The sequence below is a fragment of the Xenia sp. Carnegie-2017 genome, unplaced genomic scaffold (genome assembly GCF_021976095.1).
Source record: "Xenia sp. Carnegie-2017 unplaced genomic scaffold, XeniaSp_v1 HiC_scaffold_22, whole genome shotgun sequence".
Lineage (NCBI taxonomy): Eukaryota > Metazoa > Cnidaria > Anthozoa > Malacalcyonacea > Xeniidae > Xenia > Xenia sp. Carnegie-2017.
This window is the reverse complement of record NW_025813485.1, coordinates 12,639,246-12,923,467: the sequence shown is the minus strand read 5'-3', so window position 1 is coordinate 12,923,467 and position 284,222 is coordinate 12,639,246. Positions and strand designations below refer to the sequence as shown.

Here is a 284,222-nt window from a genome sequence, read left to right as displayed (position 1 = left end):
TCGGATCACATGTCATTGCGGCTTAATGAGGGCGAATGATGGCAATTTTGCATCCAAATATATAGTTCCAAGAATTTTTCCAAAATTAATGTTTTCTTCTTTTTAGGAACGCGTGTAGAGGATGCAAAAGCAATCTTCACAACCAGCGATCTTCGTATTTTGGCCGTTGATAATTTGGAAGAAGCTGCTAAAATGGTATTTAATATTTGATTGAATGAAGCAACCATTGACTATTACTTCTTTTCTTAGGAATTCAGACTTACGTGCTTTTTTGCAGGCTGCGCGTTTGTCAAACATCGTGGAGTTGGCGAAACAAGTTTCGGTTGATGTGAAATTTGAACTCCCTATATAAACAAACGTTTTATTTCATTATTGTAAATGTGACCATAATTTCGGAAATATTTTGTTTGTAAAATACTTCTCTTTTCACGGAATCTGTCTTTTTTCTCCTCAATACTCCAAGCTGAAATTTTCGTCCTTCGTGATTTTATATGTATAATTAGGCAGACCGTTAACTTAGGTATAGTATGAGCATGAAATCCAAGCATTGCATGGGAAACGTCATAACCCAACTGTTTGCGTACTAACTGCACATCAATTGTTCGTATCTTCGCTGCACTTCCAGTGTGAAACAGTAAGTGAGACGAAGAATGTTTGAACATTGCAAGACAAATTGTGAAAACATCTGTGTCTGCACCTTTAATTACAAACGATTTAAGCATGATCGGCTGCGTAATGAGGATGAAGAAACATCCTTGTGTCGGCTTCTTCGTGATCACATCTCAGATTTGGTACAGGCGCTGCTATTACTTCATCTTCAGCTGTACGAAGAGCATGGCATACTTGACCGTGAGCAAGAAAGACGGTAATTCCCTCATAACTAGCTGGCGAGTATTTAAACCATTCTTCGAATAAGGAAGCAACTAAATTTTCCTTGTTTGGTCCATTGGCCAGAAATTTTCTCCATTGCTTTCGAACTGTTTGATTCCCGGAATAGATATGAATTCGTTGATTTCCTGTAGCTGCTCTACAACTACGCTCAGACTCCTTAAAACGAAATGTTCTTCTTGGCTGCGATTTCGTACGGCAAAAGCAATAATCTCAGCAAATATGGTGAGCTAATTCCCCAAAACTTGCAACTTCACAAAGTTTAAGCAGTTATATAATAGCCATTCCATCAAGAATTGAGACACGGCCATCTTCTGGCAAAGAGGATCCTCCACTAAACTTTCGATATGGTGAAAAATATTTGCTTTATTCGTTTTCACAATGGTGTCGTGGATTGAAAAAATTGCCAGTGGTAATTTATGGCCGAATTATATTTAAGCATTTCGTCCAACTGGATCTTTCGCGTACTTCCTGCCAAGATAAGTTCAGCAAAACGTTTTTTGTTTGCTTTGAAAGTAATATCTCGTCCTGCAGCTTTGTTTTTTTTTTCTGTCCCACTGTGCCAAAAGTCAAAACTTTTCTTTTCTTCAATAGCTCTGAAAACTTTACACATTTTTTTTTAAGTCTTTTCTTGATAAACTCCAGACAGGCTTTTTCGCCAACATCTTTTGCTCGCAGTAGATCTGCCGAAATCGCTTCCTCCGCAATGACTCCGGACGATAGGTGTAATAATTCAGACTCTTCTTCCCGGAATGGATTGAACATTGCCTCCATTGTGGCAATCAACTTCTGGATATCATTTTCATCACGTGCTATTCTAGCGTCATCAAGTTCTTATCTGGTTTTAGGGTCGAAACTTTTACCTGCCATTATCTTGCACTCATTGGTTATGGCAGCTCTGGCTGGTTGAGAAAGGATCCATATGTGTACTGCTCCTTTTTTCTGGGTAAATCCAGTTAATCCTCCTTTAGTTTTGAGTCTCGGTTGCACGTTCGCTCTATTGCAAGATTGCTTTCAATTTGAAAGAAACCATGACTGTTTTGCCTTTGTTAAAATTCTCCTGACACAAATTTCTCGTGAACCGGTGAACGTTTGGATGAGTCTTGGGCAGATCACATTTCTAGGTAATATGCTGTTAGGTAGCGGCAGTAATGTATTCCGTTGTATGCAAAATACCACGGCAGCATGTTTCTAACAGCTGAAAGATGCAGTGACAATTGCCTTCACGTGTTGTCGTATGCAAAATACCACGGCAGCATGTTTCTAACAGCTGAAAGGTGCAGTGACAATTGCCTTCACGTGTTGTTGTATGCAAAATACCACGGCAGCATGTTTCTAACAGCTGAAAGGTGCAGTGACAATTGCCTTCACGTGTTGTTGTATGCAAAATACCACGGCAGCATGTTTCTAACAGCTGAAAGTACAGTGGCAATTGCCTTCACGTGTTGTTGTATGCAAAAACGGCAGCATGTTTCTAACAGCTGAAAGGTACAGTGGCAATTGCCTTCACGTTTTGCCCACGGCAGCATGTTTCTAACAGCTGAAAGGTGCAGTGACAATTGCCTAAACGTGTTGTTGTATGCAAAATACCACGGCAGCATGTTTCTAACAGCTGAAAGGTGCAGTGACAATTGCCTTCACGTGTTGTTGTATGCAAAATACCACGGCAGCATGTTTCTAACAGCTGAAAAGTACAGTGGCAATTGCCTTCACGTGTTGTTGTATGCAAAATACCACGGCAGCATGTTTCTAACAGCTGAAAGGTACAGTGGCAATTGCCTTCACGTTTTGCCCACGGCAGCATGTTTCTAACAGCTGAAAGGTGCAGTGACAATTGCCTTCACGTGTTGTTGTATGCAAAATACCACGGCAGCATGTTTCTAACAGCTGAAAGGTACAGTGGCAATTGCCTTCACGTGTTGTTGTATGCAAAATACCACGGCAGCATGTTTCTAACAGCTGAAAAGTACAGTAGCAATTGCCTTCAAGTGTTGTTGTATGCAAAATACCACGGCAGCATGTTTCTAACAGCTGAAAAGTACAGTAGCAATTGCCTTCACGTGTTGTTGTATGCAAAATACAACGGCAGCATGTTTCTAACAGCTGAAAGGTACAGTGGCAATTGCCTTCACGTGTTGTTGTATGCAAAATACAACGGCAGCATGTTTCTAACAGCTGAAAGGTACAGTGGCAATTGCCCTCACGTGTTGCTGTATGCAAAATACAACGGCAGCATGTTTCTAACAGCTGAAAAGTACAGTAGCAATTGCCTTCGTGTTGTTGTATGCAAAATACCACGGCAGCATGTTTCTAACAGCTGAAAGTACAGTAGCAATTGCCTTCACGTGTTGTTGTATGCAAAATACCACGGCAGCATGTTTCTAACAGCTGAAAAGTACAGTAGCAATTGCCTTCAAGTGTTGCTGTATGCAAAATACCACGGCAGCATGTTTCTAACAGCTGAAAAGTACAGTAGCAATTGCCTTCACGTGTTGTTGTATGCAAAATACCACGGCAGCATGTTTCTAACAGCTGAAAGTACAGTAGCAATTGCCTTCACGTGTTGTTGTATGCAAAATACCACGGCAGCATGTTTCTAACAGCTGAAAGGTACAGTGGCAATTGCCTTCACGTGTTGTTGTATGCAAAATACAACGGCAGCATGTTTCTAACAGCTGAAAGGTACAGTGGCAATTGCCCTCACGTGTTGTTGTATGCAAAATACAACGGCAGCATGTTTCTAACAGCTGAAAGGTACAGTGGCAATTGCCCTCACGTGTTGTTGTATGCAAAATACAACGGCAGCATGTTTCTAACAGCTGAAAGGTACAGTGACAATTGCCTTCACGTGTTGTTGTATGCAAAATACAACGGCAGCATGTTTCTAACAGCTGAAAGGTACAGTGGCAATTGCCCTCACGTGTTGCTCCGTTGAACACAAAAAGTGGTCACAGATAGTAGTCTTTAATTAGGCAATACGGCGATTTAAAAAATTGCATCTCCATGCTCAAGCTTGTATTTGTAAAATATTTTAGTTTTGCCAACAAAACAGAGCAAGGAGAGTAAAAGCAAACAAAGCAATTTACATAACTTTATATCAAGTCCAGTTCAGTCCAGTCAAAAAAGATATCCCTGACATAGAATACTTTCTACTTTAGTCAGTATAGCCCTGGTATGACAATAACATGGTTGCTATCCCTTCAAAGTTTGATAGCAACAAAAAAGATATCCTTGACATTGAGTACTTTCTACTTTAGCCCGTATAGTCCTGGTATAACAATAACATGGTTGCTATCCCTTCAAAGTTCAAACTGCTGGAAACAAAAAACCTATTAGTTAACTATAGGCTTGACTATGACTTTTTGCACAGAGCCTTCATTGTGCGACAAAACTATGGATGCTGCAGAAAGAAAAATTGAAACCAAATCATCTCAAAACTTGTATATTCACATAAATGAAATGGAATATTTTTGATGAAACATAAGATAATATCACCAGACATAAGCTCAATATTAAAAAATCCCCACGATTAAATGAAAACATAAAAGGATATGGCCATACACCTTTTATCTCAAATACTACCCAAATCACAACCATATATAATGCACAAAGTGTAACAGTCATTTTCCTCGCTGTAGACAACACAATATGCAGTTTTGTTTCTTTTCCGGATTTTGTGAAGATACGATCATGTATACTGAATGCCATCAATATAATGACCAATGGCAGTGTGTGTAACATATGAAGATGATAAAAGTGCAAGTCAACTGTTTCTGGTATGATCATCTCCAAATCAATACAGTATGTTAACCAAAACAGAAATAAATTTAAAACACTCAATGCACCTGCAGCATAGAACAATACATCGACCAGGATCTCACTTGTTGTGGGTAAACAATACTCGATTCCGAAGTCAGCATTTGTAAATGACAAAACATTGTTGCTTGCTATGATCAAGAATGTCATAAGATGAAACACAACAATCCACACAGGCCAAAAACTTGCCATTTCCAGAACATACAAACCAATACTAAACTTCAAAAACTTCAAGATATGCAAGTAAAAGAGAATACAGCTTCCGTAAATAATTAGTGGGCCCATCACTTCCATCTTTATCAAATGGATAAATGCCATTGTATTTAAAGTTGAAATGAAATCAGAAATAAAATGGTGGATGGTCAAATTTATCCTTCCTGAAATATTGAAAAAAAACGAACGCTTATGAAGCCCTTAATCAATTCAAACAACATTCGAAATGTTAAATTATTCGCAAATATTGTAGTCGAGAAAAAATTTCACTGTTTACATAAAATGTAATGAGATTCTATTGTACTTCTGATGAGTAGATCAATATTCATCATATCAAGTTCGAGTTTGCATTTGCATTTCCACATACCTACAAAAGTTTCTTTCAGAGATCAAAAATTGAATAACAGGTACCAGAGCCAAATTATCACATAGTAACATAGTAACGGACAACTTTTCGAAATGATAATCCGATGCTCCGAAGTCCCAACAGTGCTCCAAACCTCCAAACAAAGCAAAGTTAGATTTATGGGTAAGACTGGGTACTAGCTAACTTTAGCACGGTCGAAGACTAGGTACGCGTAACGTACATGTATATAAGACGTCCTCCGTATACAAGAGGCTATGTTTAGGACATCCGATGATCATCCAAACACGAAAACTATTCGTACTTGTTTAATATTAGATAATTTCTTCTGTAGATGATATTGAATAGATTAGCTTGTGCTGCAATACATAAGACAAAACTTGAATGCACTCACGAATAACTTCAATCATTCTATAATTGCGTAGAAACACCATAGTTAAAAAGGCGCGTATTAATTAATGTACACTGTGCCATCACAATGCCATTTTTCCTTTCCCCTCACATGCTCACAACTTGCAAGAAATGTCTCCAGGACTTGGGACCCTGGTCAATTGTTCAAAAAGACAGAAAGGTAACTAAAGAGAAAAATATTGTTCTCATGTTAATACTTCTAGTAAAAAATATTATCAGCTTATTATTGCTTGCTGGGTGTTACAAATTTCTTATTGAATTTTCCAAATGATGCAAATTTACAATTTTATTGGTCTACGTGGTGACAAGGTCTCCACAATCCTTCGTTTATTGCAATTTACAGGAAAATTTTAACGCAGAGTAACACAATGTCCGAGTTTGTAAGGTTTTGAGGAAAAAGCCCCAAGAAAGGTCAATGAATTAAGTCATTCTGTGCGTGATAGTTAAGTTATGTAGTATTTAAGTCAGCATAAGCATTTCAAAATGTCACTGTTTCATATGAAACGTCATTTCGAAAATCTGTCATTTTAAAAATTCATCATTGCAAAAAGTTCTCATTTCATAAGAGACAAAATTTCATAAGGTTTTTGTCTCATAAGAGAAAACATTTGAAAAAATTGTCATTTCTTAAAAGAAAATGGCTCATTAGTAGCTAATTAAGACAAAAGAAGACTGAAATTCAAATGAAGACAGTAATCCATCACTACAGAATACAGTAGATACTGAAATTGGCTCGTTATTAACGTTATCATAAAATTAAGAACATACGAAGGATAAAAAAAAATTAGGCACTTATTAGCAACCTGATTAAATACAAAAGCAAAATCGAAAGTAGACAAAAAGTAGACACAAACGCTGTGAGCATGGGTTTCTGACCGTTTAGCATCAGCTGCAACGTGTGCAAATTTTAGAGAAGATTTAAATTGTGTACCTTGTGTTTGGGAATTGGAAAAGATTCTGACATATTCAAACTGCATCAAATGATATCTTTACTCACTTTATTCAACTTATTGAATATTATATCTATATCTATATTATATCAAAATCTATTAAATAAGTAATTACTATAACACATTTAATTTCCTATTTCCGATATACTATAAGCATTGTGTAATAATAATAAATATAAAATATAGAGGATTTACTTAGGTATACGTAAGTATAAATATCTAAATACGGAAAATGTTTGTATCATTCACATGGGCACTGACAGTCGTACACGACCTTCTTAAATTTCACTTGTCCTGGAGAAATCTTTGGAACCATCACAGAAATTTCACTTCCAGGATCACATTTGATGAGATGGATTATTTTCCCGTTACTTTTGCTACCAATCCTTTTTTGCTCAACCTTCATATTTTTTTTACCTACACAACTAACTCGCTGCAAGCAAGCTACGGTCAACGAGAGTTTTTCTGTCTGACTTGAACTTGTCGCTTGAACAGTGGTTTTCACCGGATAGCAGTCTGGATTTTCTTTACATGTATAATTTTGTAGAATTCTAGGAGTGAATCCAGGCTTATCTATCGTGTTTTTTGCTTGTACGCAAGATGAGATAGACGATCTTCTCAATCGTGGCATGCACTCTATCCTCATCATCGACAGAATGACGACCAAAAATAAGATAAAACAATTTGTTTTCTATAAAGACAAAAGTATGCATCAATAGTTGAGTTCTGAGTCTACAAGCAGTGTGACCAGTTCTTCAAAGTAGCAAATATTCAACAAGCTTTTTCAAAATTTCTTTTGCTCAAATAAAACTTGATATTCAATTCCTATTTAGCTCCGTCACGAGTTGGAAATCCTAGTGTTTATTTCTTTTCATATTTGATTACCGAAGTAGCCATAAATTTAAAATTATACCAGCCATGTTGTAAAACACCAGATCGTTTACAACTTACTTAAAAAATTTTCTTTTTCGTCTTACTGGGATATAGCAAAGCCATTAAAAGAGCAATGAGAAAAATCGTTTCGAGATTAAGGCTACAAAATAGGTCGGTTTGTGTTGTTACGCAATTAATGCATTGTTTTTTGACGTATGTAAACTTATTCGGCGTCATTGATATGGAACTCGGTGGTTAATTATTTGTGATGGATTATAGGCTTTGATAATATCTAACTGTGTACATAATTAATATGAAATGTGGCAATAAAGCTGAAAATTTGCACGACTTTGCACGCATATTCTGAATGGTATACTTTGTAGATATTCTATTCATATTATTTTGTAAATTAAAACAATATTTTTGTAAATTAAAAAAATTATTATGGAAATTAAATCAAGCCATTACTTTCCCAAAAGTCATTAACCATTGTTTTAGTTAGGAAACTCATTCGGTATAAAGACAAAAATGCGATGTCAGTTCAAAAACTAATACTTTTTTAATATACTATTTCCTTAAGTTTTCGAGTTTTTAAGCTTTCATAAAGGCTTTCTCCATTCAGAAGATGAATTTAAAAGTCGAATTTAGGATAAAGTGACCTTTTTAATGTAAGAAAGAGACCAATGAAAATTATTTTCGAAGCAATTTTTTTAGTAGCTACTCATTTTTAAACTTTTTTCGCTATTCATTTTCTTTTCCCAATGTTTTTTATAAATGTTCACTTACCATTTTAAGAGGTTTTTTTTCTTTACCCTGATAATTCTTGTTTTTGAGAACCTTTTGCTTGCAATATTCGTGCTTGTGTACATCGACTGTCGATGCATGGTATTTATATAGAGAAATTCCGCCCCAAAAAAAGTTATTCATGACAACGCTGTTAATACAGGGAAAATGAGATCATTGTACAGTACATTGAACAATGTGCCTTGTTCCTTTAAGGACCGTTACAGCGCTAAAATATTGTACCAAACACGAACTTTTGAAAGTTATTAGCATTTTATTGACCTATGAATAAGAATTACTGTCCTGTTATACGTCAGAGATCCGACACTGTGATTTATCTTCCAGATAAGTTAGTTACATCGTTACAGGCCAGCTCTGCTAATGTATTTGTACTGCTTAATCCTTAGGTAGCAGTGAAATGAAGAAGATTACAAATTTAATGTAGACTTTAGAACACGCGCGGTTCGTTACAGGGCTTAAAACTGTAACGGCTAAAAACTTTTGAAAGTACTTAGCATTTTATTGACTGTTTAATAAGAAACATTGCCCAACAATTAACGTCAAACTCTGTGAATTACAGACATCTTTGATCTGGACTATTTATGTTTATACATTATACTAGACTTTTCATTATTTTTTGTTATTTGCAATCTTAATATTTTAACAAATGTAGAACACGTTCAAATCTAATATTGAAATGAGTATAAAAGTCTTAATTACGACTTTTTCGTTGTATTTGAGTGATTATAATTTATATATATAATGTGTACTTCTTACACATTTAGAAACAAACACTACGTGGCTACAAGTACAAGTTTCCTCTGACTAAGAGACGGCTAAGGGTGTTTTAATGTTCATTAACATAGGCAGAACAGTTTTTATGTTTTAACTTTCAAGTTCATTCCATCATAATTGTCCTTTAGCATGCGATACGCGTATAAATAAGATCATGAAGAGTGCAAATGCAAATGAAAATACTGCATCCTATGTTGTCATTATTTGAAAGATATGTTCGTGCTGGTTTCTATTCAATTGTGCTCGGACATTTCGTGTAAAAAATTTTTCGTCTGTAAAAATGCAATGCAATTTCAATTTTTTATTACTGCTCATAGAGTGAATAAGAGATCGAATTAGCAGCTTTCAGTGAACTTATCAATTGGATAGTTATTGTTTTGTGTTGTCATTGAAGAAATGCGCTGTTCAACAAGCACTGAGTTAATCCAAGGGCTAACAAATCAAAGGTCTGCTCAATTTGCACCATTGACTCTGTTTTTAAAAAGGCTTGTTCAGTCTTTCTTTCTGCTTCCTTGATATGTGATGAAACATACTCTAAAAAAGTGATCATATGATATGTGATATAAAATAAAGTGCCGGTGTGATCATGCCTATAAAAAAGTTAAATTCATGAGCAATGTAACAAAATTTGTGATGATTTTGTCCCCTTTGTTCTGTTATCATGCTATCTTCAACGTATAAATGACGTATGTCAGCAAGCTTTAAGCTTTTTCTTTCGAAACCGCAAGGATATTTGATTTGCGTACGTTGGTAATCCTTTTTTGTACTACATATGACATTTAATTATTTGCTATACATAAATAGTCACTTAATTCCCACGGTTTACTTATACTCATTACTTCCTCAACTTTGAAATTTTCTATAATAAAAAAAAGTTTAAGGCCTGTCTGTCAATACTGTACTTCTTAAGAGCTTTCCAAATAATTCGTCTACCCTCGGTAGAAAACAAGTGAAAATTGCAAATTCTTCTAGTTTAGCACATCCAGTGGCGTAAATTATATTCATGGCGTTTTGTAAAACTGTCGACAGCATTCTTTTCGGTAAAATTTTTACGCTCTGTAAATCATCTCAACTTCAGGATGGGCATATCGCGTGGGCTTTTCAGAGAAATCTCACTAGCAACAGCATGTTTTCACCTTCATTGACGTCATGTAAATTAATCTCCGTGCGTTCGTCAGCTGGTGTACTCAGTACTGTCTCTGTTTTATAATTGATTGTCGTGTTGTGGGCTTAAATTGCTGCCTGTCTTCCTTGTTTCAACTTTCATCATCTGCTCGTCAATGAAGAAAACTTTCTTTCTGTTAATTACTGGTAAAATGATATTGTAATTATTTAACTTTCGGTAATTTGAAAATCAGAATATTTCTGTTTTCTTCAAATCAAATTCCTTTGTACATCGTTATTGCTTTTATATGGATAACAGAGTTGAAAAATGACACTTGTTTTGTTTTGTTTATGATTTTTTGCGTCACAAGTTTGTTTTGGTGGGGATTTAATATTTGTACTCTATAAGAATTGCTCTTCATTGCATGTGCATGTCCTGAGTAAATGACGATTTTAAAGATTAATCAGATTAAACACCTCAAATTGGATCTATCTACCGATGCTTCTTCTTTGAAATAGTCAAGTATTTTCTAAAAGAGTGCACGTTCATAGCCACGTCTTATTTTTCCCGCACAGGAAGCACTTAATTTGAAGTACATGTACACATAGGAGATGTCACATTTTGTTTGTTGATTTCTCTTATTACCGAAATTAAAAATGCGTGGTTATACTGATTATACCATTGTATTATACATGATTGCATTGATTCTATATACGACTTTGTTATATCAGTTCATCAAATAATGGCGAATTTTGTTATATGTTTGTTCTGAACTTGAATTATCTGTAATACATGCATTGCAATCATGCAGTCGCAAAGCTCGTTGTCAAAGAAGACAATTTGAATATGGACAATGTCAGTGTGGTACTGAGTTTACCCATGTTTTATTAAATTTGCAGGCTAATGTTTTTAAATGATAGGTCAAAAGTTAAGAAAGACTTTATATCATTGTGAACTTTGTGAAGGACGAAATAGAGATGTAATTATACAGCTGAATATTTACTTAGCTTGTAAAAACCACCAATAACAGGTGCTCTTTTGTTATTTTTAATATAATTTAATGTGATCGCAAATGGAGCATCACTTGTCTTACATTATTTGGTGACTAGCGTTAATATTGGTACAGACTCGGTAGGTTTAGTGATCGTAAAATGCTGACATCAATGAAACTATATGAGACATAATATGTATCAAAGATAAACCGTAAAATACACGGGCAGCTGTTTAGAAAGTTTGCAGACATTGTAAAAGAAATGGATTTACAACAATTAAAAAATCGTAGACTCATAGTCATCACACAAGGAATAAGTGCTTTTGCATTTACGACAAAAACAATTATCGAGGAGGAGCAAAAAATACATATAGAAATCAATGTAGGATAGTGACCGACTTTTTACTTTAAGCTCTATAAGAGCATGTTTGATTCATAACTTGTGCAACAGCCAAAGTGTCTTTGATAACATCCAGAAATATCTATTGGCATAGCACAAGATGCTGAAGACCATCTATTCAACAGTGGCCCACACTCCATGTTTTTTACAAAGAGAACAATCAGCAGCGAAACGATGAAACTTGTTTACTGTAAGGGCAAGTGCATAGCTACATATTGATTGACGGTGAGTTCCGAGTCAGTGACGAGTTCATTTTAAAAAATGCTTTGACCCAAAAATTGTTCAATGAGGAAACTTGCAAATGTCATATGGTCCTTTTGCTCAAATAACAATTGAGATTAAATTGTAGTTAAGCACCAAAGTTTTTTTAACTCTTGGCATAGAAAATGTTCCCATACCAGTAAAGTTATTTTAGATGTATCGGCCTTCGCTGCAAAAACACCAAACCGTCAATGCAGAGGAGCCAAAAATTTTAGTGCAACTTAAACAAAAGTCAGCGAAAGGCTTTCCTCCGGTTCTTGCAGAAATTCATAATACATGTAGCTAATAGGACATATATAATTTCATTTGATTTCATTGATTTGACTTCCTGTTCAAAGTCGATGATAAATTGTTTGCGGTGTACTATAGGCTTAAGCGATGTCTATACATGTGTTTATTTAACTATGTTGTCTAGCAATAAAACTGAAGATGTATAATGTTTTGAATTGAATGCTTTAAATTGAATAACTTGATCTTTTCTTCTTTATTAAGTTGTGAATGTGCTTTTTTTTACATTAATTACTTAATTATTGTTAACGATTATTTTAATTCATTGCCATATAAGAAAAAGTTGGGACTTGTGTTTGAAAATTGATAATTTACGAAACCTAAATTGAGAATTTGAATTTTCAATTTCTTCGACAAGATCTTCTGTGCAAACAAGAAATCAAAATATCAAGTTGAGAAGGAATCCATCATAGTGGACATCGGCAAAATTACTTAAATTGCTTGGTGCAATAAATCTTTAATAACTTTCTTTGACAATGTTCAATAGTAATGTATCATATATATATCTATATATTTGAATAAATATTTTATCATAAAACAGCAAATTAATATTTTCATTTCGTGTAAACATAGTCATTTCCAAATCTATATAAAACTAATCAATACTATTTTTGTTGATAAGGTGTTATAATAAATATAAAATATAGAGAATTTTCTTAGGCATACTTAAGTATAAATATCTAAATACGGAAAACGTTTCTATCATTAACATGGGCACTGGCAGTCGTACACGACTTTCTTAAATTTTACTTGTCCTGGAGAAATCCTTGGAACCATCACAGAAATTTCACGTCCAGGATCACATTTGATGAGATGGATTATTTTCCCGTTACTTTGGCTACCAATCCTTTTTTGCTCAACCTTCATATTTTTTTTACCTACACAACTAACTCGCTCCAAGCAAGCTACGGTCAACGAGAGTTTTTCTGTCTTACTTGAACTTGTCGCTTGAACAGTGGTTTTCACCGGATAGCAATCAGGGCTTTCTAGACAAGTAAGATTTTGCAGGCTTCTTGGAATGAATCCGGGCTTATCTATCGTGCTTTTTGTTTGTATGCAAGATGAAGGAGGCGATTTTCTCAAATGTGGCATGCACTCTATCCTTGCCACTAATAGAACAATGAGTAAAATGATGAAACAGCTGGCTTTGATCTATAACAATTAAGAAGAGTATACATTTACATTTCATTTTAAAAAGTGCTTTGATACACACTTGTTTCACGAATTAATTAATCAACTGCTGATACCAATTGTTCGAATAAAAATTTGAGTTAGTCTAATTTAACCTTGAAGTAAGAAAAAAGGTAGTATTTAAATCGGTTTTACATTAGCTTTATAACGAACAGGTGTAATTTTAAAACGAGCTACAAGCATTTTAGTTGTAAAACAGCAGACCGTTTACAAAAATTTCATGAAAATGCTAGCTGAGTTTGACTTGACATGGATATTAAAAAGAATTTGGGATACTTCGAGGGGATGTGCTGTTTGTAAATAAACACAATCCATTTACCAACGAGCCAATTACCCAAAAGAATTATTGCAGTTTTATTAAATTATTAATTTCTTGATGTAACGAAAATTGAGATTTAAAAGTCGTACTTGTTCAATACTAAGCTCAGTTCTAATCACCACTTTTGTTATATTTGATATAAGACTTTCACTGGCAAAATGGAGTAGAGAGAGTTACGAAAAAAGAATCTTTTTTGTCAAGACCAAATTAACTAAGTTGTTCTTAAAACAATAGTTATAACTGTGGTTTAAATTTGAATCAGTATGCTCGTGGTCATTCCAGGATGGGATGGGATTTCTCGTACCCGCCCCCCCAATACTCTGACAACTAGACAACATACATATTTTTTTAATAACCGCTAATACAATAAATTTTTTCATAAACATAAAAAATACCAAATAGAGTATTCGATTTACTTCCATGCAGGAACAAAAGTTCACGAATGCTTTTGAGTATAAAATTTCCAGTTCTTCCACTAGCCCAAATAAAAACCTATATTTATTCTCTTTAAAAAAAACCTTTGGGATGCCCCTTTGCAAGCTGATTGCTTGGTGCACTTGGCTATGTCCACCCGAAGTTCATAGCAGTTACGTCACTGAGTTATAACCTTTTTTCAATAACTACAGTTATTATTTCCAGCAATAGCTAAACAATGTAATGAAGTAGCAATATTTAAGTTTGTAGCTACAACCATCTTTGTGTTTTACGATTATAAAAAAAATTAAAATGGGCAATTCGTGCATGACAAACATAAAGGTTAAATTCTCCAAATTATTTTTGGTCTCTGGATGTAATTTTTCCTTGGTCTCTCTGCTGTCAACGTTTTATTTATAAATTTTCACTTACCATTTTGAGACTTTTCCTTTTTCTTTACCCCTGATAGTTCTTGTTTTGAAGTACCTTTTGCTTGCAGTATTCGTGTTTGGTGTACATCGACTGTCGATGCATGGTATTTATAGAGAGAAAATCCGCCCCCAAAAAAGTTATTTATGACAACGCTGTTAATACAGGGAAAGTGAGATCATATTACAGTAATGTGCCTTGTTCCTTTAAGGACCGTTACAGCGCTTGAAAATTGTACCAAACACGAACTTTTGAAAGTTATTAGCATTTTATTGACTTACGCATAAGAATTACTGTCCTGTTATACGTCAGAGGTCAGACACTGTGATTTATCTTCCAGATAAGTTAGTTACATCGTTACAGGCCAGTTCTGCTAATATATTTGTACTGTTTAATCCTTAGGTAGCAGTGAAATAAAGAATAAAAATTTAATGTAGATTTAAGAACACATTCACAATTAGTTTTGAAATGATCTTGTCGTATACGACTTTCTCGTTGTCTTTAATTATAATATAACCGACACAATATGTTCATGCATCCAGCAACTTAGCCCAGTTTTAATGCAAAAATTGGTTTATTGAAAACAGAAAGTGCCCTGAACAGCAGTCCTAAAGTGCACGAAAGTTTTAAGTAATGGGTGTTCAAGTTTTAGCACTTTGCGTTGTAAAGTGCACTATTTCAAGTCTGTATTTGTCATATCAACAGCCGTAACTGTAATATGATATTTTGAAAGAGATTATCAACAAAATTTTAGCTGCTTTGAAAATAGAAAGCCATGTTTTGAGCATTTCAATTGAATTTTATAAATTCACTAAATCATAGCGTGTGAGAGCGTTACGAATGCCAATCGTTTCGCGTTCATTGCTCGTGGTTATCAGAGATATAATGTTTAACCTATTGAGTTCGTGTCGGCAATATGTTCAACTTCTTCTTTATAATCCCAGAATGATTGCTTGCCTTGAGTTCAGTTTTATTTGGAATTTTAGCGCAAAATTTTCAATCGATATAAATTTTGAGCTTTTCCAATCGTTATGTCATACATATTAGGAATTCAGAGTCCTTTTCATGACATCTGTTTAGTAGACGACGCTAAATATAGTATTTCATGAAGAAAATCGTAAATACAGCTATGCAATTTTTTTTTAAATAATTTTGAATGAGGTTTCTCATCTTTGTTTGACAATCAACAGTTACGCAACAGGAAACATTTCCATGTAATGTTTGCCTGAAAAAATCAATCCGGTGTCATGGCTGCGATGGACTTTGAGTTAATATTCTTCAAACAGCGAGTAAGAGATCGAGTGAGCAGCTTTCAGTGAACTTGTCAGCGGGTAATTTAATGCATTATATTGTCAAAAAAGAAACGCCCCGTAGAACACGGATTAAGTTAATCCTACGGTTGTCCAAAGATGGCCCATGGTTTTCTTGATTTCTTTATATAAAAGTGAACCTTGAAGGCTGCTTCCTTTCACTATGCAGAAAAAAAGTTTCTTAGAAAAGTAATCCTAAAATCGTGTCAAGTATGAAATACGTGGGATGTACCTTACTAGATATTTAAGTCAGATGAATATTTCGTGGGCCCGGCATTGTAGCTAACAAAACAGAAGTGATGATTTTCTTCCTTTATTCTGTTATCATGCTACCCATTTGGTACGTATGACGTCTGTTACCAAGCTTTCAACTTTCTCCTCCGCAAAGATACTTGATCTACATTCTACATCCACACGTCATACATTATTCATACAACAAAATTGCTGAAGACGCTTTTTGTTTTCAACTTTATTTTTTAAAAAAATTGTTTTTTGACTTGCTTGTCAAGTTGTTCTTGTTGTACACAAATTTAGAATCTATATACAGCGTCCTTTCGGAATGCTCTCATAAATTTTCTCAATCCTTTATGGAAAAGAAGTGAAAACAGGCCAATTAATTGTCTTAACTCTGAACTGTGTTTTTCACAGACCTGCATTAATATGAACAAAATAAATTTGACGTCATTCTTTTACAATCAAGTTATTACATCACGTATTTCGTATTTTGTGGATTTAAACGTCACATATCCCGTACTTCATTTTAAGGAAAGTTATTTCACGTGAGTTTTTTTTGGGAAAATCCAACCAGCAAAAGCATTTTCTAGTTATTAACGTCTTGTAAGTTAATCACTTTGTGTTTGTTTGTTTGATGGTTGGTTTGCTAGGTGATCGTTATTGGTCCTCTTATCATACTTTCGACTTCAAGCATTTAGTGATTGCTTCTCGGAGTCAGACGTAGCAACTAAAGAAATAGGTGTCCTGTTGTATCTTTCCTAATTATCTTTCAATTTTTCATGATATGGCAAGAAGCGTCGAAATTTTCTGATATTTAAACTAATTGGAAACTAACTCCCGTGTAATTAAAATTAAACTTCCACTAGAGACTACGTTGCCTCTACTTCGTGCTCATTTTAGAATGAACATTACATATACGTAAAACCAGTACGACAGTATTGCGTATAAAGATAACTGTTCTTTGTTGCTTAATTGACAAGTAAATCAAAAGAAATAGCCGTAATAATTTAAAATTTTTAAAACTAGAAAATATAGACTGTTTACAAAACTACGCCCTTTAGCATTTAATTTGCGTTTTTTCAGCGAGAAAATACACGAGATTGTAAAAAAGTAGTCAAATATAGATAACTGAGGCGAAACGCTTTCCTCATATAAAGTGGATGTCCCGTCACCCTACATCATTAATACATTAACGTCATTGTGGCTTAAATCTTTTGTATATTTGTTCAAATCTACAGTGACGTGTATTTTTGATGTGTTCTACTTCCGCATTAAGAGGGAGTTCAGTACACCAACGCATGCACACACTCACGCTTAGTAACAATTATCCATGTTAAAACTAGATCAGGACAGTTTTACTGAAACGTTTTCGATTTTTACCGCAAGATTTTTCATTTTTGGAGTAAGTTTATATTCAACATCTATCGTGTCAAATGAAATCCACTGCTTTTGAAAAATTACTCTTTCCTATTTGTAGAACTCATATAACTCATATTCGTAGAACGTTAACCGAGTAAATATTTCACCATCATATTGACCACTACCCACAATCGCACTTGCTTTAATGTTATTCTACCAGTACCTGTTGCCAAGCATTTTTCTCTTGCTCATACCATTCTTTCGATGTTCAGACTATGCAACAACAAAGTGGAAAAATCTTGAAGAACCATGAAGCGATCACATTTAGAATAAGACCACAGTTTTGATTTACAATCAAACAGCTTGTTCTATTATATTTACGCGATGTTTAGAATTTGCATAGTTCATCAATAATTGTACCCAGGAGGCTTCAGAACAATTGGTTGGAAATTAATGCTTGGGAATTAAAGTGAACAGTAGCTGTAACTCGTATGTACTATTGTATTTAATTGCGCTTGCAGCTCCTTGGGGATAAATTATTGCTGAATCATGCAAATTGCAAATGTTACATATCATTCAAAAAAGGTCGCAGTTTTTTACACCTTGTGTAAATTTGTATGAACTAATTTTCACTGAATTCGAATGAAATAATATCTACGAGGTTTATAAGAAACTGCAGCCGTGTGATTTGCATGAGCCCAGCGTATACGAGTGCTATCTGCTGTGCTAATAGTCAGCACTCACCAAAATTATTCAGTGCGTGGCCAAGCCTACTTGCACGTTTTAGTTGTGCAATACAAAATTTATGGCCATAATCTATAGTTCTTTAGAAATCTCTTTCACAGTGAACACAAAAAAATTGAAGAACCAAAAAGGCAAGCTAGCTACACAACACTTATTGAATTGATGAACAATACACCTACTATTGAAGTTTAGCTATTGGTGGATCAATGAGCTCTTTATCCTGTAAAAAAATTATAGCATTTAATGTAAAAGAAAAACTATATGGTGAATATTTAAGAAAACATTTAAAATTCTATAAATATTATAAGACGCTTTTGCTCATCAAAGCATATTCATTCAAAAAAGCTGCAAACAGCTAGATATGAGTAGATCATTTTATTTTATCATTTCATCACCGATACTTATAAACAACAAGAGAAGTTTCAAGTATGACATGTATATTTTGACAAAGTATACTCACAGTCAATACGCGAATATCAACCGCACGAGTTTTTTCTGACAATTTCTCTACTTTAAAATCCAAGATCATGGATTTTCAAATATTTCCCTTCAACGTCGTTGAACTTGTCAATTGGATAGTTATTGTTTTGTACTGTCAATGAAGAAATGCCCTGTTCAACAAGCATTGAGTTAATCCCAGGGTTAACAAATCAAAGGTCTGCTCATGTTCTATCATTTACTCTGTTTTAAAAAAAGGCATGTTAAGTCTTTCATTCTGCTTCCTCGATATGTGATGAAACATACTCTAAAAAAGTGATCGTATGATATGTGATAAAAATAAAGTGCCGGTGTGATCTACCCCAACAACCCAACTATTCATGCCTATAAAAAAGTTAAATTCATGAAAAACGTAACAAAATTTGTGATAATTTTGTTCCCTTTGTTCTGTTATCATGCTATACTCAACGCATAAATGACGTATGTCAGCAAGCTTTCAGCTTTTTCTTCCGCAACCGCAAGGATATTTGATTTGCGTACGTTGGTCATCCTTTTTTTGTACTACATATGACATTTAACTACTTGCTATACATAAATACTTACTTGGTTCGTACTGTTTACTCATTACCCCCTCAACTATAATAAAAAAAAAGTTTAAGGCCTATCTGTATATACTTTACTTCTTAAGAGCTCTCCAAATCATTCGTTTACCATAGATAGAAACAAGTGAAAATTGCAAATTCTCTAGTTTAGCCCATCCAGTGGCCTAAATTATATTCATGACGTCTTGTAAAACTGTCGACAGCATTTTTTTCGTTAAAATTTTTACGCTCTGTAAATCATCTCAACTTCAGGATGAGCATATCGTGTGGGCTTTCCAGAGAAATCTCACTAGCAACAGCATGTTTTCACTTTCATTGACGTCATGTAAATTAATATCCGTGCGCTCGTCAGCTAGGGTACTCAGTACTGTCTCTGTTTTATAGTTGATTGTCGTGCCGCGGGCTTAAATTGCTGCCTGTCTTCTTGTTTCAACTTTCATCATCTGCTCGTCAATGAAGAAAACTTTCTTTCTGTTAATTACTGGTCAAAATGATATTGTAATTATTTACTTTTCGTTAATTCGAAAATCAGAATATTTCTGTTTTCTTCAAATCAAATTCCTTTGTACATCGTTGTTGCTTTTGTATGGATAACAGAGTTGAAAAATGACACTTGTTTTGTCTTGTTTATGATTTTTTGCGTCACAAGTTTGTTTTGGTGGGGATTCAATATTTGTACTCTATAAGAATTGCTCTTCATTGCATGTGCATGTCCTGAGTAAATGACGATTTTAAAGATTAATCAGATTAAACACCTCAAGTTGGATCTATCTACCGATGCTTCTTCTTTGTAATAGTCAATTATTTTCAAAAAGAGTGCACGTTCATAGCCACGTCTTATTTTTCCCGCACAGGAAGCACTTAATTTGAAGTACATGTGCACATAGGGGATGTCACATTTTGTTTGTTGATTTCTCTTATTACCGAAATTAAAAATGCGTGGTTATACTGATTATAACATTGGATTATACATGATTGCATTGATTCTATATACGACTTTGTTATATCAGTTCATCAAATAATGGCGAATTTTGTTATATGTTTATTCTGAACTTGAATTATCTGTAATACATGCATTGCAATCATGCAGTCGCAAAGCTCGTTGTCAAAGAAGACAATTTGAATATGGACAATGTCAGTGTGGTACTGAGTTTACCCATGTTTTATTAAATTTGCTGGCTAATGTTTTTAAATGATAGGTCAAAAGTCAAGAAAGACTTTATATCATTGTGAGCATTTTGAAGGACGAAATAGAGATGTAATTATACAGCTGAATATTTACTTAGCTTGTAAAAACCACCAATAACAGGTGCTCTTTTGTTATTTTTAAAATAATTTAATGTGATCGCAAATGGAACATCACTTGTCTTACATTATTTGGTGACTAGCGTTAATATTGGTACAGATTCGGTAGGTTTAGTGATCGTAAAATGCTGACATCAATAAAACTATGGGAGACATAATATGTATCAAAGATAAACCGTAAAATACACGGGCAGCTGTTTAGAAAGTTTGCAGACATTGTAAAAGAAATGGATTTACAACAACTACAAAACAATTTCAAAGCGTAGACTCATAGTCATCAGACAAAGAATAAGTACTTTTGCATTCAACGACAAAGCAATGATCGAGGAGGAGAAAAAAGTACATATAGAAATCAATATAGGATAGTGACCGATTTTTTAACTTTAAGCTCTATAAGAGCATGTTTGATTCATAACTTGTGCAACAGCCAAAGTGTGTTTGATAAGATCCAGAAATGTATATTGGCATAGCACAAGATGCAGAAGACCATATATTCAACAGTGGCGCACACTCCATGTTTGTTACAAAAAGAACAATCAGCAGCGAAAGGATGAGACTTGTTGTCTCTAAGGACAAGTGCATAGCTACGTAATGATTGCCGGTAAGTCCGAGTCAGTGACGAGTTTCATTTAAAACTGCTTTGACCCAAGAATTCTTCAACGAGGAAACTTGCAAATTTCATATGGTCCTTTTGCTCAAATAAAAATTGAAATTAAATTTCAGTTAAACACCAAAGTTTTTTTTAAATCTTGGTATAGAAAATGTTTCCATACTAGTAAAGTAATTTCAGATGTATAAGCCTTTCCTGCAAAAACACCACACCGTAAATGCAGTGGAGCTGAAAAATTTTAGTGCAACTTAAACCAAAGTCAGCAAAAGGCTTTCGTCCGTTTCTTGCAGAAATTCATAATACATATAGCTAATAGGACATATATAATTTCATTTGATTTTATTGATTTGACTTCCTGATTAAAGTCGATGATAAATTGTTCGCGGTGGATTTTAGGCTTAATCGATATCTATACATGTGTTTATTTAACTATGTTAACTAGCAATAAAACTAAAGATGTATAATGTTTTGAATTGAATGCTTTAAATTGAATAACTTGATCTTTTCTCCTTTATTTAGTTGTGAATGTGCTTTTTTTGACATTAATTACTTAATAATTGTTAACGATTATTTTAATTTATTGCCATATAAGAAAAAGTTGGGACTTGTGTTTGAAAATTGATAATTTACGAAACCTAAATTGAGAATTTGAATTTTCAATTTCTTCGACAAGATCTTCTGTGGCAACAAGAAATCAAAATATCAAATTGAGAAGGAATCCATCATATTGGACATCGGCAAAATTACTCAAATTGCTTGGTGCAATAAATCTTTCATAACTTGCTTTGACAATGTTCAATATTAACGTATGATATATATATATCTGTATATTTGAATAAATATTTTATCATAAAACATCAAATTAATATTTTCATTTCGTGTAAACATTTTCATTTACAAATCTATATAAAACTAGTCAATACTATTTTTGTTGATAAGGTGATATAATAAATATAGAATATAGAGAATTTTCTTAGGCATATTTAAGTATAAACATCTAACTACGGAAAATGTTTGTATCATTCACATGGGCACTGACAGTCGTACACGACCTTCTTAAATTTTACTTGTCCTGGAGAAATCCTTGGAAGCATCACAGAAATTTCACGTCCAGGATCACATTTGATGAGATGGATTATTTTCCCGTTACTTTTGCTACCAATCCTTTTTTGCTCAACCTTCATATTTTTTTTACCTACACAACTAACTCGCTCCAAGCAAGCTACGGTCAACGAGAGTTTTTCTGTCTTACTTGAACTTGTCGCTTGAACAGTGGTTTTCACCGGATAGCAGTCTGGATTTTCTTTACATGTATAATTTTGTAGAATTCTAGGAATGAATCCAGGCTTATCTATCGTGTTTTTTGCTTGTACGCAAGATGAGATAGACGATCTTCTCAATCGTGGCATGCACTCTATCCTCATCATCGACAGAATGACGACCAAAAATAAGATAAAACAATTTGTTTTCTATAAAGACAAAAGTATGCATCAATAGTTGAGTTCTGAGTCTACAAGCAGTGTGACCAGTTCTTCAAAGTAGCAAATATTCAACAAGCTTTTTCAAAATTTCTTTTGCTCAAATAAAACTTGATATTCAATTCCTATTTAGCTCCGTCACGAGTTGGAAATCCTAGTGTTTATTTCTTTTCATATTTGATTACCGAAGTAGCCATAAATTTAAAATTATACCAGCCATGTTGTAAAACACCAGATCGTTTACAACTTACTTAAAAAATTTTCTTTTTCGTCTTACTGGGATATAGCAAAGCCATTAAAAGAGCAATGAGAAAAATCGTTTCGAGATTAAGGCTACAAAATAGGTCGGTTTGTGTTGTTACGCAATTAATGCATTGTTTTTTGACGTATGTAAACTTATTCGGCGTCATTGATATGGAACTTGGTTAATTATTTGTGATGGATTATAGGCTTTGATAATATCTAACTGTGTACATAATTAATATGAAATGTGGCAATAAAGCTGAAAATTTGCACGACTTTGCACGCATGTTCTGAATGGTATACTTTGTAGATATTCTATTCATATTATTTTGTAAATTAAAACAATATTTTTGTAAATTAAAAAAATTATTATGGAAATTAAATCAAGCCATTACTTTCCCAAAAGTCATTAACCATTGTTTTAGTTAGGAAACTCATTCGGTATAAAGACAAAAATGCGATGTCAGTTCAAAAACTAATACTTTTTTAATATACTATTTCCTTACGTTTTCGAGTTTTTAAGCTTTCATAAAGGCTTTCTCCATTCAGAAGATGAATTTAAAAGTCGAATTTAGGATAAAGTGACCTTTTTAATGTAAGAAAGAGACCAATGAAAATTATTTTCGAAGCAATTTTTTTAGTAGCTACTCATTTTTAAACTTTTTTCGCTATTCATTTTTCTTTTCCCAATGTTTTTTATAAATGTTCACTTACCATTTTAAGAGGTTTTTTTTCTTTACCCTGATAATTCTTGTTTTTGAGAACCTTTTGCTTGCAATATTCGTGCTTGTGTACATCGACTGTCGATGCATGGTATTTATATAGAGAAATTTCGCCCCCAAAAAAGTTATTTATGACAACGCTGTTAATACAGGGAAAATGAGATCATTGTACAGTACATTGAACAATGTGCCTTGTTCCTTTAAGGACCGTTACAGCGCTAAAATATTGTACCAAACACGAACTTTTGAAAGTTATTAGCATTTTATTGACCTATGAATAAGAATTACTGTCCTGTTATACGTCAGAGATCCGACACTGTGATTTATCTTCCAGATAAGTTAGTTACATCGTTACAGGCCAGTTCTGCTAATGTATTTGTACTGCTTAATCCTTAGGTAGCAGTGAAATGAAGAAGATTACAAATTTAATGTAGACTTTAGAACACGCGCGGTTCGTTACAGGGCTTAAAACTGTAACGGCTAAAAACTTTTGAAAGTACTTAGCATTTTATTGACTGTTTAATAAGAAACATTGCCCAACAATTAACGTCAAACTCTGTGAATTACAGACATCTTTGATCTGGACTATTTATGTTTATACATTATACTAGACTTTTCATTATTTTTTGTTATTTGCAATCTTAATATTTTAACAAATGTAGAACACGTTCAAATCTAATATTGAAATGAGTATAAAAGTCTTAATTACGACTTTTTCGTTGTATTTGAGTGATTATAATTTATATATATAATGTGTACTTCTTACACATTTAGAAACAAACACTACCCGGCTACAAGTACAAGTTTCCTCTGACTAAGAGACGGCTAAGGGTGTTTTAATGTTCATTAACATAGGCAGAACAGTTTTTATGTTTTAACTTTCAAGTTCATTCCATCATAATTGTCCTTTAGCATGCGATACGCGTATAAATAAGATCATGAAGAGTGCAAATGCAAATGAAAATACTGCATCCTATGTTGTCATTATTTGAAAGATATGTTCGTGCTGGTTTCTATTCAATTGTGCTCGGACATTTCGTGTAAAAAATTTTTCGTCTGTAAAAATGCAATGCAATTTCAATTTTTTATTACTGCTCATAGAGTGAATAAGAGATCGAATTAGCAGCTTTCAGTGAACTTATCAATTGGATAGTTATTGTTTTGTATTGTCATTGAAGAAATGCCCTGTTCAACAAGCACTGAGTTAATCCAAGGGCTAACAAATCAAAGGTCTGCTCAATTTGCACCATTGACTCTGTTTTTAAAAAGGCTTGTTCAGTCTTTCATTCTGCTTCCTCGATATGTGATGAAACATACTCTAAAAAAGTGATCATATGATATGTGATAAAAAATAAAATGCCAGTGTGATCTACCCCTGCCCAACTATTCATGCCTATAAGAAAGTTAAATTCATGAGCAATGTAACAAAATTTGTGATGATTTTGTCCCCTTTGTTCTGTTATCATGCTATCCTCAACGTATAAATGACGTATGTCAGCAAGCTTTAAGCTTTTTCTTTCGAAACCGCAAGGATATTTGATTTGCGTACGTTGGTAATCCTTTTTTGTACTACATATGACATTTAATTATTTGCTATACATAAATAGTCACTTAATTCCCACGGTTTACTTATACTCATTACTTCCTCAACTTTGAAATTTTCTATAATAAAAAAAAGTTTAAGGCCTGTCTGTCAATACTGTACTTCTTAAGAGCTTTCCAAATAATTCGTCTACCCTCGGTAGAAAACAAGTGAAAATTGCAAATTCTTCTAGTTTAGCACATCCAGTGGCGTAAATTATATTCATGGCGTTTTGTAAAACTGTCGACAGCATTCTTTTCGGTAAAATTTTTACGCTCTGTAAATCATCTCAACTTCAGGATGGGCATATAGCGTGGGCTTTTCAGAGAAATCTCACTAGCAACAGCATGTTTTCACCTTCATTGACGTCATGTAAATTAATCTCCGTGCGTTCGTCAGCTGGTGTACTCAGTACTGTCTCTGTTTTATAATTGATTGTCGTGTTGTGGGCTTAAATTGCTGCCTGTCTTCCTTGTTTCAACTTTCATCATCTGCTCGTCAATGAAGAAAACTTTCTTTCTGTTAATTACTGGTAAAATGATATTGTAATTATTTAACTTTCGGTAATTTGAAAATCAGAATATTTCTGTTTTCTTCAAATCAAATTCCTTTGTACATCGTTATTGCTTTTGTATGGATAACAGAGTTGAAAAATGACACTTGTTTTGTTTTGTTTATGATTTTTTGCGTCACAAGTTTGTTTTGGTGGGGATTTAATATTTGTACTCTATAAGAATTGCTCTTCATTGCATGTGCATGTCCTGAGTAAATGACGATTTTAAAGATTAATCAGATTAAACACCTCAAATTGGATCTATCTACCGATGCTTCTTCTTTGAAATAGTCAAGTATTTTCTAAAAGAGTGCACGTTCATAGCCACGTCTTATTTTTCCCACAGGAAGCACTTAATTTGAAGTACATGTACACATAGGAGATGTCACATTTTGTTTGTTGATTTCTCTTATTACCGAAATTAAAATGCGTGGTTATACTGATTATACCATTGTATTATACATGATTGCATTGATTCTATATACGACTTTGTTATATCAGTTCATCAAATAATGGCGAATTTTGTTATATGTTTGTTCTGAACTTGAATTATCTGTAATACATGCATTGCAATCATGCAGTCGCAAAGCTCGTTGTCAAAGAAGACAATTTGAATATGGACAATGTCAGTGTGGTACTGAGTTTACCCATGTTTTATTAAATTTGCAGGCTAATGTTTTTAAATGATAGGTCAAAAGTCAAGAAAGACTTTATATCATTGTGAACTTTGTGAAGGACGAAATAGAGATGTAATTATACAGCTGAATATTTACTTAGCTTGTAAAAACCACCAATAACAGGTGCTCTTTTGTTATTTTTAATATAATTTAATGTGATCGGAAATGGAGCATCACTTGTCTTACATTATTTGGTGACTAGCGTTAATATTGGTACAGATTCGGACAAAACATTGCCCAGCAATTAACGTGAAACTCTGTGAATTACAGACGTCTTTGGTCTGGACTGTTTATGTTTATACATTATACTAGACTTTTCATTAATTTTTTTTTATTTGCAATCCTAATATCTTAACAAATGTAGAACACGTTCAAATCTAATATTGAAATGAGTATAAAAGTCTTAATTACGACTTTTTCGTTGTATTTGAGTGATTATAATTTATATATATAATGTGTACTTCTTACACATTTAGAAACAAACACTACGTGGCTACAAGTACAAGTTTCCTCTGACTAAGAGACGGCTAAGGGTGTTTTAATGTTCATTAACATAGGCAGAACAGTTTTTATGTTTTAACTTTCAAGTTCATTCCATCATAATTGTCCTTTAGCATGCGATACGCGTATAAATAAGATCATGAAGAGTGCAAATGCCAATGAAAATACTGCATCCTATGTTGTCATTATTTGAAAGATATTTTCGTGCTGGTTTCTATTCAATTGTGCTCGGACATTTCGTGTAAAAAATTTTTCGTCTGTAAAAATGCAATGCAATTTCAATTTTTTATTACTGCTCATAGAGTAAATAAGAGATCGAATTAGCAGCTTTCAGTGAACTTATCAATTGGATAGTTATTGTTTTGTATTGTCATTGAAGAAATGCCCTGTTCAACAAGCACTGAGTTAATCCAAGGGCTAACAAATCAAAGGTCTGCTCAATTTGCACCATTGACTCTGTTTTTAAAAAGGCTTGTTCAGTCTTTCATTCTGCTTCCTCGATATGTGATGAAACATACTCTAAAAAAGTGATCATATGATATGTGATAAAAAATAAAATGCCAGTGTGATCTACCCCAACTGCCCAACTATTCATGCCTATAAGAAAGTTAAATTCATGAGCAATGTAACAAAATTTGTGATGATTTTGTCCCCTTTGTTCTGTTATCATGCTATCCTCAACGTATAAATGACGTATGTCAGCAAGCTTTAAGCTTTTTCTTTCGAAACCGCAAGGATATTTGATTTGCGTACGTTGGTAATCCTTTTTTGTACTACATATGACATTTAATTATTTGCTATACATAAATAGTCACTTAATTCCCACGGTTTACTTATACTCATTACTTCCTCAACTTTGAAATTTTCTATAATAAAAAAAAGTTTAAGGCCTGTCTGTCAATACTGTACTTCTTAAGAGCTTTCCAAATAATTCGTCTACCCTCGGTAGAAAACAAGTGAAAATTGCAAATTCTTCTAGTTTAGCACATCCAGTGGCGTAAATTATATTCATGGCGTTTTGTAAAACTGTCGACAGCATTCTTTTCGGTAAAATTTTTACGCTCTGTAATTCATCTCAACTTCAGGATGGGCATATCGCGTGGGCTTTTCAGAGAAATCTCACTAGCAACAGCATGTTTTCACCTTCATTGACGTCATGTAAATTAATCTCCGTGCGTTCGTCAGCTGGTGTACTCAGTACTGTCTCTGTTTTATAATTGATTGTCGTGTTGTGGGCTTAAATTGCTGCCTGTCTTCCTTGTTTCAACTTTCATCATCTGCTCGTCAATGAAGAAAACTTTCTTTCTGTTAATTACTGGTAAAATGATACTGTAATTATTTAACTTTCGGTAATTTGAAAATCAGAATATTTCTGTTTTCTTCAAATCAAATTCCTTTGTACATCGTTATTGCTTTTATATGGATAACAGAGTTGAAAAATGACACTTGTTTTGTTTTGTTTATGATTTTTTGCGTCACAACTTTGTTTTGGTGGGGATTTAATATTTGTACTCTATAAGAATTGCTCTTCATTGCATGTGCATGTCCTGAGTAAATGACGATTTTAAAGATTAATCAGATTAAACACCTCAAATTGGATCTATCTACCGATGCTTCTTCTTTGAAATAGTCAAGAATTTTCTAAAAGAGTGCACGTTCATAGCCACGTCTTATTTTTCCCGCACAGGAAGCACTTAATTTGAAGTACATGTACACATAGGGGATGTCACATTTTGTTTGTTGATTTCTCTTATTACCGAAATTAAAAATGCGTGGTTATACTGATTATACCATTGGATTATACATGATTGCATTGATTCTATATACGACTTTGTTATATCAGTTCATCAAATAATGGCGAATTTTGTTATATGTTTGTTCTGAACTTGAATTATCTGTAATACATGCATTGCAATCATGCAGTCGCAAAGCTCGTTGTCAAAGAAGACAATTTGAATATGGACAATGTCAGTGTGGTACTGAGTTTACCCATGTTTTATTAAATTTGCAGGCTAATGTTTTAAATGATAGGTCAAAAGTTAAGAAAGACTTTATATCATTGTGAACTTTGTGAAGGACGAAATAGAGATGTAATTATACAGCTGAATATTTACTTAGCTTGTAAAAACCACCAATAACAGGTGCTCTTTTGTTATTTTTAATATAATTTAATGTGATCGCAAATGGAGCATCACTTGTCTTACATTATTTGGTGACTAGCGTTAATATTGGTACAGATTCGGTAGGTTTAGTGATCGTAAAATGCTGACATCAATGAAACTATATGAGACATAATATGTATCAAAGATAAACCGTAAAATACACGGGCAGCTGTTTAGAAAATTTGCAGACATTGTAAAAGAAATGGATTTACAACAACTAAAAAACAAATTCAAAGCGTAGACTCATAGTCATCACACAAGGAATAAGTGCTTTTGCATTTACGACAAAAACAATTATCGAGGAGGAGCAAAAAATGCATATAGAAATCAATGTAGGATAGTGACCGACTTTTTACTTTAAGCTCTATAAGAGCATGTTTGATTCATAACTTGTGCAACAGCCAAAGTGTCTTTGATAACATCCAGAAATATCTATTGGCATAGCACAAGATGCTGAAGACCATCTATTCAACAGTGGCCCACACTCCATGTTTTTTACAAAGAGAACAATCAGCAGCGAAACGATGAAACTTGTTTACTGTAAGGGCAAGTGCATAGCTACATATTGATTGACGGTGAGTTCCGAGTCAGTGACGAGTTCATTTTAAAAAATGCTTTGACCCAAAAATTGTTCAATGAGGAAACTTGCAAATGTCATATGGTCCTTTTGCTCAAATAACAATTGAGATTAAATTGTAGTTAAGCACCAAAGTTTTTTTTACTCTTGGCATAGAAAATGTTCCCATACTAGTAAAGTTATTTTAGATGTATCGGCCTTCGCTGCAAAAACACCAAACCGTCAATGCAGAGGAGCCAAAAATTTTAGTGCAACTTAAACAAAAGTCAGCGAAAGGCTTTCCTCCGGTTCTTGCAGAAATTCATAATACATGTAGCTAATAGGACATATATAATTTCATTTGATTTCATTGATTTGACTTCCTGTTCAAAGTCGATGATAAATTGTTTGCGGTGTACTATAGGCTTAAGCGATGTCTATACATGTGTTTATTTAACTATGTTAACTAGCAATAAAACTGAAGATGTATAATGTTTTGAATTGAATGCTTTAAATTGAATAACTTGATCTTTTCTTCTCTATTTAGCTGTGAATGTGCTTTTTATACATTAATTACTTAATAAATGTTAACGATTATTTTAATTCATTGCCATATAGTAAAAAGTTGGGACTTGTGTTTGAAAATTGATAACTTACGAAACCTAAATTGAGAATTTTAATTTTCAATTTCTTCGACAAGATCTTCTGTGCAAACAAGAAATCAAAATATCAAGTTGAGAAGGAACCATCATAGTGGACATCGGCAAAATTACTTAAATTGCTTGGTGCAATAAATCTTTAATAACTTTCTTTGACAATGTTCAATATTAACGTATCATATATATATCTATATATTTGAATAAATATTTTATCATAAAACATCAAATTAATATTTTCATTTCGTGTAAACATAGTCATTTACAAATCTATATAAAACTAATCAATACTATTTTTGTTGATAAGGTGTTATAATAAATATAAAATATAGAGAATTTTCTTAGGCATACTTAAGTATAAATATCTAAATACGGAAAACGTTTCTATCATTAACATGGGCACTGGCAGTCGTACACGACCTTCTTAAATTTTACTTGTCCCGGAGAAATCCTTGGAACCATCACAGAAATTTCACGTCCAGGATCACATTTGATGAGATGGATTATTTTCCCGTTACTTTGGCTACCAATCCTTTTTTGCTCAACCTTCATATTTTTTTTACCTACACAACTAACTCGCTGCAAACAAGCTACGGTCAACGAGAGTTTTTCTGTCTTACTTGAACTTGTCGCTTGAACAGTGGTTTTCACCGGATAGCAATCAGGGCTTTCTAGACAAGTAAGATTTTGCAGGCTTCTTGGAATGAATCCGGCCTTATCTATCGTGCTTTTTGTTTGTATGCAAGATGAAGAAGGCGATCTTCTCAATCGTGGCATGCACTTTATCCTTGCCACTAATAGAACAATGAGTAAAAGGATGAAACAGCTGGCTTTGATCTATAACAATTAAGAAGAGTATACATTTACATTTCACTTTAAAAAGTGCTTTGATACAAACTTGTTTGACGAATTAATTAATCAACTGCTGATACCATTTGTTCGAATAAAAATTTGAGTTAGTCGAATTTAACCTTGAAGTAAGAAAAAAAGGTAGTATTTAAATCGGTTTTACATTAGTTTTATAACGAACAGGTGTAAATTTAAAACGACCTACAAGCATTTTAGTTGTAAAACAGCAGACCGTTTACAAAAATTTCATGAAAATGCTAGCTGAGTTTGACTTGACATGGATATTAAAAAGAATTTGGGATACTTCGAGGGGGATGTGCTGTTTGTAAATAAACACAATCCATTTACCAACGAGCCAATTACCCAAAAGAATTATTGCAGTTTTATTAAATTATTAATTTCTTGGTGTAACGAAAATTGAGATTTAAAAGTCGTACTTGTTTAATACTAAGCTCAGTTCTAATCACCACTTTTGTTATATTTGATATAAGACTTTCACTGGCAAAATGGAGTAGAGAGAGTTACGAAAAAAGAATCTTTTTTGTCAAGACCAAATTAACTAAGTTGTTCTTAAAACAATAGTTATAACTGTGGTTTAAATTTGAATCAGTATGCTCGTGGTCATTCCAGGATGGGATGGGATTTCCTGTACCCGCCCCAAAACTCTGACAACTAGACGACATACATATTTTCTTAATAACCGCTAATACAACAAATTTTTTCATAAACATAAAAAATACCAAATAGAGTATTCGATTTACTTCCATGCAGGAACAAAAGTTCACGAATGCTTTTGAGTATAAAATTTCCAGTTCTTCCACTAGCCCAAATAAAAACCTATATTTATTCTCTTTAAAAAAACCCCTTTGGGATGCCCCTTTGCAAGCTGATTGCTTGGTGCACTTGGCTATGTCCACCCGAAGTTCATAGCAGTTACGTCACTGAGCTATAACCTTTTTTCAATAACTACAGTTATTATTTCCAGCAATAGCTAAAAAATGTAATGAAGTAGCAATATTTAAGTTTGTAGCTACAACCAACTTTGTGTTTTACGATTATAAAAAAAATTAAAATGAGCAATTCCTGCATGACAAACATAAAGGTTAAATTCTCCAAATTATTTTTGGTCTCTGGATGTAATTTTACCTTGGTGTCTCTGTGGTCAACGTTTTATTTATAAATGTTCACTTACCATTTTGAGACGTTTCCTTTTTCTTTACCCCTGATAGTTCTTGTTTTGAAGTACCTTTTGCTTGCAGTATTCGTGTTTGGTGTACATCGACTGCCGATGCATGGTATTTATAGAGAGAAAATCCGCCCCCAAAAAAGTTATTTATGACAACGCTGTTAACACAGAGAAAGTGAGATCATATTACAGTAATGTGCCTTGTTCCTTTAAGGACCGTTACAGCGCTTGAAAATTGTACCAAACACGAACTTTTGAAAGTTATTAGCATTTTATTGACTATGCATAAGAATTACTGTCCTGTTATACGTCAGAGGTCAGACACTGTGATTTATCTTCCAGATAAGTTAGTTACATCGTTACAGGCCAGTTCTGCTAATATATTTGTACTGTTTAATCCTTAGGTAGCAGTGAAATAAAGAATAAAAATTTAATGTAGATTTAAGAACACATTCACAATTAGTTTTGAAATGATCTTGTCGTATACGACTTTCTTGTTGTCTTTAATTGTAATATAGTTTGCATCCTGCAACTTAGCCCAGTTTTAATGCAAAAATTGGTTTATTGAAAACAGAAAGTGCCCTGAACAGCAGTCCTAAAGTGCACGAAAGTTTTTAAGTAATGGGTGTTCAAGTTTTAGCACTTTGCGTTGTAAAGTGCACTATTTTAAGTCTGTATTTGTCATATCAACAGCCGTAACTGTAATATGATATTTTGAAAGAGATTATCAACAAAATTTTAGCTGCTTTGAAAATAGAAAGCCATGTTTTGAGCATTTTAATTGAATTTTATAAATTCACTAAATCATAGCGTGTGAGAGCGTTACGAATGCCAATCGTTTCGCGTTCATTGCTCGTGGTTATCAGAGATATAATGTTTAACCTATTGAGTTCGTGTCGGCAATATGTTCAACTTCTTCTTTATAATCCCAGAATGATTGCTTGCCTTGAGTTCAGTTTTATTTGGAATTTTAGCGCAAAATTTTTAATCGATATAAATTTTGAGCTTTTCCAATCGTTATGTCATACATATTAGGAATTCAGAGTCCTTTTCATGACATCTGTTTAGTAGACGACGCTAAATATAGTATTTCATGAAGAAAATCGTAAATACAGCTATGCAATTCTTTTTAAGTAATTTTGAATGAGGTTTCTCATCTTTGTTTGACAAGCAACAGTTACGCAGCAGGAAACATTTCTATGTAATATTTGCCTGAAAAAAATCAATCCGGTGTCATGGCTGCGATGGACTTTGAGTTAATATTCTTCAAGCAGCGAGTAAGAGATCGAGTGAGCAGCTTTCAGTCAACTTGTCAGCGGGTAATTTAATGTATTATATTGTCAAAAAAGAAACGCCCCGTAGAACACGGATTAAGTTAATCCTACGGTTCTCCAAAGATGGCCTATAGCTTTCTTGATTTCTTTATATAAAAATGAACCTTCAATGCTGTTTCCTTTAATTTCCCAGAAAAAAAGTTTCTTAGAAAAATAATCCTAAAAATCGTGTCATGTATGAAATACGTGGGATGTACCTTACTAGATATTTAAGTCAGACGAATATTTCGTGGGCCCGGCATTGTAGCTAACAAAACAGAAGTGATGATTTTCTTCCTTTATTCTGTTATTATGCTACCCATTTGGTACGAATGACTTCTGTCACCAAGCTTTCAGCTTTCTCCTCCTCAAAGATACTTGATCTGCATTCTACATCCACACGTCATACATTATTCATACAGCAAAATTGCGGAAGACGCTTTTTGTTTTCAACTTTATTTTTTAAAAAAATTGTTTTTTGTCTTGCTGGTCAAGTTGGTCTTGTTGTACACAAATTTAGGATCTATATACAGCGTCCTTTCGGAATGCTCTCATAAATTTTCTTAATCCTTTATGGAAAAGAAGTGAAAACAGGCCAATTAATTGTCTTAACTCTGAACAGTGTTTTTCACAGACCTGCATTAATATGAACAAAATAAATTTGACGTCATTCTTTTACGATCAAGTTATTACATCACGTATTTCGTATTTTGTGGGTTTTTACGTCACATATTCCGTACTTCATTTTAGGGAAAGTTATTTCACGTGAGTTTTTTTTGGGAAAATCCAACCAGCAAAAGCATTTTCTAGTTATTAACGTCTTGTAAGTTAATCACTTTGTGTTTGTTTGTTTGATGGTTGGTTTGCTAGGTGATCGTTATTGGTCCTCTTATCATACTTTCGACTTCAAGCATTTAGTGATTGCTTCTCGGAGTCAGACGTAGCAACTAAAGAAATAGGTGTCCTGTTGTATCTTTTCTAATTATCTTTCAATTTTTCATGATATGGCAAGAAGCGTCGAAATTTTCTGATATTTAAACTAATTGGAAACTAACTCCCGTGTAATTAAAATTAAACTTCCACTAGAGACTACGTTGCCTCTACTTCGTGCTCATTTTAGAATGAACATTACATATACGTAAAACCAGTACGACAGTATTGCGTATAAAGATAACTGTTCTTTGTTGCTTAATTGACAAGTAAATCAAAAGAAATAGCCGTAATAATTTAAAATTTTTAAAACTAGAAAATATAGACTGTTTACAAAACTACGTCCTTTAGCATTTAATTTGCGTTTTTTCAGCGAGAAAATACACGAGATTGTAAAAAAGTAGTCAAATATAGATAACTGAGGCGAAACGCTTTCCTCATATAAAGTGGATGTCCCGTCACCCTACATCATTAATACATTAACGTCATTGTGGCTTAAATTTTTGTATATTTGTTCAAATCTACCGTGACGTGTATTTTTGATGTGTTCTACTTCCGCATTAAGAGGGAGTTCAGTACACCAACGCATGCACACACTCACGCTTAGTAACAATTATCCATGTTAAAACTAGATCAGGACAGTTTTACTAAACGTTTTCGATTTTTACCGCAAGATTTTTCATTTTGGGAGTAAGTTTATATTCAACATCTATCGTGTCAAATGAAATCCACTGCTTTTGAAAAATTACTCTTTCCTATTTGTAGAACTCATATAACTCATATTCGTAGAACGTTAACCGAGTAAATATTTCACCATCATATTGACCACTACCCACAATCGCACTTGCTTTAATGCTATTCTACCAGTACCTGTTGCCAAGCATTTTTCTCTTGCTCATACCATTCTTTCGATGTTCAGGCTATGCAACAACAAAGTGGAAAAATCTTGAAGAACCATGATGCGATCACATTTAGAATAAGACCACAGTTTTGATTTACAATCAAACAGCTTGTTCTATTATATTTACGCGATGTTTAGAATTTGCATAGTTCATCAATAATTGTACCCAGGAGGCTTCAGAACAATTGGTTGGAAATTAATGCTTGGGAATTAAAGTGAACAGTAGCTGTAACTCGTATGTACTATTGTATTTAATTGCGCTTGCAGCTCCTTGGGGATAAATTATTGCTGAATCATGCAAATTGTAAATGTTACATATCATTCAAAAAAGGTCGCAGTTTTTTACACCTTGTGTAAATTTGTATGAACTAATTTTCACTGAATTCGAATGAAATAATATCTACGAGGTTTATAAGAAACTGCAGCCGTGTGATTTGCATGAGCCCAGCGTATACGAGTGCTATCTGCTGTGCTAATAGTCAGCACTCACCAAAATTATTCAGTGCGTGGCCAAGCCTACTTGCATGTTTTAGTTGTGCAATACAAAATTTATGGCCATAATCTATAGTTCTTTAGAAATCTCTTTCACAGTGAACACAAAAAAATTGAAGAACTAAAAAGGCAAGCTAGCTACACAACACTTATTGAATTGATAAACAATACACCTACTCTTGAAGTTTAGCTATTGGTGGATCAATGAGCTCTTTATCCTGTAAAAAAATTATAGCATTTAATGTAAAAGAAAAACTATATGGTGAATATTTAAGAAAACATTTAAAATTCTATAAATATTATAAGACGCTTTTGCTCATCAAAGCATATTCATTCAAAAAAGCTGCAAACAGCTAGATATGAGTAGATCATTTTATTTTATCATTTCATCACCGATACTTATAAACAACAAGAGAAGTTTCAAGTATGACATGTATATTTTGACAAAGTATACTCACAGTCAATACGCGAATATCAACCGCACGAGTTTTTTCTGACAATTTCTCTACTTTAAAATCCAAGATCATGGATTTTCAAATATTTCCCTTCAACGTCGTTGAACTTGTCAATTGGATAGTTATTGTTTTGTACTGTCAAAGAAGAAATGCCCTGTTCAACAAGCATTGAGTTAATCCCAGGGTTAACAAATCAAAGGTCTGCTCATGTTCTATCATTTACTCTGTTTTAAAAAAAGGCATGTTAAGTCTTTCATTCTGCTTCCTTGATATGTGATGAAACATACTCTAAAAAAGTGATCGTATGATATGTGATAAAAATAAAGTGCCGGTGTGATCTACCCCAACAACCCAACTATTCATGCCTATAAAAAAGTTTAATTCATGAAAAATGTAACAAAATTTGTGATAATTTTGTTCCTTTGTTCTGTTATCATGCTATCCTCAACGCATAAATGACGTATGTCAGCAAGCTTTAAGCTTTTTCTTCCGCAACCGCAAGGATATTTGATTTGCGTACGTTGGTCATCCTTTTTTTGTACTACATATGACATTTAACTACTTGCTACACATAAATACTCACTTGGTTCGTACTGTTTACTCATTACCCCCTCAACTATAATAAAAAAAAGTTTAAGGCCTATCTGTATATACTTTACTTCTTAAGAGCTCTCCAAATCATTCGTCTACCATAGATAGAAACAAGTGAAAATTGCAAATTCTCTAGTTTAGCTCATCCAGTGGCCTAAATTATATTCATGACGTCTTGTAAAACTGTCGACAGCATTTTTTTCGTTAAAATTTTTACGCTCTGTAAATCATCTCAACTTCAGGATGGGCATATCGCATGGGCTTTTCAGAGAAATCTCACTAGCAACAGCATGTTTTCACCTTCATTGACGTCATGTAAATTAATCTCCGTGCGTTCGTCAGCTAGGGTACTCAGTACTGTCTCTGTTTTATAGTTGATTGTCGTGCCGCGGGCTTAAATTGCTGCCTGTCTTCTTGTTTCAACTTTCATCATCTGCTCGTCAATGAAGAAAACTTTCTTTCTGTTAATTACTGGTCAAAATGATATTGTAATTATTTACTTTTCGTTAATTCGAAAATCAGAATATTTCTGTTTTCTTCAAATCAAATTCCTTTGTACATCGTTGTTGCTTTTGTATGGATAACAGAGTTGAAAAATGACACTTGTTTTGTCTTGTTTATGATTTTTTGCGTCACAAGTTTGTTTTGGTGGGGATTTAATATTTGTACTCTATAAGAATTGCTCTTCATTGCATGTGCATGTCCTGAGTAAATGACGATTTTAAAGATTAATCAGATTAAACACCTCAAGTTGGATCTATCTACCGATGCTTCTTCTTTGTAATAGTCAATTATTTTCAAAAAGAGTGCACGTTCATAGCCACGTCTTATTTTTCCCGCACAGGAAGCACTTAATTTGAAGTACATGTACACATAGGGGATGTCACATTTTGTTTGTTGATTTCTCTTATTACCGAAATTAAAAATGCGTGGTTATACTGATTATACCATTGGATTATACATGATTGCATTGATTCTATATACGACTTTCTTATATCAGTTCATCAAATAATGGCGAATTTTGTTATATGTTTGTTCTGAACTTGAATTATCTGTAATACATGCATTGCAATCATGCAGTCGCAAAGCTCGTTGTCAAAGAAGACAATTTGAATATGGACAATGTCAGTGTGGTACTGAGTTTACCCATGTTTTATTAAATTTGCTGGCTAATGTTTTTAAATGATAGGTCAAAAGTCAAGAAAGACTTTATATCATTGTGAGCATTTTGAAGGACGAAATAGAGATGTAATTATACAGCTGAATATTTACTTAGCTTGTAAAAACCATCAATAACAGGTGCTCTTTTGTTATTTTTAGCATATTTTAGTGTGATCGCAAATGGAACATCACTTGTCATTATTTGGTGACTAGCGTTAATATTGGTACAGATTCGGTAGGTTTAGTGATCGTAAAATGCTGACATCAATGAAACTATATGAGACATAATATATATCAAAGATAAACCGTAAAATACACGGGCAGCTGTTTAGAAAGTTTGCAGACATTGTAAAAGAAATGGATTTACAACAACTACAAAACAATTTCAAAGCGTAGACTCATAGTCATCAGACAAAGAATAAGTACTTTTGCATTAAACGACAAAGCAATGATCGAGGAGGAGAAAAAAGTACATATAGAAATCAATGTAGGATAGTGACCGATTTTTTAACTTTAAGCTCTATAAGAGCATGTTTGATTCATAACTTGTGCAACAGCCAAAGTGTGTTTGATAAGATCCAGAAATGTATATTGGCATAGCACAAGATGCAGAAGACCATATATTCAACAGTGGCCCACACTCCATGTTTGTTACAAAAAGAACAATCAGCAGCGAAAGGATGAGACTTGTTGTCTCTAAGGACAAGTGCATAGCTACGTAATGATTGCCGGTGAGTCCGAGTCAGTGACGAGTTTCATTTAAAAACTGCTTTGACCCAAGAATTCTTCAACGAGGAAACTTGCAAATTTCATATGGTCCTTTTGCTCAAATAAAAATTGAAATTAAATTTCAGTTAAACACCAAAGTTTTTTTTAAATCTTGGTATAGAAAATGTTTCCATACTAGTAAAGTAATTTCAGATGTATAAGCCTTTCCTGCAAAAACACCACACCGTAAATGCAGTGGAGCTGAAAAATTTTAGTGCAACTTAAACCAAAGTCAGCAAAAGGCTTTCGTCCGTTTCTTGCAGAAATTCATAATACATATAGCTAATAGGACATATATAATTTCATTTGATTTTATTGATTTGACTTCCTGATTAAAGTCGATGATAAATTGTTCGCGGTGGATTTTAGGCTTAATCGATATCTATACATGTGTTTATTTAACTATGTTAACTAGCAATAAAACTAAAGATGTATAATGTTTTGAATTGAATGCTTTAAATTGAATAACTTGATCTTTTCTCCTTTATTTAGTTGTGAATGTGCTTTTTTTGACATTAATTACTTAATAATTGTTAACGATTATTTTAATTTATTGCCATATAAGAAAAAGTTGGGACTTGTGTTTGAAAATTGATAATTTACGAAACCTAAATTGAGAATTTGAATTTTCAATTTCTTTGACAAGATCTTCTGTGCCAACAAGAAATCAAAATATCAAATTGAGAAAGAATCCATCATATTGGACATCGGCAAAATTACTCAAATTGCTTGGTGCAATAAATCTTTAATAACTTGCTTTGACAATGTTCAATTTTAACGTATGATATATATATATCTGTATATTTGAATAAATATTTTATCATAAAACATCAAATTAATATTTTCATTTCGTGTAAACATTTTCATTTACAAATCTATATAAAACTAGTCAATACTATTTTTGTTGATAAGGTGATATAATAAATATAGAATATAGAGAATTTTCTTAGGCATATTTAAGTATAAACATCTAAATACGGAAAACGTTTCTATCATTCACATGGGCACTGACAGTCGTACACGACCTTCTTAAATTTCACTTGTCCAGGAGAAATCCTTGGAAGCATCACAGAAATTTCACGTCCAGGATCACATTTGATGAGATGGATTATTTTCCCGTTACTTTTGCTACCAATCCTTTTTTGCTCAACCTTCATATTTTTTTTACCTACACAACTAACTCGCTGCAAGCAAGCTACGGTCAACGAGAGTTTTTCTGTCTGACTTGAACTTGTCGCTTGAACAGTGGTTTTCACCGGATAGCAGTCTGGATTTTCTTTACATGTATAATTTTGTATAATTCTAGGAATGAATCCAGGCTTATCTATCGTGTTTTTGGCTTGTACGCAAAATGAGAAAGACGATCTTCTCAATCGTGGCATGCACTCTATCCTCATCATCGACAGAATGACGACCAAAAATAAGATAAAACAATTTGTTTTCTATAAAGACAAAAGTATGCATCAATAGTTGAGTTCTGAGTCTACAAGCAGTGTGACCAGTTCTTCAAAGTAGCAAATATTCAACAAGCTTTTTCAAAATTTCTTTTGCTCAAATAAAACTTTATATTCAATTCCTATTTAGCTCCGTCACGAGTTGGAAATCCTAGTGTTTATTTCTTTTCATATTTGATTACCGAAGTAGCCATAAATTTAAAATTATACCAGCCATGTTGTAAAACACCAGATCGTTTACAACTTACTTAAAAAATTTTCTTTTTCGTCTTACTGGGATATAGCAAAGCCATTAAAAGAGCAATGAGAAAAATCGTTTCGAGATTAAGGCTACAAAATAGGTCGGTTTGTTTTGCATTGTTTTTTGACGTATGTAAACTTATTCGGCGTCATTGATATGGAACTCGGTGGTTAATTATTTGTGATGGATTATAGGCTTTGATAATATCTAACTGTGTACATAATTAATATGAAATGTGGCAATAAAGCTGAAAATTTGCACGACTTTGCACGCATGTTCTGAATGGTATACTTTGTAGATATTCTATTCATATTATTTTGTAAATTAAAACAATATTCTTGTAAATTAAAAAAATTATTATGGAAATTAAATCAAGCCATTACTTTCCCAAAAGTCATTAACCATTGTTTTAGTTAGGAAACTCATTCGGTATAAAGACAAAAATGCGATGTCAGTTCAAAAACTAATACTTTTTTAATATACTATTTCCTTACGTTTTCGAGTTTTTAAGCTTTCATAAAGGCTTTCTCCATTCAGAAGATGAATTTAAAAGTCGAATTTAGGATAAAGTGACCTTTTTAATGTAAGAAAGAGACCAATGAAAATTATTTTCGAAGCAATTTTTTTAGTAGCTACTCATTTTTAAACTTTTTTCGCTATTCATTTTTCTTTTCCCAATGTTTTTTATAAATGTTCACTTACCATTTTAAGATGTTTTTTTTCTTTACCCTGATAATTCTTGTTTTTGAGAACCTTTTGCTTGCAATATTCGTGCTTGTGTACATCGACTGTCGATGCATGGTATTTATATAGAGAAATTCCGCCCCAAAAAAAGTTATTTATGACAACGCTGTTAATACAGGGAAAATGAGATCATTGTACAGTACATTGAACAATGTGCCTTGTTCCTTTAAGGACCGTTACAGCGCTAAAATATTGTACCAAACACGAACTTTTGAAAGTTATTAGCATTTTATTGACCTATGAATAAGAATTACTGTCCTGTTATACGTCAGAGATCCGACACTGTGATTTATCTTCCAGATAAGTTAGTTACATCGTTACAGGCCAGTTCTGCTAATGTATTTGTACTGTTTAATCCTTAGGTAGCAGTGAAATGAAGAAAATTACAAATTTAATGTAGACTTTAGAGCACGCGCGGTTCGTTACAGGGCTTAAAACTGTAACGGCTAAAAACTTTTGAAAGTACTTAGCATTTTATTGACTGTTTAATAAGAAACATTGCCCAACAATTAACGTCAAACTCTGTGAATTACAGACATCTTTGATCTGGACTTTTTATGTTTATACATTATACTAGACTTTTCATTATTTTTTTTTATTTGCAATCCTAATATCTTAACAAATGTAGAACACGTTCAAATCTAATATTGAAATGAGTATAAAAGTCTTAATTACGACTTTTTCGTTGTATTTGAGTGATTATAATTTATATATATAATGTGTACTTCTTACACATTTAGAAACAAACACTACGTGGCTACAAGTACAAGTTTCCTCTGACTAAGAGACGGCTAAAGGTGTTTTAATGTTCATTAACATAGGCAGAACAGTTTTTATGTTTTAACTTTCAAGTTCATTCCATCATAATTGTCCTTTAGCATGCGATAGGCGTATAAATAAGATCATGAAGAGTGCAAATGCAAATGAAAATACTGCATCCTATGTTGTCATTATTTGAAAGATATGTTCGTGCTGGTTTCTATTCAATTGTGCTCGGACATTTCGTGTAAAAAATTTTTCGTCTGTAAAAATGCAATGCAATTTCAATTTTTTATTACTGCTCATAGAGTGAATAAGAGATCGAATTAGCAGCTTTCAGTGAACTTATCAATTGGATAGTTATTGTTTTGTATTGTCATTGAAGAAATGCCCTGTTCAACAAGCACTGAGTTAATCCAAGGGCTAACAAATCAAAGGTCTGCTCAATTTGCACCATTGACTCTGTTTTTAAAAAGGCTTGTTCAGTCTTTCATTCTGCTTCCTTGATATGTGATGAAACATATTCTAAAAAAGTGATCATATGATATGTGATATAAAATAAAGTGCCGGTTTGATCTAACCCAACTGCCCAACTATTCATGCCTATAAAAAAGTTAAATTCATGAGCAATGTAACAAAATTTGTGATGATTTTGTCCCCTTTCTTCTGTTATCATGCTATCCTCAACGTATAAATGACGTATGTCAGCAAGCTTTAAGCTTTTTCTTTCGAAACCGCAAGGATATTTGATTTGCGTACGTTGGTAATCCTTTTTTGTACTACATATGACATTTAATTATTTGCTATACATAAATAGTCACTTAATTCCCACGGTTTACTTATACTCATTACTTCCTCAACTTTGAAATTTTCTATAATAAAAAAAAGTTTAAGGCCTGTCTGTCAATACTGTACTTCTTAAGAGCTTTCCAAATAATTCGTCTACCCTCGGTAGAAAACAAGTGAAAATTGCAAATTCTTCTAGTTTAGCACATCCAGAGGCGTAAATTATATTCATGGCGTTTTGTAAAATTGTCGACAGCATTCTTTTCGGTAAAATTTTACGCTCTGTAAATCATCTCAACTTCAGGATGGGCATATCGCGTGGGCTTTTCAGAGAAATCTCACTAGCAACAGCATGTTTTCACCTTCATTGACGTCATGTAAATTAATCTCCGTGCGTTCGTCAGCTGGTGTACTCAGTACTGTCTCTGTTTTATAATTGATTGTCGTGTTGTGGGCTTAAATTGCTGCCTGTCTTCCTTGTTTCAACTTTCATCATCTGCTCGTCAATGAAGAAAACTTTCTTTCTGTTAATTACTGGTAAAATGATATTGTAATTATTTAACTTTCGGTAATTTGAAAATCAGAATATTTCTGTTTTCTTCAAATCAAATTCCTTTGTACATCGTTGTTGCTTTTGTATGGATAACAGAGTTGAAAAATGACACTTGTTTTGTTTTGTTTATGATTTTTTGCGTCACAAGTTTGTTTTGGTGGGGATTTAATATTTGTACTCTATAAGAATTGTTCTTCATTGCATGTGCATGTCCTGAGTAAATGACGATTTTAAAGATTAATCAGATTAAACACCTCAAGTTGGATCTATCTACCGATGCTTCTTCTTTGAAATAGTCAAGTATTTTCTAAAAGAGTGCACGTTCATAGCCACGTCTTATTTTTCCCGCACAGGAAGCACTTAATTTGAAGTACATGTACACATAGGAGATGTCACATTTTGTTTGTTGATTTCTCTTATTACCGAAATTAAAAATGCGTGGTTATACTGATTATACCATTGTATTATACATGATTGCATTGATTCTATATACGACTTTGTTATATCAGTTCATCAAATAATGGCGAATTTTGTTATATGTTTGTTCTGAACTTGAATTATCTGTAATACATGCATTGCAATCATGCAGTCGCAAAGCTCGTTGTCAAAGAAGACAATTTGAATATGGACAATGTCAGTGTGGTACTGAGTTTACCCATGTTTTATTAAATTTGCAGGCTAATGTTTTTAAATGATAGGTCAAAAGTCAAGAAAGACTTTATATCATTGTGAACTTTGTGAAGGACGAAATAGAGATGTAATTATACAGCTGAATATTTACTTAGCTTGTAAAAACCACCAATAACAGGTGCTCTTTTGTTATTTTTAATATAATTTAATGTGATCGCAAATGGAGCATCACTTGTCTTACATTATTTGGTGACTAGCGTTAATATTGGTACAGACTCGGTAGGTTTAGTGATCGTAAAATGCTGACATCAATGAAACTATATGAGACATAATATGTATCAAAGATAAACCGTAAAATACACGGGCAGCTGTTTAGAAAGTTTGCAGACATTGTAAAAGAAATGGATTTACAACAATTAAAAAATCGTAGACTCATAGTCATCACACAAGGAATAAGTGCTTTTGCATTTACGACAAAAACAATTATCGAGGAGGAGCAAAAAATACATATAGAAATCAATGTAGGATAGTGACCGACTTTTTACTTTAAGCTCTATAAGAGCATGTTTGATTCATAACTTGTGCAACAGCCAAAGTGTCTTTGATAACATCCAGAAATATCTATTGGCATAGCACAAGATGCTGAAGACCATCTATTCAACAGTGGCCCACACTCCATGTTTTTTACAAAGAGAACAATCAGCAGCGAAACGATGAAACTTGTTTACTGTAAGGGCAAGTGCATAGCTACATATTGATTGACGGTGAGTTCCGAGTCAGTGACGAGTTCATTTTAAAAAGTGCTTTGACCCAAAAATTGTTCAATGAGGAAACTTGCAAATGTCATATGGTCCTTTTGCTCAAATAACAATTGAGATTAAATTGTAGTTAAGCACCAAAGTTTTTTTAACTCTTGGCATAGAAAATGTTCCCATACTAGTAAAGTTATTTTAGATGTATCGGCCTTCGCTGCAAAAACACCAAACTGTCAATGCAGAGGAGCCAAAAATTTTAGTGCAACTTAAACAAAAGTCAGCGAAAGGCTTTCCTCCGGTTCTTGCAGAAATTCATAATACATGTAGGTAATAGGACATATATAATTTCATTTGATTTCATTGATTTGACTTCCTGATCAACGTCGATGATAAATTGTTTGCGGTGTACTATAGGCTTAAGCGATGTCTATACATGTGTTTATTTAACTATGTTGTCTAGCAATAAAACTGAAGATGTATAATGTTTTGAATTGAATGCTTTAAATTGAATAACTTGATCTTTTCTTCTCTATTTAGCTGTGAATGTGCTTTTTATACATTAATTACTTAATAAATGTTAACGATTATATTAATTCATTGCCATATAGTAAAAAGTTGGGACTTGTGTTTGAAAATTGATAACTTACGAAACCTAAATTGAGAATTTTAATTTTCAATTTCTTCGACAAGATCTTCTGTGCAAACAAGAAATCAAAATATCAAGTTGAGAAGGAACCATCATAGTGGACATCGGCAAAATTACTTAAATTGCTTGGTGCAATAAATCTTTAATAACTTTCTTTGACAATGTTCAATATTAATGTATCATATATATATCTATATATTTGAATAAATATTTTATCATAAAACATCAAATTAATATTTTCATTTCGTGTAAACATAGTCATTTACAAATCTATATAAAACTAATCAATACTATTTTTGTTGATAAGGTGTTATAATAAATATAAAATATAGAGAATTTTCTTAGGCATACTTAAGTATAAATATCTAAATACGGAAAACGTTTCTATCATTAACATGGGCACTGGCAGTCGTACACGACCTTCTTAAATTTTACTTGTCCTGGAGAAATCCTTGGAACCATCACAGAAATTTCACGTCCAGGATCACATTTGATGAGATGGATTATTTTCCCGTTACTTTGGCTACCAATCCTTTTTTGCTCAACCTTCATATTTTTTTTACCTACACAACTAACTCGCTCCAAGCAAGCTACGGTCAACGAGAGTTTTTCTGTCTTACTTGAACTTGTCGCTTGAACAGTGGTTTTCACCGGATAGCAATCAGGGCTTTCTAGACAAGTAAGATTTTGCAGGCTTCTTGGAATGAATCCAGGCTTATCTATTGTGCTTTTTGTTTGTATGCAAGATGAAGGAGGCGATTTTCTCAATCGTGGCATGCACTCTATCCTTGCCACTAATGGAACAATGAGTAAAATGATGAAACAGCTGGCTTTGATCTATAACATTTAAAAAGAGTATACATTTACATTTCATTTTAAAAAAAGCTTTGATACACACATGTTTGACGAATTAATTAATCAACTGCTGATACCATTTGTTCAAAGAAAAATTTGGGTTAGTCGAATTCAACCTTGAAGTAAGAAAAAAGGTAGTATTTAAATCGGTTTTACATTAGATACATAAAAAACAGGTGTAATTTTAAAACGAGCCACAAGCATTTTAGTTGTAAAACAGCAGACCATTTACAACAATTTCATGAAAAATGCTAGCTGAGTTTGACTTGACATGGATATTAAAAAGAATTTGGGATTCTTCGAGGGGGATGTGGTGTTTGTAAATAAACACAATCCATTTACCAACGAGCCAATTACCCAAAAGAATTATTGCAGTTTTATTAAATTATTAATTTCTTGGTGTAACGAAAATTGAGATTTAAAAGTCGTACTTGTCTAATACTAAGCTCAGTTCTAACCTCTTTTGTTACATTTGATATAAGACTTTCACTGGCAAAATGGAGTAGAGAGAGTTACGAAAAAAGAATCTTTTGTGTCAAGACCAAATTGACTAAGTTGTTCTTAAAACAATAGTTATAACAGTGGTTTAAGTTTGAAACATAAATACATACATTTTACATACATATTTTCTTAATAATCGCGTTAGAGAGAGTTACAAAAAAAGAATCTTTTTTGTCAAGATATAGTTATAACAGTGGTTTAAGTTTGAACCGGGATGCTCGTGGTTATTCCAAGAAGGGTTGGGATGATCTGCTCCCCTCAACTCTGACAACTAGACAACATACATATTTTCTTAAGAACGGCTAATATAACAAATTTTTTCATAAACATAAAAATACCAAATAGAGTATTCGATTTACTTCCATGCAGGAACAAAAGCTCACGAATGCTTTTGAGTATAAAATTTCCAGTTCTTCCACTTGCCCAAATGAAAACCTATATTTATTCTCTTAAAAAACCCTTTAGGATGCCCTTTGCAAGCTGATTGCTTGGCTACACTTGGCTATGTCCACCGGAATGAAGTGGCAATATTTAAGTTTCTAGCTACAACCAACTTTGTGTTTTACGATTACAAATAAACTAAAATGAGCAATTCGAGCATGACATACATTAAGGTTAAATTTTCCAAATTATTTTTGGTCTCTGGACGTAATTTTTCCTTTGGCGTCTCTGTGGCAAAAGTTTTATTTATAAATGTTCACTTACCATATTGAGATATGTTTCTTTTTTCTTCACCCCTGATAGTTCTTGTTTTGAAGTACCTTTTGCTTGCAGTATTCGTGTTTGGTGTACATCGACTGTCGATGCATGGTATTAATATAGAGAAAATCCGCCCCCAAAAAAGTTATTTTTGACAACGCTGTTAATACAGGGAAAGTGAGATCATATTACAGTAATGTGCCTTGTTCCTTTAAGGACCGTTACAGCGCTTGAAAATTTGTACCAAACACGAACTTTTGAAAGTTATTAGCATTTTATTGACTTATGAATAAGAATTACTGTCCTGTTATACGTCATAGGTCCGACACTGTGATTTATCTTCCAGATAAGTTAGTTACATCGTTGCAGGCCAGTTCTGCTATTATATTTGCACTGTTTAATCCTTAGGTAGCAGTGAAATAAAGAAGATTACAAATTTAATGTAAATTTTAGAACACATTCAAACTTAGTTTTGAAATGATCTTGTCGTATACGACTTTCTCGTTGTCTGTCAATTATAATATAACGAACACAATCTGTTCGTGTATTCTGCAACTTAGCCCAGTTTTAATGCAAAAATTGGCTTATTGAAAATAGAAAGTGCCCTGAACAGCAGTCCTAAAAGTGCACGAAAGTTTTAAGTAATGGGTGTTCAAGTTTTAGCACTTTGCGTTGTAGAGTGCACTATTTCAAGTCTGTATTTGTCATATCAACAGCCGTAACTGTAATATGATATTTTGAAAGAGATAATCAACAAAATTTTAGCTGCTTTGAAAATAGAAAGCCATGTTTTGAGCATTTTAATTGAATTTTACAAATTCACTAAATCGTAGCGTGTCAGAGCATTACGAATGTCGACCTTTTCGCGTTCATTGCTCGTGGTTATCAGAGATATAATGATGAAACTATTGAGTTCGCGTCATCCATATGCAGAGGCGTAACAAGAACGTCAACTGGGGAGGTGTATATTCATATATTACGTCGTGCCCTACTGATTTATTTTGAAAGTGATATGAATATACACCCCAATTAACGTTCTAGTTACGCCTCTGTCAATATGTTCAACTTCCTCTTTGTAATCGCAGAATAATTGCTTGCCTTAAGTTCAGTTTTATTTGGAATTTAAGCGCAAAATTTTTGCTACTTTTAATCGATACAAATTTTGAGCTTTTCTAATCGTTATGTCACACATAAACGCGGAAATTCAAAGTCCTTTTCATGACATTTGTTTAGTAGACGACGCTAAATATAGCATTTCATGAAGAAAATCGAGTAAAGACCATCGTATATACAGCTATGCAGCTTTTTTTAAGTAATTTTGAATGAGGTTTCTCATCCTTGTTTGACAAACAACAATTACGCAACAAGAAACATTTCCATGTAATGTTTGCCTGAAAAAATCAATCCGGTGTCATGGCTGCGATGGAATTTGAGTTAATATTCTTCAAACAGCGAGTAAGAGATCGAGTGAGCAGCTTTCAGTGAACTTGTCAGCGGGTAATTTAATGCATTGTATTGTCAAAAAAGAAACGCCCCGTAGGACACGGATTAAGTTAATCCTACGGTTGTCAAATCATGTCCCATAGTTTTCTTGATTTCTTTATAAAAAAGTGAACCTTCAATGCTGCTTCCTTTCACTATGCAGAAAAAAAGTTTCTTAGAAAAGTAATCCTAAAAATTGTGTCATATATGAAATACGTGGGATGTACCTTACTAGATATTTAAGTCAGATGAATATTTCGTGGGCCGGCATTTTAGCTAACAAAACGTAGTGATGATTTTTTTTGCTGATTCTGTTATCATGCTACCTATTTGATACGTATGACGTCTGTTACCAAGCTTTCAGCTTTCTCCTCCGCAAAGACATTTGATCTGCATTCTACATCCACACGTCATACATTATTCATACAACAAAATTGCGAAAGACGCTTTTTGTTTTCAACTTTATTTTTTTTAAAAAAATGTTTTTTGTCTTGCTGGTCAAGTTGGTCTTGTTGTACACAAATTCAGGATCTATATACAGCGTCCTTTCGTAATGCTCTCATAAATTTTCTCAATCCTTTATGGAAAAGAAGTGAAAACAGGCCAACTAATTGTCTTAACTCTGAACTGTGTTTTTCACAGACCTGCATTAATATGAACAAAATAAATTTGACGTCATTCTTTTATGATCCAGTTATTACATCACGTATTTCGTATTTTGTGGGTTTTTACGTCACATATTCCGTACTTCATTTTAGGGAAAGTTATTTCACGTGAGTTTTTTTTTGGGAAAATCCAACCAGCAAAAGCATTTTCTAGTTATTGACGTCCTGTAGGTTAATCACTTTGTGTTTGTTTGTTTGATGGTTGGTTTGCTAAGTGATCGTTATTGGTCCTCTTATCATACTTTTGACTTCAAGCATTTAGTGATTGCTTCTCTGAGTCAGACGTAGCAACTAAAGAAATAGGTGTCCTGTTGTATCTTTCCTAATTATCTTTCAATTTTTCATGATATGGCAACAAGCGTCGAAATTTTCTCATAGTTAAACTAATTGGAAACTAACTCCCGTGTAATTAAAACTAAACTTCCACTAGAGACTATGGTGCTTCTACTTCGTGCTCATTTTAGAACGAACATTACATATACGTAAAACCAGTATGACAGTATTGCGTGTAAAGATAACTGTTCTTTTTGCTTAATTGAAAAGTAAATCAAAAGAAATAGCCGTAATAATTTTAAATTTTTATACTAGAAAATATAGACTGTTTACAAAACTACGTCCTTTAGCATTTAATTTGCGTTTTTCAGCGAGAAAATACACGAGATTGTAAAAAAGTAGTCAAATGTAGATAACTGAGGAGAAACGCTTTTTTCATATGAAGTGGATGTCCCGTCACCCTACATCATTAATACATTAACGTCATTGTGGCTTAAATCTTTTGTATATTTGTTCAAATCTACAGTGACGTGTATTTTTGATGTGTTCTACTTCCGCATTAAGAGGGAGTTCAGTACACCAACGCATGCACACACTCACGCTTAGTAACAATTATCCATGTTAAAACTAGATCAGGACAGTTTTACTGAAACGTTTTCGATTTTTACCGCATGATTTTTCATTTTGGGAGTAAGTTTATAGATTCAACATCTATCGTGTTAAATGAAATCCACTGCTTTTAAAAAATTACTCTTTCATACTAACTCATATTCGTAGAACGTTAACCGAGTAAATATTTCACCATCATATTGACCACCACCCACAATCGCACTTGCTTTAATGCTATCCTACCAGTACCTGTTGCCAAACATTTTTCTCTTGCTCATACCATTCTTTCGATGCTCAGGCTATGCAACAACAAAGTGGAAAAATCTTGAATAACCATGAAGCGATCACATTTAGAATAAGAACACAGTTTTGATTTACAATCAAACAGCTTGTTCTATTATATTCACGCGTTGTTTAGAATTTGCATAGTTCAACAATAATTGTACCCAGGAGGCTTCAGGACAATTGGTTGGAAATTAATGCTTGGGATTTAAAGTGAACAGTAGCTGTAACTCGTATGTACTATTGTATTTAATTGCGCTTGCAGCCCTTTGGGGATAAATTATTGCTGAATCATGCAAATTGTAAATGTTACATATCATTCAAAAAAGGTCGCAGTTTTTTACACCTTGTAGGATGCTGAAAAACCAATAAAGTATTTTTCTCATGTATACTCATATAATTAGCTGATCATAGTAAATTGATTGAAAATAGAAAGGCTAAGTTTGAAAAGTTGCATGCACTGTTTGTGGCAGGATAAGTTGCTGCCCTAATGTTGTAAATATATGTTAATGCCTAATGTTGGAGGCATAACAAATTGTTGCATGATACGTTGTTGACAATATGCTGTCAGCATGACATGTTGCGAAACTATGATGATAAAGTGATAACATACAAATATATCTGCATACGGTACTATCATGAAATTGCAGTTAGCAATGACTGCTGCTAGGAGGTGGATAGATGCTGCTTAAAGTTTTCACGATTGCATTAAGTAAACTTTTTTTCCTTTCAGACAAAATTACAACTATGTGACTTTTCACTTGCTTTCCTTTTCCATGCCGAAGATAATCGCTTATTCACTAAAATTCATAAACCTGTGTGATTTGTCGACTATAAATGAACATTCCTTATCACTTTGTCAGCTTCGACTCTGAAAATCAAACCAAATTTTAATTTATGTGTTTGATTGATAGATTGACTGATCACGCTATTTGTTAATTACCGCACATTAGTCAGAGGCTAACAACCTCGGGCAGTTGATAAAAATACATAAAGCTGGTGAACAAAGCAAAGCATCGTTGTTGTCCAACAACTGGATGATATTTTCGATAAGACTTAAACTACAGCAAATGGCAAAAAACGTTTTGAGGTTAGCTAAAATTTAAGCATTAGCGGAAAAAAGATGTGAGATAGGCTGCCAGTTTTATGAAAAATCCCGCCAAGAATGAGAAAAAAACTTTGGTGCATGTTATTTGCACGAATTAAAATAGTGTTAGCAGAAAATTTTGCATGATGAGTCAATGGGCCTGTTCACACTTAGCTCACTTTAAGATCGATCCGAGAAGATCGATCTGAGATCGATCTTGTGAATGACCAAGCTCAATTTTGTGTGCGTTCACACTTATCTGACGCTACACGGAGCCGAGCTAGTTTCCTTGACAACAAAGTGTAGTATTTATATTATTGCAATCCTAATATGGCGGACGAAGTGATCGCAACCATTTTCAATATTACATCTGAATACCACAAAAAGATGCGAATGCGTCGTGTAAGAAGGAAGAAATATTGTTTGAGCTTTGGATGTTTCAAGTACCCATAACCTTTTTCAGAATTTATCGACACTACAACACCCTGCATTCGCTTTCCTATGAAATCTTCCCAAGACTTATTATGTGATTCGAGGTTGATTCTGGATCATCAATATCACAATTTTCTTTATCTCCATCATCATTGCTTTCACAAAGTGACTCTTCACTGCTAATTTGTGTAGCATGAGAAATACTATGAATATCACTGTGTACAGGATCACGAATGAAACCATGCCTTAAGACCAAGAGTGTCAAAAGACAAACAAAATGACACACGTTCACCAATAAAAGGTATAGATGGCCTTACATTTTGTGGAACAAATCGAACCTCGAAATGATTTTTGAAGATAATTGTTCCATGCCATTCTTTCTGTACGTCGTTTACAATTCCTTCCCATCTGATCATTTGTTTCTTGCTCAAACACCCTTCAATGGGTGCACGCTGACCATCGTGTTTGACACCACTTTTCTCAAGTGTTTCTTTCACTAAATCTTCGTGGTGCATTAAACTGTCCAAGGAGTTAATGTGTTTGTTTTGTGGATACAGCCATTCGATAGGAAGTAAAGAGTCTTCTTTCGATTTGACCTCTTTCTATTATTTGTTTCAATCGCTCTTCTGCTTTTCCTTTTGAACATCGTTAGGGTCTTGCATGGCTTTCAAGACATGTACGACGTAGCTATATATAAATCAAAAGTTATAAATCGTAATTTTGTTTTACTGCTGCAACAGGCAATTGAAGTAAGTACAATGAAAATATCATACTCATAGAATTTAGCAGTTGGTGATACGTCACCATTTTTCCCTTTTTACCCAAGTCTTGACATGCTTTTGACTTCTGTCAATTTTGGAACGTGTTTCTGGTATCTACTATACCGCAACCAGAATTCCATTTGCTTGTCTGTCATCGTTTTACTTGTATTTGGATCGAAAATTTCTTTTACTAATCGTTCAATTTCTTCTGGATGTTTCTCTTTATCGATCGTTTCAATCTCGATTCTGTTGTTTAAAACAGAAATTTCCAATGCAATGGCAACCAATGTTCTGAAATCCTCACCGTAAAAGAGTGTTATCAGCTCGCGAATTTTATCACATAATCTCCTGAGATCTTCAATATTTCCAATACAATCAAGAAAGTTTTTCCTCCATTTTTCTTTATGTTCGGGATGAATTACGTTTTTGTCAAAAAGCCATCGACTTCTGTAATTAACTTCATTAAGTATTTTTTATGATTGGAGAGCCTGACGTCTTTATCTTCTTTAAAATCGTCCAGTATTTTTATCAAATAATCAATAAACGTGTGCCCCCGTCCACCAATAGATTTTATTGCTGCTTGCATAATTGTAATACGTACCATTGCATCAGATATAAACCCATGACTATGATGTGATCTTTTTTGCCGAACGAATGCGAAACATTCGCTGCTTTTAATGGCTAGGTCTACAACTACCTCCATATCAAAATCTGGCTCATTCTTAAGAGCTTGCACCTGATGCCTAATTATATCACCGTAGATATGTTGTAGAAGTGAGTCATCTTTCTGGTTTTTAACTGCCTTTTCGATTTCGGGTAAAGCTTTCTCAAAATTGCCACAAATTAACATGTAGAATTTGGCTAAATGCGCAAGTAAATGGGCACCAACTGATGTGTTCTCCGGGAAAATCTCAGTTAATTTAAGCAAGGTTTCAAGTGCAATAGTTTTATGTCCATCATTGTTCATTGCTCGAATTAGAGCTGAAAACTTCTCGCTTTCGAATTCGCTGGTCACAAAGAGTTGTCGCACCACTCGGTCTATAGATTTTGTATTTGCATAGGGATAAAGGACTTTTTCGGCCATTTCTACCGCTTTCGATTTGATGAAATACCAGTTGTATTTTCCTCCAGTCTTCCAGTAAATTTTCTTCCTAATTGCACAAGGATCTCTTCAGCGATTTGAAGAAACGAAATTCTTCGACCTTGCTTTTCATCATCGCTTGGTAGGCTTAGAAGTTCAATTAATTCATGACCTAATATCGAATCAAGATCAACTTTTTCTTCCTCAAGATACTTATAAAGGGCATTGGGAAGAAGCATTGTGTTAGTGAACACATGGATGATTGAAAAAAAAGTTAACACTTCTTCTTTTTCTGCGTTGGCGAATTCTAGCCTTGTTTCCACATATTTCTTCAAGCCCTGGAAGTCTCTTCCAAATGCAGTCAATCCAAAATGAACAAATGTTCGTAAATCTTTATTTTTCTTTGCATCTGCGTTCAATCGTGAAATATTTGCCTTTTTTTCTTTTTTTATGAGTATCAGATTTCGAGTTAATTCATCAACTTCCTCCTCTTCTAGCTCACGATTAAGAACAATGTTTTTGTAAGGGTATGTTCTACAAATGGAGTTCGTTGGGCTTCTAGCTCGTGATTCCTTTTTCCCGAGTTCTTGGGGTTCAATAAACAAAATCAGGACACTCAACTGCCGGTGAAATTCTTCAAGATTACTAACGAATTCACTGAAGTCCTGCAAGTGTGCAATGTCTTCATCAACAAAGAGAATCAGAGGGAGTTTGGTTTCACTACATATGTCTTTTATGTAATTTATCAATCTGTCATCTACATCTATTAACTGAGCACAAGGGTATTTTTCATGATACTTATAAAGAAACTGTAAGCACATGGTTGTTGATCCAGCACCGCGTTCAGCTTTAACGGAGATCATAAAAACATGCGTTGTTTTGTCTTTCATCAAGCTTGCAAAGTGATTTTCTAATTTTTCAAATTTTTTTCTCTTGATGGCGATATCATTTCTTAATCCGAGCAAGGTAATTTTTGATCCAGAATAAAACTTTTGCGACTCTGCATTGACAGAGCTGTTATTTTGGGAGTCTTGACTGGCCATATAAAACATTTTTAGGCACCCGTTAATATTTTTCCGCAAATGCTTTGAAAGAATTCGAGGGCAAATCCGAACTTTACCACGGTATTCTCTTCGATGTGGAACTTGAAACTGGTTTTCTGGTTTATACGGGTCAGGTAATTTTGAAGATAAATATCTAGCAAGAATGTAAGGAGGTGCAACGTGCACACGTTCGTTTGTGATGATATTTCGATACTTCTTTGCTAAGTCTTCGACCAGCTTTTCGGTAATTTGACAAACTCGTCCATCATCACCAGCCGAGTTGCAACATACTATGGTCACAGATGTACTTCGTCCATTGATACTTAACATATCTTCAAGGATAAGTTGCAAAGAATGGACAATTTCATCATGTTTTTCGTCCCACAGCACTACAATATGAAGGTAGTTTGGCTTTATATTTCGAGCCAAGTCTGTTTTCAATAACGTCCTTAGTTGCTCTCGATGAGTCAAATTCCAGCTGCCGTGGTCTGTTTTGGAAAGTGAATTTTGTATTTCATGATAACCTCGTGCAGCTAACCAGCAAATACCCTTGTCTGCATTCAAATCCAGATTTTTGTTTTGATGAGTTTTTATGCTGTGATATCTTTCCATTTGGTGTAAGTTATTGTAAGCACAAAACGAATGACACAAATGTCCAGGTTTTCGAAGATCTTGATCGAAATCGATGGCTAGAACCCATTTTGGAATAACAAGCCCGTAAACATCGTTTTCATGCGAAGAAAATGTAAATGGTGAAGCGATGAGAACATACGAGTTTCCGTTGTGATTAAAACCATCTACATGGTTGAGAAACTTATTTATGTCAAAATGAACATCACCGTTATGTCCCAATTGAAACTTGTTCATCATCTGCTTGTAACTAAGGGTTTGCAATTCTCCATCATCATCCAAAACGTAGGTGTCAATTGGTTTAGTCATATGTATTGGGTAGCGTGATCGCTTAATTATAAATTCAACGATACACAGACATTTCAAAATATCTATTACTTTTTCAACAAGCATATAAGAAAAAGAAAACTCGCTTTTTTTGTCTTCTGTTAAAAACTTCTTAAGAATTTGATGTAAGTCCTTAGGTAGAACTGAGTCCTCCGTCTTGCACCTTGCTATTATACAAAATGTGTTTGGCTGAATTTTGATAACCCGACAAAAAAGTTCTCCCAAATGTTCATTTGTAAATTTTTGCCATTTCTTCCGAATTTTATCTGCTGGACCCTCAATCACAACACATTTTTTGTCGTCTAAGCTGTCTTTTACAAGTAGTTTCTTTTTCACATTTACATCATGAAATACTATTTGGTATTGACTTTCATCAACCTGGGGATAAAAGCTGTTTAACGTCTTTACTGTTTTTCTATTAGATAGCTTCTTTTACTGGTAGGAAGTATGATTCCAACAACATGACCAATTTTGGACTTTTCTTCCTCTTCCACACCAAAGATAACTTTTCCACCTTGAGAATTTAAAAATCCGCATAAATAACTGGACAAATACCTTTCTTCTATTATTTTCAGAGGATCATCTCCAAATATCATCTTGAACTCCAACTCGTGTGTTTCACTCATTCTGCTCTTCTCCAACGTATAAAGAGCATTGTACTTCACTTTCGAGCTTTTATCGATGGCATCGAGAAAATCACATTGTTTCCTAATGTCATCTTCATCTGATGATATCTCTACAATTTTTCGACTACCAAGTGAATCAAGGCGGCAGAATATATCATTGAAATCCGTCATTCGCTTTGTTTCAGCTCCATCACGGACGTAAGCGTGAACATCAGTACCTTTGCCAACGTGAAAAGGGAATCTTCCTTTGGGAACATTAACGACAGTTAAAAATTTATCTGTCTTCACAAGCTCCTGCATGAATATAAAGCATTTCGTGTCTATGAGTTCCAAAGCTTCCTCTTTTGTAGTACATATTGCTGCACCGTCCTCGTCTGGCAATATCTTCCCAATTTTCATCGATAATTTTTCTCTCCAGTTAAAAACTGTTTCTTCCTCTGTTTTCATACCAACCACAGTTCCAATGTTACTCACAGGATTTAGATCTACCCCAATGAATATCTTTCCATGAAAACTGTTTTTAAAAGCAATAACGTACTTCAGAACTTCATTGACATTTGTATTTTCATGAACACTTTGTCGGGGGATTTTTCAATTTGATCACCAATCTTAGAAACATTACACCATTGTGGCAGAGATAGCTGTCGGTTGACGTATAAAATCTTTTTTTTGACAAGTTGAATAAAATGCTCACCAGAATCTACAACAAGTTTGAATCTTAGTGGAACACTTGAAATCTTAAATGCAGCAGTGCAGTCTTCTTTAAGATACTCAACTCGTCCCTTAATCCCAATTTTACTTCCATGTTTTAGTTCATTAAGACAAGAGTTGTCGATCAAGATGTTGTTAGAACGTCTACTTGAAGAATTACAAATGAATTTGTAGCATCATTTGGCTCATTACGAACAAAAATTGTGCGACTGCCTTTCTCTTCAGCAACGTCTATTGCTTTTTCTATAGTTCCTCTTACTGATATTACGGTTCCAATTTCATTATTCCGTCCATAAGCATCCAAAGTAATAAAAGGGCATGTGATATCAAGACGTTCGACGAAGGAAACGACTCCATGGATGCTAAATGGTCGTTTAGAAATACTTCATGAGTCATAGCTATTATTAGCAAGTGGCCATAAAAATTGAAATTGACTTGGGCGAATATATTCTCAAGTAAAACAAACATTTCAGTTGCCAGCGTAAATTGACACGGGTTTCATTATCATGATTTAGTCATCAAGTACGTAGCTATCTTTCTTTTGAATGTTAAGCACTGGATATTTGGTGATTAATAGAATAGAAATTGGAACGACAAGAACTTATTAATTTATTATAGAAATTTATTCGACAAAGAACTTATCAAGTTTCTAAGATTTTTTGCCAACACTGTCCTGCCAAACCACACAAGTATATATTATATGTTTTAAAAGGACAAGACAAATCAGGGGCATTTATCTAACAAAAAGAGTAATAGCATTCACCAAAAATGATATGATGAATTTTTTGCATGTCAACGTGGATTTGGTTTGCATACTAGGCAAAATTTACACGCAAAATTTTCAAAAAAAATCAAGTCGAAATGATCATTTGTTTGACTGACTGCCAAACTCACCAATTTTTATGCGATCTCGTAAAACAAACTAAATCTTCATATGGCATGAGCAGATTTGTCACTTGGCTAATTTACTAAAGTTTTTCCCTAGTTTCAATATATACTAGTTTTGAAGGTTTTACTAAACGTGCATTTAATTGAAAAAAAATCATTGCTCTATCAAAGCACCTGTTGTCATTTGGATTTTCCACCTCTTCAGCTGAAATCTGATTAGCATTTGACAATTCTTGATTCAGACCAGATGGTTTCGTTATCTCTGATGGAACAAATAACAATAGTATGTGAAAGACTGTAATGTCTTACAAAGCAACCAAGAACAAGACAATAGCATTTTAATTGATGCTAGGTGATATAGCATAAACATTCACACCAAATTCTTCCTCAAAGGTCAGTGTAGGAATATTATTGCTACACGAGTGAGAAAATGCAAATTATACATTGCATGCGATAATGTCTGGTGGCAACAAATCTGCAAAGTAGTTTGAACATACTAGTCGAAATTATGTTTCAAAAAATCTTTTCTATTTAGTTGTTCCGTTGTTAATAAATTAATAGTGATAAATTATTGCTCAGCTATTGTCAACCAATCAATACCTGTTTCACATTTTTGATTTTTTTCAAATAAACATTCTTGTCCTGTAGACCACCACTTTCAAACAAAAAATCACCATACTCTGAACGTCTTATCCAATCGTCTTTGGCAAGCTCGTTCAGTATTTTTGGATTCAACGTTGACAATCCAAGTACATCATTTTCGTCTATATCATATTCTTTGCACATAGTAGAAAACCAGTTCAAAACGTCTTCTTTTGTACAAGTTTTAAAAACGTTTCAACTGTAAGTCATCAAATTATTAGAAATCATTAGAAATCTTCAGATTAGATTTTGTATGAAATACTTGTGAGAGGAAATCAGCTACATATACGAATACCTGGTGGAATAGTTGGGGTTGAAGGGGTGCTATTTCTGATATTGACACTCTTTTGTTGCCTTTCTTCTTTTTTTTCTTATTTTTGTTATTCGGCATTCCTTGAAGAAAAAAGAACACTGTGTGGGAAAAGTGTTTCCCTCAAAAAAGCTCAGCTTAAATCAGCTATTTTCAGCGAAATGAAGTGAAGTGAACTTAATATGACTTTTATGAGGCAAACAAAAATAGCACAGCGAGCATTTGTCATTTCTAACAAGTGTAGCAAACCTCCTTTCAACGATGAAATTAAATTTATGGTGGCTCCATGATAAATTTCTTGCTCAAATAAAGTTTCCGCAAGATTGATCTATATAAATTAATAAAATGGTTGCAGGAAATTGATTGAAAACAATAAAGTTCAGATAAAAATTTAAAGCAACGGAACATGTACCTTCTTTGATCCGAACATGATATTGTAAAAGCTCATATCCTCTCCAAGCTCTTTAGTTAGAACCTCCAACAGGTTCATTCCATTAGTGGATAAGTCAATATCAATCGCTTGTGTTTTTGAATTGTTCCTTTTCGTAAAGATCTGGCTTTTATGAACAAGAAGAGACCCGTTTCTCCTTGAAATATACACCAAATATATATTGTTTTTTAATCTAATAGAAAGACGATTCCTTGTATAGTTTAGCAGAAGAGTATAAAAGCAAGAGCAATATAACTGACCTTGTAGCAAACTGTGTGCCATCACTTTGTGGCTATAATACAAAAAACGTAAAGTATCCATATTATATATGCATGGATACGTATAGTCACGAGAAATGTGCAGTTTCATTGTTTTTCTACGTATACATATACAGTTTTACATGGTATATGTTTATGTAGGAAATTATGGAACGTCATCTGCCTTTTCATTATTTTGTAATACAACACTCTTTTGAAGAAAAGTAAAAAAAAAATAGAGCAATATATTACACATATTAATTGATTAATAACAATAGCAATAGAAAAAGCAGTTTGCGAAGTGCTTGTAAACGAGCACATAAGCTGATTGCACAATTTTTACCATGCCTTCTATCATTGCTGCTTATATCATTTTTATTGCATCCATTGATAAATCTTTTCTTTTCTTCTTTTTCAAAATTGGTTTTTGCAAAGTGTAGCAAGTGCTGCAGAAAATCTAAATGTACTGGGATTTCTGAGAGTGGAATGTCAATTTCTTGCTGCGTCAATTGTAAAATAACCAATTTTGAACTTGTCAAAAAACTGCATTTTTGAATAACCCACATTACAGATTTTGAGTTAATTATTTCAACAAATTAAAGGAAATACATTAATTGTTCATTTACTATTTAATTAAAGTATAGATGAAATGAAAGCTAATAGTAAATATGTTACAAATAGTATTGAAAATGATCAGCGTTTCTTCCTAACAAAATATTTCGCTATTTCAACATTTTGAAATGATTATTTGGCGGATTATGTACAGTGTCGCCCGCGTTAATTGCATGGGTGTAAATGTGAAATTGGCATGTAGCTAGATTTTCATTCATATATTTGATTGTTCTCAGTACCGACAGATTTTTTTTGAAAGTGTAAAGGCCCCGGTATAGTCATAGTATCCTCTTACGCATTTAAATCTTTTGTCCAATGAAGCAGAGGAATCGAGAAGATATGAATGAAAAAGATACCACAGCATTTAACTCACGTGTTTTGTGATTATCATTACTCACCATTAGCAAACCATCATCACAATTTTGCATGTTGTGTGCTGCTTTGAGACTGGCCATTAGACACGTAAATTTTTTTAAATCTGTGAAGAATTTTTCTTTGCGAAATCTAAACAAAATTTTGTAGTTCTGCATATGTATATGTAAAACCATTCTATGACAATTAAAATTTTAATTCGGGCTTTTCTTCCTTTTATTTTAGTTCTTTTAAGCCAATAGTTCAATTTTACAACTCAATCATACCATAAAATTTACGCTTAACACGTTTCAAAATTGTAAGATCATCACTTTCATGATTACGTTTGGACGACATTTTCATCTTGTTTCATGAATGTTGCTTTGATGAGCAGCATCGCGCAAGAAAGGGTTATATGTTCCAACTTCATAATATGAATAAAATTAAGTACTTTCAAAATTTTAGAAGTGACAAGCTTTTTGTCAAACAAGAAACACACTTTTACTGTTTTTCAAAATCTAATTAATTACTATAGGTTTTGTATACTCAAACGCTGTACTGCTGTGGTGATATTATCTTGATTTTTCACAAAAGAATTGCAGGATAAGTCATGCCAAGTCTGCATTCGTTTGTCCTTGCTTTTACAAACCTAAAGTGTTTCACTGGAATATGCCTACTTACAATTTATCAACTCTATTTTGGCGTCATAATTTCTTGTTGTAAAATATGACGTAAAGACTAAATTCAGTGTTATACTGGTAGGTAAAATGAAGTTTTCTTGACTTATTCACGGTCAACAGAACTTTGGATGAATTTTGATATCAGGTTTTGAGGAAATTTTCATGTTTATTTGAACTCGTTATTCGGATTAGAAAAAACTTGTCAAATCGGACGATTGACTTCCTAAGATTTTTATTGGTCGGTTTTGTTTCTAGTCATTTTTTTTGAGATGAGCTATCTTCGTTGGATATTAATAAAACAGAGGCGTTTCTTAGTAAAATGAATAAAAACGTGTGAGATTGATTTCAAATAAAATATGTTAAAATAATTTCCTGTGATTTGCCTCACAGAAATTGTTTCGTAAAACTAAACTCGCGAAAACAAGCAAATTCCTTTTATTTCGCTCTTATTTCCTCTTCGTAATCTATATGCTTTACAAATAAGGAATTCAACGAAGCTATATGACAATATGCAACAGAATACGGCTTTGTTTCATCCACAATTACCTCTCAACAAAACGGTCCCCAAGAATGGCGGATTTTAACTCTGAACGCAAAATTCGAAGCGTGTTTCATTTTATTTCATGTTTCTTGGCACTTTCAGTACATACAGCTAACTCCAAACGGTGTTTAATTTATACAAATTCCAGTGTCATCTTAATATATGTAAATGTTTTAAGACACAATCCAACTATTTAAACGAAGAAACGTATGATTTTATTCAACGAATATGTCTTCCTTCTAGTATTTACAGACGGTGATCATCTATGCTTTCTGACGAAACTATTTGCAACGAAAAAGAAACAGCATCCGCATTACATCGCACAACACTGTTTCCAGTCGTATACGTATTCAAATCCGGATTAGAAAACTCACCTTCAAATTTCATTGATTCCAGAATAACTTTGCAACATTTTTATGTGTTTGGTTCACGGAATATAAAAATCACATACCGTTCCCTGAAATTAAACTTGTTCTTCCATCCCGAAAATGTAAAACCTTAGCTGGCTTAGCAATTAGCAGATGACCTTGCTATATTCTGTTTTACTTGATACTCTTATAATATTCAGATAAGACTGTATTCATAAAACGTTTGTCTCCAAAACAAATTAATAATTAATTTTAAAATAAATGCACGTGACAATAAATAAAGTCCCGTTGACCCGTTGAGACTGACGATTAAGTTATGCAGCCAGTATTTCTATTTTTTGAAATGGTGCAATGTCGAGTGATTGCAGTTCGGCAATATTGGCTTTGACCACTGGCGTTTTGGGCTTTGATTCAGCGCTTTGAGTTCTCTGACCAATACCTTTGACCAGTGCCTTAGACACGGATTATCGAACTATAGTTATGCCATTGAGTTCTATAATAACTGGAGCGGCTATCTTTACTGGGGCGAGGTCGCCAAAAAAATGGCGGCCAACGGACGTATTTCCGCTGAAATGATCGCTTTGCAGAAAAATAATATTCTCGACCTCCCCCTGGTGTCTATAGTAAATTATAAAGAATTTTCAAAACAAACACGATATCACAGAATATGGATATCGTTAGTTCCATATTCTGTGACGATTCTTTTTGGCATTTCTTTTATAATGCCAACACTTCAATCGTTCAATTGTTGGATGTCGTAGTTTCCACAAAAGGTACATATCGCTTCCCACAGGTGAGGTAGTTGTTTGTTTTGTTAGTCCGTCAACGATTGAAAAGCAATTATACATGCACTTGAAAAGCCATAAAATACATATTAACGATCGTATTTTTTAAGACTGACTTGAACGCCAAATATACTGATGTTTTCCTGTTTTTGTTTATAAAATTCTGTATACTTTTCTGTCATTTGTTAATGCATGAAGTCGTAAATTTACCCATCTATTTGCAAAATAGTTTCCTAAAGCAAAAAGACCCTGCACATTTTGCTCTGTGAAAAGTATCAAGAAGAAATGATCAGCCCCAACAGTACCCATGATTTGGAGCAGAGCTTGTCATGTTGTATTTGCTGACAACATGCAGGAAGACCAAGAAGTAAAGATGACTGGAAGATGTTATTGATCAGGCAGAGTCTTAAAAATGATAATGCTGTAAAGATAATTGATTTATTGTCTGCCTTATCCAGAGTTATTTAATTTGATCATGGTCAAATTCTATGGATGGAGACAATGGATTCACTAATGATGCCTTGAATGCTTTGAAGTTGAAGTTCATGAACCAAAAGATGGCAAGAAGGTTGTGTGTTTTGATGCTTAATTAAATGTCAATTCACAACATATAAAATGGAAAGGCCATAAAGTTTGTGTCTATGTAAACATTTGTACTGAGATTGATGATGACTTGATGCAGATGTGAAGCATTAAACTGAATAAGCCATTGGGTTTTATATAACATAATGTTTAAATCATGGCATATCTTTATCAAAATATTTTAGTTGAGTGTTGTTTAAATGTTACTAATATCTAATGCACTATACTGAAGCATTAAAGATTCAGTGATGAAACCTTTAAATTTACTGTACTGTATATTTCTTATATATTTCTTATATTTCTTTAAGAAACAGTTTGAGCTTATTTACCTATTAGAGTACAGAATGGGATTTATCATATGCATCATTGCTGCTTTTTAAATAAATGTTTTTCACTTTTCAAAGCTTTTCTACAAATATTTTGCTTCTTATTTCTTTCATGAGATTGATGATATAGAGGTAATATAATCCAATAACTTTATAATTTCTAGAAAGCTGTTAAGCTTCTAGCATAAAAGTACACTATAGGTATTTAATTCATTTGGTTTTATTGCCTTGTTATGACATATCCATATGCATTTCATCATTCATGTATGAAGAAAACACCAAATGTGGATACTCAGAGAACAAAATGCACTACCAACTGCTTATGAAATTTATTATTGAAGTGAAAACTGTTTTAATCATTCAAATTGTGCACTTATATTGAAAATATAGGAAAAACAAAACAAAGTGAAAAATAAGGGTAGAAGTATTAAAACTAAAATGAATTATAAACACCATTGGAAGCATAAGTGTTTTGATGATTATTTGCATTTTGCCCAATTTATATATCAATACAACAAAATCAAAATGTGCTACAACTTTACAAGTATTTGATGCAGTTGCACTTCAGAACATCACAAAAGGTTACTTAAAGTAATTTCTATACAATATTGTTTGTTTTCATTTACCAAACCTATGCAGACTTGAGTCTTTTGAAATTTAATATGAAACTCAATTACAGAAAATACGTAAATATCCAGAGATTTAATATTTACTTTTTAAAGAAACAAGTAAAAGAAGCAAAATAGCAATGATAAAAAAGCTAACTTCTCTCGTGAACCACTGTGGAGATGAACTATGATATACTTTTTTGTATAGACTAAAGAGTTTAATCGATCAAACAAGTTTGACGCTGTTAAGAAAACGACGCATATCTGCATTCATAGATGTGTAGCCGACATATAGCTCTTTCGTCGATAGTTATAAATACATCCTCGTAGGAGCCGATAACTGGAAAGCTAGGTTGACTCGCTGTTACGAATTGTAGGTTTTTATCGTGATTTTCATCAAAAAATTGCTTGCCGAATCCCAAATACACACATACATTTACCTCACTCTTTCCTCAGGAGGGAGTGGGAAATTGTGAAATTTTCGGAAAAGCGGTCAATTTCGGTAAATCTCAGCGGCAAAGGACGAAATCCGCCATTTTTTTGGCGTCACCAGATATCTAAGGCCGCGCTTGAGATAGCCGCTCCAGTTATTATAGAACTCAATGAGTTATGCCCGCCGTGCCTTCTACATGCAAGGCCAGCTTGTTGCCTGCATGCCTGCGTGTAAAGTTTATCTGAAAATCGAAGTATGGCGTCGGCGTCAGTAAAGAACACAAAAGTAAAACAAATGACCTGGTGAGTTTTTTAAAAATCCACTCATTTAAGTCAAAACATCACTCTAGATCTATATAATTAAAATTCATGAAATGAAATCAAGGTATACCTAGTTTTCAACGATGAATGAATCATTTTTAAATTTCATCCTTTGACAAAAAAAGAATATAATTTAGGATATTTCATGTTCTAATATGCGATCTAACAAATTTGGTTTATGTGTCAGTACCTTCTGTAAAATAACCTGGATCATAAAAAATACAATCAAACATGAGATATACTTACAGTTTACTCGAAAATAACAGTTCTTTGGGGATGTTGAATAACTTGAATTCACTGTTTTGTAATTAACTAGTTCATAGTATAATTGTTCTTAACATATAATTATCATGTTTAGTATTCAACCCTCAAGTGTACCCAACTAAAATTCAGATCTATCATCATAGTCACTCAAAAACCCCTTTCAAAGGCGTTTATCAAATATTTAGTAGTGTATCAAAAATTTAGCAGTCTATCAAAAATTATATGTTCAATGTTACTATGTTGTGTTATGTATACTTGATACTATAGTAATTTTTATAAACTTTTTATTGAGTTTTTTGACTGCAATTCTTTCCTTTCATGTTATTTGTTATGAAAAAATGGTAGGGATATCCATGGGTGTGACAATACAGAGAAAATTTCTTACTACCCTAGGAAGAATTTCTTTTGTGCTTTTGTCAAGTTACGTATTTAGTGAAGAACATTGCAAATCTTTGGGAATCATACTTCTTTCATTATCGTATGTTACTTTGAGCATAATTGTTTCTGTTAGTCAAACATGATTTTCATTGAATGCTTTAAAGGATGTATCATACGTATATCATATGCTGTATGTTCATATTATGAACCCTAATTGTATGCAAATAGTTTGTGAGTGGCACAAGTATTCACTAAAGCACATTCATGCTATTCCAGTGTTCACACCACCCCTAAAATTTGAGGATGCTCTACATTCTGGGACCAGCTTTTGTAGTGTATGTTTTTGTAATAAAACATTCCACCTCAAGTGCCTCACTTTCCCTTAATGAAATTAATTCACATACGTATCTTGTGCTATATGTTTGTAATCCTCACCCTAACCCTATTCAAATCTTTGGACAAAGGCACAACAATAGTTGGGTTAGTGTGTATGTTGTCACTACACACAGTCACACACCAAACCAAATTCTTGTTCATTGTAGTAAATGTTAATATATAATTTTGCCTGTTATATTAATATTTGTTGTATGCATATATTAATTTCTTTTTCAGATATTTTGACCCGAAACTTTCATGTATGTTTGTCAATCATTTGTGCCAAGCTGAAGCATGTGCACTTTTGATTGACAAGAGTTATGGAATCAATGGATGTTAATCATACAGAATTTCTTTCTTCTTCAGTGGGAGACCAAAATTCACTAGTAAGATAATTACTTTAGTCAAAATGTAAACCCTAAGAAATTTTTGTCGGTTATAATTTGTTTTTACTGAAAAACGTACAAAAATCTTTTTCAATGCACATGTCATTACACAGGTTAAAATTGAAAGCCAGGGGTGGATTTTATGAGGTGCAGGGTGCACTTCCTCCCAAAGAAAATTTTTAAAATGGTATTACATACTGTAGACGATTAATATAACAGTATTAGAGGCTATGAAATTGTACAGTTAGAAATTTCTTAATTTATCAGCAATACAAAGATTTCAAGCAATTGTCATGCAAATACTATCAAGGCCATGTGCAATTTGCAATGGTGCTATGTTTCTACTTTGTTTTGTCCTACAATCAAATATTTTAAGACAATTCAGTAAGTACACATGCATCTTGTAATGTATGCATTCTGTAATTGTTGATTGTGAGAAAATAACCTTTTGTTGCAATAGTGAGAAAATACGCTTTTCAATCAATCAACAATCATGTAATACCATTGAAATGGCTATGTAGGTAGCTGGTCAAAAATGTGAAAACACTGCCGAAATGCTTGGCTTTTATGGTGAAGAAGAAGTTCAATCAAAAGAAAATTCTGGTGCTGATTCAGAATCAAATTTATCATCGAGTAATAATCAATTGAAAAATACCAAGATGCCTAAAGCTCCTGAAGAGATTGTAAGTCTATGAAGTTAATGAATATACATATATGTCTTATGTGAAACAATAGACTGTGGTAAACAAGTTATGGATTTCAATTGTTCTTCAGAATTCAAAAGAAGAAACCACGGCTCCCATACCAGCACCTATTATGGGTAAGTAGGATTAGTTTATCATTCTTCACTGATGCATCTCTCCACATTATGATACTTTTATTGCATTCAGAGCATAAGAATTGAATTCAGATATTCTGACTCTTTTAAGGTAATTGTGAGTTTTGTGGATTTTATGGAATCAAGGAACATTTCTTTTCAAAGTCGAAAAGATTTTGTAAGGTGGAATGTGCCAAAAAATATTCAGCTTCAAACATAAAAAAGAGGAAAACAGATCGGTCAACTCCATCAAAGCGAAAAAATATTCGAAAAGCTACTCCTAATAAAAAGGTTTGTTATGAACACTTTGGCACTCTTTACCGTGTCATATTACTGGAAAATATAAAAAATGCTCTTTTATTGTAATTTTGTACATTTCATCATTTCAGGTGAAGGAAGTTGCTGTGATGAAACCACAAAGTATGTTAAGGAATGATTGGAATATTTAACACTTGCATGTTGACACAAGTTATTTTTAGTCAGTTGTGATATTACATAACTTACCTCAATTGAAGTTTTGTTAAATTGTCAATTAAGTAAATTTTAGCTATGCATCAATACAATTAGGAATGATAAATTGAAAAGAAACACGCTTCGGCAAATGTTTCTTTTATCAAAATAGCCAGATTGATATAGGAGTTATTTTGCTGCTTGCATCTTGAAGTTGTTTTCTTGGGATTTCAGTTACAGATGTTGTCATGGGAGATGACTGGCAAAAGAAACGATTTGTTTGGTCTGAATACTTAAAAACCTGCAATGGAAAAGCTGCCCCGTCCACATGTTTTCGACATGTAAGTTTCCAAGTATTTTGCTTTATGTGAACTAAAATTCCAACTTGGACAAAAAATAGACAAAACTCCATTTCTTTGTCTTAATAAAAGTCTGATTTTTGTAAAATAGATGAAAAATTTTGAATTTGAAATAGAATACTCACACACAAAATGTCTTCTTCTTCGACATTTGTAATTGTTTTCCCCCTGTACCATAAATGCACTACATTCTATATGAAAGACAGAAGACTTATACAAAATACTATCTAGTGCAGCAATTATCTTTAATTTGTTTACTGTCCAGGATATGTGACATATCCGTGTGATTTAGTGCTTACAAAAAGTTGTTGGAGATGTCTTTCTATATGTGATAAGCATTCTGTGGTTTTGAAGTATATTCAACAGTTAAGCGAGGTGTATTCAAAACTTTACTCCAGCCTTGTGTCAGCCAGGATTTATCATAAGATAATTACTCAGTATGATTTCCTGTATGGTTCGTTTCAATGTTTGTCGGAGTATTTGATTTTTGTTTGGTGATTACAATTGATGCACGTACCTATGTATGATTAAATACAATAGACGGCCAACAGAATTTTAAATTGAATAAATGTTTCAGGCTCAAGTCATGTCGTGCTTAAAAGATGTGCACATCGGAATGAAAGTGGAAGTTATAAACAATGGCATGGAAAGCTTTAATAATGCTGAAAATACTACGTTCTGGGTCGCCTCCGTTATAAACTTCAAGCATTTTAAGGCGTTACTTCGATACGAAGGTTATAATGAAAGCGATAGTGCTGATTTCTGGTTCGATCTTCGCAATCCTGATATACATCCAGTTGGATGGTGTGCCAGGATCAACAAACCACTAATACCCCCGCAAGGTGATAATTATTGGAATTCATATGTTTCTTAAAAACATCGTTTTCACAATCAGGTTCTTGGAGACGGAGGGCAGGTTTTACTGTCACAATTAGACCTCGTCTGTTATCTGAACTATGAAATTTCATGAGCGGGATGTTAGCTATGTACCGAACTGATGACCTTCAGAAAAACAGAGCTAATCAGCGTTTTTCATGTTCACACAATATTTAAATCACTTTTTTTCGTTTTCATTTGTATTCGTGTGATATTTAACTCACAATGCCATTTTTTCAGATTTGCAATAAAACCTGCTCTTTTGCAATTTTCGCGTACACCTTATGCCTGTACCATCTACCTTTGCACCATTCAATATACGTTTTATAATGTTGTGTTGTTTCTCAATGCTGCTTTCTATGTATGTTTACCTTAGCGTGACTGTTCTATTCCAGTTTCATGAGTTTTTACGTTTACTTTAAATGTTAACATAGCTCTATGGAAAACATGTATTTCAGCTATAAAGACGCGAATAACCAATTGGCAGGAATACCTGTTTAAACGTCTATCTGGTGCGAAGACATTCTCGGCCGATTTTCTTCAAAAGGTCTGTGAACACTTTCCGAATTTGCAAACTGATAATGGTAACTCTCAAATTCAAGTTTTGTTTTGTGTCTACTTACGATAGCTAGCTCTTCGTTTTCGGATTTAAATCAATGCAGCTGGAGGGTTCAAGTTCTACGTATACCGACAGTCAGGGTTTTAAATAAATGAGAAAGACTTTGATTTTTATCTATAAACGTCCACTGTTAGTAAAGTATTAAAGTTAAAAATGAGTGTATCTAGGATGATTGGATTTCAACTCATTGTCCAGACTTAAACAAGTTTATAAATTAGTACCCACTAAAATTGTAACTGTGCTCCAATTTAGCATTACTATTTTAAATTTCTTTACGTTCAAAGATGTTCAAACGTAATTATTTTGTATCATCTAGTTTAATGTCCAATTTGACTATGTACCTTTTGTATCTTTAGGTACAAGAAATACCCCACAATCGCTTCAAAGTTGGAATGAAAGTCGAGGTGGCTGATCGCAAGAATCTTTACTCGGTAATGTGTGTAGCAACAATTGTTGATGTCGTAGGCGACCGTCTACGTTTACGTTACGATGGCTTGGATCCGGACATTGCTGAAGATTTCTGGTGTCATTATTATTCTACCGATATCCACCCTGTTGGATGGTCTTCTCTCGTTGGTCATCAATTAAGACCACCAATAGGTATAGTTATGATGGTATATTCATTGCCATGTGCGTACATAAGTTATTTTCCTGTTTTTTGATACCCTTCTCTCATAGCAAAGAAAACCAAGTATACTTGCATTCTCATTACAATTCAGAAATCAGTCTAGTTTTGTTTACGAAACTTTCTCTGTTTGAAGGCTGGAAAAACAGCATTTCTGAGTGGAACAAATTGATCGAAAAAATCCTCGCCCAAGATCGCGATGCACCACAGGAAATTTTTTCCGAGGTATTTTAGGAATATTGTCATGTAGTCGTCTATGTATAAGAACGTTTATAGAAAAGTTGTATGTACGTAGTCGTATGTACGTTAGTAGGAAAGTTGGCATATAGGTATTGTTTGGGATATTTGTAATTGTATGCGTAAGGACTTTTATAGAAAAGTTTTATGTACATAGTTCTATGTTCGTTAGTAGGAAAGTTGGCATACAGCTATAGTTTGGGATATTTGTAATTGTATGCATAAGTACTTCAACGAAGTTGCCATGTAAATATGTGCTGAAATACCTTCGTAAAAATGTTGGCACGTAAGTATTTGTACGCATAAGTACTTTAATAAGGTCGCCATGTAAATATGTGCTGAAATACCTTCGTAAAAATGTTCGCACGTACGTATTTGTACTCATAAGTACTTTAATAAGGGTCGTCATGTAAATGTGAGTAAAATGTACCTTCATAGGAAAGTTTGCATATAGTTATAATGTATTACGGCTTTAGTAGGAAAGTGGGCATGTACTTGCATGCATAGCTATGTTCATAAATAACTTTGTGTCGATCAAATTTAGGGTAAGCAAACGATTTTTTATTACTGACGTCAAACTAAGTTGTACATCGTTATACATCGTTGTACATCGTTATTAATTTTAGGATGCAACTGGTACTGCGCAAGGTCCGTATGCATTCGAAGTTGGAATGAAATTTGAAGGCATCAACCCCTACGTTCCAAATCAGATTTGTGTGCTAACTGTAATCAAGGAACTTAAGTACAATTACTTCATCGCTGGCATCGATTCGCAAGCTGCGTATTTCTGCTTTCACGCCAACTCGAGGAATATTTTTCCACCTGGATGGTGCGAGGCCCACGGCATTGAACTAACGCCACCAAGAGGTTATTATGTAGTATAAATGTTATTATATTGCAATTATTCATCAATTATATATGACATAATATCTTTAATATCGCTATAATTTATCTTCTCGGTCTTTAAAATTTGAAAGTTAGCTGTGGAGGAACTTTAATTATCGAAACTCATTCAACCTAAAAAAGAAGATGAAAAGATTGATGCCTTAATATTTTGAACAATAACTAAAAATGTTTTGAGGAACTGAATAATGACGTCGTTTGCAATGTTTTCTTTACTGTGAAAGACTGAACGCCATCCTATGTGTTTATGTACATAATATCTTTTATAGATTACCCAAAAAAACCATTTGACTGGGACAGCTATTGTGGCAATACCAATGGAAGACGAGCTTCCGCATATCTTTTTCAATCCGTAAGCAAATTTCGTGTTCAACGTGTTTTCCGAGCTTTCATGCAGATATAATAATAAAGCCTCTTCGTTTATTTTAGCATCGTTCCGATAATCTCTTCAAACCGGGCATGAAATTGGAGGCTGTGGACTTACGCGAGCCCGCATTGGTTTGTCCAGCAACTGTTGTCGACGTGCGAGGTCCATTACTGAAGATTCATTTCGATGGCTGGGATGTAACCTATGACCAGTACTTGGATATGGACTCTCTCGATTTGTTTCCAGTTGGATATTGCGAAATAACTGGTCACCCGCTCCAACCTCCAGGGTAACTAGGATTAATAATTTATTTTGAAGAATTGACTTAAAGTGTGGTGCAGGAGCTTTATAAAACTGGAACGGCGGCGAATCTCCCATGAAAAGATGTTGGCCCCAAACCCCTGGGGCCGGTTGCACGAAGCCTGGATAGCGTAATCCATTTGATAGCAAAAATTTTCAAACTTGCAAAAAAGGTGTTTATACTTTTCTAAAGACAAAGAAATCTCGTAATCTTCGAAACAATATTTTATTTTAGCGATTGTTCAGTTCGAATCTTATACTTCTTGCTTTTTAAAAGGTTTATAAAAGTTAAAAAAAACTTGTTATCCAATGGATAACGCTATCCAGGCTTCGAGCAACCGACCCCTGCTCTACACTTGAACGTTAATTGACGTATTGTGCAAGCTTTATTTTTCCCGAAAAATTTTACTCACAAGTAAAATTAGGAATTTTGATTCGTTGTTTGTTCTGGTATTGTACAAATGCAAATAACCGAAAGTAGCGTCTCGTAATATATGCATCACATAATGATTTATCATCTTTAATATATAACATATTAACTTGTTAAACTTACTTTCTCTCTTAACATATCGTGCTCCCAGCAGCGCTAAACAAATAGAATGCATTTTGTAGTCTTCAGTCCACACTAAACAAAGGCGAGATGTGCTTTATCTAATTGTAAATAAAATGTAACTATTAACTTGATAAATTGAAAAATAATAACTACTTATATAAATTAAATTAACGTAATCATAAAACTGATTACGGTAACGAGTTGCTTTTGTACAAAAAAAGCGGAGCCTGTCCCATTTTTAGTCATTCTTCAGAATGCCTGAAATTCATTTCAATGGTAAATTCTGTTTTAAAGTTTGCCTACATAATGGGCATTTGGGCTTGCTTTGCCATTGCCAGAAATACGAGTTAAAAGCATACCTAGTAAGGAAAGCCAAACATTCTACGCCTCTGCTCGTATTTGCGGGAGTATACTTGTTTCATGCATGTAGGTATGAAATAGTGTAACGTGCTTAATTAAAAGAAAGGCTCTTAATTTTATTGTAGCGGTACGTACTTAACATTAAATGCAAATTCCATAATTTTATGTTCGTTTCCATTTTGGTAATTGTGTCAATGTCGTTTCCCATGTAACAATTAAATAACGTGGTGGAATATTATTTAAGCTACTGTAAAAGTTGAGGAGTTTACACAGTTTTACAAAGTGAGTGATTCGGATTAATAGTCAGAGTTAGAGTGGAGTTTCACGGCGCATGAAACGTAAACTGTGTAATATATATATATAGCGATTATTTTTACAATGAATTTGTTAAAATGGGTCTGACGCGAGTTTAGCTGCTAGTGTAAATTTGAGGGATGGATAGCACAAAAGTAATTAGAAATAAAATTTTGATTTATGATTTTATCTGTCGACTTTAATCTTCGAAATGAGCATGGAGCTTCCTCTGTGCTCTTGATACTCGTGATCCACGATGAAATTGTTAAGGTTAAACGAGAACTTTTTAAATGCTCTCTAAAAACACGCTCTTTCTGATAAATGAAATGCGATCTCAACCAAAGGCCGCTCAAAGCTCCAAATGGAACGAAGATGTGGAATTAATCTGATCGGATTGTGTAATTTCATTGCCTTTGGTCCTAAGCGTAGTGTGTAATTAATTTGAGAGTCTTTCATGGGTTTGGGACTACTGCAGTTTAGCGGACACCTTGGACGCTAACCCTAACCCAAACCCTAACCATGTAATCCTAACCAAAAACGAGCCTGCGCTCGGGTGTCCGCTATACTGCAGTCTAGCTAATTGTTTTTTCCCTTTGAATGGGTTTCATCTGAAGACCTTTTTACTTACCTTGCGTAATTTTTACTATTTTTTTTTAATATTTTAGGCCAAGACCAGATCCATACACACAGCCTGATTATCAATATCGGAAAAGTAGCGTTAAAGGACAATCAGGATACAATATTAGCGGATCAACTACACATCAAGTATCAAAACCATTGAAAAACGAGCAGATAAACAAAGTGAAACAAGGTTCGTGTGAACGTCTTCAGGTTGAATTTTAATTTTTGAAGTCATCACTGTATGCAGAGCTGTTTGTAATCGAGATATTCGTCAAGAAATTTACTATCTTTAAGATAAGCTTGTTTCTAAATTGAAAATTTTATGTTTAGAGAATTTCAATGCTTTACTATAGTCCACATTATGAACGTGGTCGCGTTGTCCAGCGTTTTTTTCTGAAATACCTATCACCAAAGTCTCGTTTTTCTGTGTCGTTCTCACGAAAACGTGATGAAAACGATGTCGGCAAAAAATATTTTGATTCGTGGTCGATTGTTGCTTGGAATATTTTCACCTAAGTTGTTTTGCCATTTTTGTTGTGGAAAAACGCCAATGATGATCAAAACGATAAAATTAAAAAAATACTAGGGTCGTATAATATTTAGTATGTAATATTACATAATATAGCTATATAAAAATTTTTGATGATATTATACATAAAATTTCCTGATATTCTTTAATGGAATGATGTCATTATAGGAGATATAAAATAATGTAATATAAAATATATGTATAAAATAACATATGGTAGTATTTTTGTGATCATTCTTATCTTAAAAATTTAACCAATGTGTGCTATAGGTAGCCAAGTCAAGCTAAACAAGTAACTTTTTTAGCTCACACGTTACCAGAAAACGCTGATGAACTTAACCGTGTGCACATAATTGATGTACAATGCTCATATTTTTAAAAAAAAACTGCTGTTATCAGTATGTAGTTACATATGTTTAAATAAATTTTTATTGATAATTTTTTGGAGTATTTGTAAGGCAAAAAGTTGCCATGGTTAAAGGTTGGGGATGATTTTGAAGTTGAGTGAAGGCATGTACGACATGCCCTTAAACAGTTTATAACATTTCTTAAACCCTGTTTGTGATGGATGAATTTTAAATAAGAATATGCACTGAAACTGGTCGAAAAAAAGTTTTTCGTCTCGTCTTATCTATTTGTATGAAAAAGGACACTTTCTTTGCGAGGAGATATTTTTCACTTGCCTGATGGCGCAACAAATCAGATTGCAAGAAATACTCTAGCTAAGTTCAAATGAAAAATAGTATTTATTTATTTCGACAGTGAAAACACCATTGCACCCAGAAGGCATGTACTTTGTGAACAGACGATGTTGCTGTGGTCCTCATCTCAACGCTGCCAAACTTCTAAAGCTTCCAGATACAGTGAAAGGCGTCCTCGGAGGTTCCGACAAAAATAACATCGTGCGCAAATGCCTACAGCTACTGGTTAGTTCCAGTGAGAATCCCAAAAGCGTTCTTGAACTATTTTGTCACGAATTTTACCAAACCAAGCGGCACAGTGACTTAGATTTAGCAGCGACTGTCTGCATTGAAATGAAGACGAAGACCGACAAGCGAATTATGAGACGCGTGAAAATTGCGTCGAAAGTTGACATGATCCGACCGAATATCGAGCGAGTATTCCAACTACTTAAATGTTGTCCTAACGTGTTTGCAAATGTGAAATATCCTACTGAACAATGCGACACTTGTCGCGAAAAACAGACTAGTGAATTAGAGCTAAACTTGGCAGAATTTGGTCACCAAACAGCTAACCTATTTAATGATGATGTACACTGACTGTAAAATATCACGTTGACTTCTGATTTTTGAATGAGCTTCAACTCACAAATGTAAATAGAAGTTGGTTTTTTCACTCTACTCGTTGGATACTCGACAACTCTACAAGCCGAAAAGCGTTTTGTGTCAAGTGAATATTGGTCAGCGTAGGCAGAGTATTATATATTTTCAATATGTTGTCTGAGTATTTTTAAAGTTCACAATAGAATGTTTAACGCTGAGATTTATTTTTTCAAACAAATCATGAGAGTCAATTTTTTTGCTGTTTGTTGCGTCAAGCGTCTCTCACTTTCCGAATTTGATTTTAAGGTGCCCCAGCTTGCATACATTCTTCGGGTATAGCTCTCGTTTTATATAAATATGAAAGGTGCCGATGCATACGTCGTATTTTTATGATCACGAAACGCTTCATTGTTACTCAACAAAATCATGAAAATTCTGTTATACTTGTATTCGGCAATGCCACAGTTGGCGTTGTGACGATTGCAATATCCCGTTGTTTTCCTTGTTATATTCCGATATATTTAGCTATCTTTTGTTATAAAGTATGTTGAGTTGATAAAAGTACAGAGCAATTGACACAAAAATGTTAATGCCTTCATTTCAGTCATTTTTAGTTATAAATGGTCAAAATATTAAGAAAACAATTACCTGGCAGCATATACTCCAAGAAGATAGACCAGTGTTCGAGATTAGATTTAGTCGACACAATAAGAATTCATGTATGAGATGTTTTAAAACAGAACTATGAATCACGATAGCTTGAGCAGTATCGAGACGATAACAACAGACAGTGAAGAATTTGTCTCTGTTTCATCTCATGTCGTTCCTGCTATTCCATCAAATGACAATGACGAACAGGTGAACGAATCAGCTCCTGGTGACGGTTTTTTTAAATCGATTATGTTCATTGGAATTGAGCATTGCGACGCTATACGTAAGGCATTTCATGGCTCGTTTTGTTTAAAGATTAAAGGCTTTTTAATGTGCATTTTATTACCATTTTCTATCATTTTAACACCATTTAGACGTACGTGTAGTCAGAAACGCAAGGTGACACAAATTGCCATAGTGTACTTCTATGTATTCATGACATGCTCGATTGTTTTAAATTTGTGGGTCCAATTGGAGCCGCATAATAATGCGAAGGAAAAAGAATCCTCGTATCGTGCTTTGCAGTACTTTGAAGCTGCTATGATGGGTCTAACATTGATTCCCATTATTTGCATCGCATTCGAGACGCACGGACGTGTAGAATGGAAGACTTACGACAAAGTCCTTGTATTCTATTTTCAAATGGGTCTGTACATTTTTGGCATGTCTAGCTCGGTTTACTCATTTTTAAAGATGTGCAATGCTTGGAGTTGCGGAAAAGACCTTTCGGTCTTGGTTTATGCATGCAAGTTTGTCTTCATTCTCAGCCAAATTATGTTCCTGAAATATTTCTACCAAGCCAAATTGCCATCTCGTGACTGGAAGCTTCAGTTAAGTCTTGCACATATCATGGTCACGAACCTGAGTTTGTGGATTTGGGTTGTTTGTAAAGAAGTGTACGATCCGTTTGATGACACAAAGCCGATGGATTGCCAGGCAATTCATTTGTCTCATACTGAAAAATATTTCTATCCATTATTCATTGAGTATCTCCTCATAGTTGCTGGAATGGTGTATGAACTGTGGTCAGATATGAAAATGCCTTACCAGACACAACGAGGTGCGATACGTCTTCATCACACCGAAGAGAATCACGATAGAGAATTCGAGTCGAACTCAAATCTTTCTCTTAGAACGATATTGCCGCGAGATATCAGAAGGGATTGGTGTCTTGCTGTTACTCTTTTTTTTGCTGCCATTCTCTGTTGCACATTTATATCTCTCTTGTTGGCCTCTGCAGATTCCGCTCACCATGACAAGAAGTGGTATCTCTATTTCATATATGCTAACATTGTTTTCTACATCTCCCAAATTGCTGCTTGCTATGTTATCAAGGTTTGCAGTCAATCGCAACCCTTTAACAGGTATGAACATAGCGAGGTACCTCATACAGTTAGTGACTCGTTCCAAATGTCAAGCAATTTCAGTAGTCGAAATCACATTCGTTTTAATATACAAGCATGCACCAAAAACAAGGGAAAGTTGATCACAAGATGCAGCACGAACTTATTAGATCAGTTTTAAAAAAGTGCTTGAAACATCGAGTTACTTTTAGAATTGAGTTTTTTTAAACTTTGATTATACAAAGAGCAAGCGTGGGTTCCCAGAAAACGTACATTATTTTTTCTTTGTTTATACTTTCTTCTGTAGCAAGCGTACAAAACTCAACATTGACGACAGTCTTCTTTACTTTGGTTTGGCTGGCATCGTTCTTTGGAATGCATTTCATTTTTACTATTTAGTTGTTCATGCAGACAAAGATAGTAAAGCAATCGAATTGTTTAATAATTTACTCGGAATTCTTGAAGATTTTGCACAGACAGTTATTCTGGTCAGTGTCCGCCGTCTATCAAGTAGAGGAGATGGGAACGCACAGACCATTAAAAACATGTCGCTGTTTTTGCTTGCAACAAATTTTACATTTTGGTTTCAAAATTCTTTCTTGATTAAAAAGGAGCTAAAAAATCCCGGAGAGAAGTCGGATGATCTTTTGAATACATATGCTGACATTCTTAATCCACTTACAATATTTTTTCGCTTTCATTCTGCAACATGCTCTTACCACATGTGGGTTATTTTTAGCAAGACTGATTCGTCATAATCATGCATGTTTGATTACATCAGAATGAGAGGATGAACAAACTACTTCAGCAAAATATTTTTGTTTCTCTTAGCATGTCACACATCTTCACCAGTTAGCACAGTTAAGAGGTTTCCAACTGTAAAGAAAAATTATGTATTTAACGGTCAAAGTAAACACCCAACTTTTACTATCATTTTCAGCCCAACACCTACTCTCTGTTTAGGTGAACATAACTTTTACTTTATATAATTCTATTCAAATAGAGAAATCTCGAATTCTATTATTTTAATCGTCCAGCAATAATCGAGATGTTGATTGTCATAATAATATATATACCATTGCATCACGTGAGAGCATTCCGTCCCCACGGTGTTTATGAAAACCTACTAAGATGGGTACTGACGAAGAGGAGTGGAAGATTTACGCAAATGTTTGTTTTACAAGGTTGTTATTTTTTAGCGTTATAGGTTAAATCGCAAAGTTTCTTTTTACTGATTTTATCTTTTAACTATTTCACATCTTTTATGATTAAAGGATGGATTTCCACCTCAGGGTAAAGACGGAACGGTGAACGGTTACTGTAACGATATGCATCAAAGAAATTTTCCGTTTATCAATTTTCTTGTGCTGTGGCATACATTTTAAAAACAGTTATGCAAAAGAGGATATCTTACAAAATGTCTCCACATTTCCTCACGCGATTGGTTGAAAAGTTAAACGATATAGGAATTCCACGGAAAAAAGTTGAAATCGGAAGCGTTACAGTAATTATTCCGTTTACCAAAGGCATATTTTCTAGTACGCATGCCTATACCATCGACATTTACCGTTTTCCGGCCTTACCGGGAAATGAAAATTTACTTTTGGAATCACGCGGCATTTTTATGCTTGACGTATTCTCGAAATTTGTGACCTAGCGGTTCGCAGAAATGCTTTAAGACAATGCTGGCTGCTGTGGTGATGTTTGACTTTGGATTGTGATTTGACGATTTATTTCACATGTTAAATAAGAGTATATTAACGTTTGGATAGAATTACTTGAAGGTTTAGAGGTCGACAAGAGCTTGTGATTTATATAGTTGGTCTGCACAAGTACTGTTATTCTGTCAGACGTCGCAAAAGAGGAACCATGAGTGAGGATAATTTAAGTAGAATTGAGACGATGACAACCAATAGTGATGAAGACGCCTCTGTTTCCTCGCTTGACGCGATTTCCATTCAAGCAAATGGTGCCGTCAATTTGCTGTTGATCGATCCGTTAAATGAATCAACTATTCCTGGCAACGGTTTCTGGAAAGCGATTTTATCCATTGGGAACGAGCATTGCGCGGCTATATGTGAAGCATTTCATGGCTCGTGCCTTTTAAAGATCAAAGGCTTTTTAATGTGCATTTTATTTCCATTTTCTATCATTTTAACACCATTTAAACGTTCACGCAATCGAAGGAGCAAGATGTCAAATATTGCAATTGTGTACTTCTATGTAATCATGGCATCCACGATTGTCTTAAATTTATGGGTGCAACAAGGGCAACATAATAAATCGATGGCAAAAAAATTTCCATATCGGTTTTTGCAGTACTTTGAAGCTGTTATAATGGTTCTAACGTTGATTGCCATGTTATGCATTGCATATGAGACGTACGGTCAGGTAGAGTGGAGAATTCACGAGCGACGTCTTGTTTTATATTTTCGAACGGGTTTGTATGTTTTTGGTATATCAAGTATGGTTTACTCCTCTTTAATTATATACAATACTTGGAGTTGCGACGAAGGCCTTGTTTTGTTTGTTAATTTATCGAAGTTTATCTTCATCGCTGGCCAAATACTGTTCCTTAATTACTTCTACCAAGCTAAATTGCCGCCATCTTCTGGACGGATGTATCAGTTAAGTCTTGCGCATATCATGGCCACTAACCTAAGTTTGTGGATTTGGGTTGTTTGTAAAGAAGTGTACGATCCGTATGATGAATCGAGAAAGTCTAAAAAACTGATGGACTGCCAGGCAATTCATTTAAACAATACTGCAAAATATTTCTATCCATTATTCATTGAGTATCTACTCATAGTTGCTGGAATGATGTATGAACTGTGGTCGGACATGAAAACGCCTTACCAGACTAAACGACGTGCGATACGTCTTCGTCACACCGAAGAGAATCACGATAGAGAATCTGTAACAGACTCAAACGATCCTGTTCGGCTAATATCATCTGGACGACGTCACAGATGGACTTCAAGTCTTGGTTTGACTTTTATGATTGCTGTCGTTCTCTGTTGCGTATTTGTATCTTTCGTCCTGGCCTCGGAGACGTCCGCTGCTCGTGACAAGAAGTGGTATCTCTATTACATATGGGCCAACATTGTTATTTACATCTCCCAAATTGCTTCTTGCTATGCCATCAAGGTTTGCAGTCAATCGCAACCTTTTAACAGGTACATACATAGCAACTTACTTCTTGGAGTTAGTGATTCGTATCAAATGTCAAGCAAGTTCAGTAGTCAAAATCACAGGAATATATATTTGATTACAAGACAGTAAGCGTTTTTTAGATCAGCTTTAAGAAGAGCATGAAAGATTGACTTATTTTTTTGAGTTTAGCTCTTTTAAACTTTCATATAGTTTCATATTTTAGGTTTTAATACATATTGCAAAAGTGGGTTCCTAGAAAACGTGCATTATTTTGCTTTCTTTTTACTTATAGTAAGCAAATAAAACTCAACCTTGACGACAGTCTTCTTTACTTTGGTTTGGCTGGTATCGTTGTTTGGAATGGATTTCATTTTTACCGTTTAGTTCTTCATGTAGACACAGATATTGAAGCAGTCGAAGTGTTTAACAATGTACTCTCAATTTTTGAAGATTTTGCACAGACAGTTATTCTGGTCAGTGTCCGCCGTCTGTCAAGTAAAGAAGATGGGAACGCACAGACCATTAAAAACATGTCGCTGTTTTTGCTTGCAACAAATTTAACATTTTGGTTTCAAAATTCTTTCTACATTGAAAAGGAGCTAATAAATCCCGGCGAAAATTCTAGTGATCTTTTGAATACATATGCTGATATTCTTAATCCACTTATAATATTTTTTCGCTTTCATTCAGCAACATGCTGTTACCAAATGTGGGTTATTTTTAGCAGTCCGTGATTACATGAGATTTTGGGAATAGATGGAAGCCTGAAAATAATAGAATAGACGTTTTGGAAAAAGTACGAACGTCTAAACTTTACAAAACATTAGTAAGTATGTAAAAATGCTAAAAAATTACTAATTATTACTTTCTGAGGCATCGTAAATACAAAAAAGTTTGAAATCGTTCAATGACCACGACGTTTTTGTTTGTTAGAAATGTTCTTTAAAATGATCATTCTTTTTTTGGGGAGTTGGCAGTCATGATCTCCCAAATTCTGAGCTCAACCTCCACACCTGTTTCTCATCTCATCAGTAATTATCTTTTCTGCCTCGCACGAGACTGACCTATGGTATTCGGATGACCTAGTAAAAATATTGTGTATATATGTGTATATGTGCGCTCTTCACTTATAAGTTGTTTAAAACCACTGACCTAGAATTCCCGGCTTTACGTCATTTTAAAAGCAGTTTAGACAATACAGGCGGTATTTAATGTGGCTTTCAAAAACAACAAATTTATTAAAATTCGAGATAAATTGACGCATGTTATCATGTAACGGACACCTAATATCGCTGATCAGCGAAAAAACTTGCTGCAGTCTTTACTGTTCTATGTGCCCACAGTCTTCGTGGTCACAGTTGGTATTTGGTACAGTGTTGCCAGATTGTGAACAAAGTTCATAGATTTATGAACTTTTGATTTTTATTTTGAATTTTTGTGAACAAAAAGAATTTTGTGAGCATTGGTGGATAATATGTGAGCTTTTGAACATGCCGACATGAACTTATTTAAAATTCATCTGGCAACACTGATTTGGTATTACAGTCGATTACCTTTCAGTCAGTCACTGGTGTTCACCGCTCAACCGTTTCGAATGTTACCATTGAGTTGGTTGTAACCATTGTAACCACTTGTAACCCAGTAAAGTTATTGTATAAAATGCTTGAAAGTTCCCGATAGTTATTAAGATTGTTGCTTTTTCAATACATAATGAACTCGTCCCAAACCCTAACCTCTCGGCTAGCCATTTACAATTCTAATAATTAATTGATAACAAGAAACGTTCGGATCTTTAATCTATTGGGGTTCGCTAAGCTGCTAATAAAACTGCATCTTAGCCGATCGTAATCTAGCTTTTAGGTGATTATTATATCCTATCATGACAAGCAAGTGCGATAACATTCCTCGACTTCTCGAAGTAATTGTCAAAGACGAGTACATCGTCAGAAGTTCAAAGCCTGAGAACTGCGAGGCAGTTCTGAAGTACATCAAGGTATGATACAGTTTATGGGAGCAAGGAAAATGCAAAATTTGCATCTTGGAACATAGCGTCGAATGGAACAACTGATATGTTTATTGTTTAAAAAATTTGCTGCGCTCCATGACGAGCGAATCACTGAGTGAACTGTACAACTGAAATGTTGCTTTTTAATTTGAGGAGCTGTTCATATTCTCACGTAAATGTTTTCATTTGATAAGAGGTTTATGGTAGCAAATTTTAGAAGTGATAGTTTTCGTTATTATTTATATCTGCTGGTCGCCATGAACATGGATGCTTGATAATTAGGGTGGTGGTTGATGGTGGTGGTGGGGGAAAGGTGAGGGCCGAGGGGTGTATACGAATGTAAATGCTACAATCTAGTAGGAACTTAAAAAAAAACAAAGTATGAATGAGCAACTCTGAACAAACTACTTTAGCAAAATATTTTTGTTTCTCTTAGCATGTCACACATCTTCACCAATTAGCACAGTTAAGAGGATTCAAACTGTAAAGAAAAATTATGTATTTTACGGTCAAAGTAAACATCCAATTTTTATTGTCATTTTTAGCCCAACACCTACTCTCTGTTTAGGTGAACATAACTTTTACTTTATATAATTCTATTCAAATAGAGAAATCTCGAATTCTATTATCTTTAATCATCCAGCAATAATCGAGATGTTGATTGTCATAATAATATACATCATTATCCCACGTGAGTGCATTCCGTCCCCACGACGTTTATGAAAACCTACTAAGATGGGTACTGACGAAGAGGAGTGGAAGGTTTACGTAAATGTTTGTTTCACAAGGTTGTTATTTTTTAGCGTTGTAGGTTAAATCGCAAAGTTTCTTTTTACTGATTTTATCTTTTAACTATTTCGCATCTTTTATGATTAAAGGATGGATTCCACTTCAGGGTAAAGACGGAACGGTGAACGGTTACTGTAACGATATGCATCAAAGAAATTTTCCGTTTATCAATTTTCTTGTGCTGTGGCATACATTTTAAAAACAGTTATGCAAAAGAGGATATCTTACAAAATGTCTCCACATTTCCTCACGCGATTGGTTGAAAAGTTAAACGATATAGGAATTCCACGGAAAAAAGTTGAAATCGGAAGCGTTACAGTAATTATTCCGTTTACCAAAGGCATATTTTCTAGTACGCATGCTTATACCATCGATCATTTACCGTTTTCCGGCCTTACCGGGAAGTGAAAATTTACTTTTGGAATCACGCGGCATTTTTATGCTTGACGTATTCTCGAAATTTGTGACCTAGCGGTTCGCAGAAATGCTTTAAGACAATGCTGGCTGCTGTGGTGATGTTTGACTTTGGATCGTGATTTGACGAGTTATTTTACATGTTAAATAAGAGTTTATTAACGTTTGGATAGAATTACTTGAAGGTTTAGAGGTCGACAAGAGCTTGTGATTTATATAGTTGGTCTGCACAAGTACTGTTATTCTGTTAGACGTCGCAAAAGAGGAACCATGAGTGAGGATAATTTAAGTAGAATTGAGACGATGACAACCAATAGTGATGAAGACGCCTCTGTTTCCTCGCTTGACGCGATTTCCATTCAAGCAAATGGTGCCGTCAATTTGCTGTTGATCGATCCGTTAAATGAATCAACTATTCCTGGCAACGGTTTCTGGAAAGCGATTTTATCCATTGGGAACGAGCATTGCGCAGCTATATGTGAAGCATTTCATGGCTCGTGCCTTTCAAAGATCAAAGGATTTTTACTGTGCATTTTATTTCCATTTTCTATCATTTTAACGCCATTTAAACGTTCACGCAATCGAAAGAGCAAGATGTCAAATATTGCAATTGTGTACTTCTATGTAATCATGGCATCCACGATTGTCTTAAATTTATGGGTGCAACAAGGGCAACATAATGAATTGATGGCAAAAAAATTTCCATATCAGTTTGTGCAGTACTTTGAAGCTGTTATAATGGTTCTAACGTTGATTGCCATGTTATGCATTGCATATGAGACGTACGGTCAGGTAGAGTGGAGAATTCACGAGCGGCGTCTTGTTTTATATTTTCGAACGGGTTTGTATGTTTTTGGTATATCAAGTATGGTTTACTCCTCTTTAATTATATACAATACTTGGAGTTGCGACGAAGGCCTTGTTTTGTTTGTTAATTTATCGAAGTTTATCTTCATCGCTGGCCAAATACTGTTCCTTAATTACTTCTACCAAGCTAAATTGCCGCCATCTTCTGGACGGATGTATCAGTTAAGTCTTGCGCATATCATGGCCACTAACCTAAGTTTGTGGATTTGGATTGTTTGTAAAGAAGTGTACGATCCGTATGATGAATCGAGAAAGTCTAAAAAGCTGATGTACTGCCAGGCAATTAATTTAAACAATACTGAAAAATATTTCTATCCATTATTCATTGAGTATCTACTCATGGTTGCGGGAATGATGTATGAACTGTGGTCGGACATGAAAACGCCTTACCAGACTAAACGACGTGCGATACGTCTTCGTCACACCGAAGAGAATCACGATAGAGAATCTGTAACAGACTCAAACGATCCTGTTCGGCTAATATCATCTGGACGACGTCACAGATGGACTTCAGGTCTTGGTTTGACTTTTATGATTGCTGTCGTTCTCTGTTGCGTATTTGTATCTTTCCTCTTAGCCTCTGCAGATTCCGCTGACCATGACAAGAAGTGGTATCTCTATTACATATGGGCCAACATTGTTATTTACATCTCCCAAATTGCTTCTTGCTATGCCATCAAGGTTTGCAGTCAATCGCAACCTTTTAACAGGTATGAACATAGCGACTTACTTCTTGGAGTTAGTGATTCGTATCAAATGTCAAGCAATTTCAGTAGTCAAAATCACAGGAATATATATTTGATTACAAGACAGTAAGCGTTTTTTAGATCAGCTTTAAGAAGAGCATGAAAGATTGACTTATTTTTTTGAGTTTAGCTCTTTTAAACTTTCATATAGTTTCATATTTTAGGTTTCAATACATGTTGCAAAATTGGGCTCGTAGAAAAAGTGCATTATTTTGCTTTCTTTTTACTTATAGTAAGCGAACAAAACTCAATCTTGACGACAGTCTTCTTTACTTTGGTTTGGCTGGTATCGTTGTTTGGAATGGATTTCATTTTTACCGTTTAGCTCTTCATGCAGACACAGATATTGAAGCAGTCGAAGTGTTTAACAATGTACTCGCAATTTTTGAAGATTTTGCACAGACAGTTATTCTGGTCAGTGTCCGCCGTCTGTCAAGTAAAGAAGATGGGAACGCACAGACCATTAAAAACATGTCGCTGTTTTTGCTTGCAACAAATTTAACATTTTGGTTTCAAAATTCTTTTTACATTGAAAAGGAGCTAAATAATCCCGGCGAAAATTCTAGTGATCTTTTGAATACATATGCTGATATTCTTAATCCACTTATAATATTTTTTCGCTTTCATTCAGCAACATGCTGTTACCAAATGTGGGTTATTTTTAGCAGTCCGTGACTACATGAGATTATGGGAATAGATGGAACGCCTGAAAATAATAAAATAGACGTTTTGGAAAAAGTACGAACGTCTAAACTTTACAAAACATTAGTAAGTATGTAAAAATGCTAAAAAATTACTAATTATTACTTTGGGAGGCATCGTAATTACAAAAAAGTTTCGTTCAATGACCACGACGTTTTTGTATAAAATGCTTGAAAGTTCCCAAAGTTATTAAGATTGTTGCTTGTTCAATACATAATGAACTCGTCCCAAGCCCCAACCTCTCGGCTAGCCAATGACAATTCCAATAATTTATTCATAACAACAAACGTTCGGATCTTTAATCTATTGGGGTTCGCTAAGCTGCTAATAAAACTGCATCCTAGCCGATCTTAATCTAGCTTTTAGGTGATTTTTAAATTCTTTCATGACAAGCAAGTGCGATAATATTCCTCGACTTCTCGAGGTAATTGTCAAAGACGAGTACATCATCAGAAATTCAAAACCTGAGGACTGCGAGGCAATTCTGAAGTACATCAAGGTATGATACAATTTATGGGAGCAGGGAAACTGCAAAGTTTGCATCTTGGAACATAGCGTCGAATGGAAAAACTGATATGTTTATTGTTTAAAAAATTTGCTGCGCTCCATGACTAGCGAGTCACTGAGTGAACTGTACAACTGAAATGTTGCTTTTTCATTTGAAGTGCTGTTCATATTCTCACGTAAATGTTTTCATTTGATAAGAGGTTTTTGGTAGCAAACTTTAGAAGTGATAGTTTTTGGCATTATTTATATCTGCTGGTGACCATGGACATGGATGCTTGATAATTAGGTTGGTGGATGTGGTGGTGGTGGGAGGAAGGTGAGGGCCAAGGAGGTGTATTCGAATGTAAATGCCACAATCTACAAGAAGCAATAGATTTTAAAAGAACTTAATGATTAATGCCTCAGCTGTTAGCATTTCTAGTTATCTCAGAAAACTATTCCCCAAATAGAAACTGTTAGTATACATACTACTGTGTGCCCTCTATGGAAATTGACTTTTTATTGACTAGGTATTATGGGTCAACAAAGTTCTTTTCATTCTATCTATTGATGTATCTATTCATTGAGGAGATTTGACAAACATCCTGATCAAGATTTCATGATGAAATCAGATAAGAATTTTGCAATATCTTTTTGCATCCTAAGAAATCCATACTTCAACGATATTGGATAATTTTTTCGTAAATTTGTCATGGTGTTGCACTGATTTGACACTGTGTGTTTCTGATTTCAATATCATAGGATTTAGCCGTGTTTGAAAATGAGCCTGAATCTGTGGTTGAAATCACCAATGAAGGTCAGAATTCTTGTCAAAGCTTTTCATCTTGTCTAATGAAGTGTGTCCGTGTATGTGTGATAAATGTTGTGTATAAAATCAGCATTTTTGCTATGTAGTTTTCAGACAAGATGGCTTTGGAGAGTCTCCTTCATTTAGATGTCTGGTCGCTGCAGACAAAAATGGTAAGATTTACCTCATGTGATCAGTAAACATCTTAATTGTAGTCTACAGTTTGATTTGGTATTAACATCCATGATGTGCAAAAAAAAAGCTTTTTGCAATAAAAAATATCCTTATCGACTTTAAGAGAATGTTGCTAGAAATTGCAGAGTATTTGTGGAAAAATTAATTTACCGAAAAGAATTTACATACTTTTTATTATTTTATATACTTATTTGCTCAAGTATTGGAGGAAGTCATTGGAGTGAGTTATGTATGTTGAATAAGAAGCTGTGAAACATGTATTAGCAGCCAAAGAAAAGTCAATAACTAAGTCATTCTTTTGATTAGTTTATGTCAGGCGTTCAGTAACTTTTTTGAACGGTCTAGAACTTTTAATGTGCTTTGACTGATGAACATATCACGATTGTCCTACTTTATGACCTTGTAGTTTCGTTTGTGATCACTCATTAAATTCACGCTGATTTTTCGTTCCCCCTTTTCTTCATCTTCAATCTCTTTTCAATGCACAACCCAACAACCCGAGAGACAGTACAATGAGCACACGTTATCGCTCTTTAGATTTGTGTGTTGATTTGCATTTCGAACCAATCATAAACTGGCCTGCATCGCAGACTATATATTTGTTATAAACTCTTTATATAGGTATTCATGTAGATATTCAGTCAATCATCGTCATGTCTTTCATAGTCCGTTTTCATTAAAATCTTCGCTACAGGCGTTTATATTTCTAATTTTTCGCGCATGTTATTTCAGTGAATGAGTCATTTTATATTTTTGGTTTTAACAACACGATGCTTCTCAAAACAGATTGCAACTCTTCAAATTGTTGTTTGTTGAATGTCAACAAAAGAACAGCGATTTACATTGCATTAATTTGTGTGGTGAGGGGGGGGGGAGTGAAGACTTTCAAAGATTCATAATTTATATTGTAGATAGCGACATCATTTTAGGATATGCGGTATACGTCAATTCCTACTCTACATGGAAAGGACGAGCACTTTGGATTGAAGATATTTTCGTCAGAGCTGACTGCCGAGGTTCGAATGCCAAAAATCTTTTCTTTCTAGTATAGTCCTTTTAACTCTCAAGACTGTACTAACTTGAACAATCTACATCTACAAACATAGATATTTTTTGTGTTCACTACAGGTAGAGGAATAGGAAAGGAGTTTATAAAATGTTTTGCCAAGGTAATTGTGCAACACTGTTCCTATATCTTCGTAACATATTGGACGATACACCTCCTAAATGCGAGTGATAAGCTTTAAGAGTAAGTTAAGTTAAGAGTAAGTTGAAACAGATCTTTGTGAATATGTAAGTATATGATCACATTGTTGCGTCTTCAATATCCTCTATGCAGATGTCGCTTGACAGTGGCCTCTCCAAAATCCGTTGTAACGTGTTGAGCTGGAACAACATGGCCAAGTCGGTGTATCAAAAGCTCGGGGGAATTGTGGAAGAAGACTGGAGACAGTGCACTTTCACTAATGAAACTTTGAAGAAACTATCAAACTCTTGAAAAATTGCTAATTTTTTGTAACGTTGGTTTCTGTCACGTGATCACGACTTTTGTTTTAAGTATTTTCATCCATTCCCCAGAGATCAATATAGCATTGGACAGTTATTGAAAGAGAAGATTTCAATCATTCCTTTCAAATGGTATTCGAACATCGCTGCTTGATGCGAAGTGAAAGCGCTTTACAGCATGGGCGTAGGAATATTGATAATTGGGGAGGGAGGAGTCATATTTCATATATGCATGTTGTAATCCATTGAAAACGATAGATTTTAAAAAACTTAACATTGCATATCATGAAAAATTAAGGCCTAAGGCATAATCATCGATCTTCCTACACCCATGTTCTACCGGATGTATCATAAAAAAGAACTTCAAAGAAATTGACGTAATATGAAATTTCAATACCTGATCACATCACTATGCCAATCCCTTTGGTGCATTACTGGGCATGTTTCGCTCGTAGAAGTAACATCAAGTTTTGAGTAGTAGAAAAGGTTTTGTTCTAGTTATAAAGATAAGTAATATATGAATGTTGCTGACAATACGTTAGGGGCACTTGGACTCAGCACATTCATAGGTATTGGGATTGTTACAATACGCCATTTTCAATAGTTCTGTTTTTGATACAACCTGCCTAAAAGTCACATGTAAATGATCAAGCAAAGTTCAAACGGAGTTGAAAAGATAGCTTTACTCTTGGTTAAGTTATTTACGATATAAATAGATACTGGTGTTTGAACGATAGTCCGCTGGCCCTCACAAAAAAAAGCATGAACACTGAAATGTCGACTAATATGTTATTGGCCGTTTTTATGCTTAGATTGATGTACCAATTGAGTGATGTCCAATTGAGTGATGTACCCAAGTGTTCAAATAAGTGTTGTTCTTAATCATTGCCTTTTTTGGAATTTTTAATTGTATTGTTTGTTACGTAATTTTTAATAACGCAGTGACGTCATTTGGCAGCAGAATTAATTGTGTGTCCTTAACTATTTTCTAAAACTTTCGTGGAACTCATAAATCCATGTAGTTTTGTATCCACTCTTTGTTCAAATGGCATGTTCGTTTACAAGCTTTTTATTCCCTGTCTAAACGTAAACATTTCCCAAGACGAGGTGTTAAAGTGTTTCGAAAACACGGGAAATGAACAACATCCTTTGCATTGTGCGCAGGCGCAATCATACAGTTAGGAACTTTTTTGAGTTATGATGTTATGATGATTGCGTTATTTGTTTACGTTTCGTTTTCTCGTGACGTCATGGCACGGCTTTCAATATGGCGGAAGACAGATTTTGGAGTAGATATGGTCAATTGATCAAAGCAATAATCTAACTGTGTTGTCCTTTCAACGAAAAAAAATAAATTATTATGCAGCCACCGCCACAGAGAAAGGTATATTTCACTGAAATATAAAACACGGATTGTTTTCTTTTTGATCAATTTTAAACTATGTTATCTTTGTCCCACAACCCACAGGGTAAACTTGTACAAGTTCTACGCCATGTACAAACCGAACAATTCTCAAAATTGCAACAGCGATACCAATTACAAATTGATTTACTAGAAGATGTCAGGTAGTATAGACTTTACGATGTGTGAGATTTGAATGTAAACGAAAGTTAACGCGAACCGTTATTTCCACTTTTGATAATCGTTTCAGGTCGTACATGAACAAAAAGTCAAATATTGAACGTGAATACGCTCAGGTGAGCTTAACGAGTGGTGCTGAAACTGGATTTTTTTATGATAGTAATTGCTCTATTGTGAAAGTACCAATTAGAACAATAGCGATATGAAGTCGCCACCCGACTTCACCCGATTGTGTTTATTTAATTTGTGTAACAATTGCGATGTTCTTTGCCAAAAAAAATGTCACTTGCCTTATTATGTCTATTTTTTTGAAGACATTGCAATCTTTTGCTTTTCTTTTATTTGTCCATTGACAAGTGTTATAGATATAAAATGCATAGCAAATTTGTTTGTATGTCATAGTTGATACTTAATAAAATATAAAAATTGTAAGTGTGTCATATGTACAGTAAATGTTTGACTTTCACTGAATTAGCAATATGGGTTATTGATGCTCATATTCATTAAAATAAATGTGCAGTATATTGTAGCTTAAGTTTGACAGTGTTAACATTGTACAAAAAGTTTCTGAGCAAGTTGAAAATTCATGCAGAAGTTTTGGCCATGTCTGGCAATTTTTCAAAAAAACAACTTTCCATTTTCATTCATTTGAAATTTTATTGCAGTTGTTGTATTGTCTAGTTAATAAAACTGTAAAAGAATAAGGCCTTTTTCATCACTTTCTTTATCTACAACATCTTTACCTTGTTGGTAGTATCGATAGCAATGTGTAAAAGTGTGAACAATAATATTGATGTGATGAATAATATTGACTCTATTTATGTGTACATTAATATAATATACTTAGCTATATATCTACATGCACTGTATGAAATGAATGTGAAAAAATCATTAGCTGAAGTTAAAAGTATTTCGTTTCTACTCACATGCTGAATACTATCGAGCATTTCTTGTGTCATCTATGTATATGTTCACCCTGCAAATTAATTCATCAGTAGGCTCCTAAACAATGCTAAATGACCGCCACATCCCATAATATTTCTGTAAAAATTTAAAAAATTTTTCAATTATTTAGGCTTTGCAAAGGCTGAATTCGCAATACATTCAAAAAAGGGATTACTCCATTGCTGATGAATCTAATCAAAGTCATAGGTAAAAAATACATTTTTCGATTTGAAGGCATTGTGGTTGTATCGGGTAGCAGTGAGCATCATGTTCTGTTTCAGGAAAATATTTTCAAAATTTGTTTTGATCTGTGACAGCTTAGGTCATGTATGGCAGACTATGTTTTTGATTTCAATGGTAGATTTGAAGTTTTGCTGCCAGCTTAATAATTGGGGGTATTTATTTATGCATGTCATAATCCACAAAAGAAAATTGATCATGTGAATACCCCCCTGTAATTATAGCAATTGTGGTGCCATGGTAGCTTTTCGTTCATTTAATTACCGTCACCATCTCTATAGGATCCCAATGAAATCTTTGGGGACTTCTTTGTGAGGAAAGTTTAGATGCAGTTTTCTCTACTCTTAAACTTTTCTTTATAAAATCTCCCCAAATTTATTGGTCTAGTTCACTTTCAAAAGAAATCAGCCTGGCCCAACTTAATAATTTATTTGGATATAAACACCCCATTTCCCTCAATTAACTAACGTTGTTGAAAAGTCGTTCTGATGAGATTTGAGTACTTGAAATGGGCAATCAGCGTTATCAGGCAAAAAGCAACAAAATTAGATTCTGTAAGAATAGATTATGCTCTTTATACTTTTCATTGAAAGAAGGACGGAATCCAGTGACGAACACGAATAGATTAAATTTTCAGTTGAGAGGATTTAAAATGAAACATATTTCACACTACGTACTTCGTTAAAAGAAATTTATGATTTCATCGACTTTGTTTCAAGGTCTCCATTAAAAGTATGGAAGAGTTATTTAGATCAAGCGGAAGAGATGTCAAAGCAACGAATTATAGTTGCGGAAAAAACCCAATCAGACATCGTAGAGAAAATAAAATCTGTTAAATCAAATAAAATGGCAACTTTCAAAAAGGTAAATCGTCTTTGTTCTGCAATTTTGCATGTAAGAAGACATTGCTCTTTCATAAAATTAGCTTCATAAAATTAGCAAAAATCGCTTAAGGTACTTGCTGAAATCTTTAAAAGTTTTCTATCCAATGGTTATTTGAATTTTTTATGTTGTGTAGTGTCAGGAACTATTTCAACGAATTTACGAAGAATTAAACTTGTCTTTCAGAGAAATGTCAAAGGTAGATGCATTGTCCGATCTTGTAACGTTTGAATTAAGTTTTCAACTTTATATGGTTACGTACTATTTGATCCATCAAATCAATTGTACTTTACGCCAGCACTTTGGGTGACATAAAATGGTGGCTAAGGATGTATTAAGCAAGAAAAGGATACCTTTAAAACACGGGATTGCACCGTTCTCTTATTAAAGTAAAATTAGAACTAAGAAAAGCCATTGGTACAGAAGAATGCCAACGTTTGTGGAACCGTAAAGTTTGATCTCAAAATGTTAGATGATAAGAAAAATGAATTTTTTGGATTTTTTGATATTGGTACATTTACAGTACTGCGATTTTTATGATGAACTTCGATGACTAAGCAAAATCGTATTTGTTTTGATTTTGCCATTTGCATTGTTCAATTGGTTTTGTTTAAATGGGGAATAGATGGTCGTGCTATCTATTTAACGTATACATACTCATTTCTTTTAGACTAAATCATGTGCGCATACTAATCTTTCGAAGTTTCGTTGGATTGCTTTGTCGAGATTTTCATTTGCCTTTTATGATCTTTTTTTCATATAGTGTAGAAAATCATATATGGAGTTGCAAAAACTTGCTGAGATTGCACAAAAAGAAACAGCAGATGCCCAGGACAAGTATTTGCTCGTGATTTTGAATTATGTGTAATATATTGTTTTCCAAAATAAATGGTCTTTATTTCAGATTAAAGAAAGGTGAAACATTTTTCAAATCAAAGGCCACCCTGGAGAAGAATTTTTCCAAGGTACAGTGCATGTCATAGCTTTTTTATAAAATAAACACGATGAAACGCGTGCGCTGATTGGTCTAGAGCTGTGTTTGCATTATCCTGTGCAAAATACATCTGAGCTCAACCAATCAAATCAATCAAAACAGTCAATCAGTCAAAGAGAATTTGCAAACGATCATGAATACATTTTAGAGGGAAAATTGAAATATTTGTCTTTTTCGCATTATTTTATTTTATAAAAGAAATAAAAGATGTTTTTCGTGTATGCACTGGTTTAGGCAAACCTCGGAGACGTTTGTGATCTTCTCTCTAGTTCTCCCAAAGGTCTCCTCGGTCTGCATAAGCCCGTGCAAACACAGTAAACATCTTTTATTTCTTAAGTGAATTCCAAGTTTTTTCAGTTTAAGTATGTTTGATCTTTATGATAAGATCAGTGATACAAAGTAAACTTTTTCATCACAATTTTTTCTTTAAGCACTTTTTTCATCATTGGCACATAGTAAAATGCAGTTTTGCATGAAACTTTATGCATCTTGCTTCGTCATTACTTGCAGGAAGTATTATTTCTGTGTGAACATTTAATACAACACTGGTGCAGTTCGTGCGACTTTCGTTTATAGGCCTCTGAGCGAAGAGATGTGTGCGTACGGCAATCCAATGCAGGTCGCAATGCGTACCTTCTAGAAATTGCTGCACTTAACGGACACATGAAAAGATTTCGTGATGTTGATCTTGTAGGAATTGTCAAGGTTAGTGGGAATGCATGTCTGATTCAGTTTAAGTGTCTTCTACATATGCGTTTTTGTGGTATTCACTTTAAGTTTATCTAAAGTTATGCGAACTTATAGACTATTTCATATAAGAAGATAGAACTTGATTTATTCTTTTATTTTTCATTAAATGATTCTGATCAAGCTGTTCTATTTTTATTTTACTGTTGAAGAGATTCAAGCGAAGTCGAGACGATAAAATGTATTGTCCTTTGCTTGGATTCTTTCTATAAATAAGTATTTCCTACGTAAGGCACGTGGCATCTGACTTGTGTAGAATTTAAAGCTACCGTCAAGCTTAAATACCATATGTTTAACACGTCAATACGTGTACTCCTTAATATTTTGTTGTGTACTCCTTATGTATTGTGTATTCCTTATTTCGTGTACTCCTTATGTATTCCTTACTATTACGTTCTAACACATCAATAAATAAGATATTCCTTAATATTTTGGGCGGTAAAATACTCCCCGGTGCACAAAACTGTTTGTGTGCTAAAGTTTCCAAGGGCGCATGATCGTTATACTATATTGCATGGCCACCTACATTATTGATCTGGTTTTTCAAAGAATGGTGGTCATATAATCATCTGAGTAGTTTCATTCCCGTCTGAATTATTTCTGTCAAGAACTCTTAGTACAGAAGACCAAGACGACTCAATATAAACTACTGAAGAAACTTGGATGGTTTATGTAACAACCAGTCTTCGAAGTTATAACATCCATTGTTTAACGAGTCGTGTTAATCATACATATGCATATTAAATTTGACTTCGACCCATTGCTGCAGGAAAAGAAGAGCATGCCGACAAACCTTTCGCGATGTCTAGTCGTTTTCTGAAATTTCTTCTGGAAGATCTTTGTTATAATTGTTTTTCATCGTAGGATATCGACGGTGATTTTTACGAGCAGATGAAAGAGTATCACACGACAGCAAGTGTTATGGAGGTTGAAGCAGCATTATATTCACAAGATAGCTTCAACAAAATCACATCCGAGGCTTCCATGGTAAAAATTTCGATAAAATAATGTCTCGCATAAAATTTCACTAAATTTTTTCCTCAAATTTTGTGTTCCATCTAAGCTTTCTCTAAATTTGATTTTTTCTTCTTTTTTACTATCAAATGTAGATCGGACGCGATGGCAGTGTTCGATACTTTATCGACACAAATACCATATTTCAAGGCCACGTTACCTACAATTTTGAACCCTATGGTGAAGATAAGGTAAAAAGTGGTTAGAAAATCGTTAACTCTTTCATGTTAAGTCTTTTTATATAAAGTCTATTAAACGATAAAATCACGCCTTGTTTAAAAGTGCTTTGCTTTATCCCAATTTGTTTTATGAAATAGCAAAATTAAAATTCTTCGCATCTCGCTGTTCTATACTTTGTGTAGGTAAAAACAATCGTAACTGATGGAACAATGTCCCTTGCTGTTGATAAAGAAGCGCGGAAACTTGCATCGAAATACGTACGCGAGCAGAGAGCGTTGAAATATTACTTTGCAAAACTCAGTTCCATTGGGTCAAGTCAGGTACGTGCATATAATTAGCCACATCAAAGATATTTGCACGGCGGACTTTAAAAACAGAATATGCGGAAGAGTCACTCGTGTTGAAACCTTTGATGTTTTTGTCTTTACGCATGTTGTGTCGCGCATATTGGCTGCCATTATTCCAGCAAGATATTTAGGGTTTTTCACTTGTTCCCAACCACTAAAATGACACGACATCATTTCTTATTTCTCGATTGAGGGTATTTTGCGTTCTATCGATTTTTTTTTTTGCACGAGATAGTATTGTGGGATCGGAAAGAATTGGGCTTGAGCCATTGAAATGAATAAACTGGAACGCTACCTTTCCCAATAATTTTTGTAATGCCCCGCAAATTTTGGCCACATTAAAACAATCTGAGGATGGCGTTCCAGTTATATTCATTTCAACGCTTTGGTTAGAGTTTGCGGTCAGCGGTCACCAACAAACATAAATGGAAATTCATTTGTATCAGCTGATTATTAGCCCAGCATAAATAACATGTACATCATCTATTGGTTATGTTCGATTCAAATAATTGTTCTTTGAATATACTCTTTGAATAATGGGAATTTGAACACTGCAAAATTGTATAGGTTGAGGAAGCGTCTTCTTCAGGAGACACGCAAAATCCTGAATCAACAGTGCCAGGGTTACAGGAAGCTTTACGTAAGGTCGAGGTATGTACGTTGTTGTGATTGCACAACCCTCTGTCACTACCAAACTTTTTTTGATGTGACAGAAAGGTTTTCTTCCGAAAGGATAACACCCCTAGATGAAAACAATATTAAGGGGCAAAACGTTTTGCTAAAGGAAAATTCAATTGCTTGACTCCAGTCGCCACAACGTGTGAACTGAGGCCGGTGGCACGAAGCCTGGACACGAATTTGTTGATCAATTCACTAAAGATCACAAGCTATACAATTTAAACTAGAGATTTTTAGTAGAATAAGATAATAGTTCAAAGGTGACTAAGTTTCAATTTTATGAAGATAATGTAACTGCCTTTTTAACATGCTGAAAAAAGTCGCTATATATCCATTGTTCGCTGCAATACTGGCTTCGCGTAACTATCCCTTTGTATTTTTTATGAGATCATTTATGTACATATTTCCTCAACTCTATGTGGACTGTGAATGTGTTTACAACCAACCAATCTTTGCAGAACCTTCGAATATCAAATAGTCATGTTGTTTGTAGATCCTGCGTGTTGTTGTTTTACATGAGGTTTTAAAGTCACCTTTCAGTTCATGTAGCTAAAACAAGGGTTTTATCATGTTGTAGACTGCCATTGAAAGAATCGAAGCTTCTTTAACTCTTCTGCGGAATTCTGGCGGTATTTATTCCGTTGGCGTGCAATGTATCGTGGAGTAGGTGAAAACCTTTCGATGTTTTTTTTTTCAGTTAAGGTTGATGAATGGATAAGAAGTGCTGAAGCTCAACTCCCTCCCGAACAAACAGGTTACACATTATAATTTTATTGCTCTAATGGGAGGAAACAAAAACTTAAATGAAAACGATTATTGTCACTAATTCAGTAAACATGCATTAATTGAGCTACTTGAAATCTGGGAAATATAAGTCCACACTGTTCTTACTATGTTGAATAAAAGGTGGTTTTGTTACTTCGATATATTAACTATACACATAACTTTTTAGTGAACGCTCGTCGTCAACCGTCCACGACTGTAAAGCCAGACGCAGGAGAGTATGTCGACGTGTATGAAGCTTCTGCGGGAATGAACACTAGTGACGATTATTGGGACGAGTTTGAAGATACGATTAACGAAAAAGATGTGGATGAATGTAGTGTTGCATCGGGACAGGTGTTTAGTATTCCATTGACAGCTATTGTGCTGTATGATTACGTTGCCACATCAACTGACGAATTGACGATTACCGAGAATGAAGAAGTTGAAGTGCTCGAGAAGGACGGAGAAGGCTGGTGTAAGGTAAATGTGTTATATGAAGAATTTTTAGATTTTTGAAAGATTTCGTAGGTCAAAACACGCTTTTCAAGTGTGTTCACTAGCAAAGAAAACAAGTGATTTAACTGTGGTCCTTAGTATCCTTTGGTTGCAAACTATTGTGTTTGTGTTCAGTGAAGCAATTTTGGGAAATGGAAGGTAGCGAAGGCGAGAATTTGTTTTGAAAAACATCGTGTATGTGTGTGGACTGGATATCTCAGGTTGTAGTTGCAGTTTCTCAATGTGAAATCTTTGAGTCGGGTGATATGTCCCTTCCCTGGAATGGAGTTTGTTCTTTTTTAGATTTGTAAATCAGCGAAACTTGCTGTCATTGAATTAATTCTCGCAATAATGCGTCTGTAATTGAAATAGTGCTCCTTATTTAGGGTCGAAATAAAGGTGGACAGGTTGGGTATATTCCTGAATCGTATGTTCAAATAAGTGTGCCGTCCACCATTTCTGGAGGGAATTCAGTTCCAGATAATTTATCTCAAGATTTACAAGATACTGTGCAGAACGAAAATCAGCCGAGTGAGTCGAATTATATTGATATTTTAAAGAATTTAGCCGCTGGACTGTACATTCTGCTTTTCACATTGCCTGCACAAACTTAGCTGTTGCTAAACCATTTTCATTTTGCATCTTGAACAACTTATAGTTTGCACCGCCCGAGCGCTCTTCGACTACGCCGGTCAAAATGATGAAGAGTTGACGTTTGATGAAGGAGCAATTATAAATATTTTACGAAAAGACGATGGAGAAGTGGATGATGGCTGGTGGAAAGGTGAACTGAACGGTCATATCGGCGTGTTTCCTTCTCTATTGGTCGAGGAAATGGACCAATCACTTGAGACTGGGGATGCTTCACAGCAATATTATGCAGTCCCATCTCATGTATACACCGAAGATGACAGAACACGAAAGCTTTATGGGACGCTACCACGCAACAACGCTACTGAAACGGGATCATCTGAACAACACGTTTACAATAGTTTAGATTTGAGCGTGAGACGCGTGCCACCTACGAGGCCAAATTTACCGCAAAATTTTCTACAAAACTCTAAGGAGAGCAGCAATTACAATCGAAACGAGTATGTGTGAACTCGTAGTATGTTGGTGAATAGTGTGTGGTGTATAAGTTTGCTAAGTTCAAAGTTATCCTATTGCCATGTACGAAAACTTGCAAAGGGATAGTCTATATCACTAAGTGACCTTATTTCACGAATGGCGAATCATTGAGTAAATTTGATGTATTTAAAATTTATACCGTTTGAAAATATTTTTCAGTAAAATGACGATGAGTGCGAAGATAGATATTTTTATGAGAATCTGCCAGTAGTCATTGTCAATCAAAACAAAACCAACAGCAATTTGTAGTTTAGCCGAGTTAATCCCAATATTTACTAACTGTAGCGTTAATCTCTGATCCCTCGATTAACCTAATCAGCTGGGCTGAGTTGGCACAAGATGGCGAACAGCAATAAAGACGAAGTTTTTATGAAGTCCATTCAGTTTGTATTGCGGAATTGGCCCATAGTTCGGTTGTCTGTAGATCAGTGCTTAGCTGGGCCACATAGTAAAGAAAAAGAACTGTGGCTCGAAGAAGTTATTTTCAATGTCTTCATGGATAACGGTTAGTTATATTTAATGCAGATTGATCATTTCTGTGTGCTTTTCATTTTTGAAACATCGAGCATCTTTGCTCTTTCTTGACCCATATACTAATCTTGAGATTATGCCGTCGTAGTTTTAGTTGGAGCGTACTAACGAACTACTTGTTCAGGCTTCTTTAGCTTTAAAAATTAAACATTTCCAGAGACAAATAAGTGAAATTTAAAAACACGTGTATCTTAATTCCAACACCATTCCCGGTTCTAATTTCAAAACAGACTTAAGGGTTATATTTGCGCATGAGATTGGCTGCACTGTGTTTAGTCCACAAATGATTTGACTGAGGTCAATTTTTCATGTGTGAATTGCGTAGACTAGAAAATTTACATATTTCATTCTTGAATAGCATAGCATGCCTTTCTCACATACCTTAATGAGTGACATGAAAAAATGTTAATTGTTAGTATGAAGCATTTTTGTAGACATCTTTTCTGGTCATATGTATGCTCTAATGTAAACAGTGGCGTAGCCAGCCTGCAAATTTAGTTGTGCTATCTTAATTTTCTGTGTTCACTCACTGTAAAAACAGCAGATTTCTAAAGAAATAAATCATGTTAATGATCTAGAATTTACATAGCAGGACCAAAACCTGAGGGCTGGTCACGCCATTGACTAAAAATGTTGTGATTTAGTAACTAGTATAGACAAAAAGCAAAGGTGTACAAGGGCCATTTTTCCTAAACTTATACTTATAATGAAAAACCAGACTTCTTGACTTCAAATTACACTTCATAATTTTTTCTTTTGTGGAAGATTTACTCCACTTTTCAATCTTGAAATTTTTTGAGGGGTAGGGCAGTTGCCTCCCTCCCTGTTCTATACACCCATCCAAGAAAGAATGATGTCATCGGCTAGTGAGGAGATGAAGTTTTGAACTGTAATAAATTGAGACTAGTCTACAGAAATGCCTGTTTCAACAATTAAGATTTTTTATGGCACTCACAGTGTCATCTAACAATGTATTTATGTTTATTACCAAGACTAGTTTTAAAAATTTAATGCAATATTCTTGTGTTGTTATATGTATATGATATATTGCATGAACTTTACCTATGGGTTGAGTCTACACACCTATGTGTGTGTGCAGAAGATGTTGAATATTAAATGAAGTAATTGTAAAATAACAATATTTATATATATTGGAATTTTACAGGGGACCTTGATCCAGTGGATATTGAAGATTATCTGTCAGAAATTCTTAGCAACGAATTTAATGTCATAGTTGAAGATGGCAGTTTGATCAAAGTATGTTGTTGATTTCACCAGGTCTTGTGTAAATTAATGTTTTGGTGAAGAGTATAAGGTCTTTTAGTGTTATAATTTTATGTTGAAACATATATTTCATTGAGGATAGTTATAGCATATAGTATTATGCAATTTACCCTGTCAAGATCCTGTTTGAAGTTATTGGTTCACAAGAAAAAACATGGAGCATGTTGACTACTTTGCATGTAGAGTAGAAATTGTTCATAGAGTTGTAGACATATGGGACTGGAGGCAGGTGGGTAGCTGCCCCCAAAGTAAGTTTGAAAATGGAAAAGTCGTACAGCATTAGTTTGGCAAAAAATTTGAGAGAAAGAAATTCAGACATCTAATTTGAAGTCAAGAAGCTTGGTACATTTCATTGTGAATAGGGGAGAATATTTACTGCCCCCCTAATGAAAACAATAGCTTTCATATGCCGGTGCACAGATTTATCAATATCTTGTCTGCTTTATGTACTTTTTAAGATAGACTGTAATCCTTGGCGCTCTGACTCATTTTGTCTCTCATCCATGTTCACAAAAGCTTTCTTTTCACTATGTAGGTGGCCGAAAAACTTTGTAGTTATCATAATTTGTGTGAGAAAGGAGAATGTTTAAAGGTAGCAGAAGAAATTAGTTCCGTGTTACTCCCAGCGATGAACATAAGCTCTAAAGATTACGAAGAACCCGGCCAGCGTAATGTAAGCTTTATTTTCTGGTATATTGTCATGTTTATTGAGAACAAAAAGAAGGCAAATCATGTGTACGCTTGTTGCTCTAACATTCTGTAAAGTAATCTTTATTGGTATGAGGGGAAAGAAGACAAAACTGGTGCAGACCATACGCTCTCATCATTTCTAATTTTATGGTCTTTTTGAGCAAAAGAGTTTCTAACGGCTGCTCAAACTTTTATTTATAAAAACTAAAATGGTGTTTTTTAGGAAATATCTGAACAGCTAGAAGATCTAACTTTGACTTCAAATGAAATTGGGAATTTGGAAGAAACAGATAACACCTCAGGTCAGATTATGAAACCTGAAATCATATGCTGTTTTTTCATCATAGTTGTAATGTTCAAGTCAAAGGAAGCTCTGTTTATTTATTTATTTATATGCATCGGTGACGAAAGTCGTTTACCATCTTTCTGCCGTTAACATTGAATCCAGTCTCAAAACGTAATGACGTAAATGACGTAATTGTTTACTTGATGCAGAAAATGCTGAGACTGATGATTGGGTGGTTGTTCAACGCGGAAGAAAAAAGAAATAATTCTCAAATCACGTGAGGTATTGAAGTGTGTATTTTTTCATCCCTTTTTTTTGTCAAATTCCTCACTCTCTATCGCCAAGATGATACAGTACATTTTTCAGAGGATACAAGTCCATTTTTGTGATAACGGATTGGGTGAAAACAGAGGAACAACGCTTTCTACTTACATCTCATTGGCTGAATGGTTGCTGAGCATTTAATATACATGGCCTAACCCCAATCGTAACATCGTAATCTTCAATCTGTCATATTAATTGATGATTATAGTTAAGTCTTTTATTGTATTTACAATAGTCTTTCGTCGCACACAATAACAGTGTTAACAGTAGTCGTCGTAATGGTTGCTTCATTCTGCGCATTTCTATTTTACTCAATTGTTTTTAGTTTCCTCCGTATATGTTCAGTCCACGTATGAAAATCTCTCTCTTTCTATAAGTTAGAGCTTTGTTATGCTGAACGGAGCGTTCTCAAATGAGATCGGTGGGAAAATACCTCGTTGTAAAATATCATAAAATTTTATTATCTATTCTCTCTGCGTTGCCAATTCCGTTTTCCTATAATCATGACAATCTAAAGATTCCTTTTTTTTTCAAACCAGAATTTGACATAAATGCGTACTTTGACCGAACAGAATAGATACGATTACAAAGTTAACGTTAACTTTGCGATGGAAAGATTTCGAAAAATGTGAAGTTACAGTTGATTCTTTACAAAGTTAACGTTGACTTTGCGCTGAAAAGATTTCGAAGAATGTGAAGTTACGTTTAATTCTTTATCGATATTTGAAATCCAAAGCTTACAATGAGAAATCCTTAATATCATAAATGAACCATTTGGGATCTAGAATTCATTATCTGGTATCTGTGATTCAATAGATTCGTGATTGCTTTGGATTTCTTTAGGTCAGGCTAGATTCGATGGTCGTAAAACTGCTTGAGACGTACGCAAATAATAACAAAAAGTATTACATAAAAAATTCGGCAGTTGTAATCTTTGCACGCTTTATGCAGCATTTCTTCGCAAAACAAAGAAAATATGCTGGAATTATTTACAAATAAGCATTTTAAGATGATTATTCCTTACAATTAGCACAACAGCTGTTGCCATAACATTTCCCCCTCTTCCTCTATTACTGGTGACGTTTTCGGTGTGAAGTTATGGCGGCAGTGTAGATTAACTTGTTGTTTATGAAATGTTCCTCGATTGGCTAATTGTTTTAAGGGATTAGTTATATTTTGATTATTAGAATGACACTACCGTGCTGGCCCTGTAAGTGGAGAAAACGGATTATGACGGCCGACCCTGTGTAGGCAAAGCAAGAAAAAAAGATATACGCAATGAAGCCGATTTCTATACAAAGTACACGAATATCTCGATTTTTAAGGTTTATTACGAATGTACAGAATCTGGTAGTTTATTATATTGTTGAAATAACTGCGATAGTTTTCCAAATGATGGGGAGGCCCAGTCCTCTTCGCGATCCTTGTAACTGATCTCTTGAATTGGCTTAATCAAACACTGTCTTCTCAATAATGGCATGGTTATAAATGTTCAGCCAACCAACGTAATCCTACCAAACACGGACAAAGTCCATAAAAATATTACATGGATAGATCTGGGCAAAACTATATTTTTTGTCGAAGAAAACATGTTAGTTATGTTACCTGCACCATATCCCTGTTTCTTTAATATACTGCACATGAATACGTCGATTGATCTGGTTTTGTTTTTATCGTTTAAATCTTCCTGGAATTGGCAGAATGCATAGTGCTACTAAAAGCAGTCGTTGGAGCTTCCACAGTGATATTGTTTATGGCAAGAATCTTTACTATGTATTTCCAACTTCACAAACTTTGTGTGGTTATCAGGGGCTTTTATATGTGCAAAGACTTCACCTAATTTCATTTTTGATTTTTCATTGGGAAATTCTGCTCATGGCTTAGAATGTCATGTTCGATAGTTATCTTTAGAAATACCGTAAAGTCTCGAAAGTTTCCTCTTCCTGAAGTGGCCGCTCCCGCCCGCCGCCCCCGAGAGTAGCTGCCCCTTGTGGCCATTAATTTCAAAAGTAGTACGAGCGGCTACTTATCATACTCTACGGTAGCCCTTTGATGAATAAGCTATTGGTTTGTGATGTTTCGAGAAAATTGCCGTAATTACTCGTGTCAAAGGTTAGTTCTTATCATCTATGATCTTATGATCTCAATTAATGATTCTTAAGAACTTTCAACTTATGGGGATACATGGAGGGGGCAAAACACCTCTTTTAAACTATTTGACACATCCATTTTCAAGAAGCACAATATCACTGCACGTTTGATACCCATAATTTTCCTAAGATGTGCCCCAAGTAACACATTCTTGTTTTTCTGATTTACCCTGTTTAATTCCCCTGCGATCACTTACATTGTTTTTTCCTGTTACTAGTGCATTTAAATTAAAGTATTCCTTTATTTGTTGTTCGCTGGCCGCTGTCGGAATGTCGATTTTGTTGCCAAGAATAAGTACTGGACATTTGTCTGTCATCTGTTCTCGTAACAATCCCTGAGTAAGATTAAAATGTGTGAGTTAACTTCGTAAAGAAAGCTTGGAAGAAGAAGAAAAGCTCAAAAAATGAATTCTCGAAATGACAAAAAAAAGCTGAAATTGGCGTAGATACGTCGTGTGGATATAGTAAATGCAATGAGGAGAAAGTCAAATATTTCAAAGAGCTCACGACAAAATCTTAATGTTGCCATGTAAGGCAATCTGTAATCTACAAAGTACTTAGTGTCCTAAAAGATAAATTTGGACCCGGAATTCACGCATGATATGAGATTGGATGACTTTGCAAAAATATAAAAAAAAATTATTTTCGGAAAAATTTAGCGTTCTAGCCTTTTTTGTCCATACATTGGTCTATTTTTGTCCCTAAAATACTCCCATTGGTACTTTTGTATGTAATAGAATTAATCCCATTTTATTTTTCAATTATTTTAGAAATTTGAGTTTAAAATTTTGATTTGTGAACCATGTACTACTCCACCACTGACAAAAAATCTGAAAAGAACTATATTGTCTAATGTATAAGTGGTGATGAACGACGAGTCTTGTGATGTTCCTTAAAATGCATGATATGGTAGTTTTTACACGAAAGATGTTGACCAAATTTTTCAAATGTGAGATTTATGCAGACGAAAAGTTCCAAGACGGGATAACGTGAATGGAATTGCTTCATCACGAACATATGACGCAGACGACAACTATATCTGTGTATGGGCACGATCTAGCATCGTCACATACAGCTAAAGTTGACTTAATTCGTGAACAAAAAGTCAATTTTCTTTTTAAAGCATGCCGTCACTTATGTTTTAACAAGAAATTCGTGCATCAAAGAAATTTAATGTATTCAAAAAATTTAATACTTAAATGGTTTGAACCCGGGAGTGATTTGTGGTCCTCATTTGACTCTGAAGATGACTACCGCTAAAGTTGTCAAAACGTCAGTCAACAACAACAAAAACAGTCCTTCTCAGGACTATACCAACCTGGACGATCTACATTTACAAATGTATTCAAAGTATGTCTATAGTTAATGCGCTTACGTCTAATTCCTTTTTTGCCTCGCGGAATCTTTCCTTATCCGAAGCATCAATGATGAAGACTATACCATCAATGTCCCAGTAGTAATCGCGCCAAAGTCGACGAGCTAAAATGAAAATGAATTATATGTTCAGATTTCAGCTCTTTCAGAATGAATCGCAAATTTAGCCAATGTCTTTAAATAATTACCTTGCTCGTGACCACCAACATCAACTGCTAAAAATGTTAGCCCACCCAGGCAAAACTCATCTCTGTCTATATATGTGTATAAAAAAAGCTACATTACTATACTTTCTACGGACATCGTGCACATGAAGTTAATTTGAATTTCATTGAATCGTTCAAGTTTGCTTTTTATCATCAATCGTTTTTCTCTTCTCCTTTATACCTGGATGAAGAGTTGGTGTGTGCTGTATCATCATGTTGTCTTTCAACATTCGAAATAATGTCGTCTTGCCTGCGTTATCCAAACCAAGAAAAACTATTTTTATTGTCTTTCTTGCCAGACCTAAAGTTACGGAAAGGGCCAATAACTAACCACACGAAAGCTTTTTGTGCTGGACTTCCATTAGCGCTGGACTTACCTAAAAATATCATGATGTCTTTCATCCAGTTCCACCAACTAAACCAAGAAGGCATGCTGTATGATGCTGAACAATATATCTCTAGTTAAAACAAAACGCAGTTGCCATTTTTGCAACCTAAACACCATCAACTGAGGCGGTCTGGTTTTAACAATAGTCTCAGTTGTATGTCGTAAATGTTTTAAATATCCAAAAGGTCCTTACTTGCTATTTTCCACGACGTGGTTAGTAATTTATTTCAGCACAATGGAATATTTCAATTTATCAAATACTTCTAGAAAAGAAAAGGCAGTTGTTCGTTTAGCATATTTTCTTCTGAAGATTAATATAGAAAGCCATGTTGTCAAACCGCAAACTTATAGGTGCTTTCAACAACTGACGAGTTCTTTGGTTTTTCAACGTGGATAAACGTATATGTCTTGTTGTTTCCAGATGTACAGCTTTTCGGTTTGAATAATTAATATCTAAATATTTTTAGTAGAAGAGCTTTTACTATGGAAACTGGTTGTAAAACTTTCTGTTCCACAACTTCAGACTCGTTAATTAGACTCGTGAAAGTCAAAAATATGATCGGCTGACCGGCCCTTCCTTTTTTAATCAATAAATATAGCGTGTTTTGGAAGTAGTGACACGACGTCTTCGGCATGACCAGTACGCCCATCAAAGTCATCAGCGCATGTTGAAACACTTTGCGCTGAAGGGATGCTGATTGCCTGATTCTAATGTCAGCCAAGTTTAAATTGCAGATTTATGCAAGTCAAGAGCGTCTCCAAACGATCAAAAAACCAAAAAAGTTTACAGCGAGTGGTGCTAATCGGTATTAGTGCAACCTTTCATCTTTTCCTTGAAGCTAGTGCACGTTGCTACCTGTAGACTTGGGATAAAAACGTCTTAACTTATGCATTGAAATTTTATGTCCACTGACCAACACGCAAACAAATCATGCATTTTATGCATTGATTGGATTTTGATGTCAAAAAAATCTTATATGAAAGTGAAAATTATTGTTTTAAGTGATGATGTTTGTGAACTTAAAATGCCTCCAGAAGATTCAATGGTGTAGGTGTAGGATAAAAACATCAGAACGTGACGTTTTAAGGAATAATTTGCCATCAAAAGTGAAAGGGGAGTGTCGCATACCTACGCCATTCAGACAGTTATACCCCTTCATATGCGACCTGTCTTCAAAACTCAAAACCAATGCAGAATGGTAGCCTGGGGGGGGGGGAGGGGGTAGAATTAATTTATCAAATTTCTTGGGCGTCGCATCACGCATGCTCTTTACGCGACAAAAATCGGCTAGGGGTACATAGTACGTACAACCATGGCTTCTATAGTGATGGTAAATCGGAGTGTTCTGACCAGTAGTCGATATATATTTATGAAAGTACCAAGAGTTAAATCGTGCATAAATCACTGTCGTGTTTTGAAGATATTAGATATCATCCACAACGAGCAGAGGTGAAAAAATAGAAAGATGTCATTGTCTAATTTTATAGTCAGAAAATTTTCAAACATTCTTGTTTTAGGGCGAGCATAAATAGCACAGGCTGTCTCTATGGAAGCAATTTCTCCAGCGTTCCAAATATTATTAGGAGCAAAAGTCCGGATGTGGATCTTGTTGACGATAAATCCCTTCCAGAATTTTTGTTCAAGAAATTTGATACATTTGGGACACGAACAGCCATTGTAAGTATAAACTATGTAACGCATCAACATTAGCAGATCGATCACGAGCGATTCAGACATGATCCAACAAGTTTCATAGAATCTGTTTTATTGCATGTTTTTATATTCTGCAGACAAATGTCGATTGGAAGTTTCCTTTGCTTGGTAATGAGAAATATGTACTACCCCATGAATGACAATTCTGGCTTTCGTTGATTAGGTTGATGGAATTACTGGAAACAAATACTTGTTCTCAGAAATACAGGAGAAAGCTTGGAAATTGGGATCTGCATTGACTAGACTTGGCTTTAAAAAGAATTATGTGTTGGCAATAATTTGTCCAAATGCGATTGAATTTCCAATCATCTATCTATCTGTACTATCTTTAGGTGGTGTGGTGACCACTTTATCGCCTTTAGCCACCATTAATGAAATTTCTTATCAGCTGAAAGCTACAAATTCCAAATTTCTTGTGACGGTTTCTGATCTTGTTGTAAAAGCAAAAGAGGCCGCCAATCTTACTGGACTAATGGAGTTGTTAGTTGTTGGGGAAGCAGAAGGCTTTTTATCAATCCAGGAGCTTTTTGAAGATGATGGATCATATTATCCTGATGTAATTGACATATCTCCGAAAGAAGATGTAGCAATGTTGCCATTTTCCAGCGGCACAACAGGGTTGCCAAAAGGTGTCATGTTAACACATTTTAACCTGTCTGCAAACATACAACAATGCTGCGATATGCCAGGATATTATGAAGCATTTCTTGATGAAAAAGTGCTTGCTGTCCTACCATTTTTCCATATCTTAGGTTTTAATCTTAATTTGGCTGCATCCTTATATGGAGGTGCAACTGTAGTCACTTTGCCCAAGTTTGAACCAAAATTATTTTTAGAAACAATTCAAAATTACAAGGTAAGCAATCTGTTTTGTATTTCTTGTTATGCCATACACACTAACAAAACTAAGTAAATATGCTCATTTTTGTCATATATTACATTAGTTGATACGTACCAATCTCAATGTGCTGTGATTGGCTTAATTTAAAACATCATCACACCATTGCAATGGTGTATATTAGTTACAACTAAATTGACTGTTGTGTTTTAGGTGGAGAGATTGGTGTTGGTCCCTCCATTGATTTTGTTTCTTGCCAAAAGTCCTCTGGTTGATAAGTATGATTTGTCATCATTGAAAGGTATCAGCTGTGGTGCTGCGCCTTTATCTGAAGACTTGGAATTAGCCTTGGAAAAACGCTTAACTAATATTTATATCAAACAAGGTAAAGTATAATTTTCGCGATGTTGCATCAAAGCTAGTGGTGTTTAATCTATTTTTATGTCTAATTTTGGTTTGTCTAGTTTATATTTATTTAATCCTGGATCTTATATCTTCTGTGTGATTTGGTACTCAAGTTAGCGTTCTAGAAGCATGACTTATAAGAGCATAATTTAATGAATTGTGTAGCTGGAAATCTTTTCGATTATTCTCGTCTAAAAAAAGAAATAGACAGTTTAACGTCATTTTGATAATGTTATTTTAACGTTTTTTTAAGGTCGTTTTTATTGCATAATGTACATACATGGGAAAAGTACTACATTACAGCTTTTATGCTAGTGGTATATGCCAGTATCAAGTAACAGAATTACAAAAACACGGTTGGATTAGATTTTATCTTAGAGAACGCTATTAATTTGCTATATACGTTTATATAAGCGCAGCCATCTCAAATTCTCTCATTAATCTTTGAATATTTCTCATTTTAGGATACGGTTTAACAGAAAGTTCTCCCGCAATTGTGATATCTTTTTCGGATAGGATCGTTCACGGTTCTTCTGGAGAAGTATTACCGAACACTGAATTAAAGGTAGCCAATTGAAGTGACCTTTTTGTAATTTACTGTGCAATTTTTTAACAATCAAATCTTGTATGCCTATAAGGTCACTGATTTATATACAGGAGAAGTTTTGGGTGCAAATCAAACGGGTGAAATATGTTCTAGAGGACCACAGATAATGAAAGGTAACGTTAATTATTTCATACGGTTGAAATTACCTGGTAAATTATGTAATTTCCGCACATTGAATGATGAAACTTTGTTTCATATTGAAAGACCTTGATTTGCATTCGACTTGTCAAATAGATATGTATCTAATAGATGTTGCATCACTGTAAGATTTCAAGTTTTAGTGACGAGTGTTTTGTCGTTCGTGTAGAGAATACTAAGAACACGACAAAATAATATATTGAAAATCATATCTCGCCACCTTGATGTTTTCTTCATTCTACAATTCTACGAATGTTTTCAGAAATATACAACGGTAAAAATCATCAAATTGTCTTTCGAGGAAATCAATTACCAATTGCGCATCCAAACGAGCAAACTTCAGAACGACTTCAGAACCTTCGAGTCTTGGTCAAATGCAACTTGATTTTGAGAGAATAGATAATTGTATACTGCTGCTTGGAATGTATACTGCTTGCATTGCGACCAAAGCATATAAAAATTTGCAATATTTTTGTCTCCTTTTTGTTTGTTTTCCCTATTTTCTATCCTGTAGAATTTGTACAATCTTTTCACCAGGCATTTTTCTATAATTGAATGAATTGCAAGGTAAAATTTGTATCTTATGCCCTGTGTAACTATGTACCAACCGATATTAACTAGCTCATTTTTTGAGCCACATATCTCATATTCATTCGCTATCACTAAGTCAATCCTAAAGGCTCTTTTCCACTCATCGCAAAATGCTCTCGCTGCGAGCTTGCGAGTCTGTTCGCGCGATCAAAAAAATTTGTTCAATTAATTTAACTATGCTGCAAGTCATGGTAAGCTCGCTGCGAGTAACTCGCAGGCACTCGCAGCGAGCTTGCGAGTACGTTTTGCGACGAATGGAAAAGAGCCTTTAGACTGATATCAAGCATTTCCTCATTTTTTCATCTATATCTTGCAACTGACCGCAACTCCACTTGTTTGAACTATTGGCGTTTCGTTTTTTACGTGTACTCCCACATGTATTTTACCAACTACGTAGAATTCTATGATTCGCCAAAATAATAGATTAAACTCACCTGGAGGAAACCAGATCTACAACTGCTTATCGATAATTAAATGTAATTACAAGTTAGATGCTCGTTTTTTTCTTCTAACTGGCACACATTTTTTCCACTGTTTTATTAAGTCTGGATATTTTTTAACGTTAGGGTATTACAACAATCCAAAAGCAACCGAAGAAACCATTGACTCTGAAGGATGGCTTAGAACTGGCGATATAGGATACTACAATGACGACGAAGTTGTTTTCGTTGTGGATCGGTGCAAAGAACTGATCAAATACAAGGGTATGCAGGTTAGTCAAACCCGAACATTTCGTGTGTTGATGTCATATTTTTTATTGGTATAAATAATGTAACATCCATAAAACTGGATATAATTAATGTAGATGGCTCATTGTTTTGGATACTTGCATTAGGAAGATCTCTGTGTACGCTTTTCACGGGAAAATTCTTTCAGTAATTATATGCATGTAAAACACAACTTTATTGCTGCTCAAGATTCGAGTTATTATAGCAAGAGAATCTTGAATTTACGGGATGATGAGTTTACAACTTGAATTTAGAAGATGATCAAATTCTGAGTTTACAAGATGACGTTTTTTGGCGTGTGCATGTTTTATCATGTATTTTTTTAATTTTTCGCCTGAAAAAGGTTTTTGGTCAAAGCTATATTACCGGAAGTATTGAGTCTGTAGCTTTAATATGGATACCATGCATTTTGCAGATTGCACCGGCAGAATTAGAAGCTCTGCTTGTCTCTCATCCGAAGATTGAAGATGCTGCTGTTGTTGGCATAGCAGACGAAGAGTGTGGTGAACTACCTAAAGCATTTATAGTGGCAAAAGATTTGAATGAACAAGAGGTGCAGACTTTTGTGGAAAAGAACGTAGCAGCTTACAAGAAACTTCGTGGTGGTGTAGAATTTGTTGATGTTATTCCTAAGTCAGCAAGCGGGAAGATTTTGAGAAGAATGTTGAGAGATGGTGATCAATCAGCGTAATCTTTGATTTACTCTTAAAGTGTACAAGTCAATGTGGTTGCCTTGAAAATCAAGAAAAATTGTTTGATGTGTGTAATAAGCTTGACCTATCGTAGTTTATGGGCAAACAGGCGACTGTAGTGTAGTCCGTTCTCTTCATGAATTTTATTTGTATACATATATTTATATTAGTTTGATTTTTATGAATAAAATAACTGTCAGCATTGGTAAAGTGGAAGGGGAGAGTCACACACCCTTCAGATAGTTATGCCCCTTCATTTACGACCCGTTTTCAGAACTCAAAACCAATGAAGAATGTTATGACGTTAATAAATAATGAAAGTGTGGATTCGTGTTGGGTAGTGCGTTGTCTCATCTTGATGCCTTGGAATATTTGAACAACGTATTACTTTAAGAACCGGAAAAACCAATTGGAATACAGCTGAGTCTGGGTATTAGGTAACTGTGTAGTTTTAATTTATGAATTTCTTGGACGACGCATCACGCATGCTCTTTTCACGACAACAATTGGCTAGCTATAAATATACCTAAAAACCATGGCTTCTGTAATACTGATTAGTAGTCGATATGTATTTACGAAAGTACCTAGAGTGACATCCTGCATAAGTCACTGTCGTATTTTGAAGGTACTAGATACCATTTACAACGAGCAGAGGTAAAAAAGTTGAAAGATGTCATTGTCTAATTTTATAGTCAAGATAATTTACCGACATTCTTGTTTTAGGGCGAGCATAAATAGCACAGGCTGTCTCTATGGAAGCAATTTCTCCAGCGTTCCAAATATTATTAGGAGCAAAAGTCCGGATGTGGATCTTGTTGACGATAAATCCCTTCCAGAATTTTTGTTCAAGAAATTTGATACATTTGGGACACGAACAGCCATTGTAAGTATAAACTATGTAACGCATCAACATTAGCAGATCGATCACGAGCGATTCAGACATGATCCAACAAATGAATGACATTTCTGGCTTTCATTGATTAGGTTGATGGAATTACTGGAAACAAATACTTGTTCTCAGAAATACAGGAGAAAGCTTTGAAATTGGGATCTGCATTGACTAGACTTGGCTTTAAAAAGAATGATGTGTTGGCCACATGTTGTCCAAATGTGATTGAATTTCCAATCATCTATCTATCTGTACTATCTTTAGGTGGTGTGGTGACTACCTTATCACCTTTAGCCACCGTTAATGAAATTTCTCATCAGCTAAAAGCTACAAATTCCAAATTTCTTGTGACGGTTCCTGATCTTGTTGTAAAAGCAAAAGAGGCCGCCAATCTTACTGGATTAATGGAGTTGTTAGTTGTTGGGGAAGCAGAAGGCGTTTTATCAATCCAGGAGCTTTTTGAAGATGATGGATCATATTATCCTGATGTAATTGACATATCTCCAAAAGAAGATGTAGCAATGTTACCATTTTCCAGCGGCACAACAGGGCTGCCAAAAGGTGTCATGTTAACACATTTCAACCTGTCCGCAAACATACAACAAGGCTGCAATATGCCAGGATATTATGAAGCATTTCTTGATGAAAAAGTGCTTGCTGTCCTACCATTTTTCCATATCTTTGGTTTCAATATAAATTTGGGTGCATCTTTGTATGGAGGTGCAACTGTAGTCACTTTGCCAAGGTTTGAAGCAGAATTATTTTTAGAAACAATTCAAAATTACAAGGTAAGCAATCTGTTTTGTATTTTTTGTCTTAGATCACACCTCAACTTTCAAATCTGAAATATTCATGGACCATTTTTGTCATATCTTACACGCCAGGACTGGCTTAATCCCTTTCACTGGTGTACTAGTCACAGCTAAATTATCTTTTCTGTTTAAGGTGGAGAGATTGGTGTTGGTCCCTCCATTAGTTTTGTTTCTTGCCAAAAGTCCTCTGGTTGATAAGTATGATTTGTCATCTGTGAAATCTATTTTGTGTGGTGCTGCACCTCTATCTAAAGACTTGCAATTTGCTTTGGAAAGGCGCTTAACTAATATTTATATCAAACAAGGTAAGGCATAAGTTATGTGATGTTACATGAAAACTATTGGTGTTTAATCTGTTTTTTTTGTCAACTTTTAAAATTTGACTGTCTAGCTTATAATTTATCCTGGCTCTTAAATATTCTGTGTGTTTTTGTACCCACTAAAGCATTTTCACAACATATCTTATAAGAACATATTAATGAATGTAAAAGCATAAATCTTATTCATTACGTTATTTGGATGATATCATTTCAATACTTTTTAAGAGATTAAGGTCATTTTTATTAAACATTTGTTAAGAGCGCTTATCATAGATATTTTCATTACAACTTTAAGTTTTATGTTAATTGCAATGATAGAGGTAAATGAATTCTAAAAAGGCTTTATCTTAGATAACATTGTAAATTTGCAATATATATGTATGTTTTCACTTTGACCGAAATGCTCTAATTATTCTTTGAAATGCTCTAATTATTCTTTGAATATTACATATTTTAGGATATGGTTTAACTGAAAGTTCTCCCGGAATCGTAATGTCTTTTTCGGGTCGGATAGTTCATGGCTCTTCAGGAGAAATATTCCCGAACACTGAATTAAAGGTTGTCAATTGAAGTGACCTTTTTTGTAATATATTGTGCAACTTTTTTAATAATCATAACTTGTTATCCTATCAGGTGATTGATTTGGATACTGAAGAAGTTTTGGGTGCAAATCAAACGGGTGAAATATGTGCTAGAGGACCGCAGATAATGAAAGGTAACGTGTATTATTTCATACTGTTGAATAAATAATTACCTGCTAAATTATGTAATTTCCACACATAAAATGGTGGTTTCTTGCTGTGGGGTTCAGAAATATAATTGTAGAGAGTTATTTAAACTTTAGAAGCGTGAAATCATACATGGTGAGCAGCAGAGGGTTTAAATGAAATTTCCGTCGCTCATTTTTCTGATACATCAATGAATGAATGCAATTTCATCTATAAACAATGGAACCTTTGTTTCATATCGAAAATGATGTTGATTTGAGACTTGCGTAATAGATATATCATGTTTGCGCATACCAAGTAAGTAATGCGGCGATAACTGCTGCGCGTGCGCAATTGACCACTCTTCTACGTAGTGTTTTGGAAGTACATTGAAGTTCATATACTTCATAAGTTATACATTTTACTTCTGCAGCAGCTTTCACGTTTATCGCTGCACAATACACTTTTTTTTAGTAGTTTTTTACCGTTGGTGTAGAGAAAACCGAGAATGAGATAATTTCATTAAAAACCACATACGCGCTGCTGTTACATTTTCTACAGAATTCTACAATTTTACAAATGTTTTTAAAAATATATACAACTGTAGAAATAATCAATTCAATCATTGTAATCATTGTACATACATCCAACGAACAAACTTCGGAACAACTTCAGAAACTTCGATCTCTATAAATAACAATTGGTGTATTTTAGTCCAAACGAAACTTGAATTGCAATTAGGTCCGAGCGTCCTTACCTTATACGTTTTAGACAGAGTTCAATTTTGGAATAAATTTTCTCTCTTTAGCATAAATTTCAAGCAAAAACTAAAAAAGTTCAATTCATATAGCTGACAAATAAAACTAATGATTGAACCCAGGTCAACAATATTTAGGCAGTATATGCAATGTTTTGTCTCCTTTTTGTTTGTTTTTCTATTTTCTATCGTGTATAATTTGTGCAATCTTTTAAATCTCTTCTACAATTAAATCAATTACATGGTAAAATTTGCATGTTATGCGCTTTTAACGTATGCACTGTTCCTGCGTACATACCAAGCAATTTTGACTAGCACAATTTTTGAGCGATGTATCTCATATTTAAAACTGAAAAGGCCCTATCCTTTTGTAGCCTATTTTTCTTATGTGTGATAAAACAGCTTTGAAACTAGTAACAAAGTTAATTCTCACTTAGACAGATGTCAAATATTTGCTTGCTTTTTTTTGCAACTGACCGCAACTTCACTTGTTTGAACTTGGTGTTTCGTTTTTTACGTGTACTCCCATATGTTATTTACCAACTACATAGAATTTTATGATTTGCCAAAATAATGGATTAAACTCACCTGGAGAAAACCAGATCTACACCTGCTTATCAAATGTAAAATGTACTTATGAGTTAGAAGCTCGTCATTTTCTTCCATATTGTGCATATTTTTTTCAAAATTGTATTAAGGAAGGAAGTCTGGGTGCTAGTCAATCAATGATGTCCGTCAAGAATATTTTTTGATGTTAGGGTATTACAACAATCCAAAAGCAACCGAAGAAACCATTGACTCTGAAGGATGGCTTCGAACTGGCGATATAGGATACTACAATGACGACGAAGTTGTTTTCGTTGTGGATCGATGCAAAGAACTGATCAAATACAAGGGTATGCAGGTTAGTCAAACCCGAACATTTCGTGTGTTTATGTAACCAGGATGTAACTGTGCGTAGATGTCGTATTTTTTATTGACATAATATAACAATAAATAAAACTGGTTATATATAATTAGGTGACTCATTGTGATGAAACGGTGTGAATACCACGCACAATGGCGTGTATGTATTATAAGAAATGTAAATTTTCTATCATTTTGATGTACCTGCGTTAGGAAAATCACTGTCCACGCGTTTCACGGGAAAATTCTTTCATTAATTATATGCGTGTACAACACAACTTTATTGCTGGTTTACCGAGCTTAAGTATCTCAAAGCTATATAACCAGGAAGTATTGAGTCTGTAGCTTTAGTCTGTATGCCATGCATGTTGCAGGTTGCACCGGCCGAATTAGAAGCTCTGCTTATCTCTCATCCGAAGATTGAAGATGCTGCTGTTATTGGCATAGCAGACGAAGAGTGTGGTGAACTACCTAAAGCATTTATAGTGGCAAAAGATTTGAATGAACAAGAGGTGCAGACTTTTGTGGAAGAGAACGTAGCGGCTTACAAGAAACTTCGTGGTGGTGTAGAATTTGTTGATGTTATTCCTAAGTCAGCAAGCGGGAAAATTTTGAGAAGGATGTTGAGAGATGGTGATCAAACAACAACGTAATCTTTGATTTAGCTACTCGCAAAGCGAATAAGTCAATAGGATATTTAATCAATTTTAGTATTTTTATATTCTGAAAGAATAATTAATTTCTTATTCAATATTTATTCACGTGACGTACGTACGATAGGGAAAAAGAAACACAATGAATGTAATCGACGGAATACATATAGGAAATTACGAAAGAAACTCATTCAATGTCAATTTTAATGTAAGTTATACTAGATTGAAAAAGGGACGAATTTTCTTTTGAGTACATGTACTTTTACAATATTACTTTCTATGTTTACAGCCAAAATAAGTCATTTGGAAGTATTTTGTTGTTGAAAAGAGTCTAGCCAGAAGACGCCATTTAATTTGATTGCTGAAGCGGTTGTTTAGGTATACATTCACGCCATTTCTTTGCCCTTGAAACTCCCGCTAGTGATTTTACAAAACGACCCGAGGCATTGAATATCATACAGTATCGTATATACAATATTGTCTAGTAGGTTATGTAAGCGAGGAAAAGTACAAAATTTAGTGCATAGAAAACTGAAAAAAATACTTTTTACCATGGAGTCGAAGTTTCAGTGAAATGTGTGGAAGTAATAAGTGAGTATACGTGCATGAGAAGTTAAGATGGCCTGCTGAAAGATTTTCAAATTGTCTCAAGTGCAAAATGATGAAGCATGTTGGTGATAACAATCAAATCTTACTCTGATGTTGCTTTAGTTATGAAGGCGTTAGAAATCTTAACAGAATAAAAGGAAGTCCTGAAGAAAAACAATATCATTCCACAAAGTTACTCGGTACCATGTTGCATAAGGTTATTCAGGATAGGATTTGTCTTGATACACAATAACCATCTCAAAGTGGTGCAAAATTTGTTATGGGAGCAAAGAAAATCCGAGCAAATTGAAACTTACGGGATTTCTCCAAAATTTCACGATTTTCATCCCATTGTACGCCAATTATTGGACGAGTCAAAAAACGATAAACAGTAAAACATCAACTAGCAGCAATGACAAACTGTGAACTGTTTCTTCTACATGTTAGAAAAACATATTGGAAAAGTCTCATTACATCTATGGCAAAATGAATTGAAGCTATTTTTAATGCAAATGACGCATGACGAGCCTTGCATCGCATGACGTAATTCAACGATGCAACTGCAATTTGCGTATAAAATACTGTGCTTGTAGATTTGCCAGGTGGAAAACGAAATTTTAAAAAAAGTACAATCGTCGAGAAATGCTGTGCCGTGGCCGTGTGGTCAAGGTTATTCGTATTTATTTATTTGTAAAGAACGGAAGCGGAGAAGCGCTTAACGAACGTCTTTAAATCAGAAACAAGAAGGAACAATGCGAAATTTATCAACGGACGGGCTACACTAAAAAAGATATTTCGTATGACATTGGATTTGGTGCTTTAGAATTCAGACAAATTTAGTCATATCCCGAACACTCGATAAATGTTCATTGAGAAATTGCAAACTTGTGCAATTGTATTTAATGCCAATGCCATATTGTGTTGGGAAAATTCTTATATTGTATGGTTGTAGCTAACTTCCAGATGCTCTTAACTATATGTTCCTTATATTTGTCATGTTTTAGATAATTTAATGTGTTGATTACGTTGTAAGGAAATAAAATTGTCCTCTTGCTTCTATTAATATATATATATTGTTATTTTCGTTACATTGCTGTCGCTGCATTAATTTTCAGATTAATTTTCAAGTTAAATATGCTACACAAATATTCAGCCACACCATTGCTGCATCGATTTGCACATATTCATCAATTGGAGCACTACCACCATCAGCCTTGGGTACAGCTGAGTTGCTTTTCAAATTTGATTCGCTTTTCGATTGCGTCAATAGTTCCACACTGAAATCAGCAAAAGAACAAAGAAGTGGAATAAGCAACAGCAATAATCACATTGCTTTTCTAAAAGAAGCAATGTCCTTTATCCAGGGAATCAAAGTGGTAAAAGATGGTAAAAACATCACAGGCAGAATCAAATCACTGAAGGGATAGCTTGTATCTATAAAGGCCATTATCTGTCTCTGGACCTATCTTCATGCCTCACATAATTTTGCATTCTTGCTTACCAGAAGATTAAACACAGATGCTCTAGAGAATTTTTTTGGAACAATACGCCAGCAAGGAGGTAATTATGACAATCCCATACCAATACAATTTATCAGAGCTTTTCGAAAGGTTTTTTTCAGTTCACTTTTGACCTCTTCCAAAGGAAACTGTTCTAAAGATATGGACACTCTGCTAACACAATTTTCAAAAAAAAGCCCAAACCATTTAGTATGCCACTTACCCATGCAAAAGCTCCAAGTAACTCACTGTTGATTGGTGAAAATGACTTCCGAGAACAAAATATTAGCAACAATTTATTGCTCAAAAATGCTGCTGTCTATGCTTCAGGATATTTGCTAAGCAAAGCTTTCAAAATCCACAGCTGTCTCCAATGTAAGAACGTTTTGACTTCAAATAACATAAACAATGATGGTAATTTGCTTTGCTATTTCAAGGCATATAAAGAACTCAACTTTGGTGGGCTGACTGCTCCTTCATCGTGCTATTTAAATTACATTATGCAACTTGAAGACACCTTCGTGGATTGTTTCTCAGTCACAACCAAAAATCTGAATGTTGGAAAGAGCATCTTGAAGAGTCTTAACATGATACCAGTGCCATTCCGTACATGTTCACAGTTTCCACTGCAATATTTGGTCAAACTTTTTTTAAGAATGCGAATTTATTACGGCATCAAATTTGCAAATCGCGAGTTTTCCTCTTCTAATAAAAGATCGCGAAAGTACATTAAAGTCCAGCATTTGTAACATTGTAAAAACTTACTACAAGGAAAATTCCATAGACAAAGTTGATGATCCTTTTCATTGTAACTCGCAATACAAGCATAACCATGATTGAATGTTGGCAAGTTGGAAAAAGCATCAGACCACAATAACAAATTTTGACTCTAAAACGTGTATTCTAACGATGCGATTCGACCTAAGTTGTCAAAATTATCTTCTTTGACATTGCATACACAAAACAAAAATGGAATAGCCATATAATTGTCGAGGACGCGCCGAACTGTTTCTCATTACTATATTTTCTATTACGAACATTGAGTTCTATAATAACCGTTATTATAGAACTCAATGATTACGAACTGCTGGAGTTATCTTGCTGCCAACATGGCGGCGATGCCTGATTGCGGGCTAAAAGTTGACAACAAAATCTTCAAAGGTTCCGACCATTGAGCTCTATAAGACCTGGAGGGGCAAAGGGGCCTGGACCCCGCAGTGAACTCGACATTTGAATAACTGGAATGATAACCGAAGCCAAAAATTGAAGCCAAAATAATATTTGTCGTCATCATTCGTCATTACACGTCAGGCTCTAGTTTCTCGCGTGTTCATTTTAATTTTTTTTAATCATTTGTCCCTTGGTAATGGTAGAGTTCGGATCTTGATCAGAGCGTAAAAATAACGAAATTTTTGCATTGAAAAGGTTCACGGAAAGTGAATCAAAGTGATAAATCGAGAAGCAAGGTGAGGTGAACTTGGTCGATCTGCTGTTTCGCTGCGGTTTTCCTTTAACACATATCAAAGTCTTTACGGTAAATGGTTTGAGCCCGGGAGTATCGTTACATGTTTGTAAATGTAGATCTTCCAGGTTGGTATAGTCCTGAGAAGGACTGTTTTTGTTGTTGTTGACTGACTTTTCGACAACCTTAGCGGTAGTCATCTTCAGAGTCAAAAAAATGACTATACTAACCTGGACGATCTACATTTACAAACATGCAAAGTCTTTAAGGATATTCAATTATTGATATCGAGATGACAACCATTTAGTATTTCAAGCACTATCAAAATCGATGAAAAATACAATCGCTCTGTAAAAAGTAAAAATTCGAGTTATAGACTCAATATTTTTTATGAAACTGGATATTCAAGTTTCTTTTTTCTTCGGAAAAACAGATCTTAAAATCCACTGAAATGACAAAAAGACAAACACTGTCTGACACAGTTTGAAAATTTACCTTCCGACGAAAGAAAAATTTATGCTTGAATATTTTCTCGTCATATTTGCTATTGTATTGTCTTTTTAGAATACAGTGTAGTTTTCAATTGGCTTTTCCTCGTTACAAGTTGTAAGTTACAACGAACTCACTGTAGTAAAGTTTCAGCTGTAAAAAATAACCTTTTGCGAAGAGTTGGCCTCGTGTGTTGTTTGTGGTGGATGTTGTTTATATGTTATGCTTTTGCAATTTGTATTCAAATTTATATTGGCCGTGTATGTTTGGCACTCAGGGGAATGAAACTGACGTACAAACCGCGTGAATATTCGACTTTGAAGGACTGGAACTGACGTACAAGCCGCGCAAGAGACTAGGACTTTGGCTTCAATTTTATATCTATAAAATGTATTGTCGTTATCATTCCAGATATATATATATATGGAGTTCACTGGGACCCCGTGGTCAAAAACATGGCGGTGATGGCGGATTTTGGTGGTCAAAACTTCCACTTTAAAAATTTTTTTCAATATTCACTCCCTCCTGATTTCCAATACTGTTTGTATGAACGAAAACAAGTGAGAAAAAAAAACAATTACGATACCGACAGCATATCATGTGAAAATAATGCTTCAGCATTGCGTGAAAAACACAGTACAGACACACATCAAAATAAAGAAGATCGACGGTAGAGAAAAGCATATTTTGGATGTAACATTTAAGTTATTTTATGACATTTTAGCCTTTTAAAAGTGAAAATCAAACGGCATTCTTTACTAGACCTGTCAATCTCGTCAAACTTATACATTATTTCATGCTTTTGTGTGTTTGACTGTTTGTAAACCGTTTGGTGCACCTATTTTTCTTGCTTCAAATGGATAAATCTGTGTAAAAATGCTCCTAAGGAAGCGAGAAAATGTTTGCTTCAGTCCTACGACATAAGTCAACTAAAAATTTCCCATGGATAAGTATCATAAGTGTATTGTCATTACCTGATAAATCTACTGAAAACTCATAAAGTATGTTGAACTAGAAGAGCTACAAAAAAGAAAAAAATTCAAAACACCATGACACTGTTGCTTGGTAATTTGTATTTTGTAAACAGCTTGGCAGAATCTTGGATCTATTACTGAACAGAACTACATTAATTTTCCATTGAAATTACAAACTTGGAAACTAAAGTGCATTGGTTTCTCTGACAAAAACACTGTCTATTGCTGCATGAAGGCAAAATAGTTATTTGACAGTGTAGGTGTTCAAAGAAATTTATCAAGTTCTATAGATATTATTGTGCATTACTTACAGTTTTTTGGAATTGTGTAATATATGTCAAGAACAAGATATAATTTTTCAAAAATGCTAACCCCTTCGAGCACTACTACTCTTCTGTTTTGCTTAAACAACTTACAGCTACCAATACTAATTATTTATATGTACAAACTAACATTTGGGAATTAAATGATAAACAACTTGTTAAATCTTTGTATTTTACATCAAGCCTTTGAATTAGTTCCTTTTATCTCTTGGTAAAAATATTAATGAAAGACTTACAAATCAAGTTTCTCAAAAATAGTATTTTGTACAAAGAAACTAAATAATTGGAAAGGTCGCATGTTGAAGACAGACTTTGCTTCTTTGACTAGGTTGCTTGACCATGAGCAAATTTAAATTTGTTTACAATTTGTTTAAAGAATTCTTTTTATTGATTTCTACTAATTCTTCATAAGACACAAAGAATTTCTTTGCCATCTATTTTTGCTTCCTCTACATTCAACTTCATTGTAACCAATGCATCCGATGTGAATTTGTGGATCACCTGGAATCATACCAATTATGGATTTAATGAGATGAGACAATGATATGTTTAATTTTTCATGCATATTAATGATATAATCATAAGCTACTGTTGAACAAAAATTCCAAGGTAGAAACAAATCTTAGCACATTGTTCAACACACTACTTTCATCTTGGTTTTGAAGTATTAACCTGTTTACTATAACAATAAATACTTCATTTACAGAAACGCTAAGTAGTACTTTAAAATTGTTAGCATAAATCCAACTTTCCAATCTCATTATAATTGTCTACACCATACAGTCAGTCAAATTGAGCAGGCAAACAGTTTAACAGTTCAGTTATTTTTATTATACAACATATACCATAGTTCTCATTAATTTTGCATGGCACTGCATTCAATTTCAACACAACTCTGTTGTAAACTTTCCCTTCATCTTTTCAAAAAAAAACATGAACAAATTATGCCCCATTTTTGGGAGGTAAACTCAACTCAAATCAGGAGAGTTTAGCTTGGATGCCTTGATCATGATACAAGATGGATGCAAAACTCGATAAAAATTGACAGCTTCGCCACGTCTGGCGAGCGATTAAGTGAAGAACAAACAAGACTGGACCAAAATAACTTTAAATTAAAACTTAGTAGTAGAAACACTCTTCAAGTATCGTGTTAAAAACACAATAGTAAAACTAATACTGTGCTACTTACCGGAGTCAAGAAATGTTCCCTTTTCTGTCGCTATTTCAGCATCCGCAAACCACAGAAGTTGGCGGTTTAATAAATAAAATTTTAAAAAAGTGTTTATGTTAGGAAAATAAATAGTTTTGATATTTTCTATACTTGCAATCGTGGTGGTCAAATCAGGGTGGGCGACAAAAATTTTATTTTATGAGCCCGCGTCTCTCCGCTGACTTTGACCATTGAGTTCTATAATAACTGGAGGGGCTAACTTTACTGGGGCGAGGATGCCAAAAAAATGGCGGCCAACGGACGTACTTCCGCTGAAATGATCGCTTTGCAGAAAAATAATATTCTCGACCTCCCCCTGGTGTCTATAGTAAATTATAAAGAATTTTTCAAAAACAAACACGATATCACAGAATATGGATATCGTTAGTTCCATAATCTGTGACGATTCTTTTTTGGCATTTCTTTTATAATGCCAACACTTCAATCGTTCAATTGTTGGATGTCGTAGTTTCCACAAAAACGAACATATCGTTTCTCACAGGTGAGGTAGTTGTTTGTTTTTGTTAGTCCGTCAATGATTGAAAAGCAATTATACATGCACTTGAAAAGCCATAAAATACATATTAAAGATCGTATTTTTTAAGACTGACTTGAACGCCAAATATACTGATGTTTTCCTGTTTATAAAACTCTGTATACTTGTAAAATTCTTATAAAATTCTGTATACTTTTCTGTCATTTGTCAATGCATGAAATCGTAAATTTACCCATCTATTTGCAAAATAGTTTCCCTAAAGCAAAAAAGACACTGCACACATTTTGCTCTGTATCAAAATGTGATCTGGTATCAAAAGAAATGATCAGCCCCACGGTACCCATGATTTGGAGCAGAGCTTGTTATGTTCTATTTGCTGACAACATGCAGGGAAGATCAAGGAGTAAAGATGACTGGAAGATGTTATTGACCAGGCAGAGTCTTAAAAATGATAATGCTGTAAAGATAATTGATTTATTGTCTGCCCTATCCAGAGTTATTTAATTTGATTGTGGTCAAATTCTATGGATGGAGACAATGGATTCACTAAGGATGCCTTGAATGCTTTGAAGTTAAAGTTCATGATCCAAAGAAAGATGGCAAGAAGGTTGTGTGTGTTTTGATGCTTAATGAAATGTCAATTCACAAACATGTAAAATGGAAGGCCATAAAGTTTGTGTCTATGTAAACATTTGTACTGAGATTGATGATGACTCGATGCAGATGTGAAGCTTCAAACTGTATAAGCCATTGGGTTTTATGTAACTTAATTTTAAATCATGTCATATCTTTATCAAAATATTTTAGTTGAGTGTTGTTTGAATGTTACTAATATCTAATGCACTATACTGAAGCATTAAAGATTCAGTGATGAAACCTTTAAAGTTATTGTACTGTATATTTCTTATATATTTCTTATATTTCTTCAAGAAAAATTTGAGCTTATTTACCTATTAGAGTACAGAATGGAGATTTATCATATGCATTATTGCTGTTTTTTTAAAGAAAAGTTTTCACTTTTCAAAGCTTTTCTACAAATTTTTGCTTCTTATTTCTTATCATGAGATTGATGATATAGAGGTAATATAATCCAATAACTTTCTAATTTCTAAAAAGCTTTTAAGCTTCTAGCATAAAAGTACACTATAGGAATGTAATTCATTTGGTTTTATTGCCTTGCTATGACATATCTACTTGCACTTCATCATTCTTGTATGAACAAAACACCAGATGTGGATACTCAGAGAACAAAATGCACTACCAACTGCTTATGAAATTTATTATTGAGGTGAAGACTGTGTTAATCATTCAAATTATAGTACACTTATATTGCAAATATAGGAAAAACAAAACAAAGTGAAAAAGAAAGGTAGAAGTATTAAAACTACAAATGAATTATAAACACCATTGGAAGCATAAGTGTTTTGATGATTATTTGCATTTTGCCCAATTCATATATCAATACAACAAAATCAAAATGTGCTACAACTTCACAAGTATTTGATGCAGTTGCACTTCAGAACATCACAAAAAGGTTACTTAAAGTAATTTCTACACAATATTGTTTGTTTTTATTTACTAAACCTATGCAGATTTGAGTCTTTTTGAAATTTCATATGAAACTCAATTACAGAAAATCCGTAAATATCCAGAGATTTAATATGTACTTTTTTAAAGAAACAAGTAAAAATCCTACAATTGTGGCGAAAAAAGCCATTGCCCATTGCATGAAAAGAAGCAAAATAGCAATGATAACAAATAAGCTGACTTCTCTCTCGTGAACCGTGGAGATGAACTATGATATACTTTTTTGTATAGACTAAAGAGTTTAATCGATCAAACAAATTTGACGCTGGTAAGAAAACGACGCACATCTGCATTCATACATGTGTAGCCGACATATAGGTCTTTCGTCGATAGTTATAAATGCATCCTCGTAGGAGCAGATAACTGACAACCACAGTTGACTCGCTGTTATGAATTTAAGGTTTTTACCTTGATTTTCATCAAAAAATTGCTTGCCGAATCCCAAATACACACATACATTTTCCTCACTCTTTCCTCAGGAGGGAGTGGGAAATTGTGAAATTTTCGGAAAAGCGGTCAATTTCGGTAAATCTCAGCGGCAACGGACGAAATCCGCCATTTTTTTGGCATCATCAGATATCTAAGGCCGCGCTTGAGATCATTGAGTTCTATAATAACTGGAGCGGCTATCTTTACTGGGGCGAGGTCGCCAAAAAAATGGCGGCCAACGGACGTATTTCCGCTGAAATGATCGCTTTGCAGAAAAATAATATTCTCGACCTCCCCCTGGTGTATATAGTAAATTATAAAGAATTTTTCAAAAACCAACACGATATCGTTAGTTCCATATTCTGTGACGATATCTTTTTTGGCATTTCTTTTATAATGCCAACACTTCAATCGTTCAATTGTTGGATGTCGTAGTTTCCACAAAAAGGAACATATCGCTTCTCACAGGTGAGATAGTTGCTTAGTTTTTTAGTCCGTCAACGATTGAAAACTGAAAAGCAATTATACATGCACTTTAAAAGCCATAAAAATACATATTAAAGATCGTATTTTTTAAGACTGACTTGAACGCCAAATATACTGATGTTTTCCTGTTTTTGTTTATAAAATTCTGCATACTTTTCTAAAGTCTGCATGAAGTCGTAAATTTACCCATCTATTTGCAAAATAGTTTCCTAAAGCAAAAAGACCCTGCACACATTTTGCTCTGTGAGTAAGTATCAAAACGAAATGATCAGCCCCAAGAGTACCCATGATTTGGAGCAGAGCTTGTTATGTTCTATTTGCTGACAACATGCAGGGAAGACCAAGGAGTAAAGATGACTGGAAGATGTTATTGACCAGGCAGAGTCTTAAAAAATTATAATGCTGTAAAGATAATTGATTTATCGTCTGCCCTATCCAGAGTTATTTAATTTGATCATGGTCAAATTCTAGGGATGGAGACAATGGATTCACTAAGGATGCCTTGAATGCTTTGAAGTTAAAGTTCATGAACCAAAGAAAGATGGCAAGGTTGTGTGTGTTTTGATGCTTAATGAAATGTCAATTCACAAAGATATAAAATGGGAAAGCCATAAAGTCTATGTAAACATTTGTACTGAGATTGATGACTTGATGCAGATGTGAAGCATCAAACTGTATAAGCCATTGGGTTTTATATAACTTATGTTTAAATCAAGTCATATCTTTATCAAAACATTTTAGTTGAGTGTTGTATAAATGTTACTAATATCTAATGCACTACACTGAAGCATTAAAGATTCAGTGATGAAACTTTCAAAGTTACTGTACTGTATATTTCTTCATTATTACAGTTTTTTGTTTCAAGAAACAGTTTGAGCTTATTTACCTAGTAAAGTACAGAATGGAGATTTATCATATGCATTATTGCTACTTTTTTAAAGAAAAGTTTTTCACTTTTCAAAGCTTTCCTACAAATTTTTTGCTTCTTATTTCTTTTCATGAGATTGATGATATATGGTTAATATAATCCAATAACTTTATAATTTCTAAAAAGCTTTTAAGCTTCTAGAATAAAAGTACGCTATAGGTATTTGATTCATTTGGTTATATTGCCTTGCTATGACATATCTACTTGCACTTCATCATTCTTGTATGAACAAAACACCAGATGTGGATACTCAGAGAACAAAATGCACTACCAACTGCTTATGAAATTTATTATTTAGGTGAAAACTGTGTTAATCATTCAAATTGTGTACTTATTTGCAAATATAGGAAAAACAAAACAAAGTGAAAAGAAGGGTAGAAGTATTAAAACTACAAATGAATTATAAACACCATTGGAAGCACAAGTGTTTTGATGATTATTTGCATTTTGCCCAATTCATGTATCAATACAACAAAATCAAAATGTGCTACAACTTTACAAGTATTTGATGCAGTTGCACTTCAGAACATCACAAAAAGGTTACTTAAAGTACTTTCTATACAATATTGTTTGTTTTGATTTACCAAACCTATACAGACTTGAGTCTTTTTGAAATTTAATATGAAACTCAATTACAGAAAATCCGTAAATATCCAGAGATTTAATATTTACTTTTTTAAAGAAACAAGTAAAAATCCAACAATTGTGGCGAAAAAAGCCATTGCCCATTGCATCATGAAAAGAAGCAAAATAGCAATGATAACAAATAAGCTAACTTCTCTCTCGTGAACCGTGGAGATGAACTATGATATACTTTTTTGTATAGACTAAAGAGTTTAATCGATCAAACAAGTTCGACGTTGGTAAAAACGACGCACATCTGCATTCATACATGTGTAGCCGACATATAGCTCTTTCGTCGATAGTTATAAATGCATCCTCGTAGTAGCACATAACTGACAACCACAGTTGACTCGCTGTTATGAATTTGAGGTTTTTACCTTGATTTTCATCAAAAAATTGCTTGACGAATCCCAAATACACACATACATTTTCTTCTCTTTCCTCAGGAGGGAGTGGAAATTGTGAAATTTTCGGAAAAGCGATCAATTTCGGTAAATCTCAGCGGCAACGGACGAAATCCGCCATTTTTTTGGCGTCAGCAGATATCTAAGGCCGCGCTTGAGATAGCCGCTCCAGTTATTATTGAACTCAATGCTTGAGATAGCCGCTCCAGTTATTATAGAACTCAATGACTTTGACAACCAAAATCCGCCATGTTTTTGACCACGCGGCCGCGCGCTAATAATTTATACAAATTTTGTTGACGTTTCCCCTCCAGTTATTATAGAACTCAATGGTTCCGACGATAGTGGCCCTTCTGTTACGTTTCTATTCTGTAACGCAATTGTAACAGTTGTAAAGGAGCATCTTTGTTATTCTGTACATGCTTCTTTGCCCGACACATTGATAGCCATAGGGCTTCAATAATGATGGTAAAACAAGGCTTCCCGACAAATCGCTATATATCTAGGAAAATAATAGGTGTTTTGAAACTATTAAACAAAACCATCCATAACGAGCAGAGGTAAAAACGCGTACTTCTATTATAGATAGCTAAACGTCCCAAAGGCATGTTTCGAGTATATTTCATTGTATGCTGTAGTGTAGATAGCACAGTTATGGCACAGACAACTTTTACTTTTGCTGTGCAAGTATTTCAGTGTTCATTGATTGTGTAAGAATAAAAATAGGCATTTTCCATAGTAGTAGAGATTCAAAATTTACGTAGCGTGGCTAAATTTGCAGGCTGGCCAATCTGCTGTTTGACTTTTTTTCAGAAATTTTCTTTTTGTTTTCTTATATTTAACGACATTCACTTCTCAGAAAGATCAAAATCGCATCCGGGTGCCTCAAAGCAGACAAATTAATCAGCGTCCCCAACATAATTAGAAACAAATGTTCGGATGTGCATTTTGTTGACGATAAATCATATCCAGAATTCCTGTTTAAGAAATTTCATGCATTTGGCGACCGAACAGCCATTGTAAGTAAAAATTATGTGATGCAAACTGTTGTACTCTACATGTCTACATGTTTGACATTCCTAAAGGGAGCAATGGGGGCAGTACAAGCACCTAAAGCAGATGCCTAACGCTTATTGCTTTCATTGATTAGGTCGATGGAATTAATGGAAACAAATACTCATACTCAGAAATACAGGAGAAAGCTTTAAAAATGGGATCAGCATTGACTAGACTTGGCTTTAAAAAGAATGATGTGTTGGCAACATGTTGTCCAAATGTGATTGAATTTTCAATCATCTATCTATCTGTACTATCTTTAGGTGGTGTGGTGACTACCTTATCACCTTTAGCCACCGTTAATGAAATTTCTCATCAGCTAAAAGCTACAAATTCGAAATTTCTTGTGACGGTGCCTGATCTTGTTGGAAAAGCAAAAGAGGCCGCCAATCTTACTGGATCAATGGAGTTGTTAGTTGTTGGGGAAGCAGAAGGCTTTTTATCAATCCAGGAGCTTTTTGAAGATGATGGATCATATTATCCTGATGTAATAGACATATCTCCGAAAGAAGATGTAGCAATGTTGCCATTTTCCAGCGGCACAACAGGGCTGCCAAAAGGTGTCATGTTAACACATTTCAACCTGTCCGCAAACATACAACAATGCTGCGATGTGCCAGGATTTTTTGACCCTAGCCTTGATGAAAAAGTGCTTGCAGTTCTACCGTTTTTCCAAATCTTTGGTTTTAATATTAATTTGGGCGCGTGCTTGTACAGAGGTACCACTATTGTTACCTTGCCAAGGTTTGAACCAGAAAGTTTTTTGGAAACAATTGAAAATCACAAGGTCACTACAATTTGTATTTTTACTTGTATCTCACTTCTCAATATTATTTTTTCATATATCACTAATTTACATTAATTTCACTGCATCATCATTATAGTTAAACAAATCATCGCACCTTTAGGTAGAGCGACTTCTTTTAGTCCCTCCATTACTTTTGTTTCTTGCCAAAAGTCCCCTGGTTGATAAGTGTGATTTGTCATCTGTGAAATCCATCAAGTGTGGTGCTGCGCCTTTATCCGAATCTCTGCAATTTGCTTTGGAAAAGCGTTTAGATAATATTACCATCAAACAAAGTAAGGGCTCGGTAATTCTCTGATATGCATTAAAGTGGAATTCTAATAGTTTTTCCCCAACTTTTGTCAACTAGTTTATTCCTGAAGTTTTTGCTGTTAGCTTGATTTTTATATTTGCAATTTTGATATATGGATATGCGCTTGAAGTCAGAAATCTCTTCTCTTACTATCATCGATGATCAATAGAAAGAGATGGACAGGTTCCCGTTATTCGGCAATGAAAATATTTGGAAAGTTTTACTGAACCTTCAGATCTAGTAACATTTGTTGAAGAGGCTTGTGTGTATTAGCCATATTTACAAATATACCATACAGTGCCATGGGAATTACTCAATCATCGCTTATAACTCATTTTAGGTTATGGTTTAACAGAAGCGTCTCCCTTAGTTGTAATGTCTTATTCGGGTAGAATTATTCATGGTTCATCTGGAGAATTACTCCCAAACACTGAATTGAAGGTAACCAATTGAAGTGAACGTTTGCAAGTCTTTAACGTTTTTTTTACCAAAGTGAGGACATGTTCATGTTCACATTCATCAGGTGACTGATTTAAGTACAGGAGACGTTTTGGGTGCAAATCAAGAGGGAGAAATAAGTCTTAGAGGACCGCAGATAATGAAAGGTAACGTTAATTATTGCGTACAGCGGAAGTGACGAGCAGTGTAAATGCAAGCTCAAAATTTTGTTTAAAATGGTAGCGTTATTCACTATGATGTATAAAGATTAGATTATGGTCAACTGGTTCTATTAAACCACCACTTCCATTTTTGTAGATTTTTTATAGCACATTTTTTCATCATTTCTCAATTTCCCTTCATTCTTATCTTCAGTTTCCTTGTCAGAGTTTTCCAATGAAGGAGTCGTCATGTCATTACGATAAGCCGTTCTAAAGCATGCTACCAGTACGCAGCTTTAGATATAGAATTTGCTGTATGTCTGACTAAAATTTTACCTAAAGTAAATAAAAAAAAGTCAATATATGGTCACACCGTTTCTTTGTTCGGCGCAGTTATATAGCAGGACCCAATTGCAAGGAAGGGATTTGCTGAAAAATTGAGCGCAGTTTCCTTGCAAAAAATCATGATCGTTTCATTCAGTGTGTTTAATCATATCCTCAAGACTTTACTAGGCTAATTACTACATTTCTCAAAGCAACCAGATCTTCATAATTTGTGTTTAATGCATGTGGTGTTGCAAGCATACTATTTATGTATAGTGTCATAATTTTTAGTTTGTGAGCAGAAATGACATAGCGTTTTTGTGATTCACATAAATTACTTGATAAGGACGTATTTTTCTTAAAGACAGCAGTGTAAATTCATTCATAATTTTCCTCCGCGTGTGCTTTGCCTGGAGTAAAACCCGTCTTTTAAGACAATCAATCACAGATATATACTATGGCAAGTATACCTATTTAAGGAATATATTTTTTTATGTTAGGGTATTACAACAGTCCAAAAGCAACCGAAGAAACCATTGACTCGGAAGGATGGCTTCGAACTGGCGATATAGGATACTTCAATGACGACGGAGTTGTTTTCGTTGTGGATCGATGCAAAGAACTGATCAAATACAAGGGTATGCAGGTTAGTCGGCCCCGAACGGCCTCGACATCAAAATACTTGATTTCTTGGATGTAACTTCTGAATATACTGTACAGTATTAAGTCTACTTTACATAATCGCATATTGTCAAAAAATCAGGTACAGATACATGAGATCCAGATAAACGGAAGGGCGTTCGTGAACATGCAGTGCTTTGAAATCTCTAAACATTGAACAGAAACAAAGTATAAGATTTTAAACATTTGACTGAGAGAAAATTAATCTTTTGACATTTTATTCAAACCACGGATTCGATCTTCTGACGCTGGTACATGCATGGTAAATCAAAGCACAAATCTTTGTTAGAAACAGTTGCAGAATCTATAAGAACCATAACACTTAAGCTTTTACAGTTACACTTACACCATGCAGTGAACTCTATAATAATTATACAAAACTGTAAATTACTGTTCACAGCCAGTAACACAACGCCACATTGTTATTATATAATAACAGGCTTAAACACTCGTTCGCGTGTACCGTTTTCGAAATTTTTTTTAAAATATCAAGTGTTAGTGGAAAAAAAAGCGAAAAATTCTCAAGAAACTGTCATCGTGTGTCATACGCTTTAAAGAATGCGTTAAATTTAAAGATCCTATATAGTTTCTATAGGTATTTGAAACTTATTTACTGGCATACCAAACCCAGCTATATAGCTGTCACCCAGAAGTTTTATGTTCGAGCTTGTAGCTTTAATATGGATACCATGCATTTTGCAGGTTGCACCAGCCGAATTAGAAGCTCTGCTTATCTCTCATCCGAAGATTGAAGATGCTGCTGTTATTGGCATAGCAGACGAAGAGTGTGGTGAACTACCTAAAGCATTTATAGTGGCAAAAGACTTGAATGAACAAGAGGTGCAGACGTTTGTGGAAAAGAACGTAGCGGCTTACAAGAAACTTCGTGGTGGTGTAGAATTTGTTGATGTTATTCCTAAATCAGCAAGCGGGAAAATTTTGAGAAGGATGTTGAGAGATGGTGATCAAACAACAACGTAATCTTTGATTTAGCTACTTGCAAAGCGAATAAGTCAATAGGATATTTAATCAATTTTAGTATTTTTATATTCTGAAAGAATAATTAATTTCTTATTCAATATTTATTCACGTGACGTACGTACGATAGGGAAAAAGAAACACAATGAATGTAATCGACGGAATACATATAGGAAATTACGAAAGAAACTCATTCAATGTCAATTTTAATGTAAGTTATACTAGATTGAAAAAGGGACGAATTTTCTTTTGAGTACATGTACTTTTACAATATTACTTTCTATGTTTACAGCCAAAATAAGTCATTTGGAAGTATTTTGTTGTTGAAAAGAGTCTAGCCAGAAGACGCCATTTAATTTGATTGCTGAAGCGGTTGTTTAGGTATACATTCACGCCATTTCTTTGCCCTTGAAACTCCCGCTAGTGATTTTACAAAACGACCCGAGGCATTGAATATCATACAGTATCGTATATGCAATATTGTCTAGTAGGTTATGTAAGCGAGGAAAAGTACAAAATTTAGTGCATGAAAACTGAAAAAATACTTTTTACCATGGAGTCGAAGTTTCAGTGAAATGTGTGGAAGTAATAACTGAGTATATGTGCATGAGAAGTTAAGATGGCTTGCTGAAAGATTTTAAAATTGTCTCAAGTGCAAAATGATGAAGCATGTTGGTGATAGCAATCAAATCTTACTCTGATGTTGCTTTAGTTATGAAGGCGTTAGAAATCTTAACAGAATAAAAGGAAGTCCTGAAGAAACACAAGACCATTCCACAAAGTTACTCGGTACCATGTTACATAAGGTTATTCAGGATAGGATTTGTCTTGATACACAATAACCATCTCAAAGTGGTGCAAAATTTGTTATGGGAGCAAAGAAAATCCGAGCAAATTGAAGCTTACGGGATTTCTCCAAAATTTCACGATTTTCATCCCATTGTACGCCAATTATTGGACGAGTCAAAAAAAGATAAACAGTAAAACATCAACTAGCAAGCAATGACAAACTGTGAACTGTTTCTTCTACATGTTAGAAAAACATATTGTAAAAGTCTCATTACATCTATGGCAAAATGAATTGAAGCTATTTTTAATGCAAATGACGCATGACGAGCCTTGCATCGCATGACGTAATTCAACGATGCAACTGCAATTTGCGTATAAAATACTGTGCTTGTAGATTTGCCAGGTGGAAAACGAAATCTTAAAATAAGTACAATCGTCAACATTGAACTTATAAATGCAATGAACTATGTGATTTTTTTATGAAATTTTATTATATGATAATAATTAGCCAATTGTAACAGTATTTATTCTAAGAACTGTATAAAGAAAGTGATACAGTACGTAATACAATCAACGTATTTACGCAATTATTGTACATTTACGTAATTGCACTTAGCACGTGGACACCTCTCGTCACATTCCATAAAACCGTATTACGTTGCTTCAACAGTTGCTTCACTATGACTGACGTGCTACTGTCGTGTTTTTTTGCGCGCTGACTAACAACAAATATGCATGTGATTGATTCAATTACAATGTATTTAGTAATGCTAGAACGACACGTTCTATGTCAGCTTGCAGTTAAATCTTTGAATTACGTCGTGTAAAACGTAATCACTCACCAACTATAACCACACATTTCGTATATATCCGATTTCATCACGCACTAGCACTTAATAAACTTGTAACAGTTGTAAAGGAGCATCTTTGTCATTCTGTAGACGCTTCTTTGCCCGACACATTGATAGCCATATGGCTTCAATAATGATGGTAAAACAAGGCTTCCTGACAAATCGCTATGTATCTAGGAAAATAACAGGTGTTTTGAAACTATTAAACACTACCATCTATAACGAGCAGAGGTAAAAACGTACTTCTATTATAGATAGCTAAACGTCCCCAATGTATGTTTCGAGTATATTTCATTGTATGCTGTAGTGTAGATAGCACAGTTATGGCACAGACAACTTTTACTTTTGCTGTGCAAGTATTTCAGTGTTCATTGATTGTGTAAGAATAAAAATAGGCATTTTCCATAGTAGTAGAGATTCAAAATTTACGTAGCGTGGTTAAATTTGCAGGCTGGCCAATCTGCTGTTTGACTTTCTTTCAGAAATTTTATTTTTGTTTTCTTATATTTAACGACATTCACTTTACAGAAAGAGCAAAATCGCATCCGGATGCCTTAAAGCAGACAAATTAATCAGCGTCCCCAACATAATTAGAAACAAATGTTCGGATGTGGATTTTGTTGACGATAAATCATATCCAGAATTCCTGTTTAAGAAATTTCATGCATTTGGCGACCGAACAGCCATTGTAAGTAAAAATTATGTGATGCAAACTGTTGTACTCTACATGTCTACATGTTTGACATTCCTAAAGGAAGCAATGGGGGCAGTACAAACACCTAAAGCAGATGCCTAACGCTTATTGCTTTCATTGATTAGGTCGATGGAATTAATGGAAACAAATATTCATTCTCAGAAATACAGGAGAAAGCTTTGAAAATGGGATCTGCGTTGACTAGACTTGGCTTTAAAAAGAATGATGTGATGGCAATATTTTGTCCAAATGTGATTGAATTTCCAATCATCTGTCTATCTGTACAATCTTTAGGTGGTGTGGTGACTACCTTATCACCTTTAGCCACCGTTAATGAAATTTCTCATCAACTAAAAGCTACAAATTCCAAATTTCTTGTGACGGTGCCTAATCTTGTTGGAAAAGCAAAAGAGGCCGCCGATCTTGCTGGATTAATGGAGTTGTTAGTTGTTGGGGAAGCAGAAGGCTTTTTATCAATCCAGGAGCTTTTTGAAGACGATGGATCGTATTATCCTAATGTAATTGACATATCTCCGAAAGAAGATGTAGCAATGTTGCCATTTTCCAGCGGTACCACAGGTTTGCCAAAAGGTGTCATGTTAACACATTTTAACCTTTCAGCAAACATACAACAAAGCTGCGATGTGCCAGGATTTTTTGACCCAAGCCTTGATGAAAAAGTGCTTGCAGTTCTACCGTTTCTTCATATCTTTGGTTTTAATATTAATTTGGGTGCGTGCTTGTACAGAGGTGCCACTATTGTTACCTTGCCATGGTTTGAACCACAAAGTTTTTTGGAAACAGTTGAAAATCACAAGGTCACTACAATTTGTATTTTCACTTGTATCTCAAGTCTCAATATTATTTTTTCATATATCACTAATTTAGATTAATTTCACCGCATCATTATTATAGTTAAACAAATCATCGCACCTTTAGGTAGAGCGACTTCTTTTAGTCCCTCCATTAATTTTGTTTCTTGCCAAAAGTCCCCTGGTTGATAAGTATGATTTGTCATCTGTGAAATCCATCATGTCTGGTGCTGCGCCTTTACCCGAATCCCTGCAATTCGCGTTGGAAAGGCGTTTAGATAATATTACCATCAAACAAGGTAAGGGTTCGGTAATTCTCTGGTATGCACTAAAGTGGAATTCTAACAGTTTTTCCCTAACTTTTGTTAGCTAGTTTATTCCTGAAGTTTTTGCTGTTAGCTTGATTTTTGTATTTGCAATTTTGATGTATGGATATGCGCTTGAAGTCAGAAATCTCTTCTCGTACTATCATCGATGATCAATAGAAAGAGATGGACAGGTTCCCGTTATTCGGCAATGAAAATAATTGAAAAGTTATACTGACCCTTCAGATCTAGTAACATTTGTTGAAGAGGCTTGTGTGTATTAGCCATATTTACAAATACACCAACAGTGCCATGCGAATTACTCAATCATTGATTATAACTCATTTTAGGTTATGGTTTAACAGAAGCGTCTCCCTTAGTTGTAATGTCTTATTCGGGTAGAATTATTCATGGTTCATCTGGAGAATTATTTCCAAACACTAAATTGAAGGTAACCAATTGAAGTGAACGTTTGCAAGGCTTTAACGTTTTTTTACCAAAGCGTGGACATATTCATGTTCATATTCATCAGGTGACTGATTTAAGTACAGGAGACGTTTTGGGTGCAAATCAAGAAGGAGAAATAAGTCTTAGAGGACCGCAGATAATGAAAGGTAACGTTAATTATTGCGTACAGCGGAAGTGACGAGCAGTGTAAATGCAAGCTCAAAATTTTGTTTAAAATGGTAGCGTTATTCACTATGATGTATAAAGATTAGATTATGGTCAACTGGTTCTATTAAACCACCACTTCCATTTTTGTAGATTTTTTACAGCACATTTTTTCATCATTTCTCAATTTCCCTTCTTTCTCATCTTCAGTTTCCATGCCAGAGTTTTCCATTGAAGGAGTTTTCATGTCATTACGATAAGCCGTTTTTAGCATGCTACCAGTACGCAGCCTTAGATATAGAATAGGCTGTATGTCTGACTAAAATTTTACCAAAAGTAAATAAAAATGTCCATATATGGTCACACCGTTTCTTTGTGCCGTGCAGTTATATAGCAGGACCCAATTGCAAGGAAGGGATTTGCTGAAAAATTGAGCGCAGTTTCCTTGCAAAACTCATGATCGTTGCATTCAGTATGTTCAATCATATCCTCAAGACTTTACTAGGCTAATTACTACATTTATAAAAGCAACCAGATCTTCATAACTTGCGTTTAATGCATATGTTGTTGCAAGCATACTATTTATGTATAGTGTCATAATTTTTAGTTTCTGAGCCGAAATGACATAGCGTTTTTGTGATTCATATCAATTACTTGATAAGGACGTATTTTTCTTAAAGACAGCAGTGTAAATTCATTCACAATTTTCTTCCGCGTGTGCTTTGCCTGGAGTAAAACCCGTCATTTAAGACAATCAATCACAGATATATACTATGGCAAGTATACCTATTTAAGGAATACATTTTTTGATGTTAGGGTATTACAACAATCCAAAAGCAACCGAAGAAACCATTGACTCTGAAGGATGGCTTCGAACTGGCGATATAGGATACTACAATGACGACGAAGTTGTTTTCGTTGTGGATCGGTGCAAAGAACTGATCAAATACAAGGGTATGGAGGTTAGTCCAACCCGAACGGCCTAGACATCAAAATACTTGATTTCTTGGATGTAACTTCTGAATATACTGTACAGTATTAAGTCTACTTTACATAATCGCATATTGTCAAAAAATCAGGCAGTTATGTTACATGAGATACAGATAAACGGAAGGGCGTTCGTGAACATGCAGTGCTTTGAAATCTCTAAACATTGAAAGAAACAAAGTATAAGATTTTAAACATTTGACTGAGAGAAAATTAATCTTTTGACATTTTATTCAAACCACGGATTCGATCTTCTGACGCTGGTGCATGCATGGTGAATCAAAGCACAAATCTTTGTTCGAAACAGTTGCAGAATCTATAAGAACCATAACACTTAAGCTTTTACAGTTACACTTACACCATGCAGTGAACTCTATAATAATTATACAAAACTGTAAATTACTGTTCACTGCCAGTAACACAACGCCAAATTGTTATTATATAATAACAGGCTTAAATACTCGTTCGCGTGTACCGTTTTCGAAATTTTTTTTAAAATATTAAGCGTTGGTGGAAAAAAAGCGAAAAATTCTCAAGAAACTGGCATCGTGTGTCATACGCTTTAAAGAATGCGTTAAATTTAAAGATCCTATATAGTTTCTATGGGTAGTTGAAACTTATTTACTGGCATACCAAACCCAGCTATATAGCTGTCACCCAGAAGTTTTATGTTCGAGCCTGTAGCTTTAATATGGATACCATGCATTTTGCAGGTTGCACCGGCCGAATTAGAAGCTCTGCTTATCTCTCATCCGAAGATTGAAGATGCTGCTGTTATTGGCATAGCAGACGAAGAGTGTGGTGAACTACCTAAAGCATTTATAGTGGCAAAAGACTTGAATGAACAAGAGGTGCAGACGTTTGTGGAAAAGAACATAGCAGCTTACAAGAAACTTCGTGGTGGTGTAGAATTTGTTGATGTTATTCCGAAGTCAGCAAGTGGGAAAATTTTGAGGAGGATGTTGAAAGATGGTGATCAATCAAAGTAATCTTTGATCAACTCGCAAAGCGAAAAGATATTAGATCTATCTGATATATTTGCCCGAGAATTGGAAATTTTTCCTCTCTCGAGACGTGATCATGCAATTTATCCAATTGCAGTTAGCCATTAGTAGGTAAGATAAGAAGTTACATGTTTTTCGATCAGTTTACATGAAATGAACAATATAAAAGGTTTTTCATCATACTTCTGTGCCTTTTAGCTACCAAGATTATTTAATCGATAATTATTCTTAAATTTTGAAAAATTATTTTTGCCTTATACAAAGCAGTGAAAGCGATAGCTATATCGTTGTGCAACTGGAGTTAGAAGGAGATGAAAAGTCGTATTCTCACTTTTTTTGGCGCTTGAATTTAATTAGCTAAATATCTTCCTTTCAGTCAATTTTCGATAACATAACATAACATTGAGCCCCAAACAAATATGATAGTACATATATATTTATATATAGCTGTAGAGTTAACTTAGTTCTATAGACGCATTGCAGTGTCCAAGAGCAGCCATCAAAAACTTATTCATTCACACGTTTAGCGTTTTACGCCATTTTTTTGTCCTTGAAAGTCCTGCTTTGGATACGATCGCACTAAATACATTTTCTGTCCATTTTCCATCGTGAATATTGGCGACTTACTGTAATGCTCTACCAATTCATTAAGAGAGCCAAATTCGCGTTGGCCAATCCCGTATCGGTTGTTGGTCAATGCCTTGATTCGAAAGTGCTTGATTCGATCCGGTGCTTTCATGGATACAGAAAAGTCGCCACTCTAACAAGACGAAAAGAGGTGTATTAATCACACTAATACTGTCCTAACCCTAACTAAAATGGCTATGCATTTTCTTAACGTACAACTGGGGCAGTTGTATTTGAATGCCGACTGAACAGTTCTCACATTCATACAACTCTGAGTCGACACAAAACATTCCTGGTAATATCTTAAACATGAAATGCCAAACATTTTCTTTTTCTCATTCAATATTCAATTTTGCTACTACCAATGAAATTATGTAGCCAAGCAAGCATAACTCGCGATCTTAATGGATACAACGTTACTACCTTGGTTTCGCTTGCTCTGACAAGAAAATCGCCATCACGTGACACATGAAGCTTCGTTTCACACTCTTGTCTTGATATGTTTCCATGATACCATTCTTGAGTTAAAATATTATTATCCACAACAGCAACCGGCGTTGAGTTAGATTTGTGAGGAATTGCATTCTTTGATTCATCCGAATCCTCTTTAACAATTTTAACATAGTTCTTGGGAACAAGTCCAACAGTACCATCCTTTTTTCTGGCTTTCCACCATTCAGGATCATCCTTTGGTTGATCAATTATTTCTAGCAAGGTATCCTTTTCAAAACTAAGTTCCTCTGTATTTGCTGGAGTAAATGCATACAATGTTCGTACTTTGCAGATCACATTAGCTGCCTTGTTATCAGGATTTATAATTTCTACGTAATTTGATGGGAACCAACCAGTTTTATGTTTCACCTCACCTTTCCACCAACCATCTCCTTCTTTCTCCAGTACATACACTCGATCTCCCTTTTCTAGTGCAATTTCATCTTCTCTAACAGGTGTGTATTTGTACTTCACAATTGCTTCATCCATTTTACCTTGTTGATTGCTGCGATTTACCAATTGCTCCGGAGCTGCATAACCAGGTGGTTCTGCTTCTGCCAGACCACTACTGCTACCTTTTCTAGAGAATATTTTCTGCACTATGCTCCTTAATCCCTTGTCAGTTCGTTGTAGATAGTTTGATGGTACCAGACCAGACTGTTGGCGCTCGTTTTGAACCAGCCACCAAGCTCCACTGTCATTCAAGATGAGAAGTCTGTCGTTCTTCTTGATTGTTAGTTCTTCATCGTTTTGCGAGTGGTAGTCATATTGCGCAACAGCAAAAGATTCGTCAGCCATTCCTAAAAACAGGTCAAACATATTGACACAAGTTATGAGATCTCTTCCATAGATATTTGTTTAAGGGTACATAATATTCATGCACCAAACACCTCATTTTTCTTCATCACATCAAGAATATAGAATGTTTATACACATTGCTCATCTCCACAGTATAATCAGGGGTGCCAGCAGGGGTTATCTCATCACAACACACATAAGACTATGGGATTCACTTGTACAATCAAAAAACATCACTAGTATAGTATCAAAAATTAATCATAACACATAAGTACTATTTTGGGAGGTCCCTCCATCTTAAGAAAAGAACAATAGTCATATCATATAGCATCAAAATAATTCACAATTCGCTAAGTAACATTCATTCCCATATTATTAGCCAAAGAAACGTGAAATATGATCACGAGGCACAATCTAAAACAACATTTACCAGCAACTTTAACACAAAGAATAAATTCCTTATATTTGTTTATATAATTCATAGAATTCTTCCATCAACTAATCGTTATTAATCTTATTTAAAAAAACATTTAAAAATTCACGACAACCTATAAGGATAAAAGATGTCATTCGTCAACTCTCAAAGCTGAAAAGAAAGACATGTTGAAAACAAAAGATGATAATATGTACTCGACATACGGAAGTTGTCACACAAGAAACAAGAGCCATATATTTTACTCAGAAACATAAACATCTCATGAGCACATTCAACAGAGGACATGGTTGCCCCTCAATTCTTGCAATCTTTTTTTCGTGTCAATTTAAAGAATTGCAACCGCAACACATTACACGCATTGACTAGGAAACAAAATTGAAAGCATTTTGTTTTGTAACCACCTTTTAAGCCGGCATCTACTTCCCATTTAACTGAAAAAACCCCATGAGGAATAGATATACACACATTAAGACAGTAAGGGTTTTGTTGAACTAGGAGGTGAGAATTCGATGTCAACATTAGCCAAGACGAATGCTACACGATATTTTTTTAAAAATACAAACAGCCCATTAAATGCGTGATAACGCAATTAAAATACGGTATGACAACACTTACGTATCTGGATAGTAGACCCAAAATGACAGATGCGAATAATCAACCATTCAAACACTTACAGCATAAACATGAATCTCATTTCGTACTAAATATTCTTGGAGGAAGAGGAGAATTCAACATCATTACCTTCTCCTTTGATCATGTGACGAATCCGGAAACATGACAAGTTCGGGTTAATTGTGACTTGCAGGCTAACATTATACAAAGTCTTTACGGAATTATGTTGCTACATCTTATTGGAATTTAGATGTTTTGATGTTTGATGAACGATTACGCCACAGCTTCACATATTGTCAACCTATAGAACTAAATGTTTTTTAAAAGTTTACTGAGTCACTACTTCGTAGAAAATAATTAAATTTAAATTAGAATGTCGAAAATTTTGTTATTGTATGTGAAAACTGTCCGAATTTAATCAACGACAAAGACTTAAAACAACTTTGAAAAATAAATAAACTTAAGTTCGCACTTTTCATTTTTCGGTCTGTTACTATCGAAAATAAAATTTTGCGGGCGCGTATATTAATTCATGAGTTGGTCACATGATCAGTAAATTATCACAAAATAAAACTCACATAATGTCGGAGTCAGTGATGTTGTAATGAATGTTTGTCAGTCATGTCCCTTGCAAACTCGCAGATTTTTACGAACGATGCTCGAAAGGACGATGCTGTTTCGTCTAAGGTAAAAGAATGTCTAATAACCCAATGAGTGTTTTTTTTCTTTCTATAAGTCTTATCGTGTGGGTCTCTGATTTTTGGTGGTGTCACGTATGTGAAATATAACGCTTGGTATTTAGCGAAAATACCATTTAACTGCAGCGATGATTATGGTGTAAATATTTAGGTCCGTTCTCTACAGCAAGTCATTCGTTTAACTCAAGAAAATTTGGAAGAACTCGATCGGCATTTTAAAGGTGTTAGGCATCCTCCATCAATGTTTTTGGAGGTTTGTGCGATCATAGAAAATTTCCATAATTCAAATTGCTTAGAATGCATTATCCTTTAAATCTGCCATGACTTTGTGATATTTCTGTCTGTTCGTTTAGAATAATATCATTTCTTATTGGTGACATTGACTTGTGTCGTTATGATCATGTAATTTTTCAATATGATCATTTAAACCAGCTTTTGAAAGCAAACATGTCTTTTTGTCAGTTTAATGTTTATATTTTTGCATTATTCTCTTTACATCTATTTAATCAATCACCTGGGGGATAATTTGATTGTTTGTTGTTTATGAGTATGAGTAAATTTCCTACTCTATTCGTCCAATGCTCATACACATTTCAATTTATCTAAAATGATTTTCTTAAGCAAACTTAACTTCACCAATTATTTTAATCATACAACTGAAACTTAGTATTCTTCAATTTTTGTCAAATATACTTAAAGCAAAAGTGAAATGAAATGATCTGTTTGAATAAACATTTTCTTATTGGGTTTTTGAATTTCATATACTTGTATCTGTGTCCTTCAAAAAATCAAGTTAAAAATTGGCGCATTTTATTGAATTAGGCTATGCCATATCATTTTCATCTCATGGAAATTTGAAAGGTGCCAACATTACCAAAATTTCTTTACAAAACTCAATCTGTGAAATCGAGCTCTTTATCAAACAAATACACTTAACTCATTTGCGTATGTCATATAGTTTTTCTCAAACCAGCAACCATGGTGCCTAGGCATACTCCCCAAAACTTCAAATGTATTTTTTTGTTTTCTTGCTTTTTTTTAAGTTTCACTATGAATCATAACATTTTCTTAATGTGTTTATTAACATGTGATTTAATAAGCTCTTTAGCAAATGCTATCTTTATGGTAGGTTGCATTGTGCAGTTTACTCTGTAGGATAAATGTCTATATTATTTTTCTGGTTAAAAATGTGTCTCGTTTACGAAGAAGCTATTGTCCACTCTTGTGTGATAAAATTTTATTCAAGTTATGTCAATGCATTCATATGTATGTATACTTTCACACATTTAGTTGAATCATACTCATTTTTCCCTAGGAATATGAAGGACTACAAACTAAATTATCACAGTTGCAATTTAAAAAAAAGGAACTATTGGAATCTGGAACACCATCGAGCAATGACAACCATTCATTAGTCACCGAACCTGAAAGTACTCTTACTTGCACAACACCAACATCGTCCAGCTCGAGAGCCAGTTCAACAACTTGTGATGTACCTGGTTCACCTGTCACCCATGATTATGTTCGAGTCTATCTTCCAAATAAACAACGAACTGCTGTAAGTTGCTCTTAGTTTTACCTGTTGTTTTATGCGTGAAATTTGCTGCCCTTTATATAAATTGTAAATGTTATTAATATTTTATGCTTATAATCAATTGAATCAAAGACATGTCAATTTGAGGAAATGAGAAGTTGAGAAAAATTCATTAACTTTTGATTCGGGTCATTTGACAGGAAATTAAAGCGTGCCACGCATAGCTTTTGCAAAAGCAACTCTTTAAATATCCATCAATTGGTGAGGTTGAATAACTGCTTTTAATGAATTTGGTGCAGTTTTATAGTTAACAGATTTTTCACAATCATTTTATGTTAGAGTTGGGAATGTGTAAGGGTAGTTTTCATCAGAGGGTAAGACTCATTAACCAGCCCATGCTCCCGCTAAACTTTTGTGTAATTTCAGAAAAGTAATCTCATCAATTGCTTTTCTAAGGAAGGAACAAGAAATATTAAATTGCATTGCAGGAGTAAAAAGTTAGGCTTGTGTGAGCTAACTCAAATATTTTCCACCAGAAACTTTTGATTTTCAGTACTATGCTGTGATGCTATCCCAATTCTAAATTTGCTTAATCTCATCACTATCATCAACTCAACTGTATTGAGTGTTGTTGCATTTTGTATTGTCAGCTTCTTTGTTGATTGTCCTCCTTTTTCAAGCGTGTGTTTTTGTTGATAATGGCGACGTTAGTGTTTACTCGCTGTTTTTTCTTTGTAGATCAAATACAAGCCGGGAACAACGATTGAAAAAGCTCTCAGCAAGGGTATGTTGATGCGAGGCTTGTCCACAGATATGTGTTATGTTGTACGTATCTCAAAGCAGGGGAGCGTCAGGTAAGATGAAGTAATGCTAAGTTGGTGATGATATTTATAAAAAAACGAACTATTACTTATTAGTTTCTTTCCATTCGTGCACAGCGCAATAATCAGTATTTCCAGTGGCGTCGCTAATGAGGGAGCTGATGTGGCGATCCCCATTTATTCTATTAGCCAATATTGGATTTTTTAAAATGCAGAGAAAGAGGGGGTGGGTGTGGGTGGTTAGTCCAATTTCAAATAGTCTTACAAACAAATGAAGGCACATACTGCAACAAAGTGGAAATAGTTAATAAACAACGTCAATGTGCAACGTCTTAAAATTTTTGGTTTCAGTCAGCGTGGAAAGAGATATTTCACATCATATTGAGTTGGATACACTTCTTAACATAAAACAGAAAGTTGCCGTTGTAAAAATAACTGCTTGTTTTTAACGAAAATCGCCGACCTGTCGATTTCAAACTTATCGTAAAACAAGCCTAAAAGCATGGGAAATGGTGTTTCACACATCCTACTTATGAACTTTTTTATGGGACAATGCATGTCAACCCTTTCCCATTTTTCGCTCGCGTCGCGCCTTCCCCCCTCCCTCTCAGTTATACAAGTGCTAGACATGCAATAACAATTGTTATTTTAACAGCTCAATTTTGTTAGTTTGGCAGCTGTCGGGCCCCCGAGTCACGACGGCTAGGGGGCCCGTATTTTGTCTGTGGTTTGAAAATTGATATTGCCGATTGTACAGCAATGATTTAATTGTTTACCAAATATATTGTAGGGAAGAGTTATCTTGGAGTACTGATCTATCCAATTTAAACGAAGGTGACGAGGTGCGTGGATTTACTTATGATTTTTTTTTTGAGTAGCCCACGCGCACGTACGCAATCAGTATTGTTCACTACGCTTCCTCTTGTCATGTCTTATTTTTGCAGAGATTATGAGTTCATATTGTTTGATCTACTCTTAAACTGTATGAAACGCCGTAGGCGTTTGACACTTTTGAAAAGGTTTTTGTTCATCATATGCAGTTGCGTGTTAAGTAGTACCGCAATTTTCATCCTTTTCCCAAGAAATTATACTGTTTGGACTTTAATTGTTTTATTTTTTTTCTATCTCAGAATACCGACACTTTTGACACTTCGTCTTAAGTATAAATTGTCATTCGACTTCCATTTTCAGTTTATTAAATATATCTTCAATTTTCTTCGATTTCGCTTATCGTCGTTTCACTTCAATTACTGTGTATATATTTTACATAATTTTACATGTCGTCGTTCGACTTTCACTTTATGCGTATCTTTACTTGATATTATCATTTTCACATTCGTAGATTTCCGTGGAGAAACGTGGGAATATTCCTATATCCAGCAGCATATCTCATAATTTTGTATGTAAATATTTTTTTTTTAATCTTGTGGTCGGCCCATTTTGAAAAGTATGCACAACGTTACGAATGCGGATGTCTGTACTTTGGCGTTTACAGCCTGCACTGCTTATACAAAGTTTTCGTGTTCACAAACAGCAAAGACCTTAGATTTTTAGAAATGAGTTATGTTAATCCTCTGAGATATACAGTACGAAGTTGGACCGGAATTTGCAGGCTCTCGTAGAATCACTTCCTATTAAGAATCACTTCCTTAAGACTTAGCTTTTTTTGTTTGTGGAGGAGGCTAAGACTGAGATCTGAAGGCGTATAAGTCCATCCGCAGGAAGATAAGAAAACAAAATATAGTTTAGCCGCCCCCTTGGTTGTTAGCTACGTACGTGACATACGAACGTGGCTGTGATGTTTACTCGTAAAAGTTCATAATACTGACCTGTGTAGGAATACCGACAAAAACTCTGTCCACTACATGTCTTAGTAATTTTTTTTACAATCTGTTGTTTTGGATTTGGATTTGTGTTTTGGATGTGTGTTTGTTTCCAGAAACTTTATTCGTTGTCAGTTTTTTTTTCAAAGTCGCCGTTTTGCTAATAATAAGCTGGAAACTTTCATGAAAGCATTGTTCGCGACTATTCCGTTGTCATTTCAGATACGCAAGACATTTTTTACCTTGGCTTTCTGTGATTCGTGTCGTAAACTCCTATTCCAAGGATTTCGGTGAGTTGGTTTTATTCTCCATCGGTTTACTTGTCGTTTTGAAAAGTTTTCGCTATTGGCTTCTTGTTTCCCTTCTCCAATACATGAGACTATAATTACTCATATTAAAAAAATTCAACTTATGATAACTCGAACAAGAAAAACGTCTAATATTAGGAATTGTGTATATTTGGACCTGTGTTCCGGCTTTCTTATTTTTCTGACTTATGGCACTGCAGAGAGTGACTGAGAGCTGATAGACGGTCAAAGACGACCGCTGACCATGGTACCATGTAGGCTTTCTGTCTGTTCCATTTTTGTTGTGTAGTGGGGTTGATTTTCTTTTTGAAATGATTAGTTGGGTGATTTGTGATTGAGCTGATATATCCATCTATTGTTCACGAATATTCTGAATGATAAAGGCTGATCCAAGAGCGATATTTTTACTTCAAATGCGGATGCTTGATGAAAGTGGATGCACGAACGCCAGATTACTACGAAACCTTTCTACTTCTCGTTAGTAATTAAAGTTATTTTGTTGTTATAGGTGTCAGATATGTGGCTACCGTTTTCACCAGAGATGTGCGTTAAATGTACCGTCAATTTGTTTAGCTGTTCAAACAGAGAAAGTATATGAATTGTAGGTTTATAACGCTGTTATATCGCTTGCTATAGTTATATCGTTTGCCTACAAGGGATTTTTTCCTTTTTTGTTTGTCCTTTACAGTCTTGTAAATATTAACAATCGCGATGACGAAACCAACTTTCACGAAAACGGTAACACGGAAAGCTTAATTTCGAGGGAGAGGTCTATATCGGCACCGAATGTTCATAAAATCAGCTTACAAGAGGTGCGTTTATGTATTCAAATGGATATACGTTGATATCTTCAGTCCATACATGTCACGGCTGCCATACATCTACGTGTACGATTTTCTTTTGTTGAATGATTTATACCCCTTTCAATACAAATTTTTATTTACAGATGTTAAATTTGGGTGTGATTTTTAACGTACCAGTGAAAAAACTTTTTAACTTCGTCAAATCGTTCCATTTAATGCTGGTTAAAGTTGGCCAAAATGCTCTTTTTAATGGGCCTTGTCCGTTGTCCGAAAACTCAGGAACGACTTACTTTTGTGGTGTTATAGGTACACTCCGTAATACAAGATTTATATAGGGCTATCAGCTACCTTGAATGACGTCAGAGTTTGGCTCGACCCAGGCTTCATGCCACGACGGACAAGGTCCGTCCAAAGGCAACTTTGTACCGCCATAACAAAAAGACGATTTGACTAAATTAAAAATTTCATTCGCCTATACGTTAGATAGAACACTTGGTGTTAATTTTGCAAATAAAAGTTTTTGCTGATCCGGGCAATTTAATCTCTACTTTTTTTATTGCCATGTTGTCCCTGAAATGAGTATAAATGCTTTTCATAACTATAATGCGTGGGACTATAGTCATTTTACACATGCATGCAAAGACAATGTATGGTATCTTTATATTTTATTTTTCTCATATGTGTGATTTCCAATATAGTAATCTTTGCTTTGCCTGCTTTTATATTTAGGGTGGTTTTAAGTATCCGAAAGACGCATCAGCCACAATGTCAGGTAGATGTTGAATTGATTTATTAATGATGTTACCGTATGGAAAATGTTTCATTAGTCTTCTTACTTCTGATTGGTTTAGGTGCATCGCCATTGGGAGTTGAAAAGCGTATGACGGGCTTAAAAAGCGTCGGGTCTCCTCCCCCTGTATATAATGTCTTTGATGATAGAAGGGATTTTGAAAGAAGAGAGCTCATGGACGATGGTCGTTTACGACCTCAAAGTCGCGTTTTACCTGAACGACCGATGACTCCTAATCTCGGCGCTAATCGTGCTCACTATCGCTTTAAACAACGTGCAAAATCCTCGTCTGAAATCGTAAGAAAAACTTCTTGTTTTTTTGGCATTTTCCCATTAGTATAGGTTTGCATCTGCGCAACTGTGTGAGTTGGTGGAATTCGGTTACCCATCTTCTAAAGGGCCATTAAAACGATAATTTTGCAATTCAAATTGTAGTTTCATTGAAAAGAACTCGTACAATGACAGTGGACGTTCTAATGCAGTTTATATCTTTTCATTTTCAAGATATTGAACTTTTGTGATGTCTGATTTACAGAGAAAGTGACGTCACATTGCGTCTCTTTCAGCTCCCTGTCAGCTTTTCGATGAAATATCTGTGTAGGATTTTTTAACATTAACACTGTAGAACGACAGGAATTCCGTCTGGTGGATGTAACATATCAACATATGTTCATTATTCTTAACAATTCAGAATCTCATCGTGCATTTTGATGTCATTTTCTGTGTAAATCGGACACCACGAAACAATATCTCGAGAATGAAAAGAGATATGACTTAACTGTTTTAGAAAGTCAACTGTCATCTTAAAAGTTCTCTTCAAAGAAAATGCTTAGCTATAATTAAAATAGCATAGTTTTTGTTTTACAGGCCCTTTAATGTGACTATATGTAGCTGTATATCTTGAACATGACCGTATATCTGAACTATAGCTTCTCGGTTGCTGTGCTTTTTGTATCTTCAAGACATTTGTTAGCTATTTCTTTTTCCCCAACTTTTGTTCGTATAATAAAAGAAAATTTTGAAGCACGAATTCACCAATTGGCAATTTTGTTGTTCACATGCAAGGAATTGTAATTACATTGTTAACAGTTTTTTCAGCTTGTCGTTTTTTAAATGTCGATTTCCTTCACTTCAAATTATATTTTCAGAAGGAGCAACGTCAACGTCATAATTCTAATGATGATTGGGAAATCCCCGAAGAAGAAGTTGAAATGGGTGAGAGGATAGGATCTGGATCCTACGGAACTGTTTTCAAAGCACAATGGCATGGTACGTGTGCATAAGATTTGTTTTCTTTATTCGATTTCTAATGCCCGCGCTTGAAATTAAATTGTAATATGAAGTGCCTATATGAAGTTCAGGAAAATAACTTTTATCTTGATGGGTTTTTGTGTAGACGTGGCTAGAAGTAGGTGACTCCGCACCGGATGTGACGTAAAAATTAGATCATGTGCATTGAAGATATGGCTTTCATTTTACTGAATAAAACCGTTTCAGCAAATCTTCTTAAGAACCACAATGCGAATTTAAGATGTCGCATTGGTGTGTGTTTTGACGACATCCTTTCAGTGAACAATAAAAGAAAACTTGAAAAAGTAGAACTGCGTTTTTACGTCACTTCCGGCGCGAAGTGTCCTACTTCTAGGCTCCAAAGCCCCTAAAGATAAAATTTTCGACCTATGAAATATGTAGCAAATGTTCGTAAAATTGACTTAACTGTCTGAAGATGTGTTTTTCTGACCTTGATATATGTATTTCAATGCCATGCGTTTAACAGGTATATCATGTTCTTGACATGACATCTTATATAATGACGTCTGTGGAGCTAATCGGTGAACTTTGTGTGTTTAGGAACAGTTGCCGTGAAGCGATTGAATATAACAGAGCCGACTCCAGCCCAGCTTCAAGCTTTTAAGAATGAAGTTGCCGTGTTAAGGTAATATGCTGTACATAATGTGGCATAACATGTAGGTCGTTATATTGCTGTGTATTCAGGGTTTATTTTAACCTCAAAATATTTTTTGTCCAGTTTTTGACTGATAAGTTCATAACTAGACTCCTTTTTCGAAAAAGCCGAGCTGACTTCTACGGTTCTCGGAAACGTGTTGACTAAAAGTGCTATGGGAAATGTAATTAACTGATCCCCCCCCCTTCCCTTCCCCACAATTCTTCTTCCACATGTATCCCTCAAAAGAATTTTACAGCATTTGCCATTATCTTTTTCTCTTAGGAAAACGAGACACATCAACGTGCTGCTATTTATGGGCTGCATATCAAAACCGTCTCTGGCAATCGTCACTCAATGGTGCGAAGGTTCCACGTTATATCGTCATCTTCACGTAAACGAATCGAAATTTGAAATTTTACAACTCCTGGACATAGGTCGTCAAATAGCTCAAGGCATGGAGTAAGTAGTTCGTAAACACATTTTGTCTAAAAAATTATACATTTGATTTACCAGCTTTATTGCTGTATACAGTGTTCTCGTCTTTCGCCTTCTTAGGGGGGAAAATCCCAAAGAAAGAATTTATGTTAGTTTCATGCTCTGTTTCATGCTCTGTTGAGCATGGACACTTTAATGCACTCCCCCAACATTGCTGCTCTGACGTCACATGCAAACACTCTATACCTTGGTAAAACTGTCACTGGATTTCTCGTGTTTCGTTTTTACGTCCTTCGTCGCCAATTAATCATTCGTATTTATGTTAATTAAATGTAGGCTGTGTTCCATTTTGTGAAATGTTTGTCCCTTTTTTAGTTATCTTCACGCTAAATCAATTATTCATCGAGATTTGAAGTCAAACAGTATCCTTACAACCAAGCTCCAAACTCGGAATTTTGCAAATTTTGCGTATTAATTTTTGCGTGGATTCGTTCATTACTAAATTCAACCTAATTCAATTTATCAATTTTATCGTGAGCTATCTGATGAAAGTAGTTCGTGTGTGTGTTTGGTTTCTTAATATTTGCGTTCAGATATTTTTTTGCAAGAAGATTTGACTGTAAAAATCGGTGACTTTGGTTTGGCGACAATTAAGTCAAGATGGAGTGGACAGAATTTTGAGCAACCTTCAGGTTCAATATTATGGATGGTAAGATATGATACTCCATGTTATGTTCGTATTATGTAGCAAACGATTGGACATTACACAGGGAAAGAACGTGAAAATTCTCGTAGGCACAGAGAACATGTATTTGTTTTGATGCTGTACTCTTGACGTGCATGCTACGTCCGTCCATGGCTTCGTCACGGTCGCCATATTGGATGGATTTCATAAAATTTTTTCTTGTTATTAATTTCGAATGTAAATTTCATTGAAGATGATGAAACTCTTTGTTAATTGACTTGTAAAGAAATGGTTGCAAACTACGCAATTTTGAGAATTTAAATAATTGGTTGAGGCTTGCCGCTAGGTAGTATTCATGTAGACGTTGTCTTTATTAGACAAAGTATCTATTTTCCAGGCGCCTGAAATAATTCGGATGAAGGACTCACATCCTTACTCGAACAAATCTGATGTTTACGCCTATGGGATCGTGCTATATGAGTTGACATCTCGAACACTTCCGTACTCTAACATTGGTAACAAAGACCAGGTACATATATCTTTTTTGCTGAACTTTTCGATTAAAGATGCGTTTGTGTTGGGGAAAGGTTCAAAAATTTATTGAATTCATTTTTTTACTCCAAGTCGATATGCGCCGCGCATACTCGACCAGGTTTTTGTTTCGCTACAATTCTGCAGGTTATTATCGTATGTGCGTTGAATTTTATCGAAATGCTCCATGATCCTTTCTACCACCCTTAGTCCTAATCTTCACTTTCTCAGCTAAGTCGTGAAAACTTCCCACAACTTTTGTTTACTCCATTTGGATGGAATAATTCTTCTTTTTGCCATGTGCGAAGCAAGGAGTGTACTTTCATTATCACACTTCACAAATGTCTAACGATACCACCACTTTTTGTTACTTGCCCTCTGTTATTGTTGCTCTGTGAAATAGAATCCTGCCTAAGGAAAATGTGGTCGTTTATAAGTAGCACACGTTAATTGCAGAACCTATTATTTCGCTTTTAAAGATATTGTACATGGTTGGGAGAGGATTTTTGAGAGTTGATCTTAACAAGATTCGATCAGATTGTCCGAAATCCTTGAAGCGATTGCTAATGGATTGCATCAATTTCCATAGAGACGAGCGGCCTTTATTTCAACAGGTAGCTGATATACATCATGTGTTGTTGTTCTTCTGGTATTCAGTGAACGTTTTCTTTGAGTTGATTAATCTTCGTTTTAATCGACTTGAAAATAGCCATTTGACCTGTCGCGTTCTGTTACAGATTCTTGCCGAGATGGACTCGTTGATTCAGTCGCTTCCGAAAATTCACCGCAGTACGTCCGAGCCAGTATCTTTAAACAGAACTCGTTTCTCATCCGAAGATGGAGTGTTTATGAGTAATGGCTCACCGGATACTCCAATACATAGTCCCTATGTTGGTAGTTCATTTCCATTTTTTCAAAACATGAATGTTAATTCCCATTATTGATCATTTGCCCGGAGAAAGTGCACAAGACATCACAGCGAAGATGTGAAGAATGTTATCTCTTCCGATGAAGAATCTGAAAATAGATTCATTTTGTTGTCGGTTGATGATCATTACTGTCAACGACATGAAAGCATGAATCTCAAATCGATATCTTCATTGCATTGATATCAGTCAACATGTTAGTTCCGTGGTAAATTGATTGGAATGAACGTAGGGCATAGATAATTTCCCGTATCAATGGCAAAGACGGAGCTGTAAACGATCTTTTGAAATATTGGAAATAGGTGATTTTTAACTCTTCTTACTTAGCAATTTATTTCTTAGCACGACATCTACATTAATTTTTAATCAAAAACGGCATTCTGTGGAAGTGCTTTTAGTGTGGAAAAGATTTATAGTTTTGAAGCATTTCTCCAAAGCGTTTGACGCAAGAATGTGACAATCTTCTCTTTAACTTAACTTTTCCTAAAAGTCTTTCGTCTGTATTGTGTATGATAAATAAGAAAAGTGGTTGAGACTGAAACATGGGAGCGTCAACTTTCTCCAACGGACCACCACCTTCGGGGAGGTAAATCTTTAAGTCCCTAAAGCAGGGGTCTCCAAACTTTCTAGCCAGAGGGCCACATGAACTTTCATCCAGCATGTTGAGGGCCGACGAACCGTATACCGCTGGTCAAAGAGCGAATACTTAAAACGAAGTACATAACGAAGAACATCATGAAGAAGTATTTTACACTCCACTCTTCTTGAAATCGCCGACATTCATCATCTATTTTCTTTTTCTTTTATCGGCCATTATGAAGCATTGAAATATAAAGAATTTCCACGTCATCCTTCAGATTTTTAAATTTCGCAATGTGCTTGAAACGGAAGTAGGAAGTTGGGACAAAAGTTGACGTATGCCACTCTTGCTAGTTGACTTGCGTCATAACATGAACTTTCTGCACAAAGTTTATTTTGTTTAATAATTTTTTTTTCTTAAGTTTCTCTGCAGGCCGGATTGAGAGGCCCAACGGGCCGCATCCGGCCCGTGGGCCGGATTGAGAGGCCCAACGGGCCGCATCTGGCCCGCGGGCCGTAGTTTGGAGACCCCTGCCCTAAAGAATCTAAAAAAATCCCACAAGCTCAACTAAAATAATTATCACAACTTGCGCAGCATCCATTTGCTATTTGTGCAAGTTTCATTTTAAATTAGACTTTTTTTTTCCCAAACGTGCGATCACCACCATGTAATGCAATTTGGCAACAATCAAGCTACGTAATTATTATCACTTGGTAACCACTCCATTCGCAAAGAATTGTGGGACAACAAGTCAAAGTCGTACTTGATTATTGACTGTATGTCATTCAATGCAAGAAAACGTACGAGAAATGAGACATGTTTTCAAAATAAATTTGTTTAAACTGTTTTTTTTGATATTTTGCTGTGTATGGGGTCTTCTGTAATGTATGGAGTGGTATTGCCGTTTTCTATGAGCGTATAAAAAGTCCGAGCTTGGAGCATCATTACTGATAGATGCTGTTGACTGGAATTGTTGTTAGTTTTGGTGTGTAGACTTTGTTCGGCGGATTTCTTGTCTTGTACCATATATTATGGCCAGTCAAAAAAAGAAAGATACAAAGATGCGTATACGGGCTTTTCCGGTTAGTATATTCGGTCGCTCATGTGCCAATGCGTGTGGTAGAAAAAGTTATTGGTATATTTATTGTATTCCTTTGTAAACATTGGTGATGTAAATACTTCATTGTTCATCGAATTTTTTGTTATTTATATTTAAAAGATTGTGATGTCTTGTGTACATTTTAGGTGTTTAATTCTTTTTTACACTACTCTTAGTCACTTACCATCTTCTATTTTGTGATACATGCAACTTCCTGGTATGATAGTAAGATTTCATCCCAACAGCATAATGAAGTTTAAGAAGGATGGTAATGCCAGTCAATAATGTGTTTTGTCAACTACAAACTTGTTTACACTGACAAAATTCCTTTTTTCCCAATGCAAAGATGCAATTTTACATTTGGTTTTGATCTTGGCCAAATGTAAACAGAAAAAAAACATGGAATTTTTTAACAATTAACTTTGTATTCTTTTACGTAACCATATGCACTTCAGTGTCCTGTGTAAATTTTACTATAAAGCAGCAATATTATTGAACCTGACTGTCTATTTTGAACTTGATTAACTCAAATTCCCTAGAACCATTTTGATTACAATGGTGTTTTGTGGTAAGAAGTTTAAATCTTATTGCATAAATTCTGTCTTAGAAAAATGTGTATAATGACCACTCTTGGTTTTTTTATGTTTCGTCTTTAAGAAGAACTTCATTTCTTTGGGACATTTTTTAATCACATGCATTTTATTTAAAGAATCATCACTTTCGAAGCTCTTTATGAAATCCTTTTGCTTTAGATGACCATGGATGAAAAGTATGTTGAAGGCATTTGGAACTTACTGAAGAATGCAATACTGGAAATTCAGAAAAAGAACAACAGTGGACTGAGTTTTGAAGAACTGTACAGGTATTTGCTACAAAATGAACAGTCTTGTCTTATTTGTCGGACTTATTAACTTAGACTTGTGTTTTGTAGAAATGCTTACACAATGGTATTACACAAGCATGGTGAAAGACTGTATAGTGGTCTGAAAACAGTTGTCACTGAACATTTAGAGCAAAAGGTAATATTTTAGATTGGATTGTTTGCTATAAACAGTTGCTGGACAAAATACAAACATTGTGTATGTATTTGATAGGTGAGAAAAGATGTTTTAGACTCTTTGCAAAATAATTTTCTGGTTGCTCTCAATAATGCCTGGAGTGATCATCAAACATCAATGGTGATGATACGAGACATTCTTATGTACATGGTATGTATGCATATAGGTTATTTCTGGGTTCTTGCATTGTTTACATAAAAGACATGCGAAAGATATAGGCTGCCTTCCACTTTGTTCTTATATTAAGGCTTCTGTAGACACATATAGTTTGAAAATCCATTTTCAAATTGTGTGTACTTTAAGGTGATAAGCATTTAAAAATTGAAAGTGTGTCTCAAGTGTACGTACATATGTGGAACTACCATAGAAAGACCAATAAACACTACTTTATTTTGAAATTAGTTTAATCGATGCATATCAGTGCATTACATTTGATGTGGGAAACTGCCTTTATATCTTACCAAAATATTGTTTGACAGATATTTTAAAATTCCCTATAGGATCGAGTATATGTGCAACAGAATAATGTGGACAACGTATATAATTTGGGATTGGTTTTGTTTCGAGATTTGGTAAGTGAGATGTTTTTAAAGTCTTTTAGATCCAAGTACGTGGTACTGCGATTTACATCTTTTCATCTTTTGGTATAACAATGAAGCAAGTTGCAATTGTGGAATTTTAGAAACTCGAGCCTGGAAACTAGTCACGTGTCATTTGATGCATTTTTTTATGAAATATAATTATGGCCATTTGTTATTAGGTTGTACGTCATGGAAGCCTAAGAGACCATTTATGTAACACATTGTTATCATTAGTAAGTCGTGAGCGGAGAGGCGAAGTTGTTGAAAGGTAAAATTATTATTATGTATATTAAACTATACATGTTTGTAAATGTAGATCGTCCAGGTTGGTAAAGTCCTGAGAAGGACTGTTTTTGTTGTTGTTGACTGACGTTTCGACAACCTTAGCGGTAGTCATCTTCAGAATCAAATGAGGAGAAAACGTCAGGTTAGCCGTATTTGTTATCTGGTTTTTACGTCATTGTATTGTGTGTACAGGAAATGTGTAGGTGTCAATTGTGTATTGTCATTGTGAATTAGTGTGAAGTGTAATGTTTTTAGTTGTGATGTGTGATTTAAATGTGACGTTTACTCCTCATTTGACTCTGAAGATGACTACCGCTAAGGTTGTTGAAACGTCAGTCAACAACAACAAAAACAGTCCTTCTCAGGACTATACCAACCTGGACGATCTACATTTACAAACATGTAACGATACTCCCGGGCTCAAACCATTTACTTTATATTAAACTATATTATGTACATGCCAAATCATTCAAATCTGCAAACATTGCTGAAGTCATTGTAATATTGTTCATTTGAGCCTGCAGTACATCCTGGTTAAGCAGGTTGCTATGCCTACACGTAGGTTACATTTTGATTTTGTCTTGATTTTTATTTCATATGTGTATTTTGTTTTCTTCGTTCGTAACCGAACCTTTAAACTGACAGCCATAAACATAAAAATACAACGCAAAATTTTTGATTTTGTTTATTTAGTTTCATAGTTACGTCTTAAGCTACATAACAATTATTTCTTTTTGATAATTTTTTGTAATGTTTTAATTGTACATGTGAAAAGATTTTATTGCTCATTTCATCATTTCATGTCAAGGCTGTGCCTCTTTCACTCACTGACTCGCTAAATTCGCTCAACAGGATGACATTTTGTCATATAGGCTCGTCCGAGTTTTCGTGACTAGGAGATGCACCTCGCGTTTATAATAGTTAAATTGTTCATACTGATATATTTTTTGTGAAAGTGATTTTTTCTGTACGTAGTTGTGAATGTTTTCTGCGTTTTGCATTTGCGTAACGTAACCGTTAGGGCCCCTTCGTCAATCAGCCATTGGTCCCCCTCTTGCTCTACTAGAAATAGGCTGAATTGTCGTAATTATTAATTTGTATTTCCTAAAATTACGATTTGTCTTTACATAAAGTAATTTCTAGCGTTTCGAGTGGACGACAATTTTCTTTATTGCTTTTCAATTTTCTTTAGTGCTTTTAAGAAATTAAAGTAATGTCTCTTTTACAAATTTATTTTTAAATTATAATCTACGTATATTAATTTCTTCATAGTACGCCTCCAAAGATTCCCCCATAAAAAAGATTTTTATTTCACTTGACATTTCGACCTCCCCCTCCCTCCCCCCAGGTAGGGTTTTTACGAATCTTCGCTTTTTTATACCAACAGGATGGCTGTGAAAAATGCTTGTCATATGCTGATGGACCTCGGCATCGATTCGAGAATCGTGTATGAGGAAGATTTTGAGAAGAAATTCTTAAACGAATCAGCCGAATTTTACAGGGTATGAAGTGATTAAGTTCTGCAAAGTTGACGGGTATTGAGTTACTCCAAGCTGCGTAATTAGGTTGTTTGGTAACTTAGGCAGGTTCTATATACGTTCTCCAAAGATGATTAAGTTCTCCAAAGTTGAAGGGTATTGAGGTACTTAAGTTGCGTAATTAGGTTGTTTGGTATCAAATTCAGGTTCTATATACGTTCTCCAAAGATGATTAAGTTCTTCAAAGTTGAAGGGTATTGAGGTACTTAAGTTGGGTAATTAGGTTGTGTGGTATCCAATGCAGGTTCTATATACGTTCTCCAAAGATGATTAAGTTCTCCAAAGTTGAAGCGTATTGAGGTACTTAAGTTGGGTAATTAGGTTGTTTGGTATCAAATTCAGGTTCTATATACGTTCTCCGAAGATGATTAGGTTCTCCAAAGTTGAAGGGAATTGAGTTACTCCAAGTTGCGTAATTAGGTTGTTTGGTAACTAATGCAGGTTCTATATACGTTCTCCAAATGTGATTAGGTTCTCCAAAGTTGTATTAATGGTAAGGTATTATGTTTAGGTGCTGGTGAAAGGGTGTATGTGACGAAATATCAAACCCCTCTAGCTTGAATGACGATGATGTATTTATACTATACGTATGTTGATTGTCATTTATGCATTGTTTTTAGGTGGAGGGTCAGACGTTTTTAACTGAAAATAGTGCATCAGTTTATATTGAAAAGGTATTTTTCGATGGGAATCTTATGCGCGTGTCTTAGATAATATTAGAATATTGTCCAAAATATAACACTATAAAGACACTACAGTGGATAGCACTTTTTTAGCTTTCCACAACTGCCTCAGATGTAGAATGCGCATTGATTCGAGACTCTTTTATGATATAAATGCGTCTATTATTATAAGGTCGAGAAACGTTTAAATGAGGAATCTGAGCGTGCTAAACATTATCTTGATCCAAGCACAGAAAAACCAATAACAGAGGTATTGTGTAGTGTATTGAATCTGCATTCGTCTCGTCGTCATTGTCTAGTGTTTCGTCTATCGACTATCGACAGGTCCATCTTGGCATCCATCTTTTCCAGATCTCTCCGTTCTCTTCCATTATTATTTTGCAATGCCCATTCTCTTTCAAGTCATTTAGCATTCCAGTCCTTTTTCTTGCTTTGTTGGTCTTTTACCTTCAACATCATTTCCCTCAAATATACTTCCTTCAACATGGCATCAACACGTTTAATGTTAGCAATCCACCTCATTTTAATTCTAATGATATTATCCACTATCTATCTCTTTTCATCCTCCATTATCCACCATCTATCTCTTTTCATCCTCCATTATCTGCGCTTATTTATTTGTTTTCCTTTTTATTCAGTGCACTCACTAGTTTCTTCTCACACTCAGTAATTTCTAAATTACGGTTTTCAATAGTGGCACCGACCGACCGACATTGTGTGCCACCAGTAATCAGCTATTTGTACTCGATGTAGGTACTGGAAGATGAGTTGATTGCAAAACATATGAAGACTGTCGTAGAGGTAGACAAACGTTTTCTAGAAAAAAGTTGAGAGAATTGTGCACCATTATTGAAAAATTATGCTCGTTTATTTTTACTTTGTAGATGGAAAACTCAGGAGTTGTTCACATGTTGAAGCACAACAAAACAGAAGGTTTGAAATGAAAAAATTCTTTGATTGCCCAGCTTACGGAGTTTCTGACATTAGCCAGGTTTTCTTCTCGTATGTATCACTGCAAAAAATCTTTTGTCGTTTACTAGATTTGGCGCGAATGTTTCGCCTTTTTCAAAGAGTTAAAGGTGGACTTCACGCTGTTTGTGAATGCTTGCGAAAATATTTACGTGAACAGGGTGTTGGTTTAGTAAAAGATGATGAAACGGGTGAACAGGGAAAAAGCGCTATTACCTACGTTCAGGTGTGTTAGTAAACCATTTACTCTTTTTTTATTTCACTTTCCTTCCTTAATATTCACAGGAATACAATGTAAAATTCTTTGTTACTGCACTTGGTACAGAACTGCGTCGAACTAAACTAAAATTGCATGCCAATTTTCTTACCTATTTTTTTATTGTAATAATAAAGAGTTTTATTGCTCATTGGATTCAGTTATTTTTAATATGTAACTGTATTCGTTGTATAATCGTTTCACATAGCTATTTCAATCAATTAATGCAACTATTTTCAGTTATCTTAGGCTTGGTCAATATAGTCAGAAAATTGAGTTGCATCGATCCCAGTATTGACTTGTTAAAATGTACCTTTGATTTGTTGCTTTTAATGGGGAGGTTTTCTGCGTTAGGTGTTTTAGAGAACTTCTTTAATTGCCAATACGTCAATAGAATTATTGTTAATTGTTACTCTGTTTTTTTAGTCCTTGTTAGATTTAAAAGACCGTTTTGATCACTTTCTTCGACAATCTTTCAACGTTGATAAAGTCTTTAAACAAGCAATATCTTCTGTAAGTATATTTATACCCATACCGAAATCTGTATGACTTCAAATCTTTTTTTAAAAAAATTTAGAGACTAGTTGCAAAGTCGGTTTTTGTTTAGATGTTTATGTTTATCTTTAAATATTTTTAGATTAATATATGGCGTATGGTTACCATAGATATGTATAATAAACTAGATAGCGCATTGCAGTATAGCACCTAATCAAAATAATATCTGCTGATTAATATTATGATTAATTTTTCGTAACAAGTGCGACCTTCCAATATGGCGGCTCTGGCTTCACAAAAACAGTGGAGTGCGTTATCCAGTTTATTTTCATATCAGTGATGATTGCATACAAACACTGTTCCATTATGAGTCGTCTTTCGTTTTTTAGGAATTTGAATATTTTCTCAATCTAAACGAAAAATCGCCTGAGTATCTATCGTTGTTTATTGACGACAAACTGAAGAAAGGAGTGAAAGGGGTATTTTTTATCTATTTTCGTTTTTTACTTTTATTTCTCATATAGCAAAACACATTTAACACATCGAAAACAATACACCTTTAATATTTTCCCAAAGGCTTTGTCATGCAATCCGTGTCATTGTCACGTTGTTCTCATGTATATAGTTGTCCGAACAAGAGATTGAAAGCGTTTTGGACAAGTGTATGGTTTTATTTCGATTTATACAAGAAAAGGTTTGGATTGAAAAGTGCATTAACCTCTGGAATACATTGAGCGTTGATTCTTGAAAACTTCTTTTGAATTGTGAGACTTAAACGACATCCCTACGTCATGGATGCTCGTTAGTTTTGCTGCATTATTCACTTATGGAAACTCCCGGATTTTCTTATTTACTGTATCATGTTTTCATTTTAAAAAATTCTTGTGCCATGCACGTTTCACTTAGGACGTGTTTGAAAGATACTACAAACATCATTTGGCTAAAAGATTGCTGTTAAATAAGAGCGTATCTGACGATGCAGAGAAGAATATGATATCCAAACTGAAGGTTCATTATGTTTTATGTTTGGATGTTTTGGAAATACGATTGACAAAGCAAAGTTCTTTCTTGATATCAAATATCTTTGAAGTTTTCACTACATTTATCTCTTGTGATTGTGGTGTTCGGTTCTCGACGTGTTTCAATAATTTTTTTCATGTTTTGTGGAAGGAAACGATAACTAACTTATCACAAAGCACTCGAGTGTAATCGAGCTTTGAAAAGTGTATTTACGAAAAATACACGATGCAAACTGTATTAAAGGATTCTGGTTGTGGTCATTTTTAGACGGAGTGTGGTTGTCAGTTCACGTCAAAGCTTGAAGGAATGTTCAAAGATATAACTCTATCAAATACAACTATGGATGAATTCAAACAGCACATTCAAAGCAACAATTCAAAAAATGTAAGAATTTACAAAGCTGTTTGGTTGTCATTTGACTCTGAAGATGACTACCGCTAAGGTTGTCGAAACGTCAGTCAACAACAACAAAAACAGTCCTTCTCAGGACTATACCAACCTGGACGATCGACATTTAGAAACATGTAACGATACTCCCGGGTTCAAACCATTTACTTTAATTTACAAAGCATTGTAAATTCCAATTCCAATCATTGAAGTGTCTAAAACTTCTTTAATGGGTCATTTCGAATGTATTGTGAATGGTATGATGGTGTTGAAGCTATACTTTATGTAAATGTTTATGTAGTAAGTCATTTCGTATGTATCGTGCAGGGTATAATGATGTTGAAGTTATACTTTATGTAGCCATCTACATGCATTGTATTGTTATATGTATGTTTATTTTTAGTTTGATCTACGGGGTGTTGACCTTAACGTGAGGATTCTTACCACGGGTTTTTGGCCTACACAGTCGGCTCCACAAAATTGTAATATACCGGCGCAGACACAGCAAGCGTTTGAATCTTTTAAACGGTACATATGTAATTTTGATTTTAATAATCAATCGCAAAATGCCGTCGATAGTATTTTCTAATCAAAACGATTTACATTTAGATTTTATTTATCGTGTCACAGCGGCAGACAGTTGACTCTTCAACCCCAAATGGTAAGAATTCAATTTCCTTGCTTATGGAAGACGTCGATGAATTTCATTTATTTCTGGCTGAGGGCAATCCAAAATTACGTAATTTATTTTGTCCAGCTGAATAATGTTTCGTTTATTTTATTTATTGGTTTATATATTTTTATTTATAAGACGGTGTATAGTAGCTCCTTGAGTTGTTTTGTTATGTCCATAATAACTAACGCAAATATATTTTGTTTCAAGGGTTCGGCAGACCTGAATGCTGTGTTTTTTGGGTCAAAGAAGGTTTGTATGTATGTGTTGGTATGTGCTCAAAGGCAGTGGCTTAACGCAACCGCTAGGGATAAGGGGGGGGGGGCTTTGTCAATTAGCCCAAGGTTATTTAAATTCCTATAAAAGTGTTTTAATTATTAAATAAGTAATTTTTATTGTGATTTATGTGCGCACAAGCTTGGACCCTTCCCGCTCGGACCCTACTAATTGACTTAAAGGTGTTTTTGTGAAGACCACAAAATTAATGGGGCACCCTAACTTACCATGCATGCGTCTCAATTCAAGGCTAACTTTAAAATTCACATTTTTTGACTAGGACGATGGTGCTGCAAATATGCACAAGCACATCATTCAGGTGTCGACGTACCAGATGTGTATATTGATGCTGTTTAACATTAAAGACGTTTTCACTTGTGAGGTAATTCATTGCATTTAGCTATGGATACCTGGATGTATGTTTCTCCCACTTGACGTGAGTGGATTTCTCCTTTCCAGGAAATTGCTAGTGAGACAAACGTTCCCGAACGTGATTTGCACCGAGCGTTACAGTCCCTCGCTTGTGGCAAGTCAACACAGAGAATTTTAATTAAAGATCCGAAATCTAAGGACATAGGTATGTTAGAAAATGGCATTTGTGTTTTCATCATGTGTGAGCATTTTTTTTCTTTCTTGAAACTTGTCTAAAGTTATGTGATATTTTGCAGAGCCGTCCCATCAGTTTCGAGTGAACGATCAATTTTCATCGAAGCTGCACAGAGTCAAAATACAAACAGGTGTGATATATGGTGATGTAATTTTTTGAAATTAAAATAAATAATGCGTGACTACGTATGTGGCAAAATTATCCCATAGTCGCTGCGAAAGGTGAAGGTGAACCAGAGAGGAAAGAGACGCGATCTAAGGTTGAAGATGATCGAAAACACGAGTATCCTTTGTACAGCTGTTTTACTGTAAATTTTATACAGTTTTATTCTGGTTGTTACGTGGTACATCTATTGAGGAACGTCATGTAAAGCATGGTTTTAAAAAATGCATACTACAAATGTTATGTTCTTGGGTAGTCGTGATGTTGTCAAAATTAAAAACATGGGGCTGTCACATTATATGTGGCAAATTTTCGTGAGAGATAGCAGAGGAAATTTTTCCATCAAAGTCTCCATTACAGTGAATGGTTTGAACATGGGAGTGTCGTTGCCAGTTTGTAGAAGTGGATCGTGCAGGTTTGTGGAGTTCTGAAAAGAAATGTTGGTGCTGATGTTGGTAATGACTGAATAATCACGAACCATGTTGTCAACAATGGACACACATAACCCCACGTTTTTTATAAACAATCTTGTGACTAAAGGACCAAAACAAATACAGCCAATGTGATATGTACTCTTCATTTGACTCTAACGACGACTGCCGCTGAGGTTTATCCAAACGTCAGTTAACAACAACACCAATTGTCATTGTCAGAGCTGCACTAACCTGGACGATATACATCTACGAACATCCAAAAGTCTCTATTATAGCTTATCCTGGTGAATCTGTATGTACGTAGTCTTATGTAGTTACTGGTTTGTAACCTTGACAACATGCAGAGTTGAAGCAGCTATAGTTCGAATAATGAAAGCTCGTAAGAAACGACCGCACAATCTTCTTGTCGCCGAGGTATATAGCATACGTTAATTGAAATGAACAGAAAATAACGTCGATTTATTTATAGAGACTGTTTGAAAGTTCATCTTTGCATTTTCGATGTTTTTCCAAACATTTGCTTTATCAAATCATCCATTTTTACGTATTTTGATCTTCGATTATACTGGTTTAGCATGAAATAACGCTCACTTTGTTTGAAATCTCTCCCTATATTTCTCGAGCAACGCTAGAAATGTTATAGGAAAATATTTATACGTGTAAAAATATTGTATTGCCGCACAGTTATTTGAAAAGTTGGAAGTCATTTATTATACATTTGATTAAGGTTACCGAACAGCTCAAATCTCGATTCATGCCAAGCCCTCAAGTTATTAAGAAACGAATTGAAGGTCTCATAGAAAGGGAATACTTGTCAAGAACACAAGAAGATAGGTTCGTGAACAATAAATAGAATTAGAATTGCAAACTGAAATGATGACTGTAGTTTGAGCGCTGTATGCGCCATTTTGAAACCTGACAAGACCCATGTGCCCCACTTCTTGTATTCGTACATTTTTTCAACGCGAAAATTTGTGCAGTTTCTGTATCTCTTCAGAGATGATTTAGTTTGGATTGGATTAGTTTACTCATTGCACACTATCGCCCATTATGTTTGTTGTCATTTCATCCTGATGCGACTTGTCTAAACTACATTACATTTTAATCTTGCAGGAAAGTGTATGTTTATGTCGCGTGAGAAGTATCGATCACCATACTTAGAGACTGGGACCGAGTTTGCGGAGAAATGATTATTTCACGTGAAACGTAACATATTGAATCACAATGTATATACAGAAAATTAAGATGTCGCGAATTCATAAATATGATCATTTATTATTTTCTCACATTGAAATACAAATGAGGTACGAAATGCCGTGTAGTTTTATGCCCAATAAACATAAAAGTACATGAAAATTCTTTTTCGTGTTTGTTGTGCAGTTTTCAAGTGAATTTCTTTTGCTCTGCAATGCTTTGGTTTCGAGAGCACGAGTCATCGTTTCAACGTTCTTTCTTTACCTGTGTGTGTACTTTTTTCTACCTTTGTGTCTATCTTTGTCTGCCTTTGCCTACGTTTGCGTCTACCTTTGTTATATATTTTTGTCTATACCATATTGTGTATCTCTGTGTCTACCTTTGTATCTACATTTGTGTCTACGTTCGTATCTACATTTGTCTACGTTTGTGTCTACCTTCGTCTACCTTTGTGTCTACTTGTTTTCTCACCTCAGTGCCTACTTTTTTGTTTCGTTTTTCCGTCAACAATTGTCATAGCTTTTAAATTTTACTTTAATATCATCTTTGTGTCTAATATTCTTGCTTATTCTTGCTTATTTTTTTCTTTTCATTCGCACCTTGTAAAAGACATGGCTCCGTATCTATACTATCGTATCTACTTTCTTAACAATTATGACGACTTAGCAACGAGTTACTCAAACCTACCTTGTTTTCTGTGTTTTCTTAGATCCTTTTTTATGAGAATGTGTTATTCCTTTGGAAAACTTAGACAACTTTTCTTATGTTTCGTCTTTTCATTCACACCTTGGAAAAGTTATTTCTACTATATTGTACCAATCAATTACGGTCGAGTTACAACAGGTTATCCAAATCTAGCTATTTTTGTGTCTTTTTTTCTGTCTGTATTCGTCCCAGCTTTTAAATTTATTTTCTGTATGAGGAGGCATTAAAAAGAGTGAAAATTTCAATCGGGAAAATTATAACTACTCGTAAAGTACCGAAAGTCAATCTGAAATTAGGACAAATTGGTTGTTTTCATTTTAAATGTTTGTGTATTTACAAAGTCAGAATATTGTGAAATTTCTCAAGTTTATCTGATGGTAAATACGGAATCGTTTCCCATTACCAAAATCATTTAATTGTTCGCTGAGTCCCGACTGCCCGGGCTCATGTAGTCAGCCTCTATAAGACTTAGAATAGACAAGTAAAGTTACACCTGTTACTCTGTGATAGCTATTATTTCCTGTCTTCTACTTACAGTTTTGCTGGAAAAGTTGTAAGTGAATAAATTTTTCCCTCCTCTTCTTAATAGAGAGATTTAGCAAACACGAGGTATCGTCTAAGACGTCGTGAAAATGGCGTAAAAATGGCGTGATATTCCTATATATGGTTGGGTCCACGCCATATCTACGCCATTTTGACGGCGTCTTAGACGATACGTCGTGTTTGCTAAATCTCTCTATTCTTCTCACGAAAATTGTATGGTGAAATCTTATGTCTTCAACAGCTTGTCGTCAATATCTACACCCAAGTAGACACCTTGCCAACAAATACTTTAACGTTGCCTTTATCAATAACATGAAGTAAAAACAAGCTTCGTCATGTTATCATGAAAGAAGATTACACTTGCATGCACTTACGGTTTCAGAGTAAACTCAAGAGTAATTACAATTCACTAAAATTACTGTAAATTTTTAGAATTTTTTGGATCATATGTACAAGTGCTTGATCTATTATATAAGATACATATACATCAATGATTCGTCAAACCGATAGAGGTCTAAGATTAAAGATTTACTTCCACAGTTCGGGGGCCGAATTCACTGGGCCTATGTAGCTCAATCCACTAAACACTGACTTTCCAATAGTTTCTAAAATCTCTCTAAAGGCGAAAAGCTAGAACTTAAAGTAGTCAATTTATATGATAAAACGTTAACTCAACTCGGTATTTCGTGATAAATATACAACCATCTGTGATAAGTTAATTTGTAAAACGCACAATATTGTTGTCATCACTATATGTACTTCGTGAAACCGTCTCCTGTGTAAAAAATGATGGTGAGAGTCGAAGCAACGCGGTCATGAAAATATCTTCTCGTGGCATTTCGAAGTCCCACTTCTTCCAGAGAAAGTGGTAGGAGTGAATCAACATCTTTCCTCCGCTATAGTGAATTTTAACCATGGTTGCTAAACATTTATTGAGACAATAAAATATTCATAGCCATTGCTATGTTGTTGTTCGATAGTGTCAAGGCCTGAAAAACAGCGTCTCTTGTGAAACCCATTTCAATCAATCGCTGTATCTAAAATAAGAGGGCACTTCTTAGTGATATTAATATTGAAAGATATGATGCTTGTCTAATCTAGGAATATGTTGGGAACTACCACTGTACGAATATTACAGTAAATAAAAAATTCTACTCAGGAGGAGGAACAAGGATGTCGGTTTAAAGTGTATTCATTGCCCTAGATGAAATAAGAAGTCTCCGATATTATCAAAAGTTAAAAGAAACTGGGAGAAACAAAGGACACAATACCATACTAAAAAAGACTACAACCCCATCAGTCAGTACGTATATTAGAACTTTGAAAGAGGTGAAGAGTTTTGAGTGAAATGTTCTTACATTTTCAACTTGGGTTGTTTCAGCTATGTAGTTTTACGTGTTTTTAGCTTTAAAATTGTTAAATGAGATCCTTTTTAAAAATTATATGTCATATATGACAAAGTTTTCCTTGATAAAGATTACTACTACTAATAATAATAGCAGTTTTAACTGAATGAATGAAATAATTCCTTTTTTTTTTTATTTTTACATACATGCCATTCCTTTAATTTGATTGGCTGCAGCCTAGGATTTGAAGCAGGTCAGGAATATCAAAAAAAGGAATGGAAATGTCTTCACAGACAGTTAATGCGTATTAGGAACAAAGTAAGAGTACTACAAAGAGTTGATAAAGAAAATGAGAGAGCAAAGGGTAGAGAAGACAACTGCCGCAGACTCGTAAGTAGTAGAGATTAGGGGAAGATAGATCAATGGAAAAAGTAGGCGTTGGTAAGCAGCAGCATGGTTTTATGCAAAGAAGGAATACCACTGATAAAGTATTTACTTTGAGGTTGCTGTATGAGAGACACAGAGAATGTAAAAGGGAGGAGTATTGTGTCTTTGTTGATTTGGCGAAAGCATATGCCAGGATCACAAGAAAGGAAATATGGTGTTTTATATGGAAGTCTGGAGTGACAGAGACGTATGCTAGAGCAGTAGTTATGTGTGAAAGTAGGATGACAGTGGTGAGGTTTGCTGCATGAATTAAAGGATTGCATCAAGAAGCCTAACTTTGGGCCCCCTTCTTATTTGCTAAAGCGAACAGATAAAGTTAGACAAGAGACCCCATGGAATATGTTTGCCGATATCGTTATGTGTAGTTAGAATAGGGAGCATGTTGAAGCTTCTCTGGAGAGATGAAGGCATGCATTAGAAGAAAAATGAAGATAAGCTGAAATAAAACAGAAAGCATGAGCGTGAATGAGGGAAATCCTAATGGAACAGTAAGGTTACATAAAGGAGAGATAAAACAGGTAGAGCACTTCACTTAGTTAAGATAAACAGAGGAAAGCAATGGAGAATGTGGATCAGCAAGGATGAAACAAAAGGTTTACAAGACAGTAGTGAGATCAGCGACGTTACATGGTTTCAAGACAATAACAAGATCAGACAGAATAAGTAACGAGTAGATAAGAGGTACAGCACATGTAATATGTTTTAGACAAAAAGCCAAGGAGGCCACACTTAGATGGTTTGGTCATGTACAAAGGTAAGATAATAAGTAATTACAAGTTAGCTGATTTTTGAATAACCAGGAGACCTAGAGAAAAACCAAAGAGGAGGATAAAGGTTAGAAAGTTGGGTAGTAGAAAAGAAGAGGATATATTAGACACTGATAAGTGGAGGCGAATGATAGGTTGCGAAGTGACCCCTAGAGAAGAAACCGAAAGACAAAGAAGAATAGGTAGGTAAGTACACCTTTCATTCCTTGTTTCAATTTACTAAAACTACTGTATATTTTTAGAATCTTTTCCATCATACGTAAAAGTGAAGGTTTACTTTACTGTAAACTTTGTAGTTCTATGACTTTTGACGACTTTCGATGGTATGAGCTTAATTTTTTTAGTGGGTGGGTGCCCATCCTCCCAAGATAATCAACCCAGTACATACGCTCGACCGCTGGAAAAATGTGCTTTATTTACTGCTGTACCTGTTCCTCCGAAACTTCAGTGGCAGGCTGTTGATATTGTTGTGGGTCTCTGTTGGCGTTCATGAGTTCAGAAAACGAGCTTGGCATCTCCTAAATGTGAATGATTTGGTAGTGATCATTTATTACTTAAATGTCTCGATGAAGATCGCAATTATTGACTTATAAATCAACATCATGAGCTTATAATTGCATTTTACTAGCGTGCAATCCGTGACTAAAACAACACGGAATGCTCTCTTCCTCTAAAAAAGTGAAGCCAAACATGATGGAGGTAGAGTTCAGCACTGAAGGCAATCATTGAGTCAGGTAGATTAATGATCAAACAATTATTTTCATGCAATAAAAAACAAAAAAATATTGAAAAGAACGAACTATGGAGAGAAAACGTTGTTAATCTTAGGTTGCCACGTATAGCATGAGGACAATCACGTATTTATCAAAAATCTAGAGCTGAAACAAAGCGTAGATAAGATCACATGTCGTCTACCAAATTCGCTTGTTGTAAATTTAACATCCGTTGATCGATTTCGTCCATCCTAATCTGACGCTGGATTTCCAGTGTCGCTCCTTGTGGCCTTTCCAGTGTGTCGACGGTTCTCGATGTAGGTGGATAGTCAAACAATTTCGAAAACACGTTGGACAAAAACGATGGGAACTTTAGCCAACTTTCAACGTACAATATATTAAAATAACTGATTGCCCCAGCGATCTGTGTGCATAGAAAAACAAGTTTATATTGATAATGTCATGAAGTACAAAATTTATTCAGAATTTTAACCTAACATGACCTTTCCTATCGTTTCCTTAAACGCAGAGACAATCTGGGGGAATATTTTGCAACGCGTAACCATAATACCAGTACTATCGAGAATTTTAACCTAACGTGACCTTTCCTAACGCAGAGACAATCTGAGGGAAGATTTTGCAACGCGTCACCATAATACCAGTACCATCGAGAATTTTAACCTAACATGACCTTTCCTAACGCAGAGACAATCTGAGGGAAGATTTTGCAACGCGTCACCATAATACCAGTACCGTGCTACATAAACTAATAGACTTCTAGCATAAAGTAAATGGTTTGAACCCGGAAGTATCGTTCCATGTTTGTAGATGTAGATCGTCCAGGTTAGTATAGTCCTGAGAAGGACTGTTTTTGTTGTTGACTGACGTTTCGACAACCTTAGCGGTAGTCATCTTCAGAGTCAAAAATAAAGTATACTTTATATATTTTTTGACTCTGAAGATGACTACCGCTAAGGTTGTTGAAACGTCAGTCAACAACAACAAAAACAGTCCTTCTCAGGACTATACTAACCTGGACGATCTACATCTACAAATAGACCTCTAGCATGCCAGCTTCTAGCATGGAGGCTAAGTGTGCAATAACCTAATACTCCAACGCCCTGTCCTCTAAACAACATACTTGTAGAAGTATTCACAAGGCACCCAGCAAACAAAAAATGTAGTTAAAGTCCATACTATTCCTGTCAATCCAGAAAGCATTGCGGCCTTGCTTGTTGATAACATCTGGTTGTAAGAGAAATGAATTAAATTGGTAAATTGTCACGTGCCAACATATCGAATGAAATTGGAGTGAATTTCAAGTATCGATATCGTAAACACGTGTCTATGTAGAGTATGACGTAATTGAGTAAACAAAGTTGTCACGTGCCAACATATCGAATGAAATTGGGGTGAATTTCAAGTATCGATATCGTAAACACGTGTCTATGTATAGTATGACGTAATTGAGTAAACAAAGTTGTCACGTGCCAACATATCGAATGAAATTGGGGCGAATTTCAAGTATCGATATCGTAAACACGTGTCTATGTAGAGTATGACGTAATTGAGTAAACAAAGTTGTCACGTGCCAACATATCGAATGAAATTGGGGTGAATTTCAAGTAACGATATTGTAAACACGTATCTATGTATACTATGACGTAATTGAGTAAACAAAGTTGTCACGTGCCAACATATCGAATGAAATTGGGGTGAATTTTAAGTATCGATACCGTAAACACGTATCTATGTATAGTATGAGTAAACAAAGTAAACTACCTGCATGCCAAGAATGTACGTGAACAGTTTTCCGGATATTGGGAAAATTCCAAAAAAATTCGAGAAACTGACGAACGGAACGGACAAACAGAATGGGACGTAGAGACTGAAAACCATCCAGAAGCTAGAAAGGAACGCGTTAGTTAAAGTAACTTCGCCCAAAAAATATTATAATATGAGTGATAGCAATGTCAGCAAACAAGAAACATACGGTCCAGTAGGAAAATCATCTATGACAAAACGTTCTGTGTACAAAAGAACGCCATATTGAAAAACTGCTCCAATTGCAGTTGAGCGTAAGATAAAATCCTAAATTTTGAAAAAGGAATACGTCGAAAAAATACAGTCAGAAAACCTTTCCACTAAACAATTTGTACAATCATATGAAAAATCATACTCAAAGTTAAAGTTTTTCACTTACCAGAAGACACATATATGAACATTGGCAGTGAATATTAATCTAGCAACATCATTGTAAACCGAGAAATGACTATGTAATGTGACACACTTACGGCAAACTTTGTGGAACCATAACGACGTTCAAACATTCTAAATTTATACAATAAAATTGTCCCAAAGAAGAGATTCTTTGCACTTGAGTAGCATAAAAATCGTACAATGTTGGTAAAAATCTGTAAAAAGATTTCAAATACGTGTTGTAAGCTCATCACATCACGAAATAAGTTGTAAATTGCAAAGTTGTAGAGTGCAAAGTTTTAAAAAACAAAATCGCAAACAATTTTTTTTTTTACATTTGTAATTAGCGCACAGGAGCTAGAACGTTAATCCACCTTTCCGACGTTATACACACGTATCAAAAATGCGAGATCAAATTACAAAGTTCGGACAATCATATGGTGGGACATAGCTTGGGGCATTTGTAAATCTTATTTTAGAAATCCAGAACGGCTAATTATAATGGCAGAAGGTGTAAGAGTTAGAGTGAATAAAAACCATTTTCCGTCAAATCAAAGGAAAGCTTGGATATGACATGCAATATGCAGATACAAAGTTATAGACAAAAATATTTCTAAATAACATTTCTAACGTTGTCGTGGATATTACGAGTGCCATTGACCCATTACAAAGTGTTGATGCCTCACCGATATAAGAAGACAAAGAGCATACTAAAAATATATCATTGAAAACTTGCTTAGCGCATGTACAAACACAAACCTCAGAGCTCGCTCTGCTATAAATTATTTGAGAATTAATCTGAGCATGCGTAGTCCACTCCACCAAATCTCCAAGTTCATGGTCATGGCAACGACCAACTGTATGAACTAGTACCGATTATGGAGTAATTAGCTCGCTCAGTGACAAATTTTCAGATAAAAAATCTACGCATGCGCAGTCTGCTTGAGCATGCGCAGTCAACTTGGCTAGTTGCCCAGGTTCATGGCCATAGCAACGACCAACTACATCTACTAACGCCAATTTTGAAGAAAATAGCATGCTTAGTAACAATTTAATAGAGAAATCATGTGCGCATGCGCTCGAGCATGCGCAGTCCCCTCGAGTAATTTTCATAGTCATGGCAACGACCAATTATATGTAATTGCACGACATTTGTGGCAATTAACTCACTTAGTCGCAAATTATCTAAGAAATAATCTGGGCATGCGCAGTAGTGACTTTAATAATACCACAACTTTCGTAAGCCTTTGAACTTTTGTATATATATATAAAGCTAAAACTTCATATAGTAGATGTCAACTAGCAGTGGAAGCTGGGTGCGATATAGTATGCAGTGGCTTAGGGGCCCACACTTCGGTGGCGACCGCACTCTCCCTGCGTACCCCGAGCAAAGCCTATCGCAGGTGATCTCGGGGTCTGATGGGCGGAAGCTTGCTATTGCATCTCCCAAGTAGGATAGCGTGGAGGGGCCGAAATCTCCAACCGAAACGATAACATGCGGCGTTCTAGTGCCTTACGCTTAAGAAGGTATCGGGAAGCATGGACCGAAAACGGGGTTTTTTGCTTTCGAATTTTATCTTTTTGTTTACATAAGTTCTTTTCTAAAAGAAACTAAAACATCCAAGGATACTGCAAAGGTTCATACAACTTCTGTTATATTAACTTATAATTAAAACCAACTCTAAACATGTTTATACGTTTTCTACTTGTTACCTTTTACAATATAACTGTCTTCTAACTCTTGTGATGAACGACAGCCTCCTCATGCAATATAACTCTCTCATCATTAACGAAAGCATCCTTGGGCTTCGTGGAAAAAAGGGATTATCTACTTTTATTATTATTTAAATAGTTTTTTTAAAGACAACATTAGACGATACAAGTTGCTTGGCTTATTAATTAACTAAATTGAACCTCGCTTTCAACCCCCTATGTTGTAATATTTTGATTCATTTTGAATAGTAGATTTCTTTTTACCTTACAATATTTTCATGATTCAATCGAGAAAGTAACTTCACTTCTCGAGTAATTTTGCGATTAAACAGTACAATTTTTCGATTCAAAGGACTTCCTTTGATCGCAGAGAAACAGCCGTCCAATTTATTACGTAAAGGCATGTAGTATGCATTTCGTTGTAAGAAACCACCCTACCAAAGAATATCCACATCTTATTTTAGCTGCATTGAGCGAAGAAAATTGCAAGTCATAGAATTTTTTAAGCGTTATTTTTATGATATTTATGATTCGATGAGATTCATGACTGCCTTTGAATACAATTAACACATATTCAATGTTTTATGTTATCATTTAGCGTCGTCGTAATTTTATATATTTAAATCTACAGCTATAGTTTAAAATTAAATTTTTACGTATATAACTTGTAAATGAATCTGAAAAGCCAGTTTTGGGGAGATTTCATCCATCAATCATAATAATAGTGATTAGTAATTATAGAACAGCGAAACCAACATGCAATAAAAATAACAGTTCGAAAATTTGTATGGCTTGCTTTTTTGCGCTTTATGCAGTTGGGATCCGTCTTGGATATTCTAAGTCACGCCTTAAAGGCCAGTAACAATCCTTACAAAAAAGTCATTAGCGCGACAACATGCCAGTATTCAAACTTTCCTTCGATCGTTACGCTTTTTTCTAGCCCAAAATGGTTAATATTTACTGTTATGCCTTCTGCCTGTATAATCCTGTTAATCGTTCTGAATAACTGGAATCAAACTGCTTTAAAACTCAAAAGCATCTCCTAACCATTTGATTGTCCGAATTTTGCAATTTGATCTCGTATTTTTGACATGTGTGTCTACCGTCAGAAGGGTGGATAATGGGGGGGGGGGTGTGAATATTCACATAATTTCCTTTAAAAGAAAGCATTCAGGCACAACTGAATATGAATAAATACTAACACACCCTTAGTTAACATTCCAGCAAAGCCTTTGAATGTACTGAAATTTACATAGAATGACCACAAATGCAGGCTGGCTTAGCCACTTAATATTTAAAATGAACTTAATACTTAAAATGTATTACAAACATACGTACTTGTGAATGAAGAAAATGATTGAGAACATTGGATTCGGGCAATAAAGACTGCAGCTTTACTGATGAAAACAATATTCTCCATGTGGATGCAGTACCAGTGATGAAAAGCAGTGCTTTACAAATAGGTGCATTATCTAAACAAATTAACAACATTTTTACCAATCATATAAACAACATTTTTACCAATCCATTATTTTCTTGTAATCTACCACAGTCCAAAACAAGTAATTTTACAGTCAAATGTAAACAAACTTCGTAAAGCAAACAGCAAAATGCAAAATAAACAAAACAAAAAACCATTTACGAATCTGATTCAAAGGAAAACGACTTGGAAAACAGTTTAACTATCCAGACAAAAACAATGCGCTCGATCTGTACAAAAAGATCTCAGTCCAATATTTCTCAGTAAAGACCTCCAGCTCAGTTAGTAATCGCTTGATATATATACTATTATTTTATATATTCTGATAAACAGGAGGACATATTGTCATACAAATTGTATTCTATAAAAAATAAAGCACCATTAGTTTGTTAAATTTTATAAACAATCAACCTCTTCTCTGGTGAATTTTATGCAAGTAATTATAATTTTGTATATGTCTTTAGCATGGTGGATCCAGATATGGGTAAATTTTTTTACTTCAACACATCTATTTGTTTATTTCTATTCTTTAGAAATTCATAACCAATGACCTCGTTATACGTTAAGGTATTTTGAATTTGAAATTGGCAGTTATAACATTTTGCCTAACCACGGATCTGGTACTGATTTTCAGTCATACTTTGTCTGGCAAATATCCCATAGAGGTTACTGGTTAGGATTCTAACAAGGTTTTGTTGACAACCCAATAAAGTCTTCAAATTTTTTCCTTATTTAGGGCAATTGATACTTGCATGATCTAATGGGGTCTTATTCAAAGTTTTTACAACAGTTGATTAAAGTTTTCTTTTGCATTTATAAAGAAAAATTATCAAAAAGCCTAAGACTGTTTTCAGTTAGTGAATTAATTTCATTTCTATTTTTTGTTGGAAGCACTAGGAAATAACCAGGAAGAGCAATATGCAGAATTTAGATTGGAGCTTAGGTTAAGGCCTCTAGGCTTAAGTGACAATGTGGCCATCTACAGGAAATACAACATGAAAGCTTTTGTGCATAAGCATCATTTGATTCAAATCATAATTTTACGAGCTGGCAATTTTATTGTAGTCAATATATTGACAAAGTTCAGCCGGCCATTTCGTAATGTCATTACAAAAATTTTCGATAGCATAAGTCATAAATTCATATTTTTCTACTTACAAAACCCGAACGGGGTTCCATCAGGTAGCATTAGGAAAGAAGAAATCCGCCAACGTGCTTCATAAAAACAATGATAAAATAAAATGGACTTCTTATTGAGGAGAAATTCGATATAAATTTAATTACGTAATGAGAGTCAACGAGGTGTCATGGATATCTGTTGTCATTGCATAACTTGTTGGGTCATTTAGTGATACATATTGAACATTGATGGACAAAGTTGGAGCTTTCAATATGGCGAATAACCTTGAGCAATATAATATGATCGTTAATGAAAACAAATAAAACGAGCTGCAAATGGGCCATTAATTTTGATGAACGACGTTTACCACTACCGAATAGTTATTGCTCTGTTCATTATTTTTTTAGTTGGGGCATTGTGCTGCTTATTTGCAAGGTAAAATTGTATTCCACAGTCTCTGTGACTCTGTCTCAAGTCTCAACCATAAACCATAAAAATTTTTCTGTTCCTTGGCTGAAGTGTAAAAATAGTATATACATAGAAAAATAAGTAATTATCAGAATTTTGCATAGGTAACACGACCAAAGCGTGCGAGCTGGCACGCCACAACAAACTCAATAAATGTTGTTTATTTCGAATTTTGATAGTTATTTTAATTTACTGTAAAAAATCAAGGACTGTCAAGTTGTTGACAGTGCTTCAAATTTAAATATTTCATCTAACTATGTTTGCAGAGGCAGTCTGAATAAACGGAATGGACATGTTCAAAGTATGCTATCGACTGCTATGAAAAATGAACAAATGACAAAAACTAGATTCAACCAACAGCTTGAAATGTTTTACATCGGTAATGTTTACCCATTTCGAGTAAATTATCATCAAATAAATTTATTTGCTTGATAAATTCTTTTTTAGCCCGAAAATGGAGGCAAAGCCAATCGGAGCCAATCGTAAACTCGGGGCAAAACGTAAACTCTGTGACGTCATGCGTCTTAGATTTAGCGTGACGGTTTTTTCATGTAATGTGAACTAATCAAATAAATTTTACTAGACGCACACGTTAGTTTAATCACTATGTGTAATTAAATATATTTTACTTCCCGCGCTCATTAATTTGATTACGATGTGTAATTAATAATATATAAATCCTAACACGGTTTTAATATGCACATGAAAAACATGTGACTTGGACGTGATATGAACTCGCACCTTCGGGATACTAGTCCGCCGCTCTACCTGTTTAGCTACCAAGCCCACAGAGATTGGAGACGAGTCAAATCTCTTAAAACTGCTTATGGACGAGAGATTCTCGCCACTATAGCAGTTTACTGGATGGCACCGTGTTTCGACTTTATTCCAAAGCCATCATCAGAGAATATATATAATATATAAATCCTAACACGGTTTTTAATATGCACATGAAAAACATGTGACTTGGAAAAGTCACAAGTCACATGTTTTTCATGTGCATATTAAAAACCGTGTTAGGATTTATATATTATATGTATTCTCTGATGATGGCTTTGGAATAATGTGTAATTAACGTCTCGAAGTATTTATGTGTCATAAATTAATCCTATTACGATTAATCAATACGTCGACATGTGTCTTACGTATGCATGTTATTTTATAAGATGTCGATAGATATGTGGGATTTTATCGGTTGCGAGGTGTTGCTGAGACCTGACCGTTCAATTCATCTAAATAAGCTGTTAATATCGAAAGACCAATATCTACAATGACCATCTCACCCGTTGCTCTCCGTTTATCGACGACATCGCTTTATTTATCTTTGTTTATAATCTGGTCAGTACTCCGATGTTAAGATGCTTGGATTTTCGTTGGCATTATTTTTTTTAATGTAAAAATGTGAACAGTTGTCGTCAGTCTTCATTTCGTTGTATAGGTTTTTTAAAGTGAAAGTGGCGGCAGCGCGGGCATACATACACGGCTTGACCAAGGCAGTTGGAATGTCTGTCCTTGAGAATGAAAGAGATAAAAATATTCCTAGCGAGTGCCTTCTGACTTCATTTTCCATCATTTAAGCAACCCTCTGTCTTAATTTGACTGCATCAACTCTTCTACACCAAACTGTTGTTTCAGGGGGAAACGAGGCTCTGACTAAGTCAGTGTAGTGTGGCACCCGTTAAAAAAAAGCAAAGTACTTTAATAATTTTTCTCGGAGCCTTTGATCAGCGCATGAATATTTGTTTTACCTATTATGTTATATTGTCGACAAATAGCACGATTTAGTTTTCACGAGAAGCCTCGCTGCTTTTTCATGGGGATTGTGCCCCTAGCAATTAGAAAGTAGTTAAATGCGACATTATTTATGATTAGCTTATTCCGTCATTTCTAGCATGCTGCGTATTAGAAGCGGTTTTGAGGGTGGCTAAATGTCTGGAATATATCAAAGAAGTTATGCAAGGATATTACTTATGCTTTTGACTCTTGAATTAATAATTTGAACAAGCAAACAGCTGCCGTTAATTTAAATGGACTGTTCCATTGTGTTTGTCGGGCTCACAATTAACTTATTGTGTTTGAATGTAACATTTTATTTTTTGTGTTGAAATAGACAGGTATTGAATTGAAAGTCTTCAAAAAGGTGAGATAAAGTAACTATTTTTTTCAATTTTTTCAGCGTATAATGCATGGGTGCTTTAATATAGGAAACAAATAAAAACTGCATCAAAACTGAAAAGGCGCTATTTACCCATGTTCAGCTAACTTTGGTTAGATGCTGTCACGTTTTTGTTGCTCATTATTCCAACCAAGTATGCGATTTGATTTTTCTCTGTCTCATTCTACTATCAGGCACTCATCGATTGAGTGTCGACGCCAAAACCAATAAAAACGTAAGAATGTCTGAGAAAATATAAGACTTTCAAAATGTTTGTTTTCTATAGCTCGAAAGCCTTTAGGCTTTGAAAATTTGTTTTTTGATGAATTTAATGAAATTAATGAAAGTTGATATCAACGATACTATCATTTTTATGCTTTTATTACTACTTTTCATAAAACCAAAATACACGCGTTTTAATTACTTTGGTCAGCAGCGATTGTAACCTCCTCACGACAGGAACTCTGTGTATCTTTTGATCCATGAGATCATCCGCTGAACTCTTTGCTATAGCGCTGTTTCGTTAACTTCGAAAGCAGAGTGTTACCCAAAATTTTGAATTTGGATTTTTAAATTGTTTTGGAAACAATTTGTGCGCAATTGGTTAGGGGTTGAAGGATTTATGTTGTTACCACATTTTTTGTGGAAAACCTCATTTCTAACGCAATAATATATTATTTATATGAAAGGCTTTTGTAAAATGTTACTGACCGTAACTATCGCTTGTGCAAATTGATTATTTGATATTCTGAGGATTGTATGTGCTCAGTCGTGAAATTCTATTTTGATGTAGTTTTGACAAATTGACAAGGGTAGAATATTCCATTTAATCCATGAAAGTATCGCTTTTTAGTCGATCAGCTTGTATTTCAACCAAAGTATAATTAATTCAAAATTTGCAAAATTCTAGATTCTAACTATAGCCAACAGCTTACTGACCGTGCCTAAAATAATATTGCACGAAAAGGTGGACATAATTTTTTCATGTATAAAATTACGATTTCATTTCTATTTGATAAGATCGCTTTTTTTCGAACATGAATTCAAATATTTGCTTGAGAATGTATAAGGCCTTTAAGCCTCGCTGGGAAAGTATATTAGCATAATATATAAATGTGCTTTTGAGCAAGAAAATGTGTGTTGATTGATTTATCAGTGCACCTTTAGAGATAATTGAATTGCTTTTTCAAACACCTGCCTGTTGTTATAGTGTGACTGTCAATATTGATGTTACATTTTTATATGCATCTGATAAAATATTTTGTGAACACAAATTTCGCGATCCATTATAATTTGTGTTGACTATCATATGTAGGATAACTGTCCACCGAGAGACGCTGCACAAAAGATTGATAGCAGCAGCCTGAACATCATGCATCTTTATTGGCAACTCGTTCTTCTCGTCGTTCGTTTTTGTTGCTGTTAAAACAGGTTTGTTCATCGTTTTCGTGAGTTCTGGTGCTCGAATTATCTTGTAGAAGTGTGAAATACTAAGAATGTATGAATTTTTGTATGAGACTTAGTTTTCGAAAATGAGTCAAGCATACGTCAGTCAAACATATGTATCACCTTCATTCAGATCAAATGGCGCTGATTTTCCATTTGGCTCAAAATCATGCACGATTTTTAACATATGATCATGATTGGAGGTGATTGTTAACTCAGAGTACAGCGAGAGCAAAGTTGTTGTCTCACAATCTACATATCATTGAATTTAGCTTTTTACACATAAACAGTGCACTCAATTCTTTTGTCAAAAAATAAAACTACACTTGAACGCAAGATTATTTGTATTCAGGTCTGTACATTGTTGACTATGGGACTGTGTTCCCTATTACTCCGTCTTGGAAGGATGAAATCAAAAATGGTTCCATCCATCAGATTGAACAATCTCACAAGAAATGCGACGATTCCTCAATTGTGTACACTTGGAATGGATCTTCTTTTTTGATTGGTCCAGCCTTCACTAACTACCATGGGCGATATAAGATGCATTTGGAAAATTTTTCAGGCGCTTGGAAGACGATTATGTTTGATATAGATATTCGTAAGTTCTCTTTGATACAGTTATAAATTATTTCCTATTCACCCCTATTCCATTGCTATTCTTGAATGTTTGATGTCGTCAACATGATAGAAGTTTGGAGGTTGGCAACGTACCTTTATCGGTGCGGTTATAAAAAAAATTTACAGTCTCTACGGGACATCTGCATATTATACACAGATTATAGGGAATTGTCGAGACTCAAGAGATTTTGATTTTATTGTTGAAAATCGGGAATAAAAGCGTTTGACAACACAATGCAGGAACGGCACTACAAAATCAATCTGGCGGGGTTACGACTTATATTTACTAAATCTACTGAGTCTTACTTTGCCTCAAGTTAAACTGAAATATACAATTATTAAAAAAACGTTGATCTTGGGAGAAAAGTGTATGTGTGGAGGGGGAGGGCTCAAGCACTCCCATCCCACCTTAGGCGCCGTGCCTGCAATGTCTGGACATGCATTTATTGTGATTTGTAAAAACGATGTTGTTCTGTTGAACAGTTCCAATAGATTTTATCCTACTGTGATTCTAAATTTCCTTGACTGTGCAGAAACCCTGAATTAAAAGCTCACTCGACAAAAACTTTTCAATTCATTGATCAACTCATTATTGCAAGTCTACTTGTTTTTTACTCGACCCAGGTTATACACCATATGTGAAGTACCGCAAAGTTATCGTCGATGAAAACGATACAGTAAATTTAACCTGTTCTTTTCAAACGAACTGCAACATCCCCGAAGCAATGTGGTCAAAGGATCGCGGCGAAAATCCTGTTACTGATTCGACAATAAAGAGATCAGGAAATGTTACCTTTATGACGTTAACAGTAGAGAGAGCGGAAAAGCATTTCTCCCAACTACCATATTCGTGTTTCATTAACAAGAAGAGTAGTATTGATGTGAAACTGGAAGTAAGAGGTACATTTTATGAGCTGCATGATGACGGACTTCCCAAAACAAACTTACCAAGTACAATTTGTCTGCATGCATACTTACTGATATGTTTTTCGTTCTATGGAATATCTGCGGTAATTATCATCCTATAAAGTAACTCTTTGGATGGAAACATGCATTATTGTGCGAAATTGCTTTGCAGAATAAGTTAAATACCCAGTTTCTTAACTTAAATTTAGTGACGTGCATGCAGTGCTCTTTTTGTCGACATTAAAGATCATTTCAGTCTTTCATCTACTTTGACTGTAATTGATTGCTGCATTCTCAATTATAATATTCGTTACTGCACGGTGAATACCATTGATTTAACATCTGCCTGCATCAGTCATGCTAAACGTTTCTTATTTTTAGAAAGAAAACAACTTTCTGTGGATGTATCTAACAATTCAACATGGTTTGATAGAGATACTGATGGTTCCATTGAGTTTACTATCCATGGCTCTCCCTTGCCTTCTCTGACTTGCACTCAAAATAGGACCCAAAAAATAGTGTTGTCTTGCTCGAAAACTCAAATGAGAAGCCTTTTGTACGAAGAAAAAAGCAAGCCTTGCATTTCGATCAGTGGAAAACATGTTATCATTTCCCGTGCAAGTCAAACAGGCAAAGTTAAACTTTTGATAACAAAGTTGAAACTAGAGAAAGATAATGGTCGTCTTGACTGCCTCCTTAGGAATCCATATGACAAAAATCATTTTTATCTCGACGTGAATGTAAAAGGTTCGTTACTTTTGGTTCTTTTTTGTGAACAACATTGCCAGTGGTTGTAGCAAGCATATAAGTTTAGTTGTGCTATCTAAACTTTCACATCATTAATTAACTAGTCTTTAGAAATCTATTGCTTCTTAGAGTATTACAAAGCACGATCAAGCTTGCTGGTTGTTGCGCCACAAAAAATAACTGTATGTTTGTCAAAATAAGCTCGACCATTGCTTCAATTTCGAAGTTATTAAAACATGTGTGTATAAAACGTTTATTTGAGTTAATATTTGACCTGAAATTTGAGCTTTTTTTAGCTAACCATCGAGCATTTTCTTAATTCACAATTGCCTTGAAATACTTTTCCATCTAGTAATGTCAGAATTAAATATCACCAAGAAGAATGAGCAAAACGGTACAACTTTCTATTGTAATGTAAAGGCCAACCCTCCACCAAACATTAAATGGAAGATCTGCCCAATTGGGAAAACAGAGCAGTGTGCTCCTTTGGTCACAGGCAAAACTGTTAGGAAAAAGTCCTATTTATACCAAAGCTCTATATTTATGAACAAAAGTGATGAAGAATACGAAATTAAGTGTGGCGCGAGTAACAAGTTTTGGACAAAGAACGAGAATGATATATACAGAGTTCTGACAAAAAAAACTGAATGTACGTGTTAAAGTCAAGCCAAAAGAGCGTTTTCTTTTTTTTCAATATATTTCTACTTTTTTTAGCGTCCTTTGGAGGCAATGAAAAAGATAAGGCAGCAATTGTTGCAGTTGGATGTAGTTTTGCGCTGTTCCTTATAATCATCTTTGCATCGGTACTATATGCAAGCGAGCGCAAAAAAAATAGAACATACAAAAGATTCTTCATGGCAAACAATCAATATTCAGTAAGTAGAATGACGTAGTTTCGAGATTTCTCCTTTCAACAAGAAGTTTGTCTTTATCAGTCTTTGTCTGAAGATCTAGCTAGAAGAATTCTTTAAACACAACGAGAAATTTAGCAATGCATCACGCACTGACTTAAAAGTATGACCTATCATGAAAAGAAATCCATTAAAATTTCCGATTTTTCACGTAAAACAGTTGGAAATAAGGAATTAAATGGAAGCCCTGTGACACCTATCAACGCTGATTCATAAAACCTGAAAAATTTGGGATATAATTGATTGCTCATTTTCTGGGTTTTTTGAAGGATAAAAATCCCACAATATCAATGAATCAAGTTGCTCATCAATTTCAAATGATTGCTTTTTGCAAAAATAGGTTGATCCGTTAAAAAGCCTCAACGAACAAATTCATAATTTGTCGTACGACGAAGACTGGGAATTTCCTCATACGTATCTCGACTTTCAAGAACTCATTGGCTGTGGGGCTTTTGGAAAAGTGTACAAAGCAAAAGCTTATGGAATCGGACTAATGAACTCGCGCGATAAAAGCACACAGGCGAAGAAACAAAGAAAAGAGTTCACCAAAGCTCGTTACAAACCAAATCTTGCTCTTTGTGATGAAAAAGAGTCCATCACTGTCGCTGTCAAAACAACTAAAGGTGACTTTCTATCTTTGATTTATTCATAAATTTCGCAGTAGCGTATGGATTTCTCAAATTTGGATCAACAAAGAATTTTAATGCAAGTTTTTTAAATTCAAAAAATCTATTTAACAACTGGTTGATGAAAACTTGATGATCAAGATCAAAAGATCTTTTTTTCGTTAACTTTGACTATGCATTAGTTTCACACACCTGCCAAAGATTATTGCACGATAAGGAGAAATTTCAATGTAGGTAATTGGCTTGAGATTTTTTTGAAAGCAATTTGAATAAATACTGTTTACGATTGACTGATTAAGTTTGATCGGACGCAGTGGCGGAAAAGGGCAAATCTAAATACAATAATTCCACTGCGGTCCATTTTGGTTGTATTTACATTACCAAATATCACAGAGTAAACTCAACTGATTTCATTTTTATTGTTAAGAAATTTACGACTAATAGTTTGATATTAGTTTTTGTCTGAAAGAAATTTAAAATTGAGCATCTATAATTTGATTTGACTAACGCTAGATCCAATATTGATTAGACACGAAATACAATTAGCGAAAGATTACCTTCGTGTATGGCAGTGTGACGTGAAAAGGCAATGTCTAAAGAAGCAAAAAAGGCAGACTGGCGTGCGTAATTGTGAATCAAATACAATGCCTTTGCATATACGCTCTTTTTCTACGTTCTTTTTTGACGTGTCGACGTCCATATATTGTAACGTCTAAGCAACGAAATGGACCCATTGTGAAATGTTTTCCTCATTTTTAGAAAATCCAAGTGCAAACGACATCCGCAATTTGGCAGGTGAATTGAAGATGATTATTCACGTGGGAGAACACGTGAACATAGTGAACGTTTTAGGGGCTTGTACAAAATACCCCAAACTGTACATGATTATCGAGTACTGTCCACATGGAAGCCTGCTCGAGTTCCTACGTAAAAGAAGAGAGATATTCCAGCCAACTTGGTGCAAAGAGGATTTCTCAAGTGAAGAAATTTTCACGATGACAAGTCTTGTGTCTGCTGCTTTGCAAATATGTAACGGAATGCAGTTTTTAGCCGCCAAAAAGGTACATCTTGTAAACTGAGATAGCGTAAACTCTCATGATTTGCTTTCATGAGGAATTTCAACATTCGCCCATCATCAAGTTTGATGCGGTGAAGACTTTGTGGGGATGCAGGCCATCATGAACCTATTATAAGAGGTCTGTTCAATGCATACAGAAGATTGAAACTAGAAAACATTTTGTTGTTGGATAATGTTATCACTTTTATGTTGCATGTGTAGTGCAAGTTACCACTATCACTTCTCTGAGAGAAATATGTTTTCAATACTTATATATTCTTAAAACTAGGTGTTTTTGGATTCTTTTTTCTGCAACCATTGTATCAATTTGTATGGCTTTGTCAGTTCAAACTTATAAATGATTATTTTCCATTAAAATTGGGGGAAGGATAAGTTATTTAAAAATAGAAATTTTCAAGCCGTGAATTTAATAAATGGTCAATTCACACAAATCAAAATAGTAAACAGTTCGCACGTTATTTGAAATTTGGCAAAAGCGTTTTTTGCCTAAAGCTGAGATGCGGTAAAGACTTTACTCTGCATCAGTCGTATCTCGTATCTTCATTCTTTGATGGTGCTTTGTAACAAAATATTACCATGGTACACGTGGATACCAATGTGTGTTTAACATGAGCAACGTTTGTGGATCTTCTTTCCTTGAAATAAGCAAAATCACGCTAAATGCACCATGTAATTATCAATAATGTGAATTTCTAGCGACCAAAGTTTTCTTTTGGGTTTGATGTGGGGCCGTAAATAAATTAGAACTAATTTCCTTGCCACTCAGACTCAGCCATTTTGCTTATTAAACTTTTTGTCGAAGTTGCTGTTTTGCACTAACTGACAAAATTTCCTTACAGTGTATCCATCGAGATCTTGCGGCGCGTAACGTTCTAGTTGCTGATAACTATGTGATGAAAGTTGCCGATTTTGGGATGGCTCGTGAGATCGTGGATGACATGAACTACGTTTCCAGTACTCAAGGATACTTTCCAGTGAAATGGATGGCCTTGGAGTCGATATTAGAAAAAGTTTATACCGAAGAGAGTGATGTGTAAGTGTTCAAGAGTGATCTTAGTCCAAAGCCGATTTTTATCATGCACACGTTTTTAAAACATATGTCGACCAAGTGTTCAAAAAACATTATATTTCCTGAAAGGTCAAAGAACGCCCTTCCTGAAAATATTTGAAAAGTTATTTTCAGTACAATTCTTTGTTAAAGAAGATATCACATTAATTGAAAGGTTTTTCGCCAAGGCGTTTCACACATTTGGCATTTAATAGTACTACGTTTTCTCTTAACATAGAGACGCAGACTCGTACTAAAACTATAAATTATTTCATTTTTAGGTGGTCGTTTGGTATTCTTCTTTGGGAAATGTTTGCACTGGGAAAGCCACCATATCCTTCGCTTCCCATCGAAAACCTTTTGGTATTCCTTCAAAATTCTCTGCGAATGGAAAAGCCCGAAAATTGTCCAAGCGATATCTATCACGTGATGCGAGAATGTTGGGATGAAGAACCAAAAAAACGTCCCACTTTTCAGTCCCTCTACAACAAACTTCAAAAGATATTGTACGAAAATGTCGTTGGGGTAAATGAAACCAAAAATTTTATGCTGACATATAAATTTTTTATGAATAGATTTTGCAGACTTTACACAAATTAGAACTTGGCATAATTTCCTATATTGCCATAGCCATATGCTTTTTGTATGATGCTGAAGTATAGTTCTATCATTTTTAGGAATCAAGTATTGATAGTGATGATAATTTAAACACGCTGTACTTGAGAGAAGTGAGTCCACTCTCGTGTGAAAAGGTAGACTTCAATGTCCAAGACGATTATAGTTTAAATGTGTATGATATTTTTTATGACAATGCACTCGCTTACCACGAAATTTACATTTTTCAATTACGCTTTTTCAATTTTAGAATGAAACTTTTGAAAATTTGATGTGAGGTTATGTTATTCACGTACGAAGGTCCACAAACAGTTTCTGATAACGAGAGGCAGTGAAATACGGGGATTTCCATCAGAGCGAAATACGACGACTGCAACTTTGCTGCAACGCGTTCAAATTTCAATCTATGCTGTCACCAAATTAGTATATGTATTATTAAGTTTGAAATAAAAAATTTCGAAACATTCAGATTTTAATTAAACGTGTTTTGGAAATAAATATTTATCAAAGTAATGAGACATTTCGAGTATTTCACGGACTGTGCTATAGCCAGTGCAACATATCCAGGTCAGGTCACGCTAATATTGGTCACACTTATCAAGCGCAAAAATTTTGAAAAATTCTAACTAGATCGTTATTCAATGAGCCTTTTTATTTCAGTTAATGTTAAAGCTCAACATGACAAGCTTTTGGGCATTCAGATTGGTGTCTATATATGTTTCAATGCTCACAATTGTATTAAAAACAACATACTTGGACATTAAATATGTGTATAGAGTGTCTCTGTTTTTTTCAAGCTATAATGATCTTATTGTGAATGTAATGAATCTTAAAAATTTTGCAAGCAATGAAAATAATAAACGGCTGTATGGACAACATGTTCTTTGTATAAATATTTCACCTCAGTCACATTGGGCTACGGTCACTGGTCACGGAGAATAGCGTGCTGCCTCGTTTTTAAATTTAAAAATTACATAAAGTATTAATTAACTCCCATCGTACATTTGTAGTTCTGCTTGATCAATGGGCTATTAATTTATGAATGTGCACTAACTCCTCGAAGATTTTTGTGTATGTACAAGATCTTCAATTTTTTCAAGCAAAACATTTGGTCGATCTTTGCATAACGCTATCTTGTAGGAGATTCGAGTTCGTTTTACGTCGATCTTTTGTGGTATGAAATAACTATTTTTTTCTGTCTGCATAGTTTGCAAATAGTTAATTTGTTCATTGAATCAATGAATCACAACTCACAAGCAGGATTAGATTACATGAAAAGGCCTGAAAGTTGACGTGCGTCAAAAATTTTGTTAGTGTATTAGCTAGGAAATTTTATTTGTAGCAAATGGCAAAAATGTTACAATTACACACTGGTAAAAGTTGTAATAAGACTATCTTGTAAATTTCGATCTTCACTGATATTGCCGATCATGCTGAGATTTCAGCTTAAGAATCATAATACTAGTGATCACAGCAAATCAACTTGATTGGGACAATGATAGTAGGTGTTTTATATGTCTTTGCATGAAATGTCAAATTGCCTTGGATAATAAGAGCATAATTATGACTTTTTGGTACCACAGGAAGAACTATTTTTAAAGTGCACTCACTATGATAATGACCTTGAATCATATTTATAGGATTATAAATAAACAGGTTAAAATTGCATAGGTCTGAACATTTTACCAAACTAACAAAGTGCTATGAAAGCAATGTGCATTGTCTGAAACACAAAACGCATGTGTTTTAGATGGAAGGCAAATCAGAACGCAAAAGCAATGCAAAAGTTATTGCTTTAAGAGAAATTGAAGTCGAGATTCAGAAGTCATGGAAAGAGAAAAAAATTTTTGAGGTGGATGCACCTGAGGTAATTGCCCATTTCGAGTTGAAAATTACTAGAAGATATACTTTGTAACAAGATTTCTGCAAAAGGACTGGTTACTAGCTCCCAAAATACTTTGAAATCAAGTATGAGCCTTCAAAAAGTGAAGGATTTTTTGTCTACCCCTTGCCTGGCAAAACTGTATTGCTCAATGATCTTTGTACATACCTTATTTCCTTACCTAATGAATTACTTTGCTATACAACTGCATTGGAAATAATTTTCATGTCACAAAAATATGTTGTAATGCATAAACAAGCACAATTGGTGTAATGCAATGAAGAACAATAGCCTATTTGTTGTTTATTCGATACATACATATTCATATCTTTCTTCATAATTGTATTCCTTTGTGTAAATTTTATATTCAATCTTCAATTAACTGTTTTTATGTTTTCTTTTCTGTGTTGTTTCAGTTGAATTCTGAAGAAGCTAAAAGGTTATTTGCTTTTGAAAATTTATTTTGAATTAACATGTCCTTTTGTCATATGATTCCCTTGATCTCTGTTATGGTCTTTGTACAACCATTGTTTGCTACTTTAGGAAACAAAAGTACTTTGTTACATTTCCATATCCTTACATGAATGGCTGTCTTCATTTGGGACATACATACTCAATGTCTAAGGTACATCTAAGTTAGTGTTTGATTTTTTTTGGGCAGCTAGAACTCTTAAAAAAGGTTTAACTCAACTGAAATATACTTTGATACGAATTGAATGTTCAATCTCATCAACATTTTCTTATCTGCAACTCCTATGGTTAGACTGCATGTGTCCCACTAAAAATTGTTGAACCCGCCTTGAGAAATGAAATCCAATTTTCAATTAAGAATTACTGCGTTTACTTTGTTATTTGAGCATGCATTGCTACTTGTTCATTAACATTGAATCTTTCTTTTTTTTAATCATGCTTTATCTCTGGTTGTGTGCTCATACTAGTGTGAGGTCAGTATTTTTATTGATAGATTGTGAAAAAGAAATTTGCGCATCATGTGTTCATCAGACAGCATTTGTTGTTTTGGGATAGTAATTCAACTCTCAAAAGTCAAATTCTGATCAGTTGTATTTTTCAGTTTGCAGTTGGCTATCAGCGCATGCAAGGCAAAGCATGCTTATTTCCATTTGGATTTCATTGTACTGGGATGCCAATAAAGGTAATACCACTAGCTATGATACATTTTAAAGTCATGAAAGGAACTGCCCTGGATGCCTTACACATTAGTGGCCTCAAGGTGTGCCTTCTTTTCGGGTGGTGGAGGTGGTGCTTAGTTTCAAAAGGGCACTTAATTTCGAGTTTTAATTTTTAGCATTGGAGAACTCCAATGGTTAACTCTTAACTCAATCTGTACAAACCATGTTTTTCAATGCATTTAAAGTTGTGTAAGGTTGTGGTACAGTAGTTGACACAAATGTACATGAACGTTTTCTTTGGATAATAGTATAAATGTTGTAAAGCTCTTGAAAGCTCAATAAAGAGGGTAGTTGCTTTTGAGAGAGCGGTTACTTTTGCAATTCTTTAGTCTGTGTTAAAAAAGGCGGCTATGTTCTCTCAAGAGAACGGTTACTTTCAAAGCGAGGCTACTTTTGAGACTACGATATTTATAATAAACTATGAATTCATTTATGACCTGTGCCTGGTAGACATACAAGAATCGATCAGCTTCAATGTATACGTAATTTATAAGCCTTAAGTGGAATGTGATTTACCATTTCAATCCATTAATTGCATGAATTTGACCGGTGTGAATGTAATTAGCTACGTAATTAGTCCAAAAAGATGCTTCTGTTTTAGGCATGCGCAGATAAATTGCAGCGTGAAATTGCTGACTTTGGGTGTCCTCCCAAGTTTCCTGAAGAGACAGAACCGGCTGAAGAAAAGCAGGTAAATTATTACTATTTTTCGCAAAATACGGATAGAGAAAGTTGAAGATTCTGAAAGTATGGTTTTATTTCCTTCTTTCACACAATAAATGTCTGTTAAACGTGTTCTGCCTGCTTAACACACCAGTCTTTAAATGCAATATGTTTTATATTATTGCTTTTTCTACGTATAAGCATGTTGCAATTATCATAGAAATTTCGTGGTACGTACACTGGGCGTTTATGTTGCTATTTATAGTGTACTTGTGATTAGTGTTCTCACTTAGTTGAGTTCATTTCTGTTTGGCAAAAGATTTTCATTATGATGCATGCCTTTGATTAATGTACCTTTCATATTTTTGATCTAAATTGATAAATGCCGCAGCAGGCATTTCATCGATAATGTTTTCATTTCTCGTTAATGCTGCTTTCACGTTTTTGTCTAATTCAGCTGTTCTGCGTTTGATTAATAATGCTGTCATTTATTTGATTGACATGTGTGAATCGTGTTTTCATTCCATATTTTGTATCATCGTTTCGATTTTGCGACATTTTTCACATTTTTTTATCATTGAAGGTGAAAAGTAAAGTAGCTGCAAAAACTGGCAAGGCAAATTACCAATGGCAGATCATGCAGAACATGGGTTTGGATGACGATAGTATCAAAAAGTAAGTTAATACTGTACGTAATTGCACAATTGAGAAAGCAGACATACGTATGCTGAAAATTCAGCTGTTAAAACACTTTGTGCTTCATCCAAATCATTCTTCAAACTTCAACGTTTTCCTACGTAGTTTTGCTGATGCTGACTTTTGGTTAAGATATTTCCCTCCCGTGGCTATGAGGGATCTTCAAAGTATGGGAGTGAAGGTACTTTCACAAACATGTGTTTTATCCTGTTGTTGATAAAGACGGAGAGCTTTGTAATTCTCAGGTTGACTGGAGGCGTTCCTTCATTACCACTGATGTTAATCCTTACTATGATTCTTTTGTGCGATGGCATTTTCTAACCTTAAAAGATCGAGGAAAGGTGAAATTTGGCAAAAGGTACCATCACCCGTCTTTCTATGACTTGGAGGTTGTAAGAGGCCTCGCAAATGTTATGGTAATCAAAACGGAAACGGCGCATGTGTACGAATAAATGTGTGAACTCATTTTACAGTTAAATTGAATGTTACGTAGGTTGGTTCAGAGTAAGCGGTCAAAGAACTTCAAAGAGAATTTATATATGTGGTTAATATGTTAATAAAACATGACAATCTCTCAGCTCTAATCGGCATTTTTATCCATTTTTCGTCCATGTGTTGTGTGGGAGCGCTCATAATATATTTAGCATTTTGAATGAAATCCTACGTTCGGGTAGGCTTTATACCACAGTATGTCATCAGTTGTTCTCTCACTCCGGTCGAGTCATTGAGGGTGCCCGGCTCTTAATGTTTTCACGATGTTGTTCTTATAGATATACGATATTTTCACCCAAGGATAACCAACCCTGTATGGACCATGATCGACTGAGTGGAGAGGTGAATGTCTTATATGAAAACTTGTGAGGTTGATTATCAAGTGGCCGGGAAACGTCTCTATTTTCTTGGTTTATCTAGGGTGTCGGTCCTCAAGAGTATACAATCATTAAGATGAAAGTAATCGAGCCCTTTAAAGAGAAACTCGGGTAAGTTGCATTGTTTATGTATGCGCTACGTAAGTCTGAGTTTGTCAACAACGTACGTTTCGTTTCTTTGGGAAAATGTTTACTAGTCCTTGTTTCAAGTTTCAGCGATCACCTATATCTTACATCTGAGTTCATTAATTACATACATTACTTAGTTCGTTATCGGGAAGAGATGTTTATTTGGTTGCAGCCACATTGCGTCCAGAGACAATGTATGGCCAAACGAACTGCTTCGTGAGGCCAGATATGAAGGTAAGATGTAATTTGTGCAAACCAATAAACGAGGAATCCTCGGAACAGTTGTGCAGTGGTATTATGTTGTTGTTGATGGGAATGGAATTTTTTGAACAGAATTTTTTTGTTTTCTTAGTACATTGCTTTTGAAACCGTGCACAAAGAGATTTTCATATGTACAAGGAGAGCCGCTCAAAACATGTCTTATCAAGGATTTACTGCCGACGAAGGAAAATACGAAGTTTTAATAGAACTTACTGGGCAGGTAAGTGGATTTTATTTTCAGATTTTTGCAGGGATTTGAAAATCAAAAATGTTGTCGACACAAGTGACATGGACATTTTTTTATAAAAGTGTAGACGGTTGCAAGCTTACAAATAAAATCATGCAGTATTCCTGTATATTTTAGGATATCATGGGTCTTCCATTGAAAGCCCCTCTTACGTCGTGTCCTGTCATCTATACATTGCCAATGCTTAATATTAAAGAGGATAAAGGTTACCGAAACCTTTGAATAAGACACGTGTCTGAAATTAGGTATAAAATGTTAAACAAGGTGTATTTGTTCTAGGTACTGGTATAGTTACATCTGTTCCTTCTGATGCACCAGATGATTTTGCTGCACTTAGAGATCTCAAATCTAAAGAGGTAATTGTTATGTAAATTTATATATGTTAGACTTAAGCGATAGGGAATCAGAAAAGCATGATTTAGATACGTTTATACAGATTGACGAAGAAGCTACTTTTGTTTCTGTACGTGTAATAATATTGGGCCTTATATCCGTAGGCATTTCGTAAAAAGTATGGTGTTACAGATGAAATGGTTCTACCATATGATCCCATACCCATCATCGAAGTACCAGACTTTGGTAACCTTGCTGCGGTAAAGATATGCGAGGATATGAAAATCAAGAGTCAAAATGAGCGAGATCGTCTTGACGAAGCTAAACAAATAACGTACAAGAAAGGATTTTATGAAGGCGTTATGTTGGTTGGTGATTTCAAAGGCTTTTTTGTTCACGAGGCCAAGAAACTCGTGCAAGATCAAATGATTAAGCAGGTTAGAAAAGTTTTGTCTCATAATTTGGGTTTTCTTCCACGCTTGCAAATAGACTTTATATTAAAGTAAATGGTTTGAACCCGTGAGTATCGTTACATGTTTGTAAATGTAGATCGTCCAGGTTGGTATAGACCTGAGAAGGACTGTTTTTTTTGTTGTTGACTGACGTTTCGGCAACCTTAGCGGTAGTCATCTTCAGAGACAAAAAAGTCAGGACTATACCAACCTGGACGATCTACATTTAAAGACATTATATTATCTCACGGATACTAAACATTGTGCTGGATACTTATGCCAGTAGTACTGATTGAATAGAAAACTCTATCTATTCAACCACGCAAAACTATGTAAAATCTTTAAATCTAACGAAAAACTTTATATTCGTCTTTTTGATATCCGCCAACTTTCCCTTTTCAATTCATCGCTGTGTTTTTAGAATGAAGCCGTACTTTACATGGAACCCGAGAAGACCATTGTCTCACGTTCTGGCGATCAATGTGTTGTGGCTCTCTGTGATCAATGGTCAGATCAGAATGTCTTCATAGTTCAGCAAATATTTAAAATGAAAAACGAGTAGCCGGTGTTTGAATTTTTTGTAGGTATTTGGATTATGGTGATTCCGATTGGAAAAACAAGACAAGAAAGGCTTTAGAAAAATTGAATACGTTTGTATCTATTACTTTAATGGTTTCTGCTTGTGCACCTCTGTTGCTCTTGTCTACCTTTGACGAAAATGTGCTGTGCTATTTTTGTATTTCAATTTAAAATCAAATGCTAGCTTAGTCTCGATCCTTTTTTTTGACTATAAGTGATTGGCTGCTTTCTACAGATATGTGGAAGAGAGTCGAAGAAATTTTGAAGCGACCCTTGATTGGTTACACGAGCATGCCTGCTCAAGATCGTATGGCTTAGGTATGGTCACGTGATCGATATATATATATATATATACGTATATTATAGCTGCCATGATTGGTTCCGAGAATGGAACAATAAATGCTGATATTGATTTGAACCTCAACATAATAAGAAATATTTTCAATCGTTACTGACTTTATTTTCGATTAAATTCAATTGAATTTTGTTATATTTTGATTTCAGGCACAAAATTACCATGGGACGAGCAGTATTTGATCGAATCTTTGTCAGATTCAACAATATACATGGCTTACTATTCCGTGGCATATCTTCTTCAAGGCGGTGTATTAGATGGCTCGGTACCTGGTCCTCTTGGTATTAAGTATGTCATTGTAATCTACTTACCTGTAGTTTTTTTTCAAATTTAATCCGTAATACATCTTCACTTCTTCTTGATTGGTCTCAAGGTATCAAACCTGTCACAATCACAAATCTAGCTCGTGTACAATGTCATGCATGGGCTACTAATTATCAATATGTCCATCATGCTTGTCACATCATCCATTCTGTCTTCCAAGACAAAACTTACATGTAAATAAAAATAATCTGTTGCTTTTCTTGCAAAAGTCATAACATAACTTTTCTTAATTGTTCGTCAGTGTCCATTATTTTTCCTTAGCGAATGCTTTTATAGTTTTTTCGAGTTTTTTCCCTTTTTGTCCGACGAAGATTGTTTTTAGTTTCGACTGCCTTGTTTTGATGATTAATTGTTCTAGACCAGAACAGATGACTAAAGAAGTTTGGGATTATATATTTTTTCAAAATGCCGCGAAACCTACAACGGACATTCCTATGGCGTCTTTAACGTAAGACTCTTAATATAATAATAGATCGCACGAAAATATCTTGTGCTTTTGAATGCCTGTGTCAGCGCTTTATGTCTAAAATATTGTGTTGCAGAAAGCTTCGTCAGGAATTTCATTATTGGTATCCTGTGGATGTTCGCGTATCTGGAAAGGATCTGATACCAAATCATTTAACCTTTTTTCTCTACAACCATTGTGCTATTTGGAAGGATGAACCAGAAAGGTATGTTTTCAGGAGTGCGTATGGTTAGACGCTCTACTTTAAATACCAAATAACGTGCTTTAAAAATGAAGTAATTAATGCAAATCATTGTTTGTCGAGACTTCTCTGCTTGCTTAGGTTAAATATTGTTTTGTTTCTTTTTTTTGAGTGTCGATTGTTCTTTGTTTCACTAAAATACTCATTGATGAACTTTTTTAAGTCAGTTTTTTGAAGTGTGAAACAGCGAGTGGCTATTTAGACTAGGTTGTGATAGGTTTTATTAAATTTTTTTCATTTTCCATGAAGTCAATGCATGTTCAACTCAGTGAAGAATTGAAGTAAATGTGTGTAACATTTTATGATTGATTAAAATCACGAGCCAATAGGCAGTAGTTTTTTTAAACTTTGTGCTATCCTTTCATTCCTAGTTTGGTTTCTCGAGCGTTTCACTATTGTTTTTATTTTTTTTCCTTCAAAGTTCATTATTCACTCTGAATTCTTTTCCATTGATCATAGATGGCCTGTCAGTGTGCGAGCAAATGGCCACATCTTGCTTAACTCCGAAAAGGTAGTGCTCTCTTATGATTTATCAATCGTGTTTCAGAAATCCTGCCTAGAATTAGCCTTACGTATCTTCATTATGCTACGCCAAATATACGGTTATGGTGCATACAAGATGCTTCAGTCAGCTCCTTTTTATGTTTGTTAGATGTCCAAGTCTACTGGAAATTTTTTGACTTTGGAACAAGCTGTGAAAAAGTTCTCCGCCGATGGTACTGTAAATGCTCGCAACTATTATGCGACTCACTGAACTACTTAGCTACAATTGCGGATGTTCAATCTCAGTGATTTTTCAATCAGTGTTTGAATCTGAATGAAACACGAGGCTTTGTTGACTTTGTAATTCTCAGTCCTTCCTGAGCACTCCTCACCAAGCATTTAAGTTTCGTCATTTTAACTACGGCAATTTTTAAATGCGAGAGAGATTCTTCCACAACCTCAGTAAAAATTCGATCTTTTCAAAAGTTTAAGATTGCTGATATCGTTCATAGCAAAAGTGATGATTTTGATAGCGGTTTTTTTATTCATTCATCAAGCACAAGGAAAAGTTTGGTAATTGACATGGAAAATCGTGTATACGTATATCATTGGTGTTTTTTCATGTTAATTTAAAACAAGGATCATATTAATATGAACTTTTTATGACTCCCTACAATTCTCTGGTTGCGTTTTTTTGTAGGTTTGCGTTTAGCCCTTGCCGATGCTGGCGATACAATTGAAGACGCCAATTTTGTCGAGAAAATGGCAGATGGTGGTATTTTGCGACTGTATACATTTCTGGAGTGGGTTAAGGTATTTTATGCAACATTCATATCCATGCCAAAATCATCCATCTCACCTTCTGTAATGTTTTTGAAAAGAATGCAATGGTTAACTTAATAGTAGCTAAATCTCTTTTTTGACTTTTTTTTTGATGTACGTATAGTCTGTCTGTGTGATCAGCATGTTTAGTTTCAGAACTGCACCTGAAATGTGTTATGTTTTTAATTTCGGTAGGAAATGATTGAACTGAAAGATAATCTTAGAGTTGACTCGATGGAATCATTTCAAGACTTGGTTTTCATAAAGTGAGTTGATTTATTTATATCAATGAAATAACATTCTGGTCTGTTGTGATCAGTTGTGATGTTCTCGTACTATGAAAAGGTTAAAAGATTCGAACTCGCTTGATTAAGGTTCATCATTTCTATAAGAATCAATTTGATATCAATAATAACCTATTATATGGATAGCAAGTCATTCTTGTATGATTGTACCCGACAAAGTAGATTAATTTGCTAATATAGTTTGCTGTCAAAATGAATGACGGCTGCCTGGATTTTTGGTATTTCTGACATCACGTATAGAAATTCTATGACACAGATACTTTACTGCTGAAAGGCGTTAATTCAGCTGCCAAAAAATGCATTACATTTGTGCTTTACATAATTTTCAGTGAAATAAACAATACCATTGCTAAGTCGAAGGAAAACTACGAGAACATGCTTTATCGAGAAGTTGTTAAATCGTCATTCTTCGAGTTCCAAGCTGCTCGAGATCGCTATCGAGAAATGTCGATGAACGGAATGCACCGCGAACTTGTGTTTCGATTTATAGAGGTTCAGGTGTTGATGCTTGCGCCTATATGTCCTCATATTTGTGAACATATCTGGAGATTGATTGGTCACGTGAGTATTCAACTTCTTCATGCAATAGCTTGCTACTGTTTTTCTACTCTTATTAAAAGTTCCTGTTACTGTCCTATTTTTTGCATAAAATGTATCTACGCAGTACTTACTCTCGATTTGTCCTTTATAACGAGCATTTCACAACTGTTTTATCTTTATTAAGTCAACTTACCAAGTACCAACCGTTTTCTATATTTTAAAAACTGACTATTTAATGAATAGCAGTATGATTGGGTCCTGAGTGTTCAAAAATGGAAGTGTGACGCTTTGTCAATGTGGATTGGTAAACGTCTTAATCCTTGGCATGTGTATTATGCTGTACAAAAAATATTAAAGGAAATAGACACAGCATCTTTGAAATTAAACTATAATTTGTTGCTGTATGTTGAATAATTTCCCGTCCATGATACTTACAAACACATGAAAAGCCGAGTTAGTTTATGACTAAGATGATTCAACGAAGGATAATTTCTTTGAAAGATTGCGCACAAATATTTGAACATATTCTATACTTGACGTCACAGTGTAGCCCAAAGGTTCCGCCACTACGTATGAGGCTGTCTCTCGTAGATTTTCCGTGATGTTTTCTTAACATTCAGCGTATAAAGTCTTGAAATCCTATTTGTATACTACTTTTTTTTACTCAGGAGGACAGCATCATGTTTGCGTCTTGGCCTCAACATCAGGAGGTGAACAAATCCTACTTAAAAGCATCGTCGTACATTGCTGATTCAGCACACGAATTTCGCCTAAGGATCAAATCCATGATGACGTCGAGAGGAAAAAAGGTTTGCAAATGGTTCATGTGTTTCGTGTACGAACGCATAGCTACGTTTTCCACTGACTGAACAACAACTGGAATACGTCAAAACATGTCATTGCAAGGTTATTTAAGAAGTTCTCATTTATTTTTTCTTTAGAACGCTACTCCCGCAGTCCAACCAACGAAGGGCATTATTTATATTGCTGACTCGTTTCCGTCATGGCAAGAGCTTACATTGAAAAAGTTGAAGGAAATGTATGAAATAAACGGTGGATCATTTCCTGATAATCGAGAAATCGTTAAGGCAATGAAAGATATTCCAGAGGTTCAGAATTACATGAAGAAACTTATGCCGTTTATTCAAAACTATAAGGTGTGCGTGAAATTCAATTTCATTTCCTCTGCTGATGCAACATTGCTTTTATTGATTTCTTGTTTCTTCATTCAATGTTCTTTTATTCATTCAATGTTTTCTCTATTGATTCAATGTTTCCTTTACTGATTCAATGTTCTTTTGTTCATTCAATGTTTCCTTTATTGATTCAATGTTTCCTGTATTGATTCAATGTTTCCTGTATTGATTCAGTGTTTCCTTTATTCATTGAATGTTTCCTCAATTCATTCAATGTTTCTTTTATCGATTCAGTGTTTTCTTTATTGATTCAATATTTCTTTTATCGACCGAATGTTTCCTTTATTGATTAAATGTTTCCTCCGTTGATTCAATACTTCCTCCAATATTTCTGTGTTTCCTTCGTTGATTCAATGTTTACTTTAATGGATAACTCTTCAAGCAAGTGTGCATGAGGATAGGTTCCACTTACCGTAAACAGCGGTAGGGGTTGGCAAGCCATTTAAAGACTGCTTTCCATTCAGTGCAAAATGTCGCGCGATCGACTTTTTCCGATCATTTCTTTTCAATTGTAAGCTCTCGACCGGAACAGTTTCACTCTGCTGCACACAATTCAAAAGAAAGTGATCTCAAAAAGTCGATCGCGCGACAATTTGCACTGAATGGAAATCAGTCTTAACTGTCCCACTATTTTCTCACCGTAATAGAAATTGTTTGCACGTAAAGTAGCAAATCTTGCGGATTCATATTTTACATCCAAAGGTTTATTTTGTTGAAAATGTTGCAGAAAGGTTATAGGAAACATTTCGTTATTTTCCAGAATAAAGTTGAAAGCGAAGGAATTGAAGCTTTGGATACGACATTGAGTTTTGATGAAAGAAATGTCTTGAATGCTAACATCCAGTATTTGACAAAATCACTCGGTGTAAGTGTTGTTATATTTTCGCCAAGTGATCGTTTCAGATTTCATCATCACTAAGGATTTTTCGACGTTGCTTTTTAGCTTTGCTCAATAGAATTGAAGTCGGCGGTTGAAGGTGATAATAAAATCAAAGAAGACTGCCTTCCAGGGAAACCGTATTCTGTATTTAAAGCTTGAAGAAAACATGTTGTAAGTGTGTTGATTTTTTCTTCCAGAACACCTGGGTGTTTTCATCTTCGGTTTACCTTGAGCATACTTAATTCTGTAACGACATGTTTATGCATTTTCTGTGCTGTTTTGTGATAGTAAATATATCATATATGATTTAGGATCACGCCACTTTTGTACCCTTTGATATTTGGAATGTATCTTTCCTAGATTGGTGGACAATGTGTGAGACAAGTTGCAGAATTTCTTATAGTTAGATAGCTTTCTAATGGAATTTGTTTTAATAAATTAACGGTTGTCCTTTCTTTGAACACAAGTTGATGCATTTTTATTCTACAATTTCACTTCCAAAATACTTACTTCTTTTTTGAAGAAGAATCGACCTTATGTCATAAAAATGGACGAACAATTGTTGTCCACCATCGTTTGCGTTTCGTTCATGTTGCCTTTCTGTACGCGTAAGTAATTAATTGTAAGTAATTACATATTCCAAGGTGTTCAGTGTGGTGTTTAAAATTTTGCTATTATTAAGTCCACACGATGAGGAGGAGTGCGATGAATAAGCAAACAAAAATAACTTTTCGTCACATTGAGTCGGGTTAGTTCCATTGTTAGCTCGTTGCTCGATGGTTCTTCCCTGGTCCTCCAATGTTATATGTTTTTGGAACTACTGCACTCCCCCGTCATGGCACTCTTTTCAATTCTTCCCCGATTCAGCTGTGCAATGTAACTTTCAAAATGGCGGAATTATTACTAGATTCAGCGATTCGTGTTTGGGTAATTTTACCCATTGTAATGATAACATTTTTTGTTGGAATTATTCGACATTATCTTTCGATACTTCTACAAACCACCAAAAAATTAGAATTGGAACAAGTCAGCGATAGGTAGGTTTTTTCATGTGGGAAAATTTGTACTCTGGAAAGGATTTCTATTTTGCTCGTGCTCACTTTAACAACAATACAGCTTTTATTTTGTTTTAAAGACATACGCAAATTATTAGCTTTTCAATTCATTAATGAAAAAGAATTACGGATTACAACATTGAGTTTGAATCCCTTTACTTACGCTTTTTAACAGATAAATTTTTAAACATGCCTATTCAGACCGTTCTCAAACCAAAGAAACTATATATTTTTTTTAGTCAAGTTTTACTTCGAAGCAAACTATTAAGAGAACATGGTTGTTACATTCCTCTACAGGTAAATTCATACTGTAGGAGAAAAATGTTTATTCTTGATTTGGCATTTATTTGACTAAAAACGTTTTTTCAATTCGTGCGTTGACCTATGTTATCTATTCTGGTAATCATTAAATAACCTTTGAAACTTTTGCAATTATTTCTATGATAAACTTGAGAAAAATGAATACAGTTTTTTAAATATGGGAGTGAATTTTTTATTACAAATCATACCTTATAAAATAATATCTATTAACAAATAGCTAAGAGATCTACTATAAACTATCCTTCGCTTTTATTTTTATTATAGCTAGTTACTTGTTTTTGAGTTCCTCTTTGCAAGAAATGCCCTTTCTTTGCAATGTGAACATCGGTATTTAGACTTTCATTGATGATTGGTATTTTCCAAAATTTTGTTGATTAATTTCAGGCATTTCAAATGAGACGTCATTTTTTCAATGATGAAGAGGAGGGTTTTTTCAAAACACAAAAGAGGAAAGGTGCTGCAAAGAACCCAATTTCAGGTAGATGAATCAACTTTCATTTCGTTGAACAAAATATTTTGTTCTGTGGCAGTTACTCGATAAACATCTAAATTAACGTTTAGTTTATTTTATAACCATTGCTGTTGTGTGCCAAATCTTTCTGGCTTGCAGTTTTACTGTTAGACTTTTAGGTTTCCAATGAAAAGATCTAAAATCAGTTTTCAAAAAAAATATGTGATTTGGCACTCCAAAACATTCCATTTTTAAACTCAAGGGAAAACACACTTTTTTCTGTCTATTGCCGCACATTTTAACCAATTTTGTCTGTAAAAACTATTGTGTTGTAATGGGTTACTGTGTTGTATTTGCATTTTCGGAATTGGTAAAGATTTTTTGACTGTTTTATTATAGATCCCACAATGATGGTTGATATGGCTAAAGGAAACATCACTAATGTTTTACCAATGATTATCATTGGAGGATGGATCAACTGGCAATTTTCTGGATTCATCACAAGTGAGAGATTTTCTTCGCAATCAAATTCGATGTTTCTTTTATAATATTTGTCATATGACCCCGTGATTGAAAAAATTATATTTTTTTTCATTCAGCCAAAGTTCCATTTCCTCTAACAATTCGTTTCAAAGCGATGCTTCAAAGAGGAATTGATCTGGTCTCTCTTAATGCTTCATGGTATGTATGGCTTAAATGAAATAAGGAGATCTCAAGTTCTTTTTGTTCATATATTTTCAAAGTTCGGTCTGTTGCTATTAAAATACAATGGCAGATTTTCGTGAGGGTGTAAAGTTGTTTCTCCTCATTCTTAAAAAGTTGTTTACCACCACCAGCCTTGAGGGTGTAAAGTTGTTTCTCCTCATTCTTAAAAAAAGTTGTTTGCCACCATCAGCCTTGAGGATTTAAAGTTGTTTCTCCTCATTATTAAAAAGTTGTTAACCACCATCAGACTTGAGGGTGTAAAGTTGTTTCTCCTCATTCTTAAAAAAGTTGTTTACCACCATCAGCCTTGAGGATGTAAAGTTGTTTCTCCTCATTATTAAAAAAGTTGTTAACCACCATCAGACTTAAGGGTGTAAAGTTGTTTCTCCTCATTCTTAAAAAAGTTGTTTACCACCATCAGGCTTGAGGATGTAAAGTTGTTTCTCCTCATTCTTAAAAAAGTTGTTTACCACCATCAGACTTAAGGGTGTAAAGTTGTTTCTCCTCATTCTTAAAAAAGTTGTTTACCACCATCAAACTTGAGGGTGTAAAGTTGTTTCTCCTCATTCTTAAAAACGTTGTTTACCACCATCAGACTTAAGGGTGTAAAGTTGTTTCTCCTCATTCTTAAAAAATTTGTTTACCACCATCAGACTTAAGGGTGTAAAGTTGTTTCTCCTCATTCTTAAAAAAGTTGTTTACCACCATCAGACTTAAGGGTGTAAAGTTGTTTCTCCTCATTCTTAAAAAATTTGTTTACCACCATCAGACTTAAGGGTGTAAAGTTGTTTCTCCTCATTCTTAAAAAAGTTGTTTACCACCATCAGACTTAAGGGTGTAACGTTGTTTCTCCTCATTCTTAAAAAATTTGTTTACCACCATCAGACTTGAGGGTGTAAAGTTGTTTCTCCTCATTCTTAAAAACGTTGTTTACCACCATCAGACTTAAGGGTGTAACGTTGTTTCTCCTCATTCTTAAAAAATTTGTTTACCACCATCAGACTTGAGGGTGTAAAGTTGTTTCTCCTCATTCTTAAAAAAGTTGTTTACCACCATCAGACAAACATGAACCACAACTCTTTAGCCTTACAATGCTTCAGATCTTACCTTGGTTTTGTTTATCTTTCTGTTTTACAACATATTGACAGCCAGTTTTCAAGTTACTGTGGCTTACTCTCTTTAGTTCTACGCCCCTAAAACTGTGAAAATCTGTCGATTATAATTACGCTCATTAATGACGACATTTACTTTGTCATGGTGTACTTATGCTAAAATTTATTGAATGCAAAATTTTTTTATATTTTCAGTCCAGGTTTCCTTTTTATTCGATACATTTACATGCAATAACTTTATGTTATTGACCGTTTTATTGCAAAACTTCTATGTGACATTGAATGGTTTCTCAAACCCTTCTGATATTGTGTCAACGTTCCCCAACATAGAGTACCACATAAGCATGGTCTTGTTGTAAAATAGAAAATAGAGAACATTACAAGAACAATACAAAGCATATGTTTGCTTTACGGGATGTTTGTGATGTTTTAGGGTCAGTTCCGTCTCGTGGTATTTCATAAATGTTTTTGGTTTGCGCAGCATGTATTCGCTCGTCTTGGGTGAAAACAATGGTGAGTATTTTGTGAATGCTGAAAATACCTTATTTGTAATCGAACAGTGTGGGAAAAACACTTTTCATCGAAGATGCGGGGTATTATAGCTCTTTTACATGCACAAAACATCGATGATGCACGTGAAGAAATTCGCTCGGCATATTGAAATCAGTCAATCCCACCGTCTCTTATATTAAAGTTTTTATTAAAGATAAAATGTATTTGTTGTTAAAAGAGCCTAGTTTTAGTGTCAATCAGTTGACAGTACATGGTTAAAGTTCTTTTTAGTGGCAATGGAAATAATAGAACTTTTTTTTTTATAAATAGCGGCAGACTCAACTCGGGCAATGCAGGAACAGATGCAGATGTCAGGTGGAGGTATGCCTCCCGATCCTGCTAAAGCATTCAAGGTAATTTTAATCAAATATTTCCAAAACTTTTAACATCTTCTCTAATCAAGGCTGATGTTACGTATATGTTTTGAAAGGGATTAAAAAATTGTAAATAATCATAGGTCAAATAGTTGCGGGTCTAAAACCGTTAAGCTGTTGTGAGATACGCGACATTTTTCTCGTCATTAACGCAACATCAGACAAACGTATCAAATCACATTACGCAACCGCTGCGATAGGGCAAATTTTACTGCATATCGCACATCGTGCGGTAAGCCAGTTTTAGTTTAATTGCTTTGTAATCGTTCCCAAGTATTATCTACAACACTTAGACATTCGATTTGAAAAATAATGTTGTGAAATTTTCAAAATTGGAACTAGCAGAAGTTATTTAGCTTGCAAAATTTGGTCAATTAACAAGGGCCAGAGGCTCAGAATACACAACTACAGAAGTTGATGTTCTTGTCATGTATTGATGTGTTGTTAAAAAACATAATTTATCTGTTTTGAGTTCATCTTGCCCTTCTTACCTCACTTTTAATAGAAATCGGTTTATATTATTTGCTGAGTTCTGAATGTAGCTATATAGTTGCCGCTGACCACTTGCGAAAAGCTCTATTTCATGGCAAACGCCGGTCAGGCAGAAAAATAATTCATGATCTAAACTCGTCTTTTGTGTTTGATGCATACGTCTGCGTATGAGAAGTTGACAACTTGAAACGGACAAAAATAGTTCAGGCAATCCTATGCAAATATCGTTTATCTTGTGACACAAAAACTTTATTTATAGGCAGAATGGGAAGCTCTAGAGATAATAACACACGAATGGCGTTTAAGCAATGTCGAAGAAAAGTTAATGGAAGAATATGTAAATGATACCTTTCTCGAAAAGGATAAACATGCTTAACTACAAACTTAAGTAATTGTTCTTGAGTACATTTGGTTCAATGCTTCATTTCATGATCGATTATATCAAAACTATTAACTAAACATCACGAATCAATCTTGTATGTTGTATGTGATAAACTTTATGCGGACCTCATCAATTATTGCTCAACCCTTACGGAACAAGTACATTAGCTAGAAAGATCTTGCTATAAGTGTGCACTTGGTAACATGGGACGAAATAAGAGCTTTTGGGCTCTTCACCCCGGCTTCACTTGCCGGCTAAAAGTTTTTGTTCTATAAATTACGTTATTGCTATATAGCAAATACATATAGCGCCGAATTGTTGTCATGTGATGTGCAATAAGCATTAAGTTTGCATAGATAGAAGCACTATCGGCTAGGTAAAGTTGTCGTTTTTCCAGCACTTCATTGTCCTATAGTGATTTGCTTCGTTGACATTTGTTGCTCTGCAGAGTTGCATGCAGATTACACTTTGCCCATATACGTGGCGCTTTTTGTTTTCCTTGATGTTGTCGTTCTCCAATTTTAGCTTTATGGTAAACAAATGTTGCTGAAATAGGACATTTTTGTTATTCTTGTTGTGGTTGTTGTGCAATATTGCGTGGTGAACGAGTGAACTTTGTTCTAGTATTTTGTGGTTAGCGTATTGATGTTTCTCAATTGTAACCTTTTCTTTGTGCTTGGTTTTGTTGCTTATAAATGGTGACAAATCGATAAACTTTGCTCACATAGAAATTTTACTTGTTCTTATGCTTGGTATTAAAATGATTCATTCTATATCAATAAATGAGGCCTAGTCCTGAATATTTACTTCGTGCTCTTTAACAATCATTAAATTGTTTTATAATATATAACCAGTGCTTGAGTGAATATTCTTCAACAATTTTAGCAACCGGCTCAATTTCAAGTGCTTGCATAAAGAATACAACGGAAATGTATTTAGGTACTTTTATAGGTCGTTTTGTCATGAGTAAGGTCTTGTAGATAGCTTTCTTGACTGACTTGGCCATTAAAGTATGGCTTTCAAAGCCATCCATTTATAGTTCGAACATAGTCCTATTTAACTCAAAAGGAAAATTCTTTCACGTGGATATCCATTATTCATGAACTTAAACCATTTAGGTAAAAGTATGAAAGTAAAAGAATCAGTGTAGTTTATGCGAACGTCTTGCGTGTACTGACTGTACTACGGTGGTCGACGATTATGATGTCACCTTATAAAGTTACTGTTTTTGTCGTCGTTTTCTGTGGCTTGTCAGCGTATTGTACTGCGGATATTGAAGCGTTTGTGAAATTTAGTTTGACAACGACGACATGCACCAAAGTGTCTCCTGTACGAGATGTTTGCAATGTCAATTGGCTCGTCAGGAATGTCGATGCAGAGCAGTATGATTCTTTAATCAAGGGGATTAATGAAACAATATCTTTAAAAGTGTTGTATCGGGGCTTAATCGAAATAGAGAAAATACACTGTCGGAGAATGTACGAAAACATGATGTGTAAGAGCTTCTTTCCTGTGTGTGATAAAGATAGAATGGTCATCGTTTACGGTAATGGAACAGAAAGATGCAACTTTGCAAGAGAAGCTTGCCCTACTGTCGAAATTGCTAACTGCCAATCGGCGCCAGTTTTTGAAGAATCGATAATTCCGGAACGAAACGAGTGCGTTAACATTACAGCTGTAACATCGAGTATTTGCCCTGGCGCCGAGGTCAAAGTAAGTCGTTTGATATCAAAGTTCTTGTTCCACTATGTTGAAATCACAATTTAAGGCATCTGATTGGCAACTATATGGGCGATTAGTTTCACTTTTGGCGAATGCTTGTATGCTTTGCTTAATGCTGAAGCTGAAGCTAATGCATAAACAATCGGACCAATATCTCAGCTTTAGTTTGATCACTGTATATATTGCTTGGGCTTTCTAGGTGAACTTTGTTTTTTATCGAACACGAACTTTGTAGGTCAGATAGTCTGTTCTGTTTTCTCGTCTAGAAGTTGCTACAACAAAATAATAAGTTCCAAAACATGTTTTCATGTCACGAATCATAAGCTCTAGTGCACATCAAGTTGCATTTTCTTCCTTAATTGCTAGATGAAGAAGTGTGAAATGAAGTCGCTTTGAATAGTATGCTGTAAAAGATTTTTCCCTCCTACATGTAGCTATTATGATCGTACGTAGAAAGAAAAGCATCGCAACATGTCATGTTTAAATTATATGGTCTCGTTGAATATTCCAGATTCTTCTTTGCCACATATTATCTACATGCATTTTTTTACTGTTGTATTTGGCACACAAGTCTTGGGTGTGGATGCTATGTACAATACATGCACGACAGCTGTTCACAACGATCTGCCACGCAGCTACGTTTTTTAAATTTTTTCTATCTCTTTGCGTTGCACGCTTTCAATACGTGGTATGTAGCTTTCGTGGTGCGGAAGTTGAATATCTTCTCATTGGGTGACGTACATTAACTGTTGTGCTCTCAGTTTGTGTTCGAACATGCCGAGCGTTTACGACTCTTAGCATAGGAAAGTATAGAATTTTCTACGCGGTAGAATGTTGAGGAATTTCAAGATCTCGATGCTTCTCAAAGATTTCTTTATGAGCTTTCAATGGTCCATGACGATTTTTATTTTTTGTTTTCAATTTTGGAGGACATTTTTAGATTGTGCACAGGTTTAAGGATTGCTATTTATAGAACCTATACTCATCTATCTAATTCATTGGAAATAACTACAACAATTTATCCCGTGTATAAACTTTATCTTAATCTAAATCTTGTGAAAATGCATTTGTTTATCACATTTGCACCTCAAAAGCGCAGCCTTTGAATTGTCGAGAGCGAAGTTTAAAATAGGTAAAACATGTTTATTATGAAAAGCCAATCGGTTAGAATGTTTTATCATTGATCATCGTTGAAAATGCATGGGACTTTTTTCTTTATAAATTATGTCTTTCGTGTTGCGTGAATTTTACATGACGAAGAATTTTGTCGTTAAAGGGAAGGTGGCAATTCACCTGCTGTCTCCTGTTGAGTGACTTATGAAAGGCTGCTTAATGCATGGACTTATTTCGACGATAAATAATGTGCTTTTTTTCCACCACGTGTTTTACAACAGGCACCAAAAGCGTACCTTCGAATCACCGATAAAACCGTGAAGGACTTATTGAAAAAGGCGGAAATGTTTTCAAAGGAGATGAAAAATAACTCAATCACTGCAAACTGTGAAGCAAATTATCGAGAAGTTTTATGTCGTCTTGTTGATTCCTGTTCTAGAGATGGTTTTCAATACCTTCAATACATCAACGTATCGGAGTGCGAGAGAATGATTTCATGGTGAGTTTCTACGCTCATTTTTGTTTTGAATTCCTTAGCGTGATTTGTCCACTTTTTGACTTGGCTAGCAGGGACGGCTTGCTTTGTGTAATCAGCTTTTCGTGATATTGCATCAAAATATCTATTTCATAGTTCCGATAGCTTTGTTTTAATGCAAATCGCAGTTTCAACTAATTTAAGTTTTACCATAATCACGCACGTAACTATAATGCTATGTAAAAGCAACCAAAACAACGTCAGCCACTTGAATAACATTATTTCCAAGTTTCTTCGTGCTCTATTCATGCAAATCTTTAGATTGCAGCAGGTGTTTTTTGTCTCGAAATTTCCAAAAATGTTAAAACGACACAGACATTGTTTTTATGATTTACTCAGGTTTACGAACCTCGTCTTATTTATCTGCCATGAATTTTGTTTGACGAGCCTTTGCTAAGTACATCGTCCAATATTTGCTATTCTGTACAATGAAACTTCTTAAGTTTGTAGGTTTTTAACTCATCTATAGTAATTTAAAATTTAATTTGGCGTTCCTTACGTTTTGATGAGTTTCAACACATATAATTACAACTATTATAATACTTACAATTACATAGTCAATATGTTTGTTGCTAGTGCAGTGACGCTGTTTCCTTCTATGCATTTGTTGTTAATGCAATATTTTCCAAAATTGTCTCTACGACAAAGATTAAGAGTCATTAACAGGTTTTACGTAGAAATGATTTATGAAGAAAGGAAAACTTACTCACTTATATGCCGTCAGAGTAGTATAGCTGTAGATAAACACGGTGATACGAGTATGGGTGGAAAGGATGAACCCGGTAGTTTAAAGTTTGAATGAAAAACATCTAAGTAAACTGTAGGAGTTTTCTCACTACAGAGCGGGAACTGGGACTGCCCGGATGGGGTAAGGTTTACATAGTTTTGTTCCGTGAATCTATACAGTTAATTTTGAAGTTTTTTTCTCATCCCAAACCATGAATACACGAACATCTCTATGCATGCAATGAACATACATAAACATACAGCGCTGGTTGCCGAGTATTTCTTATATATCATTTACAGTGTGAAAAATGCCGGCTTTTCCGAGGAAATTACGTCTGTGTGCGCTAGTATACTCAGCACAGAAGCAGCCGAAAGTGTTCGTGCTCCAAATCCATATGTTCGACCAAAGATATCCATTTTGACACAAAGAAATTTACCAAAGCTGACTTCCATCATGACGCAAAAAACTTCCCAAAAGCCGACTTCAACTGGTACCGGAAGACCCTCATCAATGGAGACTTCGTCTGGTACTCAAAGAACTTCATCAATGCTCTCTTCCAGTTTGACACCAAGTCCTACATCCAGCACTGAAGCGTCAGCCATTGTAACAACGGAAGGAGATGTTATTGAAACTTTGGAGAAACGCAATACAGAAGTCGTGCTTCAAGAAGTCTTGAAATTGAACAATAAAGACGAAAATTTGTGCAATAGTGCAACAACAAATTCTCCTGGTCTGTTAATCTCATCAATGTTTTTGGTCGTTTTATTTTTATATCAAAAATCTACTCGATGAGATTATTTTATCTTGCGTCTGTCAAGCGTGGATTATTTATAATTAAATGTTTTTAAGACATTAACACAAAGTTTGTGTATAACAAGAATAAATGTTTGTATACTATTAATTTAAGATCATTTGTAAGCCGTGCGCGTGGGCAGATTATATCATCATGTTACATCAGTAAAAACTAAGATGACTAAACCTGGCGTTGGAAGCCGAATAGATTAAATACGATAATTGTATATCTCGTGCTGTGAAAATAATTTCTTAACGCAGTCATTCTACTGCTTTAACCCATTTAATTTGGGTGTTATCAACGTGAAATATCTTTATAGTAAAATTACGCCAAGTTTGGCTCACGCAATTGAAATGTCACATGGCGGAATCTTATGAACGTTTTCGAGATTCACTATTTAAAGAGTTGGGTTTTGCTTCCTTTCTTCATCGATAAATATATATCAAAGCTTCGGTTCCCACTGTAACTGTAAAAATTATATCAATTGTGTATGGTGTGCTTAAACAGTGTTTTAAAGAAAAGAAAAATCGTCTGTAGAATTGCTCAAACATTTTTTTTGAAAAAGCAATCCATTTTTATAGCAGTTATCAAAGTAGAGAACAATCGAATACCACGATAACAGCTCTTTATAACTATTCATTTTGTGTGCCGTACATGGTTATTATAGACTTGCATCTCTTTTGAAACCTATATAAATATACATAATGAAAACTCTCTATGTAAAAAGGCTGAATCATCAAACTTAAAGCTATTAAACACAGTTTTTATGTTTTAAGTCAACTTCACTCAACAAAGCACGAAATGAAAACAAAATGGATGTACAAGCTGTGATGTGGCAGGTGTTTTTTTCGTGTTTTTGAAGCATACATTTTCATCACGCTTGGGTGCTTGTGAATTCTCAACAATGGCAAGTCTTTTTGCATGCTTACAGCAAATTTCTTTTTTGGTTTACTAAACTTCCGTTACCACTGATAGTCTAGGTTCCCATCTTTTGTCGTTGTTACGTTTTTGACGATACAAAACATCCATTTCCGAGTTCTCATTAGCGTTAATAAACGGAAATGCCTCATCGCTGTCGATATCTGTCTCAAATGGTTCATTGTTATAGCTCGGAATGCTTTGAAATCGATCGTCTAGTTCCGCCTCAAAGTTGTCATCATCGGACGCCTTTTTCATCGATTCTAAAGTGCTGCTTGGAGATTCTCGGAAATTTGTTACGCATTCAATGTAATCATCTTCACTCGAAAACGTTGACCAGCGAGGAGGGAGAGATCGACGTAACTTGAATACGTTTTCCATTTTGACAAAATTTGCATAATTTGCGTCATTGAAAGGTATTGGACCAGAAACATTGTTAAGAAGAATATTTTTATTAACCACATATGAGTCCGCACTACCGTTTGGTGTGCTGCTCATCGGCCAAATGGTCTTGTTGTCGACAGTATCTATTTTGCAGCTTGATCCCATTGATGGATTAGGTTTTGTAGAGTTATCACAGTTCATGTCCGATAAGCCAGCCCGAGCGTTGACAGACGTCCGCAAAACTTCACGGGTGTCTTCTTGAAAACTTTTCTTTTTGTAAACGATCACTATGGTCGGTTTCCACTTACAAATTTTCCTCCTTACCCTCCACATGACAATGTGGTATACACATGTCACGAAGAAGATGATCAAAACAAAGCTTCCTCCAAAAACCGCGGCATAAAACCAAATCCTTGGCTCGCAATACCACGTTACCCAAACATCGCGATCACTCAACACAGTCTTGTTGTTTGGCACGACAATTAAAGCTGTTTCTGGTGTGTTGAATCGTAAACTTACGTCACAGATTTTTCCTGCTGCTGCCCCACAGGACGTAACGTTTGAGCTTGTGTCGTATTCCATTAGCCAAATACTTATATTTAAGAAAATATCGGAATATTCCCTATTGCCTGCTATGGATGTCAGACCCAAATAGAAACTGTTGTCTTCATTGACAGTAAATGATTCCGACATTCTTGTCCCAGTAAAATCATGAAAATCTACCCGTGAAGATGCTGTCAAAATTTTACTCTGTTCGTTTTTCCATTTTTCTAAAGCTTTTCTCCCTTTAATCCAATAGACGTTGGTCGTATGTTGACTTCGAATGCGAATGCTGACTTTAGATCCTCGAGAAGATAAAACGACCTGTACCATACGCGGTCTCTTCGTACGAACACCAAATCATTATCAACCAACACATGTGGAACTGCTCGCCGTCGTAACGGTGCTCTGATTACGATCAAATTGCGTTGAAAATTCGCCTTAGTCAACGTAATACCCTCACAAAATAATGTTGACGCGCGAACAGCCCGACTTTCACCGCCATTTATTTCGTAGTCTATTGGATGGAAGTTGAATGAGTTTTTGAACAAAAAGGTTGCGCAGACAACTGACAATGTAATGAATACCATAAACACAATCGCAGAGATGTATAGAAGACATTGCGAGGAACGGTAACTTCGATATTCCGTCTTCCATTTGATTGAAGCATCATCGATTGTTCCTCCATTCGGTAGTGTCGACATTGTCTTTTATATGTTGGATATCATTTACGCTAACAATGGCATACAATTGAAACAGCGATGACGGTAAATTTTATCATATTTAAAAAACAAACAGCATCAAACCATGTCTGGTGTATGGTTTCATATTTCCAGTGGTTTCTGACATTCGCGTTGATGCCTCGATTATTATCTATGTACACTGTATCTGCGACGATTTTGAAATTTGGTCATTTACCAACTGATGACGGCAATATCACCTCGGACTAGTGACGATAGTGTTGCAACCAACTTTTGTGCACTTCGTCCGATATATAATAGCTCATTAACTGCTTGTATAAAATCGAGAAAAGTATTACTTTTATTGAAAACACGCAATTGAACGTTGAAATACTAGTCAATGTAAACACTGATAGTGGTCATGAGCCCACGTAAATGGTTAATCATCTTATGTTCGCGTTCAATATATTACCGTTATTTCACGAGAATATTGTATGGCGAGAGAAAATTAGCAAAATAAAACAGTGGGAGCCTTTAGTTTATATGTTTTTGCTCACTTCCTTTGCTCATCGCAATGCTTTTTCATCACGTGCGCAAATATGATTTCCAAAAACTCTAAATTGTCCCAAATTGCAAAAGCTGGCATTTATATACAAACAATTTAGTATTGAATGCAGAAATTCAATATTCTGATCGGCTTTTGTACCTTTTTAGAGCTTAGTCATTGAAAAAAATAGCCAGGGTTACTTTTTATAGCACGTAGATAAAACGCGTTTTCAGTTTGGCCAATACGAATTTACAAGATTATCCGTGTTTATTTTTGCGATGACATGTGAAATTGAGAGTGTGGAAGAAAATGAAAACGCGTAAGTAAATATCAATAATTTAAAGACAGGATTTAGCGATTAGGAAATAGGAATTAAACACAAACAATAGGAATGAAATTTCAAGTTTTGCATAATCTTGGAAGATTGTGCAAGTGACGATTGACGCATGAAAACAATGATTTGGAAATTTGTAAAGCAATTGCTACACGCTCATTGCAATAGTTTTCAAACGTTGTGTTAAGTTATCGAATGTAAAGGCAATGATCATAGAAAGCGTTCAATATTTGTGAATTTTCGGCACATGTTTAAAAATTTTGGCTTTGGCGGTTTCCATTTATGAAATTTTATACTCCAGTCAAGTTAGCACTTAGTGGGCGAGTGAATGAAGGACCAAAGCGAAACTGGCGCTAAAAATTTGAAGAATTAAATCTTTGTACTAAACTGAAGAGTTAATAGGTGCAAGATATTTCAAATATACATAAGAATATAAAATATGTACACAATAAAGCCCTTTAAACATAAAAGACCCATAATATATTCCATGCTCATTATTTTCGTAGTTAGCTTGGAAATGAAAACAATTTCCATAAGAAAGAAATAAAAAACTTAACATTGTTCTTTTTGTTCTATAGAATATTATACTTTTTCGTAGTGACTTCTATATTGCGGTGTATAGAATGACGTCACAAGTTATCGGGCATTTGTCCTACACTAGGCGTCGTCTGGTATGCTTAAGATTCCTCTACTATTTTGGTGCATGAGTTTTCGATATTTACATTTTGGGGCCCTCGAGCAAGACCACATGTATCCCCTACACTCTTCTTCTCTCTTGATAATAAAGATTTCTCTTTCTTCCACTTCATTCGCCTGTTTTGGAACCATGTCTTCACTTGCAGGGCCGACAGCCCAAGATGCTTTGCAAGCTCATAGCGCTCTTGCGTAGAAAGGTACTTCTGGCAGGCAAATCTTTTCTCAAAAATCTTCAGCTGCGCCTGCGTGAAAACGGTCCTCTCTCGACGATATCGACCGGGACCTTCCCCAAGCGTGCATCGAAAATACTTTGGTAGTCTCACCTCGTCGTGCTCTGGAGCAGTTGATGTAATATATGGTGCTTTAAATATAAAACAAATTCATTATTGGTGGCTAAGTACCCCCAACTCCACACGTAAACAGTCTGACACCCCACCCTCTGTCGCCTTATTTATCCATGCATCAACTACTTGCTATATGTCTCGGATGTTTTGCGTTATTTGTAGAAATTATTTATATCACTAATGCTGGGAAAGGCCCACCCAGCGCGTTGTTGACACAGGATGTTTGAAAAGTAATTCATCGGTACAATCTGCACAAAATAAACCAAAGAATTTAGCGGAAGATCAGCTGTAATGTTTGTTTGTTTGCCCAACATAATAAGCAAGGTACGTTGTCAGGGTGTGCAAACAAATGCCCGATTATCGTTTAATATACCGAAATGTAACCTCTTGTTTTCAATATTTTATTTCTCGATAAAATGGTAAAAACAACAAACTTGATGAGCCGTACCCGCCTCGCCGCCTCAACAGCTGTTTATTTTTTCAATAAAGGAAATAAAATTTACGAAAACCCTGAAGGCGTTTTCTCGGATTGATAAAAATTAATCAGGAAAACAAAGTATTGTAATGATGCGTCATCGGTTCTATAAGCTCAATTCATTTTCGCCGTTCATCGTTTTGTTTGAAGCAAAAACATAAATATTCGCTCGCGATTTTCTTCATGATGCTTCGTTTTGTGGGTTTGCTATGCAGTTGTTAAGAAAAAATGCAATCTAATGGTATAAATTCGTAGAAATGTCGGAACACACATGGTCAATTTTTGGAATGCGTTCAACTCAATGCAGTCATTCAATGCAGTTATATGAAACTGCTTTTAGAATTTGACATGGTGATAGAGTACTTGATAACGTGCTCGTGTTATTGTTTATGAGTGGAAGCGGATAAATTGAAGTGCCGCTAATTTCACCAACATTCTTCATTTGATACATGTTTCGTTTGATAAGACGTTTTTAATCCGGGTTGATTTCATTACCTGTCGTCAAGAATGTAGATGAGCAAATTCGTCTAGAAACCCAAGAAACAAGTGAAAAAGCAACGCGAAAGGACTTTTTTGTCGTGCTTTCATCAACAAATGGAATTTTTCCCCAGTAAGTTTAACGGGTAATGCATTTGTGTAACCTGTTGTTGCAGTAATCTGCCATTAACGTCATTTCTCCGGATGTTATTTTTATATGGTACAAGTTGGATCATCAAAAAAGTCATTCTTTCCCTTTTGCTGTAATAAGTAGCCGATCTAAAATTATGTTTGTGTTGTCCGTGCGACGGACGATCTGAAGAGAATCACATTTCGTGTATCACGCGCATTGAACTTCCAAAAACATCAATCTTTTCAAAAATTGCACGCATGCCATATAGCAGAAAGGAGAATTTCTAAACACTTGTTTCAAATTGCGGACATTTTTCGTTCGTATCCATCATTAATTTGGAGGAGTTCACTAGCTTACGTCTAATGGTTTATTTTACAAAGGTCACCTTGTCCCTTGTCATACTTATCATTTGTTCATTCTGTTTAAACTCAATATCTCTATTATGCCATCGTGAAATGCAAAAGAAGCTTAGACTTGATGGATGTTTTGCTTACATTAGGATATCGGTAATCAATCAGTACAGTTAGTCAGTTCCAGACAGAAAAAATAAAGAGAATGAGGATTCTCGTAACTCCAATATTATATGCAACGTGTGTACAACCAAAGAAAAGTAGAAATGCATAAAAGTTTGCTGATTTTAAATCTCCGTAGTTTACTGGTCATTTTATATCAATCCATGATATACCTTCAAATTTAGTGATCGTGAATACGGATGTATGAAGTTCCTTTGAAGCAACAAGTCGAAACGACAATTTCATGATTAACGATTAAGTAATTTCATTATAAACAGGGATAACTAAATTGAAAGTGTATTTCATTGCAGTTTAAGACACAACGAAGCAACGTAACTATTGACCATATGCAATCCATCATTTTCCTCAAACGCAGGACGTTTAATACATTTAATTGTTAAAGATTAAAAGTAGCAATAAAAAATGTCTCAAAAGTGTCTTCATTTATTAATAAGATTGCGCTTGTATCTATCAAGAAAGAACATGAAAAGACTGTTTACCCTGTACAAACAAGTATGGCCCTTTGCTGCTTTGCATAAGCAGGAAAATAGAGTTAAAGAGAACACTCATCACAAATTCGCAAAAATCGTTTAAAAGCACTATTTTAAATCCAAAATTTAATCACATCTCTAAATAAATCCCGAAAACAATTTTCTGATCGCATTTTTATTTTACAAATGTTGAGAAGATGAAGAAAATCTTTGTGAAATACTGCTGTCGTTATTTTAAAAATATCGTGAAAAATTAAAACAATTTTGCGGCAGGACCGTGCAATTGGATGTTTGTTTGTCGTTTCAAAACAAGTTGTGGTTCCCCATTCAAATTCACAGCGCTGTGCACAACAGCATCTGCCAATATTGCTTGCAACGTACACGTAACAATAAAAAAGCACAGTAGAAAACAGCACCACTCTCACAGTTGAAAATTTAAAATATGATTAACTTCGGTTGAGTTTAACTATACATTGGGTGACATTTAACGTATCCAAGGATCATTACAAGGATATTAACGGGAATTTGAACATAGAAATCGTTACCTTGTGGTCTGGATTGCGTGTATGGTAATGAGTTGATCGATGTTGCGTTGGAATAAGGATTCTCATCATGCAGGATGCCTGACGAACTTTTCGGGACCGAAGAAGCTCCAATATTCAAACTTTGGTTCGATGGAATGTAAAAAGGATACGGGTACGCAGACCGAGTTGGATAGGTTTGACGAGGATAAAAAGGCGTCAAACCCGCATTCTGTTCGCGATACATTCTGAACTGGTTGATTTCTCTCAATTTGTGCAGGAATTGTCGTTGAGTTGCAAAAGCCATTTCGATTATATGCAGTGCGCGTCAATTTATACGCAGGTCAAGTCAATTAGGGCGTGACGTTCGTTAATGGACGCATGAAAACATGAATCCAATTCGTCGTCAAACCCTACGGGCACAGCTCATCTGAGCCATTAGAGCAAGTTGTCTCAAAACAAGGGACGCTCATGTTGATTTGGGAAAGTATGTGTTACATAAAACAAAAATTTCCGCAATATGCTTTCAGATATCTTTCACGTGATAGCTACATAAATAGGCATTGGATGAAATTTTAGTCGTGATGTGTTCTCACTGTCAAGAGGTTTGACATACTCGATTGTTCACTTGTTGTATTTACACAAGAAGATTGCGTCGAGAAGGGAAGTGTCCGGCTAGATACAATCTGAGACTGCAAGACGATGTTTTAAGACTGTGTTTTGACTTGATCTTCTTCATATTCAGACGCGGTGTCTCAATGCAGCAGATAACACTCGTGATAAACTATCCTTTTGGGTGTTCTGAGATTTTAATACAACTTTATGAAAAGAAGGATTGAAATAACATACCCTCTTCAATTTCAATTCCCAAATCCAAGATGACTCCATACCACTTCCTCTTCCACCCTCTCCACCCTCCCATATTTGTGGTCATTATGAATTCAATACTGCATTGTGTTTGAATAAGCGTAACACTTTTACGTGTAAATAAGAGCTGTAACAAGGTCTTAACACAATACAATAACGAAGTTTCTAATCCAAGTAAATAGAGTGAGAAGTAATTATACCCTCATAACATTATTAATAAAAACTGGTGACGAAATTAAAATTTAACAATTAAATAGGATCAATGTATCACTCGAAAATAACTGCTTGGTTTTTGCTTAATTTATTAAATTTAAAAATATATACTGTATATGTCGGTATTCGTCAGTCAGAGCATATTGCACGTAGTCGTTGTAAAAACGAGATGAAACAATCACTAGTTCATGTTATAATTGAAACAATTAATTGTAAATGAATATGCCTTCATTTCTAATTGACACAGTAAATTGTAATCAAACACCCATTTACACCTTTTCGTTACTCATAGAACCAATGATAGTATGTGAAGAAATTGAGAAGAAATTAAACATCGTTGCCACTCCTAAAATCGCCAAAAAAGTGTTGATGAATTCATACAGTGCATGGTCTTTTGGAAAAGTGGCAAAAAAAGTATAGGAAATGAATGTTTGGATTGTTTTGGCGAAATCTTATATAAGTCACTGGAAAATAACTTGAACACATGGTTTTTAAACATTTGATGAGTATGCTAAGAATATTGTTTTTGACACTAATTCAAAAACAAACTTTAAAACGCTTGAAACTTCATCCAATACAAAGAAAATTTTTGATTCACAAATGCAAGAAGTGCCTTAAATGGCACAATATGTGAGAGCTACATATAAACAATTGAACATTGCAGCTTCATTTGAATGTAAAAGGATGGCAAAGGAATAGGATGATGCAATTTCTAATAATACACAAAGTTCAGCAGCAACACTAAACAAAATAGATTTATCTAGGTAACAAGGGCAAACAAGCTTAGTTTAACGAGATGAAATGTGAGATAACACATTGACAGATACTGTTGATAAGATTTTCCGCCCATACCATTAACGAATACAAGAAGCATGCTATCAGTACAATCCGAATTTCTACTTGAGTTAATGCTCTCGAATGACGTACAGGCTTCTAAAAAAATCAAGTGGTACAAGTTCATGCTTTCTTTATTCGCAGTATCGCCAAGTTTGATTACTCTTCTAAAATAGAGATTATATTGGTCTACAAAATTCAAAGTTTTTACTTTCACGATTTCTATCTATCATGAAAAGAAAATTACTGTCGAACACAGAGTGATAGACAATGCCTTACTTAAGTAATTGTATAATTTACAATTCTCAAAAAAATTGAAATAGGAAACGTGCATTTCTCCTTAATACGTATAGTATACCAACTGGCAGTTCAAAGTAAGTCATCAGCAATTATTAAGTTTGCTAACCCACAAGTTTAAGAATGTTATGAGGCGAATGCATTTCAATTCATAAGCAAAAATTTATGGCACGACAAAAGTGATTAAAAACGTAAATTGGAGTATAGCACAATTGTTAACTGAAAAGTTACAAGCGAGCAAATTTGGATGCTCAATGACGATTAACATTTGCAAATATCCAGTGTGCACGCTTTATTCAGTACTTGCATACAAAAAATGAGGAACTCATCTGTACCGATAAAAGCAATTATGCCATATGCCCTTCACATTGTTAACTTCATAGACAGATCCCAACTTTTTTCTTCGACCTCCACCTTTCACACTTATTGACGCTAAAACATAGGTAGCTACATTCCTTGGCTACAGCCTAAAGTCTAGATACTTCAAGGAATAATGCAAAGTTTTATAAAATTGGTTAGAAGAATAAGCACTTACTAAAAACAAGTACAAAAGGCAAATTTTCATCTAAAATCTACCCCCAAACATAAAGACAGAAAAAGACTGCGACTGAAAAGCACACGGAGGACTATGGTTACGTGTTCGTCGATCAAACCACAAATGTCACCCTTCACCCCTCTCCGTCCACCTGGTGAAATAAGTCAAGTTACTACCGCCAGTAAAACAGTTCAATGTGTCATTGGTGTGGGGCACACGGATGCGGATGCGACAAAAACAGTAAAACAGAAAGGCACATTTTTTGAATATTCTTAGGTTCTTCAATGTTCCATATGTATGACTCTTGGCTGTTCCAAGAACATGTATTTTTAAAAATGTACAGAATGATCATTTATGTGTCAGTGTGACATTTTTTCCGTAATTGTATGCTTCTTTACCAGCGCAGAGAGAAAATTCAAAAACCATGTAATTTCACATGCATTAGAGAAACCACATGCTATATATGCAGTGTCCACATGAATCGCGGATCATTTATGTGCTCAAAATAAAAAAGAATCGGCGAAACAGGAACAGTATCAACTGTACAAACCACTGGCACAAACAGTACACACAATACTACTTCACAATACAGTGGTTACCATGGTAACTAATTACCATAGCAACATGACACAGAAACTAAGATGGCTGCTAACCAAAGCCATCAAAATACAAGATACTTGCAGAATTTATCCCACAGTAGCGATAAAGATTATCTGAAAATTGGGCCTACAGGCAGAAGAGAAATAGAAAAAAGTGATCGTGTTGAACGTGGACGAGTTTTTATAACTCAATGCGATTCTGATCAAGTAAACTTGGACGTATTACTCCATGCTGTACCTGAACTTGATATAAATGACATTGACAAGTCGAGAAAAATGACGGGAAAAAGCGATGAGATTGTGCGTGAGGAAGAATCTAAAGCTTCTGGATTTATTTGTATGAGTAAATCTGTCAAAAGGGTAAATCGTACGCACCCGAGAAAAAGAAATCTGCGTGAAAATAAGCAAAACTTTTCCTTTCGGAATGACGAAGTTGTTGCTATTGACTTGGAGAATCAAAGACTTTTGAGAAATATCAGTCATCCTCGACCGAGCTCAGCCTCGAAAACTGCACTTGGTGGAAATCATTCTGTTCGTGTGAAAACCTCTTCAGAAGTCAACAGAAAGAAGTTTCAAAGAAGAATAGACGAGGAAAATCAGGTAAACATTAATTTTTTTGTGGACAAAAAAGAATGCGCAATATTTTCGTAGTCTAACATTGTTCTTTATGATAAAAGCAAACTAGTTGTGTGGCTGTAGCACTCGTGAAATTTTATGATCTTTCATATTTTACTTAGGCTATATTACGTCGCCTTGAATCAGTGAAGCCAACAAAGACTTTGAATCGAGAATATCTTCTACGAAATCAAACACCTAAAGTTCAAAAACTACGATCAACAAAATCATGCCATTGCACTCCGCATCTCAGGAAGCATGACTCCAAGGCTTGAAAGGAAACTAAATTACTACTGAAGGAAGTTATGAGGTAAGTCAGAGTACATTACTTTATATTTTTCAGCACTTGTTGTAGTATTTTGAATTTGTAATGTGCAGTTATGTTAAGTTGTAGTTATTTTGAGTTTGTATTCTGACTTACCCTGCACCTGCAACTGGTTCAGAAAAAAGTATTTGTTATCTTTCAATCTGGGCTTTCTTATGTATATGCTTGATGTAAGGTTTGATTAAAACATTTAAAATAATTTTTCTTCCTTTACAACTAACTGTAATCGACATTTCTACTTCACTGAATCCTCAAACCTTTTAATTAACATCGTTAGTTTACATCAATGCATCAACAATATTCATTAAAAATGAAAATGATCAAAAAGACAATTTGAAGCTATTTGAACAAATTTTAGTATATAGTATATTCATTAATCCTAAGTATATAGTCAAACCATTAAATATAGTAAAATCATAAGTAATTATATAAATTGCACAAGTACAGTTAAATCATTGAGTAAAGTCATATAAATCATCGCGCGCAATTTCATCAACGTACTCTAATTTAAAATACGAAGTCTTTCCTCTCAGTTTTCCTCATGGTTATCGTCCAACAGTTCATCGTATGTTGGGTCATGGCGGTGCATTTTTCTACGTATGGTGGCGATGGCCATGAAAACCAAACGTACCATCAATGATGATATCCCTAATACAAACAAAAGAATCAATATTCCAGGTATGAAACCTAACATTATCATCTCGATAATATCAAGTGTTGGAAATACGAACATCCATCCTGTACTAACATCTTCTTTGGAAAATCTGTAAAATGATTTGTACATATTAATGATAGCCATTACTGCAAGACTTAGTAGAGAAATGGTTTCCGCTGTGTTGGCACGAGGGTTTTGGAATGGTTTCACACATTTATGATGTAATAAGGCCAGCACACAGATGATTGCCATGCACATGAGTCGTAAAGTGGGATCAGTGATAAAACAACTAAGAAATGTCAAGAAAAAACGTCGTGCAATAAGAACGCTCTGCCAGTAGACAGCACCTGACTTTCCCTCTTCAGGCTTGCGAAATGGAGCGATAAAGATGGATTTCAGCGTATCTGTATACTCAGTAGTGTTTACTGTCCTGTTTACAGGACTTCGATAAATACTTAACCATTGCAAGAGATACTGTAAAGACCAAAAAATGGAAAAAGGAAGTGGTACAACACAAGCGAGAAAGAATTGCTTTGTTGAAATCATTCCATTGTGCAATTTCACGGCAAGCCAGGCTAACACCAGGAAGAAGGGAATTAATACAACAACGTCAAATGCAATGAACAGAATCTGCCACCATTGGTAGCATAATATGTTACCATCATAAAACCAACGACGGTCAGAGTTTATGGGAACGCATTGAATTAGTGCAAGACTAACGTTGGCAATTTTTATATATCCTAAGAGAATGGTTTGCATTGTTGCCCCCAGGTAACGTTTAAATTTTGGAGTGTATGCACCAAAGATCTTACTTATGAAAAAGTGAAGACTGTAGATAAAGTATATGGCAAGTAAAGTTCCAAATACAAATGCAACATCAAACAAATGTTTTCCAGTTGCTGTGAGACCAGGTATTGGACATACACCTTCAAAATGAACTCCCTGAAAATTGAAAAATCTCTGAACAGGAATAATTATTTGGGCTTTCAAAAGGTGCTTTATGTTTGTATCTGTTTGCAGTAAGGAAGAAATCTGATAGAAATAGAAAATAATTTCAAGAAATCCTAGGGAATCCTTCCTTTCGTTTTCAATTTCTTCAGTGGAGAGAACAAACGGAGAATCGCTTCTCTGCATCTCTGTTGACCGTAATGATCTTCTGGTGTTCTCGCTCAGGTGTTTAGTTATTGTTCTTTCATTTTTGAACCACAATATCTGTTTTACGAGAAAAGTGACAATCGGTGGTTGAAATATAAAAAACAAAGCCATGCTGAGCGCCAATACGATAAACACAATCCAAAACCAATAATCAAAACAGTTTTCTGTCAATTTACAATCTGTTGACAATACAGTTTCACTGTAACCAGGAGAACAATGACCGCAAATCCAACCTTTACGCTTTCCTTGGCACCTGTTCTAGCTGTCGTGTTTTGGGTTTTTTGAGCCTCCAAGACAATAGCCATTAGGACATCTGGTAAATTTTAAAGATGACTTATTTTTCTTACTCAAATATCCCCAGAAGTTTGGCTTTGATTTGATTGTTGTTGAACATTCGGCTCCATTTGGACAAGGTAGACAAGAAAATGAACGAACTGGTCTCAATCCTAATGTGTGACCCTGCTGTAAGCTATACGTGCCTTGTTCACATTGTGTACATACAAAGCGAAGTATAGTGACGCGGTATGTACAAGAAATATTTATCCATTTGTTATAAGAGAGATTCAACATTTCCATCTTTGATCCAACTGGGCAACGCAACATTGTAAAATTATCAAAATCCACTTTCCCGCCATTTGCAATCAAGACCAAAGGATTATCTGACTGTATTTCTTGTAATGCGGTAGTATTGTGTAAAATTAATGGTCCTTCGCTGTACGTATGTATGAAAGTTTCTGTATAGGAAGAATTATGAGTTATTGTGTTGTTAAAAGTGCTACTGAATAAATTCAAGTTGTTTGAGCCATAGTTAATAAGATGACCAGCGTCATGTGCAGAATTGTTGACAAAATGACAATTATTGAAATATATTATTCCGTTTTCCATGGAGACTGCACCACCATTTCGGGCAAAATTTTCAATAAACTTCGTGTTCTTTATCGTTACAGAATTGTTGTAATCCCATAAGCGCACAGTATCTTGTTTACATTGAGGATTTTTCAAAGTATCACCTTTAGTATTTATGGCCATGCCACCACCCATGTTATAAATTGCTTTGTTGTGTTTAAATACTGACTCATCGACGTGACTCCTACTTCCATGATTAATTTCTAGATACATTGCACCTCCAGCATTTTTAATACTTGTGTTATTTTCAAAGGTTGTGTTGAATATGTTTATCGTTGAATTGGAAATAAAGAAGTAGAATGCTCCACCTGGACCATAAGTCGCATTGTTTGATTTAAAAACTGAATGCTTGCACAAAAATTCGCCATTAACACCATGTAAATATATGACACCTCCAGAACTCCCATGATTTTTCTCGAAAATGCTTCTTTCTATCGAAATTGAAAACGACGCTAAATTCTGTATTCCTTTATTTTGAAAAAATCCCACCTCCACCTCCTGTTCCTCCGGTTATGCAGAATTACGAAAAAAAGAGACATTATTCATACCAATCATTGTTCTCGTTCCCTTGGAATAATTATTGATGATTATTGCTCCACCATTCATGGCGCTGTTTCCAGTAAATTTTGTGTGATTGGCTAACAATGTAACTGAGTTGGCTAAAATGTATACCGTCATTAATTGAAATGGCGCCTCCGTAGCCTTGTCTTGCATGATTGTACTCAAATAATGAACACGAGAGCTCCAAGTAAACGGCTGATGATGCCAACATGAACACGCCTCCCCCTAATCCAGCACTATTTTCCGTAAAATTTGAGTTATTTCCACTTAAAAATAAATGAACATCATTTTTGTATCACTATCAAGATGTAAGCATCCACCCAATTTTGCTACAAGGTTCTTGTGAAACAATGATTTATCGATGTGTATTTTTGCATATAAAAGGTTGTCGGAGTATACAACCCCACCACTATATGCATTATTTGAAATGAATGTAGAGTTATGAATCCAGATTTTGAACTTTTGTGGGAGCCGCAGAACTCCTCCAAAATTAGCTGTATTAGATATAAAATTTGAACTGAGTATTTTCATCTTTACAGTTACAGACATATTTGCAACTTTGCTTGTCGATATATACATCACACCACCATCGCCACCAATATTCAAGTTTGTAAAATTAGAATTTTCAATATGTACACTAACATTCCTTGCGTGAACATAGAGAAATCCACCATTAAAGGAAGCATCGATCGTCCATTACTTATCACACAGTTGTTCATTACCAACTGCATCATTTCACTTTCTATATAAAATATCCCTCCACGATTTTTGTTGATTGTATAGTCATCCACTTGTGTGTCAGTAATAAGTATTTCTGTTCTTGTTGAGCTGATTGAAAAAAGTCGCCGTTTATTCCTTTTAACCTGCGTGTCTGCTATCACAATGGACGTCGTTTCAGTGTTTAAAACAAAGAGGCTGTGAGTAAACGTGTTGGTCATGTCTTGCAATCCATTATCTACGAAATTGCTTTCCTCCATTACAGTAAGTTTTAAGTGATTAGTACTTACGTATATCATTCCCATTGAACGAACATAGTTATTAACAAAACTTGTATTTTGCACATGCAACTCTACAGCATGTTTTCCAAAGTTATCTATGCTTAAAACACTCCAAGAAGGCGACATTAAAATTGGAATACGTCTGATGCCATTTTCTATAAATTGTGAATTTTTAAATATAATGCTGCTCCTTAGAGTGTTTGTATCCTTTGAGCACATCTTTACTGAAATACATGCTTCATTTGCTTCGAATTGAACATTTTGAAAAACCAAACTTGTCAGGTTCCGATTATATACTGTAAAATTCACTGCAAGTTTTTTAGTTTTGTTAAACACGCACTGAGTAAAAACGGCAGACGAATCCACTAAATGTACTTGTGTATTTTCAAAGAAGATTCTGGTTAAAGCAATGATCATTGGAGAGGCATTTTCTCTGCCGTCTATAATCCAGTTAAAATCACTTTTGCATGAAATACGACAAAGTGACGGACCGTCACTGACAAATGTCAAATTCTTCGTGACGTAAATACCTTGGTGTCTTCTTTGGAATGATTTACAATCATATGGAGATATTTTTGTGTTTGTAGAATCGATAAGAATTTTTGATGCATTACCTGCTACAGAAACACCATGTGATATTGAATAACACGGGCGACTGTAAGAGCCACATGAAGCAGAATCATGACCTTTAGCCCTTGAGACATATATATTTGACGCTGAAGTGACTTCGAAGTCTACATAAAAAGAATTATATGCGATGCATCTAAATGTAATGCAATAATGTGAATTATGTGGGAAACAATAATCAAATCTAATGGTTTCAAAAAATAAATGTTCAGAAAGTCAATAATCAGAAGATTACTTCGAGCTGTGCAGTGTTCATGTATCATTCAAGATTGCATCAATATACGTGGATATAGAGATAAATTTGAGCTACCGCTGAAATACATCTCGAGTAGAAATATTGCGCTCAATAACGCCAGCCAACTAATCATGATGATAGCAAGAACATTTTATTTAAAATATTCGATTTATAATTAATAAAAGTGATGAACGCACTTACTGAAAAATTCCAGAAGGAAAGATACCCAGATGATTTTGAACAAGAGTATACATTTCATCTTCTACGGACAAAATCTAAGAGAGTTTTTAAAATATCACTACAGCTGAAGAGTACTTAGAGTGCGAGAAATAAATCTATCTCTTGACTTTCAGAATCTGCGTGGAGCCTTGCACTAACAGTCTTTATTGGCCGGCATAATTAAAAATATGCAACAGTCAATCAAGAGCGTAACTGGAGAAGGGGTTGTCCATTTACGAGTGGCCGCGACAAAAAACATTACAAAATTTGTTTAATAATTAAAACATATTTAAAGGAAATCAAGCTACAAACTACAAACATTTAGAAAGCTTATACACATTTACAAGAAATCAAGTTCATTACAAACTACGGACGTATAGGTAGCTTATTAATAATAATATTGTAAAACTGCGAAAATTTTAACCAGTGTTTGTTGTTCTGAACTGAACAAATCCATAGATACCTAGATTATTAAACAATGATCAATCTCACTTCAATACCATTGTGTATATAGTCTCTAAAGATTATTATTATACAATGATGGTGCAATCTTTGGATGCGTACTCTTAACAAATCAATATAGACAATTATACAATGATGGTTCACTCAGTTTCCCTTCCGCAAATAGCATTGACCTTGGTCTGAATATTTCTTGATATCATGCTGAGTCTCATCCAATAAAGGTCACTTATATTTTACTATGTGTTGTTGCAATCTCGATTGTAATTTGCTAAATAAAAGTCTTCGGATAATTCTCTGTCATGTTCGCAACAACGACTTTTGAAATTATTTGTAGGTGACGTATATTTTTTGAGAGAACTGCAAACACAAAATGTACAATGGTGGAATCTTACTTGAGATTTGTAATTGTTTAACAAACGGTTTTGACTCAAATTATTAATGATAAAGGGTCACACTGTCAGCCAGGAGAGTTTTCTCTTGGTATTTACATAAATAGACGAAAGCAAACAGCTAAAATTATTTGATGTCAAGGCATGAAAAATTTCTACATGAATTATTTTAAAAGCGTCTGCATTTATGATTGTTTAATAAAATAGTTATTGAAATAGTTATATCTGCTTTTGCATAGTATCAAGAGCTATTCAGATCTTGATCAATTTTATCCTTCTCAGCTTCGCTTCGGTAAATAACATTGACCAAAAAAAATAAGTAAATAAACGTTGCCTTATTTGAGCAAAATTCGTAGGTTGCAGAAATGTACTTTACGATGAAGTCTTAATCCACAATCTTCCCAGTGTCATCCATCACTAAACCTCTGCAGATACTCGCCCTCTACAACCTTAGAAAACTAGACTTATTTTTATTGACAGTCACTTTCATTGCAGTTGCAAGACCAAACGTTGCTTTTAAAATCAAGTACTGCTTTCGACTGCTTAGTTTGTTGCTCACGTTACTCCTAGTGCGTCTGTTATATTATCCCCAGCTAGACATTGAAATTATATATATTAAAAAATGAAAGTTTATTGTTATGATAATTCATAAGTAGGGGTTAGAGCATTATCGCGCAGTGTTTTCTACGGGATATGAAGTTCCGAGATTTAAATATCCTTTCATGTAATTCGAAGGTTTCTATATTCCATGCGTTTGTAGCAGGGGGTAGTTTCTTTTTTCTTAGTTGAATAATTAATGAGCTATAATTAGTCTATTATCGTAAGCACAACGATTTTGTTTTCATTGATCTATTTTAAATACATGTAAACTAAATCTCTATCCAGCACAGTGCTCTTAAAACTCATTTTTCATAAAAAAAAACGATACACATTTTACTCAAAGTGGCAAAGTTAATTATACAATTATTATTACACACATTCACGCACGATTACTATAATGTAGCTTAAAGTGATACATTATGAAAAGCATTTTTTAAATTTGAACTCAAAAAATTATTTTCTTCATCATCAGTTTCTTCATCTTTCTAAAATAAATCTTTGCTTTCTAAGCAAATTGGAACAAGTAGCTAGTATTTCTATAATATTGTTTGCAACTTCTTTCAAAAGACATTTGAATTCACAGCACAGTGCTGAAACATCAAGCATAGCTACCTGAGCTTGCTTTAATAACCTCTAGATCTTGGCTACAAAGCTTACACTGTATTTGTGAAGCTGCCTCAATGGATTGACAGGAGGTAAAAAAGCAAAAATAAACTATATGCAAATCTTTGCTGTTATTCCTCAGAATCATCGAGTAAAGTTCACACTTTTCTTTCAGTATCCATAAAGGTCACTCAAATTAGATTCCAGTTTATTCCGAGGAGTTGGAATGCTTTCCAGAAATTTGGAATAAATTCTTAATCTTTCAACAAGTTTCTTTTGTTTTCAAAAAACCATGAGAAAAGTAATCAATGCCGATGACTGCTCAAAAACTATGAGACATTCTTTTATCCGGAAATACATGTTCACCACCAAACATGGGTCGTCTTCTATTTTTCCCATTTCCAAAAACAGTCAGACATTGGTCTTTCTCCTCATTACAATTTCTAATCAACAGACTTAAGATAACGTTTTGATTTGGGGATGCAAAATAACCGTTGTATCAGCCTTCAGATGAGCTGTTTTGAACACAATATGATTTTACTTCATACGCTAGTATTTCCCACACTAATTTCTGTACAATCACTTTCTTTTTCAAGGACGTTAGCCTCGTTTTAATGCGTATCTTACTTCAAACACGTGGTAAAGTAGTTAATCAGGTATCTTTGATTGAGGCGATCAATTAAATGTTTATTTCCCTTGGAAAATGTAAATTCAATCTCATGAAAGAAAAAAACAGCAAGAACAAACGAGGCTCATGCTAATGATAAAGGAAGTCATTGTTAAGGACCAAGTAAAAGTCCTTGAAATACTGCGGCGTGAAGAAATGTGTATTTCGACCGAAAATGAGTTGATCAAAGTTACAACTGAAAAATGCTGTGTTCCAAATAATCTTGTTGTTCTGCATAGTAAACACGCACTGGCAAGATCTCCAAATCAAAATATCATTCTTTGGTAGCCACCTGAAGATACTGATACATTAGTTATTTTGATAAGAATATGTTACAAGGAGAAAGCACAATGTGTCATTGATTTAGAATTGTCGAACGAGAAAAGAAATTTTGGAAGATTTTTGTATGCAATCCAACACTCAGAATAGCCTTTCAACTGGAAAAAGTTAACTGGAATCAAACACATTATAGACTTACCCTTCTAGAAAAATGTGTATCTTTCTTGTTACCATAAGAAAAGCGTCATTGTTACCATAAAGAATCAGTAGACATAGATAATTATCTCCATTTGCTACCTCCCACCTTCCCACTCCACTCCACAGTTCATCCATGTTGCAGTTTTCCACATTAGCATCTAAGCTATGGCGTCATCAAATCAACTTTAGGTAGCTTAGCTTAATGTTCCAACGTATGGGTAGGTGGATGCCAAAATATAACTCAAAACATAGTAATACTGACAACGAGGAAAACTAAATTGCTTCAAGTTAAATTTGTGAATTGTAAAATGCTTTTTATGATGCTTCTACTTAAATAAATTACAATTTACAACATAGTAAATTTGAGTAAACGTGCTTAATTACCATTATTTAAATAACAGTGTTATTTTGGGAAACCAATATGCATGGGTAATTTATAAAAGTAATTGTTCGTTGCACTATGACATTGATGTGGTCAATATATATATTTAAAAATGGATCAGTGGAATAAAGTATGTTGTGTTTATTGTAGAAAAATTAGCTATTAATGATGCAACTACGTATAAAGAAACTACCCTTTGGCTACAAACTCACCCACAGATCCCTGTTTACCATGACGATTCCATACACTGGTGCCAATACCAATACCTACCAGAAAGTATTCATTTTATTTTCTCTGGCCGCAGGTGGTACTTACCTTAACCACATTCTGGTCTACATACTTCCTTTATTGTCTTTGTTTGGGATTTTGTCATCGCTTATGCTTTTGTTTATTTCACTCGTGTAAACCATGTCAAAGACAATAAAGGGAACTGCTAATTTGTACATGTCCTTTCCTACTTATCTCGCTATTTGATACAAATAGTCAACAAAAAGTATAAACGTATGATTTAGGAAATATATAACGATCGCGGAGTTAAATACCGTTACACAAACATATAATTGAGAAATTTAGAAAAACATGTTACCGAAAAAAATAAACAAAAATCTTGCGCTCCATCATGTGAGGACACCTTCTTTAAAAGTGGGCAAGATTTAGGCACTTCATGTCAGTACTTAACTGCAGTAGGAGCAAAAATGGAAATGTTCGCTGGCATAACTGACGTTAATATAGCGTTGATGATGTCTGATAAAAATATCCAATCAACAGAAAAAGCAACTTATGAAGGAATAACTTATTTCATGAACGTTTTTACGATAAACTACTGCATGCTCTTAGGTTTTACTTTATTTGCTTTCTATTTTATGAAACATTCATTTATTTGATAATTGTGTTTTTAACACAATGCAATAATGAAGTTTCTAATCCAAGTAAATAGAGTGAGAAGTAATTATATCCTCACAACATCATTAATAAAAACTGGTGACGAAATTAAAATTTAACAATTAAATAGGATTAATGTATCACTCGAAAATAACTGCTTGGTTTTCGCTTGATTTATTAAATTTAAAAGTATATACTGTATATGTCGATATTCGTCAGTCAGAACATATTGCACGTAGTCGTTGTAAAAAAGATGAAACAATCACTAGTTCATGTTATAATTGAAACAATTAATTGTAAATGAATATGCCTTCATTTCTAATTGACACAGTAAATTGTAATCAAACACCCATTTACACCTTTTCGTAGCTCATAGAACCAATGATAGTATGTGAAGAAATTGAGAAGAAAATAAACATCGTTGCCACTCCTAAGATCGTCAAAAAAGTGTTAATGAATTCATACAGTGCATGGTCTTTTGGAAAAGGTGCAAAAAAGTATAGGAAATGAATGTTTCGATTGTTTTGGCGAAACCTTATATAAGTCACTGGAAAATAGCTTGAACACATGGTTTTTACACAATTGATGAGTATGCTAAGAATATTGTTTTTGATACTAATTCAAAAACAAACTTTAAAACGCTCGAAACTTCATCCAATACAAAGAACATTTTTGATTCACAAATGCAAGAAGTGCCTTAAATGGCACAATGTGTATGAGCTACATATGAACAATTGAGCATCGCAGCCTGATCTGAATGTAAAAGGATGGCAAAGGAATAGGATAATGCAATTTTTAATAATACACAAAGTTCAGCAGCAGCACTAAACAAAATAAGATTTATCAAGGTAACAAGGGAAAAAAGGCTTACTTTGACGAGACGAAATGTGAGATAACACATTGACAGATACTGTTGATAAGATTTTCCGCCCATACCATTAACGAATACAAGAAGCATGCTATCATTACAATCCGAATTTCTACTTGAATTAATGCTCTCGAATGACGTACAGGCTTCTAAAAAAATCAAGTGGTACAAGTTCATGCTTTCTTCATTCGCAGTATCGCCAAGTTTGATTACTCTTCTAAAATAGAGATTATATTAGTCTACATAATTCAAAGGACAACATTTGCTGTTCACGATTTCTATCTATCATGAAAACAAAATTACTGTCCAACACAGAGTGATAGACAATACCTTACTCGAGTAATTGTCAGTGGCGTAGCTAGCGGTCTGGCTGGTCGGGCCCAGCCCGACCAAATATTTTCCCAAAAATGAAAAATTTGTTTTCTTTAAAATTGGATTTGCGAAAATTTTAAATTCTGCGACTCTTTTTGGAATAATCCACAGTCTATTAGTGTAATATTTGTCAAATTGCGTCGTTATTAGCAAAATTATCATACTTTTAAACGTTACTTAGCAACAATGACTAGTGCATTTCTAGTGCCAGGCATTACGCAGTTTAGTCGGGCTCTGAAAATTCAGCCCGACCAAGTAGTAAAATCTATAGTGGGATTATCTGCAATCTGATTGGTTGACAGCAACTGAGCAAACTCAAATGCGCTGTTTCGCAACATCTAGTCGGGCTCTGAAAATTCAGCCCGACCAAGTAATAAATCTATAGTGGAATATCTGTAATCTGATTGGTTGAGAGTAGCTGTGAACACACTCAAACGTTTAACAACATCTAGTCGGGCCAATTTTCAAAAGCGTGACTGGAATTTTGAGCTTCGAAATATACGTTCGGAAATCGTGATAACTTACATTACAATGGCTTCGGCTAATGAAATCGATATAATAAGTGAACTACAAAAGAAACCCTTCTGTTCGACAATCAGGCGAGCAAAATATACTCGTAAAGCAGCGGCCAATTCCAATTTACAAGCGACTACAGGCATAGAAGCTTTCAGGAAAGTTGGTACTCGAAGAAAGATTATTTTGTTGTAGCTCAGAAAAGAATGCATTGTTCTGTTGGCCTTGTCTTTTATTTTGCCCTGGATCGTCATCTTCATGGACGCAGACGGGATTCAAAAACATGAAGAATTTCCTATCCGATTGTAAGAAGCATGAGAAGGCAAAATCGCACATGGGTGCCTACAAGACCTGGAAGACCTACGGTTTTCAGCCTCGTATCGACTGTCTCATGTCACAAACTAGACGTGAAGAGATTCAGCGTCATAACGAGGAGGTAAGGCAAAACAGGGAAATGTTGAAAACCATAACAGAAGCTGTTTTATACTTGTCTAGGCAAGAGCTTGCATTTAGGGGGCATGATGAATCTAGTAGCAGCATGAATAGAGGAAATTATAGAGAGCTACTTGAAAGTTTTGCCAAGATGGATTCTGTTTTGAAAGGCGATTACATGGAAGGCTTGCTGAAACCCACCTGCTGGGGAGGGCGGTTTACTGGAGTCTCTCCTGATATTCAGAATGATTTGATTGATTGTCTTGATAAGATAATAGAGGATGAGATTTTAAAGGAAATATATTGCTGCACTTTCTTAAGTATACAGGTTGATGAGGCAACTGATGTTTCTACCAAAGAACAATTGAGTGTAATTGTTCGAATGGACAAAGGGAAAGTGTCATTGAAAGACAGCTTGGGTTTGTTGATGTTAGTTGTGATAGGACTGCAACTGCTATATCATCAGTGGTTAAGGGTAAGTTAAGTCAATATAATAATGTGAAAGAGAAATTTATTGGACAGACTTATGATGGTGCATCTGTTATGTCTGGTCATCTCAATGGTGTTCAAGCTCAAGTTCAGCAGGATTATCCTTATGCTCAATTTGTTCACTGCTGCCCATAGACTAAATCTAGTATGTCAAGCTGCATCCTCCATCTCACCCAATATTTGCTTTCTGCACCTTTACCCCCAAAGAAAAGCTTTATATCATCCCATAGGCTTGAGTTTCCTAGTCCTGGTGACACAAGATGGTATTATAGGGCTCATGTCATCAATGTCTTGCATTCTAACTATGAAACTGATAGACATATTTGAAAATCTTACTGATAATCCAATAGGTTGGGATGATGAAACGTTAAGTAAGGTTACTGGTTTACTTGGCTACCTTAATGGCTTCTTGTTTGTTTCTTGGTACATGTTTTCAGAGAATTCTTGAGCAGTCATCCATACTTTATTCTATCTTGCAAGACAAGGACACTGACTTTCATTATGGAATGAGTAGGTTTGAGAGATTCAAGGCCTTTGTTGCTTCTCTGAGAAATGATACAGAATATTGTCAGGTGTACGACCTGGCTGTTGAGAAAGTGGGACCACCAGTAACCAGGTATGACCAACGGCATAACTACAAACAAATGTATTTTGAAATTCTTGACACAATTGTGACTATGCTGACCGAGCGATTTCAGGATATGGAGCGTTTTAGATTTTTGACCATGCTAACCCTAGGGTGTTTAAGATGTGGAAAGGTGAAGTGCCCTCAGAAAAGATAAATCTTCTAAAGGAGGTTTATGGTGATATGTTTGACATACCAATGCTAGTTAGCCAACTTTGTTTTATTTACAGAGATAAAGACTTTCACTGTGATTCATGCGATGAATTATTGAAATATATTTTTCAGTCCATTATCAATCTAGTATTCCAGAAGTTAAAGATAAATGGGGTTTTGTCAATTACAAGTGCTTCAGTTGAGAGGTCATTTTCATGTTTGAAGAGGGTAAAAAATTATCTTAGAAAGACTTTGAGCCAAGGACGTTTTAGTTCTCTTTGCAGGATTTCCATTCACAAAGACATACTGTCAGAGAAAGAAGACGCCAACGCATTGCATGATGAGGTAGTAAAGAAGTTCATTGAAAAACCACGAAGACATGCTTTCTTATACAAATAGGTATTCATATATGGCTGATAACAAGCTGATGATGTCTTACGTCCATGGCATGTGAGAATTTTTCCGGGAACTTTTTAATGCAGTCAATGATGATTGTCATTTCAGCACGACAATTTCATCACAACTTTTGATAGTTGTTGATGACAAATCTGAGCCTTTTCGGTTCTTGTCAAAGTTTCTTTACAAGATGTACATAGGTATCTATGTATGAGAAAATAAATCACATATCTGCAACTATTTTTGAACTGTTTCTCTGCTTTACTATAAGATCCTTCGGCAATTTAAATTAACCAAAATGGTTCTATTTCCTGCATAAATATCACGCATTTGCTTTCTAAGATTGCCGTTTCCGACGTTCTAGGGAGTCTAAATTCGGAAAATTTTCTCGCTCGGCGCCAACCATGGTGGCACCTCGTGAGCCCGACCAAATGTTTTTCGCTAGCTACGCCACTAGTAATTGTATAGTTTACAATTCTCAAAAAAATTGAAATAGGAAACGTGCATTTCTCCTTAATACGTATAGTATACCGACTGGCAGTTCAGAGTAAGTTATTAGCAATTATTAAGTTTGCTAACCCACAAGTTTAAGAATGTTATGAGGCGAATGCATTTCAATCTATAAGCAAAAATTTAAGGCACGAAAAAATTGATTAAAAACGTAAATTGAAGTGTAGCACAATTGTTAACTGAAAAGTTATAAGCGAGCAATTTTGGGTGCTCAGTGACGATTAAAATTCGTAAATATCTAGTGTGCACGCTTTATTCAGTAGGTGCATACAAAAAATGAAGAACTCATCTGTACCGATAAAAGCAATTATGCCATATGCCCTTCACACTGTTAACTTCAGAGACAGATCCCCATTTTTTTCTTCGACCTCCACCTTTCACATTTATTGACGCTTTTACATAGGTAACTACATTCCTTGGTTACAGCCTAAAATTTAGATACTTCAAGGAATAATGCAAAGTTTTATAAAATTGGTTAGAAGAATAAGCACTTACTAAAAATAAGTACAAAGGGCAAATTTTCATCTAAAATCCACCCCCAAACCTGAAGACAGAAAAAGACTGCGTCTGAAAAGCACACGGAGGACTATGGTTACAAGTTCGTCGATCAAACCACAGATGTCACCCTTCACCCCTCTCCGTCCACCTGGTGAAATAAGTCAAGTTACTACCGCCAATAAAACAGTTCACGATGTCATTGGTGTGGGGCACACGGATGCGACAAAAACAGTAAAACAGAAAGGCACATTTTTTGAATATTCTTAGGTTGTTCAATGTTCCATATGTATGATCCTTGAATGTTCTAAGAACATATATTTTTAAAAATGTACAGAATGATCATTTATGTGTCAGTGTGAGATTTTTTCCGTAATTGTATACTTCTTTACCAGCGCCGAAAGAAAATTCGTAAGCCATGTAATTTAACATGAATTAGAGAAACCACTTGCTATATATGCAGTGTCCACATTAATCGCGGATCATTTATGTGCTTAAAATAAAAAAGAATCGGCGAAACAGGAACAGTATCAACTGTACAAACCACTGGTACAAACAGTACACACTTTTCCACTGCACTATACAGTGGTTACCACGGTAACTAATCACCATAGCAACAGACGTATTAAAACCAAGATGGCTGCTAACCAAAGCCATCGAAATACAAGATACTTGCAGAATTTATCCCACAGTAGCGATAAAGATTATCTGAAAATTGGGCCTACAGGGAGAAGAGAAATAGAAAAAAATGATCGTGTTGAACGTTGACGAGTTTTTAAAACTCAATGCGATTCTGATCAAGTAAACTTGGACGTATTACTCGATGCTGTACCTGAACTTGATATAAATGACATTGACAAGTCGAGAAAAATGACGGGAAAAAACGAAGAGATTGTGCGTGAGGAAGAATCTAAAGCTTCTGGATTTATTTGTATGAGTAAATCTGTCAAAAGGGTAAATCGTACGCACCCGAAAAAAACAAATCTGCGTGAAAATAAGCAAAACGTTTCCTTTCGGAATGACGAAGTTGTTGCTATTGACTTGGAGTATTAAGACTTTTGAGAAATATCAGTTATCCTCGATCGAGCTCAGCCTCGAAAACTGCACTTGGTAGAAATCATTCTGTTCGTGTGAAAACCTCTTCAGAAGTCAACAGAAAGAAGTTTCAAAGAAGAATAGACGAGGAAAATCAGGTAAACATTAATTTTTTTGTGGACAAAAAAGAATGCGCAATATTTTCGTAGTCTAACATTGTTCTTTATGATAAAAGCAAACTAGTTGTGTGGCTGTAGCACTCGTGAAATTTTATGATCTTTCATATTTTACTTAGGCTATATTACGTCGCCTTGAATCAGTGAAGCCAACAAAGACTTTGAATCGAGAATATCTTCTACGAAATCAAACACCTAAAGTTCAAAAACTACGATCAACTTAATCATGCCATAGCACTCCGCATCTCAGGAAGCATGACTCCAAGGCTTGAAATGAAACTAAATTACTACTGAAGGAAGTTATGAGGTAAGTCAGAGTACATTACTTTAAATTTTTAAGCACTTGTTGTAGTATTTTGAATTTGTAATGTGCAGTTATGTTGAGTTGTAGTTATTTTGAGTTTGTATTCTGACTTACCCGCACCTGCAACTGGTTCAGAAAAAAGTATTTGTTATCGCTTAATCTAGGCTTTCTTTTGTATATGCTTGATGTAAGGTTCGATTAAAACATTTAAGTTCTTTTTTCTCCTTTACAACAAACTGTAATCGACATTTCTACTTCACTGAATCCTCAAACTTTTAATTAACAAAATGAAAATGATCAAAAAGACAATTTAAAGCTATTTGAAAAAATTTTAGTATATAGTCAATTCATTAATCCTGAGTATATAGTCAAACCATTGAGTAAAGTCATTTAAATCATCGTGCGCAATTTTATTTAAAAATATCAAGTCTTTCCTCTTAGTTTTCCTCATGGTTATCGTCCAACAGTTCATCGTATGTTGGGTCATGGCGGTGCATTTTTCTACGTATGGTGGCGATGGCCATGAAAACCAAACGTACCATCAATGATGATATCCCTAATACAAACAGAAGAATCAACATTCCAGGTATGAAACCTAACATTATCATCTCGATAATATCAAGTGTTGGAAATACGAACATCCATCCTGTACTAACATCTTCTTTGGAAAATCTGTAAAATGATTTGTACATATTAATGATAGCCATTACTGCAAGACTTAGTAGAGAAATGGTTTCCGCTGTGTTGGCACAAGGGTTTTGGAATGGTTTCACACATTTATGATGTAATAAGGCCAGCACACAGATGATTGCCATGCACATGAGTCGTAAAGTAGGATCAGTGATAAAACAACCAAGAAATGTCAAGAGAAAACGTCGTGCAATAAGAACGCTCTGCCAATAGACAGCACCTGACTTTCCCTCTTCAGGCTTGCGAAATGGAGCGAGAAAGATGGATTTCAGCGTATCTGTATACTCAGTAGTGTTTACTGTCCTGCTTACAGGACTTCGATAAATACTTAACCATTGCAAGAGATACTGTAAAGACCAAAAAATGGAAAAAGGAAGTGGAGCAACACAAGCAAGAAAGAATTGCTTTGTTGAAATCATTCCATTGTGCAATTTCAAGGCAAGCCAGGCTAACACCAGGAAGAAGGGAAATAATACAACAACGTCAAATGCAATGAACACTATCTGCCACCATTGGTAGCATAATATGTTACCATCATAAAACCAACGACGGTCAGAGTTAATGGGAACGCATTGAATTAGTGCGAGACTAACGTTGGCAATATTTGTATATCCTAAGAGAATGGTTTGCATTGTTGCCCCCAGGTAACGTTTAAATTTTGGAGTGTATGCACCAAAGATCTTACTTATGAAAAAGTGAAGACTGTAGATAAAGTATATGGCAAGTAAAGTTCCAAATACAAATGCAACATCAAACAAATGTTTTCCAGTTGCTGTGAGACCAGGTATTGGACATACACCTTCGAAATGAGCTCCCTGAAAATTGATAAATCTCTGAACAGGAATAATTATTTGGGCTTTCAAAAGGTGCTTTATGTTTGTATCTGTTTGCAGTAAGGAAGAAATCTGATAGAAATAGAAAATAATTTCAAGAAATCCTACGGAATCCTTCCTTTCGTTTTCAATTTCTTCAGTGGAGAGAACAAACGGAGAATCGCTTCTCTGCATCTCTGTTGACCGTAATGATCTTCTGTTGTTCTCGCTCAGGTGTTCAGTTATTGTTCTTTCATTTTTGAACCACAATATCTGTTTTACTAGAAAAGTGACAATCGGTGGTTGAAATATAAAAAACAAAGCCATGCTGAACGCCAATACGATAAACACAATCCAAAACCAATAATCAAAACATTTTTCTGTTAATTTACAATCTGTTGAGAATACAGTTTCACTGTAACCGGGAGAGCAATGACCGCAAATCCAACCTTTACGCTTTCCTCTGCACGTGTTGTAGCTGTCGCGTTTTTCGTTTTTTGAGCCTCCAAGACAATAGCCATTAGGACATCTGGTAAATTTTAAAGATGGCTTATTTTTCTTGCTCAAATATCCCCAGAAGTTTGGCTTTGATTTGATTGTTGTTAAACAGTCGGCTCCATTTGGACAAGGTAGACAAGAAAATGGATGAACTGGTCTCAATCCTAATGTGTGACCCCGCTGTAAGCTATACGTGCCTTGTTCACATTGTGTACATACAAAGCGAAGTATAGTGACGCGGTATGTACAAGAAATATTTATCCATCTGCTATAAGAGAGATTCAACATTTCCATGTTTGATCCAACTGGGCAACGCAACATTGTAAAATTATCAAAATCCACAATCCCGCCATTTGCAATCAAGACCAAAGGATTATCTGACTGTATTTCTTGTAATGCGGTAGTATTGTGTAAAATCAATGGTCCTTCGCTGTACGTATGTATGAAAGTTTCTGTACAGGAAGAATTATGAGTTATTGTGTTGTTAAAAGTGCTACTGAATAAATTTAAGTTGTTTGATCCATAGTTGATAAGATGACCACCGTCATGTGCAAAATTGTTGACAAAATGACAACTATGGAAATATATTATTCCGTTTTCCATAGAGACTGCACCACCATTGCGGGCAAAATTTTCACTAAAATTCGTGTTCTTTATCGTTACAGAATTGTTGTAATCCCATAAGCGCATAATATCTTTTTCACATTGAGGATTTTTCAAAATATCACCTCTAGTAATTATCGCCATGCCACCACCCATGTTATAAATTGCTTCATTGTGTTTAAACACTGACTCATCGACATGAATCCTACTTCCATGATTAATTTCTAGATAAATTGCACCTCCAGCATTATCGATATTTGTGTTATTATCAAAGGTTGTGTTTAATATGTTTATCGTTGAATTGGAAATTGAGAAGTAGAATGCTCCACCTTGAAGAGTCGCACTGTTTGATTTAAAAACTGAATGCTTGCACAAAACGTCGCCATTAACACCATGTAAATATATGGCACCTCCAGAACTCCCAAGATTTTTCTCGAAAATGCTTCTTTCTATCGAAATTGAAAACGACGCTAAAGTTTGTATTCCTTCACTTTGAAAAAAAATTCCACCTCCACCTCCTATTCCTCCGGTTAATGCAGAATTACGAAAAAAATAGACGTTATTTATACCAATTATTGCTCTCGTACCCCTTAAATAATTAGAGAGGATTATTGCTCCACCATTCATGGCGCTGTTTCCAGTAAATTTTGTGTGATTGACTAACAATGTAACTGAGTTGGCTAAAAATATATCCTGTGCATTAAGTGAAATGGCGCCTCCGTAGCCTTCTCCTACATGATTGTATTCAAATAATGAACACGAGAGTTCCAAGTAAACGGCTGATGATACCAACATGAACACGCCTCCCCCTAATCCAGCACTATTTTCCGTAAAATTTGAGTTATTTCCACTTAAAAATAAGTGACCATCATTTTTTGTATAACTAAGAAGATGTAAGCATCCACCCAATTTTGCTACAAAGTTCTTGTGAAACAATGATTTATCCTTCTCAGCTTTGTTTCGGTAAATAAATTGACCACAAAAATAAGTAAATGAACGTTGCCTTTTTGGAGCAAAATTCGTAGGTTGCTGAAATGTACTTTACTGATAAGTCTTACATCCACAATTTGCCAGTGTCATCCAACATCAAACCTCCATCGATACTCGCCCTTACAACCTTAGGAAAATTAGACTTATTTTCATTGACATCCACTTGCAGTTGAAGATCAAACGTTGCTTTTAAAACCAAGTAGTGCTTTTAAAACCAAGTTGTTCTTTCGACTGCTTTGTTTCTTTCGTTACTCCTAGTGCGTCTGTTATATTATCCCCAGCTAGACATTCAAATTATATATAATGAAAAATGAAAGTTTATTGTTATGATAATTCATAAGTAGGGGTTAGAGCATGATGACGCGGTGTTTTCTACGGGATCTGAAGCTCCGAGAATCAAATATCCTTTTCATCTAATTCGAAGGTTTCTATATTCAATGTGTTTGTAACAGGGGGTAGTTTCTTTTTTCATAGTAGAATAATTCATGAGCTATAATTAGTCTATTATCGTTAGCAAAATGATTTCGTTTTTATTGATCTATTTTAAATACATGTAAACTAAATCTCTATCCATCACAGTGCTCTTAAACTTCATTTTCAATAAAAAAAACGAAACATATTTTATTCAAAATGGCAAAGTTATTTATACAATTTTTATTTTACACATTCACGCACGCTTACTATAATGTAGGTTAAAGTGATACATTATGAAAAGCCTTTTTTAAATTTGAACTCAAAGAAAATTTATTTTTCTTCATCATCAGTTTCTTCATCTTTCTAAAATAAATCTTTACTTTCTAAGCAAATTGGAGCAAGTAGCTAGTATTTCTATAATATTATTTGCAAATTCTTTCAAAAGACATTTAAATTCACAGCACAGTGCTGAAATATCAAGAATAGCTACCTGAGCTTGCTTTAATAACCTCCGGATCTTGGCTACAAAGCTTACACTGTATTTGTGAAGCTGCCTCAATGGATTTACAGGAGGTAAAAAACAAAAACAAACTATATGCAAATCTTTGCTGTTATTCCTCAGAATCATCGAGTAAAGTTCACACTTTTCTTTCCCTATCCATAAAGGTCACTCAAATTAGATTCCAGTTTACTCGGAGGAGTTGGAATGCAATTCCAGAAATTTGGAATAAGTTCTTAATCGTTCAACAAGGTAATCAATGCCGATGAATGCTCAAAAACTGTGAGACATTCTTTTATCCGGAAATCCATGTTCATCACAAAACATGGGTCTTCTTCTATTTTTCCCATTTCCAAAAACAGTCAGAAATTGGTCTTTCTCCTCATTACAATTTCCAATCAACAGACTTAAGCTAACGTTTTGATTTGGAGATGCTAAATAACCGTTGTATCAGCCTTCAGATGAGCTGTTTTGAACACAATATGATTTTACTTCATACGCTAGTATTTCCAACACTAATTTCTGTACAATCACTTTCTTTATCAAGGACATTAGCCTCGTTTTAATGCGTGTCTTTATTCAAACACGCGGTAAAGTAGTTAATCAGGTATCTTTGATTGAGGCGACCAATTAAATGTTTTTTTTCCCTTGGAAAATGTTAATTCAATCTCACGAATGAAAAAACAGCAAGAATAAACGAGGCTCATGCTAATGATAAAGAAAGTCATTGTTTAGGACCAAGTAAAAGTCCTTGAAATTTTAGGGTGTGAAGAAATGTGCATTTCGACCGAAAATGAGTTGATCAAACTCACATCTGAAAAATGCTGTGTTTCAAATAATCTTGTTGTTCTGCATAGTAAACACGCACTGGCAAGATCTCCAAATCAAAATATCATCATTCTTTGGTAGCCACCTTAAGAAACTGATACATTAGTTATTTTGATAAGAATATGTTACAAGGAGAAAGACCAATGTGTCATTGATTTAGAATTGTCAAACGAGAAAAAAACTTTGGAAGATTTTTGAATGTAATCCAACATAGCTCCTCAGTTCCTCAGCATAGCCTTTCAACTGGTAAAAGTTAACTGGAATCAAACACATTATAGACTTACCCTTCTAGAAAATGTGTATCTTTCTTGTTACCATAAGAAGAGCGTCATTGTTACCATAAAGAATCAGTATACATACATAATTATCTCCATTTGCTACCCCCTCCCTTCCCACTCCACTCCACAGTTCATCTGTGTTGCAGTTTCCCACATTAGCGTCTAAGCTATGGCGTCATCAAATAAACCATAGGTAGCTTAGCTTAATGTTTCAACGTATGGGTGGGTGGATGCCAAAATATAACAAATAACAATGTAATACTGATAACGAGGAAAACTAAATTGCTTCAAGTTAAATTTCTGAATTGTAAAATGCTTTTCATGATGCTTCTACTTAAATAAATTACAATTTACAACATAGTAACTTTGAGTAAACGTTCTTAATTACCATTATTTAAATAACACTGTTATTTTGGGCAACCAATATGCATGGGTATTTTTTTAAAAGTAATTGTTCGTAGCACTGTGACATTGATGTGGTCAACATATATATTTAAAAATGAATCAGTAAAATAAAGCATGCTGTGTTTATTGTAGAAAAATTAGCTTATTAATGATGCAACTACGTATAAAGAAACTCTCCTTTGGCTACAAACGCACCCACAGATCCCTGTTTATCATGACGATTCTATCCACTGGAGCCAATACCAATACTTACCAGAAAGTATGCATTTTATTTTCTCTGGCCGCAGGAGGTACTTACCTCAACCACATTCTGTTCTACATGCTTCCTTTATTGTCTTTGTTTGGGATTTTGTCATCGCTTATGCTTTTGTTTATTTCACTCGTGTAAACCATGTTAAAGACAATAGAGGGAACTGCTAGTTTGTACATGTCCTTTCCTACTTATCTCGCTGATTGATATAAATAGACAACAAAAAGTATAAACGTATGATTTTAGAAATATATAACGATAGCGGAGTTAAATACCGTTACACAAACATATAATTGAGAAATTGAGAAAAACATGTTACCGAAAAAAATAAACAAAAATCTTGCGCTCCATCATGTGAAGACGCCTTTAAAAGTGCGCAAGATTTAGGCACTTCATGTCAGTACTTAACTGCAGTAGAAGCAAAAGTGGAAATGTTCGCTGGTATAACTGACGTTAATATAGCGTTAATGATGTCTGATAAAAATATCCAATCAACAGAAAAAGCAACTAATGAAGCAATAACTTATTTCATGAACGTTTTACAATAAACTACTGCATGCTCTTAGGTTTTACTTTATTTGCTTTTTATTTTATGAAACATTCATTTATTTGATCATTGTGTTTTTAACACAATGCAATAAGGAAGTTTCTAATCCAAGTAAATAGAGTGATAAGTAATTATACCCTCACAACACCATTAATAAAAACTGGCGACGAAATTAAAATTTAACAATTAAATAGGATTAATGCATCACTCGAAAATAACTGCTTGGTTTTTGCTTAATTTATTAAATTTAAAAGTATATACTGTGTATGTCGGTATTCGTCACTCAGAACATATTGCACGTAGTCGTTGTAAAAATAAGATGAAACAATCACTAGTTCATGTTATAATTGAAACAATTAATTGTAAATGAATATGCCTTCATTTCTAATTGACACAATAAATTGTAATCAAACACCCATTTACACCTTTTCGTAGCTCATAGAATCAATGATTGTATGTGAAGAAATTCAGAAGAAATTAAATATCGTTGCCACTCCTAAGATCGTCAAAAAAGTGTTGATGAATTCATACAGTGCATGGTCTTTTGGAAAAGGTGCAAAAAAGTATAGGAAATGAATGTTTCGATTGTTTTGGCGAAACCTTATATAAGTCACTGGAAAATAGCTTGAACACATGGTTTTTAAACATTTGATGAGTATGCTAAGAATATTGTTTTGACACTAATTCAAAAACAAACTTTAAAACGCTTTAAACTTCATTCAATACATAAAAATTTTTTATTCACAAATGCAAGAAGTGCCTTAAATGGCACAATGTGTGAGAGCTACATATGAACAATTGAACATTGCAGCTTGATCTGAATGTAAAAGGATGTCAACGGGATACGATGATGCAGTTTCTAGTAATACACAAAATTCAGCAGCAACACTAAACAAAATAAGATTTATCAAGGTAACAAGGGAAAAAAGGCTTAGTTTGACGAGACGAAATGTGAGATAACATATTGACAGATACTGTTGATAAGATTTTCCGCCCATACCATTAACGAATACAAGAAGCATGCTATCAGTACAATCCGAATTTCTACTTGAGTTAATGCTCTCGAATGACGTACATGCTTCTAAAAAATCAAGTGGTACAAGTTCATGCTTTCTTCATTCGCAGTATCGCCAAGTTTGATTACTCTTCTAAAATAGAGATTATATTGGTCTACAAAATTCAAAGCACAGCATTTGGTGTTAGTTTTTACTTTCACGATTTCTATCTATCATGAAAAGAAAATTACTGTCGAACACAGAGTGATAGACAATGCCTTACTTGAGTAATTGTATAGTTTACAATTCTCAAAAAAATTGAAATAGGAAACGTGCATTTCTCCTTAATACGTATAGTATACCAACTGGCAGTTCAAAGTAAGTCATCAGCAATTATTAAGTTTGCTAACCCACAAGTTTAAGAATGTTATGAGGCGAATGCATTTCAATTCATAAGCAAAAATTTATGGCACGACAAAAGTGATTAAAAACGTAAATTGGAGTATAGCACAATTGTTAACTGAAAAGTTAAAGCGAGCAATTTTGGATGCTCAATGACGATTAACATTTGCAAATATCCAGTGTGCACGCTTTATTCAGTACTTGCATACAAAAAATGAAGAACTCATCTGTACCGATAAAAGCAATTATGCCATATGCCCTTCACACTGTTAACTTCAGAGACAGATCCCCACTTTTTTCTTCGACCTCCACCTTTCACATTTATTGACGCTATAACATAGGTAACTACATTCCTTGGCTACAGCCTAAATTCTAGATACTTCAAGGAATAATGCAAAGTTTTCTAAAATTGGTTAGAAGAATAAGCACTTACTAAAAACAAGTACAAAGGGCAAATTTTCATCTAAAATCTACCCCCAAACCTGAAGGCAGAAAAAGACTGCGACTGAAAAGCACACGGAGAACTATGGTTACGTGTTCGTCGATAAAACCACAGATGTCACCCTTAACCCTTCCTCCACCAGGTGAAATAAGTCAAAATGCTACCGCCAGTAAAACAGTTCACAGTGTCATTGGTGTGGGGCACACGGATGCGACAAAAACAGTAAAACAGAAAGGCACATTTTTTGAATATTCTTAGGTTGTTCAATGTTCCAACTTAAATGTTCCAAGAACATGTATTTTTAAAAATGTACAGAATGATCATTTATGTGTCAGTGTGACATTTTTTCCGTAATTGTATGCTTCTTTACCAGCGCAGAGAGAAAATTCAAAAACCATGTAATTTCACATGCATTAGAGAAAGCACATGCTATATATGCAGTGTCCACATGAATCGTAGATCATTTATGTGCTCAAAATAAAAAAGAATCGGCGAAACAGGAACAGTATCAACTCTACAAACCACTGGTACAAACAGTACACTGCACTAAACAATGGTTACCATGGTAACTAATTACCATAGCAACATGACACAGAAACTAAGATGGCTGCTAACCAAAGCCATCAAGATACAAGATACTTGCAGAATTTATCCCACAGTAGCGATAAAGATTATTTGAAAATTAATGGCAGAAGAGAAATCGAAAAGATTTATCGTGTTGAACGTGGACGAGTTTTTAAAACTCAATGCGATTCTGATCAAGTAAACTTGGACGTATTACTCGATGCTGTACCTGAACTTGATATAAATGACATTGACAAGTCGAGAAAAATGACGGGAAAAAGCGAAGAGATTGTGCGTGAGGAAGAATCTAAAGCTTCTGGATTTATTTGTATGAGTAAATCTGTCAAAAGGGTAAATCGTACGCACCCGAGAAAAAGAAATCTGCGTGAAAATAAGCAAAACTTTTCCTTTCGGAATGACGAAGTTGTTGCTATTGACTTGGAGAATCAAAGACTTTTGAGAAATATCAGTTATCCTCGACCGAGCTCAGCTTCGAAAACTGCACTTGGTGGAAATCATTCTGTTCGTGTGAAAACCTCAACAGAAAGAAGTTTCAAAGAAGAATAGACGAGGAAAATCAGGTAAACATTAATTTTTTTGTGAACAAAAAAGAATTGCGCAATATTTTCGTAGTCCAGCATTGTTCTTTATGATAAAAGCAAACTAGTTGTGTGGCTGTAGCACTCGTGAAGATTTATGATCTTTCATATTTTACTTAGGCTATATTACGTCGCCTTGAATCAGTGAAGCCAACAAAGACTTTGAATCGAGAATATCTTCTACGAAATCAAACACCTAAAGTTCAAAAACTACGATCAACAAAATCATGCCATTGCACTCCGCATCTCAGGAAGCATGACTCCAAGGCTTGAAAGGAAACTAAATTACTACTGAAGGAAGTTATGAGGTAAGTCAGAGTACATTACTTTAAATTTTTCAGCACTTGTTGTAGTATTTTGAATTTGTAATGTGTAGTTATGTTGAGTTGTAGTTATTTTGAGTTTGTATTCTGACTTACCCTGCACCTGCAACTGGTTCAGAAAAAAGTATTTGTTATCGTTCAATCTGGGCTTTCTTATGTATATGCTTGATGTAAGGTTTGATTAAAACATTTAAATTATTTTTTCCTCCTTTACAACTAACTGTAATCGACATTTCTACTTCACTGAATCCTCAAACCTTTTAATTAACATCGTTAGTTTACATCAATGCATCAACAATATTCATTAAAAATGAAAATGATCAAAAAGACAATTTAAAGCTATTTGAACAAATTTTAGTATATAGTCAATTCATTAAGCCTAGTCAAACCATTAAATATAGTAAAATCATAAGTAATTATATAAATTGCACAAGTGCAGTTAAATCATTGAGTAAAGTCATATAAATCAACGCGCGCAAATTCATCAACGTACTCTAATTTAAAAATACGAAGTCTTCCTCTCAGTTTTCCTCATGGTTATCGTTCAACAGTTCATCATATGTTGGGTCATGGCGGTGCATTTTTCTACGTATGGTGGCGATGGCCATGAAAACCAAACGTACCATCAATGATGATATCCCTAATACAAACAAAAGAATCAATATTCCAGGTATGAAACCTAACATTATCATCTCGATAATATCAAGTGTTGAAAATACGAACATCCATCCTGTACTAACATCTTCTTTGGAAAACCTGTAAAATGTTTTGTACATATTAATGTTAGCCATTACTGCAAGACTTAGTAGAGAAATGGTTTGCACTGTGTTAGCACCAAGGTTTTGGAATGGTTTCACACATTTATGATGTAATAACGCCAGCACACAGATGATTACCATGCACGTGAGTCGTAAAGTGGGATCAGTGATAAAACAACTAAGAAATGTCAAGAAAAAACGTCGTGCAATAAGAATGCTCTGCCAGTAGACAGCACCTGACTTTCCCTCTTCAGGCTTGCGAAATGGAGCAATAAAGATGGATTTCAGCGTAACTCTATACTCAGTAGTGTTTACTGTCCTGTTTACAGGACTTCGATAAATACTTAACCATTGCAAGAGATACTGTAAAGACCAAAAATGGAAAAGGAAGTGGTACAACACAAGCGAGAAAGAATTGCTTTGTTGAAATCTTCCATTCCATTTTGGTTCAACAATCGTCAAAGAAACGCCACCATCACTGTAACCAGGTAGAACAATGACCGCAAATCCAACCTTTACGCTTTCCTTGGCACATGTTGTAGCTGTCGTGTTTTGGGTTTTTGAGCCTCCAAGACAATAACCATCAGGACATCTGGTAAATTTTAAAGATGTCTTATTTTTCTTGCTCAAATATCCCCAGAAGTTTCGCTTTGATTTGATGGTTGTTAAACAGTCGGCTCCATTTGGACAAGGTAGACAAGAAAATGGATGAACTGGTCTCAATCCTAATGTGTGACCCTGCTGTAAGCTATACGTGCCTGGATCACATTGTGTACATACAAAGCGAAGTATAGTGACGCGGTATGTACAGGAACGATTTATCCATTTGTTATAAGATAGATTCAACATTTCCATCTTTGATCCAACTGGGCAAAACAATTTTGTAAAATTATCAAAATCCACAATGCCGCCATTTGCAATCAAGACCAAAGGATTATCTGACTGTATTTCTTGTAATGCGGTAGTATTGTGTAAAATGAACGGTCCTTCGCTGTACGTATGTATGAAAGTTTCTGTATAGGAAGAATTATGAGTTATTGTGTTGTTAAAAGTGCTACTGAATAAACTTAAGTTGTTTGAGCCATAGTTAATAAGATGACCACCTTCATGTGCAAAATTGTTGACAAAGTGAGAATTATTGAAATATATTATTCCGTTTTTCATGGAGACTGCACCACCATTTCGGGCAAAATTTTCAATAAACTTCGTGTTCTTTATCGTTACAGAATTGTTGTAATCCCATAAGCGCACAGTATCTATTCCACATTGAGGATTTTTCAAAGTATCACCTTTAGTATTTATCGCCATGCCACCACCCATACTATAATTTGCTTCATTGTGTTTAAATACTGACTCATCGACATGAATCGTACTTCCATGATTAATGTCTAGATACATTGCACCTCCAGCATTTTTATTACTTGTGTTATTTTCAAATGTTGTGTTGAATATGTTTATCGTTAAATTGGAAACAAAGAAGTGGATTGCTCCACCTGGACCATAAGTCGCATTGTTTGATTTAAAAACTGAATGCTTGCACGAAAATTCGCCATTAACACCAATTAAATTTATGGCACCTCCTGAACTCCCATAGTTTTCCTCGAAAATGCTTCTTTCTATCGAAATTGAAAACGACGCTAAATTCTGTATTCCTCTTTTTAGATACAAAATCCCACCTCCACCTGCTGCCTCCTTAATTGATGCAGAATTACGAAAAAAAGAGACATTATTCATACCAATCATTGTTCTTTCTCCATTAGTACTGATGACTATTGCTCCACCAGCCATGGCGCTGTTTCCAGTAAATTTTGTGTGATTGGCTAACAATGTAACTGAGTTGGCTAAAAATGTATACCATTCAATAATTGCAATGGCGCCTCCGCAGACTTGTACATTGTTGTATTCAAATAATGAACACGACAGCTCCAAGTAAACGGCTGAAGATGCCAACGAGAACACACCTCCCCCCCATCCAGCAGTATTTTCCGTAAAATTTGAGTTATTTCCACTTAAAAATAAATAACCATAATTTTTTCTATCACTATAAAGAAGTAAGCATCCACCCGAATTTACTGCAAGGTTCTTGTGAAACAATGATTTATCGATGTGTATTTTTGCATATAAAAGGTGGAAGGAGAATACAACCCCACCACTATGTGCATTGTTTGAAATGAATGTAGAATTTTGAATCCCGAGTTTGAGCTTTGGTGGGACCCGCAGAACACCTCCATAATAAGCAGAGTTAGATATGAAATTTGAACTGAGTATTTTTATCTTTACAGTTACAGACATATTTGCAACTTTGCTTGTCGATATATACATCACACCACCTTCGCCACCAATTTTCAAGTTTGTAAAATTAGAATTTTCAATATGTACACTAACATTCCTTGCGTGAACATAGAGAAATCCACCATTAAAAGGAACCATCGATCGTCCATTACTTATCACACAGTTGTTCATTACCAACTGCATCATTTCACTTTCTATATAAAATGTCCCTCCATGATTCTTGCCAACTCTATAGTCATTTATTTGTGTGTAAGTAATAAGGATTTCTGTTCTTGTTGAGCTGATTGAAAAAAGTCGCTGTTTACTCTTTTTTACCTGCGTGTCTGCTATCACAATGGACGTCGTTTTAGTGTTTAAAACAAAGAGGCTGTTAAACGCCTTAGTGTCGTTGAAACCATTATTTTGTAGATCAGTTTTATCCAAAACAAGTTTTAAGTGATTAGTACTTACGTATATCATTCCCATTGAACGAACATAGTTATTAACAAAACTTGTATTTTGCACGTGCAACTCTATAGCATGTTTTTCAAAGTTATCTATTCTTAAAACACTCCAAGAAGGCGACATTAAAATTGGAATACGTCTGATGCCATTTCCTATGAATTGTGAATTTTTAAATATAATGCTGCTCCTTAGAGTGTTTGTATCCTTTGACCACATCTTTACTGAAATACATGCTTCATTTGCTTCGAATTGAACATTTTGAAAAACTAAACTTGTCAGGTTCTGATTATATACTGTAAAATTCACTGCAAGTTTTTTAGTTTTGTAAAACACGCACTGAGTAAAAATGGCAGACGAATCCACTAATTGTATTTGTGTATTTTCAAAGAAGATTCTGATAAAACCAATGATCATTGGAGTGGCATTTTCTCTGCCGTCTATAATCCAGTTAAAAGCACTTTTGCATGAAATACGACAAAGTGACGGACCGTCACTGACAAATGTCAAATTCTTCGTGACGTAAATACCTTGGTGTCTTCTTTGGAATGATTTACAATCATATGGAGATATTTTTGTGTTTGTAGAATCGATAAGAATTTTTGATGCATTACCTGCTACAGAAACACCATGTGATATTGAATAACACGGGCGACTGTAGGAGCCACATGAAGCAGAATCATGACCTTTAGCCCTTGAGACATATATATTTGACGCTGAAGTGACTTCGAAGTCTACATAAAAAGAATTATATGCGATGAGTCTAAATGTAATGCAATAATGTGAATTATGTGGGAAACAATAATCAAATCTAATGATTTCAAAAAATAAATCTTCAGAAAGTCAATAATCAGAAGATTATTTAGAGCTGTGCAATGTTCATGTATCATTAGATCCAGATTGCATCAATATACGTGGATGTAGTGATAAAGTTGAGCTACCGCTGAAATACATCTCGAGTAAAAATATTGCGCTCAATAACGCCAGCCAACTAATCATGATGATAGCAAGAACATTTCATTTAAAATATTCGATTTATAATTAATAAAAGTGATTAACGCACTTACTGAAAAATTCCAGAAGAAAAGATCCCCAGATGATTTTGAACAAGACTATACATTTCATCTTCTACGGACAAAATATAAGAGAGTTTTTAAAATATCACTGCAGCTGAAGAGTACTTAGAGTGCGAAGAATAAATGTATCTCTTGACTTTCAGAATCTGCGTTGAGCCTTGCACTAACAGTCTTCATTGGCCGGCATAATTAAAAATATGCAACAGTCAATCAATAGCGTAACTGGAGAAGGGGTTGTCCAATTACGAGGGGCCGCGACAAAAAACATTACAAAAATTTATTTAATAATTAAAACACATTAACAAGAAATCAAGTTACAAACTACGGACATATAGAAAGCTTATTAATAATAATATTGTAAAACTTCGAAAATTTTAACTTATGTTTGTGTCTAGGAATCTTCGGGAGAACTCTGAACTGAACAAATCAATAGATAGCTAGATTATTATACAATGATCAATCTCACTTCAATACCATTGTGTATATAGTCTCTAAAGATTATTATTATACAATGATGATGCAATCTTTGTATGCGTACTCTTAACAAATCAACATAGACAATTATTCAATGATGGTTCACTCAGTTTTCCTTCCGCAAATAGCATTAACCTTGGTCTGAATATTTCTTGGTATCATGCTGAGTCTCATGCAATAAAGGTCACTTATATTTTACTATGTGTGGTTGCAATCTTGATTGTAATTCGCTAAAAGTCTTCGGATAATTCTCTGTCTTGTTCGCAACAACGACTTTTAAAATTATTTGTTGGTGACGTATATTTTTTGGGACAACTGAAAACACAAAGTATACAATGGTTGTGTCTTACTTGAGATTTGTAATTGTTTAACAAACTGTTTTGACTCAAATTATTGATGATAAAGGGTCACACTGTCAGCCAGGAGAGTTTTCCCTTTGTATTTACATAAAATGGACGAAAGCGAACCGCTAAAATCATTTTATGTCAAGCCTTGAAAAATTTCTGCATAAATATTTTTAAAAGCTTTTGCATTTATGATTGTATAATGAAATAGTTTTTGAAATCGGCTTTTGCATAATATCAAGAGCTATTCAGACCTCGATCAATTTTATCCTTCTCAGCTTTGTTTCGGTAAATAAAATTGACCAAAAAAAATAAGTAAATGAACGTTGCCTTATTTGAGCAAAATTCGTAGGTTGCAGAAATGTACTTTACGATGAAGTCTTAATCCACAATCTTCCCAGTGTCATCCATCACTAAACGTCTGAGATACTCGCCCTCTACAACCTTAGGAAACTAGACTTATTTTCATTGACATCCTTGCAGTTGCAAGACCATACGTTGCTTTTAAAACCAAGTAGTGCTTTTAAAATCAAGTACTGCTTTTGACTGCTTTGTTTGTTGCTCACGTTACTCCTAGTGCGTCTGTTATATCATCCCCAGCTAGACATTCAAATTATATATAATGAAAAATGAAAGTTTATTGTTATGATAATTCATAAGTAGGGGTTAGAGCATGATCGCGCGGTGTTTTCTACGGGATATGAAGTTCCGAGATTTAAATATCCTTTCATCTAATTCGAAGGTTTCTATATTTTATGCGTTTGTAGCAGGGGGTAGTTTCTTTTTCTTAATTGAATAATTAATGAGCTATAATTAGTCTATTATCGTAAGCACAACGATTTTGTTTTCATTAATCTATTTTAAATACATGTAAACTAAATCTCTATCCAGCACAATGCTCTTAAAACTCATTTTTCATAAAAAAAAACGATACATATTTTACTCAAAGTGGCAAAGTTAATTATACAATTATTATTAAACACATTCACGCACGATTACTATAATGTAGCTTAAAATGATACATTATGAAAAGCATTTTTTAAATTTGAACTCAAAAAAAAATTATTTTTCTTCATCATCAGTTTCTTCATCTTTCTAAAATAAATCTTTGCTTTCTAAGCAAATTGGAACAAGTAGCTAGTATTTCTATAATATTGTTTGCAACTTCTTTCAAAAGACATTTGAATTCACAGCACAGTGCTGAAACATCAAGCATAGCTACCTGAGCTTGCTTTAATAACCTCCAGATCTTGGCTACAAAGCTTTTACTGTATTAGTGAAGCTGCCTCAATGGATTGACAGGAGGTAAAAAGCAAAAATAAAGTATATGCAAATCTTTGCTGTTATTCCTCAGAATCATCGAGTAAAGTTCACACTCTTCTTTCAGTATCCATAAAGATCACTCAAATTAGATTCCAGTTTATTCCGAGGAGTTGGAATGCTATCCAGCATTTTGCAATAAATTCTTAATCTTTCAACAAGTTTCTTTTGTTTTCAAAAAACCATGAGAAAAGTAATCAATGCCGATGAATGCTCGAAAACTGTGAGACATTCTTTTATCCGGAAATCCATGTTCATCACCAAACATGGGTCTTCTTCTATTTTTCCCATTTCCAAAAACAGTCAGAAATTGGTCTTTCTCCTCATTACAATTTCCAATCAACAGACTTAAGGAAACGTTTTGGTTTGGAAATGCAAAATGACCGTTGTATCAGCCTTCAGATGAGCTGTTTTGAACACAATATGATTTTACTTCATACGCTAGTATTTCCAACACTAATTTCTGTACAATCACTTTCTTTATCAAGGACATTAGCCTCGATTTTATACGTGTCTTTCTTCAAACACGCGGTAAAGTAGTTAATCAGGTATCTTTGATTGAGGCGATCAATTAAATGTTTTTTTCCCCTTGGAAAATGTTAATTCAATCGCATGAATGAAAAAAACAGCAAGAACAAACGAGGCTCATGCTAATGATGAAGGAAGTTATTGTTTAGGACCAAGTACAAGTCCTTGAAATTTTGGGGCGTGAAGAAATGTGCATTTTGACCGAAAATGAGTATATCAAACTCACAACTGAAAAATGCTGTGTTCCAAATAATCTTGTTGTTCTGCATAGTAAACACGCACTGGCAAGATCTCCAAATCAAAATATCATTCTTTGGTAGCCACCTGAAGATACTTATACATTAGTTATTTAGGTAAGAAAATGTTACTAGGAGAAAGAACAATGTGTCATTGATTTAGAATTGTCGAACGAGAAAAGAAATTTTGGAAGATTTTTGTATGCAATCCAACACTCAGAATAGCCTTTCAACTGGAAAAAGTTAACTGGAATCAAACACATTATAGACTTACCCTTCTAGAAAAATGTGTATCTTTCTTGTTACCATAAGAAAAGCGTCATTGTTACCGTAAAGAATCAGTAGACATAGATAATTATCTCCATTTGCTACCCCCCCCCCCTTCCCACTCCACTCCACAGTTCATCCATGTTGCAGTTTCCCACATTAGCATCTAAGCTATGGCGTCATCAAACCAACTATAGGTAGCTTAGCTTCATGTTTCAACGTATGGGTGGGTGGATGCCAAAATATAACAAAAAACATAGTAATATTGACAACTAGGAAAACTAAATTGCTTTAAGTTAAATTTCTGATCTGTAAATTGCTTTTCATGATGCTTCTACTTAAATAAATTACAATTTACAACATAGTAAATTTGAGTAAACGTGCTTAATTACCATTATTTAAATAACACTGTTATTTTGGGAAACCAATATGCATGGGTAATTTATAAAAGTAATTGTTCATTGCACTATGACATTGATGTGGTCAATATATATAATTAAAAATGGATCAGTGGAATAAAGTATGTTGTGTTTATTGTAGAAAAATTAGCTATTAATGATGCAACTACGTATAAAGAAACTCCCCTTTGGCTACAAACGCACCAACAGATCCCTGTTTATCATGACGATTCCATACACTGGAGCCAATACCAATACATACCAGAAAGTATGCATTTTATTTTCTCTGGCCGCAGGTGGTACTTACCTCAACCACATTCTGGTCTACATACTTCCTTTACTGTCTTTGTTTGGGATTCTGTAATCGCTTATGCTTTTGTTTATTTCACTCGTGTAAACCATGTTAAAGACAATAGAGGGAACTGCTAATTTGTACATGTCCTTTCCTACTTATCCCGCTGATTAATATAAATAGACAACAAAAAGTATAAACGTATGATTTTAGAAAATATATAACGATAGCCGAGTTAAATACCGTTACACAAACATATAATTGAGAAATTAAGAAAAACATGTTACCGAAAAAAATAAACAAAAATCTTGCGCTCCATTATATGAAGACGCCTTCTTTAAAAGTGGGCAAGATTTAGGCACTTCATGTCAGTACTTAACTGCAGAAGAAGCAAAAGTGGAAATGTTCGCTGGTATAACTGACGTTAATATAGCGTTAATGATGTCTGATAAAAATATCCAATCAACAGAAAAAGCAACTAATGAAGCAATAACTTATTTCATGAACGTTTTTACGATAAACTACTGCATGCTCTTAGGTTTTACTTTATTTGCTTTTATTTTATGAAACATTCATTTATTTGATCATTGTGTTTTTATTACAATGCAATAACGAAGTTTCTAATCCAAGTAAATAGAGTGAGAAGTAATTATACCCTCATAACATCATTAATAAAAACTGGTGACGAAATTAAAATTTAACAATTAAATAGGATTAATGTATCACTCGAAAATAACTGCTTGGTTTTTGCTTAATTTATTAAATTTAAAAGTAGATACTGTATATGTCGGTATTCGTCAGTCGGAACATATTGCACGTAGTCGTTGTAAAAATAAGATGAAACAATCACTAGTTCATGTTATAATTGAAACAATTAATTGTAAATGAATATGCCTTCATTTCTAATTGACACAGTAAATTGTAATCAAACACCCATTTACACCTTTTCGTAGCTCATAGAACCAATGATAGTATGTGAAGAAATTGAGAAGAAAATAAACATCGTTGCCACTCCTAAGATCGCCAAAAAAGTGTTGTTGAATTCATACAGTGCATAGTCTTTAGGAAAAGGTGCAAAAAACGTATAGGAAATAAGTGTTTGGATTGTTTTGGCGAAACCTTATATAAGTCACTGGAAAATAGCTTGAACACATGGTTTTTAAACAATTTATGAGTATGTTAAGAACATTGTTTTTGACACTAATTCAAAAACAAACTTTTAAACGCTTGAAACTTCATCCAATACAAGGAACATTTTTGATTCACAAATGCAAGAAATGTCTTAAATGGCACAATGTGTGAGAGCTACATATAAACATTTGAACATCGCAGCCTGATTTGAATGTAAAAGGATGTCAACGGAATAGGATGATGCAATTTCTAATAATACACAAAAATCAGCAGCAACACCAAACAAAATAAGATTTATCAAGGTAGCAAGGGCAAAAAGGCCTAGTTTGACGAGACGAAATGTGAGATAACACATTGACAGATACTGTTGATAAGATTTCCGCCCATACTATTAACGAATACAAGAAGCATGCTATCAGTACAATCCGAATTTCTACTTGAATTAATGCTCTCGAATGACGTACAGGCTTCTAAAAAAATTGAAGTGGTACAAGTTCATGCTTTCTTCATGTGCAGTATCACCAAGTTTGATTACTCTTCTAAAATAGAGATTATATTGGTCTACAAAATTCAAAAGACAACATTTGCTGTTCACGATTTCTATCTATCATGAAAAGAAAATTACTGTCGAACACAGAGTGATAGACAATGCCTTACTTGAGTAATTGCATAGTTTACAATTCTCAAAAAAATTGAAATATTAAACGAAATATTAAATTTCTCCTTTATACGTATAGTATACCAACCGGCAGTTCAGGGTAAGTCATTAGCAATTGTTGAGTTTGCTAACCCACAAGTTTAAGAGTGCTATGAGGTGAATGCATCCCAATTTATAAACAAAAATTTATGGCACGACAAAAGTGATTAAAAACGTAAATTGGAGTATAGAACAATTGTTAACTGAAGTTACAAGCGAGCAATTTTGGATGCTCAATGACGATTAACATTTGCAAATATCCAGTGTGCACGCTTTATTCAGTACTTGCATACAAAAAATGAAGAACTCATCTGTACCGATAAAAGCAATTATGCCATATGCCCTTCACACTGTTAACTTCAGAGACAGATCCCCATTTTTTTCTTCGACCTCCACCTTTACATTTATTGACGCTTTACATAGGTAACTACATTCCTTGGCTACAGCCTAAAATTCTAGATACTTCAAGGAATAATGCAAAGTTTTCTAAAATTGGTTAGAAGAATAAGCACTTACAAAAAACAAGTACAAAGGGCAAATTTTCATCTAAAATCTACCCCCCCCCCCAAACCTGAAGACAGAAAAAGACTGCGTCTGAAAAGAAGACCTCCGTGTGCTATGGTTAAGTGTTCGTCGATAAAACAACAGATGTCACCCTTCACCCCTCTCCGTCCACCTGGTGAAATAAGTCAAGTTACTACCGCCAATAAAAGAGTTCACGGTGTCATTGTTGTGGGGCACACGGATGCGACAAAAACAGTAAAACAGAAAGGCACATTTTTTGAATATTTTTAGGTTCTTCAATGTTCCATATGTATGACTCTTGAATGTTCCAAGAACATGTATTTTTAAAAATGTACAGAATGATCATTTATGTGTCAGTGTGACATTTTTTCCGTAATTGTATGCTTCTTTACCAGCGCAGAGAGAAAATTCAAAAACAATGTAATTTCACATGATTAAGAGAAACCACATGCTATATATGCAGTGTCCACATGAATCGCGGATCATTTATGTGCTCAAAATAAAAAAGAATCGGCGAAACAGGAACAGTATCAACTGTACAAACAACTGGCACAAACAGTACACACAATACTACTTCACAATACAGTGGTTACCATGGTAACTAATTACCATAGCAACATGACACAGAAACTAAGATGGCTGCTAACCAAAGCCATCAAAATACAAGATACTTGAAGAATTTATCCCACAGTAGCGATAAAGATTATCTGAAAATTGGGCGTACAGGCAGAAGAGAAATAGAAAAAAATGATCGTGTTGAACGTGCACGAGTTTTTAAAACTCAATGCGATTCTGATCAAGTAAACTTGGACGTATTACTCGATGCTGTACCTGAACTTGATATAAATGACATTGACAAGTCGAGAAAAATGACGGGAAAAAGCGAAGAGATTGTGCGTGAGGAAGAATCTAAAGCTTCTGGATTTATTTGTATGAGTAAATCTGTCAAAAGGGTAAATCGTACGCACCCGAGAAAAACAAATCTGCGTGAAAATAAGCAAAACTTATCCTTTCGGAATGACGAAGTTGTTGCTATTGACTTGGCGAATCAAAGTCTTTTGAGAAAGATCAGTTATCCTCGACCGAGCTCAGCCTCGAAAACTGCACTTGGTAGAAATCATTCTGTTCGTGTAAAAACCTCTTCAAAAGTCAACAGAAAGAAGTTTCAAAGAAGAATAGACGAGAAAAATCAGGTAAACATTAATTTTTTTGTGGACAAAAAAGAATGGCGCAATATTTTCGTAGTCTAACATTGTTCTTTATGATAAAAGCAAACTAGTTTTGTGGATGTAGCATTAGTGAAGATTTATGATCTTTCATATTTTACTTAGGCTATATTACGTCGCCTTGAATCAGTGAAGCCAACAAAGACTTGAATCGAGAATATCTTCTACGAAATCAAACACCTAAAGTTCAAAAACTACGATCAACAAAATCATGCCATAGCACTCCGCATCTCAGGAAGCATGACTCCAAGGCTTGAAAGGAAACTAAATTACTACTGAAGGAAGTTATGAGGTAAGTCAGAGTACATTACTTTAAATTTTTCACTTGTTGTAGTATTTTGAATTTGTAATGTGCAGTTATGTTAAGTTGTAGTTATTTTGAGTTTGTATTCTGACTTACCCTGCACCTGCAACTGGTTCAGAAAAAAGTATTTGTTATCGTTCAATCTGGGCTTTCTTATGTATATGCTTGATGTAAGGTTCAATTAAAACATTTAAGTTATTTTTTCTTGTTTACAACAAACTGTAATTGACATTTCTACTTCACTGAATCCTCAAACTTTAATTTCATTAAAATGAAAATGATCAAAAGACAATTTAAAGCTATTTGAACAAATTTTAGTACATAGTCAATTCATTAAGCCTAAGTATATAGTCAAACCATTGAGTAAAGTCATTTAAATCATCGTGCGCAATTTTATTTAAAAAATCGTCTCTTCCTCTCAGTTTTCTTCATGGTTATCGTTTAACTGTTCATCGTAAGTTGGGTCATGGCGGTGCATTTTTCTACGTATGGTGGCGATGGCCATGAAAACCAAACGTACCATCAATGATGATATCCCTAATACAAACAAAAGAATCAATATTCCAGGTATGAAACATAACATTATCATCTCGATAATATCAAGTGTTGGAAATACGAACATCATTCCTGTACTAACATCTTCTTTGGAAAATCTGTAAAATGATTTGTACATGTTTATGTTTGCCAGTACTACAAGACTTAGTAGAGAAATGGTTTCCGCTGTGTTGGCACGAGGGTTTTGGAATGGTTTCACACATTTATGATGTAATAAGGCCAGCACACAGATGATTGCCATGCACATGAGTCGTAAAGTGGGATCAGTGATAAAACAACTAATAAATGTCAAGAGAAAACGTCGTGCAATAAGAACGCTCTGCCAGTAGACAGCACCTGACTTTCCCTCTTCAGGCTTGCGAAATGGAGCCAGAAAGATGGATTTCAGCGTATCTGTATACTCAGTATTGTTTACTGTCCTGTTTACAGGACTTCGATAAATACTTAACCATTGCAAGAGATACTGTAAAGACCAAAAAATGGAAAAAGGAAGTGGAACAACACAAGCAAGAAAGAATTGCTTTGTTGAAATCATTCCATTGTGCAATTTCAAGGCAAGCCAGGCTAACACCAGGAAGAAGGGAAATAATACAACAACGTCAAATGCAATGAACACTATCTGCCACCATTGGTAGCATAATATGTTACCATCATAAAACCAACGACGGTCAGAGTTAATGGGAACGCATTGAATTAGTGCAAGACTAACGTTGGCAATTTTTATATATCCTAGGAGAATGGTTGCATTGTTGCCCCCAGGTAACGTTTAAATTTTGGAGTGTATGCACGAAAGACCTTACTTATGAGAAAGTGAAGACTGTAGATAAAGTATATGGCAAGTAAAGTTCCAAATACAAATGCAACATCAAACAAATGTTTTCCAGTTGCTGTGAGACCAGGTATTGGACATACACCTTCGAAATGAGCTCCCTGAAAATTGATAAATCTCTGAACAGGAATAATTATTTGGGCTTTCAAAAGGTGCTTTATGTTTGTATCTGTTTGCAGTAAGGAAGAAATCTGATAGAAATAGAAATAATTTCAAGAAATCCTACGGAATCCTTCCTTTCGTTTTCAATTTCTTCAGTGGAGAGAACAAACAAAGAATCGCTTCTCTGCATCTCTGTTGACCGTAATGATCTTCTGGTGTTCTCGCTCAGGTGTTCAGTTATTTTTCTTTCATTTTTGAACCACAATATCTGTTTTACTAGAAAAGTGACAATCGGTGGTTGAAATATAAAATACAAAGCCATGATGAACGCCAATACGATAAACACAACCCAAAACCAATAATCAAAACATTTTTCTGTCAATTTACAATCTGTCGAGAATACAGTTTCACTGTAACCGGGAGAGCAATGACCGCAAATCCAACCTTTACGCTTTCCTTGGCACATGTTGTAGTTGCCGTGTTTTTGGTTTTTTGAGCCTCCAAGACAATAACCATCAGGACATCTGGTAAATTTTAAAGATGGCTTATTTTTCTTGCTCAAATATCCCCAGAAGTTTGGCTTTGATTTGATTGTTGTTAAACACTCGGCTCCATTTGGACAAGGTAGACAAGAAAATGGATGAACTGGTCTCAATCCTAATGTGTGACCCTGCTGTAAGCTATACGTGCCTGGATCACATTGTGTACATACAAAGCGAAGTATAGTGACGCGGTATGTACAATAACTATTTATCCATTTGTTATAAGAGAGATTCAACATTTTCATCTTTGATCCAACTGGGCAACGCAATATTGTAAAATTATCAAAATCCACAATCCCGCCATTTGCAATCAAGACCAAAGGATTATCTGACTGTATTTCTTGTAACGCGGTAGTATTGTGTAAAATCAACGGTCCTTCGCTGTACGAATGCATGAAAGTTTCAGTATAGGAAGAATTATGAGTTATTGTGTTGTAAAAAGTGCTACTTAGTAAATTTAAGTTGTTTGAGCCATACATAATAAGATGACCACCTTCATATGCAAAATTGTTGACAAAGTGACAATTATTGAAATATACTATTCCGTTTTCCATGGAGACTGCACCACCAATTCGGGCAAAATTTTCACTAAAATTCGTGTTCTTTATCGTTACAGAATTGCTGTAATCCCATAAGCGCACAGTATCTTTTTTACATTGAGGATTTTTCAAAGTATCACCTTCAGTAATTATCCTCATGCCACCACCCATGTCATAAATTGCTTCATTGTATTTAAATACTGACTCGTCGACGTGAATCGTACTTCCATGATTAATGTCTAGATACATTGCACCTCCAGCATTTTTATTACTTGTGTTATTTTCAAATGTTGTGTTGAATATGTTTATCGTTAAATTGGAAATAAAGAAGTAGAATGCTCCACCTGGACCATAAGTTGCATTGTTTGATTTAAAAACTGAATGCTTGCACAAAAATTTGCCATTAACACCATGTAAATATATGACACCTCCAGAACTCCCATTATTTTTCTCGAAAAAGCTTCTTTCTATCGAAATTGAAAACGACGCTAAATTCTGTATTCCTCTATTTCGATACAAAATCCCACCTCCACCTCCTATTCCTCCGGTTAATGCAGAATTACGAAAAAAAGAGACATTATTAATACCAATCATTGTTCTTCCTCCAATAGTATTAATGCATATTGCTCCACCACTCATGGCGCTGTTTCCAGTAAATTTTGTGTGATTGGCTAACAATGTAAATGAACTGGCTGAAAATGTATACGGTTCAATAATTCCAATGGCGCCTCCGCAGACTTGTACATTATTGTCCTCAAATAATGAATACGAGAGCTCCAAGTAAACGGCTGATGATGTCAACATGAACACGCCTCCCCCCCATCCAGCAGTATTTTCCGTAAAATTTGAGTTATTTCCACTTAAAAATAAATAAACATCATTTTCCGTTTTACTATCAAGATCTAAGCATCCACCCTTAATTTCTGCAAAGTTTTTGTAAAACAATGATTTATCGATGTGTATTTTTGCATAGAAAAGGTTGTAGGAGCATAAAACCCCACCACTATTATGTGCATTATTTGAAATGAATGTTGAGTTATGAATCCAGATTTTGAACTTTTGTGGCAGCCGCAGAACTCCTCCAAAATTAGCTGTATTAGATATAAAATTTGAACTGAGTATCTTTATCTTTACAGTTACAGACATATTTGCAACTTTACTTGTCGATATATACATCACACCACCTTCGCCGCCAATATTCAAGTTTGTAAAATTAGAATTTTCAATATGAACACTAACATTCCTTGCGTAAACATAGAGAAATCCACCATTAAATGGAACCATCAATCGTCCATTACTTATCACACAGTTGTTCATTACCAACTGCATCATTTCACTTTCTATATAAAATGTCCCTCCATGATTTTTGCCAACTCTATAGTCATCTACTAGTGTGTGAGTAATAAGGATTTCTGTTCTTGTTGAGCTGATTGAAAAAAGTCGCTGTTTGTTCCTTTTTACCTGCGTGTCTGCTATCACAATGGACGTCGTTTCAGTATTTAAAACAAAGAGGCTGTTAAACGCCTTAGTGTCGTTGAAACCATTATTTTGTAGATCAGTTTTGTCCAAAACAAGTTTTAAGTGATTAGTACTTACGTATATCATTCCCATTGAACGAACATAGTTATTAACAAAACTTGTATTTTGCACGTGCAACTCTACAGCATGTTTTCCAAAGTTATCTATGCTTAAAACACTCCAAGAAGGCGACATTAAAATTGGAATACGTCTGATGCCATTTTCTATGAATTGTGAATTTTTAAAAATAATGCTGCTCCTTAGAGTGTTTGTATCCTTTGAGCACATCTTTACTGAAATACATGCTTCATTTGCTTCGAATTGAACATTTTGAAAAACTAAACTTGTCAGGTTCCGATTATATACTGTAAAATTCACTGCAAGTTTTTTAGTTTTGTAAAACACGCACTGAGTAAAAATGGCAGACGAATCCACTAAATGTACTTGTGTATTTTCAAAGAAGATTCTGGTAAAACCAATGATCATTGGAGAGGCATTTTCTCTGCCGTCTATAATCCAGTTAAAACCACTTTTGCATGAAATACGACAAAGTGACGGACCGTCACTGACAAATGTCAAATTCTTCGTGACGTAAATACCTTGGTGTCTTCTTTGGAATGATTTACAATCATATGGAGATATTTTTGTGTTTGTAGAATCGATAAGAATTTTTGATGCATTACCTGCTACAGAAACACCATGTGATATTGAATAACACGGGTGACTGTAGGAGCCACATGAAGCAGAATCATGACCTTTAGCCCTCGAGACATATATATTTGACGCTGAAGTGACTTCGAAGTCTACATAAAAAGAATTATATGCGATGCATCTAATTGTAATGCAATAGTGTGAATTATGTGGAAACAATAATCAAGTCTAATGATTTCAAAAAATAAATCTTTAGAAAGTCAATAATCAGAAGATAACTTAGAGCTGTGCAATGTTCATGTATCATTAGATCCAGATTGCATCAATATACGTGGATATAGAGATAAAGTTGAGCTACCGCTGAAATACATCTTGAGTAGAAATATTGCGCTCAATAACGCCAGCCAACTAATCATGATGATAGCAAGAACATTTTATTTAAAATATTCGATTTATAATTAATCAAAGTGACGAACGCACTTACTGAAAAATTCCAGAAGGAAAGATCCCCAGATGATTTTGAACAAGAGTATATATTTCATCTTCTACGGACAAAATCTAAGAAAGTTTTTAAAATATCACTACAGCTGAAGAGTACTTAGAGTGCGAGAAATGAATCTATCTCTTGACTTTCAGAATCTGCGTTGAGCCTTGCACTAACAGTCTTTCTTGGCCGGCATTAAAAATATGCAGCAGTCAATCAATAGCGTAACTGGAGAAGGGGTTGTCCATTTACGAGGGGTCGCGACAAAAAACATTACAAAAATTTATTTAATAATTAAAACAAATTTACAAGAAATCAAGTTACAAACTACGGACATATAGAAAGCTTATACACATTTACAAGAAATCAAGTTACATTACAAACTACGGACGTATAGGAAGCTTAATAATAATAATATTGTAAAACTTTTAACTATTGTTTGTGTCGAGGAATCTTCGGGGAGAACTCTGAACTGATAAATCAATAAAGAGCTAGATTATTATACAATGATCAATCTCACTTCAATACCATTGTGTATATAGTCTCTAAAGATTATTATTATACAATGATGGTGCAATCTTTGGATGCGTACTCTTAACAAATCAATACAGTCAATTATACAATGATGGTCACTTATTTTTTACTTGATGTGCTGAGTCTCATCCAATAAAGGTCACTTCTATTTTACTATGTGTTGTTGCAATCTCGATTGTAATTCGCTTAAACTCTTCGGATAATTCTCTGTCTTGTTCGCAACATCGACTTTTAAAATTATTTGTAGGTGACGTATATTTTTTGGGAAAACTGAAAACACAAAATATACAATGGTGGAATCTTACTTGAGATTTGTAATTGTTTAACAAACGGTTTTGACTCAAATTATTAATGATACAGGGTCACACTGTCAGCCAGGAGAGTTTTCTCTTGGTATTTACATAAAATAGACGAAAGCTAACAGCTAAAATTATTTTATGTCAAGGCATGAAAAATTTCTGCATAAATTATTTTAAAAGCGTCTGCATTTATGATTGTGTAATAAAATAGTTATTGAAATAGTTATATCTGCTTTTGCATAGTATCAAGAGCTATTCAGATCTTGATCAATTTTATCCTTCTCAGCTTCGCTTCGGTAAATAACATTGACCAAAAAAAATAAGTAAATGAACGTTGCCTTATTTGAGCAAAATTCGTAGGTTGCAGAAATGTACTTTACGATGAAGTCTTAATCCACAATCTTCCCAGTGTCATCCATCACCAAACCTCTGAGATACTCGCCCTCTACAACCTTAGAAAACTAGACTTATTTTCATTGACATTCACTTTCATTGCAGTTGCAAGACCATACGTTGCTTTTAAAATCAAGTAGTGCTTTCGACTGCTTCGTTTGTTGCTCACGTTACTCCTAGTGCGTCTGTTATATCATCCCCAGCTAGACATTCAAATTATATATATTGAAAAATGAAAGTTTATTGTTATGATAATTTATAAGAAGGGGTTAGAGCATGATCACGCGATGTTTTCTACGAGATATGAAGTTCCGAGAACCAAATATCCTTTCATCTAATTCGAAGGTTTCTATATTCCATGCGTTTGTAGCAGGGGGTAGTTTCTTTTTTCTTAGTTGAATAATTAATGAGCTATAATTAGTCTATTATCGTAAGCACAACGATTTTGTTTTCATTGATCTATTTTAAATACATGTAAACTAAATCTCTATCCAGCACAGTGCTCTTAAAACTCATTTTTCATAAAAAATGATACATATTTTACTCAAAATGGTAAAGTTAATTAAACAATTATTATTACACACATTCACGCACGATTACTATAATGTAGCTTAAAGTGATACATTATGAAAAGCATTTTTTAAATTTGAACTCAAAAAAAATTATTTTTCTTCATCATCAGTTTCTTCATCTTTCTAAAATAAATCTTTACTTTCTAAGCAAATTGGAACAAGTAGCTAGTATTTCTATAATATTGTTTGCAACTTCTTTCAAAAGACATTTGAATTCACAGCACAGTGCTGAAACATCAAGCATAGCTACCTGAGCTTGCTTTAATAACCTCTAGATCTTGGCTATAAAGCTTACACTGTATTTGTGAAGCTGCCTCAATGGATTGACAGGAGATAAAAAAGCAAAATTAAATTACATGCAAATCTTTGCTGTTATTCCTCAGAATCATCGAGTAAAGTACACACTTTTCTTTCAGTATCCATGAAGGTTACTCAAATTAGATTCCAGTTTATTCCGAGGAGTTGGAATGCTTTCCAGAATTTTGGAATAAATTCTTAATCTCTCAACAAGCTTCTTTGTTTTCAAAAAACCATGAGAAAAGTAATCAATGCCGATTAATGCTCGAAAAATATGAGACATTCTTTTATACCGAAATCCATGTTCATCACCAAACATGGGTCTTCTTTTGTTTTTCCCATTTCCAAAAACAGTCAGAAACAACAGAGTTAAGATAACGTTTTGATTAGGAGATGCTAAATAACCGTTGTATCAGCCTTCAGATGAGCTGTTTTGAACACAATATGGTTTAACTTCATACGCTAGTATTTCCAACACTAATTTCTGTACAATCTTTTCTTTATCAAGGACATTAGCCTCGATTTTATACGTGTCTTTCTTGAAACACTCGGTAAAGTAGCTAATCAGGTATCTTTGATTGAGGCGACCGATTAAATGTTTTTCTTTCCTTGGAAAATGTTAGTTCAATCTTATGAATGAAAAAAACAGCAAGAACAAACGAGGCTCATGCTAATGATAAAGGAAATCATTGTTTAGGACCAAGTAAAAGTCCTTGAAATTTTAAGTGTGAAGAAATGTGCATTTCGACCGAAAATGAGTTGATCAAACTCACAACTGAAAAATGCTGTGTTCCAAATAATCTTGTTGTTCTGCATAGTAAACACCACTGGGAAGATGTCCAAATCAAAATATCATTCTTTGGTAGCCACCTTAAGATACTGATACATTAGTTATTTTGATAAGAATATGTTACAAGGAGAAAGAACAATGTGTCATTGATTTAGAATTGTCGAACGAGAAAAGAAATTTTGGAAGATTTTTGTATGCAATCCAACACTCAGAATAGCCTTTCAACTGGTAAAGTTAACTGGAATCAAACACATTATAGACTTGCCCTTCTAAAAAAATGTGTATCTTTCTTGTTACCATCAGAAGAGCGTCATTGTTACCATAAAGAATCAGTAGACATAGATAATTATCTCCATTTGCTACCTCCCACCTTCCCACTCCACTCCACAGTTCATCTGTGTTGCAGTTTCCCACATTAGCGTCTAAGCCATGGCGTCATCAAATCAACCATAGGTAGCTTAGCTTAATGTTTCAACGTATAGGTGGGTGGATGCGAAAATATAACTCAAAACATAGTAATACTGACAACGAGGAAAACTAAATTGCTTTAAGTTAAATTTCTGATCTGTAAATTGCTTTTCATGATGCTTCTACTTAAATAAGTTACAATTTACAACATAGTAAATTTGAGTAAACGTGCTTAATTACCATTATTTAAATAACAGTGTTATTTTGGAAAACCAATATGCATGGGTAATTTATAAAAGTAATTGTTCGTTGCACTGTGATGTGGTCAATATATATATTTAAATATGGATCAGTGGAATAAAGTATGTTGTGTTTATTGTAGAAAAATTAGCTATTAATGATGCAACTACGTATAAAGAAACTCTCCTTTGGCTACAAACGCACCCACAGATCCCTGTTTATCATGACGATTCCATACACTGGAGCCAATACCAATACCTACCAGAAAGTATGCATTTTATTTTCTCTGGCCGCAGGTGGTACTTACCTTAACCATATTCTGCTGTACATACTTCCTTTACTGTCTTTGTTTGGGATTTTGTCTTCGCTTATGCTTTTGTTTATTTCACTCGTTTGAACCATGTTAAAGACAATAGAGGGAACTGCTAGTTTGTACATGTCCTTTGCTACTTATCTCGCTGATTGATACAAATAGGTAACAAAAAGTATAAACGTATGATTTAGGAAATATATAACGATAGCGGAGTTAAATACCGTTACACAAATATATAATTGAGAAATTGAGAATAACATGTTACCGAAAAAAATAAACAAAAATCTTGCGCTCCATCATGTCAAGACGCTTTCTTTAAAAGTGCGCAAGGTTTAGGCACTTCATGTCAATGCTTAAATGCAGTAGAAGCAAAAATGGAAATGTTCGCTGGTATAACTGACGTTAATATAGCGTTAATGATGTCTAATAAAAATATCCAATCAACAGAAAAAGCAACTAATGAAGCAATAACTTATTTCATGAACGTTTTTACGATAAACTACTGCATGCTCTTAGATTCTACTTTATTTGCTTTTTATTTTATGAAACATTCATTTATTTGATAATTGTGTTTTTAACACAATGCAATAATGAAGTTTCTAATCCAAGTAAATAGAGTGAGAAGTAATTATACCCTCATAACATCATTAATAAAAACTGGTGACGAAATTAAAATTTAACAATTAAATAGGATCAATGTATCACTCGAAAATAACTGCTTGGTGTTTGCTTAATTTATTCATTTTAAAAGTATATACTGTATATGTCGGTATTCGTCAGTCAGAACATATTGCACGTAGTCGTTGTAAAAACAAGATGAAACAATCACTAGTTCATGTTATAATTGAAACAATTAATTGTAAATGAATATGCCTTCATTTCTAATTGACACAGTAAATTGTAATCAAACACCCATTTACACCTTTTCGTAGCTCATAGAATCAATGATTGTATGTGAAGAAATTCAGAAGAAATTAAATATCGTTGCCACTCCTAAGTTCGTCAAAAAAGTGTTAATGAATTCATACAGTGGATGGTCTTTTGGAAAAGATGCAAAAAAGTATAGGAAATGAATGTTTCGATTGCTTTGGCGAAACCTTATATAAGTCACTGGAAAATAGCTTGAACACATGGTTTTTACACATTTGATGAGTATGCTAAAAATATTGTTTTTGACACTAATTCAAAAACAAACTTTAAAACGCTTTAAACTTCATTCAATACAAAGAACATTTTTGATTCACAAATGCAAGAAGTGCCTTAAATGGCACAATATGTGAGAGCTACATATGAACATTTGAACATTGCAGCTTGATCTGAATGTAAAAGGATGTCAACGGGATACGATAATGCAGTTTCTAATAATACACAAAGTTCAGCAGCAACACTAAACAAAATAAGATTTGTCAAAGTAAGAAGGGCAAAAAGGCTTAGTTTGACGAGACGAAATGTGAGATAACACATTGACAGATACTGTTGATAAGATTTTCCGCCCATACCATTAACGAATACAAGAAGCATGCTATCAGTACAATCCGAATTACTACTTGAGTTAATGCTCTCGAATGACGTACAGGCTTTAAAAAAAATCAATTGGTACAAGTTCATGCTTTCTTCATTCACAGTATCGCCAAGTTTGATTACTCTTCTAAAATAGAGATTATATTAATCTACAAAATTCAAAGGACAACATTTGTTGTTAGTTTTTACTTTCACGATTTCTATCTATCATGAAAAGAAAATTACTGTCGAACACAGAGTGATAGACAATGCCTTACTTGAGTAATTGCATAGTTTACAGTTCTCAAAAAGATTGAAATATTAAACGTGCATTTCTCCTTTATACGTATAGTATACCAACCGGCAGTTCAGGGTAAGTCATTGGCATTTGTTAAGATTGCTAACCCACCAGTTTAAGAGTGTTATGAAGTGAATGCATCCTAATTTATAAACAAAAATTTATGGCACGACAAAAGGGATAAAAAACGTAAATTGGAGTATAGCACAATTGTTAACTGAAAAGTTCCAAGTGAGCAATTTTGGATGCTCAATGACGATTAACATTTGCAAATATCCAGTGTGCACTCTTTATTCAGTACTTGCATAGAAAAAATGAAGAACTCATCTGTACCGATAAAAGCAATTATGCCATATGCCCTTCACACTGTTAACTTCAGAGACAGATCCCAACTTTTTTCTTCGACCTCCACCTTTCACATTTATTGACGCTATAACATAGGTAACTACGTTCCTTGGCTACAACCTAAAATCTAGATACTTCAGGGAATAATGCAAAATTTTATAAAATTGTTTAGAAGAATAAGCACTTACTAAAAACAAGTACAAAGGGCAAATTTTCATCTAAAATCCACCTCCCCCCCCAAAACCTGAAGACAGAAAAAGACTGCGTCTGAAAAGCACACGGAGGACTATGGTTACAAGTTCGTCGATAAAACCAAAGATGTCACCCTTCACCCCTCTCCGTCCACCTGGTGAAATAAGTCAAGTTACTACCGCCAGTAAAACAGTTCAATGTGTCATTGGTGTGGGGCACACGGACGCGACAAAAACAGTAAAAAAGAAAGGTACATTTTTTGAATATTCTTAGGTTGTTCAATGTTCCATATGTATGACTCTTGAATGTTCCAAGAACATGTATTTTTAAAAATGTATAGAATTATCATTTATGTGTCAGTGTGGCATTTTTTCCGTAATTGTATGCTTCTTTACCAGCGCAGAGAAAATTCAAAAACCATGTAATTTCACATGCATTAGAGAAACCACATGCTATATATGCAGTGTCCACATGAATCGCAGATCATTTATGTGCTCAAAATAAAAAAGAATCGGCGAAACAGGAACAGTATCAACTATACAAACCACTGGCACAAACAGTACACACAATACTACTACACTATACAGTGGTTACCATGATAACTAATTACCTTAGCAACATGACACAGAAACTAAGATGGCTGCTAACCAAAGCCATCAAAATACAAGATACTTGAAGAATTTATCCCACAGTAGCGATAAAGATTATCTGAAAATTGGGCGTACAGGCAGAAGAGAAATAGAAAAAAATGATCGTGTTGAACGTGGACGAGTTTTAAAAAATGCGATTCTGATCAAGTAAACTTGGACGTATTACTCGATGCTGTACCTGAACTTGATATAAATGACATTGACAAGTCGAGAAAAATGACGGGAAAAAGCGAAGAGATTGTGCGTGAGGAAGAATCTAAAGCTTCTGGATTTATTTGTATGAGTAAATCTGTCAAAGGGTAAATCGTACGCACCCGAGAAAAGAAATCTGCGTGAAAATAAGCAAAACTTTTCCTTTCGGAATGACGAAGTTGTTGCTATTGACTTGGAGAATCAAAGACTTTTGAGAAATATCAGTCATCCTCGACCGAGCTCAGCCTCGAAAACTGCACTTGGTGGAAATCATTCTGTTCGTGTGAAAACCTCTTCAGAAGTCAACAGAAAAAAGTTTCAAAGAAGAATAGACGAGGAAAATCAGGTAAACATTAATTTTTTTTTGTGGACAAAAAAGAATGGCGCAATATTTTCGTAGTCTAACATTGTTCTTTATGATAAAAGCAAACTAGTTGTGTGACTGTAGCACTCGTGAAATTTTATGATCTTTCATATTTTACTTAGGCTATATTACGTCGCCTTGAATCAGTGAAGCCAACAAAGACTTTGAATCGAGAATATCTTCTACGAAATCAAACACCTAAAGTTCAAAAACTACGATCAACAAAATCATTCCATTGCATTCCGCATCTCAGGAAGCATGACTCCAAGGCTTGAAAGGAAACTAAATTACTACTGAAGGAAGTTATGAGGTAAGTCAGAGTACATTACTTTAAATTTTTCAGCACTTGTTGTAGTATTTTGAATTTGTAATGTGTAATTATGTTGAGTTGTAGTTATTTTGAGTTTGTATTCTGACTTACCCTGCACCTGCAACTGGTTCAGAAAAAAGTATTTGTTATCGTTCAATCTGGGCTTTCTTATGTATATTCTTGATGTAAGGTTCGATTAAAACATTTAAATGAATTTTTTCTCCTTTACAACTAACTATAAATGACATTTCTACTTCACTTAATCCTCAAACATGTAATTTACATCGTTCGTTTGTACCAACAATATTCATTAAAAATGAAAATGATCAAAAACACAATTTAAAGCTATTTGAACAAATTTTAATACATAGTCAATTCATTAAGCTTAGTCAAACCATTAAATATAGTAAAATCATAAGTAATTATATAAATTGCACAAGTAGAGTTAAATCATTGAGTAAAATCATATAAATTATTGTGCGCAAATTCATTAAAGTACTCTAATTTAAAAAAATTCCTCTCAGTTTTCCTCATGGTTATCGTTCAACAATTCATCGTATGTTGGGTCATGGCGGTGCATTCTTCTATGTATGGTGGCGATGGCCATGAAAACCAAACGTACCATCAATGATAATATCCCAAATACAAACAAAAGAACAAATATTAAAGGTATGAAACCTAACATTATCATCTCGATAATATCAAGTGTTGGAAATACAAACATCCATCCTGTACTAACATCTTCTTTGGAAAATCTGTAAATTGATTTGCCCATATTAATGATAGCCATTACTGCAAGACTTAGTAGAGAAATGGTTTCCGCTGTGTTGGCACGAGGGTTTTGGAATGGTTTCACACATTTATGATGTAATAACGCCAGCACACAGATGATTGCCATGCACATGAGTCGTAAAGTGGGATCAGTGATAAAACAACTAAGAAATGTCAAGAGAAAACGTCGTGCAATATAAATGCTCTGCCAGTAGACAGCACCTGTCTTTCCCTCTTCAGGCTTGCGAAATGGAGCGAGAAAGATGGATTTCAGCGTATCTGTATACTCAGTAGTGTTTACTGTCCTGTTTACAGGACTTCGATAAATACTGAACCATTGCAAGAGATACTGTAAAGACCAAAAAATGGAAAAAGGAAGTGGTACAACACAAGCGAGAAAGAATTGCTTTGTTGAAATCATTCCATTGTGCAATTTCACGGCAAGCCAGGCTAACACCAGGAAGAAGGGAAATAATACAACAACGTCAAATGCAATGAACACTATCTGCCACCATTGGTAGCATAATATGTTACCATCATAAAACCAACGACGGTCAGAGTTAATGGGAACGCATTGAATTAGTGCAAGACTAATGTTGGCAATTTTTATATATCCTAGGAGAATGGTTTGCATTGTTGCCCCCAGGTAACGTTTAAATTTTGGAGTGTATGCACGAAAGATCTTACTTATGAAAAAGTGAAGACTGTAGATAAAGTATATGGCAAGTAAAGTTCCAAATACTGGTGCAACATCAAACAAATGTTTTCCAGTTGCTGTGAGACCAGGTATTGGACATACACCTTCGAAATGAACTCCCTGAAAATTGAAAAATCTCTGAACAGGAATAATTATTTGGGCTTTCAAAAGGTGCTTTATGTTTGTATCTGTTTGCAGTAAGGAAGAAATCTGATAGAAATAGAAAATAATTTCAAGAAATCCTACGGAATCCTTCCTTTCGTTTTCAATTTCTTCAGTGGAGAGGACAAACGGAGAATTGCTTCTCTGCATCTCTGTTGACCGTAATGATCTTCTGGTGTTCTCGCTCAGGTGTTTAGTTATTTTTCTTTCATTTTTGAACCACAATATCTGTTTTACTAGAAAAGTGACAATCGGTGGTTGAAATATAAAATACAAAGCCATGATGAACGCCAATACGATAAACACAACCCAAAACCAATAATCAAAACATTTTTCTGTCAATTTACAATTTGTTGACAATACAGTTTCACTGTAACCGGGAGAGCAATGACCGCAAATCCAACCTTTACGCTTTCCTTGGCACATGTTGTAGCTGTCGTATTTTGGGTTTGCAAAGCCTCCAAGACAATAACCATCAGGACATCTGGTAAATTTTAAAGATTGCTTATTTTTCTTGATCAAATATCCCCAGAAGTTTGGCTTTGATTTGATGGTTGTGTAACATTCGGCTCCAATTGGACAAGGTAGACAAGAAAATGGATGAACTGGTTTCAATCCTAATGTGTGACCCCGCTGTAAGCTATACGTGCCTGGATAACATTGTTTACATACAAAGCGAAGTATAGTGACGTGGTATGTACAAGGACTATTTATCCATTTGTTATAAGAGAGATTCAACATTTCTATCTGTGATCCAACTGGGCAACGCAACATTGTAAAATTATCAAAATCCACTATCCCGCCATTTGCAATCGAGACCAAAGGATTATATGACTGTATTTCTTGTAATGCGGTAGTATTGTGTAAAATGAACGGTCCTTCGCTGTACAGTCCATCATAGTTAATATGACCAGCGTCATCTGCAAAATTGTTGACAAAATGACAATTATTGAAATATATTATTCCGTTTTTTATGGAGACTGCACCACCATTTCGGGCAGAATTTTCAATAAACTTCGTGTTCTTTATCGTTACAGAATTGTTGTAATCCCATAAGCGCACAATATCTTGTTTACATTGAGGATTTTTCAAAATATCACCTTTAGTATTTATCGCCATGCCACCACCCATGTTATAAATTGCTTCATTGTGTTTAAATACTGACTCATCGACATGAATCGTACTTCCATAATTAATTTCTAGATACATTGCACCTCCAGCATTTTTAATACTTGTGTTATTTTCAAAGGTTGTGTTGAATATGTTTATCGTTGAATTGGAATTAAAGAAGTAGAATGCTCCACCGTGAACATAAGTCGCATTGTTTGATTTAAAAACTGAATGCTTGCACAAAAATTCGCCATTAAAACTCTGTAAATATATGGCACCTCCAGAATTCCCACGATTTTTCTCAAAAATGCTTCTTTCTATCGAAATTGAAAACGACACTAAAGTCTGTATTCCTTCATTTTGAATACAAATCCCACCTCCTCCTGCTTGTCCATAGGATGCAGAATTATGAGAAAAAGAGACATTATTCATAACAATCATCGTTCTTGTTCCCTTTGAAAAATTAGTGATGAATATTGCTCCACCAACCAAGGCGCTATTTCCAGTAAATTTTGTGTGATTGGCTAACAATGTAACTGAGTTGTTTAAAAATATAATAATTGAAATGGTGCCTCCGTGGCCTTTTTCTGCAAGATTGTACTCAAATATTGAACACGAGAGCTCCAAGTAAACGGCTGATGATGCCAACGAGAACACACCTCCATCATATTCAGCTTTATTTTCCGTAAAATTTGAGTTATTTCCACTTAAAAATAGATAACTATCATTTTTTGTATAACCATCAAGATGTAAGCATCCACCCATATTTCCTACAAAGTTCTTGTGAAACAATGATTTATCGATGTGTATTTTTGCATATAAAACGTTGTCGGAGGATACAACCCCACCACAATATGCATTATTTGAAATGAATGTAGAGTTATGAATCCAGATTTTAAACTTTTGTGGCAGCCGCAGAACTCCTCCAAAATTAGCTGTATTAGATGTGAAATTTGAACTGAGTATCTTTATCTTTACAGTTACAAACATATTTGCAACTCTGCTTTTCGATATATACATCACACCACCATCGCCACTAGTTTTCAAGTTTGTAAAATTAGAATTTTCAATATGTGCACTAACATTCCTTGCGTGAACATAGAGAAATCCACCATGAAACATCGATCGTCCATTACTTATCACACAGTTGTTCATTACCAACTGCATCATTTCACTTTCTATATAAAATATCCCTCCACTATCTTTGTTGATTGTATAGTTATCTACTTGTGTGTGAGTAATAAAGATTTCTGTTCTTGTTGAGCTGATTGAAAAAAGTAGTTGTTTGTTCCTTTTTACCTGCGTGTCTGCTATCACAATGGACGTCGTTTCAGTATTTAAAACAAAGAGGCTGTGAGTAAACGTGTTGGTCATGTCTTGCAATCCATTATCTACTAAATTGCTTTTCTCCATTACAGTAAGTTTTAAGTGATTAGTACTTACGTATATCATTCCCATTGAACGAACATAGTTATTAACAAAACTTGTATTTTGCACGTGCAACTCTACAGCATGTTTTCCAAAGTTATCTATGCTTAAAACGCTCCAAGGAGGCGACATTAAAATTGGAATCCATCTAATGCCATTTCCTATAAATTGTGAATTTTTAAATATAATGCTGCTCGTTAGAGTGTTTGTATCCTTTGACCACATCTTTACTGAAATACATGCTTCATTTGCTTCGAATTGAACATTTTGAAAAACTAAACTTGTCAGGTTCTGATTATATGCTGTAAAATTCACTGCAAGTTTTTTAGTTTTGTAAAACACGCACTGAGTAAAAATGGCAGACGAATCCACTAAATGTACTTGTGTATTTTCAAAGAAGATTCTGATAAAACCGATGATCATTGGAGAGGCATTTTCTCTGCCGTCTATAAACCAGTTAAAACCACTTTTGCATGAAATACGACAAAGTGACGGACCGTCACTGACAAATGTCAAATTCTTCGTGACGTAAATACCTTGGTGTCTTCTTTGGAATGATTTACAATCATATGGAGATATTTTTGTGTTTGTAGAATCGATAAGAATTTTTGATGCATTACCTGCTACAGAAACACCATGTGATATTGAATAACACGGGCGACTGTAGGAGCCACATGAAGCAGAATCATGACCTTTAGCCCTTGAGACATATATATTTGACGCTGAAGTGACTTCGAAGTCTACATAAAAAGAATTATATGCGATGCATCTAAATGTAATGCAATAATGTGAATTATGTGGGAAACAATAATCAAATCTAATGATTTCAAAAAATAAATCTTCAGAAAGTCAATAATCAGAAGATTACTTAGAGCTGTACAATGTTCATGTATCATTAGATCCAGATTGCATCAATATACGTGGATATAGAGATAAATTTGAGCTACCGCTGAAATACATCTCGAGTAGAAATATTGCGCTCAATAACGCCAGCCAACTAATCATGATGATAGCAAGAACATTTTATTTAAAATATTCGATTTATAATTAATAAAAGTGATGAACGCACTTACTGAAAAATTCCAGAAGAAAAGATCCCCAGATGATTTTGAACAAGAGTATACATTTCATCTTGTACGGACAAAATCTAAGAGAGTTTTTAAAATATCACTACAGCTGAAGAGTACTTAGAGTGCGAGGAATAAATCTATCTCTTGACTTTCAGAATCTGCGTGAAGCCTTGCACTAACAGTCTTTCTTGGCCAGCATTAAAAATATGCGTAACTGGAGAAGGGGTTGTCCATTTACGATTGGCTACGACAAAAAACATTACGAAAATTTATTTAATAATTAAAACACATTAACAAGAAATCAAGTTACAAACTATGGACATATAGAAAGCTTATACACATTGACAAGAAATCAAATTACATTACAAACTACGGACGTATAGGAAGCTTATTAATAATAATATTGTAAAACTTTGAAAATTTTAACTATACGAGGAATCTTCGGGAGAGAACTCTGAACTGAACAAATCCATAGATAGCTAAATTATTATACAATGATCAATCTCACTTCAATACCATTGTGTATATAGTCTCTAAAGATTATTATTATACAATGATGGGGCAATCTTTTGATGCGTACTCTCAACAAATCAATATAGACAATTATACAATGATGGTTTACTCAATTTCCCTTCCGCAAATAGCATTGACCTTGGCCTGAATATTTCTTCATATCATGCTGAGTCTCATCCAATAAAGGTCATTTATATTTTACTATGTGTTGTTGCAATCTCGAGTGTAATTCGCTAAAAGTCTTCGGATAATACTCTGTCTTGTTCGCTACAACGACTTTTAAAATTATTTGTTGGCGACGTATAATTTTTAGGACAACTGAAAACACAAAATGTACAATGGTGGAATCTTACTTGAGATTTGTAATTGTTTATCAAACTGTTTTGACTCAAATTATTGATGATAAAGGGTCACACTGTCAGCCAGGAGAGTTTTCCCTTGTTATTTACATAAAATAGACGAAAGCGAACCGCTAAAATTATTTTATGTCAAGGCATGAAAAATTTCTGCATAAATTATTTTAAAAGCTTCTGCATTTATGATTGTATAATAAAATAGTTATTGAAATCGGCTTTTGTATAATATCAAGAGCTATTCAGACCTCGATCAATTTTTTCCTTCTCAGCTTTGTTTCGGTAAATAACATTGACCAAAAAAAAATAAGTAAATGAACGTTGCCTTATTTGAGCAAAATTCGTAGGTTGCAGAAATGTTCTTTACGATGAAATCTTAATCCACAACCTTCCCAGTGTTATCCATCACCAAACCTCTGAGTATAATCGCCCACTACAACCTTAGGAAGCTAGACTTATTTCAATTGACATTCGCTTTCATTGCAGCTGCAAGACCATACGTTGCTTTTAAAACCAAGTACTGCTTTTAAAACGAAGTATTGCTTTCGACTGCTTCGTTTGTTGCTCACGTTACTCTTAGTGCGTCTGTTATATCATCTCCAGCTAGACATTCAAATTATATATATTGAAAAATGAAAATTCATTGTTATGATAATTTATAAGTAGGGTTTAGAGCATGATCGCGCGGTGTTTTCTACTGGATATGAAGTTCCGAGATTTAAATATCCTTTCATCTAATTCAAATCCCTGCGTTTGTAGCAGGGGGAAGTTTCTTTTTTCTTAGTTGAATCATTAATGAGCTATAATTAGTCTGTTATCGTAAGCACAACGATTTCGTTTTCATTGATCTATTTTAAACACATGTAAACTAAATCTATATCCAGCACAATGCTCTTAAAATTCATTTTCATAAAAAACAATACACATTTTACTCAAATTGGCAAAGTAATTATACAATTATTATTACACACATTCACGCACGATTACTATAATGTAGCTTAAAGTGATACATTACGAAAAGCATTTTTTAAATTTGAACTCAAAAAATTATTTTTCTTCATCATCAGTTTCTTCATCTTTCTGAAATAAATCTTTGCTTTCTAAGCAAATTGGAACAAGTAGCTAGTATTTCTATAATATTGTTTGCAACTTCTTTCAAAAGACATTTGAATTCACAGCACAGTGCTGAAACATCAAGCATAGCTACCTGAGCTTGCTTTAATAACCTCTAGATCTTGGCTACAAAGCTTACACTGTATTTGTGAAGCTGCCTCAATGGATTGACAGGAGGTAAAAAAGCAAAAATAAACTATATGCAAATCTTTGCTGTTATTCCTCAGAATCATCGAGTAAAGTTCACACTTTTCTTTCAGTATCCATAAAGGTCACTTAATTAGATTCCAGTTTATTACGAGGAGTTGGAATGCTTTCGAGAATTTTGGAATTAATTCTTAATCTTTCAACAAGCTTCTTTTGTTTTCAAAAAACCATGAGAAAAGTAATCAATGCCGATGAATGCTCGAAAACTATGAGACATTCTTTTATCCGGAAATCCATGTTCATCACCAAACATGGGTCTTCTTCTAATTTTCCCATTACCAAAAACAGTCAGACATTGGTCTTTCTCCTCATTACAGTTTCCAATCAACAGACTTAAGCTAACGTTTTGATTTGGAAATGCTAAATAACCGTTGTATCAGCCTTCAGATGAGCCGTTTTGAACACAATATGATTTTACTTCATACGCTAGTATTTCCAACACTAATTTCTTTACAATCACTTTCTTTATCAAGGACACTAGCCTCGTTTTTAAACGTGTCTTACTTAAACACGCGGTAAAGTAGTTAATCAGGTATCTTTGATTGAGGCGATCAATTAAATGTTTTTTTTTTCCCTTGGAAAGTGTTAATTCAATCGCATGAATGAAAAAAACAGCAAGAACAAACGAGGCTCATGCTTTTGATGAAGGAAGTCATTGTTTAGGATGAAGTAAAAGTCCTTGAAATTTCGGTGCGTGAAGAAATGTGCATTTTAACGGAAAATGAGTATATCAAACTCACAACTGAAAAATGCTGTGTTCCAAATAATCTTGTTGCTCTGCATAGTAAACACGCACTGTCAAGATCTCCAAATCAAAATATCATTCTTTGGTAGCCACCTGAAGATACTGATACATTAGTTATTTTGATAAGAAATGTCATTGATTTATAATTGTCAAACGAGAAAAGAAACTTTTTGGAAGATTTTTGAATGTAATCCAACACTCAGCATAGCATTTCAACTGGTAATAGTTAACTGGAATCAATCACATTATAGACTTGCCCTTCTAGAAAAATGTGTGTCTTTCTTGTTACCATAAGAAGAGCGCCATTGTTACCATAAAGAATCAGTATACATTGATAATTATCTCCATTTGCTACACCCCCCCTTCCCACTTCACTCCACAGTTCATCTGTGTTGCAGTTTCCCACATTAGCGTCTAAGCTATGGCGTCATCTAATCAACCATAGGTAGCTTAGCTTAAGGTTTCAACGTAAGGGTGGGTGGATGCCAAAATATAACTCAAAACATAGTAATACTGACAACGACGAAAACTAAATTGCTTCAAGTTAAATTTCTAAATTGTAAAATGCTTTTCATGATGCTTCTACTTAAATAAATTACAATTGACAACATAGTAACTTTGAGTAAACGTTCTTAATTACCATTATTTAAATAACACTGTTATTTTGGGCAACCAATATGCATGGGTATTTTATAAAATTAATTGTTCGTTGCACTATGACATTGATGTGGTCAACATATATATTTAAAAATGGATCAGTTAAATATAGTATGTTGTGTTTATTGTAGAAAAACTAGCTTATTAATGATGCAACTGCGTATAAAGAAACTTCCCTTTGGCTACAAACGCACCCACAGATCCCTGTTTACTATCAGGATTCCATACACTGGAGCCAATACTAATACCTACCAGAAAGTATGCATTTTATTTTCTCCGGCCGCAGGTGGTACTTACCTCAACCACATTCTGGTCTACATGCTTCCTTTAATGTCTTTCTTTGGGATTTTGTCATTGCTTATGCTTTTGTTTATTTCACTCGTGTGAACCATGTTAAAGACAGTGGAGGGAAATGCTAGTTTGTACATGTCCTTTCCTACTTATCTCGCTGATTGATATAAATAGGTAACAAAAAGTATAAACGTATGATTTAGGAAATATATAACGATAGCGGAGTTAAATACCGTTACACAAACATATAATTGAGAAATTGAGAATAACATGTTACCGAAAAAAATAAACAAAAATCTTGCGCTCCATCACGTGAAGACGCCATCTTTAAAGTTGCGCAAGTTTTAGGCACCTAACTGCAGTAGGAGCAAAAGTGGAAATGTTCGCTCGCATAACTGACGTTAATATAGCGTTGATGAAGTCTGATAAAAATATCCAATCAACAGAGAAAGCAACTAATGAAGCAATAACTTATTTCATGAACGTTTTTACGATAAACTACTGCATGCTCTTAGGTTTTACTTTATTTGATTTTTATTTTATGAAACATTCATTTATTTGATCATTGTGTTCTTAACACAA

The 284,222-nt window shown here is 34.6% G+C and overlaps 28 protein-coding genes, 6 long non-coding RNA genes and 1 pseudogene across 44 annotated transcripts in view; 20 read left to right on the top strand and 15 right to left on the bottom strand.

Moving 5' to 3' along the window:
• LOC124446312 (succinate--CoA ligase [ADP-forming] subunit beta, mitochondrial-like) overlaps positions 1–434 on the top strand; it is a 5,900-nt gene extending 5,466 nt beyond the window's left edge. Inside the window, exons 11-12 of the mRNA XM_046997157.1 lie at positions 107–195; positions 278–434. Coding sequence (XP_046853113.1) covers positions 107–195; positions 278–352 — 164 coding nt within the window. The 3' untranslated portion in view covers positions 353–434. The remainder of the gene's footprint in view (positions 1–106; positions 196–277) is intronic.
• A 3,880-nt stretch (positions 435–4,314) lies between these two features.
• Positions 4,315–5,424, bottom strand: LOC124446313. Its single transcript, XR_006948398.1, has 2 exons — positions 5,285–5,424; positions 4,315–5,081 (listed from the first exon to the last, which is right to left on the bottom strand). It is a non-coding gene; the product is annotated as an uncharacterized LOC124446313 (long non-coding RNA).
• Positions 5,425–52,204: 46,780 nt separating this feature from the next.
• Positions 52,205–62,806, bottom strand: LOC124445147 (annotated as a pseudogene).
• A 2,727-nt stretch (positions 62,807–65,533) lies between these two features.
• LOC124445896 (MBT domain-containing protein 1-like) lies at positions 65,534–76,468 on the top strand. The gene is made up of 16 exons (XM_046996681.1): positions 65,534–65,616; positions 66,889–67,037; positions 67,559–67,720; positions 67,812–67,857; positions 67,967–68,145; positions 68,244–68,274; positions 68,539–68,645; positions 69,241–69,505; positions 69,998–70,086; positions 70,515–70,758; positions 70,920–71,008; positions 71,647–71,887; positions 72,193–72,275; positions 72,353–72,579; positions 74,463–74,608; positions 75,710–76,468. The coding sequence occupies exons 2-16, from the start codon at positions 66,972–66,974 to the stop codon at positions 76,225–76,227; spliced, it is 2,493 nt and encodes an 830-aa protein (XP_046852637.1). The 5' UTR covers positions 65,534–65,616; positions 66,889–66,971; the 3' UTR covers positions 76,228–76,468.
• A 72-nt stretch (positions 76,469–76,540) lies between these two features.
• On the top strand, positions 76,541–79,609 carry LOC124445146. Its single transcript, XM_046995853.1, has 3 exons — positions 76,541–78,245; positions 78,532–78,712; positions 79,499–79,609. Exons 1-3 carry the CDS (start codon positions 76,975–76,977, stop codon positions 79,607–79,609), a joined length of 1,563 nt encoding a protein of 520 aa, XP_046851809.1. The 5' UTR covers positions 76,541–76,974.
• Positions 79,610–79,857: 248 nt separating this feature from the next.
• Positions 79,858–82,285, top strand: LOC124446908. The gene is made up of 2 exons (XM_046997792.1): positions 79,858–81,400; positions 81,670–82,285. Exons 1-2 carry the CDS (start codon positions 80,094–80,096, stop codon positions 82,109–82,111), a joined length of 1,749 nt encoding a protein of 582 aa, XP_046853748.1. The 5' UTR covers positions 79,858–80,093; the 3' UTR covers positions 82,112–82,285.
• Positions 82,286–84,572: 2,287 nt separating this feature from the next.
• Positions 84,573–87,043, top strand: LOC124445742. The gene is made up of 2 exons (XM_046996488.1): positions 84,573–86,162; positions 86,432–87,043. Exons 1-2 carry the CDS (start codon positions 84,856–84,858, stop codon positions 86,871–86,873), a joined length of 1,749 nt encoding a protein of 582 aa, XP_046852444.1. The 5' UTR covers positions 84,573–84,855; the 3' UTR covers positions 86,874–87,043.
• Positions 87,044–87,175: 132 nt separating this feature from the next.
• Positions 87,176–90,858, top strand: LOC124445744 (thialysine N-epsilon-acetyltransferase-like). Of its 2 annotated transcripts, none has more exons than XM_046996491.1 (6): positions 87,176–87,399; positions 88,149–88,203; positions 88,302–88,367; positions 89,319–89,405; positions 89,518–89,558; positions 89,729–90,858. In XM_046996491.1, exons 1-6 carry the CDS (start codon positions 87,286–87,288, stop codon positions 89,885–89,887), a joined length of 522 nt encoding a protein of 173 aa, XP_046852447.1. In that variant the 5' UTR covers positions 87,176–87,285; the 3' UTR covers positions 89,888–90,858. The 2 variants fall into 2 exon arrangements, with proteins under 2 accessions (XP_046852447.1, XP_046852446.1); XM_046996490.1 differs by having other exon boundaries at positions 89,301–89,405.
• A 51-nt stretch (positions 90,859–90,909) lies between these two features.
• On the top strand, positions 90,910–100,124 carry LOC124445741 (F-BAR and double SH3 domains protein 2-like). The gene is made up of 18 exons (XM_046996487.1): positions 90,910–91,279; positions 91,364–91,461; positions 91,548–91,593; positions 92,553–92,629; positions 93,382–93,526; positions 93,681–93,743; positions 94,308–94,381; positions 94,449–94,509; positions 95,115–95,243; positions 96,150–96,272; positions 96,395–96,490; positions 96,662–96,799; positions 97,394–97,477; positions 98,082–98,133; positions 98,202–98,258; positions 98,457–98,749; positions 99,151–99,295; positions 99,423–100,124. Exons 1-18 carry the CDS (start codon positions 91,256–91,258, stop codon positions 99,863–99,865), a joined length of 2,148 nt encoding a protein of 715 aa, XP_046852443.1. The 5' UTR covers positions 90,910–91,255; the 3' UTR covers positions 99,866–100,124.
• A 74-nt stretch (positions 100,125–100,198) lies between these two features.
• On the top strand, positions 100,199–103,492 carry LOC124445746 (pre-rRNA-processing protein TSR2 homolog). The gene is made up of 6 exons (XM_046996492.1): positions 100,199–100,397; positions 101,589–101,680; positions 102,243–102,380; positions 102,621–102,699; positions 102,893–102,965; positions 103,050–103,492. Exons 1-5 carry the CDS (start codon positions 100,232–100,234, stop codon positions 102,946–102,948), a joined length of 531 nt encoding a protein of 176 aa, XP_046852448.1. The 5' UTR covers positions 100,199–100,231; the 3' UTR covers positions 102,949–102,965; positions 103,050–103,492.
• Positions 103,493–104,320: 828 nt separating this feature from the next.
• Positions 104,321–107,500, bottom strand: LOC124445743 (GTP-binding protein SAR2-like). The gene is made up of 8 exons (XM_046996489.1): positions 107,319–107,500; positions 107,115–107,195; positions 106,919–107,038; positions 106,720–106,785; positions 106,533–106,636; positions 105,355–105,492; positions 104,613–104,694; positions 104,321–104,518 (listed from the first exon to the last, which is right to left on the bottom strand). Exons 2-8 carry the CDS (start codon positions 107,167–107,169, stop codon positions 104,490–104,492), a joined length of 594 nt encoding a protein of 197 aa, XP_046852445.1. The 5' UTR covers positions 107,170–107,195; positions 107,319–107,500; the 3' UTR covers positions 104,321–104,489.
• Positions 107,501–108,407: 907 nt separating this feature from the next.
• On the top strand, positions 108,408–118,177 carry LOC124445145. The gene is made up of 16 exons (XM_046995852.1): positions 108,408–108,575; positions 108,644–108,803; positions 109,003–109,695; positions 109,891–110,062; positions 110,547–110,647; positions 110,721–110,802; positions 111,985–112,130; positions 112,562–112,834; positions 113,362–113,492; positions 113,562–113,721; positions 113,823–114,515; positions 114,673–114,844; positions 115,317–115,417; positions 115,493–115,574; positions 117,082–117,227; positions 117,604–118,177. The coding sequence occupies exons 1-16, from the start codon at positions 108,439–108,441 to the stop codon at positions 117,880–117,882; spliced, it is 3,528 nt and encodes a 1,175-aa protein (XP_046851808.1). The 5' UTR covers positions 108,408–108,438; the 3' UTR covers positions 117,883–118,177.
• Positions 116,130–117,038, bottom strand: LOC124446170. Its single transcript, XR_006948360.1, has 3 exons — positions 116,912–117,038; positions 116,324–116,393; positions 116,130–116,253 (listed from the first exon to the last, which is right to left on the bottom strand). It is a non-coding gene; the product is annotated as an uncharacterized LOC124446170 (long non-coding RNA).
• A 957-nt stretch (positions 118,178–119,134) lies between the features above and the next one.
• LOC124446169 lies at positions 119,135–120,724 on the bottom strand. Of its 2 annotated transcripts, none has more exons than XR_006948358.1 (3): positions 120,193–120,724; positions 119,972–120,123; positions 119,135–119,747 (listed from the first exon to the last, which is right to left on the bottom strand). It is a non-coding gene; the product is annotated as an uncharacterized LOC124446169 (long non-coding RNA). The 2 variants fall into 2 exon arrangements; XR_006948359.1 differs by having other exon boundaries at positions 119,972–120,118.
• An 8,998-nt stretch (positions 120,725–129,722) lies between these two features.
• LOC124445144 lies at positions 129,723–140,352 on the top strand. Its single transcript, XM_046995851.1, has 16 exons — positions 129,723–129,941; positions 130,241–130,400; positions 130,532–131,224; positions 131,346–131,517; positions 131,875–131,975; positions 132,058–132,139; positions 132,958–133,103; positions 133,841–134,115; positions 135,808–135,987; positions 136,285–136,444; positions 136,576–137,268; positions 137,390–137,561; positions 137,918–138,018; positions 138,100–138,181; positions 138,996–139,141; positions 139,880–140,352. The coding sequence occupies exons 1-16, from the start codon at positions 129,844–129,846 to the stop codon at positions 140,153–140,155; spliced, it is 3,537 nt and encodes a 1,178-aa protein (XP_046851807.1). The 5' UTR covers positions 129,723–129,843; the 3' UTR covers positions 140,156–140,352.
• Positions 140,353–140,588: 236 nt separating this feature from the next.
• Positions 140,589–143,298, bottom strand: LOC124447439 (cytoplasmic protein NCK2-like). Of its 2 annotated transcripts, none has more exons than XM_046998358.1 (3): positions 143,139–143,298; positions 141,221–142,089; positions 140,589–140,930 (listed from the first exon to the last, which is right to left on the bottom strand). In XM_046998358.1, exons 2-3 carry the CDS (start codon positions 142,085–142,087, stop codon positions 140,694–140,696), a joined length of 1,104 nt encoding a protein of 367 aa, XP_046854314.1. In that variant the 5' UTR covers positions 142,088–142,089; positions 143,139–143,298; the 3' UTR covers positions 140,589–140,693. The 2 variants fall into 2 exon arrangements, with proteins under 2 accessions (XP_046854314.1, XP_046854315.1); XM_046998359.1 differs by having other exon boundaries at positions 143,198–143,275.
• Positions 142,799–166,896, top strand: LOC124447437 (cullin-3-A-like). Its single transcript, XM_046998356.1, has 28 exons — positions 142,799–142,809; positions 155,580–156,099; positions 156,869–156,978; positions 157,048–157,135; positions 157,211–157,324; positions 157,675–157,746; positions 157,935–158,023; positions 159,428–159,542; positions 160,199–160,252; positions 160,434–160,511; positions 161,015–161,062; positions 161,146–161,194; positions 161,302–161,456; positions 161,913–161,999; positions 162,371–162,460; positions 162,607–162,675; positions 162,888–162,989; positions 163,269–163,385; positions 163,792–163,916; positions 163,998–164,049; positions 164,272–164,313; positions 164,618–164,719; positions 164,797–164,914; positions 165,006–165,074; positions 165,154–165,226; positions 165,885–165,954; positions 166,268–166,374; positions 166,654–166,896. The coding sequence occupies exons 2-28, from the start codon at positions 156,049–156,051 to the stop codon at positions 166,676–166,678; spliced, it is 2,271 nt and encodes a 756-aa protein (XP_046854312.1). The 5' UTR covers positions 142,799–142,809; positions 155,580–156,048; the 3' UTR covers positions 166,679–166,896.
• Positions 143,684–154,978, top strand: LOC124447438 (serine/threonine-protein kinase A-Raf-like). The gene is made up of 19 exons (XM_046998357.1): positions 143,684–143,822; positions 143,985–144,086; positions 145,149–145,391; positions 146,106–146,221; positions 146,979–147,030; positions 147,531–147,587; positions 148,234–148,301; positions 148,828–148,920; positions 149,008–149,131; positions 149,852–149,894; positions 149,974–150,209; positions 151,061–151,181; positions 151,764–151,848; positions 152,143–152,319; positions 152,671–152,717; positions 152,889–153,004; positions 153,378–153,509; positions 153,991–154,125; positions 154,249–154,978. Exons 1-19 carry the CDS (start codon positions 143,757–143,759, stop codon positions 154,453–154,455), a joined length of 2,220 nt encoding a protein of 739 aa, XP_046854313.1. The 5' UTR covers positions 143,684–143,756; the 3' UTR covers positions 154,456–154,978.
• A 1,485-nt stretch (positions 166,897–168,381) lies between the features above and the next one.
• Positions 168,382–177,967, bottom strand: LOC124446933 (ubiquitin-associated domain-containing protein 2-like). The gene is made up of 9 exons (XM_046997821.1): positions 177,806–177,967; positions 176,506–176,639; positions 173,550–173,669; positions 173,249–173,346; positions 173,038–173,161; positions 172,453–172,500; positions 171,458–171,679; positions 170,971–171,060; positions 168,382–169,019 (listed from the first exon to the last, which is right to left on the bottom strand). Exons 1-9 carry the CDS (start codon positions 177,834–177,836, stop codon positions 168,912–168,914), a joined length of 975 nt encoding a protein of 324 aa, XP_046853777.1. The 5' UTR covers positions 177,837–177,967; the 3' UTR covers positions 168,382–168,911.
• Positions 177,968–178,021: 54 nt separating this feature from the next.
• LOC124446937 lies at positions 178,022–178,880 on the top strand. The gene is made up of 3 exons (XR_006948560.1): positions 178,022–178,202; positions 178,502–178,614; positions 178,683–178,880. It is a non-coding gene; the product is annotated as an uncharacterized LOC124446937 (long non-coding RNA).
• A 410-nt stretch (positions 178,881–179,290) lies between these two features.
• On the top strand, positions 179,291–189,266 carry LOC124446930 (fibroblast growth factor receptor 3-like). 3 transcript variants are annotated; one of them, XM_046997817.1, is made up of 14 exons: positions 179,291–179,573; positions 180,350–180,375; positions 181,706–181,821; positions 182,189–182,437; positions 183,082–183,357; positions 183,745–184,110; positions 184,463–184,759; positions 184,825–184,985; positions 185,362–185,644; positions 186,407–186,708; positions 187,565–187,758; positions 188,055–188,298; positions 188,451–188,525; positions 188,639–189,266. In XM_046997817.1, exons 4-14 carry the CDS (start codon positions 182,380–182,382, stop codon positions 188,663–188,665), a joined length of 2,283 nt encoding a protein of 760 aa, XP_046853773.1. In that variant the 5' UTR covers positions 179,291–179,573; positions 180,350–180,375; positions 181,706–181,821; positions 182,189–182,379; the 3' UTR covers positions 188,666–189,266. The 3 variants fall into 3 exon arrangements, with proteins under 3 accessions (XP_046853773.1, XP_046853771.1, XP_046853770.1); XM_046997815.1 differs by having other exon boundaries at positions 180,346–180,375; XM_046997814.1 differs by having other exon boundaries at positions 179,674–180,375.
• A 113-nt stretch (positions 189,267–189,379) lies between these two features.
• LOC124446929 (leucine--tRNA ligase, cytoplasmic-like) lies at positions 189,380–201,762 on the top strand. The gene is made up of 33 exons (XM_046997813.1): positions 189,380–189,562; positions 190,139–190,255; positions 190,687–190,709; positions 190,814–190,895; positions 191,209–191,214; positions 191,343–191,423; positions 192,062–192,151; positions 192,707–192,798; positions 192,925–193,000; positions 193,065–193,177; positions 193,590–193,653; positions 193,732–193,799; positions 193,955–194,051; positions 194,170–194,298; positions 194,443–194,530; positions 194,605–194,681; positions 194,823–195,095; positions 195,532–195,617; positions 195,695–195,760; positions 195,925–196,007; positions 196,194–196,332; positions 196,727–196,816; positions 196,911–197,039; positions 197,535–197,586; positions 197,728–197,791; positions 198,259–198,371; positions 198,576–198,646; positions 199,015–199,246; positions 199,894–200,034; positions 200,167–200,382; positions 201,182–201,286; positions 201,365–201,472; positions 201,662–201,762. Exons 1-32 carry the CDS (start codon positions 189,431–189,433, stop codon positions 201,458–201,460), a joined length of 3,291 nt encoding a protein of 1,096 aa, XP_046853769.1. The 5' UTR covers positions 189,380–189,430; the 3' UTR covers positions 201,461–201,472; positions 201,662–201,762.
• A 414-nt stretch (positions 201,763–202,176) lies between these two features.
• Positions 202,177–211,861, top strand: LOC124446932 (ER membrane protein complex subunit 3-like). 3 transcript variants are annotated; one of them, XM_046997820.1, is made up of 11 exons: positions 202,177–202,338; positions 202,596–202,653; positions 203,062–203,155; positions 203,528–203,632; positions 203,728–203,809; positions 205,379–205,458; positions 205,768–205,850; positions 206,623–208,458; positions 208,834–209,599; positions 209,862–210,079; positions 211,142–211,861. In XM_046997820.1, exons 1-8 carry the CDS (start codon positions 202,190–202,192, stop codon positions 206,737–206,739), a joined length of 768 nt encoding a protein of 255 aa, XP_046853776.1. In that variant the 5' UTR covers positions 202,177–202,189; the 3' UTR covers positions 206,740–208,458; positions 208,834–209,599; positions 209,862–210,079; positions 211,142–211,861. The 3 variants fall into 3 exon arrangements, with proteins under 3 accessions (XP_046853776.1, XP_046853775.1, XP_046853774.1); XM_046997819.1 differs by lacking the exon at positions 208,834–209,599; XM_046997818.1 differs by lacking the exons at positions 202,177–202,338; positions 202,596–202,653; positions 203,062–203,155; ... (3 more) ...; positions 205,768–205,850; positions 208,834–209,599 and having other exon boundaries at positions 207,871–208,458.
• On the bottom strand, positions 204,132–204,997 carry LOC124446938. The gene is made up of 2 exons (XR_006948561.1): positions 204,941–204,997; positions 204,132–204,865 (listed from the first exon to the last, which is right to left on the bottom strand). It is a non-coding gene; the product is annotated as an uncharacterized LOC124446938 (long non-coding RNA).
• Positions 211,862–212,243: 382 nt separating the features above from the next.
• On the bottom strand, positions 212,244–214,625 carry LOC124445143. Its single transcript, XM_046995850.1, has 2 exons — positions 213,711–214,625; positions 212,244–213,678 (listed from the first exon to the last, which is right to left on the bottom strand). The coding sequence occupies exons 1-2, from the start codon at positions 214,179–214,181 to the stop codon at positions 212,587–212,589; spliced, it is 1,563 nt and encodes a 520-aa protein (XP_046851806.1). The 5' UTR covers positions 214,182–214,625; the 3' UTR covers positions 212,244–212,586.
• Positions 214,626–215,715: 1,090 nt separating this feature from the next.
• Positions 215,716–218,994, bottom strand: LOC124445142 (transcription factor LBX2-like). Its single transcript, XM_046995849.1, has 2 exons — positions 218,712–218,994; positions 215,716–216,095 (listed from the first exon to the last, which is right to left on the bottom strand). The coding sequence occupies exons 1-2, from the start codon at positions 218,992–218,994 to the stop codon at positions 215,716–215,718; spliced, it is 663 nt and encodes a 220-aa protein (XP_046851805.1).
• Positions 218,995–221,940: 2,946 nt separating this feature from the next.
• Positions 221,941–224,689, top strand: LOC124446936 (cilia- and flagella-associated protein 97-like). Its single transcript, XM_046997825.1, has 3 exons — positions 221,941–222,632; positions 222,770–222,957; positions 223,506–224,689. Exons 1-2 carry the CDS (start codon positions 222,075–222,077, stop codon positions 222,920–222,922), a joined length of 711 nt encoding a protein of 236 aa, XP_046853781.1. The 5' UTR covers positions 221,941–222,074; the 3' UTR covers positions 222,923–222,957; positions 223,506–224,689.
• On the bottom strand, positions 223,209–227,095 carry LOC124445141. Its single transcript, XM_046995848.1, is given in 3 exon segments — positions 223,209–226,192; positions 226,361–226,395; positions 226,549–227,095. Coding segments are annotated over 3 exon segments (2,976 nt in total). The 5' UTR covers positions 226,799–227,095; the 3' UTR covers positions 223,209–223,501.
• Positions 227,096–234,736: 7,641 nt separating this feature from the next.
• Positions 234,737–236,803, top strand: LOC124446934. Of its 4 annotated transcripts, none has more exons than XM_046997824.1 (4): positions 234,737–234,979; positions 235,304–235,450; positions 235,902–236,080; positions 236,527–236,803. In XM_046997824.1, exons 1-4 carry the CDS (start codon positions 234,827–234,829, stop codon positions 236,639–236,641), a joined length of 594 nt encoding a protein of 197 aa, XP_046853780.1. In that variant the 5' UTR covers positions 234,737–234,826; the 3' UTR covers positions 236,642–236,803. The 4 variants fall into 4 exon arrangements, 3 of the variants coding, with proteins under 3 accessions (XP_046853780.1, XP_046853778.1, XP_046853779.1); XM_046997822.1 differs by having other exon boundaries at positions 236,203–236,803; XM_046997823.1 differs by having other exon boundaries at positions 235,297–235,450; positions 236,203–236,803.
• Positions 236,804–239,406: 2,603 nt separating this feature from the next.
• Positions 239,407–242,700, bottom strand: LOC124446925. The gene has a single exon (XM_046997809.1). It carries the CDS (start codon positions 242,554–242,556, stop codon positions 239,596–239,598), a length of 2,961 nt encoding a protein of 986 aa, XP_046853765.1. The 5' UTR covers positions 242,557–242,700; the 3' UTR covers positions 239,407–239,595.
• Positions 242,701–248,508: 5,808 nt separating this feature from the next.
• Positions 248,509–249,510, top strand: LOC124446154. The gene is made up of 2 exons (XR_006948351.1): positions 248,509–248,956; positions 249,095–249,510. It is a non-coding gene; the product is annotated as an uncharacterized LOC124446154 (long non-coding RNA).
• Positions 249,511–249,818: 308 nt separating this feature from the next.
• On the bottom strand, positions 249,819–254,051 carry LOC124445140. The gene is made up of 2 exons (XM_046995846.1): positions 253,856–254,051; positions 249,819–253,522 (listed from the first exon to the last, which is right to left on the bottom strand). The coding sequence occupies exons 1-2, from the start codon at positions 253,911–253,913 to the stop codon at positions 249,819–249,821; spliced, it is 3,762 nt and encodes a 1,253-aa protein (XP_046851802.1). The 5' UTR covers positions 253,914–254,051.
• A 6,660-nt stretch (positions 254,052–260,711) lies between these two features.
• On the top strand, positions 260,712–261,614 carry LOC124445139. The gene is made up of 2 exons (XM_046995845.1): positions 260,712–261,269; positions 261,408–261,614. Exons 1-2 carry the CDS (start codon positions 260,712–260,714, stop codon positions 261,450–261,452), a joined length of 603 nt encoding a protein of 200 aa, XP_046851801.1. The 3' UTR covers positions 261,453–261,614.
• Positions 261,615–262,890: 1,276 nt separating this feature from the next.
• LOC124445138 lies at positions 262,891–279,000 on the bottom strand. Its single transcript, XM_046995844.1, has 3 exons — positions 278,563–279,000; positions 263,217–265,634; positions 262,891–263,091 (listed from the first exon to the last, which is right to left on the bottom strand). The coding sequence occupies exons 1-3, from the start codon at positions 278,914–278,916 to the stop codon at positions 262,891–262,893; spliced, it is 2,973 nt and encodes a 990-aa protein (XP_046851800.1). The 5' UTR covers positions 278,917–279,000.
• On the bottom strand, positions 274,862–277,706 carry LOC124446153. Its single transcript, XM_046996977.1, has one exon. The coding sequence runs from the start codon at positions 277,702–277,704 to the stop codon at positions 275,044–275,046; it is 2,661 nt and encodes an 886-aa protein (XP_046852933.1). The 5' UTR covers positions 277,705–277,706; the 3' UTR covers positions 274,862–275,043.
• Positions 279,001–284,222: the final 5,222 nt, after the last annotated feature.

Bases quoted from the DNA above. Each gene is read 5' to 3' on its own strand.
- LOC124445896 (XM_046996681.1), top strand. From the start codon at position 66,972: ATGGAATCAATGGATGTTAATCATACAGAATTTCTTTCTTCTTCAGTG. The intron at 71,009-71,646 runs GTATTTTAGGAA...TATTAATTTTAG, and splicing joins CACAGGAAATTTTTTCCGAG to GATGCAACTGGTACTGCGCA. The intron at 74,609-75,709 runs GTTCGTGTGAAC...TTATTTCGACAG, and splicing joins GATAAACAAAGTGAAACAAG to TGAAAACACCATTGCACCCA.
- LOC124445145 (XM_046995852.1), top strand. From the start codon at position 108,439: ATGGCTTCTATAGTGATGGTAAATCGGAGTGTTCTGACCAGTAGTCGA. The intron at 112,835-113,361 runs TAATCTTTGATT...TAGCTATAAATA, and splicing joins GAGATGGTGATCAATCAGCG to TACCTAAAAACCATGGCTTC. The intron at 113,493-113,561 runs GTAAAAAAGTTG...TTCTTGTTTTAG, and splicing joins ACCATTTACAACGAGCAGAG to GGCGAGCATAAATAGCACAG.
- LOC124445138 (XM_046995844.1), bottom strand. From the start codon at position 278,916: ATGTGGTCAAAGGATACAAACACTCTAACGAGCAGCATTATATTTAAA. The intron at 265,635-278,562 runs GTAAAAAGGAAC...GCAGACACGCAG, and splicing joins TTGTGATAGCAGACACGCAG to GTAAAAAGGAACAAACAGCG. The intron at 263,092-263,216 runs GTAGGATTTCTT...ATCAATTTTCAG, and splicing joins AAAACGAAAGGAAGGATTCC to GGAGCTCATTTCGAAGGTGT.
- LOC124445142 (XM_046995849.1), bottom strand. From the start codon at position 218,994: ATGGCTTTTGCAACTCAACGACAATTCCTGCACAAATTGAGAGAAATC. The intron at 216,096-218,711 runs GTAACGATTTCT...TTATATTTAAAG, and splicing joins CACGCAATCCAGACCACAAG to CACCATATATTACATCAACT.
- LOC124446153 (XM_046996977.1), bottom strand. From the start codon at position 277,704: ATGATTGTTATGAATAATGTCTCTTTTTCTCATAATTCTGCATCCTAT.
- LOC124445144 (XM_046995851.1), top strand. From the start codon at position 129,844: ATGATGGTAAAACAAGGCTTCCCGACAAATCGCTATATATCTAGGAAA. The intron at 130,401-130,531 runs GTAAGTAAAAAT...TTCATTGATTAG, and splicing joins TTGGCGACCGAACAGCCATT to GTCGATGGAATTAATGGAAA. The intron at 139,142-139,879 runs GTTAGTCCAACC...TGCATTTTGCAG, and splicing joins TCAAATACAAGGGTATGGAG to GTTGCACCGGCCGAATTAGA.
- LOC124445146 (XM_046995853.1), top strand. From the start codon at position 76,975: ATGAATCACGATAGCTTGAGCAGTATCGAGACGATAACAACAGACAGT. The intron at 78,246-78,531 runs GTATGAACATAG...TTTCTTCTGTAG, and splicing joins CAATCGCAACCCTTTAACAG to CAAGCGTACAAAACTCAACA. The intron at 78,713-79,498 runs GTCAGTGTCCGC...TTATGATTAAAG, and splicing joins TTGCACAGACAGTTATTCTG to GATGGATTTCCACCTCAGGG.
- LOC124446930 (XM_046997817.1), top strand. From the start codon at position 182,380: ATGCATTTGGAAAATTTTTCAGGCGCTTGGAAGACGATTATGTTTGAT. The intron at 184,760-184,824 runs GTACGTGTTAAA...TACTTTTTTTAG, and splicing joins TCTGACAAAAAAAACTGAAT to CGTCCTTTGGAGGCAATGAA. The intron at 188,526-188,638 runs GTAGACTTCAAT...TTTCAATTTTAG, and splicing joins GTCCACTCTCGTGTGAAAAG to AATGAAACTTTTGAAAATTT.
- LOC124446932 (XM_046997818.1), top strand. From the start codon at position 207,946: ATGATGTCACCTTATAAAGTTACTGTTTTTGTCGTCGTTTTCTGTGGC. The intron at 208,459-209,861 runs GTAAGTCGTTTG...GTTTTACAACAG, and splicing joins GCCCTGGCGCCGAGGTCAAA to GCACCAAAAGCGTACCTTCG. The intron at 210,080-211,141 runs GTGAGTTTCTAC...TATCATTTACAG, and splicing joins TGCGAGAGAATGATTTCATG to TGTGAAAAATGCCGGCTTTT.
- LOC124446934 (XM_046997822.1), top strand. From the start codon at position 234,827: ATGAAGAATTTCCTATCCGATTGTAAGAAGCATGAGAAGGCAAAATCG. The intron at 235,451-235,901 runs GTAAGTTAAGTC...ACATGTTTTCAG, and splicing joins TATATCATCAGTGGTTAAGG to AGAATTCTTGAGCAGTCATC. The intron at 236,081-236,202 runs GTATGACCAACG...TGCTAACCCTAG, and splicing joins GTGGGACCACCAGTAACCAG to GGTGTTTAAGATGTGGAAAG.
- LOC124447439 (XM_046998358.1), bottom strand. From the start codon at position 142,087: ATGGCTGACGAATCTTTTGCTGTTGCGCAATATGACTACCACTCGCAA. The intron at 140,931-141,220 runs GTAGTAACGTTG...TCGTCTTGTTAG, and splicing joins TCAGAGCAAGCGAAACCAAG to AGTGGCGACTTTTCTGTATC.
- LOC124446908 (XM_046997792.1), top strand. From the start codon at position 80,094: ATGAGTGAGGATAATTTAAGTAGAATTGAGACGATGACAACCAATAGT. The intron at 81,401-81,669 runs GTACATACATAG...TTTTACTTATAG, and splicing joins CAATCGCAACCTTTTAACAG to TAAGCAAATAAAACTCAACC.
- LOC124446925 (XM_046997809.1), bottom strand. From the start codon at position 242,556: ATGTTGGTATCATCAGCCGTTTACTTGGAACTCTCGTGTTCATTATTT.
- LOC124446933 (XM_046997821.1), bottom strand. From the start codon at position 177,836: ATGCTACCTGATGGAACCCCGTTCGGGTTTT. The intron at 176,640-177,805 runs GTAAGTAGAAAA...TAATTTGTTTAG, and splicing joins TGGAACCCCGTTCGGGTTTT to ATAATGCACCTATTTGTAAA. The intron at 173,162-173,248 runs GTATGTTTCTTG...GTTCCTTTCTAG, and splicing joins GATGATTTTCCTACTGGACC to CTTCTGGATGGTTTTCAGTC.
- LOC124445741 (XM_046996487.1), top strand. From the start codon at position 91,256: ATGCAGCCACCGCCACAGAGAAAG. The intron at 94,382-94,448 runs GTATTTGCTCGT...TCTTTATTTCAG, and splicing joins ACAGCAGATGCCCAGGACAA to ATTAAAGAAAGGTGAAACAT. The intron at 97,478-98,081 runs GTATGTACGTTG...ATCATGTTGTAG, and splicing joins AAGCTTTACGTAAGGTCGAG to ACTGCCATTGAAAGAATCGA.
- LOC124445746 (XM_046996492.1), top strand. From the start codon at position 100,232: ATGGCGAACAGCAATAAAGACGAAGTTTTTATGAAGTCCATTCAGTTT. The intron at 100,398-101,588 runs GTTAGTTATATT...GGAATTTTACAG, and splicing joins CAATGTCTTCATGGATAACG to GGGACCTTGATCCAGTGGAT. The intron at 102,381-102,620 runs GTAAGCTTTATT...GGTGTTTTTTAG, and splicing joins AAGAACCCGGCCAGCGTAAT to GAAATATCTGAACAGCTAGA.
- LOC124445744 (XM_046996490.1), top strand. From the start codon at position 87,286: ATGACAAGCAAGTGCGATAATATTCCTCGACTTCTCGAGGTAATTGTC. The intron at 89,406-89,517 runs GTTCGAATGCCA...TGTTCACTACAG, and splicing joins CGTCAGAGCTGACTGCCGAG to GTAGAGGAATAGGAAAGGAG. The intron at 89,559-89,728 runs GTAATTGTGCAA...TCCTCTATGCAG, and splicing joins TTATAAAATGTTTTGCCAAG to ATGTCGCTTGACAGTGGCCT.
- LOC124445742 (XM_046996488.1), top strand. From the start codon at position 84,856: ATGAGTGAGGATAATTTAAGTAGAATTGAGACGATGACAACCAATAGT. The intron at 86,163-86,431 runs GTATGAACATAG...TTTTACTTATAG, and splicing joins CAATCGCAACCTTTTAACAG to TAAGCGAACAAAACTCAATC.
- LOC124445139 (XM_046995845.1), top strand. From the start codon at position 260,712: ATGGCTGCTAACCAAAGCCATCAAAATACAAGATACTTGAAGAATTTA. The intron at 261,270-261,407 runs GTAAACATTAAT...TATTTTACTTAG, and splicing joins GAATAGACGAGAAAAATCAG to GCTATATTACGTCGCCTTGA.
- LOC124446929 (XM_046997813.1), top strand. From the start codon at position 189,431: ATGTGCACTAACTCCTCGAAGATTTTTGTGTATGTACAAGATCTTCAA. The intron at 198,647-199,014 runs GTGAGTTGATTT...CATAATTTTCAG, and splicing joins CAAGACTTGGTTTTCATAAA to TGAAATAAACAATACCATTG. The intron at 200,383-201,181 runs GTGTGCGTGAAA...GTTATTTTCCAG, and splicing joins CGTTTATTCAAAACTATAAG to AATAAAGTTGAAAGCGAAGG.
- LOC124446936 (XM_046997825.1), top strand. From the start codon at position 222,075: ATGGCTGCTAACCAAAGCCATCAAAATACAAGATACTTGCAGAATTTA. The intron at 222,633-222,769 runs GTAAACATTAAT...TATTTTACTTAG, and splicing joins GAATAGACGAGGAAAATCAG to GCTATATTACGTCGCCTTGA.
- LOC124447437 (XM_046998356.1), top strand. From the start codon at position 156,049: ATGGCCAGTCAAAAAAAGAAAGATACAAAGATGCGTATACGGGCTTTT. The intron at 162,676-162,887 runs GTTTGGATTGAA...CGTTTCACTTAG, and splicing joins TTCGATTTATACAAGAAAAG to GACGTGTTTGAAAGATACTA. The intron at 165,227-165,884 runs GTATCCTTTGTA...GACAACATGCAG, and splicing joins GAAGATGATCGAAAACACGA to AGTTGAAGCAGCTATAGTTC.
- LOC124447438 (XM_046998357.1), top strand. From the start codon at position 143,757: ATGTCCCTTGCAAACTCGCAGATTTTTACGAACGATGCTCGAAAGGAC. The intron at 149,132-149,851 runs GTGCGTTTATGT...TTTTATATTTAG, and splicing joins ATAAAATCAGCTTACAAGAG to GGTGGTTTTAAGTATCCGAA. The intron at 153,005-153,377 runs GTAAGATATGAT...TCTATTTTCCAG, and splicing joins CAGGTTCAATATTATGGATG to GCGCCTGAAATAATTCGGAT.
- LOC124445743 (XM_046996489.1), bottom strand. From the start codon at position 107,169: ATGCCTTCTTGGTTTAGTTGGTGGAACTGGATGAAAGACATCATGATA. The intron at 107,039-107,114 runs GTAAGTCCAGCG...CCGTAACTTTAG, and splicing joins AGACATCATGATATTTTTAG to GTCTGGCAAGAAAGACAATA. The intron at 104,695-105,354 runs GTAAGTGATCGC...TGCCAATTCCAG, and splicing joins TAGTAACAGGAAAAAACAAT to GAAGATTTAAACGATAAAAA.
- LOC124445140 (XM_046995846.1), bottom strand. From the start codon at position 253,913: ATGAAATGTATAGTCTTGTTCAAAATCATCTGGGGATCTTTTCTTCTG. The intron at 253,523-253,855 runs GTAAGTGCGTTA...CTTTTTATGTAG, and splicing joins TTTTCTTCTGGAATTTTTCA to ACTTCGAAGTCACTTCAGCG.
- LOC124445143 (XM_046995850.1), bottom strand. From the start codon at position 214,181: ATGTCGACACTACCGAATGGAGGAACAATCGATGATGCTTCAATCAAA. The intron at 213,679-213,710 runs TAGAAAAATGGA...CAGAGTAAAATT, and splicing joins GATTAAAGGGAGAAAAGCTT to TTGACAGCATCTTCACGGGT.